Consider the following 272,538-nt stretch of genomic DNA (forward strand, 5'->3'; position numbering starts at 1 on the left):
TTCATGAAGGTGCATAACACATGCAAAGCAGAAGGTACGGGAGCTCGGAGCTCGGTGCGGACCCACGGCCCCAAGCCCTTGAGAAGGAAATACCCAAGGGCGTACACTAAGGTTGCAGCAGTCCTTCCCTGACCCAGCCTGAACTCAGTGACTGCCCAGGTTCAGAGTACCAGATCCAGTTCAATTCCCCGAATACTTATGGAGGATCTACTGTGTGTTCAGTCTTAAGCTCTCTCTTGTGGGTGACAGAAATGAGGCTGAGACGCAGCCCCCCGTGCTCAAGATGCTATGCATAAAAAAGAGATAAGTGGCAGGCAGCATATGATAAACTGGGTAGAATTCACCGGGATGCCCTGTGGTCTCAAGAGTAAGTGCGAGGGCAACCGTGGGCGGGAGTCAGCGAGAAAGACTTCATGGGGAGGAGACAAGTTCTGAAGTGCTAGAGGATTTAGATGTGAGGAGGGCAGGAGGGGAGGGCTTCAGGCACAGAACATCATGAAGAAGGGGATCCTGGCAGGAATGAGTGCATAGGCCAATGAGGAGCTCAGGATGATTGAAGAGGAGAGTTTGAGCTGGAGAAAGAAAGTGGGCTACTTCTCAGTGGGGAGAGGGGCAAGAGAGGATGGGCAGATTACAGAGAGTCTTGAAATGATTGGATGAGAAATGGAAACAGTGCAATACAGCAGAAAGCATTCTGGATTTGGAGTCAAAGGACCTGGGTTCAAATCCCGGATCTACAAAGTAATGTCTTTGTGACATTATGCTTTCTATAAAATGAGGGCTGCACCCCCCAACCAGGGTTAAAGCCCCAGGTCCCTTTTTTCACAGATACTTCCCTTCTTCCCCTGCCCCATTCCACACAAATACCACCCTCTAAACTCTCCCTACCCAGGATCAGAGTACCAGGTCCTGTACATTGCGGACGACAATGAGATTCGAAGTCTGTTCCCTGGACACCCCAACTCTGCCTATGAGCAGGCATTCCAAGGTGATGAGAGTGTCCGCATTGATGCCATGGACGTTCACGTCAAGGCCGGCCGTGTCTACTGGACCAACTGGCACACAGGCACCATATCCTTCCGCAACCTGCCACCCACAACTCCCCCCACCACATCCAACCGTCATCGGCGCCAGACAGAAGGGGGTGTCACCCACCTTAATGTGAGGGGATGGGAATGGAGGTGGGGTGGAGATTGGCTGAATAAGGATGAGGAGAGACTGAAGCATCATTCGTTTCAGTGTTAACGGATGAGAGTTTTCCTTAAAATGAGTATAGGACAGTTTGAAGAGTGGGAGAAATGGGAAGGACAACGAGGGTGGAAAGGCAGACTCCTGGGGCAATAGGGAACAGTGATCAGGATGGGAAGGGTGCATTGGAACTAAGGCCTGGGGGACACAATGACCAGGGTCTAGGTTTATGATAATAGGATACAAAACAATCTGTTACCACATTAAGCCCTGATTCTGGTCACTGCATCCCCCAGTCTCGTTAAATCATAGACAGGAATGTTGGGAGTGGAAGGGAATATCAGTGTCAAGTTAGACTTCTTGAAGGAGGTAAGCCAGGAATGGAGTTTAGGAGCTAGAGGTGGTACCATCAACAGAAATTAGCAAATTGAGAAGAAGTGCAGGTTTGAGGAAAATACTGAGTTCAGTTTTGAATGTATTGGGTTTGAGAAGTGGGAAGAAAATCCGAATGATCTTCAGTCATTTGGAAAAGAAGGATAGAAAGTCAGAAGTGAGCCCATCCAGATATATTTGGGAGGTATTCTATGGATTAGGAAGAGAGATGGGGAACAGGATATTCCCAGAAGACTGAGCTAGATGATAAATCAATCAGCAAGCGTTTACTATGTGCCAGGCAGGTTCAAAAGTGAAACAGTCCCTGCCCCCCAGGAGCTTACATTGTGTTAGTTGATGAGGGATGGATAAGGGATGAGAGATAGTGAGCATCCCATAGTCACACTTATACCCTTTACAGATTTCAGGGCTGAAGATGCCCCGGGGCATTGCCATCGACTGGGTGGCAGGAAATATCTACTGGACAGACTCAGGGCGGGATGTGATTGAAGTGGCACAGATGAAGGGCGAGAACCGCAAGACACTCATATCGGGCATGATTGATGAGCCTCATGCCATTGTGGTTGACCCACTTCGAGGGTAAGGATAATCAGAAGGAGATAGAATGTAGAATGTGGGTAAACACGATGCAATCTTGGACAGGGGAGAGGACCTCAGCAGCAATCCTAGAATCTCTTTTTCTCCCTTCCTTCTCCCAGATTTCTACTTAATTTCTCCAAACACATTTACTGGCTAATTTTGCAGTTGAAAAATTAGTGGCTACTTCCGAGTGTGGCTGTCAGGAGTCCTCAAACACCCCATCTCCCCATCTGCCTATTCAGTCTTTCCCTTGGTTTGCACATAGGGCTAGAATTTTTTTTTAATAATTTTTATTAGAGAAATTAAGGGGAAATAGAAAGACAATGAAGACACACACTCAAAAAGAGAATTCTCCAAGGTCTGAATTTGGGAGTTGGCTGGTCTGCAGTTAAGAGTAGGGATAGAAAGTCCAAGCTGATCTAAAATCTGGCCACAGGAGGCAATAGAGTATAGCACAAATAGTGCTGAATTTAGACTCCAAGGATTAGGATTCAAATCTTAGCTCTGCTGCTTAAAACCTATGACCTTGGGCAAAGCCATCAACTTCAGTAGACCTCACTTGATCTCTCTGGGCCATAGTTGCCTCATTTGTAAAACAATGGAGTCAGGGTAGATGACTGCTAAGCTCCCCTCCAGTTCTGAATCTAGGTGGTTCAGCAGGAAAGTCCCCTCCACTTCTAGCTCTGATGACACTACATGTTTTGGCCAGCCTGACTTCTTGGGTCCAGGGAATATTTTTCTGCTTATTCTGGAGCTCTGCTTCCTTTTCCTGCTGTCATGCTTTGACCCTTCTCAAATGCATATTCATTGGTCATTACTAAAGGTGGCTTTTATGAATCAGACTTTCACAAGATCCAGAAGCTGTTGAAAGGGACAGCCCAGATATGCCCAAGGACACTGATTACTGGGGAGAAAAGCTCCCTGTTCAACAAGAACATCTAAGAAAACTAGAAAAGTTTGGCAGAAATCAGATTGGGACCAGCTTCTTACACCATATACCATAATAAAGTTCAAATAGATAGACGACTTAACTGTAACAGGTTACATCACAAAATAATTAAAGAGAAACATAGTGTGATACCTTTCACTACTGTGGCTGGGAGGGGGGAAATTCTTAGCCAAACAAGAGATAGGTAAAGGTAAAATAAATAATTTCAATTATGCAGAATTAAAGTTCTCACAAACAATAGCAATGGTGTTAGAATAAGAAGAGAAACTATAGAGAGCTGAAAAAAATATCTTTGTATCAGATAGCTCTGATAAGAACCTGATATCCAAGCTGTATAGGGAATTTGCATATATAAGATGAAGAGCCATTCCTTTATAAATAAGTGGTCAAAGGTCATGGAGAAACTCTTTTTTTAAGAATTACAAGCTGTTAACAATCATAAAAATGTTCTGGTTCCGGAATATGGGTTTTGTGTAGCCCTCTCCTTGGCATTCAAGAACTCTCTTCTGCCCACTCATCAGCTTCCTCAATGGCAAAGTTGAGGACTGTGCTGATTCCAAAATCAAGGTTTCCTCCTGGTTGCCCCTGGAAGATATCCATGGCTCACATGAAGGGTTGGCTCTCTTAGCTGATTTCCATTTAGATTCATCCTCATCCTTTGAGGACACCGGCTTGACTCCCTGAGCAAAGAGCCCTCCCCACATTGGTTTAGTTTCTTTGTTCAATGCAAGGTCTTTAAATTGTCTTAGAAATGCCATTAAATTAAATTCCAAAGAGGAGGGGGCATAAATGGTCACCTTGTTTGTTTCCCTTTGACAAGCTCCTACTGCATATGAACAGGCAGTGATTATACCCCACCATACACTTGTATCCTTCTCCCCTAGCACCATGTACTGGTCAGACTGGGGCAACCACCCGAAAATTGAGACAGCTGCCATGGATGGGACCCTCCGGGAGACACTGGTACAAGACAATATTCAGTGGCCCACAGGTATGCAAAGGGGGATATTTCTGAAAGAGAGTTCTGCTTTGGGGCATTGGTGCTGGAAAAAATGGAAGCCCTCCTCTAGTTTTGAATTCAATGCTTCAAAGGCCTTGAAAGTTAAAGGGACCTCAGGTTTGTCCCATTGGTTTGGACAGTTAAGTGGGTTAATGTTGGGAAGGCCTTTTGGAGAAGACAGCCTTGAGCTGGTGTGTGAAGGGCAGCGAATATGAACTTCTGTGTATGTGTGTTTGTGTACATGAGAGAGATGGAGGGAAATCCTTTCCTGACGAACAGCACAATTTTGCTCTCTCTGCCTCCATGGGAGTAAAGAGAGACACCCCGCCCCGCCCCCCCCCCCCCCCCCGCCCGTGCCTTCATGATGTACTCCATCCTGACTCCCACAGGCTTGGCGGTGGATTACCATAATGAGCGGCTGTACTGGGCAGATGCTAAGCTCTCCATCATCGGCAGCATCCGGCTCAATGGTACTGACCCTGTGTTGGCCGCTGACGGCAAAAGAGGTGAGGACCTTTCCAGGGCACCAGGGTGGGGACACCCCCACCACAGGCCTGAACAGAGGGGATGGAAACATCCTATCCTGTAACACTCCAGTCCTTCTCAGTGGCCATCCCTCTGGTCTCTTCAGCTCCTCTGCCTTTCTTCCTGTCTGTCCTCAAGACTGAGCTCTCCTTAGAGCTGTTTATTGAGATGGTGTCCCCCACCCCCACTCCATCCCCTGGTGGCGCCTGCCCCCAGGCCTGAGTCTGGCCTTTGAAATTTTAATGCATTCCATGTCCAAGGCACTGTGTGAGATGGGAGGCTCTATGTGACAGTGCCTGACCTTCAGGAGGTTAGGGTACAGTGGGGGACATGTGTGTACACTGGTAAATAATATTCAGGGTAAGGTGAGCTAAATGCCAAGGAGTGATGCAAAGTGGTAGAAGAGGGTAGAGGGAAGTGGGGGAGGACACCAGTTCTAGCTGGGGTGATTTGAGAAAACACCATAAAGGAGACATCACTTGATGGATGGATGGGATTTCTATAGGTAGAGATGGGAGGGGTGGGAAATAGAATTTAAGACAGAGGTAGTGATGAAAGCAAAAGTATAGAGGTGGTCAAGAACATAAGTACGTGAGAGACAATGAAATTCACCTGCAGCATATGGTATGTGTAGGAGAATAATGGGAGATGAGGCTGGGGAGGTAAGTTGGGACCAGGTTGTAGAGGGCCTTGAATGCCAGACTTAGAAGTTTGAGATCTATCCCTGTCGCCAGTGTGAAGCCACAGACAGTCTTTGAGTAGGAGATTAATCTGGCATTACTGTGTAGGCTGGGTTGGAGGAGGAGGGAGACTGATTATTGCAGGGAAAAGTTAGGAAGCCTCTGCTATAAGCTAAGATATTAGGTAATGAGGGCCTGAACTAGAGTGGTGGCGGTGGGAATGGAAAGAATGAAAGGAGATGTGACTGACTGTGGGGGGAGGGGGCAAAGGAGAAAGAGAAGTGAAAGCCTGGGTGGCTAGTAGAACCAGGGCATCACAGACAGAAATAGGCAAGTCAGCAGGAGGAGGTGGTTTGGTTTATTTTGGGGGGAGCACACGGGGAGGCGATGATACAATACTTATAAACCATCGTATATATTGAGGTTAAGGTGCTAGCTGCCCATCCAAGTGGCAGTGTCCGGTAGGTAAATGTACATGCATGGCTGGGGACTGAGAGTAAGGTTAGGATTGGAGATAGGCTTGAATTATTTTCACCCTTGCCCCTTACCCTCCTTTTCCTATTCCTTCCACAGGTCTGAGTCACCCCTTCAGCATTGATGTCTTTGAAGATTACATCTATGGTGTCACCTACATCAACAACCGGGTCTTCAAGATCCATAAATTTGGACACAGTCCCTTGATCAACCTGACTGGGGGCTTGAGCCATGCTTCAGATGTGGTCCTGTATCATCAGCACAAACAACCTGAAGGTAGGGGACTTGGAAGTAGGGGAGTATAGCAAAGGAGGGTCTTAGTAAGTGGTCACAGGGTCTTGGAGATGGAGGAGAGGTGTAAGCCTCAATACTGATGGTGGTGGCCCAGAGGATGGGAGATTGAGTCCTGGGTCCTGAGGTTTTCTGGAGTGGAAAGGAAGTTTCTGGGATATGATAGGAAGAGAAAGAAATCATGATGAGATGAGGCATTGTGGGTATTGTGGGTGAAAGGGTATGGATTAAAGGAGACTGGGTGGGGGGGTGGGTGAGTATACCGGGTCCTGAGGGTCTCAGGGCTGAAAGGAAAGATCTTGGAATTAGGATCTGGTGGAAAAAAGAAGAGAGTCAGGAGGGCCTGGAGAAAGATTGGTATCCTGGTGTTTTGCTGGGCTGCTGAGGCGAAGGCTGAGCAGTATTGAGGATCTTTGCACTCCACCCCCAACCCTATCCTCTTTACAGTGACCAATCCCTGTGACCGAAAGAAATGTGAATGGCTTTGCCTTCTGAGTCCTAGCGGCCCCGTCTGCACCTGCCCTAACGGGAAACGGCTGGACAATGGCACCTGTGTTCTGCTGCCCTCACCTACCCCTCCACCAGATGGTACACGCCTGTCTTGGGATCTCTCACCTCTTACCCTGGGACCATCCTGATGCTCAGCCCCCCAAACACCCTGCCCCCAAATCCTGACCTGCACCAGGTGTTTCCTTTTCTAACCCCACACCTGGGACCCTTCTCCCTTGCCCACTAGATCTACTTTCACAACCAGTCCTCCTGACCCTCTGGGTTTCACCTGCTACTGGATCAGTCGTTCCCCCCACGAATACCCTTTGACTTGTGAACCCCAGTAAGTCTCCCCACCCCCTATCCTGTCCAAGGGCCCAGATTCCCAATCAATTCCTCCCAAGAGTAGGCAAAGGGAGAGTATGTGTATATGTGTGTGCACACACCTGTTGGGGGAAACCCTGTGTCACCTCTGACCACTACCCCCACCAGCACCCCGGCCAGGCACCTGCAGCCTCCAGTGCCTCAATGGTGGCAGCTGCTTCCTCAATGCCAGGCGCCAGCCCAAGTGCCGCTGCCAGCCTCGATACACAGGCGACAAGTGTGAACTGGACCAGTGCTGGCAGTACTGTCAGAACGGGGGGACCTGCGCTGCCTCGCCCTCTGGTATGGGCTCATTCTTGCTGCCTCATCCCCTTTCTCTGCCTCAGTTTTCCCCTCCCTCTCTTTCTCCTCCTTTGTTCAGCCTCTCTTTGTTTCTCTTTTCTTAGACTCAGTTTATCCCCTTTCTCTGCCTCAGTTTCCCCCTTCCTCTCTTTCTCCTCCTTTGTTCAGCCTCTCTTTGTTTCTCTTTTCTTAGACTCAGTTTATCCCCTTTCTCTGCCTCAGTTTCCCCCTTCCTCTCTTTCTCCTCCTTTGTTCAGTCTCCCTCTCTTTGTTTCTCTTTTCTTAGGCTCAGTTTACCCCCTTTCTCTGTCTTGGTCCCTTCACCCCTTCATTTTCTTGGTGCCCTGCCTCATCTTTTCCCTTCCTCGCCCCGCAGGCATGCCCACGTGTCGGTGCCCGACAGGCTTCACAGGCCCCACATGCAACCAGCAGGTATGTGCAGGATACTGCACCCACAATGGCACCTGCTCCGTCAACCAGGGCAACCAGCCCCAGTGCCGGTGCCAACCAGACTTTCTGGGGGACCGGTGCCAATTCAGTAAGTGCCATCCACCTCCAGGAAGGTAGAAAGTGGGGTGATGAGGGATGGGTCTTGAGGACATAGTGGGGCTGCCAGGACGAGGAGAGGATTGGAAACAAATGTTCCTGGAGGATCCGCTGAGGACGGAGGCTTCATTTCCAGTATCTGATGGTCTCCTCTATGGAGAGAGGGTGCCAGGAGGCAAGCAGAAGCTCCATATAAGAAAGAACCTTTTGTTGTTCACTCATTTCAGTTATGTCTGACTCTTTGTGACCCCATGTGGGGTTTTCTTGCAAGGATGCTGGAGTGGTTTGCCATTTCCTTCTCCAACTCATTTTGCAGATGAGGAAACCAAGGCAAAGAGGGTTAAGTGACTTGCCCAGGGTCACACAGCTACTAAGTGTCTGAGGCCAGATTTGAACTCAAGAAAATAAGCCTTCCTGACTCCAGGCCCAGCACTCTGTCCACTGTACCACCTAGCTGCTCTTTTGAATAATTAGAGCAGTCTAAAACCAGCTGTCTGTGAAAGTGAGGTCCCCTGTTATTGGAAGTTTTCGAGAAGAGGCTAGAAATATTGTATTTTGGGATTTTTTTGTTTTTGGTTTTGTTTTTTTTGCTTTTTGGTGAGACAATCAGGGTTGTGACTTGCCCAGGGTCTCAGCTAGAAATATTGTAGAAGAGATTCATGCATCAAAGTAGGAAGCTGGAGTAGGTGAACTTAAGGTCTTTCTAACTCCTAAAGTTCTGTGATTCAGTGAACTTGGGGTGATGACCTCTCAGGGCACAAGGTTGAAGCAACAGGTCATATTAAGGGCTCAGATCAACTCACGTTTATTTGGTACTTACTATGTGCCAGGTACTGTGCTAAGCACTGGGGTTACAAAGAAAGGCAAAAACAGCCCTTGACCTCAAGGAGTCTGCATTCTAATAGGGAAGACAACATGCAGATAACTATGTACGGTCAGATATAGACAGGGAAAACGAGACAATGTCAGAGAGGGATGGCACTGAGATTAAGGAGGACTGGGAAAGGCTTCCTGGAGAAAGTGAGCCTTGAAGCTGGGCCTTGAAGGAAGCCAGGAGGCTGAGCTGAGGAAGGAGCCTTATTCCAGGCATGGCAGACAGCCAGGGAGAATGGCCAGTTGGGAGACAGGAATGTCATGGGTGAGGAATGACAAGGAGGCCAGTGTCACAAGAGAGAGCAAAGAAGTAGTTTACACCAGGAGGGTCCTGGGGATGGGGAGATTTTTGGGCTACTGAGAGGAGGGAGGGCGAGGCTAGGAGAGATGGGGATGGGGAAGCGCGTGAAGAGATCATGTCTCCTTTTCTCTCCCACTCTGTCCCTTGACTCTGACCCAAACAGAGAAATGCTTTGACTACTGTGAGAACCTTGGGGTGTGCCAGATGGCCTCGGATGGCACCAAACTGTGCCGATGTACAAGCCAGTTTGAGGGAGCACAGTGCCAGGTGGACAAATGTAGCCGCTGCCTGGATGGGACCTGCACTATCACTAGGCAGAGTGGTGATGTCACCTGCAAGTGAGTAAAGGGAAGAGGTTTTGACCATTCCTTTTCCTGCAGCCCCTTCCCTCCCCCTTATCTCCCCACCCTGGCCCAACCCTTTTTGTCCCATCCTCACTATCCCCCTTCCCCAATGTAGCCCCCAGCCCCCGCTTCTCTCCCTGCAGCCCAGCCTTTCAGGACCCCCAGCTAATTTCTCCCTTTGAACAGCTGCTCCGATGGCCGGGTTGCCCCTAGCTGTCTCACCTGTGATGGTCACTGCTTCAATGGAGGCTCCTGTACAATGAACAGCAAACAGATGCCAGAATGCCAGTGAGTCCTAGGGAGCCTGATAGGGCCTTTCTCCGGGGTATCCCTCCTTGACCATACCAGTCTGCCACCAAGGGACACCCTGACCCCTCTTCCACCATCCCTGTATATGGCTTCCTCTGGGAATTCTCTGGGACCATGGAAGACTAGGCCAACCATTTCTGTCTCTACTCCCTTCCTTCCTAGGTGCCTTGCCCCAAATACAGGCCCACGGTGTGAGCAGTTAGTGAACAAGTCACAGCCTGGACGTAGGTTTCAGGGATATGGGAAAGGGGGGTGTGGTAAGGTGAGAAGGGAGGTGGCGAGGGTCCGGTTGCTGAATGGAATAGAGGTAGCTGATACCACTGAGTCCAACCTGCTCCTGAACAGAAATCTCCCCTTGAAGACTCTCAGTGATCGAGACCCCACACTCAGGACATTGGAGGGTTGTGGGACAAGTTACTGGGTGATAGAGGTAGGGCTTCTCCCAGGCCCAAGGTCTTCCTGACTCTCCCCACTCATTTCCTCCCTCCTCAAGGCATAGCCTCCATCCTTATTCCACTCTTACTGTTGCTGCTGCTGCTCCTGGTGGCTGGAACTGTCTTTTGGTACAAACATCGAATCCGTGGGTGAGTTGGAAAGGGGAGGAAGTTGGGGGATTGGGCCCTTGAAGTCTTGCAATGTCTTCCGGCCAGCATGCTTCCTATTCAGTGCCTCCGAGCCTTGCCATTGACCCCATCGCACCTGAGCCTCCTTTTTCCTGACCCTTTGCCCTTATTGCCCTTCCCCCTCCTCCCTAGGGCCAAGGGCTTCCAACACCAGCGAATGACCAACGGAGCCATGAATGTAGAGATTGGGAACCCCACTTACAAGATGTATGAGGGTGGAGAGCCAGACGATGTTGGGGGACTGCTGGATGCTGACTTTGCCCTGGATCCTGATAAGGTAGGCAGGATGGGAAGAAGGGCAGAAGTGGGGGAAGGCACAGGCGGCCTCCTGGGGTGGAAAATGTCAAGATCTGGCGATGACACAGGGGCTAGTGAACAGAAGACAGGGAGCCAGCCTGAGGAGGGCAGCAGGGGAGAGACAGAGAACAGAAGGAACTTGGATTTGGAGGGTAGGGGTGGGAGGTAGGGAGTGGCTCAGGGTAGGCAGGGCATGGTAGGAAGGGTCTCCCCCTGATTCCCTTCTGTTCTCTACAGCCTACCAACTTCACGAACCCCGTGTATGCCACCCTGTACATGGGTGGCCACGGTAGCCGACACTCACTGGCCAGCACCGATGAGAAGCGGGAACTGCTAGGCCGGGGACTTGAGGATGAGCTGGGCGACCCCCTGGCATAGGGGCCCCGCCCCACCCCAGCCTGGACTCCAGAGATACCTTTCCCCCTACCATGAGAAATCCTTTTAAACTTTCCCTTCCGCACCTGAGTACTCCCCCCCTCCCCAAATCCGGCCCCCTGGCCGATGTATAAATGTAAAAATGAAGGAATTACTTTTTATATGTGAGTGAGCGAGCGAGCGAGCAGTGTTATCTCCTTTCCGTTGTCCTCCCTCCCTTTCCTCTGCCCCCCCCAATGCTGCCTTCCGGGGTGAGGGGCAAGGAGGGCTCTGGGGGTCTGTGCAGCTCAGACATGGGGCTAAAAGGAGGGAAGGTGTCTCTCCTCCACTACCCCCCACCAGACTGTCCTAGGGTGGGGAAGAGTTAGAAGCTGCCACCCCATCCTGCCCTATACAAGACACTTTGTTAAGGAAATCCACCCTTCCCTCCTGGCCTCCAGTTCCCCAAAGGCTAATCTGAGGGAAAAGGGGGACTTCCAGCCAAAATCAAAGCTAATCTTATCTCTGGTCTTATTTGGGGATGGTCACATCCAACTCCTGGCCTATCTAAGATGGATGCTGCCCTGGCCTCCTATCCCAGACAGAATTCTCCCCCATCCTAGACACCCCCTTCCTCCCATCACTGTGGCTCCCACAGTTGGGAATGTTTTTGGGAAACAGCCCCTCCGCACTCCTCAGGGTGGCTGAGGAAATCCTGGGGCACTCCTAGGAAGGAATGGGCAGCCCCTGTTTTGGGGATATGAACGTTTTAATAATTTTTGCTGAATTCCTTTACAACTAAATAACACAGATATTGTTATAAATAAAATTGTAAAAAACTAGGAGTTGCAGCTGACCTCTCTCTTAGGGGAGGAAATAAGAGTTGGGGGGAGGGGGCAGAGAAAACTGATGGGGACTGCATTTGCTTACTCTGACCGCCAGAGGGAGCACTATCCTATACCCACAAAAGGCAAAGCTTCTCCCCCCAGCCTGTGCCTTCTCTTCTGCCTTCCTCTGTGTTTCTGTCTACAAAGCCTTCCAGCTGTTCCTTCTAATTAGATTATCACCATCCCCAAGCTCTGGACCCCCATTACCAGCTGCATTTTCACAAAGGTCTTGAGAACACCAAATCTTAGTGTGTCCAAAACCAAATTCATCACCTTCTCCCTTAAAACCACACCTTCCCCTGCCTTCCTTAGGTCTGCTAATGGTGACACCTTTCTCCTAGTCTCCAGAAACCTCTTCAGTCTTCTTTGACTCCTCCCTGTCCATTTCCCCATAGCCAATCAGTTGCCAAGTTGTGCACATTACATCTCTGCAATATCTCTCCCATCCATCCCCACTGCCACCGCTCTGGTCCAGATCCTCATTTATGTCTCACTTGTATGATTGCTATAGTGTCCTCTTCCCTGGTTCAGTTCATCCTGCACACCAATAGGAAACTAATCTTCAAAAGCATGGCACTATCTCCAGTACTCAGAAAGTTTCAGTTTCTCCCCATAGCCTACAGGATTCGAATCTAAGGTGTTCCAATCAATGGCCCAAATCTATCCTTCCAAGCCTCCTCCCCCACTTCTCCCAATGTACAATACTCTCCAGCAAAATTGGACCAATTACTGCTCCCCAGACACATTCTAGGCTCTTCTGTCTCTGTGTTTTTGTCCTTTGAGATAGAATGCCATAATAGGAAGAGTACTAAATGTACAGTCAGTCCAAAGCTTTCGGAGAATTAATCTGAAGCTAGTATATGGAAGGATCCATTTTACCCAGTCCAGCCTTGAGCCCATCTTGCCAAATGTTTCATCTAAACCTTGCTAGCACCATATCCCACTTGCTATCTGTGTGACCATGGGCAAGCACTTCCCTGGACCTCAGTTTTCCTCATCTGAAAAATGGACTTGGGACTAGATGGTCTAGGTTAGTTTTTAGAGCCAGGAAGGAACCATAGAGATCATCCAGTCCAAATCCATTTTACAGGGGGAAAAGCTTAGAAGTGAAAGGTTCTAGAGCAGGAAGGGACCTCGGTGACCACCAAGTTCAATCCCCTCAATTCTCCAGAACCAGCACACTTTCTTTGACACTATGCTTCCATGATAACAATGTACTTCTTACATTCTCCTTTGAATAATTGTTTTTTGTGGTTTTTGTATTCCCTCCTGCTGTGAGGTAAGCTCACTGAAAGCAGGTACTGTCTACTTACTTCATCTTGAATTGTACCAACCCTCTGAAGTCCATCTGACCAAGAGATTTAATCTATTTTGTTGGTGAGGTGAGCTCCCTGATCAAAACTATATTCCCCACAGAGAGAAATCCCACCTTGAGAAATTAATTCCTTTGGAATGTGAAGGGTTCCCCCCCCTTTAAAAAAAATTCACAAGGGTCTCTTGAAGTAAATACATCATACTTGTACTATATGACTCTGGGCAAGCCATTTTCCCTATGCCTTAATTTTCTTATCAGCAAAATAGGGATAAAAACTCATACTTCTCTGCCTCATAAGGTTGCTATGAAGAACCAATGCATGTAAAGGATTTCATGTTCATAAAGTACTATATAAATATAAGCCATTTTCATGCCTGGGGTGGGGGAACACCACTGTACACCTTGGAGATCATATAGTCGTTGTTCATCAGAAGCCATGAATGAGGCCCCAAGGGAATGGGACCTAAGATAGACTTCTGGGAGTTAAGGAGGGCTCCCCGAGGGTGGTGGCTGAACTGGATTAGACAGAGAAGGAAAGAAGCTGCCAGAAACAAAGGTATAATTTCAGAATTGCACTTGGAGAGCTGGAAGGAATCCCTTGGAACATTCTAATCCAGCTTCATCCTTTTGCAAATGAAGAGTATGAGAGCAAGAGAAAGGAAGTGATAGAAAATGGGACTAGAATTCAAATCTCTTGATTCCCAGACCAGTATTTGTTCACTAGGATGAACATTCAAATACTTGGAGAGGAGACTTCTGACCTCCCGGAAGCATGTCCTCAATCACTAAGGGAACTCTGGCTCCAGATTCCATCCACCCCAGAGGAGGTGGCACAGATATGACTCCTACACTTGAGACACTGCTTGTCTTTGTATCCTTGTTGTAACCCGATTTCCAGTGGAGACCCTAACTTCCTACTGAGCCCTTCATGGGGTTCCTCCCTCCCGAGAATGCCCATTCAAAGCCAGAGGGTCCTGCATTTTTCTCCTTAAGTAAAGGATATGTGGTCTACTACTCCGGCTCCCTTACACTTTCCCTCTCTTTCTCCCATCCACACCCCCCAACCTGTTTCCCGGGCCCCAAAACGGTACACAAGACTCTTGCCTAGGTGACCAGAGCAGTATTTCCAGAAACGAGAGATTTTTCTCGTTTGACCAACCCCCCCACCAACCTCCCAAAGAAAGGCTCTTGAAACGCCCCCTCGTGGTTGATACAGAACCCACAGACTGAGGCTCAGGTGGACGCAGTGTCCACTACAGCCCCGCCGCATATACTAAGTAGGGGGAAATCGCGCCTCAGGATGGCCGCCAGGTGGCGTCAGCATTTTCTCCATAAAGATCTAGCAGGATGCAAAGACCAGTGCCCCCCACCCCCGCACGCTACCCTTTCTTCTGCCCGACCCCTAGTCTCAACACACACTCACACTCCTACACAACACACACTCCGTCCGCATCTGAAGCCCATTCTGCCCCCTGGCCCAACTTCTACCCGTTTCTTCCCTACCTCCACCCCCTCAATTATCCCTCCCCCTGCTTGCCCCACTCTCTGCCAGCAATCTTCAGCCTTCCCCTGCCTCCTGCCCGAATCTGCAGCCCTGTGTCCAGCCGGTCACCCAAACTGCGCCCAAGGCTCCTCCGGGCCAGATTCCCCAACTGCAGGGGGTGGGGCTGGCTGGCTTGGCAGCCTCTTCCAGCTGCCAGAACCTTTGCCAGCCCTCATGGTGCCAGCCGCACACCTGGTACCCGGCCCCAGGGAGCCGCCTGATTCTCTGCCTGTCGCGCTACACTAAGCTACCAGGCAATTTGGAGGGAGGGGGGAGGGGAAGAGGGGGAAAGACAGGGGCTGTGCATACTACCCCTTTAGGCGCAGCCCTGACTCACCTTCAACATCCGGGGCTCCCTCCTCCCCCACCCACAAACACACACACACAGACACACACACACACACACACACATTCCGTCCGGGTCCGAGGAAGTATTTCTGAGCCGAGACAGCAAAGCCATCCCTTCTGTTCACTAACCCAGGCCAGAGAAGGCGAAGGACAAGAAAGAGGCACAGGCAGAAAGAGGAGGGAGAGAAGGTGAGAAAAGGAGTAACTACTAAGACTGGAGCCTGAGCAAGGGAGGATAACCCTGGGGTAGAGCTCTGGACTGGAGGAAAGCTTCAGGAACCCGGGTTTCCCTGGAGAAAGCAATTTCAGAGACATTGGAGCCTTTTCCGGGTGGGTGGGTGGTGTGAAGGCAGGGGAATTGATGGGATGACTTTCATCCTCTAGAGACTGCCCCTAGCGGCCACCTGGAGCCTTACTGCGTCCCTGCAAACCCTCGGGGGCAGTAGCCTGGATACCCAGGTCTGTGAACCAGACGCCTCGTGTGACCTAGGGTCTCGGGTCAGCCCGAACAACCCGACTTAAGCCGCACCCTCCAGCACAGGTGCAGACCTGTGTATTCACAGTCCCCCTTCTTGTCTCTCTCTTTCTCCCCAGTCTGTGTTTTTCTGTTTTTTTGGTTTTTGGTTTGGTTTTTTTTTTCTCTGCCTGCCTACCTATAGCAGACAGACACCATAGGTGTCTGCTTAGGCTCTGTGATTCTCTTGGTTTCTGGTGTCCGTCTCTTGTCTACGCTTCTCTCTGTTTGTCTCTGTCTGTCGCTGTCTCGGTCTCGGTCATACCTCAGCCTCAGTGCGTAGCAACAGCTGACAGCTGGCGACACCGCGGGCAGAGAAGAGAAAGACTGGGTCGGGGGAGGGGGAGACAGCCGGGGGCAGAGATACAGACAGGGACAGAGTCAGACGCTTGATAAGCAGAAGGAAGTGGAGGATAGGTTGAGACGCACTAAGGAAGGTGGGGGTTAAGCTTGAAGGAGGCTTTCCCAAACAATTAGGGTGATCGGGTATGGGGGACAGCCCTAGGGCCTGGGGGCCTCTTGCTTTGGTCAGAAGGCCGGGGTGCAGGAAGCTAACTGACTTTGAGAGAACTGGAGTGGGTCTGGGGGTCATGGATTAGGAATTTGGGGCTCTAGAGGTCTGCGTGGAGTGGAATCAGGAATCAGAGAGTCAATTGTGCAGTCGGGTCCTGCAACGCTGGGACTGGGCATCTTGGAAAGGGAAGGAATCAAGAGGCAGAGAAGGGCCTGCGTTGGGGGAAGCCATGGGACAGCTCTCGTACCAGCCCCGGGCTGGTGGGAGGGGGGCCTCAGGCGGCAGCGGCGGCTGTGGCGGCTGTGGCGCTGACGGGGATGGATGAGGGCCCGGTGGCTCATTCGGCCAGGAGATGAGAATCATTGATCACGGGAGGAAACCCCGTCTCCTTTGTCAATAGGACTGACAAACGGCTCGGGCAGGGCCAACCCCCCCCCCCAGTTCTGCCCCCGAGGGCTAGGCCTTTCCTCCTCCTCCTCCAGACCTCTCCCTTCCCCCTCCTTGTCCTCCAGTCTACACCACTCCAACCTTCCTTCTCAGTCTCAGCTCCACTACCTCCCCACACACCTTTAAAAGGCTTTGCCCATCCTCATCTCCCAGTGCCTCTTCTCAAGTCCTGACTCCTTGCGCTAGCCCCCACCCTAGCCCTCCTCTTCTACTCCTGTGGCCCCAGTTCAGCTCCAGGCTCTCTGAAGATATACTTCCAATCACTTCACGCTGCCCATCTTGTAGCTGGTCAACCTCAGTCCTGGTCCCCTCTCCCTCATAAAGCTCTCTTAATCACCCCTTGAACGACAACCACATCCCGGCTCCATGCCCCCAGCTCATCTAGGGTACCTGATCTGAGCCCTGAATGCCCGTCTTCTATGATTTCCCAAGGCCTTCTGCCTCCCCCACAATGAGACACAACTCCCCCTTCCCAAGCACGAAAATCCCCTTTCCTTCTTCAAGCCTACTGTTTCAGTGTCCTCAAAATTAGAGTCCCATAACCCCAACTCTCTAGCATCTAGGCACCCTTCAAGGAAAGGAAGTATTAAGGGGCTCGACAGCTCCTACCCTAGCAGCTAGGGCCCGAGACAGGGGGGCGTGGTCCTATTGGGAGGGGGCGTGGTCCTCACGAGTGGCCTTGGGGCGTGGCTTCCAGACAGAGGAGGGGTGAAAGTCACCTTCTCTCGTCACCCCCCCTCCCCGCAGAACGCGGGGAGGGGGAGGTGGGGTGTGGAGGGCGCGGCCCGGGATTGGTGGGACCCAGAGTCCCGCCCCCCCTCCGCCCGGGTGCCAGACTGAACTTTCTCCCCCCGCCCTCTCCACCCCCCCGTTCTCCCCCCAATCTCTTTCCTCCTCTCTCCTGCGCTCAGTTCCCCAGGTCCATCGCTCAGCTCCTCTCCTCTTTTCCTTTCCTTCCCTGTCTTCCTTCTCCCCTAGTCCCTGGCGCCCACAGCTGGGGACTATCCCCCTGTGGTGCCTGCCTACCCCTCCCCAACCCTTGCTCCCCACCCCTGAGCCCCGGGAAGATGCGGCTGTTCCCTGGATGGCTGGCCCTGCTCCTCAGTCCCTGGTTCCTGCGGAAGGTAGGGGGGGCGGGGCTCTGGGAGGAGGGGGCGGGGGAAAGGGCTGGGGACCCAGGAGTCTGGGCCTCCAGAGCCCTGGGAAATGCTAAGCGTCAGGGGGTTGTCTCGGACTCCTGGGTCCATGGGTTAGAACTGGTAGGGGCGAGGGGAGATTCCTCTGCGCCGCACCGGTCCCCTTTACCCCCATCCCCCATCCTGGCGGGATCTAACTTTGAGCGGCATCTGGAAGCCTAGGGGAGTGGGGTAATGTGGGTGGCGGGCTGACAAAAAGACCCCAGTACCCCTGGACCCGCGCTTTCTACAGAACAAGTTTGTGTAGGCGGGGGCAAGGGAAAAGGGTCAGGCCCCAAGAGCTTCTCCAGAAAAGGGCGAAGGGAGCGTGTCAGAGACACAACTCGAATGTGTGAGAGACAACGGTGAGTGAGACAGAGACAGTGTCAATCTCTCCCTGTCTCTGAGTATCCTTTCTGTCGCTCTCCCTCTCCCTTCGGTCTCTCTGTGTCTCGCCTTGTCCATTTCTCCAATCCTCTTTCCTGCATATTTATGTGTTGTATTACTGTGTATATATACCCTTATCTATATACACATACACTCTTAACACATACACAATGTCATATACACACAGTGTCATAAGCTTACAAGCTCACACACAATTTTACACTGGCACACAACCTCACAGGTTGACTGAAGAGATTCCCATTCCATTTCCCTGCCTTGGGGGGGGGGGGCGGCAACATGTACCCTGCCATTCAATTACAGAATCCTGACAGCTGTACCCTCCACCTTCCTGATGAAGCCCTTAGCCCCTGAGTGTGAGCACACGTGTGAGCATATGTCCTGGTGTGGAGCGTGTCTAAAAGTGCATTTGTGTGCTAGGGCACTTGTGTGTGTCTGTGAACAGAAATATTTCTAAGTCCCCAGGGCCTGTCAATGCAGTGTGTAAATGTATGTGTGCATTTGTGTGTGAATGTGTGTGTTTGTACATGATTCCTGGTACATAAGTGTGTACATTTGTGTATTTCTGTACAAATGTTTATGTATCTGTGTATGCCTGTGTGTAAATACATATATGTGTGTGTACAGCTGGTTATTTTAGGAAGATTCTGAATCCTCTCTGACCTGCCCGCCACAGGGTTAGGGTTGGAGTGGGAGTGGAGCTGCAGCCCCCCCCCCAACCACCTTGCCCCTGTTTGGTACTTCCCTTCTATCAGCTTCAGCCCTCCACACAGCTGTTGATGGCCTCATGTTAGGAAGAGGCAAGGAAGATAAAGGGAGGAACGTTCCTTGGGGAAGACTGGAATTTTTCTCTGGGTGTTTAACCTATTGGGAGCAGAGTATGGACAGGTCATGGGGGTGAGGGGAGCTCATCACCTCCAATTCTTGTGACCCCTCTCATCCTAGTAGCCACCCTTTCAGCCAACCCAGAGCCAGGGGCTAGGTCTGATAAGTATCCAAAACCCCAGGCATTCATATTTCTGGCTCCTCTTCAGACTCTCTGTTTGACCTTGGGGGGGAAGAGGCTGAAAGGTGACTAGGGGGTGAGTTAAATTTCTAATGCTGCCTCAGTTATCCCCTTTTTCTCTTTCCCCTACCCCAATCACAGATTCCAGGAGGAAAAGGGGCAACTAAATAGAGCACAGAGGCAGTGGGAGACTACCCCCACCACCATCCTCAGGCTTAATCTTGCCAGGTTCAACCCCCAGGTTCAGAGAAGCAGGGAATGGCTTTTGCGTTGCCTGGGCCCCCACTAAAACCACAAGGATCAACAGATTTGGGGGTTCATACCTCTGACAAATGAGCCCACCTGGCTGGAACTTAGGTTCAACAGGGAGTGATGGGGACTCCTAACTAGAGGTCTGGATTCCCTGGTCCCAGAAGCTGATCAGCCCTCCACCCCTTTTCTGCCCCCACCCCAACTCTTTTTTCCCTTAACCAAACTCCCCCAGCTGACCAAGCTGGTTTAATTTCCTTCCCCCCAAAGGGAAATGAAACATCTGGCACAGACTTGGGGAGAGTGAGAGTGAAAATGATTGTGTGTGCACTGAGCATGGTGAATCTGTGTGTACCCAACATCTGAATGTATGTACCTACATATCTGAAGATGTGTGTGTATCTGTGTCCAAGTATGTTTATCTCCATATATACCTGTGTATCTCAGTGCATCTATGTCTGTAAGTGTATCTGTATTTGTGTGGGTGTGAGGGGGTACCTATGTCTGAGTATGGGTCTGTGGTGTGAGCTAGCTTGTGTTTAGAGTATATGAGAGAGTCTGAGTAGTTGCCAGATATGTGTCAGTGTGTATCCATGCCTAAATGCCCTTGGGTTGTTTTTTTTTTTGGGGGGGGGTGCTGAAGCATAATCATATGCCAGGAAAACAGGAATGAACTGTCTGGGGAGTATTCACCCCCTCAACACCCACAAAACCACCCTATCAATCTGCCTCCCTTGGCCTATTAAACCCCAACCTTTCCCCTTATCTTTACAGTTCTTTTCTTTATTCTCCTCTCCCCCTTATCTCCTGTCTCTAACCCAGCTTTCTTTTCTTCCATCCATCTCACACCCCTCCTTTATTTCTCTCTTATCTCTCTCTTATCTCTCTATTTCTCCTTATCCATCTTTCTCTTTCTGCTATCCATTTCTCTAACCACCTATCTTTGCAGTTACTGTCTCTCATGGTTTCCTCCTCCCCCTTCTATCTCTCTCAAAATCTGTTTGTTTTCCTTACTCTCTCGCTTTCTATTTCTCTAAATATATTTGGTATCTCTGCCTAGGTTATTTTTTTCTGCCTTTTTCTATCTCTGTGTGTGTCTCTCTCTCAGTCTCTGAACATCTCTGTTTCCCTCCCTGTGCAAATGAAGCCGCCTCAGGAACAAGCCCACCCGCAAGGAAATGGGGCGGGGCAGGATCAATACTAACTAATCACTAATCACTAATTACTAATTAGCTTCTGGCGCGAAGGAGTCAGAGGCTTTCTGGGACTCCCCAGCATTGGGAGTAGAGAGTGTGATAGAAGTGGGAAGAAGGTGCATTTGGGCAGAACCCAGGAGTCCAGGCCTCAAGGAGATATGTCCCGCTACTCCCTGGGCACCGCCCCCCACTCCCACCCCAGTGGCCCGGCTTCCCGCTTTCTTCCACCCCTCCCGGTCCTCTACTAATCTCTGGCTTGGCCACTTAGACACGCGTAGCCCGGCCTCGGGAAGGGAGCAGCGCACAGGGATTTGGGGTAATCTGGGGCCGCAGCTGGGGCCAGGTCTGCGGGGAGGGAATCGAGATGGGCAGCGGCTAGGTTCAGTAGTCGTCCTGCGACCAGAGCTTCTTAGGGGAAAACATCGCGTCTTATAACCGGGAAGGGAAGGAAGAGAACTAAAATAAAGAGGTGAGGGAGTCGGGAGAGAGCTGAATAACAAATAGCAATGATGAGGGACATCGGAATAGAGGGGGCAGAGAGATAAAGCTAGATATAAAGGGGGCAGAAAGGAATAACTGGCAGAAGAGCCCGATAACGGAAGAGAAAGCGAGGGAAAAGAGCGGGATAACGGGGATCAGAGGGTGGTAGCAAGGAATGGAGCGTGTTAAGAGGGTTTGGTTGTGGGGGAGAGTGTAATCAAGGGCTGTGGAAACTGATGAGTCTTTTCTCCCCTCTCCAGTGCCCTCCCTTCTCCCTCCCCACAACACCTACCTCCCCCAACCCCCACCCCGCCTCGCCGGCCTCCGGTTCCTGCTTCGGGAAATTACATCCCTGCCCCCCGCCCCCCCCTCAGCCCCTCGCCCCGGAGCCGGCGCCTTTATAGACACATTTATTGCAATAATAAAGTGAGGCGCGGGTTGGGGGGTGGGGGCGGGGGGGCGGACCGCTCCCGGGGGGCACCCGCTCCGGGAAGCAAGGAAATAAAATATAAAATAAAATCAAAATTCAGATAGCAGTGAGCCCTGCGCTGCGGCCCGGGAGACGGGTTGGGGGGAAGGGGAAAAGGGGTAGACGCGGAGAGAGGACCTTTCAGCTCTGCAGCCCTGTGCCCTTCTTGCTCCCCCACCTCAGGCCTCTCCCAAGGTCACAAGGAGGCAAGAGTCATGACCTCTGAAATGCTTTACAACCCTACGCCTTCTACCCCGGCTTGCAGGATGGGGTAATGGATTAGCCATCAGTGACCACCTTCACCGTCCACCTCCGATCGCAGCTCGGTTCTGGAGGCTAAGGAGAGAGGTCGCCCAGTGTATGGGGATATAGGGTGGCTGGGCGCCGTAGGTGGGGAGAGCCCACCGGGAAACGAGTAAGAGAGCTTTCTCCTCTGGAGCTTCTGGCAAAAGTAGAGGCGCTGAGGTCGGACCCTATTTTCCCCTCCACCCGCACAGTAATTTGTGGCCCCCTCTTTCCTTCTGCAGCCCTGGGGACAGCCCACCTAACCCTCCTGGCCTACCCCGTGTGACTAGAATGAGACTTCCTTCAGGACACCCCCACCTCCAATAGCACGTAACACTGACACTGACACCAGTTGTCCCGATTGTCCTGTCTTAGCAGGGCCCTAGAGGATGGAGAACGGTGTGTACGTGCTCATAGCTTCAGCCTCCTTCCTCCTGGCTGAGGTGAGGCCAACCCTGGTCCCTAAACCACTGCCCTCAGATACCAGAGAGACCAACTGTGGGATGGCTACTGTCCCAGAGCCTCTCAGCTGATCTCGCCTGGGGACAAGGTGGGGGCAGAAGGGGGGGGATCCCTGCAATGCGGCTGGGGGGGCACTGAGTTCTCCAAAGGCCCTCATTCCTACTATCACTTTTTCCCAAATAAGCCTACTTCTTTTCCCATTCCAGATTTTGCCCCTTGACCAGCTGTGTACCCATTTACAAAGAACAGTAGGCAGTAGGCAGTAGCTAGAAAACGGACCCCAGAACCCACCCACCTGCCCCTTTGACTCGGATGGACAGCAAAATCAGAGTTCTTCCCCCATGCTCCCAACGTTCTCCGCATTCTCTTCACGCTCTTTTTGTAGTGGAGGGGGGTCCCCTCTCTCCAATGCCCTGGGTCCCCTCAAGCTTCTCTAATATCCCGTGCTTCCTCATCCCTCTACTTTCCTATCAATACGCCTTCCTAACGCTTCACACTCCGAGGCCGAAAGAGGTGAAATGAAGATCCCCGCTCTCTCCCTACATTCAAAATACAGCTTCAGCTCCCGTCCCCGCCCCCTCCGGCCCAAGGCTGAGAGACTCTAGTAAAGACAAGCTTCTCTTCCCTTTCCCTTTCTCCTCCCCCAACCCACCCCACCCCGCGCTGTCAACCACGCTCGCCTCTCCCCTCTGCAAATGTCACCGCGCCCAATTAGCTTAATTAAACCGAAGCCTCGGCGAATGTTCGCCCCCTCCTCCAGTCTCCCACTTACACACTTCTGAACAAACTGCCCCATCCCCATTTCGCCCTGAGAAGGGAGCCCTCATTAGAAAGCTGAGTAGGCCCAGAGGAATCACCAGAAGCGTCTGGGATCCAGGAATACCTTGTTCTGTCTCCTTGGATCAACCTGTGTCTCCCCCAACCCCTCTCTAAGAACAAGCAAAGACATCATTATAAGGCGAGACAGAGACACACTGAAAGAATCAGAGACAGAAACAACAACAAAAAAAAGAGGTGACAACAGTGTCGAGAGAGGGGTGGTGAACGGGGACAGACGAAGTCGGAGAGAAATAGAGACAGAGACTCTGACCCAGGGGTTCAGAGATAAAAGTGTGTGGGGGAGGGAGAAGTAGAGAAAGGGACTTAAAGACCAAGAAGAAAAAGATGTTATTTCATTGTTTTCTCTCTTGTTCCCATTTCTCAGTTCCCTTTCCCCATAGATATATTCCTTCCTCCGCCCAGGTCACTACCTCTCCCCTCCATCCAAGGTCGGTCAGAGCACACGCGCACACATACATACACACACACACATCAACACACATATGCACACTTTCATCTCTTCCAGACTCCTGCAGTGAATGGGGGGGGTGACCAAAGCCACGGGATTTGCAGGGATCAGAGAAGGCGAGACAGCAATTTGTCTGGGATCAGACACCCGGGGTGGGGAAGGAAGGATGGACAAGAGACTTTCAGCCACCCCCTCGCAGCTGCCTCAGGACCCCCAAGTTCCCAGTCCCTCCCCTTTTTCAGCTCAACTGGTCTCTGGGGAATTGGCAGAAACCTGCCTGGGTTCCTTCCTAGCTGGGCTTCTTCCCAGCCAGGGAAGGGAAGACTTTAGGCCAGCACCAGAAAGGAACTAAGACTCGGACTGGGGGTGGGTAGCATGGTATGCCTGGAAACTTGAAAGAGGCAAGGGTCAGGGGGGAGGGAAACTGGGAAGGGCTAGGAGTGAGTAAGGGAAAGAAATGTAGCTTGGATCATCCTATAAAAGAGAACCAGTCCGACCCGAGGCAGGAATCTTCTGTCACTGCACCTCCTGCAGCCTGGATTTTTTTTTTCATCTACTGTGTGGGCAGCAGGGGAGTGGGGGTGAAGGGACGCTTGGTTCTTCTCTGCAGGGCAAAGGCATGGGCACGGGGCTAGCGCTTTCTTGCCGCTTCTCTTTCCCAGCCCAAAGGGCTCAACAATCCCTCGTTCACTCACCCCTACTTTCTCGGTTCAAGGACCTCATCTCCCCCAACCTTATCTCGTAGACCAAAGGGCTCACAGGCTCTCCCAATCATACACCTCCAGTCCGAGAGTCTTAGTTCCCCCATCTTCCCTCTCTCCTACCCTCAGTTCAAGAGGCTGGGTTCTCTGCTCCCCACCTCAGCCCAAGGGGTTCGCCTTGACTTTCCCTCTTTTTTGTTCCCCTCTCAGAGCTCAGTCTCTGCTCTTACGCTTTCATCGTCCCTCGCCCCCCTCACCTGGGCAGGGTTGGGGGATGGGAGGGGGGGAGATAAATATGTATGATGAGCAGGCGGCGGCATTAATAACCCAGGATCGCAGCGCTGCGGGGACTGAGGCGGCGGCGGCGGCTAGACGGAGATTCCGACTCATCTGTGGCTCCCCACCCCCCACACTAAGGCTCCTGGGGCCTCCGGGCCCGCGCTGGTGTATACACAATGTATACACACACAACGTGTACAAACACACAGCAAATTCACACACGGTGTGTACACACTCCCGGAATACCTTGAGTGCACAAGGACAATGTATACACCAGGTACACATGCACGGTGTATACACACCCTTCGAGTGTGTGCACTCACGCCCCTTAGTGCCTCACACATGGAGAAGTACACACTGTTGGATTCTCACCATTACCCAGTGTAGACACGCACACTCAGACACACACACATGCACACACAGTTCCTTTCCTCCCGCTCCTCCAGCTTCCCAGCATCTCCATATTTCTTCACTCTCGCTCTCTCCTCTTCTCCTTCATTCCCTGCACCCTCTTCTCCCGCCCCCCCCCCGCCTCCGCCCCCGGATAATTGATGGCCCAGGCCTGGCCCGGCCGCTCCCGCCTCTCGATCCATCTTGTACTCGCGCCAGCGCTGTCTCACCGGATCGGCCGCCACCTGAGACACGCATAGACAGGCAGGAGGGGAGAGGGAGGCGGAGGCACCAGCTAGGTAGCGGCCGCGGAAGGGGGACAGGAGCAGGACCCTCACACCTGCCCCCACTCCTGCTTCCCTGAAAGCTCCTTGGGGCGTGAGCCTCCCCACACCTGCCCGCTCCAACAGGAGCTGGCTGTGGCGGTCTTATTTGGGGCACAACTGGAGTAGGGGTTCAGTCCTCGCAGTCTAAGACTGCTCGGCCACAACCTCCTTCCCAGGGGAACTTTCAGAGCACTACCTGCAGCCAGCTTCTATCTCCGGCTCCGCAGCGCCCTCCTCTGACGGGGAGAGAAAGTACAGCAGGCAGTTAGAGAGGGCATTGAGACAGCGAAAGTAGCTGGGGAAGAGCCGACTGCATGCCGGCCTCTTCTATACTGCTTCCACCCCCCGCCGGGGTCGGCATTGGCTCAGCCCCATCTGGCCCGGCCCTGAGTTGCTGAGTCGCAGTTTCCCGCCCCCGTCCCCAGAGACTACCTACAGATTTTGATAGATTGCTGCCCCCCCCACCCTGATTAATGAGCAGACACGGGGGCCACAGATGGAGCTGACCGTGCTAAGCGGCTGGCCTCGCTTCCCCCTACCTTCCTGTCCTTCCTGCCCTGTTTAACTTTCTCCCCACAAACCCAGAACCTGGCATCCTCTTCTCTCCTCCAGAAAGGGAAGGAGAGTGAAGAGGACAATTGGTCCAGGAATAGAGGGGGAGCCTGGGGATGGCTTAGGAGAGGCAGAAAGACTGTAGACAGAGTTCAAAGGAAAAGGAATCAGAGCCGTGAGACACATGGAAGATATGCTGTGTTTGGCTCTTTCCCCCGACGGTTCACAGAAAGAGAAGGGGCTCACCTGGGAAGAAGGGTGCATGAGCCAGGGTAAAAGGTCCTGGTTACCTTCCCAACACCTCCTCCCTTCTTTCTCTCTCTCTCTCTCTCTCCTCTCTCTGGCCCCTCCCACTCCTCAGGCGTCCAGTGCACAACTCCCGGTGTCCCGGACCCCGCGTTACCTGGAGCTGCGCCCTGCTGGGGCTGGAGCGAGCTCCCCAGGCCGCCTTTTTCCTGCCCCGCGTTCCTCTGAAGGCTATGGCGCAGCCGACACCTGGAACTGGGCCTGGCCAACTAACTACACCGAAGCTGGGGCTGGGGCTGGGGCTGGGGGACCTGGAGGGGCTGGGGCCGGCTTAGCACCCCCAGTACAACGCACTAAGAGGAAGCCTTCGGTCAAAGCAGCCAGGGCGAAGAAGATCTTCGGCTGGGGGGACTTCTATTTCCGGGTGCATACCCTTAAGTTCTCTCTGCTGGTGACTGGCAAGATCGTGGACCACGTCAACGGCACTTTCAGCGTTTACTTCCGGCACAATTCCTCCAGCCTGGGCAACCTAAGCGTCAGTATAGTGCCTCCGTCAAAGCTTGTAGAGTTTGGGGGTGTTCTGCTTACTGGGCCGTCGCCTCACCCTCTACAATCCACTCTGGCCCTGGAGGGAGCCGCCCTACCTGGGCTAGGTTCTCCCCTGGGGGTGCCTTCGGGGGGATCACTAGGGATGGCTTCGGGGGGAACTCTGGGAGGTGCCCTAGGGGGCGCGCTCGCAGGTCCCCTTGGAGGAGCACTGGGGGTCCCCGGGGCCAAAGAGTCTCGGGCCTTCAATTGCCACGTGGAGTATGAGAAGACAAATCGAGCTCGGAAGCACCGCCCTTGTCTGTACGACCCGTCGCAGGTGTGTTTCACAGAGCACACTCAGAGCCAGGCCGCGTGGCTCTGCGCCAAGCCCTTCAAAGTCATCTGCATCTTCGTCTCCTTCCTCAGCTTTGACTACAAACTGGTGCAGAAGGTGTGTCCGGACTACAACTTCCAGAGCGAGCACCCCTACTTCGGATAATGATTCCCTCTATTCCCCATCTACTGCCTTTCGCTTCCTTCAAACCTAATCCTCCCATAAATGAGGGTGTCAGCCCCTTATCCCAAATATCTCCCATAATACCACATTTCCTCTGCCCCGGGATCTCATCAGATGAGGACAACAGCAGAGCAGAGACAGGGAGGCCTGGGTGCAATCTGGGCAAGGATGAGGGAAGGGGGGTTTTCATTTTGGGAGAAGGGCAATGGGGAGTCCCATGTGAAGGACACTACTGTCCTCTCCCATCTCTCCTTCCCTATATATTACCTCTCCTTTTCTTCACCCTCTTAAAATTTTTCCCTTCCACCTTGGAAAAGTGTTGCTGCCCAGCATTCCAGGAACCCTACCTTGGCTCTGTCCTCTCCCAGTCCATCTCCCTTCCCAGAAGTCCCTGAGCCCCTCTTCCTAACTACCTTCAAATTCCCAAGGGGGAGGGGAGAAGAAAAGGGGTGGTAGTTCAATGAGGGTTTCTATTCCCTCTGCCCTAGGCTTTAAAGCCTCCAAAGCACCCACTTTGGTCAACAACCTCTCCCCCAACAACTTCTGACCTAGCTCCCTGTAATTCCAGCCCTCCACCCCAAGATGTTTATACTCCAGTTCTCTTCTAGTATTACCTGGCCACCTATAATACCTGGCCTACCCTTGTAATGTCTAGCCCCCACCTTTATTCTGCCCAATCCCTTATTATATCCATTCCCCTCTCTGTGACCACCCAAGACCCCAGCTGGGGCAGGAGAAAAATTAGAGCTGGAAGGATAGGGGAGCTGCTAGGCCCGGGGTCCTACTCTGCCCCCTGCTGACCTTCCTTAATGGGCAGGGGTGTCCAGCCCTATCTTGCCTCTCCCTCCTGCTGCTTCTTATTTTTCTATGCCCCCCCCAGTCAGATGAAAAGGGAAGAAAATAAAGTCAAATCCAATATGAATCTGTGTGAGCCCTTTACAGAGGTGGCTGGAGTTGGGGAGAAAGGTGGTACCATGAGGATCACCTTGGCTACTTCCTTCCCCACTCTGGGAATAAGTGAGGAAACTGAAGTGGGGGTGGAAGTCATAACAGAGAAGAGGAAGAGAATGAAAGCAGCTAGCTTCGAGAGGGGAGGGAAACCTAGCCCTGAAAAGAGAGAAAGCTGAAAATGCTGCCTGAAAAACACTGAAGGATGTCTCTAAGATCAGTGAAATACACAGTTCCCTAGAGGGCGCACTGCAGAAGGGACACATTGACTAAAGTAGGGAAAAGGGAGGTTAGACCTGAGAGGGGACATAGATATTAGTGAGACTAGGTGGGGGGTGGGCCAAATGGGAACAGGAGGAAAAAAGGGACTGGTGTCTAGAAGGCAGAATGAGGGTCTGGGTGACAAGCCAGTAGGCTCGGTCCCAACTAAGCTAAACATACAAGCCGGGGCAGAGTGGGAAGGGAGGGGCTAACAGTGTTTGTGGCATCTGGAACCATCGATCTTACTTTTACTTCCTTAATTTCATAGGCGCTGAGTTTGCAGACCGGCGGGGGTGGGAGAAAGGAGGGAAGAAGCCTGGGGGAAAGGGGGATATGGAGGAGATGGGGAAGAGACATAGGCCCCCCAAGCTTGGAGGTGGGAAGATGTGAGGATATGCAAATGCTGCAGGTATCTTGTATATACTGACTACACGCCCCACACTCCCACCATGAGTCTCCTGGACACTGCCCACAACTGCCAGTCCCCAACCCCAGACTTCTCCTCCTTCTGTAGCTATAGCTAATTTTATCTGCCTCTATCCCCTGCCCAGGCGTTAATTGGCAGCAGCTTCATTAATAGCTCTCCAATGCCCAAAGCCCCCTCTACCCTGGGGAACTCCTGTCAGAGGAGGCAGGCAGGCTTAGACTCAGAGTCCCCTCCTCTCCAGTCCTTCAACACCTAAGGATAGGTGGAGCTGGGGTGAGGAAGAGGAAGGGCAGTGTCCCCTAGATTAGGTTAGCTGGACTGAAGCAGTCATTAAAGTGAGATATAGGTGGGTGAGATTCAAAATAGGATTCCAGTCTTGGTGAGGAAAGGACCTATTGTAGGCACAGCCTCCAGGGAGACAATATAAAGGAGGAATGCAGACCTAGGTTCCCTAGCTGGAGGGCTTTGAAGGTCAAGCTCAGTGTATAGGGGCAGGAAAGGAAGGGGAAGAGGATAGAGAGATCTGTGTCTCTATGGCCATAGATGTGAAGGACCAGGAGATAGAGGAGAGGCTTAGATTGCATTGAGAGAGAGAGATAGGCAGAGAGAAACAGAGGGAGGAGAGAGACAGAGGACAAAGACACAGAAAGAGATTAAACCTGAAGATAATGATAGGGACTGTAACCACATCAACATCTTTTCCTGGAGATTTTAATACAGATTGTTTTGGGGAATATTGTTTATAGGTTCCCAAAAAGTAGGAACCATTTCATGTCCTCAAGGCCAGTCTGTACATTTTTACCTTCTAGGAGGCGATTTGAAGTGACTGAGGAATGTGGCGAGGGGGGGGGGGGGGAGTGGGGGGGGTGAGGGAAGTAGCTTTCCCAATTGGTCCTAAACAGGTGTCCCAAAGCTATATGAGGTGCCTGTTATGTGCTAAATGGTGGACATACAAAGCTGAAAAAATGACACAGTCCTGCCCTCAAGGAACTTACAGTCTAACAGGAGAGGATGCCATGTACATACAAATAAGTATAATACAAGTCATAAAGTGATAGGAGGAGCAAAGACAGCCAGACAGAGCTATGAGAAATTTGAGAAGGGAAGAATCACTTTCACCTGAAGGGGAAGAGGAGCAGCATCAGAAGCTCTTATTCCCAGTACCTCCTCCAAAAGAAAAATCCCCATCAAAGCGTGAGATTGCTCTATCCACTCCCTTTTTACATGCCCCATCATTTTCCTTTTATTATTTCTTTTCCATTTCCAGGCTACCTTTGATGGTTACAGGACTTTTGATGGTCATAGAACTTCAGAGCTGGAAAAATCACAGAATTCTGGAGTGAAAGGGACCTCAGGGGTCACTTAGTCTACTTGTATATCAGAAGCATCAGCACCCTTCTCCAACATCCCTGGAAAGTGGTTCAGCTTTTGCTTGAAGACCTCCAGTGATGGAGAGCTTATTACTTCATGAACAACCCATTCTTCTGTTGGGATGTTCTATAGGCTATAGGAATCCTAAGAGATCATCAGTTTTGTTTTTTTAAGGTAATTGGGGTTAAGTGACTTGCCCAGAGTCACACAGCTAATGAGTGTCAAATGTTTGGTCTGAGGTCACACTTGAATTCAGGTCCTCCTGACTTCAGTGGTGCTCTATCCACTGGCTGCCCTGAGATCATCAGTTCTGACCCCATCATTCTATGGATGAGGAAGTTAAGGTCTAGTGAGAAACTGAGACAGCATGGTGTAGTGAAAAGAGAGAAATAGCAAGCATTTATTAAGCACTTACTGTAAGCCAAGCACTGTGCTGGGCTGCAGGGGGACAAAGACAAAAGTGTGAATGGTCCCTGTTGTCTAGAAGCTTACAGTCTAGATGAAGGAGATAGCATGTACCTGGATAGATACATATAAGAGGGAAAGGCACTAGCAGCTGGGGCAAGAGGAAAAATTTCATAGAGAAGGTAGCATTTCAGTTGAAACTTGAAGAAAATTAGGGATTTTGAGGAACAGATATGAGGAGAGAGAATAACCATTGCAAAGGTACAGAGGTGATAGATGGGTCATCATGTAAGAGCTTCAGCTTGCCTGGACCATAGTGTTTATAGCAAGGAGTAACATGTGATAAAGGTTGAAAAGACAATTTGGAGCCAGATTGTGAAGGACTTTAAATGCCAATCAAACACATTTACATTTGCTCCTAGAGGTACTAGGGAGCCAATGGAGTTTGTTGAGTAAGGGGGGTGATATATTCAGGCCTGAATTTAGGAAAGTCACTTTGGTAATTCTGTAGAGAATAGATTAGATTAGGAATAGATTTGAGTCAGAGAGACCAATTCAAAAGCTATTACCTTAGTCTAGTTTTTTTGTTTTGGTTTTTTTTTTGATTAGGCAGTTGGGGTTAAGTGGCTTGCCCAGGGTCACACAGCTAGTAAGTGTCAAGTGTTTGGTTTGAGGCTGGATCTGAATTTAGGTCTCCTGACTTCAGGGCCGGTGCTCTATCCACTGCACCACCTAGCTGCCCCTATATTAGTCTAGGTAAGAAGTGATGAGAGGCTATGGGAAGGAGGCGGCTGTGTGAGCAGGGAGGAGGGGAAAGATGTCAGAAGTGTTATGGAGGTAGAAATAAGATCTGGCAACTGACTGATCACAAGGGGTGAGAGAGAGTGATAAGTTCAAGATGACACAAAGGTTGCAAACTTCAGTGACTGGAAAGATGGTGGTGCCCTAAACAGAAACGGCAAAGTTTAGAAGAGGATGGGTTTGGAGGGAAAGAGTTCAGTTTTAGAAATGTCAGGTTCAAAGGACATCCAATTTGAAATGTCCAGTAACTGGGGGCAGCTAGGTGGTGCAGTGGATGGAGGTCCAGCCTTAGAATCAGGAGGACCTGAGTTCAAATCCGGCCTCAGACAACACTCACTAGCTATGTGAGCCTGGGCAAGTCACTTAACTCCAATTGCCTCACCAAAAAACAAAAAAGAAAAGAAAAAAAGTCCAGTAACAAGCTGATGATGCAGTACTTAACTGAGGTCAGGATGGTACATTTAGAACTGGAAGCATTTTATAGATGAGGAAAAAAAGGCACAGAGAGGTTAAAGACTTGGAAAGGGTCACACAGCTAGTAAGGATCTGAGATGAGATTTGACTTCAAATCCAGTCCCTTACAGCACTATTAGGGGCTAGACCTATGATTTCATGAGTAGGAGAAGCTCCCAAACCACTACATCATACCGAAAATATAGATCTGGAAATTATTGGTATAGAAATCATAATTAAACCCACAGTGGGGGCGGGGGAGGGGGGAGGGAGACAAACAGAGACAGAGAGAGAGGAGAGACTAGGACCAGTCTGGAGATACACCCACAGTTAGGGGTCAGGATATGAATGATGATGCCGAAAAGAGACTGAAAAGGAAAAATCATACTTGGAGGAGGAGAACCAAGTAAGATGAGTGTCATAAAAACTCAGAAAGGATGGTCAGTGGTGTCAAATGTTTCAGAGAGGTCAAGAAAAATAAGAAGTGAGAAAAGACCTTCAGATCGGACAATTAAGAGCTCATTCATGATGTTGGTGAGGGCAGTTACAGTTGTGTAATGAGGCTGGAAGCCAGATTGAAAAAGGTTCAAAGTGAGTGAGAAGACAGGGGATGCAGTGAAGGGTGTAAATAGCCTTTTCTTGGAGTTTAGCGCAGAAAGGGAGGAAAGATCATAGGTCATTGCTTGTAGGAATCATAACTTATGGTAGGGTCTAGTGAAGATTTTTTTTAAGATGGGGAAGAGTTGAGCATATTTATAGGAAGCAGACTCCCACAGCAAAATTGAAGATAGGGGACAGGGGTGGGGAGGGAGAAGATGGAAGGGGTGGGGTAGAATTAAGAGTTCTGTGTAATTAGAAGACCCAAGTTTAAATCTCCTCTGCGGCCCAGGTGCGATTTAGGGTTATGAACAGGGAGCCAGCAGTCAGTCAATCAACAAGCAATTATTAAGGGCTTGCTATGTGACAGGCACTGTTAAGTTCTGGGGATACAAAGGCAAAAACAGTCCCTCCCCTCATGAAGCTTCCAGTCTAATGGGGGGGAGGGGGATACAGCATGCAAACGACTATCTCGGAAGGAGGAATTTAATACTTTAACTTCTCCCTAACGAGGAGACCCAGCCCACGTTCTTTCCCGCCACAACCCCACTCCTCCCCGCAGAGTGCGTCTAGGCTGGAAACGAGAACGGAAGCGCCTACAAAACTACAACTCCCAGAAGACCATGCCAGAGCTCTTCTGCGCATGTGCCAACACCGCCCTCGTAAAGCTGGGAGCTAGGAGCCAGTCTTTTTCTGGCGCATGCGCTCCTGCATCCTTGTCTTTTCGAGCTGCTGGGGTCTCAGGTGCTGAGCAGGACCTGCTGAGTCTCCGAATCGCGATGTTACCTTTCCCCTTGCTTCGAGCATTCCGGGTAAGGCCAGGGATGGCCGGGCCTTGGAGGCAGGTTGACGTAGCACACACCTTCCCTCCATCTAGGTGGACTTGCCCTAGGCCTAGGACTTTTGCCCAGCACTTTCTAGCACGTGGCGGTGAGGGTGGAAGGGTTGCGAGGGGGAGAGGGAGGCCCAGGACTTGGAGCACTGAGAGCTAGTGTCCCCTGTCCCCATGAACGTGCAGCTTGGGGTCCTGCTCACCCCTAGCCTTGGTCACGTGGCATGGGGGGGAGAGGACACCCTTTATGTGGACAGAACCGACCCATTGGAGTACCCCAACTTCCAGGACCCTTCACTTTCCTTAAGTAGCACTAGACTGAAAGGAGGGGCCACGGGGTTCGTCCTGCTCCTCCTCCCCCTACGCTCAAGGGGAGTAGATGGGTGGGGGCCTGCCTAGTTACAGGTGTCTTGGAGTGGATGGGATGAGGGAGAGATGGGAAAGAAGGGATCAGTAATTGTAGCATGCCCAGTTCTACTGGGCAAACTCGAGATTTCTACCCCTAGCCCTCCCCTGTTTTGTTCTGTATAGCCCAATATATAGGGGATGTCCCTTAGCCTCCAGGGACATGGGTGAGCAGTTATCCTAACCATCCCCTGCCACCAGCAGAAGTAAAAAAAAAAACACCCTTCAATCACAGATGATGCAACTGTCCCTAGCTGGTTGCATCACAGGAAAGGAAGAGTGGGTAGGATATAGTTGACAGGGGCAGTGTGTGGTCCACATTCTGGTTGCCTTGTGTAGATCTCCAGTTCTTCAGGGATTAAGTGACTGTTACAGTGGGGACAAGCAATCCAGTTTGAGGCCTCCATCGGCTCTGCCTCTGTGGCTTCAGACTTAGAACATTGCACTTCCCCTTTACTCAGCATACTTACTTTCTCCCTGGTGTTACTGTTGGGACCCAACTTACTGTGTTTATGCAGGACTTAGGGAGAGTTCTCTTGGGGTGGGGTGGGGGGAGTGAGATAGGAAGGCCCTAAAGCTGTTGGTTCACTATGGCTCTAGAAGCCCTGGCTCTAAACTTTGCCCAGTTGTGGGAAGCTCTCCTCCCCCCCATCCCTTGCTGTCTCAGTGGAGTGGATCTAATCAGAGCCACGCCCCTCAGATTTTCTTCTCAACTTTGGCCTCTCAAGCTGTTTTCAGGAATGACCAGTCTCAACTGACCTGAGCCAGTCACTGGGGAGTGGGGCAGAAGTGACTGAGTCTGGGTCAGGTGAGGGGAGCCTCAGGCCTCAAGGCCACACATGGCCCTCTGAGTCCTGAAGTTTGGCTCTTTGATTGAATCCCTGGAATAAATCCCTGGAAGTTTGGATTCAGTCAAAGGGCTGCACTAGAGGACCTAGATAGCAGGTTCCCCACCCCTGGGTTTTGGAGTCTGAGTATATGTATGTGATTTTTCTCTGCCCTGGCAGCCCCTCCAGAGATTCAGTCAGCTGTTTCAGGTGGCTTCTCGGGCCCAGCATGGAGAGGCAGCCAAAGCCCAGGCTCGACAGGCCTCCAAAGGCTGGACAGGCCAGGAAAGCCTGTCTGACAGTGACCCTGAGATGTGGGAACTCCTACAAAGAGAGAAGGATAGACAGTGTCGAGGCCTAGAGCTCATTGCCTCTGAGGTAGGAGCACCCTGGGGGTAGGGTGGATGCTGGGAGGGTCTGTTCTGATTCCAAGCCCAGTGGGGTCATACTGTGATAGAAATTGATCTTTTCATGCCTGCTGGAAGCATTTGACTTAGAAAGCCATAAATTAACATTACCTATTGTATTTTTATTTATTTTGTTAAATATTTCCGAACTATCTTTGGGAGTTTTGAAGGTTTGAGTTTGACACCTCTGCTCTAGAGGAAACAGCTCAGTTACTACAGTTATCCCATCCGCATCCAGGTTAGGGGGACAATGCTCCTTCCATCTGGAAAATCCACATAAAACTTTTTGGCCTTCCCTTTGTACCAGAGAAATATGAATTATTATAGTATTAAAAGATTAAATATGTTGATGTTATACAATAGTATACATATATTTTACACATTTCTGAGTTTCTAAACTTTTTCTGTGTCATCTGCAGCTTCTGTAAAACTCCCCCCAAATTCCCGTTTAATTTCTTATGCCAGCCTGTGATATATTGAAACCTTGATGGGTAAAGTCTTAAAGTGGAAGGGATAACTGCATTTTTCTACTTGGCATGGCACTGACTCCAGTGAAAGGAAGGATCAGGCTGGCCTGGTGCCGTAATTTTAGGGAACTGGGTTAAGGTGGGGTACCCCCTTATAACACCTTCTCCCTATATCTGTCATTTCAGAACTTCTGTAGCCGAGCAGCCCTGGAGGCTTTGGGATCCTGTCTAAACAACAAGTATTCAGAGGGCTACCCTGGCAAGAGGTGAGATGAGGGGTTCAGGGCCAATAGGAGACTGGAGCTGTGGGAGGGGGGATAGAGTAAAGCTGGCCTTTCAGAGCACCCCACTCTTATATTCTCTCTTTTCTCTCTCTCTGTCTCTGTCTCTCACATTAGGTTTTTTTCTGCTTGCTCTTTCAATTGGAATAGGGAAACTGAAAGGGGGTATAAATCCCCTTCAGCAATAGTCTAAAGCTTCCTCTTGTGTCCAGACTTAACCTTTCATTTCTTCCCCCTCCTCAATGACAGGTACTATGGTGGAACGGAGATTGTCGATGAGATTGAGCTGTTATGCCAGCGACGTGCCTTAGAGGCCTTTGACCTTGACCCTGACAAATGGGGAGTCAACGTCCAGCCATATTCAGGGTCTCCAGCCAATCTGGCTGCCTACACAGCCGTCCTGCAGCCCCATGACAGGATCATGGGACTGGATCTTCCTGATGGCGGCCAGTGAGTTTGAAGGGAACCGTGGGAAAGAGGGAGGAAGCAGCTAAGACAAGCTAGGGCAAAGGGCTCGGAAATTGTATCTAAAAAACTATAGGGGAGATTTGCTTAAGTGGAATTTCCCTGAGGTGGAGAAGGGAATTGGGGGCCTGAATTGAGGAAAAGACTTTAGGACACAAGCAGTGAAAGGAATTTGGGCATATGGGGAGCCTGGGTTTTTGGGAATTTTTTTCCCCTGCTTTGAGATCTCCTTGGCTTTTCTCTCTCTTTCTCTTCCCCAGCCTTACTCATGGTTACATGTCTAGTGTCAAGCGGATCTCAGCCACGTCCATCTTCTTTGAATCTATGCCATATAAACTGAATGTGAGTTATGGAAGATGAAGGAAGCATGAGATATTGGAGGCAGGGTGGAAGACAGGAGAGATTTCACCTCTGCAGCCCTGTGGGTTGAGAGGAGAAGAGAATTGCTCTCCTCTTCCCCACTCCCAGAGTCTCAATTATCCATTTGTCCATCTGTTCAGCCTTCAACTGGCCTCATTGACTATGAGCAGCTGGCCCTCACTGCCCGGCTGTTCCGGCCACGTCTTATCATTGCGGGCACCAGTGCCTATGCTCGTCTCATTGATTATGCCCGAATGAGGGAGGTGAGTCAAGCTGGGGGTGGGTTGGGCCCTTTGTGGAGATATCTGAGGTGGGTTAGACTTAAGTAACTCTTCCCCTATCCCACCAAGCTGAGCTCCTGTCCTTCATCTAGGTGTGTGACGAGGTCAAAGCCCATCTGATGGCTGACATGGCACACATCAGTGGCCTGGTGGCTGCCAAGGTCATTCCTTCGCCTTTCGACCACGCAGATATCGTCACGACCACCACCCACAAGACCTTGCGTGGGGCCAGGTCAGAGCTTGCCACTGGGCATTCCACTGTGCTGAAAGCTCTTCAAAGACTCTTCAGACACACACACACACACACACACACACACACACTCACCCCACCCCTCTAAAGAGTAGGGATGAGTCACTAGACTCCCTCAAAACCTTATGATGAACTGTCAAACAGGCTTTTTTAAAGCGATGGAAAACAGTTGGGGATCCACTTGGGGACTGGGAAAGGGAAAAGGTCTGCCCAGAAGATTCTTACTTCTTCTCTCCTAGTAACCTCCTCTTGAGCCCTTCTGTCCTGAGTTTAGAATCCCAGAATAATGCCCTTTTTCTGGTCCCATACTCTTTTTGTACAACCTGATCTGTCTGCCCTACTTCTAATCCTAATCCTGTTGTGAGTTTTAACCTGCAGAGAAACCCTGACTTCAGAAGACCTTAAGCATCTAAGGTTCCACAAGAGCCAGATTCTTCCCAATTTGTCTACCCCAATCAATCCTTTTACCTCTCCCACAATCCCAAATTACACACAGACCCTGACCTCATTTTCTCTCTTCTAATAGGGCGGGACTCATTTTCTATCGCAAAGGGGTACAGTCTGTGGACCCCAAAACTGGGCGAGAGATCCCCTACACATTTGAGGATCGAATCAACTTTGCTGTGTTCCCCTCCCTGCAGGGTGGGCCCCATAACCACGCCATTGCAGCTGTGGCCGTGGCCCTCAAGCAGGTAGGTGGGGTTGCCCCTGATTGGTGGGGTCCGATTGGAATGAATGAGTCATGCCCATCATACCTCTGTGGAATGGCAGCCTGGATGCTGGTAGGACTAGATTTATTGTGCAGCAGTAGGAAAAAGGGGGTGTTATGCTGGAGTCATATATTTTTCATGTCTTATTACTGTTAGAGTGGCTATGGAGGGAGAAGGGGAAAAAAAAAGAGGTGCATCTGTTGGGGGTGGAGTGGGGAGGAGCAGGATATAAATCCTTCGGGATTAGGGGAAAATAATTAACACTAATTTCTTTTCATTGAAGGAGGGGTAGGAGGAGGCTCTTCCTATGGGGGGAAGGGTAGAACAGCATCGTATAAGAGATTGTGTTGGTACCTTTGTGAACTTAAGCAATTTACTCTGAGTTTAACTTTACTCACCTATAAAATTGAGGATGTTGTTCTGGGTCAGGGATTTTTAACCTCTTTTGTGTCCTGGAACCCTTTGGCAGACTGGTGAAGTCTGTAGACCCCTTCTCAGAATCCTGTTTTTAAATGCATAGAGTAAAATACATAGGACTACAAAAGATACCAGTTATCCTGAAGTACAGTTCGGAGATATTTTTTAAAAAATTCTTAGGGGCAGCTAGGTGGTACAGTGGATAGAGCACTGGCCCTGACGTCAGGAGGACCTGAGTTCAAATCCATGCTGAGACACATAACATTTACAAGCTGTGTGACTGTGGGCAAGTCACTTAACCCTGATTGCTTCACCAAAAAGCAAAAAAGAAAAATTTCTTGGACCCCCAAATTAGGAACCGCTGGACTAGAGGTTCTCTTCTGGCTCTTGATGTGATCCTAGACCCTTCTGTTCTCAGGAGTGATGGGGTAGGTGTGGATACAGGTGTCTCCTGGGTGCTAATGCTGATCTCCTCTGTGCCCCTTCTAGGTCAATACCCCTATGTTCAGAGAGTATTCCCAGCAGGTCCTTCAGAATGCCCGGGCCATGGCTGACGAGCTTCTCCAGAGGGGATACTCCTTGGTGTCTGGTGAGGGGTCATGGGAGCCACTATTAGTGTGCATTGGAGGTTCCTGTGAGAAAGACTGTTGGGAATCCTAAGGGGATACTCACCCACCTCTATCTCTCCCATTTTCCTCTTTCAGGCGGCACTGATAATCACTTAGTTCTTGTTGACCTTCGGCCCAAAGGGCTGGATGGAGCTAGGGCTGAGCGAGTTCTGGAACTGGTGTCTATCACTGCCAACAAGAACACCTGTCCAGGGGACCGAAGCGCCATCACCCCAGGGGGACTCAGACTTGGTATGTGGGGAGAGGGGCTGACAGTGAGTGACCCTGGGAGGGCTTGTGCCTCAGTCCAGGAAGACAACCTGGAGGTGTGTCTTTTTGCATCTCTCACTTAGCAGAGTGCCTGTCATTTCATAGGTACAAGATAAATGAATGAGAAGAGGCCCTCACCCTAACGATCCCGGGGCATGAGTTTGTAATTAGGAGTATGGCCTAGCCTGTACTCTAATAATGCCTTTCCTGCTAAACAGGGGCCCCGGCCTTAACATCTCGACACTTTCGAGAAGATGACTTTCGGCAGGTGGTGAACTTTATTGATGAAGGTGTTCACATTGGGCTAGATGTGAAGAACAAGACGGGTGAGTGGTCTGGCTGAGAGCCCTGGATTGCCCACAAGCCATCCTTGAGCTGGTTTTTCTCCTTTCATCATTCCTTGAGAACTGCTCACTGGATAATCTACTGTTCTTCCAGGGTCAAGCGTGTTTGGGAGGGGGGACCGGGTAGGAACCCTTCTGCTCGTTTCTGTCACACCATCCCTTTTCTCCCCTCTACCATTTTCCTCCCAACCTCCAGCAAAGCTCCAAGATTTCAAATCCTTTCTCCTGAATGATCCTGAAACAAGACAGCGGCTGTCCAGTCTCAGGCAACGAGTAGAAGATTTTGCGAGGGCCTTTCCCATGCCTGGCTTTGAGGAGCACTAAGGGGCTGTGCTGCTTCTCTGCTTCTAAGAACTGGATGATACCTATCCCTTCCTGCTAAGCAGATTTGGGGAGAGGAGGCACCTTCTTACTCCTGTTTTTCTCTAGGGGAAGAAGAGAGCCCTTGGTCCCAAAAGGGGACTTTCTCCCCAGCCCACTAAGTTTGTAGCTGAGTTTTCTAATACTCTTTGAAGTTTGGGATAAAGTAGATGTGATGCATCTTCTGGCCTCTCTCTTTTCTCTAACACATTAATTGAAAGCACCTTACTCTGTGTTTCCCCCAGCTTTTCTGTATAGTTGGAAGGGGGCAGATGAGCTGTTTGGATAGGGGGGAAGGGGCTCAGATAGATCTGCCTCTTTTTTTTATCTAATAAAAATGCTGCAGCTGTCTCCTGTTTTTCAGTTGAGGGGGAACAGAGAAAGATGGGTAACAGGCTGCCTTGGGTTTCCCCCCTTCACATTCTGTATTCCCTCCCTGGGGGCATGGGGCCATGGGGCTTGATCTGCCTCCCTCTGACTCTGATCAGAGCGGACACCAGACGTGATTAGCAGGCGCAGCAAATTCAATTTGTTAAATGAAATTGTATTTTGCCCACGGCTGCCTCTACTTGATCCCCCGAGATTGGGGTTTGGGGGAAGGGAGGAGACTAGGAGTAGATGAGGAGAGATGTGGGAGCTATCCCTGGGTGATCCTCTTGTGAGGCATGAGGTGGAGGGCTAGGGCCAGAACACACTGATAGAAGCTGTGGGGGGTCTAGGCCTGTGGCAAGGTGTTAGGTACATGATGACTCTGGGCCTTCTTCCCTGGCCACCTCGGAGTTACAAGTGGAGAGGGCAGGGGGGATGGCACGTACTGCCTGTCCTGGTGAGGGTGGGGCTAAAGAAGCCAGCTGGACCCACCCCCTGAGCCCGTGCCCAGGGGAGAAATGGGGCCAGCTAGGGCTTCTGGTGCACGTCTGACACGCAAGCTTCTGGCCTGGTGCCTTGGAGAGAGAGCTAAGCTCTGCCCTCCGGCCTCAGGCTGTGTGCCTTCTGTGTCTCTTGATCTCTGATTCCACCCTCTTTCCCTAGCCTCGGAGGGGGTGGGGGTGGGGCTTCTGGTACTTCCCCTTCGTTTTTGACGCCTGGGATTTGGTCTGTGTCAGAGGTGCTTCCGCTGTCCGGAACATCGGGGATGGGAAGACCAGTCCCCAGAGCGTGGGAACCTAGGTCTGCAGCAGTGAGGAGCACTGACATTGAAGTGTTACCGATGGACTTGAGAAGCCAGGCCCAGGCAGGAAGAACCCCAGACGCCGAACCCGTACACCGAGTCTTAGACGTCGGACTTTGGTGATGGTGTTTATTGGCGTCCACACACCCAGTCTCCTGCCCGTCTCCCCTCGGCCCAGCTCCACCCGGTCACAGGCACTGGACCTCAGTCCCCCTACAAGAACACTTCACCTTCACACACGCATACACACACACCCCTCCTAGAGGCCTCCCACTTCAGAAGTCCGGCCGATCCTTCTTCAGTTTCTTGTAATCCATGGAGACTGCGAGGAACTGCAGGAAGCAGGAGGGGTGGAAAAGAAGGGTGTTCACCCTGGGCCACGCCAACCTGTCCCCTAGGTCTAACCCCCAACTTTATGGAAAGGGGCCCTGGGACCCCAGCTCCAAGGGTAAAAGGAGGAAGGTACCAGAGAGTATTGGGGATGCCAGTTGTGAACGCTGAAACTCCAAGTCTGGAGAGTATGAAGCGACAGGGTAGTTCCGGGAGGTTGGAAGGGAGGTTGTGGGTGAGGGGCAAGGGACTCAGGATGGGGAGAGGTGGGTGTTACCTTGTACTGGTCATTGGGGCTCAGGCGATTCCAAGGTTCTGGGTTATTTTTTCTGTCCCAGCTGAAGAAGGCGGGGCGGGGAAGAAGGGGCTGGGTAAATAAAGGGTCCCTTCTTCGGAAGCCCTGACTCCTTCTCCCTCTCTTTGCCATAGGGTCCCCCCCTCCCAGGGGCTCGAGTGAGGGAAGGGCTGTTTTCCCTGACAGAGACAGATCTACGGGGGTGGGAGGTTGGGGGAGGGGCACAACATTAGAAGAAGCTGACGGGACGGGCGACAGGCAGCCTGTCACCACTGTCAGCGTGGGGCTGGTAGCTGACAGCTCAGCCCGACGGCCTCCCCCTCCTCCTTCTAGCTCGGGGATACCTCTCCAAGCCCTTCACTTTCCGAGTTTCGCAAAACAGAGCAGGGCTGGGGCGGAGGGGCGGGGGATGGGGAAGGCGGGGAGGTAATATTGATAGAAAGAGGCGGGGGGGGGGGTAGTAGCCGTGGCCAAATTGGGGGTGGGCTGGCGCAGGAGGAGGATGTTATGGGTACTGGGGAGATATGGTTGAGAATTTAGGGGAAGCATAATGAGGATTTAAAGGGCAGCCTTGAAGGCTGTCTGGAGGGGTGTCCAGGGCCTGGGGCACAAGGGTAGGAAACCGAAGACTGCGAGTTGCGGCTGGGGCCAGGAAACTGACTGGATCTGCCCCCTTGCTTGCTTCTCGGAGTGAGGGAGGGTCCCATCCCCCGCGGCGGCAATTCAGCTGCCAGCCCTTACGCCGGGCCGCGGGCAGAGTGGCGTCGCCATGGCAACCGGGTAGGGAGCTCAGCTCGGTCACCCGGACCACCTGAGCTGGGCCCAAGGCTTGTGTCTGCTGAAGTGGGCGGGGGAAGGGCGCAGGGAGAGCCAGGTTCGAGCCCTACAGTCTGACGACAGTGGGTGGGTTGGGATATCCAAAGGCAAGTCCAGTTCAGAGAACCTCGCAGCTGGCTGCTTCCCTCAATACCTCCATCTTCCCCAGCGACTTCTTTCTCCCTCTTTCGGCCCCATTTCCCAGTCCAAACCCAAGCCTTCTGGGTGGCGTCCCTGTTAGTTCCCTTAGGCCCTTACCTGACGTCTGGGCTGCGTAAGGCGAGTCTAAGCAGGTAAAGTGCAGCGCTGCCCATCCCCAGGCCAATGAAGCTGATTAGCGGAATGAGCTGGCGTGGGGAAGTTGGAGAAGGATGAGAGCGTCAATCGGGGAGTTGTTTAGAAGTCGACTCTTTCCTCTCACCGAATCGGGCCCCTCATTCTTGTCTCCGAGGTTCCCTCAACTTCTCGCTACAACCCTCCCCCCCCCCATCTCCCAACCTCCGAAGGGCGCATTTCACAGGAAAGGGTTAGTCTGGCCTCTCCAGCCTTCTCATTCATAAGAGGACGTGAGGGACCTGGAGGGTCCATTTTCAGATTCCTTCTCTAGATCCCTTGGTTCCGAACTTGTCCTAGCCCTTCGGGATCCTCCTACCCCAACCGGATTGCTCGTTTCCCTTGTCAGCATAGGCCCATTTCCTACAAACCTAGTTAAGCTATAGCAAGGGAGAGGAGAAAGGGGTGGGGAGAGACAGAGGATAGAAGAAACTAGGAAGAGGGACAGTTACTAAAAGACAGTGAGGATAGCAGGGTAAGAACTTGGAGAATATTGAGGTAGAGGGCAGGGATGGGGAACTAGAAATACGGGGGCCCAGAGAGGGAATGGGACTCACTCCGGGGTTTCTCTTGATCTGCCGGATGAAACGGTCCCAAAATTTGGTTCCTAACATGTTGACTTTGTATTCTCCCGTCTTCTCCTCCTTCTCCTCCTCCTCCTCTTCCACTTACACTCTTTTTCTCCTCCTGGGTTACCACTCTCCCCCACCCCATTTGCCCAGGGCTCTGGGAGGGGTCAACTCAGCCCAGCCCCGAGTTTGCCTCCACCTCTTCCACTTCGCCTCCTCTCTCCTCCAGCGGCGGAACTGGGAAAAGACTTGGAAAAGGGTTTAGGGGGCTGGCGTTGGGAATGGGATGCCACCTCCCACACTTCCCAGTACAGGAATACACCCTTGCCCAATTCAGCCTGAGCCCAGGACGCTCAAATTTTGAGCAATATGGTAATAACCTTCGTGAACCCCCTCCCCCAACGTACACGCAGAGCGCCAAAGTATTTTTGAGAATTGGGGCTTGGAAGAAGTTGAGGAGGATGTGGAGCAGGAAATCCCTATTTTTGAGCCAGGAAAACCGAAAGAAGGAGGTCAAATTGGGGCAGAGTAGATGAGTTGAGGGTAGGATACAGGAATTTCTGTCTCCCAGGCAGCTCCAGCTTTGGACCCGTTCAAAGATCAGGGGTTCTTAACCTTTTTTGTATTATGTACCCCTTTGACAATCGATTGAAACCCATTCATCCCTTCTCAGAATAAGGTTGTTTTTTCAAAATCCATGACTGAAGGAAACACAAAATCAGTTAAATTTGGTGAAAATAAAGATGTAATTGTTTTCCCATCCAAGTATGTGACTCCATAAAATCTATCCAAGACTCCTTGGGGGTCCACGGACCCCAGGTTAAGAATCTTTTTGGGGGGCAGCTAGGTGGTGCAGTGGATAGAGCACCGGCCCTGGATTCAGGAGGACCTGAGTTCAAATCCGGTCTCAGACACATAACACTTATTAGCTGTGTGACCCTGGGCAAGTCACTTAACCCCATTGCCTAGCCAAAATAAAATAAAATAAAATCATCTTTTTGGGAGAGGTGGTCCTGTGGATCTGTAGGAGCCAAGAGTTGGCCCAGTATTGCTCATAATTGAAGCCTCCTCCCAAGAATAATTGGCAGGGGGTGTAGGTCCTATGACGGGGCCCAGGATATCTGCAACAGGGCCCAGAGATCTGGGAGTCTGGGGAAAGAGAGAATTAGAAGTGTCTGTGGCTTTGAAGGGCTTAGAGTTAAAGGCTGGGGCCCTGTGATGGTTTGATGAGACTCATAGATCACACCTCTCCCCACTGCCATCCCAGAACTCCCCTTCTTAGCTCCCATTGGATCAGACTTGGGATCAAAGCCAGGGGCACAGGGATGGGAACCACCCCCACACACACATTTATTAAACTAATTGCTCAGCAACATTGCCACCGGAGACATGATAGGGAGACAGAAGGGCAAAATCTCCCCCTCCCAATCCTCTCCCCTCTCCTAAAAACCTAGGCTACAGGTGGTGGGACCAGTTTGGGAGGTCTAGCAGTAGGGATGGGGAAGCTCTTGTTTTGGAATGAGACCCAGAAAGTATGGAAAACCCCCCAACACACACACACATACACACACACACACACACACGTTGGGACCAGGACCATTCCAGGTGAGAGAAGTCTGATTCAGGAGAATCACACTCAAATTCTACTTTGGGCTCATGGATCTGGATTCTCACACAGATTTGAAATCCAGCTGGATTTATAGGTTCATATTCAGTTTAGGGATCATTTCTTGGTCAGAAACAGCCCTCTCCCCAACATCAGGGGTGTTGGAATGAAGACTAGGGAACCAATGGAGCCATCAGGGGAAGTATATTATCTACTCTCTTCGATCTTGTGAAGATGAGAGGGAGAAGGGAATGGGAAAAGGGGGGGAGGAAGAAGGGGGAGGGGAGGAAGAAGGGGGAGAGAAGGAGAAGGGAGAAGGGGCAAGTCACTCTAACAGAGAAAGAGGGAAAGAGAGAGGGAAAACAAAGCAAACAGAGAAGAGAGAGAACAGGGGAAAGAGAGTAGAATGACAGAATTTACACTAGTGGTGGGGGAGTAGACACAAGCATAGAGGAAAACGGACAAGAACAGACCCAAAAAGAGTCAGAGACACCTGAAAACAAGAGCTTTGTCTGCAGGCACCTGTAGGTGAGCGTCCTGGTGGGAGAAGGTGTTTCTGAGGTGAGTGTGAGGGAGAGACTCTCTTCACTCCAGTCTCTACCGTTTGGATCGCTTTTGTTAGAAGTGGCCCTTCCCCCCACTGCCCTGAGACTTGGAAGCAGATGCTGCAAGCCGGAGTCAAGCTAGGGAAAGGTGTACATTGTACACCTCAGTCTGGGTAGGTTGATTGTTGGGGGACATTCAGAGGCACACTGCTAGGTTCCCTCACTGGAAAATGGTCCCTGTGCCTGCCCCCTAATGCTGTGAAGCCAGTGATCACACTCTCAGTGGTTGACAATGAATTCTTTAATAATCCCTTTTCCTTTGGGACTTCTACCCTCCAGACCCCCAGCAGTCCACCAGTGTCTACTTCTCCTCAGCCCATGCCACCTGCAACTCTACTGACTACTTCCTTCCTCTCGCCCCCCTCACTCCCCCCTTCTTGTCAATGACAGCAGCTAGGCTACTAGGTAATTAGGCTGAGGGGTCCGGTTCTCTCAGCCGCTCCGAGGATAATGAGATAAAATGTCAGAGACACAGAGAACAAAGAGATGAGAGAGGGGGGGGGGAGAGAGAGAGAGAAGAGAGAGAGAGAGAGAGAGAGAGAGAGAGAGAGAGAGAGAGAGAGAGAGAGAGAGGGAGAAGGAGAGAGAGAGGGAGAGAGGGAGAGAGGGAGAAGGAGAGAGAGAGGGAGAGGGAGGGAGAGGGAGAAGGAGAGAGAGAGGGAGAGGGAGGGAGAGGGAGAGGGAGAGAGACAGGGAGAGGGAGAGGGAGAGGGAGAGAGAGAGAGAGAGAGAGAGAGAGAGGGAGAGAGAGAGAATGAATATTGCTTTCTATCTTGGCGTCTGTCTTTTTTCCTCCTCTGATCCTAGTCTCCTTATGTAGTCAGGATAAGGGGTGGAGTTGAGCGTCACACTTCATCCAACGGCCTCTCAGATCAGATGCCACTGCCCAGTCCCCCTAGTCCCTGCTCTCCTTCACTCCCACGTCCTCCTTTCCCTCCCTCTCCCTACCCCCAACCCCTATGTCTGAGAAGAAAAAAAAATCAAACAGCCTATTCTTGCCTCTGCCACAGCTGGACTGCACATCTGGCTCTGGTATATCCCACAGCTGGGGAAACGGAGGGGGTGCTAAGGTGGGGGAAAGAAAGAGGGTGACCCCAGAATGTGGACCTCATCTTCTCCCTCACCCATCACAGAAAAGGGACTTAGAAAAAAGGAAGAAAAAACACTAGACAAAGGGACTGTGTTAAGCATCTGAGGGCGGAAGATCACCACTTATTCTAATTCAGGGGCAGAATATGTTGACACCAGAAGGATCCAGTCTATCCAAGTCTCTCTTCCTGCTTCCTGTTTCTCAGTTGTTGAGTTTGAGGAGCCTTTAACCACTTTTTTTCTCTCTAGCTCTGGATCTTGCTTTCCTCTACTCTTTACATCCTTCCTGGCCTTCCCTCTCTCCTGCCATGTTCCTTCCTGGTCACTCGTCGTCCCTGAACTAGAAGGTCCTTTACATCTCTGCAACCATTTTCCCTCAGGTTCTTTACCTCTTTTCTCCCCCCCCCATGCTTTCTGATTTGCTTTGCTTATCTCTCTAGCTCTACCTTCCCCCCTCCCCATATTTGTCTTTGTCTCTCCTTGCCTGGGGCCCTTTTCTCTTTCTCTTCTCTTGGTCTCTTTCTACTCCTCTCTGGGCTTCTGTCACCTCTGTCTCCAGCTATCTGCCACTTCCTTGACTTTTCTTTGTCTCTTCCTGCCCCTTTCTTCCTCTCTTCAATATTTTCTGTCTGTCTCTGTTGTGTGTTTCAATTTCTTTCCCCTTTTATTCTTGTCTCTGACCCCAGGTCTTTCTCTTTCTCTGGCCCCAGGGCTAACAGCTCCTCCTCCCCCTAGTTCCAGCATTGGGGGCGCAGGTTGCCAACTCAGAGACAGGACTCAGGTCCTAAGGAGTCATTAGTTGTGGATTAGCTGGGGAAACTTGGGTGGGGGGCTGTGCTCCCACGACTCAATCTGCCTAATTAGTGCTCATTGGGGATGCTGTAATCCAACCAGTCCTCCCTGCTGCATATTAAAATGAGTTAGGCCCAGTGGGGAAGTCCTGAGGATACTGGTCCACATGCAGTGTGGGTCCCCACGCCAGGCTTTAGGTCCCAGCCGCTCAGTATTAGGAGAGTCTGTGAAGAGCAAAGCCTCAGAGCTCCACCTGCTGGGCAAGGTGGAAGTTGCCCTCCAGGGCGTTCCCAGATACAGAAAAGGGCCTTTCCAAGAGGTTCAGGGGCTAAAAGTTCTTGTCAAGGACAAGAACAAAGCCACTTCAGCTCAGTCACCCACCCCTATTCGTTTGGTGGGGGGAGGTAAGGGAGTGTGTGTGTGTGTGTGTGTGTGTGTGTGTGTGTGTGTGTGTGTGTGCGTGCGCGCGCGCCTTGGGTCTGGAGTGGTAATAATGGGAATGCACTCAAGGGCTGCCCTGGCAGATCTCCAGAGCATTGAGGAGGTAAGGCTTAGAAGTTGGGGATCCCTGGGCAGTTGGGCCCAGTGGCTAACGCTGAATACCAGCTCTGGAGAGTTCTGCCAAACTAGTTGGTAGGGAGAAAAGGTGGCTGGGCAGGAGCATGTTGGGAGTGGATAGCAGGGTGGCATTCACCTCCCCCACTTTCATCTATGCCGCCCCCTCCTTCAACTCCTCCCTCTAGGGCGCTATCCAAGGTCCTGGCATTTTGCTCCAAAACCTTCACCTTCAAGTCCTCTAACCAACTTGATCTTACCTTTCCTGTCTCTGCCCATCTATCTCTGCCTCTCTTTCCCTCCCACCCTACCCCCCAATTCCGACATTAGGATCCCGATGTTGCAACACTCCCAAGAACATCCCTGGAGCCTTATTCCCCATTTCCCTTCCTCTTTTCAGCTCCTGTATGGTCTCAGTTTTCCCCGATGCAGCTGTAGGGAGGAGATGGTGTCCAGGAAGGAAGACAAATCAGCATCTGCTCGGGAGCTGCTCTTCCCCCCACCCCCTCCCGCCGTCCCCCTCTCCCTGACCCCCCTCTCCCGCTATTAAGGGAGCTGGGTCCCGAGGCTCCGAGATGTGCATTATTGCATCAGCCAGACAGGAGCGGAGACGGAGAGCGAGAGAGACAAAGACATCCGCACCATCTGTTTATGCAAAGCGCTCTCCCGCTGCGGGACCCAGGCATCCCGGCCCACGGTCCCAGCCCTCCTCCCCTTCGGCTCAGGGCATGAGGTCGTGAGCTCTATTCCCCCAGCCCTTGCTCCCCCTTCCCCACACAGCACGTCTTTGATCCCCCCAACTCCTTGGCTCCCCCTCCTGCGCCCCTGGTGAGGGGTGTGGGGGTGGGGGGGTGTCGGTGGTGATGGGGATTTGTTGATGTGATTGGAGCGGACGCGGCTGTTTCTTCAATAATGGATGGAGATGATGGAGGCAGCGGAGCCAGGAGCCAGGCCGGGAGAGGAGAGAGGAATAGAAATGGGGAAGAGGAGGAAATAGGAGGGGGCGAGATACACACCCGTCACTTTGTCACACGGACACATACAGCGCGTCTCACACCCAGGCACACGCCCACGCACTGTCACCAAGACACAAACACACCCCGAATCTCTCATACACACAGGCTCACACGACACATCGAGACAGATAGACAAAAGGATAAACACAAAGACACACACACACAGTCACAGCCAGACACGAAGACGCATCCTCAGGCACAGTGTCCGTCAGTCTTTCCCTCAGTTCCCCAGTCCAACCCTTCTCAGACGGACAGGCAAGCAGGCTGAGGGGGGGCAGGCTGGGGCTCTCAGGGGATCGTGGCCTCGTTAGTGGTGTAATGAGGTCGTGGTGACACAAGGTGCCTCCGGCTGTTGACTCAACAGCTTCCTGCAGCCCCAGTTTAGCTCAGAGCTCCTGGGGGTACTGGAGGGCCGAAGCCACATTATGAGCTTCCCCTTACTGGAGGGGCCCCGGGGCTTCAGCCTCTTGAGTTTCCCTCCCTCTCTTCGGGAGTCCCCCCTCTCTGGACAGTAAGTGAGGAGGGAGTAAGTTCACTGAGTGATCTCCCAGGGGTGGGAATAGGGCTTATCTTCAGAGAACACAGAGTGGTGGCTGCCATCCCTAATGCAAATTGGGGAATGTCTGCAGGAACCCCTGGGTCCCTTCTGTGCCGCATCTCCATACCACCACCCCTCCACAGCAGGACTTGTAGGGGAGCTGTATCAATATGCAAATTGGGTTTATGCAAACGAAAAGGAACCACCAGAGAGATTTAGGGAAAGGCCCAGTATCCTTGGCCCAGCGTGAAGTAGGAGGCAAGAATTGGGGAGCCAGCCCAGTAAGTGCTAATCTAAGCGAGAGACGCATAGCAATACCAAGGGAGGAAGGGCCCCAGGTCAAGCCCTAACACCTCTTCCTAGTTTCCAACACTCCTGCTCAGCTGCCTAACTTCACCAAGTCTCACTTTTCCTTTTTCTTGTGTGAGGGGTTGGGGGAATAGGGAAATTGGAGCTCAGGATTAGAATTATGGAATGTCAGAGCTGGAAGAGATTTTAGAGGTCAGCTAGTTTGACCCCTTAATTTCGAAACTAAAGAAACAGCTACAAAGTGTCATCCAAACCTGCTCAACTGAGTAGTAAGGTTGGAATTTGAATTCAGGTGTCCTGACTCCTAATTCCAGTGCCCTTTCCACCTTGGCAAGACTCATTCTTTGTTTAGCTTAGGAGAGAGGGTGGGACCCAGCTGGCTTCTAGTCCCATCAAGGGCCTAGCAGACAGTCTGCCCACCCTAACCCCAGCCTGTTTTCAATTCAGTCCACTTTCTGGGCTAGACTTCTTGACCTTTGCTGAAGGCCGAATCATTCATCATAGCTACAAAGGAGGAGGTGTTCTGGGAGGTTCTGGTTCACACTAGCTCCACCCGTCCCTTCCTCACATGCTCTTCCTGGTGGCTCCTCCGGGAGGCTGCTTTCGCATTCTGATCCTGGAGCCCCAGGGGGCTGCGACCTGGCAAGAAGAGTCTGGTTGCGATTTGGGGTCAATGTACTGTGTAACCGGGTAAGGGGGATGCGGGTACATACTACCACTTTCCTCGTTTCTGCAGCTGACCTCGATGACCTTACCCCCCCAAAAATACACAAGCACACTCCCACTCCAAGCCCCACCCCGCCTCCCAATCTGTATCCTCTGTAGCCCCTCCCCTCCGCCTCTCGGGCCCTTTGCTTAATTTCCTATTAACTGCTGATAAATCCAATTAAACCTCCGCTCTAATTAGGGACAGCTGCCGGCTCCGAGAGGGGAGCGCAATCTCCCCCCCCCACTCCCGTGTGTGTGTAAGCGGGGCAGGGGTGTGGAGTGGAGAACAGCAGCCCTCCCGGGTTTCCCGACCCCCCAGCATCGCAGCAAATGAGCCGGCAAATTGGTTTCGCTTCAGCGTTGGAAGGGGGAGACATCTCTCCCCCCACCCCATTCTCCAGGACTTCCCTCCGGTCTGCTCTGACTCCCACAATTTATTCTTCGCAGACATAGGGACAAGAGTTTGTATGGAGGAGGGGGTTGGGAGAAGCAGTGGCCGACCCGATGTCATTTCTACTTCCCACGCCTTCTCCCAGCGCAGAAGTGAATCCTGATAACGGACTCGGAGTATCCCCCTGGGTAGCGGACGCAGTGGGAAGGAAAACAGCAGAAGAGGGCTGGACTGCAGAACTTCATCTTGGGAGGCTAGACTTCTCAGAGGCCCCCTCCAGCCTCATTATCCTGACTTAAGAGATTAGGGTGGGGAGAGGCCTTTCTCAAGACGTTTGTCCTTGGGTCTTTTCCCTCAAGTGTGTGCGGATGAGTTAGGTGCAGAGGGCTGTAAGAAACTGGCGCCCAGACTCCAGTGCCTACCCTCACGGTCTTTTCCCACTTTCATTTAGAGATGGGAAGGGGTCTCCCTAAATATGTCCCAGGGTCCTCTCCTCCTCCAGCCCAGCTGAGCCTCCTCCTTCCCCGCCTTCCGTGCCATCAGCAGCAGATGGTGCCCAGGCTCTCGCTGCCAACTTTGCCAAGCGGTGCCAACCTCAGGCCTAACAGAGGCTGGGCAGAAAAAGTGTCTCAGGCAGACCCACACCTTTCTTCTTAGGACTGAGACTTCTCCCTCACCATACTCTGAAGCCTACCTCAGTATTCTCTCTCCAGCCATTCCTAGCCCCAAATTAAAATTACTGTCCCTTTATACTCTCCCTCCTCTTACCTTCTCAGTCCCTGCCACCTGCCGCTGTGACCCGGCCTGGCGTATTTGCATATTTGCATATGTAAATCACAACATTTGCATACACCACACCACAGGAGAGGGGCTCGGACTAGGAGTGCACACGCGCGCACGCACTCAGACACACACACACACACATTCTCTCACCTCTCTGTCCCTCTCCCGGAAGCTTTCGGGGTAGGGAGCAGGAGGCCCCCACTCCCAAATCCGCCCTCCATCTGCCCCCAGCCAAGCTCCGTTCTCCTCTCAGGACGCACGTTGCTGTTGCTATGGAAACAGCACCCCCCCTTACACACATACACACTCACACTCACCCGTGGTTTCTGCACAGTATGTCTCCCTCTCCACCCCCCACACGTACGTACGTACACACCCACACACACACTCACTCTCACTCTCGCCTTCTGAGATCTTCTACCTCCCCCTGGCGGCCTCTCCTGGGCCTTAGCCCCGACTGACCTAAGGAGCCGGGCGGACCCTGAACGCCACCCCGCTAGTGTGTCTCTGAAACCCCTAAATCGCACGGCCCGGGACCCTTTCCCCCTTCGCTGGTGAAACACAGCGGTCCTGCTCCCCGACCCCGTGGCCTCCTTGGTTCTAGGGGAGCGGGTTACTTAGCTACAACACCCCCAATCCCCTACACTCCTTCCCAATTAAAAAAAAAAAGCATGATGCATTCACTCATGCGGCCAACTCTGAGGCATTATTTAACTTTTTAATCTCCTGCTGGACTGGACTGCCTGGGAGGGCAGAGACCCTGCCTGATGCTTCTCTTTATTCCCTACCCAGTCACCTAGGAGAGAGCTAGGATATAGTAGCTGTCCAGCTACTATAATTCTCAAATTTATTTTTTAAGCTGCCAGTTCAAATTTTTGAAAATTGTTTTTAATTCATTGTTTTTACAACAACTTCATTTCTGAATAGATTCCTATCCCCCCTTTCAGGCAAGTCTTGCCTTGTAACAAAGATTTAAAAAAGAGAAAAAAGATCCTAAATTTAAAGAAACAAATGTTTTCCAACCCTTTTCCCACAAAACTTTAATGAGCTAAGGGCTCTGCCTACAACTTAGTCTCCTGGGCTCCCCCCTCCCCACCTATGAAGACCTAAAGGAGGCCTTTCCTACTCCTTCCCAAGATCAATGGTCAGTGTGTAAGTTCAGGGAAGAAGCAGGGAGAGTGTTCTCTTGAGGGGCAGGTGTTCCTGCATGCCCAGTACTGCAAGTCTCACACTAGGGAGGTGAGTTTAAGGGGGAACCAGCCCTCTTAGAATATAACCCCAGCTAGAACTGAGCTGCCCTAACTGCCACTCCTCCCCACAATTCAGCCCAAAGTGGAGTAAGAAAGTGTTGTCTCCTAAAGAGAATGTAAGCTCCTTGAGGGCAGGGATTGTTTTGTTTTTGTCTTTGTAAATCACACAGTGCCTGGTACATAGTAGGCACTGAATAATATGATCCTGGATTGATTGGGGCACCTGCACCCCTAAATTTCCTCTAGGAAGTCAGTGGGAAATAGCCCCACCTTTCGACCAGTGTAGACTTTGACATAGCCACCAGCTTCGTCCCCTTTCTGCACCACAATCTGGAAGAGGGACAGAGAAGGGGATTAGGATTTGGGATTAGGAACAGAACAAGATACTTCAGGAGTCAGGATTCCCAGGGATTCCCAAATTGGAAGGGTTCTGGGCTAACAGGCAACTGTCGGAGAAAGGATAGGATGGTAGTAGTTGGGTTAAGGGAGGGTCACCTGGTCCTTCTTGAGTGTTATCTGCCCAATTTCACGGTTTCCCACAAAGGATCGAGTCACCCGGTGCACACGTTCACCAGCCCTGACTCGGATGATGAAGTTTTGGGGAAAAAATCCAATCTTCTCCCCGATTTTGCCCTGAGGAGAAGGATAAGAAGCAGTGGGAAAAGGGGTAGATGGGTCAGATCCTGATCTATAACCCCTGGAAGTAGGCAAGAGACAGAAGGTAAAACAGCCCCACCCTACATAACTCTAGCCCAGTCTCTGTCCCCTCTCTCACCCGCCACCACTCCTCATTAGAATCATCGATGACTGTGATCTTCTCTCCAGGTCTAGAATAGACCAGAAAAGATTGTTAAGATAATGGACTTTTCCACTTATATACACAGCACCCAAAAAGACATTCTTTTGTCCTCCATCCCAAAAGCTACACCTTGCAGGTTTGGGATGATGACTGAATTCCACCCCTGAGCTCCCCCTCCTCCCTTGCATATAAATATCTACTGTTTCCTCTCTCCCCTCCTCTGCCCTCACGGGAAGTCCAGATCATCCTTTTCCAAAGCCTTGAACCGATAGAGGGCCACAAAGTAGTGAGACTGCTGGAATCCAGGCTGCTTGTTCTGGGGAGCACAGGACAGAAGGATGTAATGAATTTCAATCCTATTGAATCCAGGGCTATTTTAATACAAATGATAAGGACTCCAAACCAGGGATATCCCCCAACAAAGCTGTTAACATTTTAACTTATCACAAAACCTCCAGTCTTGGAGTTATGTATGTCAGAGAGTGGGGGCAGGATGTAAGTGGGGATAATTAGGGAATGTCATCATCAGAGCCAGTGGAGTATGGACTAATCATTATGGATGAGGTGGGAGGAATGAGGGGTAAGAGAGCACTTAGGAAGAGAGCAGGACTAGTTGAGAAGAGATGGAGAAAAATCCTTACTTTATCCTCAGCTGTCTTTTTGTCAGTCTTCTTGTCTCCCTCTGTATTTCCTGAAGTTGGGGACAGACATCTTGAGTCCAGGAGAGCATCATCCTTTCAACTTTATTGCTAACTTAAGTGTCTCTTCCAACTCTGCTTGGCTGCCCCTTTTCTTACCTACAGTACCAACAACCTGGTCCAAGCTATTACACCATCCCTGCTCAAACCCAACCCTATGGGAGGCAGGGTTTTACTCACCAGCCTGGGGTTTTCCTTCCTCAGTTTTAGGGGCTTCTGGCTCCTCCTCCATCATGGCTGCTAGGGGCTAAAGAAAGAAAGCCCCAGAGTTAAGGAGTGTATGAAGGGAGTCCTTAAGGAGTGTATGAAGGGAGATCTTTCCCTTCGTCCTTAACCTAAAACCCAGGTTTGGGGAGAAATTGAGAGGTCATCCAGTGCAATGTCCTATGCAATGCAGAAATCTCTACACCCTCGACAGGATATTCAATCTCTCCTTTAATATTTCCAATCACAAGGTTATTTTGTGAGGGCAGCCCATTCAAATGTGGACTGCTTCTAACTGTTGAAAAGTTTTTCCTACTAATGAGCCAAAATCTCCTTCCCTGCAACTCCCTAAGACAGAGAACATACATTCTAATTTACAGATCTAATCACATCACTCCCGTGAGCAAGTCTTTTTCTGCCTATTTGCTTGCATGTTTGTTTGCTCCCTAGTATAGAAATGTTAGCTTCTGGAGGGCAGGGACCGTGTCATCTTCCATTTTTGTATCCCCAGTAGACATTGGGCTTTTGGCACTCATTAACAAACATGAGATGAACTAAAGTTGCTATTGCTGCTCCTGTTCCACTCTCCAAAGCTGACCAAGGGCCATGCCTGGGAGGAACTAGGTCAGACGGCCGGGGTGAAGATGAAGGCTGTGCGCACAGCCTTCATCTTCACCCTGGCCATTTGTGCCCTGCCTCTGAGCAAATAACCTCCCTTTCCACCTCTTTCTCCGAGAACTGTAATCAAATCATTACCACCATAGCCTCTGGAAAGGGTGTTATCTGCCTGCCCTGTTGTTCTATTAACCATCTTTGTGACTTCCAGAACCATAACTCCCTTCCCTGACCCCTACCCCCCTAAATGTGTTGTCTCCCTAATTAGAATATAAACTACTTGAGTGCAGGGACTGTCTCAATTTTATATTGCACTTAGCACAATGCCTGACACATAGTAAATACTTAACAAATGCTTTTCATTCATTCACAATTCTAGTTCTGTCTTTTGGAACTAGGTAGAACAAGTCCATCTTCCATAGGACAGTCCCTTGAACATCTGAAGACAATGATTATACTTCAATTAATTAGGCCTTGTCCTTTCTAAACAATTGCTCCTCATATGAAATGGCTTCAAGTCCCCTTAATAATAACAGCAGCTAGCATTTATATAGTACTTTAAGGTCTGCAAAGGGCTTTACATGTTAACACATTTTATCCTCAAAACAACCCTGTGAGGTAGGTGCTATTATTAACCCCATTTTACAGAAGAGGAAACTGAGCCTGGGAGGGTAAGTAATTTCCCCAGGGTCACAGTGTCTGAGCCAGGATTTGACCTCTGGCCTACCAGGTCCAATTCACTGCACCACCTAACTTCCACTTGACAAAATGTGCACTTGGCTTATCTAGGCTCTAATAAAAAAAATCTCTTCTTTTATGGTCTCTCCTTTTCTGTGGAACCTTCGAATGAGGCAAAATAGGAAAGGAATAGGACCAAGGTAATATAAAAGAAGTAACCCAAGGTACATTTATTCCTATTTGTTTCATCTTGTTAGTTTCTGCCTATCTTTTCAGTTCTAAAAGATGTTTTTAAATCGTAATTCTGTCAGCTAGCATATTAGTTATCTGTCCCTAATTCATGTCATACACAAACTTGATAAACAAGTTATACAGGGCAAGGCCTAAGACAGAGCACCTGGGCACTTCAGAGTATGCTTTTTAGAGCATTCAGCAATGCTCTGCTGAAGTCAAGGCACAACTAACATTTTCCTGATCTATTGGTCCAGTGACTTTATCGGAAAGTGAAACAAGGTTAGTTTAGCAGCAATGAATTTCCCTTTTCTTAAAAGCATCCTACCTGATAACCTCACCATAATGCCCAACTACTGTCGTCTTTCCCCCAACTGGAGTCCCAGAGGTGGTTCTAGTCCCCTAGGGAAGTTCTAAGGGATAATCTGGAGAATCTAGAATAGCTTGCTGCACAGTCAGGAAAATCTGAGGTCAAATGTGACCTCCGGAACTTACTTAGCTATGTGACCCTGGCAAGTCTCTTAACCTTTGCCTGCCTTTGTTTCTTCATCTTTAAAACTGGGGTAGTAACACTATCATCTACCTTCCAGGGATGCTGTGGGGATAAAATGAGATTTATAAAGGGTTTTGCAAACCTTAAAGCACTATAGAAATGCTAGCTGTTATTTTTATTATTAGGTGTTCCTGGGAATGATGATATTCTGAAGGACAATCTTGGGAGGTCTCAAGGTCTCTTGGGGAGGTGGGGTTTCAATTATGAAAGGGGCATAAGGGGCTCACATTCTTCTTGTCTGCTTGTCCCTTCTTCCGCTCTTTGTTTGCCATGATCACTCCAGTTCGAAGTGTTTCAAAAACAGGGTCATTTCGGTTGGCTAGGAGTACAGGGGGCATAGGAAAGAAAAGGAAACATTACTGATGTTAAGGAAGGACTTATTGGAAAAGAGGGTCCTCTTTTGTAGAAGACAGCAGGATTGAGTGGATACAGATGGGGAAGAACAAGGTCTGAGAATCTAAGGGGGGGGTGGAGATGAGAAGCCTTACTTTCTATTTAGAACTCAGGGAGACAAACCTAGAAGAAACAGGGCTATTAGTCAAGATAAGTGTGAATTCCTTCCAGGAGCTTACAAGCTGGAGTGGCTAAAAATTTCAAGATGAGAATAAAACCAGGGTATCTAGAATTCCGGCACCAAGAGACTTCAAAGTCTTAAGTTTCAGTTTCCCAAGTCAGAAGTGGTACAGTCATGGTGACCAAGAGGCTTCCAGACTGCAGAAAACAATCAATCCCTGGCCTATTTCCCTCAATCACACTACTGCAACCCAGCTGGGGTTGGAGGAGTGAAAGGAACTTACAGAGGAGGTCCTTGACACAAGCATACTGCTGGTCACTATAAAGTGGAGAACTGTAGGCGCGTCGGAAACCAGGGGGCTGTGGGTGAGACAGGAAGGTGACTGAGACAAAGAGACTGGACCCAAGAGCCCCATTTCTCCAACTGGGAGCCTTCCTCCTTTATTGAGGGAGATCCTGTCCTGTAAGAGTAGAACTGGGGAAGCAGGTACCAAGGAACAACTGGGGATAACTCCTAAAGTATTCATCCAGGGCACAGCTATTCTCAACACCCCCCACCCCCACCCCACCCCTGTGTTCCCAGACCTAACTCACTATCTTGCCAAAGCATCTCTGCATCTCCACAAAGGACTGGCAGTGTTCATGGATACTGGTTTTGCAGTTCTTGCATCGTAGCCCAAATTTGTTGTTAACTTGGTAGAGGGAAAGAACACTTGGGTAAGATCACGAAACCTTGTTCTACTCCTCTGCGGCCAGAATCACCCCATTCCCTAGTGACTCTTCTCTCATTTTTTAGATCACCTATCCAGGCTGCTCTACTACATCCGTCGACAGTCCCCACTTCCATCTAAATTTGTGCAGTACTGATCTGTCTCTCCCAGTCCCTTCAATCCACAGTCCCATGATGCTCTACACATCCCACCTCCCTCCATTTTCCAGACTCACGAACAATCATTCTGGCACAGACATCACAGAATTTGGGCTTCTTGAAGAAATGATCTTTGAACTTGTGGGGCTTGTCATTGACAGGCTTAGGGGGTTCAGGGGGTGGCTCCTTCTCTTCCTCCTCTTCTTCCTCTTCTTCTTCCTCATAGATGTAGTAGATGGGTCCCCCTTGAGCCCCTACTGCTTCCCCATTGGCCTGGGGCTCAGGGGGGAGCTCCATCTCCTTTCTTTCTACAGTCTCCTTCCTGAATAATTGCTTCAGCCTTTGTAGCTAGAGAGGAGCAGAGGGAAGATTCAGGCAACAGCTCCACTTTGTTAGGCTAAAACCACCTGGGAAACGTTCTGGGTCAAGGGAAAGGATATTCCCTAGAGGGATGAGGGAGAGTGTGGGGAGCGGGGGGTAGGGTGGGGGGACAGGGACGACTGTACCTTAAATAAATTACATGTTAACTGAGAGGGGCCCCACAACCCCTGGCTCTGTAGCCATCAATTCAGGTACTCTTCCCAAAAGGCTGTAAAGTGCCCTGTGTCAGAGGCTTAGACTCACCCCACTCTTTGGTGTTTCTGCTGTGAAGGATTTGGGAGAATCCAGAACCTCTTTTTCTGTCATCCTGCAAGATCGGGGTTCCCACTGTAGACTCTTCATCCTTCCTTGCCTCCCCTCCCCCCTCCCTTTCTTACTTCTAGGGACTCACCTTATAGGGTAGGACAAATAGAGCTTTGGGAAGAGAACTGCAGGTCTCTTAAGCTGAGAGACACACAAAGAGGGTCTCTATCCCCCTCTTCCAGAATGAGAGACTAAACAAGGAGACTCCATAAAAGGGCCCAGCCTGGGAGATGACTAAGGTAGGCCTACAGAAGATGGCCTACACAAAGACTATCCTCATTCCCTTGCAGAAGTTCCATCAAGCCAGACCTCTCATTTTGGGGTGGGTTGGAGATTCCTAGAGGCTTTCTCTTTTCTTCAAGGTTACAGGCAGTAATATATGACCCCATGTAACCTCTCCCTCCTCCCGAAAACTCACTTTGGAGTAGAGAGGTAGAGGACTCCAGTTCCTCTCATCTCTCTAAGCCTGGGAGTGGGAGTGGGTTTTTAACACTACCTCCAGGGCAGGCCCTGTCCCAGCCTGCCTTGGGGGTTGGCTATTTTTAAGTTTTCAATGTAATATGACCTCCCTTCTCTACTACTCTATTCCCCAGACATTAACTCCCCAACCTCTTTCCTGATCCCGACCCTTTCTTCAGGGAAAGAAATGACGGGAACACCCCAAACTACTGAACAGCCAAGTGAGGCAAATGGGAGAGGTGAACTGACTGAGGGGTGTGGGAGCCCAAGCAGCCAATGTCTGATAACTAGTAGGAAAAGGCAACTTACGTTTGGGATTCCCTACGTAGGTCCACAGTGGAGGAAAGAGGATGCCAGGTTAGGAGGCTTTGTGGTGGTGTTGGATGGGAATGGAAAAAGAAGGCTCTGTCCTCTTGCCTGGGGGGCTTTATACCCCCAAAATACCCTTGTTGCTCACGTCTCCCCAGCTGGCGTGTGCAGACCTAGCCTCTCCCTGCAGCGTCACAGCTTAAGTGACAGGGCTAGAGGAGAGTGGACAGCTGAGCAACACAGCTGACACAGAGAAATTGGAAACTAAAAGGCCTGGGGCAGTGTTGGACCCTGCCCTCCCTCTCCCAAATCTCTTTAGCCACAACTGGCTGAGATAACAGCTGGCCCTATCCCCACCCCTTCACCTATGTTCAGTATAGTAGTAGCTAAACAGTTACAGGGCAATCCACTCATATTTTGTGCCCCTTTATGGGGGATTTTGGAAGGCTGACTGTAGTAAAGAAAGGCTACAATGTGCCCCTCCTCTACTTTGAAAACTAAATACTACCCTCATTACCAGTCTATTCCAGACCCACCCCAGCCATAGGCTGCTGGCTTCAACTCCACCTATTCACATTATCCTTCCCCAATATTTGTAGGACACCTACATTTTAAATATATCAAGTGTGGTTTTTTGTGTCTTTACGAACACTTCAGGCAGGTGTAATTCTAGGCTGAGAACTGGGGAGACGGATAGAGAAAGACAATTCAAGTTCTGCAGGATTACTTCTCCACCAGACATGGCTGCTTCCTCATCCCTGGTGAGGGGAAGGGGACAGCTTACCTGTCTTGCAAAGAATCGGACAATCTAATATGGTCCCTATTTCTTGAATCATCTCTGGACATTCTACTCAGCTTCCCACCCCAACTATGCTGTCAGGGAGACCGAATATGATTGGCTCACTGAAAGTGGTCTGGGATCTATATGTAGAAAAGGAACTAAGAATATCAACAACCCACTGACCAGACAAAAACAGTGGGGAATAGGGGAAAGGAGGAGATGTCTACTTATTTATAACAAATAGCAATGGAGAGATGGTTTCAGCTACTTAAGAAAATGTCATCATAACCATCATAGCCTCTGTTTCCTGCCCCTCCCACCATGTGAGTCAAGAAGACCGCCCTCCCATTCCCTCTCTCTCTGATAATTCTCAACATCCTGATTCCCCCTCCCCCACACTGGAATGCCCCAGAAGGTGGACTTAACAAATATGGCCAATTTGTACCTGAAATGAATTTCACAGGATCATAGGGTAACAGATTTCTAAAACTGGAAGAGACCTGAAAGGTCGTCTAGTTTGACCTCTTCATTTTACAGATGAGGTCATGGATACCAAGAAACCTTATGACTTGCCCAAGGTCATCCAGGCAGTAACAGAGCTAGCAGAGCTGGGACTCTAACCCAGGGCCTCTGACTTCAAGTCCAGGGCTCTTTCCACTGCACCGAGCCATCCTTCTTCTATTAGTTTGGGTACAGCTTGATGAGGAGATACTCCTACCACAGCAGAGAACGAGTTGTTAAGGACAACATATTGCCTCACCAATTCCAACATATCGAAGACCCTCTAACAGCTGGATTAGACTGGAGGAGGGGTCAGGAAAAAACCCAATTGAGAAGTTACCCAGCCCCAAGTGAAATTGCTGACTTAACATATGCTCAAGCCCATTCATTTCTACTCCCTCCTACATGGTATCCAGTCCAAGATCACCAATAAGCTTCTGAGCAGTGAGGTTTTGTATAGGATGGACTTGAAGGTGGATCTACTTCTAGGCATCTGGGTTCTTAGACATCTTAGAACCGAGGGCAACCTGAGGAGAGTGATATTTACTGAGAGGCACAAGGGCCAAAAGAGGGGTACCTGGGGATATAGCATAGGGCTAATTCATTAATTATGACTTTTCTATCTCCTGTATGTAGGAAAGGGGATGCTGAGACTATCCTGGCTGATTGAGGGAGTCAAAATACTGCAGGTTCTGCAAATGCAGCTTTTATTGCAGGGAACACGTACTCTCCTATTACCTGCCAGCACAGAATTAAAAAAGACCTCAGAGGGAAAGTGATAGATGGGGGCTGGGCCAGAAACTCAGCTTTGTTCACGTCCTCACTCCATACCTGCCCTATCGGGGCTTGAAGCCGAAGGTTCAGCCACCTACAGGAACAGGTGGAGGATTGAGGGGAGACTGAAAGAGGGTGGCAGGACTACACACATTTGGAAGGCAGCCCCACTCCACTCTATCCCAAATCCTTCCCTGCAACCCCCTCCCAAGGGCAGTAACAGAGAAACCAGGACTAATGTCCAGTGACAGATGATTTTTTTTTTATATTTAAAAACAAAACAAAAATAAAATAAAATACCCCCCAAACAACCCCCAAACAAACAAAAAACACCCAGATTAAATAACATTTACAGTGAACATACCCAGTAAACATCTGTATGTGCAATTAAATACTGTGTTACTGCCGCAGGAACCTCAAACAAACAATATACAAGTGTTGGGGGGGGGCTGGGGTGGATAGAGGAGGGGTAGGTACAGGTTTTAACTCATGGGATAGGGAAGACAAGATGCAGGAAAGTGAAAGGAGGGGAGTAATCAATTTTTTTTCTTCTTAATTCTGTCCATATAAATATATTCATAAAGACCAAAAATAGGAAGAGGAGATAGGGTGGCAGGAGAAAGGGAGGAATGGAGAAGTGTAGGACCAAAAAATGAAAGAAATGCATTGGGGACCAAGATGGGGAAAAAGAGATGTCCAAAAAAGGAGAGAGAGGATTGGAGGGAGAGGAAGGCAGAGAGGAGAGAAGCCAACCAGAGAAAGAGAGGGAAAAGGTGGCAAAGAAAACTGCAGACTGAGTCCAGTGCGTGTGTGTGTGTGTGTGTGTGTGTGTGTGTGTGTGTGTGTGTGTGTGTGTGTGTGTGTACACCCTGTCTCAATGTCTCTATGGTCTCAGTCTCCATTTCTATATCTCCTCTCCCTAGTTTCATGTATGTTTCATGTCTGGATCAGCATCTCTGTGCTTTTTCTGTTTCCCTTGCCCATGCCACCCTGCCCCCCGTGGTGCTGGCCTCTTTCTCTCCTCTGCCTATGAGGGGCTGACCCGCTCCAGGATCCTCAGGTCCTAGTTCTTTTTGGCCACTCGAAGTTTGAAGTGACTCACAGAGTTGTTGAGGCGGAGGGAGGCATTCTGGGCCACCAGGGGCTGGGGAACACAGCCACGATGGTGTATAAGGCAGCGAGGTCTGTGTGCCGGCCATTCTCAGCAGTCCCGTTGTTGTCCCCCCCCCCCCCCACTGCCCCCGCCCCCGCCGCCTGGAAGCCCCTGAGCGTCCTTGAGCCATCGGATCTTGGCGCCAGACATGGCAAACTGCGTGAAGAGTTTGTCGGCCTCTGCACGGGTGCTGCCCTTAGGGAGATCTGTCACCTTCAACACCTGCCCCAGGACTGGAAGGGGGAGAGAGGATGTGGCTGTGAGGGGTGGAAGGGGTAGGAGAAGGCGGGGACTGGACAGTGTCCTGGCAGAGAAGGATCCAACTGACCAAGTCCATACACACTGTTCCTACAAGCCCCACCTCCCCCCATCTCTATTCCCACCCAACCTCCCTATCTACCCTTCCACCCTCACTTCATCCTCTCTCCCCAGCCTCTGACTTAGGGCAGCAAAAATAAGTAAATAAATAAAAACAAATTAACCTTTTCCTCCCAGATATGTGTGAGACAAAAGGATCATCAAGATTAACTAGGTATGGACTGGCCTGGGAACCTATGCCTTTCCTTGGGTGACCCTGTCTTGAAGGAAGCTTAGGTATACTAGTGTTTCTTTTTAAACGTATTTATAACAATCTGGGCCTATTTGGGGTAGAGACAGACAGTCTATACATGTCAACATACACTAGCTGTTCTTAAAGGATGATATCAACAGACAGGTTTTCAACCTTTAATCTGCTGGACAGAATCCTCCTTGCCCTGCCCAGGGAACTGTTTTCAAAAGATTTTTCTTCCCAACACTTTGGACACTTGGTTCCCTTCATAAATCTGCTAAACTGCTCCAAGTTGGGAAACCAGGCCCTAAATCCTGCCATTCTCCAAAACTCTCCACTGATTTTTCCCCACCTCCAGCCTCCTTACTATCCAAAGGTGTGGGCAGGGTTGTACCTCAGAAGATTTTTTTTGCTAACATTAGCCTTGGCCAATACCAGCACCTTTCCTGGCAGCTGGGGCAGCTAGGTAAAGAGTGAAACCAAAACATTCCATCTCTCCTTTGTCTCCTCCTTGACCCTGGACACAGAAGGTTACCATCACTATAGATACTGCCCTCCCACCTCCCTTGCTACTGGAGTCTATTCCCCCTCACTGGGCTCACAAGGATGGTCGGGGTGGCTAGGGTGCCCTTTCCCAGCATACAGACACTCACCAACATCTGCAGTCTCCAGGTCCGTGGAGGCAGATTTGAGTGCCTGCCTCTTCCCCCGGTTTCCATGCTTCATTCCAGTCTGTCCCTTCAACATTAAAAAGCCCGCTTACATTTCAGGTAAGTAGCTGTTTCCTTACCCTCCCAGTGTCTTCTGGGCCACTGAAAGGGGTCAAAAGAATAGTAACCCAACTCTGAGGACCTTCCGTGAACCCTAGCAGTTAAGTCAGACTGGCCAAGTAGTAATTCCTGAGAAGTGGAGAGTTGAGCATCAGAGCAGGTAGCAAGGCCTTCTACTCCCCCAAATCACCCCAAATCCAAAGATCCCATCCAAACTTGTTGCCCTTAACCACAGATAAGCTGGTGGAGGCTGGTAACCAGGAGCAAAGCACCAGAATGGGAAACGTTAAGGACTATAAAAGAGAGTGGAAGGGCACAGGGGAGAGAAGCACACTTACCTGGTGTGCTGTGTAAGTCGACTGGCCATGGAGCAGAGGAGGACAGATGGACAGATTGTACTGTAATGGCTGGCCCAGGAGGGAGTAGCGCCCATCACCTAGAGGGTAGGAAAAGCAAGTTTTCTGAAGGTTTAAAGGACAAAAGATAACATTTGGTGTGGCTTCCAGGGAAATTCAAAGAATTTGGACAAAGTAGGTGCCAACAATACTGACCCCACAGTAGCCTGATTTTTAGAGCTAGCCATTCCCTCCAAATTCTCTCTGCTCTCAATGGTATTTCACTGAGAATTCATGGTAACTAACATGGAATCAGTTGGCTCTCCAACGGAAGGATTCTCTTTATTGGGAGAGGGGGAAGGTAAAAGAGCCCAGGAAAGAAACTGAGCTGTAAAGGGGACATCACCAATCCCCTTTGTATCCCTTCCCTCACATAAACTCCTTGTGGGGTACATTCTTCTAGTCCACGAAGGTCAGTGTGATAGTCTGAGAAATGAGAGGGTAACATTCCTCACATTCCCAGGTAAAAAGTACTTTTTTGTTGTTTCTAAGTCCATTAAACTTCCTTATCCCATCCTCTAGCCAATGACCCCATGGTACATGTTGATGACTAGGCACTAAATAGCTACAGGAACTCTTAGCTACAGGAAATCTAAGTAACTCTGAGGAACCCTCTGTGCCAGGGTCAAGGTGAGTTAAATGGGAGCAGAGGGGGGAAGTGAAGAGGAAAAGCAGCACTGGGCCCAGGGTAAGTTCCAGGTCTACATGGGAGATGCTATTATCCCAGGATCAGAGATTTAGAGCTGGAAGGGATCTCTAAGTTCACTGCCCTCATTTTATAAATAAGGAAACCAAGGTGCAAAAAATAAGTGACCTGCCCAAAGTCCTATCGGTGGTAAGAAACAATGCTGAGATTCAAACCCCCATCCTCTGACTCCAAACCCAATGCTCTTTTCACTATATTCTGCCTCCTACCTCATATCCTATGAGCAAGGTGAAAATGAGAACTGAATTAGGCACCCTGTTCCTGTTCTTACCCTGGGCAGGGCCAACAGGCCGGGGGAACTGTGTAAGGACAGGAAGAGGGCTAAGTCCTGTGCAGACGCTGCTGAGGCTGGTGACGGGAGATGGGGTTGGGGACTGAGTGGGTGATGTGATAGGGCTATTCATCTGTGTGTTGGCCTGTAGGGGAAAGAAAAGCATGTCACACACTGGTCAAAAATCAAACCTTGCTTCTAGGACTGGCTCAAAACTATCTCCAGATAGGAAGTCCCTGACTTCCTATCTCACCCTACCTACCCAAAAGTCTGAATATGATTCTACTCTATAGCTCCTAAGCATTCAGGCAATCAATTTAGGTTACATTGATTTCTACTGGTTGATACAAGCACATGCCGCCTAATGTTATTAACTGGTCTTATGAAAACATTTTAGTTTAAATTGTCATAGACTCACATACTTAAAAGTCATCTAGTCCAAACTTTTTATTTTGCAGATGAGGAAACTGTGACACAGAGAGGGTGATTGGTTTGAGGTTATACAGACAGCATAGAGCAGTAAAGCAGGGTTCTGAATCCAGGACCTGTGACTCCATACCCAAGCTCTTATACTGTGCTGGGCTGCTGTACTTAGTTTCACAGGAACAAAATGTTAAAATATCTGAATGGTCCAAAGGTCACACCAGGATTTTGTGCCTTTATGGTGGAGATACCCGAATATTGCTTTTAAAGTGCTTATGCCCAACCTCCCCTTCACAGCTGCCCCCACATGCTGATGGGTACTACCGCCAGCACAGGCGCCCCAGCCTCCCTCCCCCATGAGGCTGGGCTGGGAGCTCACCTGGGGGCTGTTCTCAGGGTTGTACAGGTCTCCCGGCTTCTGCCCCCGCTGGTCCATACTGTAGTACTTACAGTGACTCCACTGAACCATAGATGGGGTCTGTGGGGCCTGGGAACCATTGGGAACACTGGGGACATTCAGCTGCATGACTACCACACCTGGTCCAGATGGGGACACTCCTGAGATGAGGAAAACAATGGACCACTGAGCACAAGCTCTTGACTGGCCCTCCTAGCTGAGCACCATGTGACAAAACCAATGAAGAGAGCCATCTACCAGCCCCACGGTAACTCATCTACTGTTCTGCTGGGAGACATAAGATAAAGCTGACTGTTTCTGAAACCCTCTTTCCTTCTAGATGCTGAACCTGTGCTGATAAGGAGCACCTCAGTAGTCCAAGGAGAGAAAGGCTCCACTGAAACACAGCGGAGTGATAGGACTGTCTGAATCACAGTGCTCCAGCCTCAACAGGCAGCATGAGGCCAGGATGGTAGACACTGTCAGGGCCTTCAGGAACTCTGAAAATGTCCAAAGACATCAACTGGAAATAATTCTCCCCACTCTGAACTTTCAGCTGCTTTGACATTTTGTATTATAGTCAGCTACTGTTTCTATTTGACTTGAAACTCAATAAGAGCAACCCCCCCCCTTATATCCCACAGTGCCTAACACAACGCCTTGCCCAAAAAAGCTATCTGTTATTGGTCAGTGGTCTCTGGAAATAGCAGAGGGGTTGTATGAATATGGCTTCCCCAAGGCAGATGCATCTTATTTTGTTTTCTTTTTTTAAAAGTGGAATCTCAAGCAGCTCAGGGGCTTTATTATCTTGGGAGGGGGAAGGGAGTTGACATAATGAGAAGGAACATGAACAGTGGTTCATAATTCCTATCATGGCTGAAGCTTGAAAGAGGGGAGGGGCTGCCTGACAGACAGGCCCTGCTGGTATGGATGGCCAAGGGATCTACAGGAGCCTAGCCCCCTAGCAGGAGACTGTTCTGGGCAATGGCTTGTCCCTGACCTCTCAGGGCCAGCTCCCTCTGGCATGACGAACTGTTTTGTGTGTGTGTGTGTGTGTGTGTGTGTGTGGGGCGGGGGGCTGTTACCAGGAGAGGGAAGGATAAGAAAGGAGTAAAAAGGAGTTATAAGACTGCCATTATCATGGCTCAGTGCTCTGGGGCCTGCTGCTGCTTTTGCCATAACATCTTTCTCCATGACGGAAACTGTCGAAGCCTCTGCCCCGGGCACCAGTCATGCTGTGAAGGGAATGTGATGGTTTCTTGGGTAGTTTTAAGGAAACACAGAGGAAAAGGAATGGGGGGGGCGGCAAGCAGAAAAGCTCAGGAGATATAGCAATGAAGATCCAATATGCTCCTTACCCTCCTAGGCTCACCTAAACAAAAAGCCAAACTACTCAGTGATGGATTTGTATCTCCCCTAGATTCCTACACAGGGGAACCCATCTGTCTGATTTAGAGGGGTACAGTTTTGAGAAAAAATGGGATTGCCTGATGTGGTGCATATAATGACTGCCACCCCCCCCCACAGTAGCTTTAGGTATTTCATATCCCATTCTAAACTCTCTTTTCCCCACCCTCCACCTGCCAACAAAATTGCAATTGACCTTATTCAAACATCCCACTGCTACCTTAGGGGCCAGGGCAAAGAATCAAATCTATGGCTTTTCTGGGAGGACGGCTCATAATCTGTGCTGAAATGCCCTAGGCCAAATGAGAAAGAAAGAGAGAGAGAGAGAGAGAGAGAGAGAGAGAGAGAGAGACAGAGACAGAGACAGAGACAGAGACAGAGAGAGACAGACAGAGAGACAGAGACAGAGAGAGACAGAGACAGACAGACAGAGAGAGAGAGAGAGAGAGAGAGAGAGAGAGAGAGAGAGAGAGAGAGAGAGAGACTGTCTTTCTTAAGGTGGAAGAAATAGTACATGGAAGTGAGCTCTTCCCACAACCAACTTAAGACGAGATTGCTGTGAAGGGAGAAAACAGATGCATATCACACCCGATCTCCCAGAAAAACAAAGTCAAGCTTTTCAGTCTCTGCCTCTGTCCTGTGTTCCCCCCACCCCCACTCACAGTCCTCCCTTGCTAGCCCCAAGCATTGTTCCTTCACTCAGCCGAGGACACAGAGGCCAGCTCTGCTGATGAACTGATTTTTATGCTTCCCCTCCTCAAGCCAAAAGCAGGTGGCATCCGTTAGCAGCTGAACTGTCGCTACTTCTTAATGGACACAGCAATAAAAAAAAAAAACCCTACTGCCAAGCTACAGGATCTAATCAAGTTGGAAGAAGGGGTCTAGGGGAAGCTCTGTGTTTGTGTGTGTGTGTTGGGGGGGGGGGGTTGAGGATAAGGAAATCAATTTCAGATTGAAGGCCCTGATAGGAGAGAGGACATGTGAATGGCTTTTTAAGTGGCATCATTAAACTCGGGCAGAAAGGTCGATGGGGCAGAGCAAGCTGCATAAATACGAACAGACGACATTTATGTTTGGTGAAATTGGTTCCAAAAAGAAATCACTAAGATGGTAAAGCCCTGAGACTAAAAGGTTTCCCCAGACACTAAGTTCATAGCAGAGAACACCATGTAACCTGCTTAGACCCAGAGGCTCTCTCCAGACCAATACTGACCAGGCCTCCCCCATCTGCTTATTTTTGGTGTGCATATATTGAGGAGGACGGTAGGGATCTACCCACCCCACAGCTTTGGAAAATTCTTGGTAACAAAGTAAGAGCATGTGAGAGTGTTTTTTTTTTTGTGTTTGTGTCTTCCTCATGTTTATCTGCTGCCGCATGAACACACTGTTGTCATACTGTTTATGTATCTGTGCCTACACACCTACCTCTACAGTTACAGTGCTACAGGAGGAGAGATATCCCTGCAAAGGTATCCTTCAGGGAAGGAAAGCAGAGAAAATTTCCATAGTTATAGGTTACTTTCATATCTGACAGGGGAAGGGGTAAGAGGTGATGATTATAAGACCTAAGTCATGAAATAATGTGAGATTTCTGATGTCTCTAACAAACCAGGATAGAAGTTTCAAATACATTCAGTCCTAGTTTCTGACTTTATTTTTTGAAAAGTGACTATACTACTACACTCAGGAAACAAGGAGGCCAAGAGCAGGGAGATGACTTTGGGGCCTGCAATTCCACTTGCTCTACAAGTTCCATGCCCAGAATTCATTGTTTTAAAAATAAATGGAGATAGCTATCAGTGGTATTCTATAGCAGACCCACAATGCAGGTCTCTGGAGGTGTGGTAGGTACAGATGGACTAGCTTCTTCCATCTGGTAAGCAGCCAAAGTGAACAGGAATGTAGAATCTGGGCAACTGGGGAAAGGAAAGGACACAACTGAGGAATTCCCAAGAGAACTAATGGGGCACCCCATCAATTCCCCCAAGGGTTGACTGTTTTTGTCGAGCTGAGTTTGGAAGAACCTTAATTAAAGTCTCTTTTTTCCTGCCAACTCTTAGACTTACCCTGATGCCACTCACTAGTTCAGTTCTAGGAGTATATAATATAGCAAGCACTCAGAAATACTTGATCAATGAATGATTTTGTTTCTAACTCTAAAATACACCACACACACACACCCCTTCACACCAATAGCTAACAGATACACAAGAGGACATACATTCAGGTATGCATGAGTGTTTGAGTGTTCGTATGCATACACACAAATGTTAGCAAAGAGGAGAAGAAATGCCCCGAGGTTCCAAGAACCACCACAGGCTACAGTAGCTCCCACAGCAGGTTTTTCCAATTTCCATAACCCCACTGGGGAATTTGAGGCCAAATGCCCCTGGCTGACACTCAGGAGAAACAGCTAGTGAAGACTAGAAATAAAAAGGGGAAAATACTAGGGGATTTGAGATTTCAGACCAGGAACTAACCCTGCTCATTTGGACAAGGCACAGGTAGAGGAAGGCAATGCATTACTATAAAATAGTTCCAAGAGAGACAGGGACGACAAGACTATGAAAAATATCCCAATTCTAAATGGGGAAACTGTGAAGATGCTGCCCTACCACCAGAAGAGGGCACTCTAACATCCCTAAAATGAAATGTAATAAATAGGAAGGCAGGCATTGAGTTTCCTCTCTCCAGAAGCAGAAGACATAAGGGTAGAATGGGAACAAAACAAAGCTAAGTTATTCAGCATGAGAGGTCATCTTTGCCACAGAGTAGGCCATAGACTGCCTAATAGCTAACATTTATATAGTGCTTTACAAATATCTCATTTTACCCTCACAACCCTGGCAGGGGTTGCTATTATTACTAATCCCATTTTACAGATGAGGAAACTGAAGCAGAAAACAGTGAAGTGACTTGCCCAGGGTCACACAGATAGTAAGGTGGGATCTGAACTCAAGTCTTTCTGATTCCAGGTCCAGCATTCTATCCACAGCATCATCTTGCTGCCACTCACAATCACTTCTGTCCATCAAGGCATGAACTGAACACTGGGGATGATTCCCTGCATTCCAGCAGGAAATAGGAGGGTTCCCTTTCTCATTTTCTATAGCTCCCATACAGGTGGGGCTTGGTGTGATTGGGGGAAGGAGTCCTGAGAGGGAGGGGGGATTTGTTACTGAAGCTGACTGGAAACGGACTTCTTTGTAAGCAATTTTAAAAGTCTCTTTTTCCTTCAAGAACAGCATTTGGCAAAGACATATTAGAATAGGAGGGTAACCTGGTAAGAATAAACTAAGACTGTGTCCACTTTTCATACCAAAGCACTACCGGAGCAACAGTAATAATAATCATAATTCACATTCACATTACTCATTATAGTTTATACCTTCTTCACTGTAAGCATGGTTGTTTAAGTATTAGTCTCATATTTTAGATGAAGAAATTAAGGCTCAGAGGGGTCAAATATGGAAACTAATCAAAGACGGAGCTTTTCTGGCCTGGACACTGATCTCTACCTCACATCCCTGAATGCGATACAGGACTCCTGATACCTCCTCCTTGGGAAGCCAACCCCACTTGCCTAGGTCCTGGGCCACTGAAGCCCCAAGCAGTCTTCCTTCTCTAAAACAGGCCTTCTGTCCCTTCCAGTTGCCTAAGGCTGTGGTACGCCTCTTCTCCCTCGCCCCTCGTCCATCCTCTTACCTGACAGCCTCACCGTCTTACCTGAGTACTGTTGTGGCATCTGTGGTGGGCTGCAGGGGGAAGGAGACTGAGGCATCTGGTACTGCTCAGAGCCAGGGGGCTGCAGAAACCCTACTGAAGGACTGGAGAGACAGAAGAGAGAAAAATGATAGGGGAGGGGGAACACAGCTCCTGGCAAACAGCTGCTATTCCCTGATCCTCCCCCTATGGGATGCAGCAGCAGCTCCAAGCTATCCCCAGACCAATTTGCCATGCAATTTCTAAAATCACTCATCAGTTCAAAGTTAATTATATATATTTGTACTTGATCATCTTTCAATTAGAAGGCTGCTAATCAGTGCTACAGATGGAATGGTAGTGACACATGTTCTTCCCAGAAGCTTGGAAACACCACACTCAGAGACCCAATCATAGGGGCAAGGAGCGATAAAACCATAGTGACATCAGGATGCAGAGAGCTGCAGACATACAGATATGTCTAGTGATGTATTGTCTCACTTTGACAGTCATTTGTAGAGAAAGAAAGATGGAGATACATATACAAACATCTAGAGATAGAGAAATATATGCAGATAGATAATGAGAGAGCATAAAGCTGGAAGTTTTGGAGACTTGAGGCCTAATTCCATGATCTTTTCTGCTGGTAAGGCCTATGATACAGAGAATGGTACTCAACCATGTCTACTACTTTTGGACCCAGGTAGAGAATGTAGGACCCTACACATTTGTGATCTTTCCTTTTGATCCCAACAAATATAAAGAAATAAGAGATGACTGAGTACTTCTCAAGAATTTAGCCCCATTCCCTGACCAATTCCATGATAGCCCCCCACCCCACCCCCAACTTGTCCCATAAGGTTTCCACCTTGTGCCATTCTGCTGTGCTGGTGGGATCACACTGTAGTACACAGGCATGCTCCCTGCTGGTAAGCCCCCCTGAACTGACTGGCTAGCAGGGACCAGCACAGGTTGCTGAAAGGGCTGCTGGACCACATTTTGGGACTCATTTCCCACTGGAACCTGGAGAGAGATGAGATTAACTGTAATTCCTTTGTTCTCTTTGGACACATTCAGAGAGCAAAAGACTACAACTACATCTTCCCCTCCTTGCTCCTTAGTATCAATAAATTTAGAAATACCTACCCCTTCTTCTGTAGGCAGAAAATGCTGAAAGGTACCTTCTCCACCTCCCCTATCCCCAACCCCGCCCCGAGACAACAAGTGACATGAAAGCTTGACCCAGGAGAAGAGAGAAGAGAGAAGCAGAACTCCTTGTCTACTTTTTGGGAGCACCTAATAATTTGTAGATACCTATGCAATGAAAAGACAAAAAAGGATTTAAATCAACTCTAACAGACTATCTAGGGGAGACCAGGTCTTAGCTTGAAATAAAGATGTAAAAAGGGCTGAGGAATATTTAACATACTAATGAGGAAGTTTTAAGCAGGGATGACCTGGGAAAGACTTTTACTTCTCTCTGAGGAATGGAGATAAGGTATCTCCTCTTCCCCAGAGTAATACCCACTTGGTATGAAGGTAGCGGAGTATACTGGACCACTAGGCCTTGCATCTGGCCCCCCATGCTGCTCCTCTGGTTGCTGAGAAGGCCTTGGTTCTGTGGCTGCTGGATACCCATCAAGCCCTGGTAAGCTGCCTGCTGCTGGTTGGACATTATGGGCTGTAACCCTAGAACGAGAAGGGGTGGTTAGGGTTAGTGTGCCTGACTTTGGGCACTAACTCTTCCCCTGCACTGTATTGCTTCATCTCCTCAAAGGGCCTGATGCCTCCTTTGGACTCATCTGGCTCTGGCACATTTGGAGGGAGAAAGGGCTAAGCTTGTCCCAGCATCCATCTCGTTCTCAGCTTCCCTTTATGTACTTGGTGTTTCCTACACAGGAAGTTCCTCTTACCAGGCTGCTGAGATGGCTGAGGCAGCTGTTGACCACGTTGGGGGCTGTAGGCCACCGGGTGAGAAAGAGGTCGGTATTGCTGGTTGGAGTTGGGATACTGCCCAGAAGGGTAGTAAGAAACCTGTATCTAGAGTAAGAGAAAACAGGAGGATAAGTAGAGTTTCTCCCCAACCTTCCCCTATCAAAGCAAACAAAAACCAAATAAAACCCTGAACTTTAAACCCAAGCAATTATACACAACGTGTTAGGACTGGGAGCTAAAGATCTATAAATAGCTATGTTCTTTGTGTCTCTAATTGGTCAACCTCCTGCCTAAAGATGGATTTAAATTATGGCAGGTTTATGGGATGGCTCTCAGGGATGGAAAGGGATACTGGGAAAAATTTTGATATTAAAAGCAAAAGATGTCAATAAGGCACTTCCTGTCAGAATGCTTTCAATGTAGAAAGACTAGGATGTTGACAGCTTTTTGGCTGTTTATCTGGAATGGAGAAGAAAAGAGGTACGATGAAGGAAAGTTTTTTAATCCTGTTAACAGCCTAAGAGATCAAAACTAGGACTCAAAGTTTCCTACCTGTTGTGGGGGCTGCATGTAGCCCTGAGGCTGCAGGACTTGTTGCGCTGGGGGAGCGTGGCTGGAGGTGGAGTAGTTGGAAGTGGGGAGAGGCTGGCCTGTGGAGGCCATAATGAAGCCAGGTTGTTGAGGGTGTTGGGAGAGAAGTGGGGACTGGAACAGGGCTGAGGACGGATCAGCTGCTTCAGCGGAACCTTGTCGACTAAGGCTCATCTGCCCAAAGGGGTTGCTGAGATCATCCGTCTGTGGAGACAGGGGGTGACCCCGAGAGTGAAGCCAAGCAAAGCCTTTCTTCCTTGGCTCAGAGAAAGACAGACAGACACATACACACACAAGGCAACCTATTCTACCTACCTTCTTTTACAGACTTTGTAAAGGACCATATTTCTATGCTTCTATGGCTCCCCTCCCCAGCTCTTGGTTTCTCTCATGAGGGCTGGAAATATTTTAAACTTTTTAACTGAAAAACTGATGTTTGAGAAAAAAATATTTGCAAATAATATTAAGAACCCTCAACCCTAGAGCTCCTCTTCCCACTAAATACCCGGCAACAATAACCACAGGGTCTATAAATATGGCAGAGCAAGTAGAAACAGGGATGGGGGGAGGACTGGAGACTTTCATGTGTGGTAAAAATCAGACCAACTGACACAGTTGAGAGATTATAACCTACAAAGGTTGTAATCTTTAAAACCATCTCATCACCTCCTTCCCTTTTGATTTTAAAAGCACTTCCTTGAAGGGGAGGTGATGGAAGTTTCACATTGACCTTGGCCCAGCCAGCGTCATGAAAGGGCTGTTAGATACCTATTCCCTGCTGCCCTTCTCCAAGTGGTCATTTCCACCTCAGTTTTCTGATTTTGGCCTCCAGCTTTCTTGCCCTTCAGAAGCCACTTCCAATTCTCACCTCCATAAGGAGGCCAAGACCAAGTGGTTGAGGTGGGGGTGGGGCCAATCCATAATTACCTCATCTCAGAGACTTTTTCCCTAAGCAGCAAGAGCAATAGTATTACTGCTCTCATTATGGTGACAGGCTAGGGGCTGCTAGCTCTCTCTTCTCTTCTGTTCACTGGAGACAGACATACACAATACACACACACACGAACACACATACACACAGAGCTAGATAATGAACAAAGCAGGAGGGGTTCTTTTGCAGAAGAAATCAGTGGACACCAAACATCAATGCCCTCCCCCTCATTCCCACTTTTCAGATCCTCAGCTCAGTTGTCTCACTCTCCCTGCCACCTTCCTCTCCTTAGGCCACATTGTGAGGAAATGGGCAAGAGGATAAGATGGGACTGTGCAATATTTTGAGGTCTGCGTCCCAGGACTTTTCAGAAGGCAGGTAGAGGACAAGAGGTAGGTAGAAGAACAGAGGGGATCCTGGTGAAAAAGCAGAAATATGGGATTAAAATAAGGGTCAGTATAGCCCCATAACCAAGATGGGGAAAACTGGGTATTGTGCTCAGATGGTCCAGCTCTTCAAAGGGTTAGTGGACAACTGGTGTAAAAAACACTTTAATCAGGGATGCTGACCATGCAATGAAAGAAGGATGAGAGCTGGTCTACTGTAGGTACCCCCAGAGTCTCAGGAATAGGGACCTGGGAGTTCCGAGGAACCTAGGCAGGCCCACTAGCCATGACCTTCAGTTAAAAACTATAAACAGAGAATGAGGTAAAAGGAAAAGACAATGTGAGGCAGTGACAAGAATTATGAATTTAATTTTTAGGGTTCTAGTTCTGGCTCAGTTATTAATGAGTTTTCCATCAAGCCAGATGCTCCTTCAAATACTTCAAATTCACTATTTCAAAGAAGCTTTCCCTAATACCTTTTTCAGTAATCAAGTATTTATTTTTGTATCCCTTCCTCACTGACCCCGCCCCACCCCCCCCAGCTAACAAATTCCAATATTGGTCATGTCAAAAATGTGTTTCATTCTGCATCTCATTGACTAAGTTCCTTCTTAACATTCCTCTACTGACTCTTCTGAACTTATGGGCTCAGTTTCTACTATATTCAATGGTATTCATTAATAAGTTCTTTATTCTTTAGTAATTCTGTGTGCTTTGGAGTGGAGCTAAACTGGACTGCAAGGTCCCTGAAACAAGATCCATGTTTTCTATTTGTCTGGTATATAGCAGGGCCTTAATATTGACTAACTGACCTTGGGTAAATTTCTCTGGTACCTCACCACAAATACAGTGATAGAAGACATAAAAGCACTGTGTTCTTCAGTGGAGAGTTACCAGAGAAACGCTGTTATGTCTTCTCTCTAAAGAAAGGAAAGGGACACTATGGGCACTGGAGTTCTTGATGTGGCAAGAAGGAAGAGGAGGAGATAAGACAATGGTAGATTAAATTATAATGGCTAGAGGAGGCTGTTTCAGAGTCAGATCCCCTTTCCTTTCTTATACAGCTCAGGGGGTCCAATCCCATTTCCCACTGTCCTAGACGCAGCTGTCTCATAACAGAGGAGTCAGGCTGCAGCCACTGGCATGCAGCCTGGCCCAAATCAAATCCTCAAGAGGACACAGCTTTTAACAACCCTGATGGACAGAAAACAACCTGTGCTAATCAAGGAGATACACATACATGAATATATACATAAATACAGAATCGAATACACTAACACAGACGTGTTCACATACAGGTAGGGATGAGAAAAGGAAATGGGGTATACCATATTGTACTGCTGGGGCGGAGAGACTGGCAGAAGGACTTGGGGACAGGAGCTTGGAGAGTATTGAACAGGCTGCGGAGAGGGCTGCAGAGCTGAGACTGGCTGTGGACCAGTAGAGAGGAATGCAGAGAAGGGAAGAGAAAAGGGTACAGTTAGGGGTGGGGAGAACACAGGGACAGAAAGGAAGGAAGAAAGGGAGGGAGATGGAAAAGGAGGGAACAAGGTTAATCATTAAAGAAACTGCAAATGAATAGCAAGGCTACTGAGGAGGCAGCAAACTGGATCAGGGATGGCACCTGGGAGCAGTCTGTGTCTTTGTGACAAAAAGCTCATCTTACCTTCTCAGAGGAACCCCTCAAAGGACACCCAACACTACTGCTGGGGCATATACCTGTTCCAAACAATCTTAGACTAGGTTCCCTGGGCCAGAAGCTGATCTGCTCTTTTACTACATGCATAGCTTTCTTTTTCTTTTTTTCCATATATAGCTTTCTAAACAAATAATTTCTGGGGAGCATGCTGTGATACACCTTGCTTCTCAAGGCTCCTCTGAAGAGGAGAGATTCCTCTTTATGTTGTTTGTAATATAGCTGCAGGAAGCCTGATTTTTTTGGGGGGAGGAGGGGGGCACCGAGGCATTTGGGAGGTCTGGCTTGGCTCCCCCTGCTGCGTTCCCAATTTCACACCACAGCTCTCCCGGATGATCTGCTTATTTACAAAGATTCTCTCTCTCTTTCTCTTTCCCCCCTCCCCTGAGGACAGAGAAGAAAAAAAACCACCCATTTAATGATTGGATCGGGCTGCTTCCTTCTTCTCCACAGCTGCCCTGTGCTTTAGCCTGGGAGGTTAATATGAAAGATCCCCCAGTACACAAGCAAGGATCTAGGAATAAAATACAAAACAGCTGGGTTGAAATTAAACCGCTTTTGTTCCCACTGCACCTTCACCAGTTTCGAATCAGGGGATTTGTTTGGCAGGAACGTGCTGTGTTTCTAAACTACTTCTTTAAGGATGGGTCTTTCTTTTTTCTTTCTCTCTTTCCATCCGGTACCTCTGATCATTTCTTCAATTTCTCTACCTACAATCCCAGGCAATGGTGAGACTGAAACTGTGGGTGGAGAAAAGGGTATGTGAGTCTATGTTTGGGGGGTGAAGTGAGGGGAATCAGAGAAGGGTCTCTATATTCAGTTTTGGCTGACTATATAAAGGGCCTGAGCAGCTAGAATTCCATGCTCCACACTCTCCCTCCCCAAGACTTTCTCAGCAGAGGGTGGCATTCAGACAGTGAAAACATTTCAAGGACTGGGCCAGGACAGTGGAGTATCTCAAAAAATTAAAGAACTCTGTAGGCTCAGGTTCTAATATATGAGTTGCAAAGAAAGCAAAGCTAGGAGGAAACTATTTAATCTGCTATGTGACTCATACATGTCCTGGTCTTAAAGACAAACCCCTAAACAGCCTACCCCAATAGACATCATGAATATAAAGCACTGAGCATGGAAAGTGCTAAGGACTTTTGGTGCATAAGCCTTTAAAATTAACATTCTTCTCCAACCCTGTGCTACCCAACCCAACCCCAGTGGAAAAATTTACTTCCTTCCCCTTGTAAACTTTAAGACAGAGAGAAGCATGGGATGGGGACTGTCCTCTAATCCTATGTGTTCCTAACTAAGAGAAGTATAGGAAGAGGGTCCTCATAATATCTCAACTTCCAGACTACCCCCTCTCCTTCCCAAAAGAATGAAGTTCCCGAATGCTGGGAATCTGAAAGACATGCAGAGGACAATCCTGCCACCTACTGGGGAATTCTGGTTAATGTCACCAGGTTTCATCTGTAACTGAAGAGAATTATTGCACAAAATTTTGGAGGGCTCCTTTTCAAGAACCCAGCTCTGTTGTAAGCACACTGAGGCCAAAGTGGTTGTAGTCTCATTCTCAGCCCTGGTCAATGGGGTAGTTGCTCATGGTACCCAGACCAGGCCATCACCATCCCCTCAGTCATCCTGCATTCCTCATTCTCTCTCCCCACCATATCCATGCTTTTGCCAAGGCCTGCCAAGTTTACCTTTCTACTATCTCCTGAATATGCCCCCTTTTTGCCTCTGACACTACCACACTGTAGAGAGTTCAGGTTCTCATCCCCTCACGCTTGCTTCAAGTCTCCCTGCTTCAGTCCATCCTCCATTCAGCCAACACTTAGGAAGCAATCTTCTTAAAGTGTAGTTCTGACCAAGCCACACATTCTCACACCCCATTCCCTTCCCCTCCAATTCAATGAACTCCAGTGGCTCCCTGTTAACTCTGGATCAAATATAAAACCCTCTGGCTTATAAAGCCCTTCATACCTTTCCAGTCTCCTTACACTTTACTCTGCTCCATCTACTCTACAATTCCATGCATAAGACACTCCCTCCCCTGACCTCTGACTAGCATTTTCACTGGCTAGCCTCCATGCTTAGAAGGCTTTTCTTTCTAGTCTCTGACTCCTGACATCCTTCAAATCTTAGTTCAAATACCACCTCCTCCAAGAAGCCTTTCTTGATCCCTCTTAATACTAGTGCCTTCCCTTTGAATATATCTCCCAATTTACCTGGTCTATATTTTCTACATATAGGAGTGTTTACATGATCTATTAGCCTATGAGCTCAAGAGCAGGAACCATTTTGTCTTTCTGTATTTCTAGCATTTAATGAATACTTGTTGCCTTGACTTGACTCGTGATTGGCAGGTAGTATCCCAAAGGGGAAGAACATGAGAAGAATGTCACCTGCATTCTGACAATCGTCCCCATCTCATCTCCCACCTGCTGTCCTGGAGAAGCTATGCTACTGTCTTATCCCACCTAGACCCAGACCACTTCCTGGCTATCTCCGTACCATGATCTCCCTGGAGTTTCTCCCCATTTCTTCCAGCTTCCCTTTACGTGTTGTCTTGTTCCATTAGATATACAATCTTGGGAGGGCAGGGACAATCTTGTTTGCTTGTATTTTTAAATTTTTTATTTATTTTATTTTTAATTTATGGAATAAAACAAGCATTTCCACAACACCATATTATAAAAAAAGGATGACTGCACATGAAACTAAATTATTATGTACAACTTGCTATTCCTTTTAAATATATAATAAAGTTAGCACGTAAAATCTCCCCCCGCCCCAGAATGGCTACCATCAGACGTGTGTGTGTGTGTGTGTAAAATTATTCTATACATACTTCTATTTATCAGTTCTTTCTCTGGATGCAGATAGCATCTTCCTTCATATGTCCTTTGTAGTTAATTTGGGTATTTGTAATAGTAAAAATGACTTTTTTTGTTCAAATTTGTTCTTAAAACAATACTATTGTTACTGTATACAACGTTCTCTTGGTTCTACCCATTTTGCTCTTCAATATTTCGTGAAAGTCTATCCATGTTTTTTCTAAGATCATTGAGCTCATCATTTGTTATAGCACAGTAGTATTCCATCACAGTCATATACCACAACTTGTACTGCATATCACCAATTGTATGCCACAACTGATAAGCATTCCTGAAATTTCCAGTTCCTTTGCCATCACAAAGAGAGCTGCTATAAATATTTTAGAACACATAAGTTCTTTTCCTTTTCCCCCAAATCAACTCCTGCCCTCCTGGGCAGAATTTCAAATTATTTTCTAAAATGGTTGGATCAGTTCACAATTCCACCAACATTGAATTAGTGTCCCAATTTTTCCACATCCCCTCCAACATTTGTTGCTTTCCCCTTCAATCACTTTAGCCAATCTGGTAGGTGTAAAACAATATCTCAAGGTTGTTTTAATTTGCATTTCTCTAATCAATAATTTAGAGCATTTTTTCATATGACTATACTTATTTTGATTTCCTCATCGGAAAATTGCCTGCTCATATCCTTTGGCCATTTATCAATTGGAGAATGACTTGCATTCTTACAGATTTGACATAGTTCTTTATGTATTTGAGATATGAGACCTTTATCTGAGAAACTGTCTATAAAAATTCCCCCCCCCCAATTTTCTGCTTTCCTTCTGATCTTGGCTACATTTGTTTTATATGTACAAAAACTTGTTAATTTAATGTAACCGAAATTATCCATTTTGTACCTTACTCTGCCCTAAAACAAAAAAAGTCAAGAATATAAAAGGAACTAACCCCCAAAAAAAAAGTAAAGGAAGGAGGTTTAGCAGTATCATATCTTAAACTATATTATAAGGCAGTAATTGTCAAAACTATCTGGCATGGGAACAGAGTAGATATATAGTTTACAGCAGCAAATAAATATAGTGACCTTGTAATTGACAAGTAAAGAATATTTGGGGATAAGAATTGATTATTTGGTAAAAACCGATGGGAAAACTGGAAAGCAGTATGGCAGAAATTGGGCACAGACCAATATCTTACACCATTTACCAAGATATGGTCAAAATGGATACATGACCTAGATATAAAAAGATATTATAAGAAAATCTGAAGAATACAGAACATATTACTTATCAGACTGATAGACAGGCCTGCTTGTACTTGTATTACTAGCACTTAGCACTTTGCTGGTACTTAATAAGTGTTCTATTTATCCATTCACAAGCAAAAAATTAAGTAGAGAAAAGATACTTTTACCAAGGTATGCTATGAAGTCAGATGGAGAGCTAGTCTGTCAGTAAAGACATCTTGGACAGATGGACAAATGAATTGGGTCCAGAACTGGACAGGGGAGTGTAGGGCTGAATTTAAGAAATTGCACAGTGCTTTTAATGACCACTAAGCAACTTGAAACAAAGGTCAATCATTTTAATATCAAGATCTTCTGGTGGATGCAGTACAGGAATGAATCATGTAAAACAGCAATCTCCACAGAATAAAAGTTGAAAATCACCCAAAGAACAATGGAGAGGTGCATAAGTAGGTGTGACTAAGCTGCAGAAGAAAACCAATTATGAAACTGTCCATTTAAGAGGTGTAAAGAATATCATCAGAGAGCTATAATATGGAAAAAAGGAGATAGAGGCCAGTCATATGTTGAGAACAAGGGTAACTCTTGGAAAACCCAATTATTCCTCTTACATACTGTCAAGAGATACAGACAAAGGGCTCCTGTGGAGGACTTACAAGATACAGATAAAAAGTAGTATGAGAAGGCAGATGGAATGGGAGGAATACACATATTAATAATAAGATCACAGGTTCATTGAAGCAATAGGCTTTTCTTTATATATTTTAAAATCTAAACTTGTCAGTGTGAGTGAAAATAAAACTTAATTAATCTTAAATGAAACAGTCCTCCCACATTAAGCCCAAGGAATTATGTATTTTCCTTCAAACGTATGCAACACTGTGCATTTGGTAGACAATGAACAGTGACTTATTCCAGGGTCGGCAACCACTATAGTTCTGAGTGTTACCAGCAATGTTACATAATGACCTGTGATACTAGTCAGGAGAGAGTGGGGGGAAAGGGAGTGTGAGTCAGGGGGAAAAAAGATGGGAGAAATGAAACAGAGAGGTGAAAGAGAGAAGGACATATAAAGAAAAGTGCTAATACCACATATATCCCAGGTGCCATTCAGAGGCAAAATACCATAGGCTTCTTAAGCCTGATTTACAGAACACAGTGAAGATCTAATCTAACCCAACAAGCATTTATTAAATGCCTACCATGTGTCAGATGTAAAGGATAAAAAAACAAGATGAAAAACTGCCCCTATCTTCAAGGAATTTACTTTCTATTGAGAAGCTACATTATATAACCAGATAAATATGTACATGAAAATTTGGGAAGGGAATGAACTCTAACAACTAAGGGAAGTGTTTCTGGTATTAAATGGAACATGAGCTGAGCCTGAAAGGGGACAAGAGATTCAAAGAGAAGGCAGTGAGAAGTGCATTCCAGGCATGGAGGACAGCCACTGCAAAGGTACAAATATTGGAAATAAGCTTGGAGAGTTTTGGAGAACTCAATATGTAAATCTGAGAGTTGTTTGCATCGACATGGGAGTTCCTGAGATCACTATGAGGAAGGATCCTGAGTAGAGTACAGAATGTGGATGTCAAGTCAGCCAAGGAGACTGAGAAAGATCTTATCTGTCCAACAGGCAGGAAGAGAACCACAAAAGAAGTGTTAAAAGAAAAAACAACCCAGGGAGGGGAAAAGACTCAGGAGGATAGGGAAATAACAATATCAAAAGATGCAGGAAGAACAAGAAGATAGAGAACTGAGAATAAGATGGCCTTACTGAGTGCAGCTTCAGAAGAATGGTGGGTAACAGAAAGCCAAACTACAAGGAGTTGAGAAGTGAGTGGAAGGTGAGAAACGAGAGGCAACTGAGTGTAGAGTTTTCTTTCCTAAAAGAGTGAATGTGAAAAGGTAGAAGAAATACAGCTTGAGAGTTAAGCGAAAGTTTTTTATTTTTAAGGCTGGTGGGGAATTTTGTCTTGTTTGTAGGTAGCAGAGAAGGAGCCAGTGGATAAGGAGAGATGTAAAATCAGGGATAAAGTAGGAATAATTGAAGGGGCAAACTCCAGGATGGGATGGGATCAAGGGCATAATGGGGTTGGCACTGACAAGGAAAGGAGACCTCTTCATCACGGACTGAAGCACAAGAGGAGAGAAGAGGAAATGACGCTAATGTGATCTGAAGTGGGGAACTTGGGAGAAGAGGAAGCTTACAATGGATGGCCCACATTTTTTCAGTGAAGTATGAGGTGAGGTACTCTGCAGAGAAGAAAGACGGAGGGGGAAAGTGGAAGAGTACATGGTTTCAGGAGAGAAGAGAAAGTATGGAACATCTCCAGCAGAAAATACCATGGAGTTGAGCAAAGAAAAATCTATTTACTGAAGTGCAGAAGTGAGGAACCAGTTTGGAACAGATAACATGTTTGAAGTGGACCCAATCAACATGGCATATGCCTTCTTCTAGATGCTCATTGTGAGTGGAAAAGGTAGATGCAAGGGGAATCTAGGACTACAGCACAAAAAAGGAATGAGTGTTGAGAATAATGACAATGATAGTAATAATGATCTCACATATAGTATTTTTAAGGTCTGCAAAGTGCTTTATAAATATTTTCACAACAACCCTACTAAGTAGGTGCTGTTATTATCCTCATTTGACAGATGATAAAATAGAGGAAAAGAGTTAAATGACGTGCTCAGGGTCATACAGCAGAACAATGGGGCCAAAGGGTCAAGGACAACATAAATCTGAAGTGGATGACTAAAATGGACATTTTTGAGGCAGAAAAGAAAGGCCACAGCAGGGTAAAATACAGAAGGGTAAAGTGCGCCTGGAGACTGAAATGAGGACATACAATGATTTTAGGAGGAGTGAGGTATAAAAAGAGCTAAAAGGACAGAAGGTTATGTCTGACCAGCCACAGGAATTTCAGAATTATGGACTGTGAGGATGATTTTTAACAAGTCCCCAAGTAAAAGGACAGTGTTTAGTGTGGAGACAAAGACTGTGAGTCACATAGAGCACTCCTAGAGAACAGAACGACCTTGGGGCTGGCAGGTCACAGCCATCAGGATCTGACAGGATAAAAAACCTGAATGGAGAGAACCTTAAAGCAAGAGAGGCTGCTGAGTCAAAGTGGCAGGGGGAGGGCCTGGGTGCTAGTGAGGAGTAAGAAGTATGTCTCTTTTTCTCGTGCATCAGGGCACAAGAAAAGGTGCACCAAGTACTGCAGAGGATTGCTAGAGATAAAGTGTTATCAGGGGATAGTCAGTTTTCTGTGACTGCAAAGAGATGGAAAGCGCATGAAAGGAGGAGGTCCAACATGAAAGGGAGTTGGTTTAAAAATAGATGGAGATATCTACAGGGTACAGTGGAAGTAGAGGGTAGAGCTGGATAGAGACCTAAGAGGAACAGGGCTGACATGGATGGATATGAAGAATATCTATCCATCCCGGGCCTGGTGGCCAGGAAAGAGAGCTTTGGTCTAAGTTATCTATGACTCAGAATCACAGGAATTCTTGAGTCACAGGAGAGCCACAAAGCATTAAGATTGTTATGAGCTTTCCCAAAGGCAACAGCAATGTCAATTTGATTACTGTGTCCTGAGTAAGACAAAGTAGTGTCTTAAGCTTCCTAAGTAGGGAGCTACTGAAGTTTCTTGAGCAAAGGAGTGACACATTCTTGTGTGTTCAGAAGATTATTTTTGTTGAGGCAGTCAGGGTCACACAACTAGTAAGTACCTGATGCTGGACTTGAACTCAGGTCCTCCTGACTCCAAGGCTGGTGCTCTATCCACTGTGCCACCTAGCTGCCCCGAGATTATTTTGGCAGCTATGTGGAAAGTGTATTGATTGGAGAGGAGAGATTAGATACTAGTAATCTAATTAAGAGGCTGTTGCAATAGGTTTGATGAGACTCATTTAGGGTCACAGATGTGTAGTGGAAAAGGGACAAACATCAGAGACATGGGAGTGGAAAGAAGAATCAGAGAGGCAGCTAGGTGGCACAGTGGATAGAGCACCGGCCCTAAAGTCAGGAAGACCTGGGTTCAAATCCAGCCTCAGACCAAACACTTGACACTTACTAGCTATGTGACCCTGGGCAAGTCACTTAACCCCAACTGCCTAAAAAAATCTAACCAAAAAAAAAAGGAAAAGAAAGAAAGAAAGAAGAATCAGTAAATCAATTACAGCTCTGAGAACTCACTGGGGACAAAACTTGTACAGAGGTGTGGCGTTTAGGGTCAGTTGCATGGACATTCTAATACTTTCTCAGACCCATTACTGCTAGTCTCTCTTTTTATCTCTCCCCATCTTTTTCTATTTTGGGAGATGGGTAGAAGCAGTAGTGAGGATGAAATTTCATTAAAGCACACTTATTTCAGATGAAATTACACAAACACTTGAGGTTTGGGGGCCTAGAAATCCTGTCTAAAAATCAGCCATAACATGAAGTAATAGAAAGAGAAAAGACAAGTGACAGACACACACAGAAAGATGCCTGAACACACCTATGTAATGAAATGAAAGACACACATGAATGCGCACAGAAAAACATACATACTGAGTCTTTATGAGTGAGATGAGGCAAGCCCAAGTGAAAAAGGCAGTGACAGTGCTAGAAAGAGCCAGCAGAGAAAAACTAACAGACTGAAACCCCTGACTAACAGACATGCGCATGAAGGAGGGGAGCTCACTGACAGGAAGGAATCACAGATTCTCAGAGCTGGAAGGGCCCTCATAGGCGATCTGGTACAATACCTAACAGGGACCCTCTAACATCCCTCAATGGTCAATTAAGTCTCCACTTAAAGACCTCACCCAGGGAACTCACTACTTTCCAAGGTAGCCAAATCCACTTTTAGTTAGTTCTAATTGTTAGTTTTTCCTTACACTGAGTGCGAATTGCGCTAGAACTAAGTAAAACAAATCTAGAGGATTTTAGGCATTCCAACTCTGGGCTAACTGCTGCCTGCAAAGGGGGTAGCAATTCCTAAGAACTGATTTTAAGAACCTGGAGAAGATATACATGACAACTTCGTCCCTCTAAGACCAAGTTTCACTTTGAAGAAAATAAGTTCTTGGCATGAAGAAGATGGGAGGAGTGGAAAGCCTGGCAGATGAAAAGTAAAGTACAGTAAAGGACATGTAGGCAGCTAGGTGGCCCAGTGGCGGAGCGATGCACCTGGAGTCAGGAAAAAGATCTGAGTGTGAATCTTGCCTCAGAAACACCCTAGCTGTGTGGCCCTGGGCAAGTCATTCAACCCCTCTCAGCCTCAGTTTCTTTATCTGCAAAATGAGAGTAATTACAGCACCTCCCAGGATTTTTCTGAGGATCAAATGAGATAACACGGATAAAGCTCTGTATAAAGGCTAGCAGATATAAGGACATCCCAACCCAGAGAGAAAACTCTGGCAGAATACTGCAGGATCTTGACCTCAGATGATGATCTCAGTTGTAAGACTCAGTTCAAACATCAGACACATGGTGGGTCTGTGAGTTATTGCGAGCTGAAGAGCTCCCAGAGCCTCTGTGTTAAACAGTGAGCACAGAATCCTAATTACATCCTAATAGAATCCTAGATTATCCTGAGAGGGCACAGAGTTCAACCCCCTCATTTGACAGATGAGGAAGCTGAGGCACAGGGAGCTGAAGGGATTCCACAGGTGGTATCTGTGGTGGGATTTGAACCCGGGTCTTCCTCATCCCAAGTCCAGGACTCTATCCTTAAAACTATGCTGCTTTTCTGTCACAGTAAGATAAATACAAAACTGGCCATGCCACGAAGGACCTCCCATTCTACTGGGGATGAAGGGGACATAGGTAAGTAAATGCAGCACAAAACAAATAAATGAGAGAACAAACAAGCATAGCAATAAATAAATAGCCTGTGCAAAAGGACAGAGAGAGGAAATGGAATGCCCAATCTAGGGGACACTGGGCAGTGCAGGACCAAGCTGTCCCTTGGCTCTTTAGTTAGTGCTCTCCAGTCAGTGTCAGCCTCATTCACATGCCAGGAGCTACCAAGATCCCACAGCTCAACCAAACGAGGGAGGCCCTGAGAAAACACTGGTGCTGCAGTGTTCTCTCTCATGGCTGTTCAGAAGACCTGAGGAGCTGTCTCCTCATCTCCCCCACACAGATACAGTCTGAGGCTCAGCCAGGCCAAGGTGGGAGTACAGTGTTCCTTTCAAGCACTAAATTTGGATACAATGAGCAAACTGCCATCCTGATGTGAAAGGGGAAGGGGACGAGGGAAAAAGATGGAAGAATGGATAGAAAGGAGGAACCTCATCTTTAAGCCTAAAGGGAAAAAGAAGGCAGCAGGAAAAACCAGGCTCAGGGCTCTCTGTCCAACCCTTCCCACTCCCCCTACACAAAGAGGAAGAGGAATAGCATTTTTCCAAATAATGATCCTTCCTGCCGCCCACAGTACCCACTGTACCTTCACAGCCTGCCTCAATCAGAGCCTCTGACACTGAGCGGTGACTCACCTGTGAGATCATGTGATTACTCAAGGGTGGCTGTTGCTGGGGTGTGGGTGGGAGAGCTGGATGCTGCTGCTGCTGCTGCTGCTGGGTAGTACAAGGGAGAAGGCCCCGGACAGGCTGGGATGAGGTGACCTGGTTGCACGCTTCCGGGGCACCTAGTGCTAAACCTAAAGCACAGATGAGACACAAAGCAATGAACACAAACTAATCCTGCCATAGTTCTGTCCTCCTCATCCATCAACTCCACTGTCTCCCCATCCCTCCCTCAAATATCCCTGCAATGGCACAGATTCATTTCAGTTCACCTGCTGAAGGGAGTGATCACTCACCTCCCAGAGGAGGGGAATTGCTCTGTCATCAGTGTGCAGTTCTGAGATTGAACCAGATGTGAAGCTGGTGGGTAATGTCAGGAGCAATTAGGCAGCCTCAGAACATAAGTGCCGTTCCCTCCCATGTCCAAGGAAGGACTGCAATGATATTTACCCAGGCTTCTGGTCCCAAGAGAGCTCTGGCTTCTCTTGGGTTTCCTTTCTACCATCAAGTATGTTTAAAGAAAATGCTGAGAAGGCAAGTCTGCTTCTCTTGGTACATTTATGTGTGCAACCCCTCCCCTCCAAATTCTCCTTCCCCATTTCAGACTAGCTCACATTGGCAAGACAAGGGCCTAGACAGAAGCTCTTCCAAGACAGCAGGTTTCAACAGTAGACTTTTTAATACTGTGAATCTAAGCTAGAAACAAGACCTGGAGAACAAACCTCAGGCCACAGTCGATCAATTTTCCAGAGATGGCTAGGTATTGGGGAAACATCGGGTAGTAAAGGTTAAATCTTCTAGTCTATATGCTCAATAGACATAGGGAGGAGAGAAGGCAGGAGAATGTGTAACAATGAAGAAAAAGCCAGGGACATCTTTATGACCATGGCCTGCACAGTAGGTGTTGGGGGTATACAAGAGAAATTTCCTTCTTCCTAATGTTCAGGACTCCAAGGGAACATGAATGCTTGGGCTCCCTGAAGTCCTATAACGGCTCTATTTCTTCCAACTGGTCACAAGGTACACAGCTCAGACTGTTGCCATCCCTCTTCTATGTAGCCACTATCATCTCAGGGCTCACAAGAGACTGAGAAGACACCCAAAACCCGCTCTCCTATGCAGCTTGGTTTATAAGCTGGACTGTGGACTAGCAGAGGCGTCCTCCTCAGTCGGGACAGCAGATAAAGTGACAGGGCCTAATAAGGCAGTGGGATTCATCACATGACTAGGGTCTGAAGGAAATCAGGCAGTGGGCTTTATAAAGTAAAGGGAATGCCTCTTCTGTCCCTGCTGTTAGGTTTTCAAGACTGGAGCCACTGTTCTGTTGTACGTCGATGCTAGGGATGGTTTTCAGAAGAACTGGCTTTGATGCAGAAGTCTGGGGGGAAGGGAGGCTGTAGTACCTGGCCTGGAGATTCTTCCTGCACTCCCTCCTTTATTGCTCCCAATGCTGTCACCCCGGGTGAGAATGGAGATCCCACTGAAGCTGCTGGCTTTGGTAACAGGTGGCCGCATACTGCGGACAGAGCCATCTGAGTCTGTGCTGCTCCAGGGCCGGGGCTCCAGAGATTTGATCTCGCTGTCTGTGCTGCTCTGGCGGCTGCTCGAGGTACGGCTCAGCCCCTCACGGTTCCCCCTGCAGAGACCACAGTGGTCAGAATACCCCCCACCCCACCACCTTGGCATAAGAGCTAGAGGAAAGCTTATTTCAGTTCTTTTGAGAACAATGAAGACGGGGCACACTGATTTCTTGTTAGCTGGCCAGCTGATTGAGGCTTGATGGGAGCAGACAGAACAAGACTAAGAGTGGCAACAAAGAGCAGAAGGGCAAATCTGGGAGAGAGAGAAAGAGAGAACTGGTGACTGATCTAACAGAAATGGCTGGGACACAACACAAAACCCAGAGACTAGCTTCAGCCTCTTGTCCCCTCCTGAGAACGCACATACAGAGGAACTGACGGCCTAGCGGACCAGGGGAAGAGATCGCCTGTCTGAAAGTGGGCCAGTCACAATGATGAGAAAGAATAAAGTTCTAGCAAGCTCCCTGTGTAACTCCCAGATCCAAAACCCAGCAAAGGTCCAGATCACGGCCAATTCTGAGGGGCTGTGGAGGTGCCTATTGGTCTGGCACTGGGGCACCTGGCCCAGCCTGCTTAATGGCACCTGCTATATATGGAGATTTGGGCACAATTGGTTCCAAAGACTTCCAGCCAAGTAGAATCAAACAAACTTCTCTCTGGGACTCAGAGCAATGAGAGAGGAAACACTGTGCCTACATCCTCCATGTCCATGCACATCACTATATCCCCAGTCAAAAGAACAAGGAGAGTTATAGGGGGAAAGGTATTTTCTTTGTTGTTCTACTTTATTTTCTTGTCTTTTTGGTGTTTTTTGCTAGGCAATGGGGTTCAGTGACTTGCCCAGGGTCACACAGCTAGTGAGTGTTTTGTGTCTGAGGCCACATTTGAACTCAGGTCCTCCTGACTCCAAGGCCAGTGCTCTATCCACTGTGCTACCTAGCTGCCCTGTTGTTCTACTTTAAGTGACAGAAAGGGCAGGGCTTTCCTGCCAGTCTAAAATGTTAAGTTTAGACTGAAAAGCCTAATTCCTATTGACCTCCCAACCACTGAAGGTCCCCTATCATTAGGCTATCAAACGCCAGGGATTTTCTTCTCATCATCGATAGCATATTTGAATTGGAGATAAGAGATATTAAGAGCAAGTGGGAGGGCATTTGTCCTCAACTAAAATATATAGCCCCAGTCTGCTGGTACCCAAGAAACTGTCTCACTTTAGGAAATAACTTGAACTTCAACTATAAAGCATTACACAAATGACTCCAATTCCCCTCACCCCTGCCCAGATGTTCAGTGGGGTCAAAAGTCCTTTCCTTAGTTTGGCCATCTGTTAAAGCAGGTATGCCAGAACTGGGTCCAACCCCTTGCCAGACAACAAAGGCTCCTGATAAAACTTTCTCTCTCAGAGACTGTCATATGTTTAAAAAAAAAAAGAGCCTCATGTCTCTTGAATATTTGACCAGAGGGAGAGGCTTGTGGGCAGGGCCTTTCAAGGATTGTAAAATCACCTCTATCTTCTTAGGATTTCCACATATGTCAGGAAGAGTCAGGAAGAATGGAAATATGAGAGAAGTATAATCAGTGTGGAGTGACAAAATCAAAGACAGTGGCAAGAAAAGAGCCAACAGCAAAAGGAAGACCAAGAAGGGACCTAATAGAGGGTGAGAAAGAAGGAAGAATAGGGGGAGGAAAAGGGAAAGAAAGAAATGAAAAGAGGGAAAGGAGGAGAAAGCAGAAGGTAAATGAAGAGGCAAAGGGAAAGGAAAAAACAAAAGAGGGAGAAGAGAAAGGGAAAGGAAAGGGAGGAAGGAAAAGAGGACTAGGGAAAGGAAGAGAGACAAAGAGAAAAGAGAAGCACAGAGAAAGAGAGAAAGGAAGAGAAGAAAAGGGGAAGGAAAAAGAAAAAGGAGAGACAGAAAAAGGGAAAGACAGAGAAGGAAAAGGAAAGGGACAGAGGCCAATAGAAAGGAAGAGAGGAAGAGGGAAAAGGATAAAGGAAGAGAGGGAGAGTAGGAGAAAAGGAGAGGAAAAGGAAGAAAGAGATGGTGAGGTACAGAGAAGAGAGAGAACGTGTGTGTGTGAGAATGTCTAGTCTGAATTTTAGGGACAGAAGGCAACCAACCCTCATGACCACTTCCACCTAAACCAATCAAACACTGCCATCTCCTGTAACAATTCTGCCATCCACCTACCTGCTCTGCATGAAGCCGGAGAATTAGTGTAGCTGTTCTCAGAACATCAAACCCAGAACCAGAGGGAAATATTTGAGGGTGCTGAAATGAAGCTAGTGTTGGGGGAGCTTGGAATCAAGCTTAGCAGAATCATTATAATCTTTCAGCAGCAGCCCCAGCCCATAAGTGCCAGACAAACTGAGTTATAAACAAAACCCCAATGAAGGTCAAAGACGCTGGAATGAATTTTGGCCAGGACAAAGTCTCAATGTCCTCCCTCCACAATTACAACTTAAGTCCCACTGGGCTCAAATGCAGAACCTCGTTGCTTCAGTGCACCATCAAAAAAGTGGGCAGAGAATAAAACTGATGGCTACAATTAGGTTACAATACTATTGTCTCTGAGCATTGGCCTAGGGATCACACTTCTTTTAGACTAGATAAATCAGGTGCTGGTTTTAGTTTCTGGAAATAAGTTTAATGTTAAACTTAAACTCAATTTAAAATGGTCAGGATAGTAGGGTAGGAGGCAGGAAGTATTTGGAACAAAAAGCAAGGGACCCAGCAATTTCCCCCCTAGCGCTAATGAATGTGTTCTATCTAGACAGAGGCAGGATGAGAAGTTAGCCAGGAGTTTGGGGCGTTGTCCCACTTACTGCTAATCTAGATCCAAAACTTCTGTCTCTTTGCACTTACTTCCCAAACATTTTTTGGGAGTGTGGATAGGGGAGGTGAATGATGGAGAACAGGGAGAAGGGGGGCTAATAGATTGAAGCTTTTGAGCACTGGAGATCTGAACATCATTACTGACACTCTAGAATGGTAAGAAGTCACTTTCTCAGAACCTATCAAACTGCATGCTCAGGGATGTAAATCTTTAATCAAAATTCTTGATAAAAAGTTATAGCTAAAGAAGGTTTGGTAGGAAGTCAGGGGCTATGCCTACTCACAGGTTCTTCTAGTTATTCTCCTTAAGTGTAATGCCACAGAGTTTAGTAGAGTTTTAATCAGTCAATCTTAATTAGGTATCAGAAGAGAACACTCAAAGAGGAGACTTGAGGGCTCAGAGAGGGGCAAAATGTTGTAGTGTAAAAAGCACTCCAGCCTCATCAGAAGACTTGTGTTAGAATAACAGCTCTGCCACTTAGCAGCTCTACAAATTCAGGCAAACCTTGATGAGCCTCAGTTTCCTCACCTGTAAAATACAGATAATAATACCTGCCCTGCCAACTTACAACATTGGTACAATCAAATATTAATGTATTTTGAAAGTTATACATTGCTACACAAATATTATTAATGTTATTAAGCCATTCTTTGTGCAAAAGATTTGCAGTGTCTTCTGAGAAAAGTAGCTCTGGGCTTCCAGAATCCAGAACCATCTTAGAGGCATCTTAGTTAGAGGCTCTCACACTTATTTTCTGTGAAAAATGATCCTGAATAGGAACCTAGTTTATGCAGGATCTAATGAATCTGAGTTGAGGAATGGACCAGGAGCTAGATAAAGGAACCCCATTCCCAATCCCCAACATTATTCAAAAGCTTCCTATAAATGGAGGCTGTGGGGTACACCCTATGCACAGGAAGCTGGGATGGTCTAGAAAAGTTCCACATCTTTTCCAATTCAACTTCAATTATATGAATTCCATTTGTTTTGGTTCCATTTGGCTATGCGGCTTGGACTTAATCCGAATGCCAATCAAAGGTGGAAATCACATCCGAGGGGAATGTAATTGTAGGTACCATTTGGAAATTGTTGTTCAGTTGTTTTTTAGTCGAGTCTGACTCTTTATGACCCCATTTTGGGGTTTTCTTAGCAAAGACACTTGAAGTGGTTTGCCATTTCTTTTTTCCAGCTCATTTTACAGATGAGGAAACTGAGGCAAACAGGGTTAAGTGACTTGCCCAGGATCATACAGTTAGTAAGTGTCTGAGGCTGGATTGGAACTCAGGAAGATGAGTCTTCCTGACTCCAGACCTGGCACTCTATCCACTATACCACCTAGCTGCCCACCATTTGGAAACTATCTGGGTCCAAAGCCTAACTTGATAGTGCTTTATATGAAAAGATCTGAACTTTATGCTGAAATTTTCTCATTTATAAAATGGGGAGAGCATACCACAAAAAAAGATGAGCAAAAACAAGTGGCTGAATCCAGTAGCCAGTCTTTTATGTGAAATGAGCTGGAAACACTGACATAGAGACATGACCCTAGAGCAAAGGCTTCTCCCATAACCCCTCCCATAAATGGGCCCTGCTGGGGTGGGACTGAGATAACACAATGAAGGGGAGAAACTCATGCTGTACCTGCTCTGTGGACAAAGGGAGGGCACCAGGCTCTGGGACTGCCAATCCGGCATCATTCACCAGCACTAAATGCGATTGAAGCGTAGGAGAAAGAGAACCATATAAAGAACATGCTCTCGGCTCACCCTGGGGCAGGTAGGCCCTTCCAGAGGCTACTTTGTCTTCCCTTGCCTCTAGGTAGAACTATTCACAAATAATCCCAAACAGACTAATTAGAAGGCAGGGGTTTGGGAGTCTCTTCTTCTTAAAGACTGTACAACCTACTCTTCTACTGAACCAAGAATATACTTCCCAAATCCTTCCACAAATTCAAGATTGGTATCTGTAGAAGACATAGTTCATCCTTCCTCAAAGAAATAAATGTGTTAATTGCATCCACTTCACTCAATTCCTGTAGCTTTTCTAGGGACGGAAGAGAAGCAGGAGACTCTTCCGGTCCCTTTCACCTACCTATCCAGGGCTTAAAACTTAATCAGAAATAATATAATTTAGCAGGAATTGTGTCAGTGTGGTGTTTTTTTTTTTTTGAGAGGGGAGGGAGAAAGGAAGAGGAAGGAATCCAATACTGCAAATACCACAGGTTGAACAATTCCACAAGCAGCCATGCATGGTGCAAACTCACTCTGCTGAACAGATTATGGCCAAAAAAAAAAAGGGGGGGGAACGACACACAGAGGTACCTAAAACTCTGCCTTCTTTTGTGAGAGCTAGAAGAAAAGGCTTCTTTGGAGAGTCTGTTGGTTAACATCAAAGAAAAGCATCATTACAGGATTACTTTATCCTTGCTGACAAAGCTCAGTGTGAAGCAGGGAACATGCTAAGTGGTACTAACCTGATGTCATTTAGATATCCGTTCTGGCCAGTCTAGGTGGGGGAGGAGAAAACGGAAAATAACTTATAAGAAAACAGCATGGCACATCTGAAAAAGGGCGTCCAAGACACTTTGAATACCCAAGGTTCTCAAACCAAAGGAGCTCACCCCAACCAGTGCGATCTTAAGATAAGAAAAGGGGGCAACGAAACCCTTACCCACACACCCACTCTAACTTTGGATCTTTAATGGGAATATGTTAAGATCTGGAATGCTTCCCTAAGCATTTGTCTGATGACAGAGGTTGGTAAGGAATAGGAATGGGAAAAGGGAGAAGAGGAAGGTATATCTAACTATCTTGTTTTGTCCTTGATTCCCCAGGGGCTACACAGGGCTTACTAAACTATGGATTTGGCTTCTTATATGAGTTATGGAGGAATGGAGGAAGACCCAGGTGATTTGGAAGTACCCTCAATGGCCACTCTATCTCCATCTACTACATTGACCAAAAGGAAAGTGGCCCTGATGACACCCAGAGAGGCTTAGTGGAACAAGGGGAAGTAGGAGAAGCTACTTTCTACATCTAGAGGAAATCCTAAGTAAAATAAATAGCATCAAGGTGGACTCCTCTGGACATGTGATCAACAGTGGTACTAACAATGTCTAGCCACTGATCTGGGTAGGCACTGGAGAGAAACCCAAGCAGGATAGCATTCCCTTTCTAGAGCTTAGAAGCTCTGTTGAAGGCGGCAGCAGCAGCAGCAGCAGCAGCAGCAGCAGCGTTTCCATCCAAACAGCCTTCTTTGCCACCTTACTTTCTGATTTTTAGGCTTCCCCTTACCAGAATCCACAATGGCAACTTAATCAAATCCCCCTGGTTGATGAGGGGTCCCTTGCAATTGGGAATCAAGCAACTTCTTTCCTGGGGCTTTTGGGCTGTGTCCAGCTTTCTCAGTCTGGAGGTTCAAAGCTTCCTAACTCCTCCATCACAGCAAGAAGTAGGAGGATCCAACATGAAACTCAGAAATCCACAGAGATTTGACAAAGAATCTAGGCCTCAGTAGAGGCATGAAAAGACAAGGGATTTTGGAAAAAAGGGAAAGAAGATTTCTAAACTATTTTCCTCAGTTTCTACTGTATTGCTATTTTCTAAGTATTTCTGACAACTAGACCCACACCACTATTTAGCTAAGAAAAACTGATTATTTTTTATAAAGTTTGTTGATTTGCTAAAGGATAACACGGTGGGTGCTTATCTTATTTGTGCTAATGAGGCCATCAAGGACTGGAGGTTGGTGAGGAATAGCATCAAATCAGGCTGCCTATGTCAGTGCTTGTGCTTTTCACTGAAGGATACTATTATTACCTCGTCCATATGATGCTAAGGAACATTGCTGACCCCAGCCATGTGCAAATGGCAGCTCTTCTTAAATTTCATCCAATCATTGGTCAGGATGGCAAGCTCTAGTCAGAACGTTCACTGAATTTCTGAAGGATTATCCTAACTCAGGAGGTGAAAGCCCACACAGGCATAAGGTAAGAAGATTATTCTCTTTGGGCTTTGGGAAAGGAAACTTATTGCACAAGTGTTCCAAATTAAGTCCTGTGGAAGGACTTGGGTCTTCTGAGGCAATGGAGAAAGCTCAATTTTATTGAAATGTCTTCCCTACCCCACTTCATTCTTCTGAGCTGAGTGACAGTAAGAAGTAGCATTTTGAGGGTGGGGAGAAGGGTAATTAGGAGGAGAAGGGAAAGGAGTCAGGAAGTGAGGGTTTGAATGGATAGTGGGGTCAGAACTAAGCATATCTTAAGTGACCATTCTACTGACCAGAAAGGAATGTTGGTTCTTCATCTAAGTATGATTGGTAGCTGTTAATGCTATCCTCTCTTGACTAAAAACTCCTGTATTCCTACTGCCCCTCCTTTTCTCCTAGTATGCAGAGGCAGACCAACAGAACTTTGGGACCAAGAACATCGGACATGGCCCAACTGCCTTAGAGAAGGATGTTGCCCACGTGCCAAAGGCCATGGACCCAGCTGTGTTTCAAAAAAGTATAAAGTAAGAAACATACATAGGTAGAAAGAGGCTCCTTGTTTCAAAGGGCAGTGTAGGATATTGAGTGGGAAACAGTGGTGTTCTCTATGCTTTTGGAAATAAGGAACTCAGAGAGAATGGACACCAGTCCCGTGTTTCTGAAATCACCAACATCCTTAAAACTAGGGTGACTAAACAAGATGGATGTATTAGCCACACAGATTGTAAATCTGCCCCTTGGGGGCAATGACGCCTAAAACTGGGAAGTAGAAGTTGGAGGGGTGGTGGGAAGGGTGGGATGGGCAAAGCTTAGGGCCCTCCCAGATGCCCTGCTCAAACCAATTCTATTTTCAATCTATCAGGTCTACCAAACTCAGCCAGCTCCAAATTTCAGCTCTCCTTGCCCACTACACAACAAATACACATTGAGAATAATACAGATAAAAATCTGTAGCTCCTTCAACAGACTCTTAATTTTGGAGGTCAAATCTGGAGTTGGTCGATGTTGGGTTTTTAAACATTTATTTATGGAAGATTCATTCCATTCACAGTATCAAAGATAAAGCACTAAGAACTATGGGCTGACAACTCTCAGAAGCTACACTTACCTCTCGGGCAAATATTCTCTCTCGAACCCTTTGATATTCCTCCTCTCTCTCTTCTATTGACTTGCTCCTCCTTCCATCCTGTAATGGAACTCTGATCTAGATCGATGAGCAGAATTAAGCTAGTTAAGTTCTCCTCGTACTGCAAGCTCACTGCACACCAGCAAGGAAGAGAAACCGGGAGAGTTTATAGTTGCCATCAAAAAACTGGGGAAAAAAAACCCTAATCTTGGGCAGATTTCACTGGGTACATCTGACCATGCAGTTTGGGAGACAGAGATTTGGGTAGAGGGGAAGTGAGGGGAAAGGGATGGTAAGAGGTACTCTCTTTACCTCCCAAAGAATCAAGAAGAGCAACCATTTATATATAGATCAGGCTGCTTCTCTGCAACAATAAGGTACCTCTCCAGCCAGTGAGAGCCTACAATAACCCTGGAAAATAAAATACTGTCTTGGAAGGAGAGTGAGGAGTAGAAAGAAGTCAGATAAGGAAGAGAAACAGTTATAACCTTAGCAGAGTTTAAGGAGAAAATTTTAATAATGGGCCAGCTTAAACCTCTCCTTTTTAATTCACTATTTTCTCAACCTGAAAATGTAAACTATACATGGTTTAGGCAACAAGACATTGAAAATAAATTCTAAAGCACAACTGTCAACTAGGCTCTTTAATCTTATAGCTGGCTATGGCCATTAGAGGGAGGAAGAGGGATAGAAGACTAGTATATGTGCATATATGTGCGCGTGCGTGTGTGCGTGTGCGTGTGCGTGTGTGTGTGATTAAACAGCGAAATAAAGAGGAAAGGACAAAGGAAAACAAGAAAGAATAAAGAGAAGGTTCAACAAGAAGGCTGGATGGGCAGAAGGACAGACAGAAGTAGGGCTGGAAGAGAAGAAAGAAGGATGCACACTGTGTTGCCCAAGGGGCTAAGAACCAAGAAATGGTTAATTTTACAAATGTAGAAAGGAGTGTAATTTTATAGCAAAGGGCAGGCTTGGCAGAAACACCACCTCTCCACCTCAGGTCAGATCTCCCATTCCTTTTTTCTAGCTCCTTGGTATGTCTAGTAACGAATATGACTACTGAACATCATTCTACTCTGGAAACTATAGGTGATACATTCTTAGATTCTCTTAGAAGGTAAAGGATCTTGGGTGAGATGAGAGACCACATGAATATCTGAGGGGAACCACTAAGAGAATCTAACTTTTAATTCAGTAGCTTTGAAAGGCATAAATAAAGCACCCTGAAGAAGAGGGCTATTGCAGTGAACTATTCATTCTGACCTACCAATCCCCAGTGAGTAGTTGTAAGCATCAGGAGAGTTACATTTTGGCTAGTTGGGGGTCTCTGTAACCAGGGTTTCTCAAGAACCCGCACTCCACCAGATGTCCTTCTAAAGCCTAATTCCAAATAGACATCAGTCCTCATCTGTATAATCCCTGCTCACCAAGTGCAACAGATGAGGGAGGGCCCAGAGCCAGCTCCGTTACATATGAAGAACAAAGTTGAGTGGTATGTATAAGTTACATAACTCCTCTAACTCAATTTGCCTCTAGATCTGGAAAATTTCTAATTCATACAAAATAGACCACTGGAGATATGGAAAGAAGGGTATTGGCATGGAAAGGCTGTTGTGCTTTGTTTTTCCCAACCAGGCCCAGTTTGTCCACGACCATCATGATGCTCCAACCTAGGAATATCTCTCACATATGCCCACAGAAAATGCTCCTGTTTTCTTCACAGCACCCTACATCCCAGTTAGGAATAAAAATGGGACACTACTTATCACACAGAGACTAGATAGAATTATATCAACTGCTCTCTAGGTCCTCCAAATTCCATATAGCTTTTCTTCTTTTGCTCTCTTCCTACTACCCTTTGGAGACTACATCAGAAACTGAGTCCTCATTTAGCTAAACTGATCAACTCAGAAAGAAGAGGGAAAACTAACCCAGCAAAAGCAATTACTGCCTAAAGGAGATCACAAGGTCAAGGCAGCAGCCAGGCCAGTAAATGAAACCTGGAGCAAATTAACTGGGAGCTCAGCAGGGAGAGGACAGGCTTCCCCACAGGAGAGTACTGTAAAGGGGATATTATTTGTGGAACCCAACATCAAAAGTCAATGTAACTAACTCACCTTGAGTGGAAGGAGTTGTAGAAAATGACTAAAAGATTGGGGGAAAAGGGATCAGAATCACCTTTATCCTGGGTAAATTATACCACTACCTACCTATGTGTTTTTCTAGTGTTCAGGAACATATCTGACTGCAGACAAGTGGGAGAGGTATAGGGTTGGCTTTTGGGATGCCCTGAACAATTCCCCACTTACTACAGAAATATCTATTTATATGGAGGCTGAAGAAGCAGGAAGGGACTCTGCTCTGTCAAATAATACCACAAGGAAGGGTTAGGGATGCATTGGGATGGTATCTGAGAAGGGTATAGGAGTTCCACATAAAAAAACCGAGAAAATCCAGTAAAACTTAGTACTGTTTCTCTGGGATTCAAAGGGTAGCTTCCAGATCAACAAATGCACTCAAACAGCTGAGTAAAGGTATGCTCCATGTGGCTGGATACAAGTTCTAAACCTTTTCTCTATTTCATAAAAATTCCCCTCTCTTCCCAGTTTCTCTCTCACTGAAAACTTTCTCCGTAGAGCTGCCCCTCCCCTCTCGAGTCGTCACCTGGTTATCATCCCGGTCCATGCTGGTATCATCTCTCTTCAGGATGAACCTCTGTTGAAATTCTACATTCTTCTCATCTTTGATATGCTCTGAGAACCTCTGTTCAGGGCTGGGGTTGTGGGAGAATGTTAGGGAAAGAAAGAGACCCTTCTGTTAGAAAGTAGACTGGATTTATTCTCTCATGGTCTACAACTGTCAATTCAGTTGGTGCTTATTAGAAGTGATCCCAGGGAGGTAACACTTCACTACAAATACAGGGATCTCCTTAAAATGTTTAGATCCCATTCTTTTATCCCTACTTGACTTTTCTGTCCTAGGGTTACACCTGTAATATCTCAGGAGAATCTAAGTGGAAAAGCTTGAGTTCATCTTCTAGGGAAAGGTGATTTATGCTATTTCTTCTGCCTGTTTCTTAAAAGGGCCTGAAGTTGCTGAAAAACTTAAAAATGTAACTAATGCAGGACAGCTAGGTGGCACAGTGGACAGAGCTCCAGCCTTGGAGTCAGGAGGACCTGAGTTCAAATCTGACCTCAGACACTTGATACTTACTGGCTGTGTGACCCTGGGCAAGTCACTTAACCCCAACTGCCTCACCAAAAAAAAAAAAGTATAACTAATGCAGGACTACTGAAAACAAACAAAAACACAGGAGCATAGGAACTGATGTGACAGGTCCAAGAATGAGTTGGCAGCATACCATACCCTTCCCTTAATGCGCAAACACCTGACCCTACATTTTCCAGGTAAAGGAGAGCTTTTCTAGTTTTTGCCCTCTTGCTTACATCCTTGTGTTACTGGTTTTGTTGATGATGACAGCTTTTCCAGTTTGGTCAACATTGTGGTCCATTCCAAAATAGGCAGCAACCCGGTGTAATAGCATCCGGTGATATGAGGTCATCTGAGGAAATTTCTTGAACTGGTTACTGGGGACAGCCCCAAAGTTGGGAAGAGAATAAAAGAGCACAAAGGAAAAAAAAATCAATTTAAGAGACATGATTTTTCTTTGTTTGTTTGAAAGTATCTGAACCAGATAGTTTTCTAAGAAAAAGAGGAACATTATAAGGGAGATATGTTCAATGTGAACCAATAGGCTTTTCCTACACCTCTTGTATCCAAGGCACTTTACTTTGTGCCAATATATTCAAAATGGGGACTCAGTAGGGAAATGGTGGGAAAAGCCAAGCGATGAAGGAACAGTAGAATTTAGGACAGGGACTGTTGAAAAGAAATAACTGATTTTTGTTTCTGGCCTATGCTGGTAGCTGGAAAAAAAGACCAAAAACCTTTTTTTTTTTTTGGCTTATACACACACAATGACTCCTATTTTGGCTGCTTCTCTCTTTTTGGTGCCTAGTGAGTACTTACTTTAAAATTCAGATTTTAAGGTAAAAATATACTATCCAAAGACACGGTCTAAGATTTCTTCCTGTAAGGACCTCCTCCCCTCCAAAAATGTGTTTCATACATATGCTACTTACTTGTTGTCATTAATGAATTCCAGAATCTCTTGTTCTAACTTTAGCAGCATCATTCTGTCCCTGTTTAAAAGATATTAAAAAGTACCCCTAACTGTTTAAAAGAATGAAAACACAACCCTCCAAAAATCATAGATGAAGAATATTTTCCAACCCTCCTTAGCAGATGGTGATACAAAGGCTGTCCAGGTTTCACCAGTCTATGCTACTGTGTTGTTAAAAAACAAAAATAAAAACAAGAAAGTCAAACCACCCAATCTGTTCACTTTCCCCCCTTTTTCCTTATTTTTTCACTTTGTTTTTAATGTGTTTAATGTTCTTCTGGAAGATATTCTGCGGGTGGCCATATTAATATAAACACACATTCAATTATTTTATAATCATTGTTCTACATTGCTTTGATCGTTATCTACAGGATTTTTATGCTAAGTGTCTAGCTTGTCATATAAAATAATTTTTAAAAAAACGTCTATGTTCTTTGTAAACATCCTATGCCTTCATTTTTACGCTCCCCTGTACAGCTACAATTTCTCCATAGATTTCCCTCCCCCAACATTCCAAAATCAGAAATCTCAATTGGCAATATGAATCTTTCACAAAATTAAACTCTACTCTGAAGACTCTGGATTCTAATAATAAGAGATCAGGCGCATGATTTACCTTTCCTCTACCATGATGGTCTACCCCTTAACCTAGGTCCATCCCATTTTTAAACACTACTGTTACCTTGGGTTTTTTTTCAGTGTATTTACTAGAAATTCATGTAGGTCTATTCCAGTGGAGTCTGTATATTCTTGACTGGAGTCTGGAATCACAATAACAAAAATACACAAAATAAGTAAAACAGACTAATGACCCCATACAATAGTCTTGATTAAGTCAGGAGAGAAAGATCCACACAATAAGGAATTGAAACAGCAAAACCAAAGACCAAAACCAAAAGTTGTTATCCCAACAGGCCAACCCTGTGACACTAACAAAATTAGGAATCTACACCACAATACTGCATCAGTATCATACTGAAAAATACCTCTTGACTCTTAGGTATTTAATTGAATGTCCTGAATATGACAGAATGGGTTGTTTCCAGCTCAGGGAGAAAATGGTAGATGGAGCAGATAGTGCTTCAACATTTAGAGTCTAAGCATAAATCATTCACAAAGTGGATCCAAAGGAAATTTTTAATATGGAATGCCTTCCTCTTGTCACTCAACATGGCTTGAGAATATCTTATCATCAGTCAAGAAGTTTAAAAGAAAAAGATAATTAGGAAGGTAACTCTGCATTTAAAGTTTCATATAATTCATTCTGCATTCAAAAGTCAAATATAAGCAATTTTTGGTTTACCTGGCATTATTCTTAATACTTCCATCTCTATTAAAATATATATCATAACTGCCTGAAATGTCCGCCTCTGAGGTAGTACTAATATAGTTGGAATATCTCCTGGAACTCAAGTGTAGGACAGGGTAAGAAGGAAAAGGAAATAATCTACATATCTCCTCCCCCAAGGAACCATGCAGTTAGCAAGATACTCCAAATTGGACAGGTAAGACCAGTGGAATCAAGGACTTAGGAAGAGAAGACCCAACCTGTGAAGGGGAAGATTCTTTCAGGGAGTTTCTAGGGAAGGGGAATACCTTACCTCTAGACAGCATTTTCCTTGGGACCTTTTCTTTATTTTTGTCTTTGTCTTCTTTTTCAGATCCATCTTTCATGGACTTCTCTTCCTCTTTGTCAGAGGGGCAACTGACATGCAACTGAATTATATCCTGGGAAGAAGGATCAGAATAGTATAGTCAATAAAGGAAAGGATATGCCAGCTAATCTGAATCTCTCTTCTACAGGAGAGAGTATGTTTATCAATATTTTTTTTTTCATTCTACTAAGAAACAATCCCTCTTAGGCTTACAGTTGAGGCAAAGTTCATTCTATTGGTTATCTATGTCTGCTATGGGAAGAGCTCCGGCTACACACACTGCTCTTAGTAATTGAAATTGGGTGAAAAAGCCCCAACTGCACAGGGTAGGAGGGAAAGATTATTGGCAAGAAAACTTATTCTCAACCCTTAAATTTCCTTGACTGGAACATCCTGGGTGGTCTATCTTCTCTGCTTAGTATGGCTATTGCAGCTTCAGATCATACTCTCCTTCCTCCATTCTCCCCTCTGACTTTCAAGTTAGATGTTCATATTACTTGCCATGTCTAACCAACAAGCTACCAAATCCAGAAGCTATTCTTCTTAGAAAGAACATACCTGGGTTTCCAGTGGCCCATCAACAAAAGGGGCAGAGGACTCCTCACACACTGCCAGGCTCCGTACCAGCTTCAGTTTAGAGTTAGACTAGGAAAAAAAATAAAGACATACGTAAGCTAAGGAATTTAGAGGCATCCTCTCTGGTTTTTGCCAAACACCTATCAGACAAAACAGTTTTACAAACTCGTGCAGGTCTGTGCAGGTCTACTACTTTTAAGGACAACTTGAATACTGGTAGCAATTATTCCATTAATGGTTGGGAAATAACCTAATCTGTGCCCCAAATCCAGACCCAGAAACCTAAGTCCAAAAAGGCATACTGTCTGAGAAGTGACCACAAAACAAAGAAAGAACAGCTGAAGGAAGGTATGCAAAATGGTGAATGAATGACTTCCACTCCATTGCCATGCTACAAAAGACTAGGCTGCCTGGGGTAGTTTATAAACTGGATGATCCTCAGAATCAAGCAATTTATTCTAAAAACCATTTCTATAAATCACTGTTCCCCTTTGGATTTTCAGAAAAAAACTGGAGGATGGAACGTTTGTAGCAAGCTCTACTTAAAAAGATACTTCAGAGAGCAATATGTTCATCCTTTTTCAACCCATTTCATCCTATCATTTGTTCATTTCCTTCTGCAAATCTGAAAAAAGGGGTCCACCCAATTCAATTCAATTCCACAAGCACTATTAAGTCCCCACTCTATTTGAGAAACAGTGCTAAGTTGTAGGGATAGAAAAATAAAAACATAACAATCCCTGCCCTCAAGGAGCTTATCTTGGGGGGGAAGGGAGAAACACAACATGTACAGAGAGAAATAAATACAAGATATACATAAAATAAATACAAAATAATTTGAGAGAGAAGTAAACTACAGCCACTTATTACAGTGATTAGAATGAGGAATCCCTCATTAAAAAAATGAGGATACTTAATCAGTTTTTCCAACTCATTCCAATTCTTTCATTTGGTGGCAAATACTTTTTTTTTTCAGGGTTGAAAGTGTTATTTCATAATAATCTCTCTTAGTATCAGCAGGATGTGTATGAAATGGAAATGAGTTATTATGTGGTAATCCAAGCATACACACTAGGGACAGGAAATGGAAACCCACACATGTCCAACAGAGACTAAAAGAAGAATATTCTTTACAGCCCAATGGAGACAGGAATGGGATACTTTTGGCCTCCAAATTCAGGTTAGTACAATGCTGTGACAGTTCTGCCCAGAGGCAGCTAAATGGCACAATGGATAGAGCACGAGACCTGGAGTCAGGAGATCTGAGTTCAATTCCTACCTGAGATATTTATTAGCTATGTGACCCTAGGTAAATCACTGCACATCTGCCTCAGTTTCCTCAACTGTAAAATGAGTATTATAGCCGCACCTTGTTGTAAGGATGAAATGAAGTATTTGTAAAGCACTTAGTGCAGTTCTGGCAACTTATTTTGTTTCTTTCCTTCCTTGGGCAGCTTCAAAGATGGCTTTCCAAAGCCTTCCCTTTTTTGCATAGGAAAAGTCTCATCTTTAATATGTAATAGAAATGCCCCCTCCTTTTCAGGAGTTCCAGGATGGTCATTCATGAGAACCAAGGTGTTATCTACTCCCTTTGATTCCTGCTATGATTTGGGATCTTTGACCAAAAGTCATCGGTTGAGGGAAATGTGTATGTGGGCCTGGAATGTTCTTGGGTTTATTCAAGGTTAGCTAAAAAAGGGAGGTGAAGGTTTCCTTAAAATGTATGTCTGGGATCAGATGGTCACTTAATTGTGAAGCTATTGAGAAAAGAGGGAGAGACCTCAGCTGCTTTAAGAAGCAAAAGTAAGAAATACTAAAACCCAGATATTAGTTGATCCATACTGGCAGAATCCTTAGGGAGTTCAGAAGGAATGACAGCACAGTATCCCTGCAGCACATTCTTAAGTGAATGAATCAAGGTCTTTGCAGGGTAGCCCAAAACCTAGTATAGCTCATCCTCTGGGCATCACAGAAGCGCTATCACAGCACACAGAGTGTTCAGCCATCACCTCTTCCATCCTCATGCAGAGAATCATTGTCATCTCACCTCCTTTTTCAGTCATACAACTTTGATAACTTTTAAGCCCACTTTTGAACAATTCTTCAATGGTAAGGTTCTGCAGTCTACTCATGTTTAGCATGTGTTTCTCCATTCTCCTTTGGGTGACTTAGAATTCATTCATCATTAACTGTCACTCCATGCTTAATCATACGGCATTACTGGAAAAATACTGTTGTTAAAAAAAAAAGAGGCTCTATTTGAAGAAGAAGCTGGGAGTCCCAGCATTATCCTCTCCTATTCAATTCTAGGCCTAATTCAATGTGCATATATATGTGGTATAATCCATAATACATATTTATGGAACCCTCTCTACCCCATTCAGTACATGGCATTATAAGTCATCCATCCAATGGCATATCATCGCATATCATCATCTGAACAATGGGCATCCATTCTTTATCCACTTGGTTTTTTCTGTGTGGATAGTTATATCAAACTCGGGAGTGGTTACAAGATAGAGGCTATGATGGCCTGGGGTTTGACATCCGCCAACAAGAACATCTGGAAAGTCTTATCATTTATAGGAAATCCCGCATCTATTTGTGCTATTACATGTCCTTGTAACATGGCAAATGCCTTCGACATGTATGTCCCACCTGACACATAATCAGAGCTGCTGAACAAAGCTATTTCTGTTTTTAACATAAGAATAGGAGATATCCTGTTGGAGAAGAGACTTTATTCATTCATTCATTCATTTATTGTGAGGCAACTGAGGTTAAGTGACTCGCCCAGAGTCACACAGCTAGTGAGTGTTGTGTGTCTGAGGCCGGATTTGAAGCCAGGTCCTCCTGACTCCAGGGCCAGTACTCTATCTACTGCGCCATCTACCTGCCCTGGGGTAGAGACTTCAAAGCAACTTTTTGCTCTACTTACTCAAACGAATTTTTATAACTGACAACAAGCAAAGTGGAAATTGAACTTTCCAGTCAACTGCATGACCATAAGATGTCATGTTGCAGATGGAGGACCAGCTTTGACTGAAGTCAGGAAGAAGAAGGTTCAAATAGTGTCTTTTAACACACAGTAGCTAGAAGATAGTCACATCCAGGGGTATACTAGTAAAAGTTTCACTACTGATTCTGTCCCTTCCCCCTAAATGTATACACAATACACTCTTAAGTTTAGTTTGTATTATTAACACTTTCTTCATAAAGAAAGGTTCGACAACATCTTTTTACTTCATACCATTCAATTCCTGATCTAATTCAACCCTCAACTCCCTTATAACAGAGCCAAAAAGTTAAACAAAACCAACCAATACATCAAACTAGCTTGACATTGTATCCAATATTCAGCATTTATTAAGAGGAAGAAGATGGTATTTTGTCATCTGTGCCCCCGAAACCAATAATGGCCATTGAACTTGAATTCAACTGCCTCTTGGTATTTTTGTTTACATTACTTTGTCAACAATAGATATATTGTTCCCTTGGTTAATCTTTCTTTGATCTGAACCAGTTCATAGAAGTACTTTTGAGTTTCCTTGAACCATTTATAATTTCTTAAGAAGTAAAAATATTCCACTTACATTCATATGCTGCAGTTTGTCTAACCATTCCCCCAATCAACAGGAACCTACTGAGTCCTGTTTATCTGAGGTATTGTTTTTGTTTTATTTTGTTTTTTGCTACTACCAAAATTAGTGTGTCAATTACTTTCACAAAATTGGTAAAAAAAAGAATAAAGCAGACATATAAGCTGAGTTATATTTTCTCAAATGCCTTTTTCAGTATTAATAATGAATGTGCATGTTTGTATCCTTCCCTCTTCTAGATATCATGTAAATCAATTCCTCAACACTGTCAAAAATGTGTCATACCAAGATTTCCTTTGAGTATAATAAGCTAATTCTTCCTATATTTTTCTTAGCATCTTTCCTACTTGCGCGTGTAAAATATTAGGGACCATAATGTTGGGATTTGTTTTATTCTGCTTTGTTTTTGGCCAGGACCTGTAATTTCAATAATATGGGGAAATGTGGGTGAGGAAATTATTCTCTAAAAATGGAAATCAGCAACTATTCTGAAACTTATAGTATTAAAAGATTCAGATTAATACTTATAGCATCAAAGATTAAGTGGCTTTCCCAGGGTCTATGTGTCGGAGGTGGGACTTGAACTCCATATGGGGTTGCAACACACAGTTTAAGAAGCACTGAAGGGATTTTGAGTGGAAAAAGTTTAAGGAGCCCTGTTTACCACGTTGGTTATTATGATGTGAATTATTTAAATCAATTAAAAATAACCATTGAACACATTTTTATCTGTACAATGAGAAAGTTGGACTAGATGGTCCCTGAGGTCCCTATGATCTTCTCATCTACTGTGTGCACAAAGCCAGGTGTTGGAGTGCACAAGAAAAGAAGTACAAGATGTGGTCTTTGCTCTTTAGAAGCTTATGACTGATTATGTGGTGAGATAAGGCTATAAAAAGCTGCAAGCACATCCAGATTGTTATTACCAAGGAGCTAGTAGAAGGAAAGTCTGTGGGGACCTTTTCCATCACAGCTGAGACAGAGATGGTTTATCACACTATGGCTCATGGCATGTACACATGCATGTGTGCACACACACCACACACACCTCTCCCCACCACATCAGACCAGATACATACACCATTATAGCTTTTCTAAACCATGTATTTCTTTGGGCAAACACGAGCAACACAGAAATAACCATTTCCACTGCAGGAGATGTTTTTGTCCCTTACTGCTCCCTCCACTAATTAATAAATTGTTACTTTGCTAACACCTTATATATCCCCTTGACACCTTTGCCTAAAATTATCTTTTTAGTATTACTTTTTAAATATTAATTTAAAAAAATCCCTTAACCCAAAATGCTAATAATTCTATATAATTAAGCTATTCAAAATTGTTGTCTCTTCTCTTATAAAATGGGAACATTTATTGGGAACATGATTTATTACAAGGAAAAATGTACATGGTCAGCATGTTCCTGAAGGCCACTGGTGAGAAGGACTTCCAACAGAACTAGCACAATTCACTCTGGCTCAAAGGAGGGTGGCTGGTGATAGACTGCTCCCTCTCAGAAAAGGAACAATAGAGCCACAACATCATAACAGGAACTTGAAGAGATGGTTTGAGATAGCTGGAGAGGCTTAGAGAAAAGATCTTGAGAAAGCTTTACCCATGTCAACTGAGAAAATTAGATAGGTATGATAAGTTGATCACAGCAATAGTGATCAATGCTCCTGGACAAAAGGCAGTAATTGTGGCTCTCTCACCTTGGCTCTTTTTCTGGCATGCCCATGGTTGGAAGCCCGTCTCTGCAAAAAAGGGGAAAGAAATAATTAAAGGCAAAATCAACACGTGAGTAAGTATCTTCTGGCTCAACCGAGAAAATCTATAGCTGTGGGAAGTATTCAAGAAGCACCTAGGCCATCATGAGAGTCAAGAGATAACTGCAGTACACTCTCCAAACTTGCAATTTCATTCTTGAAACAATAAAGCATCCAGAACTAACTGGCTACCCCACACGCCAAGAATGACCAGCTATGGCCAAGTCGTTTAACCTGTCAGGACTCAAAGTTCCATCTGTATGCAAGAGGAATAATAATGATGATTACTACAGCAGTGTACAGACTACCTGGGATTAGCATGGCAGTGATGGCTAGGAATGTGTGCCTCTACTAAACTGATTCAGAACATCCAACTTTGATCCAACAAAACTAAACTGAGCTGGTTTCCCCAGCTGGCTTTCATGCCATACACATTTCATTGCTTTCTTTTGTAATATTTTTAATTCTATGGTTTTGAAGAATAAATATTAATCCAAGGAAATTTGTAAAAATTGTTCTAAAATAACAACTTTAATGATTGTTAAGAGATATTGCTGCAGCTGCTGGTGTGGAGAAAGTCAAGCTCAAGTATGCTAACAATGAGACAGAACAGCTGGACTGAATCATAGAAAAAAGTATGGTCAAAAATAAGGGTTGGGGAGATGGGGAAGGGAGTAGACACAATGCCAAGGACTGAAAAACTACTGCTGGACAACAGCTTAACTAATCCTCAGAAAACAAAAGACCTTCTGAGGGTTCTGACAGCTGAAGGGGTTGTTCCTGATTCCTCTACAGTACAATTCAGAGTTCCTGAAGATAGAACACCAAGAAGAACAGTTTAATAAAAAAAAAATGCTGTTCGACATTACTATGCAGAAAAGATGCTTGTCATAGGTGAGACAATACAAAGACTGGAGCACTGAAGATAGGAAAATGTAATTTTTACCAATATAACTTTTTTTTTATTCAGTCTTACACCAAAATTAACAAAAGTAGTCAAGGTAAACCTATAAGATCTGGGTATGATATGAGACCATAAAACACTCACAAATATCCCTAAAATGTTTTTGGGATTTTTTTTTATATCTGGTGGCCTTATAAATCTTGTCCCTATTGAGAAAATGAACTATAATAAACATACTGATATACTGAGAAGGTGGCTTGTTCCAGAACTATAGAAATTCCCAAATGTAAATGGAGTACATCATGGCAATCCACCATGCCATACAACATGAAAGATTAAAAAATTTACACAAATGATGGAGATAAATATGTTTCAAGGGCCTAGAAATAGGCCTAATTTAAACCCCATTAAATTTATGAACTATAATAATCAAGGTTAGACCTGGAAAAGTGCATTTAATGACAGATCATATAAAACATATTAAATGGATTCAGATTTGCAAGAATAAAAGCCTTTTCCCAAATGACAAGTAAAGGATATGAATAGACATTTTTCAAAGGAAGAAATCCCAGATATCAATAGCCATATTTTAAAAAATGCTCCAAGTCACTGATAATTAAAGGAATAAAAGTTAAAGCAATTCTGAGGTTCCACCTCACATCCATGAGATTGGCAAAGTTGACCAAAAAAGGGGAAAATGACAACTCTTGGAGGGGCTGTGGCAAAACAGGCATATTAATACATTCATAGTGGAACTATGAATTAGTCCTGCCATTCAACAAAACTATTTAGAACTATATCCAAAAGGTTACTATGCTTTGCCCTTGAGATACCACTACTAGGCCTATACTTTAAGGAAATCAAAAAAAGTAAGAATAGGATCCTAAGGTACATGAATTTTTTATAGCAAATCTTTTTGTGGTGGCAAAGAACTGGGTACATGTCAATTTAACAACACTATTGCATCATAAAAAATTATGAGTTTCAGAGAAACCTAGGAAGACTTATATGAACTGACACAGAGTAACACAAACAGAACCAGGAAAATTATTTGCATAATAACATTTTAAAGACAAAACAACTTTGAAAGACTTAAGAACTATTATTAACACATTAACCAACCACATTTCCAAGACTGATCATAAACCATGCCAATAAACTCTAGACAGAGACATTGGAGTCAAGATTCAATTTGAGATATATATTTTTTTACACATGGCTAATGACAGAATTTGGTTTTTTAAAAATCATATCTGTTATAAGGGCCTTGTTTTTCTTTTTTATCAACAGGCCAGGGGAAGGCAGGAAGGAGAGCAAACGAATTTTTTTAAATTTTTAATTAATTTATTTTAAATTATCAACAATCACTTTCACAAGCTTTTGAGTTTTAAATTTTTCACCCCCTCCCTCACCATCTCCCTTCCCAAGATGGTGCACAATCTGATACAGGCTATACATATATAATGAATTTTTATTTAAAAAAAATTAAATCAAAAGAATAAAAGAAGTACAGCAAAAGAAGGTCATGTCACATAATAAAAGGTTTTTTTTAGGACGTAAAATCATAAAGTTTATAAAGTAAACACTTAATTAACTTTGTTGCAGTTAATTTGCTCACCACTGCATCTTCCTCAGATGGTTACTGTGAGGTTCAAATAAGATTATATAAAGTCAAACGGCCATTCCAAGACCCCAACAATTATCATGAAAAAGTCATTTAACTTCTCTGAAATCTGAGATTCCATAACTATAAAATAGAAATAATAGCACTTATACTATCTACCTCACAGATTTATTTTGGCCAAATATTTTATAAACTTGAAAAAACTATGTAAATGAGATTTTCATGTAATCAGAATTGACCATTTTATCTTCTACATTTTGTGGGTCTTTTTTTTCTTTTGTTGTGAGGCAATCAGGGATTAAATGACTTGCCCAGGGTCACACAGCTAGTAAGTATCAAGTATCTGAGGCCAGATTTGAACTGAGGTCCTCCTGACTCAAAGGCTGGAGCTCTGTCCACTGCACCACCTAGCTGCCCCCATCTTCTACATTTTCTATTCCTAAGTATGAGACTGTATTCATTTGACTAGGTCATTTAATACAGGATTCATCAGTCAGGAGCTCATAAAAGTATTGGTTTTGTTTTGCAGATCCCAACCTATTAATGATTACAAAACATTTGTTTAAAACTTAAAATTTATTTTCCCATAGGAATAGTGGTATTATGCCAGTGTATAAAAGTCTATTTTTTTTATGAAGTATGGTACAAATATTATTTAACTGACAATTATGGCAGTGCTTTTACGGGCAAATTTTTTTGAGGTAAAAAATAAGAAGAAACAAAGTAGGTGTCCAACCATGGTGGAATGGCTAAGTAAACTGGTACACAGAATATTACTTTGCTATTAAAAAAATGACAAAGATAAAGAATTCAAAGAAACATGGGAAGACTTACATGAATTGACACAAAGTGAAGTAAGCAGAATTAGAAAAATATTATATGTAATCACTATAATACAAGTTGAAAGAACAAAAATAACCACTGAATGCTGAGCAACTGAAATGCCCAAGTTTGGCCCTGAGGAAGTTGAGAAGATGTACCTCCCTTTCCTTTAACGGAGATAATGAGGACCATGGGTTTGGAAATGTTGCATATATAGTCTGATTAAGTTTATATGCTGCCTAATTTTGCGGAATTTTTCCCTCTCTTTTTTTATTATTTATTATGAAGGATGTATTTCTGGGAAAGGGCATACCAAGAAGGGTGCGGATATAGAACTTCAATGGGTCGACAGGACAGATTTGGTGGCAGGGAAACAATTCTATGAAAGTGCATTTAGTATTCCAAATAGAGACGCCAAAAACATCTTCAACAGTCCAAGGGCTGAGAGGTGTTACCCCGTTCTTCACCCTCTGCGTCATACTGGCTGTCAAGACAGAAGAGACAGGGACTGTTTCCACAAAGGTTCCAATTTTTGTGGGAAGTCTCTATAAGCAGTGACTCCGACAAGAATGCAGGCTCCTAAAGGGTGGTGGCAAGGCCTTAAAGGGTATTGTTTCCTTCAGGAAGCAACAAAAATAGTATCGATACAAAAGCTTCTGCAGCTTCCACAACAGTATGGAGAGGTGAGGAAGGCTGCAGTATCTCCTTATATGTATATTATGCATGTGATGGATTTTTGTAAGTAAAAGACTACACAAACTCTACTTGCTTCTTAGACCACATAATAAAGAGATTAGCATTGTTTACAATGACCTCTTGAGAAAAGAATAACTTAGTCACAAGAGCTAATTTAATTATATCTTTCATCATTATATGACAGGACATAATTTAGCATTCACTACTTATCTATCTTAAGGATTCATTAATGGTATCTGGAGTCAGTGACTAGAGGAATAGGTGAATATTTGCTGACATGAAATTTGTCTTTATTACCACAGTCAGAAAGGAGAGAAGGAACAGATAACAGGGAAATGGGGGAAGAAAGACAAAGGGAGAATAGAGTGAGGAACCTGCACAGGGACCTGGTTCATACCAGGTAATTTCATAGAGGTAAATATACAATCTTCATCAACTTCATAAGATAGGAGAGGTGTAGCTAGAAAAAGATCAGGATGTCTCAATGGCCTGTAAACTCAATATCAAGCAACAGTGATAAAGCAGACCAGAAAGCTTGTGCAATTTTAGACTGCAATAAGGGTGGTACAATTTACATGAATAAAGAGGTCACATCACACTGGGAATACTCAATTCGGCTCTGGGAAAGAAGGAAACCAGTAACCTTGGAGAGTTTACAGTAGTACAAATAGGACTGTGAAGGGCTTCAAGTTCATGTCATATGAACAGTTGAAAGAATTTGGAATTTTTAGCTCAGAGATGAGAAGACAGAGGGGAAACCTAAGAGTAATTCTCTAAGTATCTGAAATACTGTTATGTGGAAAAAAGTATTTATTAGGGGCAGCTAAGTGGCGCAGTGAATAGAGCTCCAGCCTCGGAGTCAGGAGGACCTGAGTTCAAATGTGACCTCAGACACTTGACACTTACTAGCTGTGTGACCCTGGGCAAGTCACTTAACCTCACTGCCTAGCCCCCCTCAAAAAAAAAGTATTGTTCTGCTTAACTCAAATAGGCAGAAAAAAGAACAACGGGCAGGAAGCTGTAAGGAGGCAAATTTATGTTTGATGTAAAGATACATAATTAGACCTACTCAACAGTAAAATGGGGTGCCTAAGAGGGCAACAATAATAAAAGCTAGCATTGATATGGTGCTTTACAGTTTGCAAAGCACTCTACAAATATTATTGTATTGCCACAATCACCCTGGGAGGTAGATACTACTATTATTCCCATCTTACAGATGAGGAAACCGAGAGTGAGGGAAGTTAAGTCACTTGCCCAGCATCCCCCAACTAACATGTCTGAGGCTGGATCTGACCTCAGATACACTTGACTAGCGCTCGATCCACTGTGTCATCTAGTGGCTTCTAAGGCTATTGGATCCTGTCATCTGAGGTTCTCTGGAAAAAACTGGGTGAGCATTTGTGAGACAGATCTTTTTCAAGTATCAGCCGGATTAGAGGGCCACTGAGGTCCCTTACAACTCTGAAATTCTTTGATTCTGTGAAGCACAAAAGAAGGAAAACAGCTGGTAAACCGAAATGTTTCAGAGACAAACTTAGTCTTTTATAAATGCCCACAGAAATTATGTTTCTATAGACAATCTTAGTACTTCTAGAAGGCTGACTACATTCCGCCTTTTTCTTAATTTTAAACAGTATTAGCAGTTTGAGAAAATGTTGTCTCTCCTTATTAGAGATACTTTTATTTCTCCAAGGCAGTAAAGGAAATGGCTGATTTTAGTTAGGCTTGATCATCAAGAAGTATTTATCAAACACCACTTACATGCCAGGCTTGATTTAAGGCACTGACACTCCAAAGACAAAAACAAAACAGTCCCTGACCACAACAAGCTTACCTGAAATTGGGGAGAACAACACATACACACAATAAGGACATACAAAGTAAATAAAAGTAAATGGGGAAGGGGACAGCTACTTTGCAACTAAGCTTTGAAGGAAACTAGGGATTCTACAATGCAAAGGGGAGGAGGAAATACATTCTAGGCATGGAAAACAAGCATGGGCAAAGGCACTGAGATATATAATCTCACTGAGAAATAGCAAGAAGCCCAAGCAAGAAGTCTGGCTGGACCAATGAGTACATGAAAGGGAGTAATGTATAATTAGGCTGGTTGGAGGCAGGCTGTGAAAGGCTTTAAACGGCAGGGAAGTTCGTATGTGATTCTAGAGAACCGGGAACTGCTGGACTTAATTAAGCACTCTGGAATATGGACTAGAGAGGGTAAAGACTTAGGGCAGGTAGACACATTAAAAGACTATTTCAATAGTCCAGAAGAAGAGTGATAAGGATCTGAAAAAGGGCAATAGCCATGTGAGCAGACACAAGAGGACAGACATGAGAGATGTTATGGAGATAGAAACAAGATTTGACAACTAATAAGCTATATGGGATGAGGGAGAACAAAGAATCAAAGATGATTGTGGGTATTAAAGAATGATGGTATTATCTACAGTAACACAAAAACTAGAAAAAGGAGGGGGGGCGCCACCGAAGATAATAAGTTCTGTTTTGGACTTCTTGAGTTAGAGATGCCTATAGGTCATCTACTTTGAAACATCCAATAGTCTGTCAGTGATCCTATTAATGGAGTTCAAGAAAGGGACCAGGACTGGATATGGGGTCATCTGTGTAGAGATGAACCCATAGAAATTGATACAGTCGCTGAAAAAATATATAGAGAGAAAAGAAGTTCCAGGACAGAGCCTAGGAGCATACTCAAGAGCTAAAAAGAGGAATATCAACAACGATTCAGAAAGAAGTCTGAGAAAGATCAGACAGACAGGTAAGAGGATAACTGAGAAAAAGTAGTCATGAAAATCCAGAAAAGAGACTGAGAAAAAGCCGTTAAGATTTTGTAAGTGACCATTGGTAACTGTGGAGCGATTTCTGGTGAATGATGAAGCTGGAAGCCAGGAGCTGCAAGGGGTTGAGAAGTGAGTGAGAAGAGAAGATGTAGACAGGAGAATTTTTCCTCTAAGTATGGCTGTGAAAAGGAAGAAAGATATAAGACTACAGCTTAACAAGACAATGGGAAATTTTTAGGGCTAGGGAAAATCTTGGTATGTTTGGAGTTATCAGAGGAAGAGCCAAAATAAAGGGAGAGATTCAGTCTGTCAACACACATTTATTAAGCACCTACTATGTGCCAGGTATATAAAAAGAGGCAAAAGACAGCCTCTGCCCCCAAGGAGCTCACAATCTAATGGAAGAGACAATAAGCAAACAAATATGTACAAACAAGACACATGCACATAATAATGAAATGAGGGAAGGGACTAGTGTTAAGAGGTGTTGGGATAGACTTCTGGTAGAAAATGACATTTTAGCTAGGACTTAAAGGAAGCCAGGAAAGCCAGCAGGTAGAGATGAGGAGTGAGAGAATTTCAAGCATGGGTACAGACAGAAAATGTTTGGAGCTGAGAGATGGAGTGTCTTGTTTAAGGAACAACAAGGAAGCTTATCACTGTATCAAAGAGTACATTTCAGGGAATAAGAGGGGGAGGGAGGGAAGGGGGAAGGAAGAAAGAAGGGAGGGAGGGAGGGAGGAAGGTTGGTTAAAGTTATGAAGGGGCTTTGAATTCCAAACAGAGGATTTTGTATTTGATCCTGGAGGCAATATGGGAGCCACTGGAGTTGGTGGGTACAGAGGGTGGTGGTGATATAATTGTATCTGAGCTTTAGGAAAATCACTTTGGTGGTAGAATAGAGGATGGTCTGGAGTGGGCAAAGACTTGTGGTAGGCAGATCTACCTGCGGGCTATTGCAACAGTCCAAGTATAAGGACCCTGTACAAGGATGTTGGCAGATCAGAAGAGAAAAGGGGACATTCCAGAGATGCTGCAAGGTGAACAGGCCTTGGCAACAGAGTGAAGAGTGAATGATGGCATCTAAGCTATGAGCATGAGGAACTGGGTGAATCGTATTGCCCTCCATTCTAACAGCTAAGTGGTAATGGGGAAAGGTTTAAGGGGAAAGAGCTCCATGTTGAACATACTGAGTTTAAGATGTCTACTGAACATCCAGTTAGAGCTATCTGAAAAGGCAGCTGGAGATGTGAGATTGGAAATCAGCTAAGAAGTTGGAGGAAGATAGGTATATTTGAGAATTATCAGGATAGAAATGGTCATTAAATCCACAGGAACTGATGAGATCATCAAACGAAGTAGCACAGAAGGAGAAGAGAAAAGACCCAAGACAGAACTCTGTGGGACACCTACAGTTAGAGGGTAAGACCTGGATGAGGATCAGCAAAGGAGATTGAGGAGTGGTCAGATAGGCAAGAGGAAAACCAGGAGAATGTGGTGGCCTGAAAACCAAGAGAGAAGAAAGCATCAAGGAGAAGAAGGTGATCAAGAGATAAAGATCAAAGAGTGAAAGAGGAGGGGCCTGGATCAAAGGTACAAGCAGATGGATTAGGCCTAGGTAAGGAAAAGGGCCACTTCATAAATACTGGAGGAGAAAATGGGAGATGATGGCAAAAGTTGGGGAGATTTAGAGGAGAAGAGAAGGAGCTCACTGCGAATAGACTCTATTTTCTCAGTAAATTATAAAGCAAATTCCTGAGAGACTGTAGCAAGGGGTTGGTGTGGGATATCTGGGAAACAAAAGTCTGGAATAGGGCTGCTATAAGGAGTAACAGAGAACCAATTGGGGAGGAGTAACAGAGAACCAATTGGAGAGGAGCAAAAGGAATGTCTAGCTGCCGTGATGGACCAGTAGAGGTTAGATTATATAAACCTATAATAGACTCAGTCAGCACAACTGTGTAACTTTTTTCAGTGCTGTGCAACAGCAAATGATTTGGAATAGATGAGGCAGATAGTGGGAGTTAATACAGGGATGTGGTTTGACATGGCCTGAGCAATGACAGGAAAACTAGGCAAGGGACTTTAGAGCAAGAGAACAGTGTAATGGTGAACTGGTTTACTTCTCAAATGGGGAAGAAAGGAAAGGGAAACCAGAAAACACACTGAGAGGTCAAGGAAGTAGAGGTCATGTTGAGGATAAAGAATAGGATCAGGAATAATCAGGCATAGGATGATCCTGAACGATAACAGGTTATGGTCTAAGAGTACATTTTCAGAATTCTTGAACATGGAAACAGAATATTTGCAGTCAACAGTGACATCAAAGTGTGGTGGTCCCTGTGTTTGACTGAGGGGTTGTGACAATGCAGGTCATGGAACATGAGGAAACTAAAGAATTGGGAGGCCAAGTTTTGTGAAGCAATATTGTTGCTGAAATTTAGGATTACTCTTTGTAGGGGAACAGAATAGTCAGGTTAGGCTGGAATTGGTTCTGAGACTAGGTAAGTCAGCGGAAGAAAAAATAAATCTTGGAGGGAGAAGTACTATCTGGTAACAGAACTGCCCTCTTCTCTGCTCTGCTCTGCAGTCAGAATCTGGGCAGAAAACAATATGGCAGCCAAGGTGTGAAACACTGCTCAATCACCTACACCAAGTGGCAATTTCAGAACCTATTTTTGACCCAGTAAATGCTGATTGCTTTAACACAACCAGGATATGAATTTTAACACTGTGCACTAGGACAGATGCACAGTTTTGGTTGCAAGATTTTAATGACTGTAACGTTTCATGACTTGTCCTATCACATGCTTGTGATTCTATTTTTCTTTTTCTCCTCTGAAAAATCTTAAGTATATTAGACTACAGTTAGTAACATGGGCATATGATGTTAGACGAGAGTAATTAAGCCATATACATATACAGAGATTCTGAGATCAAGAATTATGTTTTGCTCTCTTTACAAATCTCTGTATGGATCTTATTATTTTAAAAGGAAGAGCCTTTGAAAGCAAGTGAAACTGAAATATAAAAAAGGGAAGCTGGAGACCTTTGACCCTACATGTGGCCAAACACCTACAGATTCCTCTGGCATCCAACAGGGACCCTTCCAAGTAAAAACCTAGGTATGCTTTCCTGGTCCCTTACCTGTGTCTCCTGCCGAACGCTAGTATCCTCACCCTCCTTCTCAATCTCTTCCTTACTTGGTGACTTGGATACAAACTTATTCTTGTTTACAGACTCTTCCACCAGCTTTTTTTCTGATTCTTTCATTATTTCCAAGGTCTCTTGAGTAGTGTTACTGTTAGACATCTTCAATAGAATATAGCAACGTCTACAGACACCTATGGGAAGAGCAAGTACAAAGAAAGCAAGGGTATGAGATAAATTCTGTATTTAAATTCCCCATGTACAGATTTGCATTTTGTATTTTGGTGTCTTCTTTGTTCTGAACACATAACGCTGGCTCTGGCAGCTTCCTGGGTTTACTCTCATGAAGGCCTCCCCAGCCCCCCAGCTCACCCCAGAAAGCTCTTGCTGCACTCAAGCAACATCTGCAGTTTCAGGACAGGGTTGCCCCACTTGCTCCACTCCCAGGAAAGAGGAGGATCTACTTTGGCACCCCTCAGTGACTCACCCTGTGAACCTCACAGGGACCAGCCACTGTCAGGGAAGCCAGCACTGTTGCCCACGCACAGGACTAGAAGCAGGTAATATCACTTCGCATAAAGACTACAGAGTTCTTCTCCTCAAAGCAACACCTGAAGTCAAACAGGCTTGGCACCAAAAGGAGACCCTTCCCCTCTCATGGATCACTAACTGTACTTCAGACCTAACTACTCTTCTGAAAAGGCAAGTCTGGAAACTCAATTCCATGTCTTGTCCCCAGTATAGTCCTGGAAACTTAACATAGTAACGGGTGACAATGTCTCCTGACAACAGTCATCAAAGACACTCCTTTTCCTTCTTAGATCCATTTGAAGATACAAGTGATCCTCAAGAAATGGGTAAGGCTCAGATCCTTATAATCTAGCCAATAGCTTACTAATGCTCAGACTCCTTAAGGGTCTGCCCAATATGACAGATGTTCTAATAAACCTTGTCTTTGGCTGAAGAAAAACGAAATGGGTGAGAATATTCAGTGCTGCATGTATTTATCTAAGAGTTTACTGCTTTTGTTCACTGTGACCTAGGATGCATTCTCAGTCTTCATGAGAGCCTAGCTTCCAAAGACTAGCTGAAGCTACCTGAGCTGGTGTTTTGTGTTCAGGATCCCAATCAAAAAATGAAAAACTTAAAAAAAAAATGAATTGAGGAGAAAAAAACGGCCAGTGTTTTCATTTGTCTTAAGTCTTCTATAAAATCTTAAACATCACTGAGACTTAGGAGCTATGCACAGGAATTGCTAATATATGATCACAAACTGGTGCTCTAAATTTGACGAACTAGTAAAACATGAAATTCATTCCATCAATGACAGTTCTTAGCTGGACTACCTTAACAGGAACAAAGACAGCGCTTTGAACACAGCACCCAGCTATGTTCACTCAAATTATTTTGTTATACTTGTTGGTATACATCTTTCCTATTAAATATTGAGCACTTTATGAGTCAGAGACCATTTTTTAACTCATCTTTGTATCCCCTTCAGTACCTAGCAAGGCGCCTTCCATACATGAGATGATCAATAAACACATCTTGAATGGATAAAACCTAAGATTTGAAAGAAACCTTAGAGGTCAACTAATTCAACTTCCTTCTCAGTGCATTAATTCCTTCTAATGGTATTTCTAAAGATGGTCAGTCTCTTCTTGAACAATTCCAACACACACAGCTCACTACTCTATGACAGCCCTCTCCATTGATGGATGGCTCAAACTGCTGGGAAATCCTTTTTTATAGAGCCAAAATACAGCTCCCTTTAACTTCTACCCATTAGCCACAGTTCTAACTTTCTAAAGCAACAATTAACAAGTCTAATGCCCTTTTCTACATAGCAGTCAGATATTTGAAAATGGAAATCGTGTTTCCTCATTCCAAAAGTCTCTTTTTCTCAAATTGCTGTTTCAAAAAATGAGGGCCATGAGAAAAAATACAAAGCAGCTATTTTTCTGCAGCTAAACTATCAAATTAAGTATGGAATCTATTTTGTAGTTCATTTTCTTCTTCCCCTATGGTCCAGAAGAGGGTCAACAATCTAGATAACTGGTACGATGTTATGGTATTTGATACTGCCAGAATTTCTAGGCCAAAGTACCATGAAAAAAATTTAAATCAAGTTGTCTGGGGGACTGATGTCTATGCACTATTCTGTCATGGAGTTTGCTTTTTGTTTAGTCTTTTCTCCTAACTTCATTCCCACCCCCCCAAAAAAAGAGACACAGCCATCTCAAGCTTCCAAGAGTTCTTATTGCCTTCCTTCTCATGGGCAACAGGAAGATTAAGTGGATCTACCTATTTCTGGGACTACAGATAGTTACTTCCAAAGAACTACTGGTTTCCCCAAAATGAGGAATAAGGAAGCAATAAAGAATAATGCAATGTTAAGAAAGTCTGTTTAGGTTAGTCAACATCCATCTATCAAAGATACCAAGAATACTGAAGACCTCAAAAACAAATTATGCTTTAAAAAACCCTACATCCAATTGTCTCCTTAATAGCTATCCTAGTCAGAAGACCCATCCTGTTAAGCATGGTTATGTTATCCTATGCTATTCAATGCACCTTAAAAATAAGACCATTTTTAGCTCAGAACTTCTTTTTCTACAGCTCCCACCTCATCCCTGATATATATAGATATATATAGATATATATAGATATATATATATATATATTACATATATATATCTTACATATATATATCTTACATATATATATCTTACATATATATATATATGTAAGAGCCCTTAAAAATACTGGTATATCTCTCAATATTAAAACAAAAATGAAAGTTACACCTTAAAATTGCATCTAGGTAATAAGATAGGTTATTATTCTAAAGATAATTCTTTAGAAAAGGAAAACTAAAAGAAGCATAAAGATACAGAGAAATTACTTCCAAGCTTTATGGCCTGTTAGGGAGGAAAAGGAGGGGAGGGGTTTGAGGTAGAGAAGAGTGGTTCTAGGAGAGGAATGAGACTAAACAAAATGCAACCACAACAGGAATAATGCACAGCTATGAAGCCCCCATGAGGGCCTATATATGTACCTCTTGCATCCTACTTCATGCACATTTAACACTTCAGCCAGGAAAGCAGTACAATTTCTAAAGCAGAATGTCTCCTGAGGACACTCAGCAGCTCAAAGCTGCTCACAAGGGACTGCCAGACTGCTGGGGCCAGAAGATGGGATGATAAGCAGGTAGGTGATCAGGAGCCAAGATATAGCAATCTTTTGTCAGAGAGACTGCTGCATATTCCCTATAAATTTCTGGTCTGCCAAGGTAAATGCATTCCATAGCAGAATGAGATTATGTATCCTTCCATCAACTTTCTAGGCACTGAGCCAAAAGGACACTGCACAGGAGACTCTCAGGGACAACAGGGATGGTCTGGAATTGTTTGCTTAAGAATATAGTATAGACCATATGAAGAGAGTCCCAAGAAGATGACAAGAATAACTGCTTAACATGAAAAAACAAAAACAAAGCAACAACAACAACAAAAATAACCTGTCCTATTCTATTAAATGAGCTATGGCAATATTAAGGCCTTACACCTCACTATAATCTTTTCAGACTAAGTAGAGTCTATTTTTCAACTAGCCATCATGTTAAAGAGGGGGAAAAAAATATAAAAAACAAAGTCATCAAAACTCATTCTCATGTAGCCCTCGATCCTACAGACAGAATACAGGAGAGGGGCAGCTAGGTGGCGCAGTGGATAGAGCACTGGCCCTGGAGTCAGGACGACCTGAGCTCAAATGCGGGCCTCAGGCACTTAACACTCACTAGCTGTGTGACACTGGGCAAGTCACTTAACCCCAATTGCCTCACCAAAAAAAAAAAAAGAATACAGGAGGACCAAGAAATATTATGAACACCTCAAACTTAGAGAGGTACTTTTTCTTTAGTCCATGGGTTATGTGACTATAGGAAATAACTGAAATAGATGAGTTCCTTTTGGGTCCTCCATTTCAAAGCTCTGAAAGGGAATAAAATATACTAGAGAGTAGGGTACTGGAATATAAAGTACTAATGGAACGTGGTCAATTGGAACATGTGCCAACCCTTTGAGGTCTATAGGAATCAACCAAAACTAGACTTCATTAGCACTCACTCAACTGATATTGATGATGGGCCCAATACCAAATCACAAAAACAAAAAATATCCTTCTCTATGGCTGCAAAGGAGTCACTAACTCATGGGGAAAAGCCCACAGGTGCTGGTTTCTATCCATAGCAATTCTTTAGGAAGGAGTGAGAGGGAGTAACTCCATTAAAATGTTCTGGAAATACACCTACTTTCTTTGCTCAATATCTGCTATGGCTGTACTTGCCCTGAAACAAGAACTGCAGATGCCTTGCTTAATAGACTGACATGTTCGTTGAGCTTTACTGCAGTTTCTGACAGGCTCTCTGCATTGCTAGCCAAAACTGCATTTTTCAACTTCCGTTAGCAAAAGGGATCAAATCTTCACCTCCCTCATAGACAGAGCACCAGAGATGGTTTTCTCCATGCTGCTCCTATTCCTATTGATTCATTCAAAGAATCCCAGAATAAAGAAAAAACACAGAATCACAGGGATGGAAAGATCTTGAAAGGCCATCTACTTCTCTCTTGTCCTTCCCAAAGATTGAACTAAAACAAACTAAATAGAGAAGAATGCATCACCACCTTATCTTTCACAGCATGGTCAGGATGCTCTTTGTAGCTAATAAAAATTTCACAGTGTATTTAAATCCAATCCCTCCTACTCTTTTCTTATTAACCAATACCATAGGTATATCATAGTTATCTAGCATTCAAGGTAATCATCTCTGAAGTAGAGACAGCCCTATCATAATAATCCAACACAATAAACCCATCAATCAAGAAGCATTTATTAAACACCACTTACATGCCAGCTCTGAAGAAATTGGGGCTTCAAAAATAAAAATAAAACAGTTCCTGCCCTCAATGAGCTTACTTTAAATTGGGGAAAACAACACATACACACATAAGGACATACGAAGTAAAAAAAAAAAGTTAATTCCAGGGGGAGACACTAGCAACCAAGGTTGGGGGCAGTTGCTGAACTAAGCTTTGAAGGAAACGAGGGATACTTCAATGCAGAGGAGGAGGGAGTGAATGCTAGGCATGGGAAACAAGCATAGGCAAAAAGGCACTGAGGTACATAATGTCATTGAGAAATAGCAAGAAACCCAGTTTGGCTGGACCAATGAGTACATGAAAGGGAATAACATATAATTAGGGTGGCTGGAGGCAAGTTGTGAAGGGCTTTAAAAGCCAAACAGAGGAGTTTGTATATGATTCTCGAGATGGTAGAAAGTCACAATGGACTTAATTGAGCAGGCAAGTGAAATGGTCACAACTGTGCTTTAGGAATATCACTATGGCAGCCCAGGGAAGTATGGATTAGAGAAGGGAAAGACCTGGGGCAGGGAGATTCATTAGATTACTGTAATATTCCAGAAGAGGGGTGATGAGAGCCATGTGATTGGAAAGAAGAGATCAAAAATTTTTTAAAGTCCTAAACCTAAGCACCAACCTCCCCCCCAAGCATTTCTACATAAACAGAACACAAAGGATTATATATGAATGAAATCATGAATCTTCACTTCATACCAGTTGTTCTTTCTTTTTGAAATATGTGACAAATTCCACACATTATTTTTAAAACTCCTCTGCTTGTCTGATTTTTGTACTGAATTTCCTTTGGGCTTCTTCTGCCCCATTTAAAAAAAGTTTCAATGGTCTTCTTTTATTGGTATCATTATTGCTAACTTTCTTCTCCCTCACACCCTAACCCCATTAAAAACTGAGACAATGGAAGAAAAAAAAACCAAAAACTCCTATCTTCCCTTGGAAACATAGTTGGTTACTGCATTACTAGGAGTTCTTCTAAGTCTTTCAAAGTTGTTTTTCTTTATCATGCTGCTTTCTGTATATAAATTGTTCTACTTCAACTTAGAATCGGCTCATATTACCCAAGATTCTCTGAAATTTGTCTCTTTTCATTTCTTATGGTGCATCAATAAAATTCCATTGAATTCACATAATACAGAGGCAACCTAAAACATCCACTTATATTCTAGTTCTATTTTTCCCCCTTTTAATTTCCCCTTCAGGAGCTGAATGCTTGTTTTGCTTGAGGCTATTTGCTCCCCAGTATTATCTTCCCTCCTGAATGCCCTCCATCCACCTATTCCCCAACCCTACTTACTCCCATGTTAAGTTTCATGTACTTCTAGACCAAATTTTGTTTGTGTGTTTCTGTGTGTGTTCAGGCCTCCTTTGTTTCAATTAAGAGACACGTTCACCTGATGCCCACTTCCCACCCACTCCTTCCTCCATGCTTAAATATTCTTCTCATGCATCTCAATTATGAAAAATAGCAAATTCCACCACCTTATTTCTCCTTTCTACATCAGCACATTTCTCCTTTTACCATTCCGTCTTTTTTTCTCTCTTCAAATCCTCAGAACAGAACCAAGTGGACAGACATGAGAGCTATTGTAGAGGGAGAATCCACAACACTTGACTAGTGAATCTTTGGTAATTTACCTTTATCTCATTTGGTTAAGAATACAATTCCTACCCATATTTATGAAAAGCTATACAGTCTACTTCTCTTCTTTAATATTAAAGTCTTAAGTCCTTGTAGAATTTATTGTGGAATATGGTGTAAGGTGTTGATCTAAGTCTAATTTCAGCCAGACTTTTTTCCAGTTTCCTAACAGTTTTTATCAAATAAAACTTTCCTAGGTAATTTATGTTTTCCAGTTTATAGAACACTAGTCTGAGTTCCATTATTTCTCATTTTCATTTGTATTATCTGTTCCACTGATTTACCTCTCTATTTTTTAACCAATGCCAAATTGTTTTAATACTACTACTTTATATGTTTTGAAGTCTGCAAGTATTAGTCTCCCTTCATTCCCACCTCTCATTCTATTCTCTCTGATGTACTAGATCTTTTATTTTTCTTGAGTTGTGTAAAATATACCTTTGATAGTTTGACTGGAATAGCATTAAAACAGTAAATTATCTTTGGCAGTATTTTTATTATATTGGCATAATCCAGTAAAGAGCCTTGAATTTTCTTCCAGCTATTTAAGTTGTTCTTTGTTTCCTTAAGGAGGACTTTATAAATATGTTTATATTAGCATTTCTTGGCTTTGGGTTTGACAAAAGACAGTAGTAGCTGGAAAGGTGATAGGAAGATAAGACACACTGCTTCATTATTGGTGGAGCTGTGACAACCATTTTAAAAAGCAATTTAGAATTATGCAAATAAAGTGGCTAAAATGTCCATATCCTTTGACCCACTACCAGGTTTATACCCTAAGGAGGTCACTGATAAGAAAGGTCCCATGTACACCAAACTATTTATAGCAGTACTTTTTGTAATAGCAAAGAATTTGAAATAAGGTAGACACCCCTGAGCTGAGAAATGGCTGAACAAACTCTGGGACATGAATGTAATTATTACTGTGCTGTAAAAATTATGAATGTTACGAATATGAAAATATGCTTAATATGAATGTATAAGTAGAGCCTATATAAGATCACATGCTGTCTTGGGGAGGGGAGAGGAGAAAGAGGAGGAGAAAATTTAAAACTTGAAATCTTATGGAAATGAATGTTGAAAACTTAAATAAATTATTAAAAAAAGAATGTGGTAGGAAAAGGGAAAAAAGAAAAAAAAATTATGAATATAATGAACATAGAAAAGCAAGAAAAGATCTATATGAACTGATAAAGTAAGCAGAGCCAAGGAAAGAGTACACAAAATGATTACAATGTAAATGGAAGAACAAGCAAAAAACAATCAAAAGTGAATACTGCAAAATTACAAAGAACAAACATGGCTCCAAAGAAGAGATATGAGAAGACATCTTCACTCCACTCCTTTGCTGAGATGGGAGGTCCACACTGCATATAGTTTCAGATCTTTTCAATGTATTAAGCAGTTCTGCTTTTCTCTTCTTTTTTGATCTTATTTTCTTTTTAAAACATTATTTGTTTTACAGAATGGTTCTCTGGGAAAGGAGAGAGGGAGGGATATGGGGGAAATGATGTTTAAAAAGGCATCAGTGAAATTTATTTTTTAAAAAAGATGGTAATTGGGGAGTGTAGTCAAGATGGCAACTCTTTTTGTGGTGGCAAAGCATGGGAAAATGAGGAGATGCTCATCAACTGGGGAATGGCTGAACAAGTTGTGGTATGTGATTGTGATGGAATACTACTGTGCTATAAGAAATGATGAGCAGGTGGATTTCAGAAAAACCCAGAAAGACTTACATGAACTGATACAAAGTGAAGTGAGCAAAACCAAGAGAACAGTGTACACAGTAACTGAAATACTGTATGAAGATCAACTGTGAATGACATGGCTATTCTCAGAAATACAATGATCCAAGACAGTTCTGAATGACTTATCATGAAAAATGCTATCCATCTACAGAGAAAGAACTGATAGACTCTGAATGCAAATTGAAACACATATTTTTTAATTTTTCTTTTTTTTTTGGGAGGGGGTTTCTGCTTTCTTTCACATGACTAATATGGAAATATGTTTTATATAACTGCACATGTATAACCTATAGCACATTACTTGCCTTTTCAATAAAGGGCAAGGGGTGAGAGAACTTAGAACTCAAAATTTCTCAAAAATGAATGTTTTTATGTGTAATTGGAAAAAATTATATATTAGAATGATAAAAAGATAGTAATTCTGAAAAAAGTAAACTTAAGTAAGTTATTAATCATTTACAAAATGCTGTCTAAGTTTTAGGCACAGCCTAAAAGAAGAATAAAGGTTAGAAATATTACCAACCGTCTCTGGTTCCTACATACTTTCAGCTCTCTAGTGTGGCTAATCAGGTACTTAATTAATACTGAATTTAACATTTATAAGATGTCTACTATGTGTAAGATTGAAGATACAAAGATAAATAGGTCACAGGCCTACTCTCAAGAACTTTGCAGTCACACAATTATAAGGTAAGTGCAAAAGAGGTCAAGGCAAAAGGACTAGGGTAATTTTTAGTAAGGAAAGAGAGAGGTTCACTTTCACCTAAGGAAGTAGGGATGAGAAAAGGCATTTTGGAGGATGTGGCATCTCAGCTGGGCCTTGAAAGAAACAACTTTAATACAGAGACTAGAGAGAGGAGAAACAAAACAGGGACAGAGGGGAGAGAAGTTCATTCCAGCAATACCATGATAAATAAAACCCTAGGGGAACAGGCAAGATTAATTATGGCCTCAGACTGCCAGTTCAATTCCCAGCTCTTCCGACAAACCTTGTTGGTACCAATGGATCAGAATTACTTTCATCTCTCTTTTGAAATCAATAATTTTCCTACCCATTCTTACACTCTACAACTACCTGATCCAAAGACAAGTGTACTGATCCAGATAGTATCACAGCTTATAACCTGGGCTAGTCAGGCTTTCTATTTTGATGTTTTTCTGCCACTAGAGTGGCACCAAACCCCCTGTTTGCCTCAATATACTCCCAATCCAGTCAGTATGGAAAGGGACAGCCAATCATACTCTAATATCTTTATTTCCTTAAGATAAGACAACTATCAGTGTTAGTATCCTTGAAAGAAAAGTCATACATATAGGCATTAAATAGATTTCATGCTTTGGGAAACAGAATATTTTTCTTTACATGTAATGGATTAACTGAGTTATAAGGTGGTGGTGGAGGGAGAAGTTTCCTCTCAAAAAGACATTTGATGTTACGTTAATGGTTCACTTCTATGGACTCAAGCATAGGTCAAATCAGAGGTTTCCAAACTTATTTGGCCTATCACTCCCTTTAAAAAAAATGTACTCAGTGCCTTCCTTGGAAATCTACTTTCTTTAACCCTTTAATAGTTTTTTTAAAATTTGCATTATTTCAAGAAAATATAAAGTATATATTTTTAAATGATGTATCTTAAATTTAATAATTTATTGTAATTTTGTAGGAGTTTTCCTGCATTGAAATTTTAATGATACAATATTGCCAACACTTGCTTGTTAAGACCTGTCAGCAGACTTGACCACTGATGGGTTACAACTTGTACTTTGTGCATTTATTTTTTAATCACTATGTTTAATTACTTTTAATCATTTTAATCACACAAAAGTATTTAATCACTATGACTTTAACTGTTACACAACAGATAAAATAAGTACAAACAGTTTTTCAAAATTTTCTTATCTTCTTTCCTTATGCTTCTACTGCCCCTTTATTTTTATTCACTGTCCCCCAACTGCACCCAAGACTACTACCACCCCTCTGGATCGTTCTAGCACCAGCTCCAGGGGCAGTATTGACCACTTTGGCAACTTATGGGTTAAATCTTGAAAAAGTATTGCCATTCAGGGAGCATATGGGCTACTCCAGCTAACCCCTAAAGACCCTTCCCATGCAGATTCTATCACTAAGCAAAGAGGATAGATGAGATGACCTCCCAAGGTCATTTTGATCCCACAGTTTGTGGAATAGATAAGAACTAAAAGACATGAGAGAACATACAGGGCCTTTTCTGTGTCTCTGACCTCTCTGGATGATATAAAGAAGTAAGTTACCCACCCTTCCTTCCTTCCAGGCTTCAGTGACACTACAACTTCTAGTTCTCTTCCAGTCTCTTACCTGCTCCTTCTCCTTCCTTTGCTGGCTCCTCCTCATTCAGTCTCCTAAATATAGGTACTCTTGATTTTTAAAAACACTTCTCAGAAGTTGTACACAGTAACCGCAACACTGTGCAATCGTCAACTATGACAGACTTAGGTCTTCTCAGCAATACAATGATCCAAGACAATTCCAAAGGACCCATGATAAGAAAAGCTATCCACGTCCAGAAAAAGAAATATGGAGTCTGAATGCAGATTAAAGTATACTATTTTCACCTCATTTTTTCTTGCTCTTGGTTTTTCCCTTTTGTTCTAATTCTTCTTTCACAACATGACTAATGTAGAAATATGTTTAACATGATTGCACATGTATAACCTATATCAACTGCTTGTTGTCTTGGGGAAGGAAGAGGGAGAAAAATTTGGAACTCAAAAATCTTATGAAAAATGAATGCTGAAAACATACAATACATACTATCTACCAAAAAAAAATTTTTAAAACACTTCTCAGAAAGCCCAAGTATAAATGGGAAGGTAACAAGAGGGGGGAAGATTTAACTCATGTGCTTTTCCTCTTCTTTGGTCTCCTGCATTCTGTTCTCAAGAATCTTTTCCCTCTACTCTCTCTTCTGGTGATTTATCTACTCCCAAGGCTTTAACTTTAAAGACTCACCAAACCTAGGGCTCCAGGACTAAAGGTCCAACTACTTGGTAGGCAATACCTGAATGTCCTATCAGCATTTAAGCTTAACATGAGCTAAATCAAAGTTATAATCTTTGTCCCAAAACCTGCCCTCCTAATATTTTTACTTCTAATGATGACACCACTGTGTTCTCCTAGTCACCAAGACTGGAAACTTCCCTTGCCTTGACTCTCTCATCTTCACATCCATTCCCTTATCATATCTCTTGATTCTACCTCCATAATATCTCTTCTATCCACCCATTCTTTCCACTTCACAGGATCATAAGAACTTTGAGTTTTAGTCCAGTTCCTCTGACTACAATTCTATTGTTCCTTTCATTAAACTCTACTGCTTTCTACTACCACCAGCCAAGTTCATGCCTTTAATTAAATTATGCTAGAATTATTAAACTAATTGCTCTAGGAACAACTCACTCTATTCTCATATCTACAATCCATCCTACAAATTACTACTAAAGTAAAGTAAATTTTAATTCATGGCTTTATACTTACCAATAGCTTGCCACGACTCTATTTTATAGGCTATATATTCAAGGCCTTCCATGCACTGGTTCTAGGCTATCTTTTCAGCCTTACTTCACATTATCCCTTTCCAATATGTTACCCCTCTAGCCAAAATGAACTTACTCACCATAATCTAGATACTCTTTCCTTTTTATGGTACCTTTATTCATAGTACCTTTGCTCTGGTCCCTTCATAGTTGAAGTGCATTTCTCTATCATTTCTACTACCTATTGAAATACTTCTCATTCCAAGGCACAGCTCAAGTATATTCTCCTGTTCCTCACCCCACCCTTGGCCCCTGGCCCTAAACCAGAAGTAATCCCTTCCTCTGAGGAAAGCACTGTTTGTAGCTCTCCTACACCTATGCATTTTAATCATATACATACACACACTATTGTTACATATATATGCTATAATTTCCCTACTCCTTGAGGAATGAGACTTATTTATCTCTGTATTCCCCACACCATCTACCACAGTATCATAAACAAAGTACTTAGAATAATCTTACAGCTATGCACAAAGGTAAAAAATATATACCATCTTTTTTTTCAATTCAAAACAACTTCTAGAAAAGTTATGAATACCTTCGATATATGAATGAATTATATTTTTGTCCCTCAGTATGGCAGTGAAGTTGGAAGAGACAGACATCAGATCTTCTGTGATAAGAAATAAACAATGAATACAGTTAAAGTTCAGCAACCTATTCAAGAAATATGGAGGAGCTAGGAAAGTAAAGAGATAAGGATATCCAAGGGGAAATGGGGAAGAAAGAACAGGAAGTTGTCCCCAATCACTCTTCTCTTGATAGACCAAATTGACATGACGAACACATGTTAGCAGGGAACCTCAAGATCCAGGCTGGAGGAGGATAAGGAGAATACAAGTGAGAAACTGTCAGTTTCTGACTCAGTTTTACAGCCACAGAGGTAAACAAGAAAGGTTTAGAAATAAAGGGAGAGCTCACACTGTCCTGCAGCTTACTACTTGATCTGGACCTGAAAGCCACTAAATTTGTTAAAGAGATAGCAGTTTAAGTCCACAAAAAGATCCAGGAGTCAGGGTTGAATTATAGGTACTTCAACCTTAGAAACAGATAGGAGGTATATACCCTACCAGCCCTTTCTCCACCTACCAAATCACATAAACTGACATCCCATTATCATGTATATGTTAAACAGTAACTCTTAAGACAGTTAAAAAGGAATCTTACACCATTTTTGAGCACTTCATTTCACAGTTCTATATAAGGCACTGGTATTAATGTCATATATCACTGAATAAGTACATTCTGCAAGGTTAAATGATGATGTGTTTATGTTCTATCTGCTCACTGGCCCCTGGGTCAGCCAATCTGAACCAGGGCTCCATGGCAACAGGCTCTATCACTAAGAGCTAAGATGAGATTTTTTTCCTCCTTTTTTTTTTAAAATATAACATTTCCACAGAAACTGCCGCAAATGTTGGTCACAGAACACTTTCCACAGATATGCAAGATACATATTACCAATTTGATATACCAGAAAATAACTGGCTCTGACAATGGGATCTATGCAAATAACCATACTCATACTGGCTATCTCAGAACAAAGGCTTGAAAAAAGCAAAACAAAAGACTTGGAAATGTTCCCATGTTTCAACTCACTGAAGACACTAATGAACCCCTGAACTACAGGAAAACCAATCCCGGGTAACCCCCCTATTGAGGGGGTGGGGTTTAGCCCTGCTGACATCATAATTTTATGCTTCTTACATGAAAACACATGGAGTTAGGTCTAAAGGCAAGATTATTAACTCCTGATGAACTTTCTTTCTCTTCTCTCTAAACATTATTATATAGCCACTATTCTTTTAAGGGTTAAAATGCTTACACCCCCCATTAGGTATATACTACAAAAACGTCAAAGACAGAAATGTCACATCTATTATCAAAATATTCATTACAGCATTTTCCTCTTTGTGGGCCCATTGATTAGGGAATGGCTAAACACCTTGTTATACATTAATGAAATGGTATATTACTTTGCTACAAGAAGGACTATGCGTAGAATCCAGAGAAAAATGGGAAGCTAACACAGAACTTGACAGAGAGTGAAGTAGGCAGGAGTAGAAAAACAATAGGCAGTATATGGTTGTGAAAATGGAAATAGAAAGAACAAAATGAAACTGATCACTATGTAGCTATGATTCTAAGCTTGGCCCTGGAGAAGACTTGAGAGAATGTACCTCTATTCCTCATTCTGTGGATTATGAGCACATAATAGAACATACACTATTGAACTTGATTGATGTGCTGATTAGTTTTGGTAAACTGGTTTTTTTTTCTTTTATTTTAAAATATTTATTAAAAGGGGAAGGCTTCCTTTTTTTCTGTTTCATTCTGTAATTTCATCTGAGCCCACTAGAACAAGGCAATCCTACCTCTCCTCCCTAATTGATTCTCTATCCCACTCACCACGGAAGCTGTTCAAAATTCTTCTCTTCAAGCTTCCCACAGCAAGAAAATAGAAGCGATTCAATGAGTCTCTCTTTTCCCCTTCTCATCTCACATTACTCCAACATGCCCTATTATCCCCTACTTCACTCTAGTCTCTGATAAAGAGGTGGCCCATCTCCCTGCTAAAATAAATACCTCTACATGCACTCTTGATCCTATCCTCTCCTCTATCTTCCAGCAGATTGCCCATCCTTATCATCACTTCTATTTTTCTAACTGTTTATCTCTATTTACTCTATTTACTTCTCTGCTGCCTTACACGAAGGACAAAGTCTTCTCCAACTTGTAAAACAAAACAACAGCAATACTTAATCCTCCCATCCCTGCTAGCTATTTTCCTCTCTTCTAGTTTCAGCTAAGGTCCTTAACAAAGTCATCTACACAACTGGCTGGGCTTAGGACTGCTGCAAGCTTTCTGGTGAGGACAGAGAACAAGAACCAGAAGCCAACTCTCTCTACCCAAACCATGAGCACATGACCCTTCTGTTGCTTCTGTCCCTGTTGTAGCTGTTCTTTCTCACCCTCCGTGAAGGAGTTGGAGGTGGAACAGACTAGACTGCAACCCTATGAGCTTCAAAAGGTCTGGAAAGCTATCAATGCTACAGGGCTAGGAGTCCATGCTAGAGCTTACTCACAGCACTAGCCTAACGATATAGCTAAGGAACTTAGCCCACAGACTGACCAACTGAGACAATGTTTTCTGGATTGACAGCCTGTCAGCTATGATGCATTTAGAAGTCAAACTGGTGGGGCAAGTGCTTTTTAGCAAACACTTTAGGTTTAAGTCTATTCTCCTCAGGGACCAAAGCCATAGAGGAAGAGTACAACCCTGGATATTTGGGGGAAATGTTCGTACTTCTGTCCTTGTTATACTGACTCAGTAAACATCCTCTACTCTCACAATTTTCAAACCCACTGCAATCTGGTTTCCATTCTCATTATTCAATTGAAACTGCTCTCTTAAGTTACTAAGATCTCTTAATCGTCAAATCTCACAGCCTTTTCTCAACCCTCATCGTTCTTGACCTCTTGGCAGAACTTGGCATTACTGATTACATTTTTTCCCTGAATTCTCTCTCTAGATTTTAATAGCACCATTCTCTCCTGATTCTCTGCCTACCTGTCTGACTGCTCGTCTCCTTTGCTATTTTTTGAAATATAAAATTATTTATTTTTAGTTTTCAACATTTACTTCCACAAGATTTTGAGTTCCAAATTTTTTCCCCATCTCATCCTTCCGCCCACCTCAAGCCGGCATGCATTCTGAATACCCCTTCCTCTAGTCTGCCCTATCTTCTATCTCTCCCCCCCTTCTCTTACCCCTTCCCCTCCTATTTTCCTGCAGTGCAGGATAGACTTCTGTACCTCATTTTCTGTATTTCTTATTTCCCAGTTGCATGCAAAAACATTTTTTTTAAACATGTGTTTTTAAAACTTTGGGTTCCAAATTTTCTCCCTTCCTCCTTCCCCAACTACCCCCATTGAAAAGGCAAGCAACTCAATATAGGTTATACATGTGCAGTTATGCAAAACACTTTCATAGTAGACATGTTGTGAAAAACTAAGTCTATTTTCATTAATCCTATCCTATCCCCCCATTTATTCCATTCTTTCTTTTGACCCTGTTCCTCCTCAGAAGTATTTGCTTCTGATTACCCCCTTTCCCAATCTGCCCTCCTCTCTATCATTCCCCTGCTCTCTTATCCCCTTCTCCCCCTATTTTCCTGTGGGGTAAGACAAATTTCCATACCCAATTGAATGTGTATGTTTTTCCCTCCTTAAGCGAAATCCTATGAGAATAAGATTCACTCATTCCTTCTCACCTTCCCCCATTTCCCCTCCACTGCAAGAGACTTTTCTTTTGTTTTTTTGTGAGATAATTTACCCCATTCTACCTTCCCTTTCTTCTTCTCCTAGTATAATCCTCTCTTATCCCTTAATTTTATTCTCCAGATATGACCCCTTAAACTTCAACTCACCTTGTGCCCTCTATCTATCTATCTATCTACTATACTATATATATATATATATGTATATATATATATATATATACATATATATATATATATATGTAATTTTTCCCTCCAACTACCCTAATACTGACAAAGGTCTCACGAGTTATAAATACCACCTTTCCATGCAGAAATGTAAACAGTTCAATCTTAGCAAGTCTCTTATGATTTCTCTTTCCTGTTTACCTCTTCATGTTCCACTTGAGTCTTGTATTTCAAAGTCAAATTTTCTATTCAGCTCTGGTCTTTTCATCAAGAATGCTTGAAAGTCCTCTATTTCACTAAATGACCATTTTTTCCCCTGAAGGATCATACTCAGTTTTGCTGGGTAGGTGATTCTTGGTTGTAATCCTATCTCCTTTGCCCTTGGGAATATTATATTCCATGCCCTGCGATCCCTTAATGTAGAAGCTGCTAAATCTTGTGTTATCCTGATTGTGTTTCCACAATACTTGAACTGTTTCTTTCTGGCAGCTTGTAATATTTTCTCCTTGACCTGAGAACTCTGGAATTTGGCTACAATATTCCTGGGAGTTTTCCTTTGGGGATCTCCTTCAGGAGGAGATCAGTGGATTCTTTCAGTTTCTATTTTGCCCTCTGGTTCTAATATATCAGGGCAGTTTTCCTTGATAATTTCTTGAAAGATGATGTCTAGGCTCTTTTTTTGATCATGGCTTTCAGACAGTCCAATAATTTTTAAATTCTCTCTCCTGGATCTATTTTCCAGGTCAGTTGTTTTTCCAATGAGATATTTCACTTTCTTCTATTTTTCATTCTTTTGGATTTGTTTTATAGTGTCTTGATTTCTCATAAATTCACTAGCTTCCAATTGCTCTACTCTAATTTTTAAGGAAGTATTTTCTTCAGTAAACTTTTGGACTTCCTTTTCCATTTGGCCAATTCTGCTTTTTAGGGCATTTTTCTCCTCACTGGCTTTTTGGACCTCTTTTGCCATTTGGGTTAGGCTATTTTTTAAGGTGTATTTTCTTCAGTATTTTTTGGGTCTCCTTTAGCAAGCTGTTGACTTGTTTTTCACGATTTTCTTGCATCACTCTCATTTCTCTTCCCAGTTTTTCCTCTACTTCTCTTACTTGCTTCTCAAAATCCCTTCTGAGCTCTTCCAAGGCCTGGGACTGATTCACATTTTTCTTGGAGGCTTTGGATGTAGGAGCTCTGACTTTGTTGTCTTCTTCTGGTTGTATATTTGATCTTCTTTGTCACCAAAGTAAGATAATGTAAATAACTCTTTTGCACTGCTTGCTCATGATCCTGGCCAATTACTTGAGTTTTAAACTCTTAGTTAAGGTAAGAGTCTGCTTCCAATGTGGATAATGTACTGTTCCAAGCTTCAGGGGTTTGTACAGCTGTTTTCAGAGATACTTGTAGGGATCTGTAAATTTTCAGTTCTTCCAAGGTGCTATGATAAGGGACAAGGTGTTTACTCCTTTCTTGGCCTGTACTCTGGTCTAATTAGTGACCACAAGCACTCCTTTCTGTCCTGGAACTGTGAGGAGGGTTTCTTGTCCACAGCCACTACAAGCTCTACCACGCCAGCACTCCTCCTCACCCCAGTACCGCGGCCCAGAAGTGCAACTCAAATCCAAGCACAGGCAAAGCAAGAGATTCCTGCCTCAGCACCAGCAAAGAGATCCCTGCAATCCCTCTCTGGTCAGCCACCGGATTTCCCCCTTAGTCTGTGGGCCAGAAGCTCAGGAGGCAGCTGCTGCCCCCGGGGCCACTCTCTCAGGGGAACTGGAGCTCAGACGCTGCACTCCTCTCTCAGCACCTCAGAAACAGACTTTTCCCACTGACCTTCTCAGTTGTCTTTAGCGTTCCTGGGTTGAGAAGTCTGGAAACCACCACAGCTGCCAGCGAATCAGTCCTCTAAGGCCTGCTCCAGGTTCACTGCAGCCTGTGTACCCACACCACACTGTGCTCCTCTATCAGTACGGCGCAATATACCTTTCTGATTAACCATCCAGGTTGTCTTGGGCTGGAAATTTGCTTCACTCTGTCTTTTTGTTTAGAATTTGTTTAGAGCCATTTTTTACAGGTATTTAGAGGGGTTTGGGGGAGAGCTCAGGCAAATCACTGCTTTCACTCCGCCATCTTGGCTCTGCCCTCCTTTGCTATTTTTAATCTGTCATGACCACTGACTGTATTAACTGAGAATCTGTCCTGGGCCCTCTTCTCTTTTCTCTATGTACTTTCTCATTAAGTCTCATTAGCTCCCATGGGCTCAAATATTATCTCAATATGGATGACTCTCAGACCTTTGTATAAAGCCCTAGTTTCCTGGGTTCTAGTCCTACATTGCCAATTGTTTACTGGACCTTTCAAACTTGATGTCCAACATGCCCCTCAAATTAACATACACAAAAGAAAGAATTCACTATCTTCCTCACCAAAATTCACTTCTCTTCCAAACTTTCCCATTATTGTCAAGGTCACTACCATTTTTCCAATCACCAAGGCTGGCAAACTTGATGGCATTTCCAATCCTTATTTTCCCCATTATGTAATCAGTTGCCAGATTCTGTCTTTTTTTTTTTTAAACCTCCACAGCATCTCATAGATACATACCCCACTCACACAACTACTATACTAGCTTCAGGCCCTCATCATCTCTCTCACCTGGGACAACTGCAATAGTATTATAATTTTTCTACCTGCCTCAAAGTGATTTTACTAAAGGCAGGTCTGATCATGTCACCTCCTTAATCAAATTCCAGGAGTTCCCTATTATCTCTAGATTCAAACATAAAGTCCTAAGATTGATATTAAAAGCTCTTCACAACCTGACCCCTCCTCATCTTTCTAGTTTTCTCCAGTCTTACAAATTGCTTCCTTCCATGAACTCTATGGTGTGGCCAAACTCACCTTCATTCTGTCCTTCACAAATGATACTCCAACTCCCATTTCTATACCTTTTTATCAGCTGTTCCCTATTCTTTTGTTTTTCCTTATCCTTACCCTCTGACTTCCCGTACCACTGATCTGAACTCTGTTTTCACTGTATGGAGTAACTTTTCATAACTTAAACAAATAGATATGATTAAGTAGGGAGATAACATGGCCAGCCTCACCCTCAACCAATCCCCATGGTCCTCTATTTCCAGTGTACCAAATAATTATACGGTGAGCTATTAGGCTCTCTGGTTTCATTCTTTATCAACACTTAAGGGGTTGGGGACTCTTCTTCACTCGGAGCCATAAGCAGACATTTTTGCACCAAGAGAAAGCAGCAAGCTATCCTACATTCTTGGAATATTTTCCCTTCTTCATCTCTGCCTTCTAAAATCCATAGTTTTTTATAATACTTAGTTCAATAAGCATTTTCTATAGCAGGCCTTCCCTGGTTCAACTGTCCATCTCCCAAACCCCATTTCCCCAAAGTGCTGGTGTCTTCCCTATTAAGTATACACTGTATCTACTATGTATGGCTCTTGTATATTCCTATTAATGTACATGTTGTTACTTCCCTTAAAATGTAAATTGAGGGTAAACACTGTTTTTATTTTTTCTTTGTAACTCTAGTATTCAGTATAGGACCTGGCAGTCAATTAGTCAGTCAACAAACATCTATTAAGCACTTACTACTCGCCAGGCACTGTAAAAAGTGTTGGGGTTACCAAAAAAGGGCAAAAAATCTCTGCCCTCAAAAAGCTCACATTCTGATGGTGGAGAAACATGTAAATAATTAGGTATATACAAGATACATGTAGTATATATAGATGGCATTAGGAAAGGCCTCCCACAGGTGAGATCTGAGCTGAGTATTGAAGAAAGCTCAGAAAAGTAATAAATAGAGATGAAAAGGCAGAGCATTCCAGGTATTGGGAGGGGAGAGAAAGAAGAGTAATCAGTGAAAATACAATTAGACAGGAGATGGAATTTTTTTTTTTGAGCAACTGCAAATAGGCCAGCACTGCTTAATTGTACAGTACACAGAGGAAAGCAAAATGTAAGAAGACTAAACAGGTAGGAAGAGGCCTGGTTATAATGAGCTTTAAGTGCCAGATGGAGGACTTTTTGATTTTATCTACTGGATAACTGAGCTATTGGAACTCAATTAGAAAGGGGTGACATGGACAAGCCTATGTGTTGGAGGAAATTATCTTAACAGTTTAGTGGGGGATGGACTGGAATAGGAAGAAATTTGAAGAAGACCAGTTAAAAGGTTACTGATCTGGTCCAGAGGAGAGGTGAAGAGGGCCTAAACAAGGATTGTGTTTGTATGAGTAGAGAGAAAGGGATTCACAAAGAGATGCTGTGTAGGTAGAAATAATGCGATTTGGCAACCGACTGAATGTGTGGGGAAAGTAAAAATGAGATGTCCAGTATGGTAGAGGTTTTTATGACTGTGTGACTAGGAGGATGGTGCTGTCCTTAACACAGCAAAGCTACAAGTAGTTCATGCTGTACTGAAAATTCCAATATGGCTTTTCTATTCTTTCCCCCAAACACAAACACATAGAAAACTAGACTAAAAGAATATCAGACCAACTCCTAAGAAAAGGATCTGGCTGTCCTCATGAGAAATGACCAACATGACTTACTTCCTGGTATCAATGAAGCAGGCATCCTACATCTCTCATTCTACCTCTTCTACCTTTGCAGACAATGTCATGCTACAGAAATGTAAGTCCTGATAATATTACATTCTCACCAATGGAGCCATCAGCAAGCTATAATCCACCTGGAAAAATGTAAAATGTCTCCTTATCCTGGCATGCATGCATTCCACTAATAATCAGTATAACAATACTGGTCATAACAAACAATTTTGGTCCTCACCATTGGCTATGCCATAGTAAATGAAAGAAGCAGGCAAAATAATTGGGGATCTAGGCTCAGAATCAGTTTAGAAAAGATGCCCATTTTCAACACTGCCATCAGCAAAATAAAATGAAACAAAGACAAAACCAAACCAAAACAAAAAACCTACTTCAAAAGAGAATCTGGTCTCAATGTTGCTGTGAATTCATTCTCTCAACAAATATTTACTGAGGACCTAAAATGTATAGGTCATTATGGTGCATTTAAAGTCAGAAAGGTCAAAAACAATCTCTGATTGCAGAAACAGCCATCAGGCTGCCAAAGGGCATCTCTCATCAGATCTCGTCAATTTGCATGAGTTCTAGGAGATCTTGAGACAACTTTAAAGTTTGGAAACCAACTTAAGGGTCCCAGAAAAGGGAATAATCCTTAATGTATCACTATGTCGGATAAATATCCCAATAGTCAACCAGCACCAATGTAAAAAGGAGTTATAAATCAAAACAAAGCTAAAAAGCAAGAGCACCACCAATAAGCTAAAGTCTGTTGGCCCAAATCAATATGAAGTTTTTCTTATACTTTCTCTAAGAAAAAACAAAAACAAAATAAAAAAGCACAGTGGAGTTATCAATCCCAGAGTCATTATAACAAAACTTTCCATGAACTGGAAATGGCCTCAGTGACACACCTCCATTTAGTGGGCTTCTTCTCCACTCAGATGTATACAACAAAATGGCAAGAGGGCTTCTTGCTTTCATCAAATCTTCACTCTTAAGAGCTCTGAAAAAATTCACATTCAAGCTTTAATAAAGCCAAGAAACTCTTTTCTCAATTCATTTCACTTCTCATTAATATTCATTAACAGAAATGCTATTAACTGCCCTTTTCTGGATTTTGCTGATGACCCTCGGTCATTTCCATTTCCTCAGGTTTTCTTGTTCTAAGAGCAGTCCAGAAGGGGAAGTTTTCAATCACAGGTAAGCACTCTATCTAGCAACAGAAGATTTATATTCTACTATAGGTTTTTAATGCAGATCAAAAAATGTAAAAGAAAATGGAAAGGCCGTGACAACATAAAATTTGACCCTGGGTAAAAGCTTTATGAAATGTATCCCTAAGCACCAGGTTTTCTGTTTCAGGTTTGGAGTTTACTGAACACAATATTCTAAATTTCCCCATTTTCACATTTAGCAATTATTGTTGCTAACATTTAACAATTATTCATATTTGATAATTATTGATGTTAACATGATGCTCCAAAGTTTGCAAAGTGCTTCATTTAGGTCTCACATTAATCTGGTGAGTCGGTAAATCCAAATATTATCATCCACATGTTACAGTTGAAAAAAATCCATACCAAATGATGTTAATCGGCTTGCCCAGGTCACAGCTGCTAACTATTAAAGGCAGGATTCACACCCTGGGTTTCATGACTCCAAGTCCAGTACTCTATCCAAATGCACTTTAGTATGTGTGGTATATCTTATATTTTCATAAATGTAACTGAGAAAAAGCAGTAGCATGTGATTGAACTGAAATATAAAACAAGAGCAGAGGAAGTGAAGTTTCTGAAACACACACAAAAATTATAATCAGTAAGGCTAACCCTGAAGCCGAGAAAATGCACCTTCCTTTCTGTGCCAGGGTATATGACTATGGGTGTGGACTATCATATAGATGGACTATCAGAGATATTGATGTGTTGATTGGTTTCGGTGAATTGCTTTTTGCCTGTTTTCTTACAAAATTTTTCTTCCAAGATATTCATTGGGAGAAGCAGAAGGAATATTTTCAGAAAAGAACAGTGTACTGTAACAACAGAAAGCATCAACAAAATTGTTTAAAAGAGAGACACAAGGTGTCTACATGGTTTAAAATAGATACAAAGGTGATAAAGAAAGTCTAACTGCTACTTTAAAAAGCTAGAAAATGAATGATGGTTATGGAGAGAGACAGAGTTTCTAATATATATCAAGAAACTCACGGCTAAATAAAGCATTTATTAAGCACTTGCTGTAATATCAAGCTGGAAGACATCCATTACATAAAGAGATACTGTGTCACTTTTAGTTTAAAATTTTGGACTATACTTGAATTCTTTTTTTTTAACTCATAACCTAACCTATATGGACTTTTTTCTGGTCCCTCAAACATAATACAAGATGAGAAATCACCAAATACACTCCTGTTTAATTCCTATAGAGAAGTTACTGGACTTAACTGCAACCCTGAAAGGAGTACCTCAAAATTAGGGAGGGAGAAATTAATTAGTACCAACTTTTAAGCACAAAAGAGGGGATGACAAGTTTTCTTCTCCAAGTCCTCCCAATACAAATGACAGTTTGGATGACAAAATATATTTCACTTAAGAATAGGGCGAAAGAGACATGTACTCTAATGATACTTGAGGTTTAAGCTCCCACTTAAAATAATTTCACTAAAGCTACAGGATAACTTGGATAATTACTGTACCTACATCCTAGGAATGTTGTGAGGGTAAGATGAAATAATATTTGTAAAGCACTTTGTAAACCTTAAAGCACTATAGAAATGCTAGCTATCATGAAGGCATAGGTGGTGTAGTGGGCAAAATGCAGGACACTGGAGTCAGCAAGACCTGAGCTCAATTCCTGCCTCAGACGCTTACTAGCTTTGCAAGACTTAGCCTCTTTCTGACTCAGTTTCTTCACCTTCAAAGTGATGAATCTGTAAAGTAGCACCAAATTCCCAAATGAAACACTATTTGTAAAGTGCTTTGCAAACCTTAAAATTCTACAGAAATACTATCATGGACAATAATGATAACAGCTAGACTTACGATCTCAGCTATATAACTAGTTGTCACAACTTAAAAGTCACTTCACCTCTGTGGCCCTCATTTTCCTTATCTGTAAAAGTAAGAGGGTATATTAGGATCTATGAGGTCCTTTCTAGCTCTAACAGACCATGATTCTATGAATTCTAGTATGCCATTAAAAATAAAATGAAATCCTCTTTCTCCAGTTATCTCACAAAAGACTTCCTTTCCTTGACCTTTTCAAAAACCTTGGTACTTTTGTTTTTTTAAAAAAAAAGGACGACAAAAAGAAAGAACTACATTTGGGTGGTAAGAAATGAAAAGAGAATGAACACAAATTAAACCCCCAAATTTTAAAGGAACTTTCTTCATAATACCCAAAACATTTCATGACAGCCCCGGATTTATCTGCCCACACCCCAACTAGAAAAAACACACCAGTCGACAAACTCTCATCTCTCAATTTCAAAGCAATTTTACTTTTCTCCCTCACAGGCTATTCCTGTCTTTGCTTGCAGACAGGGAACTGCTCCCAGTGACGTCAGACCAGTCTCCCAGCAACGATTAATGAGGATTGTCCACCACAGGGGTTTCCTGAAAAGCTAGCAAGAAATTATTCACGTATTTGCTGCAGTGTCAAGATGCAGGAATGCAGCGGAATTTCTCTTAACCCTTACAACACCACCAGAATGACAAGGCTTCTCCATTAGGATGCTTTTATTTAAGCTTAGACATCATCTTTCTTTTTCCCTTCTACTCCTCCTTCCCAAAGAAGCAAGCTTAATTACTTGTCTGAAGCAACTGACTGTGCTAAGCATTAAAGCTCTTCTTCCTAGCAAATAAAGAAAGCTAAAAAAATGTGCATGGCTCTTTACACTTTTTTCATATTAGAGAACTGCAAATTCACATGTACAGAATCTCAGGAAAAAAAGGCCAAGAATAAGGTCTTATTCTAAAAATAGTCAAATAATAGGAAGGAGAAAAAAATTGAGAATATAACAGGTCTCTGAAAACCTTTCACCAGCATTTTCTCTCTAATCTCTTCTCCCTCCCAATATCCAAGATTCCCTGAGTTTGATCAGTTTATCACAGACTTTCGCAGGCTATCCCCCCAAATATCTGTGGTGTTAAGTCAGTGCTGCACACAAAATAACTGGAGGCCCAAGCACTCCAACCAAACTCAGGTGAAGGCTTGAGTCTCCAACCAGCACAACCACTACTTAGCCTCACCACAGCCCATTCTTCCTATTATCAAATGAAATTGCAGGATATTAATGCAACCACCTACTACTGGGGCCTGAGGTTACTTCACAAAAAAAAAAAGAATTTATAATTACTAGCACCCAACAGCACAAACTAAACTCCAACATTAATGGCTGCTGGGTTTCAGACGTTATATATATAATTGCCAAGGTTTGCAGAAGAATAGGGGTGCTGGGGGAAGAGTGTTTGGAGGAGGTAAGAAAGAGTAATAAATAGACATAAAAAATTAAGGGAAAATTTCCTTCCCTTCTCCCAAATTCACCTCATCATTTTTTAAGAAATAAATTAAAATTTATTAGCAATAGTATATACAGGGTTAGCTAAGCTCTGTGCTTTTAGCAGCTCTGACTCTGCCGAGATCTTTTTCCAAAAAAGAGAAACAAACATCAAATCACATCCTTATTATTAAAACATTCTGTTTTGACTTCAATCTCACTCACTGACATCCAATTACCACCATTAAGTCACAAATGTCAAAAAGTACCACTCTGAATAGGTTTTGCCTCCTCCTTGCTTCTCTCTCCTCCCTTTCAGAAGAAGAAAAGGACTGCAAACAAAATCACTACGTCACAGGAGGTAAGGGGAATCCCATCTTTACTCTTGTGAAACCAAGACTAACAAACAAAAAGCAAGCCAATTATAACCAAAAAATATCTAAAAAGAAATATAAAGCCCAAAGGAACTCAAATGACAATCTAAATATATGTCAAAAAGAACCTAATGTAAAGTGGTTAGATAAATTCTTTCTTTATAGAATATGCGCTGAGAAACTCCAATCCAAAACATGCCCCTAAATGCAGCAAAGGGACTATCTTTCTTCTTGACTGCCCAATTAAAAGCTGGAGATTGGTTACATAAAGATATCCAGGGCACCTGCTTGGTGTAGAGAGCTCTGTAATGACATGGAGGAGGGTGTTTACAGGGGATTCCCTCCTTCTGAAAAGATGCATCAACAGGATCATCCCCCCCCCAAAAAAAGAAAAGAAAAGAAAAGAAAAACCAAAACCAGAAATCATCACTGCTTTTACAACCAAAATCTGAATGAAGTGATACTAGAAATGGTCACAAGAGAGGCAGAGGTCTGAGCAGAGCAAGAATTTCTAGCTTTTAAGTTACTACAAAAAAAAATTAACCTATTATATATGCTTACCATGATATTTAATAATTTTTAATTTTCCCAGCCTGAGATAGTTTAACCAAAATTTTTATAAAACCTCAATTTGCAAATCACTCTAGTTCCTTCCCTCTGGAAGCTATAGATCTTAATGGCTTTAAAAACAAGAAAAATTTAAATTAAAAAAAAAACTCACCTTGTAGCTTCACTTAGACCACCAGCTAGTTCATATTATTAACGGAGACCTCATTGTAAGGATCTGCTGGAATTTTGCCGGAAGAGATTCCTTCTGGGAAACCTGTCTCTCTTCTCTTCCCCCCCCTTTCCCACCCGCCCCCTTTCCCACTTCCTTCACCCTTGAATGAAATGTTAGTGATCTTCACTGCTGCCTCTCCAGCAAGCTAATTGCTTTGACAAGCAGCTCAGAAACAGACCATGGCCCAGCTGTTCGGAGAGATGTCACCCAGAGCTCTGCCAATAGTCACACACATACCACCACCACCCCCTTTCTCTCCGATCTCATTCAAATACTTCAATGGTATGGTCTGCCTCCACAGAGCTCTGAAGATGGCTTTTAAAGATACAGTAACAACCCCCCCCTTTATGCCGCAAATGCTGAACTGCCATGAAAAATTCATTTTTATAGACTATAATGGGGGGGAGGAATTACTATGAGTTAAAAGGTCACCTTTCAAACTACTGTACCTTTCCTCACCAGGAGCCAGTGGAACAGTACTCTGCTCAAAGCCTTTAGGCTAGCCTTGAGAAATATTACAATTACTAAACCCTAACAGCATGGAATTTTTTTTCAGCTATATTTAATAAAATCATCATTTTCATTTAGAAACGGGGTAACAGAAGGCAAGAAGAAGGGGAGAAGTATTGTCATCTCCTTCTCTCCTATATCTGCCCTGCAAAAATGGGCAGGCAACAGGGATGATCTGGCTGTGGCTGAGAAGCAATGGAATATGAATTCTGATGAAATATGATTTCACTGGTAGCACTGACCCTAAGAAGAGTTCATGATGAAAAGGTTCAAGGTACAAGAAGGGGTAGCAGAAAAACAAAATGGGAAATAAAACTACTAAGCATTCAGAATAGCAGTAGTCCTAGGAGCCCTAGATTGCTCTAGGAATCCAAGTCTGGAGATAAACCTTCAGGTCCTAATTAAAAAGCAGACCAGATAAAGTGAATAATTCTGGTGCTGTTGCTATTAGAGCCACTAATACTATAGGTACTGTGGACTGCAGAGACAGGATAAATACAGAGAGCATTTGGACTGGCCAGAGAGGAACCTTAAGAATGATAGTGATATCTGATATAAACACAGCTAGGACAAGAGATAAGTTCGTTACAGAAAGGGAGCAGGGATATTCAAACAAACAAAAAAATGCTTAAGGATCTAACTAGCTTCCATACCCTCAAACTTTACTTACAGGAAGTAAACTAAAATCACAATTTAATTCTACCCTTAATAATACAGTGAATATATTGACTAGACTTTAAATATAACAGCTGATTCTGATTTCTTAAACCAACACTGATTTGAAATACATTTCCTGTAGTGAAAAAGCCAATATGTTCACATCTTAAGGAATTTTAATGTCCTTTCACAACTTTCACTTTGTATGAATTTTTCAATAGCTAACAGTTTGTTTTTCTGAATCAAAGTATTTATATAATTTTTTGTTCTTCAAACTATCAAGGCCTAACCACTCCTTGCTATCCTCCAAATAACATATTATTTTTTTGTAGTACACATGGGGAACAGAAGTATGGTTCCAATGAATAGCCTCAAAAATCACAGTTAAGAGTATCTGAAATTAAACACACAAAAGATGTCCTTCCCCAAACTGGAGCGAAGTGTCTTTTGTTTGAAATGAAATTTATACATAACAAGAGAATCACCCAGCCTTCTACTTACTAACCTAAAATTTAAAAGAACACTTTTCAAATTAAGAAAAAAAAGAAAATGGGAAGAAAGACAAAATGTAAACAGAAATGTACGTACCTAAATGTAACTTCCAAGACAAACTGTTTCTAGATCAAAAAAGTGTAAAGTCAGTCCTTCAGTTTTCCTTTTAAAGACTCTTCACAAGTCACTTAACTTCTGCCTCAATTTTCTCATCTGTAAAATGGAGCTTAGTAATAGCAGCTACCTCTAAGAATTGTTATAAGGATAAAATGAGATAATATTTGTAAAGTGCTTCACAAACTTTAAAGCAATACATAAAGGTTAGTTTTTATTATAATTATATTTAACTATGGATATATATTCAAGTGGAAAACATGGAACTGAAGTTTCTTCAAACCTTATTATGCACTTAATGAAATATTTTAAAAGTATTATCCAAGAAAGGTTATTGCAAGTAATTATTATGTAATTATAAATCTGCTTATTCACAAACTTTTGGAAAAAAGGATGTGTTAAAAGTAACAGAGGAAGCCCTTGGTATCGGAGTGCATCTCAGGTTACCCAGTGCCCATATAGACAAAGCCCATATCATTAATCACAAAATCAATAGCCCTGCCAGTTTGCATTACACACAACTCTACTCCAATGGTACATCGGTTGCCCTAGGATGAATACTCTACTTATATGGAATGAGAAAAATACTTCAGGATTTTTAGATTCAATTTTTGAGAAGCTCAGGTGAAGGAGAAAAAGATTCTCTATATGAGTCAAGGGTACACAAAGAAGCCTATAATAACAACACCTACCTACTGCTCATAGTCATATAATACTATTCAGTTTTTCACAACAATCCTGTGACGTAGCAGGGCAAGCATTATTATCTCCATTTTACAGACAAGGAAATAAATCCAAAGGTTACATGTAGGTATCATTCAAAGTCTTAGAAAAGCCACATAAGAATGTTTTCTCCATACCCTACTTTGCTTTAACCCTGAAATGAGGTTCTCTATATTAAGAGAATGAGAGCTTTGCCAGGGCTTCAGAAACCAGCAAAGTCCATAAATGTTTCTTCTACACTTTGATATGTAAGAAAACTAAATCAAATGCATAAGGCATCATAAGAGATGCTAGAGTTTAGGAATACCTCATGATACAGACAGATAGAAAAACACTATGCACTGCAGAAGAAACCAAATGAATCAGGCCATTATCAAGGTAAATCCAAAAAAGCAGTAACAGTGTGTTCATTCACACCCATAAGATGCAAAAATAGGAAATGGTATGAAGTCTGTGGCTGGTAGGTGCGATGTAGGACAGTGCTGGTTTCTTCAGCACATGGCAGACTGCGAGTGCACAGATGAAAAAAGCTCCAACATTTTATTTTAGTTAAGAGTTTCAACCTCCTCCCCCACTAAGATCTTTTCCTAGAACTGCTCACAGGGAACAAAATAGCTGACAGATTTGCATTCTACCACCTTTCTTTTCCTTCTCTCAACTCTGACAGAGATAATAACAAAAAATGCCATGGCTAAAAGGAAAAGGAAGAGAAACGGATACTTGGATAACCTACAAAATAGATTAACTACAGCAAGACCAAGAATGGGATGGAAGTTAAATGAAGAGAATGCCCCACAATAGGGTCTCTGACAGTATCAGGAGCAGCTTTTCCATAAGAAGCCCCTGTCATTGCTAGGTAGAGTCTTGTACATATCAACCAAAAGTGCCCCAAAAAGGAACCTGATGTATTAAACTTCCTGAACCGGATCCTCAGCTAGAGTGTTCAAATACCCTTGCTTTATCAATTTAGTTTGTGTTATACAACCTAACAAATAACAGAATTTGAGAGTTGGAAGGGTCCTCAGTAGCCATGTAGTCCAACTTACATACGAAAGGAAATCTTCCCTTTAACACACTTGACAAAAGGTTGTCCAGCCTTGGCTTGGAAAGCTTCAAGGAAGCAGAACCCATCACCACTTCAGACCATCCTACTTTTGAACAACTCTAATTACTTAAAGACAACTACAAAGCTCTCTGCCTCCCACCGTTACCCTGCCCCAGTCTTCTCTTCTCCAGATTAAATAATACCAGTTCTTTCAACTGATCTTCATATACCATGGGCTCAAGACTGCCATTTTGTTTGTTCTTCTGGACACTCTCTAGCTTATCAAAGGCTCTCTTAAACTACAATGCCCAGACCTAAACACAATACCTCAGATGAGGTCTGATGAGGACAAAGTACAGTGGGACTATCACCTCTCTAATCCCAGAAACTAATCCTCGAAACTATCCCTGTATCAATGCAGTGCAAGATTGCATTAGCTTTTGACACTGCTACATTATACTGTTGCCTCACACTGAACTTGCAGCCCACTAAACCTCACAGATTTTTTTTTCAAAAAAGCCATCTAACCATGCCAACCCCATCTTTTCCATGCTGAAGTTAATTTTTTTAATCCAAGAGCAATATTTTAGATTTGCCCCTACTGAATTTCATCTTATTATATTCTATTTCTGAAAACTTGGTGAGCATGCCGTCTATGCCTTAATCCAAGCAAGTAACAAAAATGTTTTTTAAAAATTAAAAAACAGGGGCAGCTAGGTGGCCCAGTGGATAGAGCACTGGCCCTGGATTCAGGAGGAGCTGAGTTCAAATCCAACCTCAGACACATAACACTTACTAGCTGTGTGACCCTGGGCAAGTCACTTAACCCCACTGCCTAAACCCCCCAAAAAAAATTGGAAAAAAAAAACCAAAACCCTAGCAAAGGGCCAACCACAGATCCCTCTGGTAATTCACTAGTGACCTCCTACCATACTGACAGTGAATCAATCACAACTCCTCTTTGAGTCCAGTCACCCAATCAATTCTGAATCTACCAGATTATCTTATCATCTAATCCATATCTCTCCTATCTTCTCCACAAGATTAGTATAAGATAATTTATGAAAAGCTTCCCTAAATCCTGGTACTCTATCTCCATAGGATTCCGCTCATCTACAAGTTTAGTAATCCTGTCAAATAAGGAAATGAAGTTAACAAGCTAGGCTACATGTGGCTATCACCTATCTCATAAGGTTGTTGTAAGGATTAAATGAGAACATATATAAAGCACTTCACAAACCTTAAAGTGCTATTAATTTATTTTGATTTATCAACAATCACTTCCATATGCTTTAAATTAAAAAACAAAAGTTAAAAATTTTTCTCCCCCTTCCTCCCCACCACCCTCTTAAAGTGTTACATAAAAGCTATCATTCCTGCCTCATAAAAATTAGGCTATAAATTCCTCAAGGAAAGGGGCTGTACTTCTATTACATTATCCCCATAACATACAGCTGAGAGCACCATAAAAAACTATAGACACATAATATTCATTGGTAGCTATCAACTGAGGTCATATGATCTTTTCCCCCTCCCTTTCAAATAAAACCTTAAATAGGAGATTTAAGGATATTCCAGACTAGGAATCACCAGTCCTTCCCAGGAAGCTCTCCAAAATCAGAATCACTACAACTTTTAAGGATCCAAAATTATAGGTCACTAAAAGGGCAATGGAGAGATAGATAAAGAGTAGAAGCAAAGAGGCTGCAGCATACTAACAACAACTAACAACAATGGTGCAAGAGAAGCAACTTAAAATATATTATCAAAAAACTCCAGAAAGAGGCTGGATCAATGATGAATTGAGAGTAAGAGATAGCTAACAGATAGCCTATATATACCTTGGATACTCAAACAACATCAAGAAAATTAGAGGAAGGCCCCAACCATGTTTAGTGGACTCCCTGTATAGGATTTTTGGGAGCATCACTGCCAAGGCACTAATTGAGAGGGCATAAACATATTACAATCTCCACTGTTGGAAGGATATCACAATGATGAGATTAAAAATCCACTGAAGTACTGAAGAAGCTAAGTTCACCATAAACATGTATATATGAGGACATGCAAGTTACCTGGGTGACAGGGATATGAGAAATTTATTAGTAGTGACAACCTACAAGGCATAGGGAGGGGCAACTTCAACTGTCAATATCCTCAGTCTAAGGAAGAAAGTAGAGGTGATAGCTTCAAAGCACTGGATGGTCTTTTAGATGAAGTAGCTGGCCATGATCCTAAAATTAGGGGGCCTTATTCTGGGTTCACAGAATCATAAAATCTACTTTAAGAATCCTTCTAATTGGGGGCAGCTAGGTGGCACAGTGGATAGAGCACTTGCCCTGGAGTCAGGAGAACCTGAGCTCAAATCTGGCCTCAGACTCATAACACTCAACTAGCTGTGTGACCCAGGGCAAGTCATTTAACCCTACTGCCTAGTCAAAAAACAAAACAAACAAAAAAAAGAATCCTTCTAATTTACCTTATTGCTTCCTAGACATTCAATCATTTGACAAATATTTGACAAAAATTTGCTCACACTACTGCTTATATGCTGGAGAAGACAGAAAGATATATAAAAAGTCCCTATCTTCAAGAAGATTATAGCCTAGCAGAGATGGCTACAAATTCCTAGGAGTTTTCCTTTGGGGATCTCTTTCAGGAGGAGATCAGTGGATTCTTTCAGTTTCTATTTTGCCCTCTGGTTCTACTATTTCAAGGCAGTTTTCCTTGATAATTTCTTGAAAGATGATGTCTAGGCTCTTTTTTTTGATCATGGCTTTCAGACAGTCCAATAATTTTTAAATTCGCTCTCCTGGATCTATTTTCCAGGTCAGTTGTTTTTCCAATGAGATATTTCACATTATCTTCTATTTTTTGTTTGTATTTTATTTGTATTTGTTTTACAGTGTCTTGATTTCTGATAAAGTCACTAGCCTCCAATTGCTTTATTCTAATTTTTAAGGAAGTATTTTCTTCAATAAGCTTTTGGACTTCCTTTTCCATTTGGCCAATTCTGCTTTTTAGGGCATTTTTCTCCTCATTGGCTTTTTGGACCCCTTTTGCCATTTGGGTTAGGCTATTTTTTTAAGGTGGTATTTTCTTCAGTATTTTTTGGGGTCTCCTTTAGCAAGCTGTTGACTTGTTTTTCATGATTTTCTTGCATCACTCTCATTTCTCTTCCCAGTTTTTCCTCTACTTCTCTTACTTGCTTCTCAAAATCCCTTCTGAGCCCTTCCAAGGCCTGGGACTGATTCATATTTTTCTTGGAGGCTTTGGATGTAGGAGCTCTGACTTTGTTGTCTTCTTCTGGTTGTATATTTTGATCTTCTTTGTCACCAAAGTAAGATAATGTAAATAACTCTTTTTGCACTGCTTACTCATGATCCCAGCCAATTACTTGAGTTTTAAACTCTTTGTTAAGGTAAGAGTCTGCTTCCAATGTGGATAATGTACTGTCCCAAGCTTCAGGGGTTTATATAGCTGTTTTCAGGGATACTTGTAGGGACCTGTAAATTTTCAATTCTTGCGAGGTGAGATGATGAGGAGAGAGGTGTTTACTCCTTTCCTGGCCTGCGCTGTGGTCTATCAGTGACCACAAGCACTCCTTTCTGTCCTGGAACTGGGAGGAGGGTTTCTTGTCCACAGCCACTACAAGCTCTACCACGCCAGCACTCCTCCTCACCCCAGTACCGCGGCCCAGAAGTGCGACCCAAATCCAAGCACAGGCAAAGCAAGAGATTCCTGCCTCAGCACCAGCAAAGAGATCCCTGCAATGCCCCTCTGACCAGCCACTCGATTTCCCCTCAGTCTGTGGGTCAGAAGCTCAGGAAGCAGCTGCCCACCCCAGGGCCATGCCCTGCGCTCTCCGGGAACTAGAGCTGAGACCCCGCCTTCCTCTCTCAGCACTGCAGAAACAACTTTTCTAAGTTGTCTTTGGCATTCCTGGATTGAGGAGTCTGGAAACCGCCACAGCTGCCTGTGATTCAGTCCTCTGCTCCAGGTTCACTGCAGCCTGTGCGCCCATGCCGTGCTGCAGCCCAACGCGATATACCTTTCTGATCAATCATCCAGGTTGTCTTGGGCTGGAAATTTGTTTCACTCTGTCGTGTTGTGGGTTCTGCTACCTTAGAATTTGTTTAGAGCCATTTTTTATAGGTATTTGAAGGAGTTTGGGGGAGAGCTCAAGCAAGTTGCTGCTTTCACTCTGCCATCTTGGCTCCGCCCCCCCATAGCCTAGTGGAGATGATAGAATGTGTATTTAGATAACAAGTTCAAATATGCTAAGTGCATAAATGGATTATAAAGTAACAGGAAATCAAATGAGAGACAGAGATCAGTTTTCACTTGGAGGATCAATGAAAGCTTTACAGAAGAGGTGCCATTTAAGCTGAGAATTAAAGAATAGGTATTAACACCGATACATGTAAGTCTCTCCTGTCTTTAAAAAATCTTAGGGAAGGATCTTGTTTCAGTTTTGTCAAACTTCACTAGCTCTCTCAGTAAGGTTCCACCCTATAAGCCAAGTTATCTCCACAAATAATTCTGCACTTCCTATGTGCTCAAGTGCTGAGGAATCATGGAATTTGGAACTGAAAGTAGTCTTTAAAAACCATCTAATCTCTTCATTTATGAGGAAGCTAAAGCTAAGAAAAGTTAAGTGACAATACAGGATAGAGGATTGAAAGAGCTGGGTGCAATGAATTAAGAAAAGACTCTTAAAAGGGCATAGAAAGATAAAGATAGCTTCCCACTGATAGATACAAGAGGATACTCACAATGCACTTTGTCTTTATTCATCTCAATATTCTAGAAAAATAGTATGAGCAGTAACGAATGACCTAAAAGTAGGATCCCAATCAGAAGTCCTTACCCAATAAATTAAATCTGCTGAAAGAGCCTGAAGACTTAACCACTACACCTCTAAGAAAGACTACGCCGTCATCCCTATCATTTGCAAGCATTCTCTGTGGAGAAGTGGGGCGAAGTTGGCAGAACTGCCCTTTCCTCACCATACCCCCAAACACCATCTGAAATTTCAAAGTTTTGAGGACATAAAAAATGACTCATCTACCCTCACAAAAAGCTGATGACCCTTGTTCCAGTTTAAGACCACCAAGGCAAATGCATGCGTAACACAGGTTTAAAAGAGATGGTAAACAGTTTTAAAGATAAGATGAGCCCAGGGTTCTGAAAATCTCAACGAACACAGCATGCTCAGAATTCAGATTCATGAGTTACACAGCTATTAAGTATCTGAGTTGGCATTTGAACCCAAGTCTTCCTGATTCCAAGACCAGTGCTCTAATCACTACTTTATGCTGCCTTTACTGCAAGATCCTTTATGCTTGTTCTTTGGAGTTCTTTGTTTGATATATGCTGTAGCCTCCTTATACCTCCCAGCTCCATTGCCTTCTATGTGATACTCATTTTTAGCTCTTCAGTGGTGTTCCCTATCTCACAGCTAGAATGCAGCACTAGTGCAATATTAGTGTTGAAAAAAATGATCCTTTGCTTTCATGAGAAATCTGAAGACAGTAAAAGAGCTTTGCAATCTCCTGAAAGCGATCCAGCCCACTCTTTTTCTCCTGTTCAACTAGGGGCTCAATTTGTTGTCCTGCCTGTCCCATATTGAACAACCTCTGTACTACTAGACAAGCTCTACAGCAGTCCATCAAAGTGCATACTGAAATCTAGGCAACAGATATTCATCCATTTGGGGAAAAATTTTGAAAAAAAAAAGAAAGTTCACAGAAGAGGACAAAGATGGGAAAAGTAGACAGATTGGATCAAGTATATAGAGAGACTTTGCTGGAGATGATATAATTGTAAGGATTTTGACAGACCAATAGACGAGGTATCTGAAGGAGGGGCAGATATAAAAGGCATGGGGAAAAAACTAATACCTTATCAATACAGAAAAAGTAACCAAAAGAATATCAATAACTACTTACTTAAATGTCTACTCTCTTTTCTATACAAAACCTCTGAGAGTCACTGAACCAAGAGCATATTTGACTAAAGTATTAGACGAGAACAAGCAGACTTTCTCAAGCAATATCCAACAATGAAATACATCTTCAACATTTCACAATTAACTGGATAAAAGAGAATTATAAGATCCCACAGGGCTGTCTATTTTTAGATTACACAAAAGCACCTGATTCAGTGAAATAAAATACAACCTTATAGGCTCTTTTACAGCAAACTACCACCCATCCATACATCAAGACCTTTCAAGATTTCTTCAGAGATGAAACAATAGAAATAACACTGTTCAATGATCCTCTGATAATAAACATCAGGTGAGGCATAAAATTGGGAGATGTAATTGCTACTGTGAAGAAGGAGATATAATACGGGGTCCAGGTCAAAGAAGGGCTCCCAGTAGATAATGAGGCTCTCCAGATGTTCTTGTTTGCAGGCAACATTGGGTTGAATACATTAAATCCCTTAAGATTGCAGGATCTTTAGGAAAAGATTTGTAATCTCTCAAAGGAGTTCAGCCAATCTGCCCACAGCCATTTTGTTATGCTAATATAAAAATAAATTTATATTTTAGATATCTTTAAAGCAATAATGATCTCTACAAACTGAACCATCTTTTCTTTCTACTATGAATTTGTCCCACTTGTACTAATGATAAGTTACCTTGAACCGGCCCAACAGTAAATCAATTGACTGTTATGTGCATAACCCAGAAGGTATTACTTACAGAAATTGGGGGAGAGGGTGTCAAAAAAAGGCATACTTGATCTTCAGAATCACTGTACTTCACTTTGAGAAATAAAATGTATACATACACATGAAATTACTTAAGAAAATTTACAAAACAATAAGCAATATCAAACTAGTACCTACCTATTGTAATAATAATATTCTACTACTTCTAGGAACAAACATAACAGCTCCTGTTTGGCTTTCAAAGAACTTCATAACCTAGCCCCTTGCTACCTTTTCTTTCTGTCTTCTCACACCTTACTTTCTACACACTTTGATCCAGTGACACTGGCCTCTCTGCTTTTCCTCAAATGTGACAGACAGTTCATCTCCTGACTCTGGGTATTTTCACTAGCTGTCCCCCATACCTGGAATGCTCTCCCTCCTCATGTCTCCCAGCTTCCCTGGATTCCTTCAGTTCCCAGATAAAATGCCATCTTCTGTGAGAACCCATTCCTGATCCCCTTTAATGCTAATGTCTTTCCCCTAACATTTTTAAATGATCTTGAATATATTTTGTTTGCACACAGATGTATGTGCATGTTGTCTCCCCATTAGACTATGGGCCTTCTTGAGAGAAGGGGCTGTTTTGTTTTGAGTTTGTTTTGTTGTGATTTCAGTGGTATAGGTGACTCTCAGATGTGGAAACTCCTTTTTTTATATGCATATTTTAATATTTTATCAATTACATACAAAACAATTTTTAACATCCATTTTTTAAAAAATTTACATTTAAATTTAAAGTTTTCAAAATTTTGAGTTCCACATTTTCTCTTTTCCTCCCATCCCTCCCCCTTCCTAAGACAGTAAATTATTTGATATAAATAATTTGAAATAAACAATGGGAAATGAAAGGTTTCTCTAAAATATAGGATGTAAGCAAGAAGACAAGCAGCTACTCTGATGTGTTAACGAATGTTTGCTGACTGACTAATCTAATGGAGACTAAGAAGCTTAAAAATATAACTCAAGGTCAAAAAATAAAAACACTTTTCTGAAGAAGAAACAAACTATAAACAACTCTATAGGGGGAAAAAATCACTAATAAGAAAAATGCAAATTAAATCAGCTCTGAAGTCTCACATCACACCTTGACAAAGGTGATAACAGGTAGAAAAAGTTAAAAGATAAAGGAACTGAGAAGTCAAGCATACTAATGTACTTTGGCGGAACTGTGAATTGATCCCAATCACTATGGAAAACATGGTTACCAAACTGTGTATACCCTTTCATCCAGCAATCCCCATTACTGGGCACAATCCCAAGATGGTTAAAGGTCCCATAGAGGCCAAAATATTTAAAAGAGTATTTTTTGTAGTAATAAAACACATGGAAATAAAGTTGGTGCCATATGACTAGGGACTAAACAAATTTAGATATGTGAATATAATTAAATATTATTGAGGGGAAAGAAACAACTATGAGAAATTTAGGGAAACATGGGAAAACTAACAACTGATCAAGAATTATAGAAATAAATAAAACCATGCAAATGTAAATAACACTAAAAAAATCAGAACTCACACTAAAATGCAAAAACTAATCTTAATTACAGAGAACTAAAGAGAAAACAAATTTCCTTCCCCTCAGTAAAGAAGTGGATTTCAGGTAATGAATGTGTTGCATAAAGGAGCAAATTCAGTCCCTATGACAGTTGTTTTGCTTAACTGTTTTTTATGTTACGAAGAGGTGAGAGGAAGGGGAAAGAGTAAGAAGAAATTGTTGAGAAACAACAGTAGTACAAACTCTACATTTTATCATCTGTCGCCCACATCCACAATCCTTACTGAGGTAAGGAAAGGAAGGGCAACTCCAGAACCCAAACCCTTTATCAGGGAAGTTCAGAATATTCCAGAGTTGAGGATCTGCGTTTCTAACTAAAAATGAATACATAACTTTTTTTTTTGGCCACACTTTATCAAATGGCTATTTCCTTCTACCTTCAAAATATAACCTAAGAGACATTAACACATTAGTCATCAAAAAAGAAAATAAACTTCATTGCAAAAATCAGCATGCATCTCTAAGAAGAGTTGAAGGAAATATAGCATCCCTTTTTCTGTCCTTTCTCCCGATCAGTTTATATGACTGCTTCTTTCTTATCCTATCCCTCACTCTCACCCCAGTCACATATTGTTACTCCAAACAAAATAACAATAATCTAAGAGTCTGAAAGATCTTGCATTATTAGAGATTGTGCCCAGTTCCCACAATGCCTTGCTGCTTTCCCAAGAAGAGGCCAGTGAGATTTGACATGAACCAAATCTGTCAACAGAGTTGAAGACAGACACGTGGGTTCTAATGAGCAGTGGTGGAAAAAGCATACAGCTCCAAACAATGATAAATAATTCAAGAAAAGAACTGCCGCAATAGAGAGCACAGCAGCAGGATTCAAAAAAGATTGCAGGCTAGAGCCTGGGTGTAGAAATCAGAAGTCAAAGGAAAAATGAATTTATGTCAACAAATTCCTAAGCCCATGCAGGCAAGGTGCTATAGCAATTGCCACTTAATTGCCAGCACATAATCTACTTAGACAGAAAGAAAAATACTTCAGTCAATCAATCAGCATGGACTTAATAAAAAACACAAAAATCAAACAGTTCCTGCTCTCAAAGGGCTTACACTCAGGAACTTGCCTTACTGGATAACGAAAGAACTGATGATCAAATCCTAGTGGTTTGGTAAGAGCAAATCCCACAAAGAAAACAAGCCCAAATGACATAAAGAGATATTTTTATTTTAAGGAATTAGGAGGCTATTTTCTGCAGGACTCAATTCTGCAGGACTCAATTCTAAGTCCAGCTTCAATTCAGACCCTGATTCATGTATTGTGCCTCTAGCACTGAGGGTAAAATAAGCACTCAGAATTTTTTATGTTCATTTTCTTTGCATCTCATGAAACTACACATGTACATACATGATTTACATCCTTTAGCACAAAAGACTGGCTCTCATACAAAGCAGTAGCTGTGACTAAGGCTTTCTCAGATTTAAATTAGGCTTGTAAAGTTATTCTGACAGAGCTGCTTATAATTACATGGGTATAGCTGAGGATCTTGGGTTCACTTAGGTCTTGCTATTTTATCCCACCTTAAGAGAAATTCAGATCTAATATGAGATCTGACTACCACGAATCAAGAGGTATGACAATCCCAATTCAATAATACTTAGCTTCAGGAACCAGTATCTGAGGTAGGACCTAAACAAATGACCATCTATCAACAGAACTAAATATATCACCACAAGTAGATCCCCTTAGAACAAAACCAGCCACAGGAAGAAAAATGGACCATTCTACAAGCAATAAGTCTCTTCACATTTACCTCTCAATTTTTATCTGGTTGAGAATTTTTCTGAACATTGAAAATCTATAGCAATTTGTGAAGCAAATGGTGTCTTATTTCAAAGAAATTACAACATGGTTTTTTGTTTATTTTGCTTTGCTCTGACCAAACAAAATGAATGAAAAGAGAATTCATTCTTGCTCTATATCAATCACAAACTGATACATAAGCAATTCTAAGTAACACTGTTCCTGTCTCAGACTCAACATAAATGGTACATTTGGCTGGGTCTGCACAACGTCATTCAACATGATCTTATGCAAACTCACCAGAATGTCTATTTGTTCTAAGGGGAAACTTTGCAGACTTTTTCTGTTGTTGTCTCTCTTCACTCCTAATACGTCTAGATTCTGGAAACAGACATGAAACACGATTTTTAAAAAGTGGACCCACTCATTTAAGCACATTCTCCCATAATAGACGACACAGACTAGCCCAATATCCCATCCTTATTATGCCATTTGTGTTTAGAACTACCATTTTTACTCCCATTGTGAATGTAAACCAGACTCCTAGACAACCCACATACTTCCATCCTTCTGCCTCTTACCAAGTACAGACAACCAGGGCAAAAGGAAAAGAGACAATCATAGAATCATAGGATTTAGAGGAAGAGAATCTAGAGATGAGCTGGTTTGGTGCCAAAGAATTTGGCTTCAAATCTTGGCTCTATGTAGCACTTACTGTAGAGTGATTTACTTATCTTCTCTCTAGAATGTGTTTCCTCATCTGTAAAATAAAAATGTTAGTCTAGATGACCTCTAAAATGATATCATTATCAAAGGGCAAGAAGGTCCTAAGATGCTAAAGACTTAAGGTAACTTTAAAGAATTAGAAGAAGGAGGAGAAAAGCTACATTAATCATATACTGACTAAAAATCCCTGAAGGTGAATCAATATCTTTTCTAAGAGTGGGGAAGCTGCACCAATGGAACACACACCTTCTGCTGGTGGGTCTGCCTGCCTCAACTTTCTCCCTACTCCAATCTATCCTCCATTCAGTCAGAAAAGTGATTTTCCTAAACATAGGTCCAACCATCCCACCTCCCTACTCAACGCACTCCAGCGGTTTCCCTGTTGCCAGCACAATCAAATACAAAATCCTCTGCTTGGTGCTCAAAGTCTTTCATAACCCAGCCCCCACACACCTTTCCAATCTCAGTCCCTAACATTTTCTCTGGTTGTCCTCCAGGCCCAGCATGCTCTCCCGCCTCATCTGCCCAACTGGTTTCTTGGCTTCCTTCAAGTCCAGAAGGAAAATGGGAAGGAAAGAAGGTACCAGATCTCAAACTATACAAAGCTGTAATCATCAAAACAATTTGGGATGCATGCCTAGCAGTAGAATCAGTGGGAAAAAAGCAGTATAAACAATTTAAAGTCTTTCTGGATGTAATTCCAAATCACTTTTCAGAATGGTTGGACAATTATCCATCAAGAACAACAATATTAATGCTCTTATTCTCTCAGAGCTCCTCCAAGGATTGTCATTTTTCTTTTTAAATCATCTCATGGGTGTGAGACAGAATCTCAGGATTGTTTTAACTGAATTTCTCTTATTATTAGTGATCTGGAGACATTTTTTGCATACACCACTGATAATTTACATTTGTTCTTTTGATAACAGCTTGTTCATCTGATTTGAGCATATATCTAGTAGCAAATAGTTATTTCTTTTATATTTAAATTGGGCATATATGTGTGTGTGTATATGTATATATCTTAGATATATCTTACATATGTATATATCTTAGCTATCTGACCATTATCAGGGAAACTCACTACAAAGATTATTTTTCCCAATTAACTAGTGCACTTTGAATTTTAGCTGCACTATATTTATGTAGGAGTTTTCAATTTTACATAATTTAAAAAAAATGTCCAATTTATCTCCTATGATCTTATTTGATCAAGAACTCTTTCCCATTTACAATTGTGAAAAGTATCTCCTTCCTTTCTCCTCTAACTTGTTTATAATGTTACCTTTTAGATCTACGCCATATATTCACTTGAAGCTTATTGCCATACAATAGTAAAGCCTCATTTTTGTCAAATGGTTTTCTGGTTTCCTGAGCAGTTTTTGATGTTGAGTGAACTTCTCCAAAAGTTAAGAGTTTATCAAACTTTATCCTACCATATTCTTTTGCTTTGATGCTGTGTATCCAATCTTTTCCACTGATCAACTTATCTGTTTTATAAACAGTACCAAATAATTTTGATAATGGCTAAGTCCCCTTCTTTCTTGGTTTTTCCATTATTTTCCTTGAGATTCTTGAATTTTTGTTTGGCCAGACGAATTTTGTTAATATCTTTCTAGCTCTATAAAGTAACCCTTTGGTACTTTGATTGGAATGGCATGGAATAACTTAATTTGGACAGTGTCATCATTTTTATTATACTGGCAGAGTCCAAATGTGAGCAATTATTATGTCTCCTATTACTTGTGTCTTTATTTCGGGAGAAAAAACTGCATTTGTATTTATGTGTTCCCATGTTTCTTGGTAGGTGGTCTCTGCAATATTTTATACATTATACAGCTATTCTGGAGAGAATTTCTCTTTTTCTTACTAATATTCTGTTAATTACATAAAAGCTAATGATTTATGTGGATTTTATAAACATTTTATTTTATAAATTGCTACTTTGCTGGTTATTGTTTCAATTAATTTTTAATTAAATCTCTAGGTAGACCAGAAAATTGGATGAAGGAAAAAACAAGCATTTATTAAGAGCCTACTACATGACAGGCACTATGCTAAAGTTCTTTACAAATATTATTTCATTTGATCCTATTATCTCATTGGATCATCATATTATGTACAAAAATCAGTCATTTTATTTCTTTTACCTATGCTCTTCTTGTCTTATAGGATAACAGAATCACATATTTTAGCTAGAAGGAACCTAATATGACATCAAATCCCTCAATATCATTTTATATATGAGGAAATTGAGCTCAGAGAAGTTGTGACTTGCCTAGGTTCACATAACTATTAAGTATCTGAAGTGGGACTTAAACCCAGATCCTTCTGACTCCACATCTAGTTCTCTATCCACTATTCCACACTGCCTTAGTATTAACAACAGCAATAGTATTTATATAGCACTTACTATATGCTAGGAACAGTGGTAGGCATTTTACAATTACTGTCTTGTTTGAGCTTCACAACAAACTTGGGAGGTGGGTGCTATTATTATACCTCCTCTACAGATAGGAAAATTGAGGCAGAGTTTAACTGACTTTCCCAGTGTCACACAGGTAAGCTAGTAAATGTCTGAGACCGAATTTGAACTCAAGCCTTCCTGACTCTAGGCTCGGCCAGCATTCTCTCCACTGAGCCACCTCGCTGCCTCCTGACCTAATATTCATTAGGAAATCTTGACATGTATTTTCTTTCTCTGCTTCTCTGACTCTTCATAGTTTAGGTATCAAGACTGTACTTATATTGAATTCCTTCTTTTCCTATTTTTGCAAATAATTTGCATATTTATTAAAATTGTCCTTTGGATATTTAATAGAATTCACTTATAAACTCTGGTTCTGGGTTCTTTTCTTTTATTCACTTATGGTCTGTTCAACTTATTTTTTCAAATTTGGATTATTTAAATTCTCTTTCTTCTTCTGATAATCTGAGTATTTTATATTTTTTAAAATATCTATTTTCATATATCAGTTTTGTCAGAAAACTGCATAAAACTGTTTCTAATAATTTCTTTTATTTCTTGTTTATATTCTTGTTTATCTCTTTTTCATTTTTTTATAATGACAATTTTTCCCTCTCTTCTTAATCCGACTAGCTAATGATTTACCTATTTAAATGACTTGTTTTTTCTTTAAAGCAACTCTTAGTCTTATTTATCAATTCCATGGATGTTTTCTGCTTTCAATTTTGTTAATTTCTTTTTTAAATTTTAGAATTTCTATTTTGGAGTTTAGTTGGTTTTTTTGGATCAGTGATGCTTTTCTATTTTTTTAATTGCATGTTCAATTCAATGATCTGTTCTTTCTCTATTTTGTATGTGAAACTGCTTAGAGATATAAATTTTCCCCTAAGGCTTGCTTCCACTACATTCCAAAAGTTTTCATATATCGTTTCATTGTTATCATCTTCTTTGATCTACCAATTCTTTAGAATTAAATCACACTCCATTTAATTGGTAATCTTTTCTTCCCAGGCTTATTCATAATCACCAGAGATCTATCATAGCTATCTTTTCTAAAATCCTATTCTGATTCTTGAAGAGTGTGGGGGGGGGGGTGCACACAAATTTGTGTGTTGTGTGTGTGTGTGTGTGTATAAAAGGACATACTGAGGTCACCGAATATTATAGTTTAGCCTTTTATTTCTCCCTGAAATTGGATTTTGTTTTTTAAGTACCTAGGTGGCACGTTATTTGGTGCATATGTTAAATAGTGATATTATTTCATCATCTACAGCACCTTTAAACGTATTTTCTGTTTATCTTTTAACCATGTGTATTATGACTGTTTCCTTGTCTAAGATCATTATAACTTTCTGGCTTTTTAAAAAATTCACCTTTAGGGTTTGTTTGGTTTTTTTTTAGTTCATAGTAAATTCTGCTCTAGCCCTTCATTTTAAATCTGTATAAATCTTTGTTACAAGGCTGTCTAGCAACGAGATATTGTGGATTCTGCTTTCTAATCCATTCTGTTATCCTCTTCCATTTATGAGTGCGTTCATCCCATTCACATTCATGGTTCTGACTGTCAACTGTGTATTTCCACATATATCCTTTTATACCTGCCACCTTCTTTTCAAAGGGGGTGAAAGATGAGTATGATCAATATTAGTCATCATTGAAGCAATCTGTTTCTAGTTCACTGTACCTCCATTCTTCTCCTCACCCAAACCAGAAAAATAGTTATTATGCTTCCTTCCTTCTTTCCTTTTAATCTCTCCCTTCAGAATCCATCCTCCAAAATTTAAATTTGTTTTGGTTATAATTATTCCTTCTTATATCTACCCTCCCTCAACTCCCTCTTAAATCCCCCTTCTGCCTTCTCCCTGGTTTTTTTCCCCCCACCACAGGCACAATAGCACATATGTGTTCAACTTTCTTTTACTTGGTTCAGAGAAGAGTGACATTCGAGTGGTACCCATTCCCCTTCTTGTACATTTTATGCTCTTTTTATATTGATCCCCCATAACTTACTGATTTCTAACACAGAGCTTATCTTTAATTAATTTGTAAACTTCTAATAATAGCTGTGTTTAGAAAAGGCTAAGAAACAGAATACTGGACTTGGAAACAAGAAGAGATAGGTTCAAATCTTGCCTTAGTTTCAACATAAGTATGACTCTGGGAAATTCACTCTCCCTTTGCCTCAATTTTCTCATCTGTAAAACTAGAAAGGTAGACTTGGTGGCCTCTAACGTCCCCTTCCAGTGCTAATCTACAACTGTATGATTTTTTTTTGAATTGAGCTCCTTTTTTCTTCTCTCCCTGGATCTCCTTATTCTTTTCCCATTCACCTAAGGATAAAAAGAACTACAGAAAAATAGCAGCAACTGAGATTTCCTGCTATTTTTCAAAGAAAAATTCTAAGACAAGGGAAAGGAAAGGGCAGAGAATAAAGTACTACAAAAGCAGAACAGCAAAAATATTGTATTAGGCTTCAAGTGAGTCCACTTAACCTTAGATAAGATGGTACAAAAAGTACCTTTGCTTTTGTAGAGTTTGCAAGGAATACTAAGGCTGCTCAGGAAGTTAGACCAAAGGCCTTAACTCTATGTATAAATATATTCCTTAATGTTTATTTGAAATCTAAATTTCCATAAATCAAATACTATTTTACATTATAACAAAGATACTATATTCATTTTTCATAGATTTCACTGGACAGTGACAGGCACTCTGGAATCTCCCTACTGCCAGTAATAATTTAATGAAGTATAGTCAGTTCTGCTATAACAGCATATATGCATTCCCAAAAAGAATCACCCTATGCAAAACTGAACAATAAAAACCACAAGGCTTATGGAAAAAATGGAGTTAGGGACACAATGCTCAAAAACTTTGTCAGTGACACATAAAAAAAAAAAAGAAACCTAATCAAAATGGCAAGAGTATTATACATGTTAAATGGTTAAGAGAGAGAGAGAGAGAGAGATACACTCTCTCTCTCTCTCTCTCTCTCTCCAAAAACAGTGGTGGTGTTCACAGCCTCAGGCTGCTGCTGCTCAGCCTGAGTTGAAGGCTGACAAAATCTCTTAAGCAAGTTGAGCAAGACACAGCTCTCAGCCTGGGGCCACAGGCTATGGCAGAAGAGGGGTGGTGTAGAGCAGACCAGCCCTCCTCCACCCACAGCTCCCACCAGATCAGAAGATATAAAATAGATATGGCACCTTACCTTACTGTCATTGTCGTTACTGTTCAGTCGTATCCAACACTTTGTGACCCCATTTGGGGTTTTCTTGGCAAAGATACTGGAGTGGTTTGCCATTTCCTTTTCCAGCTCATTTTACAGATGACGAACTGAGGTAAACAGGGTTAAGTGACTTGCTCAGGGTCACACAGCTAATAAATATCTGAGGTTAAATTTAAACTTGGGAAGTTAAGTCTTCCTGACTTCAGGCCCAGCACTATCCACTGCACCACCTCGCTGCCCTTTACCTTGACAAAGACCCAAACTTTGCTTGTGGAAGCGGGTGCTGGAAAGATTATAACTTGCAAATTACTGTGAAGTTGTGGGGCAGTTTTCTGCATTCTCACTATTTCTTGTTTGTACATAAGCAAATGGAAATCGGCATTATGCTCCAATTGTTCTCTAATATATCAATCCCACTGGAATAAATTCACATTTTCAAAACAAAAGTTATAACAGTATTTGCTATACTCAAAAGGTCACATTAATACTTTTAGGCAGTTCTAATTGGTGGGAAGCTTTTTGCTTTAAACTTAAAAACAAAATCTGCCTGCCTCCATTTCTGAGCTATTGGCCTTATTTCTGCCTTCTAAGATCAAACAAAAAATTTAACCTTGTTTCCACATGACAAACCTTCAAATATCTGAATATAGACATCATGCCTCCTCTAAGGCTTATGTTTTCCAAGCTAAAAATCCCTGGTTCCTTCAACTAGTTCTTCTACGATATAACTTTAAATTCACTTTCTATCCAAGTCAATCTCCTCTGAACGTATTCCAGTTTACTGTGCTTACAAAAATGTGCTACCCAGAATTAGACAAAATACTTTAGTTGTGATCTGATTAGGGCAGAGTATGATGAAATTGTTATGTTCTTTTTTCCAGGCCCTAAATTTCTATTTGTCCATTCTAAAACTTAATCAGATTTTTTGACTGGCCCAAATTGTTGTTTAATATTGAACTTATGGTCCACTAAAATTGGCTATCTTTTTCACATGACTTGCTAACTACTCCTCCCTCATTTTTACTTATGTAGTTGATTTTTTTGGATGGAGTGAAATCTTTTACATTTATCCCTATCAAATTTAATCTATTGGATTTAACATATTCTAGAGTATGAAGATCTTTTTAGGATCTCTAGTCTGTCATGTATCAATATTTGTTGTAGTAGGCATAGTTTGCAAAGGAGAAGGAAAAGGAAGAGCAGCAGCAGTAATTAGTATAGCGTTTTATAGTTCACAAACTAGCTTCCTATACACATTCGAACAACAACCTTATCACATAAATAGTTCAAGTAGTATTCCTCATTTTACAAATGAAGAAAACTCAAGGTGATAAGTGACTTTCCCCAAGTTACACAACTTCTATATGGTTGCTAAAACTTGAATCTAGTTCTTTTAAGTCCCATGCTTTTTTCTCCACACCATGCTGCCTATATTAGAGAACTGAAAATACTTAAATACACTAAAGAAAGGCTTATATAAGAAACACTACGATGAAGTCTTTTGTAAAGCAAGAAATGTTTGAAATAATCTTTCTTTCCTTAAATCTGCAATCAACCTACGAGATAATATAACTACATTTTTAAAGCTTTTTAATGAGTATAAACAGGCACCCTCATACTCCATGCTACTAGTAATTTATAGTTTATGTTTTATAAATTCAGGGGACAGATTTTCTTAAAGCTGGAAACCCTTGTTAGGAGCTTAGCAGTGTCTTCTTTTAGAGTCGTATGTTCAGTTTGGAGCTCTGAACCTTAAGTAAGAGGTGAAAAACTAAGGAAGGATGTTAAAAAAAGATAGTATCAACAATAAAGGGGAGAATGCCAGAAGAATCAAGGAAAAGAGTATTTTTACAATAGATACTGAAGGGAAGAAATCCTTAGCAGTAAGTTTCTTCCACCTTTCACCTTCCCACCTCGTCCCACTCCCCAAAAAAATCTATATGGAAATCTTCATACTCATATTGTTAATTCATTTCTCTAGTAATTATGCTGAGGAAGTGGTGAAGAATGCTGAATGCTTTCCTCTGGGGTAACATGGGTTGTTTTAACACGGGTTGTTTTCAATAACTTACCTTTCAGCAGCTGTTGCTGGGGAGAATAATGGGTAGGAAGGCTGGACTTGGAATAGGAAGTTTTGTGTTGTTCAAATCCCACCTCAGACTAAGTTTAATAGCTGTGTGACCCTAGGCAAGTCATCTTTCCTCTCAGTCTCCATTTGCTCATCTGTAAAATGAGACTAAAAAACAGTACCTACCTCACAGTCATTGTGAGGATCAAATGAGATAACATATACAAAGAGCTCCACAAATCTTCAGGTACCATATACACATTGACTATTCTTATGTCCATCATCTATTTTTTCCCCTTTAACACCACTTCACCACGTTCTCAGATGGTTCTTTTCCTTTTCCACAGCTGAACATATACTCCAGGAAAACGGGATGATAAATATAACTGGCAACACTGTACTCAGATGGTTCTAAGGGGCCCAAATCCAATTTTCTCTCTAGAAGCTGTCTCCAAAGGTCTTACTAACCTTCACTGCAAATGGAAGACAGCCTCAGAGCTCAAGAGAACAACTTTGTTAAATTGCCTTGGTTGCCAATATGATAAAAATGACAATACAAACAAAATTAAATTACAGAATCAGTGCCATACTAATAATACAGAATGAGGAAATCATAAAAAAATTCATCTAGGGAATAAAAAGTGATGAATTTTAAGGAAAATGGTGAAAAAAGTTGGAAAGAAAGGGGCCTCGCAGTGCCAGATCTCAAGCTATACTACAAACCAGTAACTGTCAAAACTATTTGGTACTGATTGAAAAACAGAGAAGTGGTACAGAAGACCTAGAAACAAATAAACAGCAGAGTGTTTGATAAACCAAAGACTCCAACTTCTAGTATAAAAGCTCACTGATGGACAAAGACTACTCGGAAAACTGTAAAGGAGTCTGGGAGAAAATAAATTTAGACTAACAGCTCACACTGTATGCCACAATAAACTCCAAATGGATACTAGACCTAGATAACAACATAACATCATAAACAAAGGAGCAGAGGAGACCTTTTTACAACTACAAACAGGAAAGAGCTCTTCAGTAAACAAGAGATAGAGAGGATCTATCACTGGAGAAAAAACGAAAAGTTTTTGTTACATAAAACCGAGAAGTTTATTCATAAACAAAATGAATGCAGTTAGAATTAGAAGGGAAGTAGTTAACAGGGGAAAAAAAACCTTTGCAGCAATTTCCACTGAAAAATATCAGATGCTCGAGATATATAGGCAACTAGTACAAATATTATATATGAGAACAGGAGTCATTCCTCAGCAGACAAATGGTCAAAGAATATGAACAGAAATCAGAACTAGAATCTAAGAGGATGCCATCAATTAGAGAACAGCTGAAAAAAATTGTAGTATATGAATGTAATAGAATATTATTATGATGTAAAAAAATGACATACAAGATCAATCAAGAAAACCTGTTAACTATTCAGAGTTAAAAGCAAAATCAAGAGAACAATTTATATAATGATTAGAATATTGGAAAGGAAAACAACTTTGATCTCTGATTATTTCAGTGACCAACCATGACATCAGAGGACCAAGGATGAAACATACCACCCACTGCCTGAGAGAAAGGTGATGGCACTGAAGCACAAATTAGCTATATAAAAAATCTAACTCATTAATTGCTAGAGAAGTAAACAATTTGTAATTATGCCCAAAAAAGTTAATAAACTGTGCATACCCAACCAGTGATACCAACATAAGGTTTATACTCCAAAGAAAGGAAGTAGGACAAAAATGTTGTACAAAAATATTTAGAGCAGCTCTTTTTGTAATGTCCAAGAACTGTAACTGAGAGTTTTATGGATTGAAGAACAACTGAATACATTATAGGATTAGAACCTAACAGAATACTATTGTGCTGTAAGACTTAATGAAGGGGGTAATATCAGAGAAACCTGGGAAGACTTGTATGAACTGATGAAGAGTGAAGTGAGCAGAACCAAAACAATTTATATAACAACATTATTAAAGATTTTAAAAGACTTCAGAATTTTAATCAATGCAATGAATAACCATGATTGCAAAGAACTCATGATTAAACATGTTAGCTACCGCCACACAGAGAGGTAATGAACTAAGAATACACATTGAGACATTTTTTTGGACATGACCATTGGAGGAAATCGTTTTGCTTAACTACGCAGTTATAACAGGAACTTTATTTTTCTTTCTTTCTCAAAGCAAGTGGGAGGGAGACCAGTAGAGAAAAGCGTATTTTCATTGGAAAAAAATTAATTTAAAAAATAAACAAAAAGTAACTGACATTCAAAAAGAAGCATAAGTTGGATATTTTTTAAAGTAACATGTAGAAATATATATACATACTTTTTTTGGTGTTCTGCTATGTGTTTAAGTTCAGAATAAATAAAAAATAAGATGCTCTGGTCACTAAACACAAATTGAAATAACTCCAAGCTTCCACCTCACATACATGACGTTGGCAAAGATAATAAAAAAAGGAAAATGAAATTGTTGGAGTGGCTGTGGAAGGTCAAGCACAATTAATACATATTTGATGGAGATGTGAACTAGTCTAACTGTTCTGGAAAACAATTTGGAATTCTACCTCCAAAAAGGTCACCAAACTGTAATTATACATTTAATTCATTGATACCAATCCTAGATATATAGCCCTTCAGAAAACAAAGACAGAGAGAAAAGACCCATATGTACAAAATATTTATAGCAGCATTTTTTACTGGAGTAAACAAATGGAAATAAAGTAGAGGTCCATCAATTGAATAAATTATGGCATATACATATAATGGAATGTTACTGAGAGGTAAGAAATGACAAAAAGGATGGAGTCAAAGAAATCTTGAAGACTTACATGGGCTGATTTAGAGTAAAGTCAGAATAACCAGAACAATTTATACATTGACTACAACACCACAAAGGAAAACAACATGAAAGACTTAAGAACTTTAATTAATGCCATAATCAACTATGAATCCAGAAAGATGATGATGAATCATACTTCCTATCTCTTGACAGAGAAGTTATGGACTAGAAGTGGAGAATAAGATATACATATTTAGATATAATGTGTGGACTTATTTTTTTGACTATATTTGAGAGAAGGCTTTTTTTTTTTGGAGTGGGGAAGAAAGTGATGGAGGTTGACTGGTAGTAACAGTGATACCAAGAAAAGCACATCAATGAAACATTTAAAAAACACACACAGAAGAGAGCAAAAGGAATTCAGAAGGGGTCACAGACAAGTAGGGCAATGATGGAAGGACCATGTTAAATTTAATATATACCTTTAAAAATAAATTTTACGTAATATTCACAATCTTAGACAATTCTCTTTTTTTGTTCACTCTATGTGGAAATATTCATGTTTGTTTATATATTTGTTTGAGATATATATATAGTATGTCAACTTCATAATAATAAAGAATTTGTTAAATTGACCTTGGTTACAAATACTTATGACACAAAATCTGATGATAGAGTAGATAGATTTAGTTCAGCAATCTAACAAAATACCACAAGGCTTTACTAATAACCTTGCCACAGCCAGAACAGATATTTTGTCCTATCCTTACAAACTACTACTAGTGGTTTCACAAACTAATGTTTATTCTTTGTAATAGAATGACACCTCTGGGTTTTTATTCCTATAAACAGTAAACTACTTTGAGCAACAAATAAAAAAAGAAACTATGGTTTTAGCAAATTAACTTGTGAGGGGATCAAGGCAATTAAATAAACTTACTTAGAGATGCACAAGAGCCTCTAGTTGCCCAAAGAACAAACCTTAAAAATACTGACTGCAATAATCTAAAAATAGCTAAGAATTACTTTCAAATGGGTCACTTAACTGAGAAGGGAACTCCCCTTCCAAAATAAATAATTTTCAAGTTATACAGATTCTGAGCCATTAGTCTGACTTCTCTCTAAGATAACGACTATGACAGCTCCCTTAATGAGAAGCCCAATAAATCTAAGGCAAAGGAGTCTCTGTGGTGACAATGTCACGTCTACCAAGGCTTCCTGCTGATCCACCCTGATAAGCTGACAGGTAACTGACAGGTGTTCCTTGCCCCAAGGATTCTTGTTTATTTTAAAACTACTGTCCGCTCAAAACAAATGCAACCAAGATACCTTGACCTGCTGCAGCTTTCCATCCCTGGCAACTATGAACAATTCGCAAATGACTGATTATGTCAAAATAAGATTAGTAACTCTATACAAATTAAACAATTATGTGGAAGGCCTAAAGAACAGAGCTCAAAAGGCCAGTTTATCAGCCAATAGAAATCCATGACTTTAAAACCATTATATAAGTAGTCAGGGGGAAAACTATTTATGTCTTTCTATTGGAGAAGGAGGGAACGGTTGCACGGTGGTCTTATCACTTCTAAAATCACTGAGGAGGCAGGATCCTGAGAAGCAAATTCCTGATCAACATCAAGTACCTACAAGAGACCCCCCCATTCTTCAATCAAGTGACTCTAGCTAGCATAGGAAGACTATAGTAGATAGCCTGACTATAGGAAGACAATGGCATGGCTGCCAATTCAATCAAGAAAGCATTTCTGAAGCATTATGCCTATGCCCAGCACTGTGTTGGTACTGAAGATAAAAAGACAAAAATAAAACAGCTCCTGCTCTCAAGGAACTGAAATCCTACTGGGAAAAAACAATGTGTACATAGAATCTACAAATAATTTCAGAAGGGAAGACACTAGAACTGGGGGGGATTCAGATGGGTGCTGGGACTAAGATTAGTTTTGAAGGAACCCTTGGATTCTATGAGGTAGAGGTGAAAAACGCTAGTTCACTTTTGGACTGTGTTGATAGAAGCATGTATCCAAAAGGAATGAGGTTCTACTCCCACTCTACTATGTCCTGGTCAGATCTCATCTAGAGGATCGTCCTCAGTTCTGAGCAGCACATTTTAGGAAGGTTCTGACAGTGTAGAACATTCATAGGAAGGCATCAAGGATCATGAGGAATCTTACAGTCAGAGGTCAGTAAAGGAACCCAGAGTGAGAGCAAGCAAGGTAGACGACCTCACCCAAAAAGCACAGCCAGGGCTGGCATAAAACCCAATTCAAACTATTATTTAACTATTATTGTGCTATAAGAAATGATGAGTAGATGGATTTCAGAAAAGACTTACATAAACTGATGCTTAGTGAAGTGAGTATAACAAGAACATCGTACACAGTAACATCAATACTGCGCAATGATCAATTATGACTGACTTAGCTCTCCTCAGCAATACAATGATCCCAGACAATTCCAAAAGATTCATGATGGAAAATCCTACACACATCCAGAGAAAGAACTGATAGTCTGAATGCAGATGGACACACATATACTATTTTCACTTGATTTTTTTTGTAGTTTTTTCCTTTTGTTCTGTTTCTTTCTTCACCACATGACCAATGTGAAAATATGTTTCACATGATTGCTCATATATAACCTATATCAAATTGCTTATTGTCTTGGGGAAGAGGGAGGGGAGAGAGAAAATTCTGGAACTCAAAATTTTATAAAAAATGAACTTTAAAAATTATCTTTACATATAATTGGAAAAAAGAAAATACTACTAGAAAAACAATTCAAGAACTGAAGCTGGAAAGATCAATAAATCAAAGAAAACAATCAATATAAAAAATTACTGGAAATCTAGAGATCTCACAAAAAGAAAGAACAAATAATATAACAACTACAAGCAAAGACTCAAAGGAAAAAATACAAAGTAAAGGCTAATGAATATCTAGAAAAAATGAAGAGATAACAATGAAGTAAAAGCTCCAGATGAAAGAACCTCAGTACAGAAAATGCTAAACCTTACCTAAGTCAGACTCCTCCACAATTAGAACAGAACAAACAGAAATAAATGACTCCATGAAACAATATTATGAAAAAATCAAAAGATTTTTTTGAGAAACAAAACCATTATCATTTTTTTAAACTGAGCACTGTTTCAAGAAATCATAAGTGAAAACTGCAAAGTTACAATAGAATCTATTGATAACCTAAGGAAAGAAACTCCCAAAGAAAAAATCCCAGGAATGTCATAGCCAAAATCCAAAGCTTTCACATCAAAGAAAAAATGCTGCAAAAATCCAAAGAAAAGCAATCTGAGTATGAAGGGACCAGTAAGGATCACACAAGACCTGGCAGTTTCTATTATATAAGAAAATATACTGGAATGCCATACTTTAAAAGGCAAAGGATGTAGGCTTACCACAAAAAATAATCTGTCTTGCAAAGCTAAGTATAAATACAAAGGGGGGGAAAACAGGCTTTTAAAGGAATAGGGCAGAGGTGTCAAACACGTGGCCCTCAAACTCCTGATGAAGTCTGAAACAAATTAAAATGTGATTGGAAAATATTTAACAAAATAAATAAAATATAATAAAACATAGACATATAAATATGTGGTTTTCTAAGTCAATGTGTATCAACAGGAATCCTTATTTACAGTTTAGTGGCTCCCATTTCTATTTGAATTTGACACCAGAATAGAGGACTTTTAAGCATTTTCTGATGAAAAGAAAAGATTTGGGTAATTACTCTGAAATACAAATGAGTCAAAAGAAACTTAAAAAGGAAAATTTATTTGAGCAATTGGAAGGAGTTGTATGATTTTGTAACGCTAACATAATAGAGAAGAAACAAGTGTCCCTTCAGAACCTTCATGTCTTCAAAGAGTATCAAGGGAATTAAATAAGAAAAAGAAGTTCCCGTGGTGGATTAATTCTGTTCAGAGGATTTTTAAGAGGAGGAAGAAAAGGGAAGGTAAAAGGAGAAACACACTAGTATAAGCAGGAGGTGGAACTTGGTATTTGTCATAATTGGGGTGCATGAGAAGAATATACAAATGCAGGGGCAGCTAGGTGTCTCAGTGGATACAGCACCGGCCCTGAAGTCAGGAGGACCTGAGTTCAAATGCGACCTCAGACCAAACATTTGACACTTACTAGATGTGTGACCCTGGGTAAGTCACTTAACCCCAATTGCCTAAAAAAAGATAAAGAATATACAAATGTGGAAGAAGAGATAAGGGAGAGGTACCAGATGAATCTCACTCTAATCTGGGACATGAGCAGAAGAAATAGCTCCAAGCAAAATAAATGTCCAGATCTTGAAGGAAGCATTGAAAAGAACAAAACCGGGGGGGGGGGGGGGGGCGGCGACGACATGGACATGGGACTGGAGGACTTTAGATCAACTCTTAGACAAATGGAGATTAGCTAAACAAATTATGGTATGTGAATGTAATTTAATATTATTGAGCCATAAGAAATGACAAAAGGAATGATTTCAGAGAATACGGGATAGTATGAACTGATGCAGAGTGAAATGAGCAGAACAAGAATAAATTATACAGGGAAATCAACACAGTAAATAAACATAATTTTGAAATACTTAAGAATTCTGATCAATTCTGACCCATCATTTTTTCAGAGTACCTATGATGAAGCATGTTACCCACTTCCTGAAAGAAAGGGGATGGAAACGGTATTTGAAAGAGATGTGCATTTTTAATAATTATACAGATTTGCTTTGTCTGACTATGCTTATTTGCTACAAGATTTTTGTTTCTTTCTCTCGGCTATTAATGGGGGTGGGAAGGTTAGCATTAAGGATGCCAAAAAACAAAATGGGGTGACTGAAACATTTTTTTAAATGTTAAGAAGAGATCAAAAGAAAATTCAGGAAGAAGCAGACCAGAAAAGTTCTGAAAATTTACTTTATATATATTTTATATATATTTAACTTTATATCTATTTATATATATAAATGGTGATTCATGGTTTCATAGATAATACTCTTGTATTTTGCTGTGCGTGGAAATAGTATTTTTTACTGTTTAAAAGCAGCTAGGTGACATAGTGGATAAAGCTGGATAGACCTGGAGTCAGAAAGACCTGAGTTCAAATCTAATCTCGGACACTTACTAGCTCTGCTACCCTGGGAAATCATTTGACTTGTCTGCCTCAGTTTCCTCACCTGTTAAATGGAGATAATAATAGCACCTGCCTCCTGGAGTTGTTGTGAAGACAAAATGAGATAATATTTGTAAAAAGCTTCACAGGCCTTAAAGCACTATAGAAATGCTGGCAATTATTATTCATGTTCAGAATAAAAAAAAATTTAAACAGAGGCAATAAAAAAGGGAAGGTGAGAAAGGAGAATTAAGGAACAGAAAAAAAATCCTTCACTAGATCTTCAGCCTATGCCCACATTCAGTAATCACATGAAAGTAATTTAATAGATACAATGACTCATCAGCACAAACATGGCATATATATTTCCAATGCATAATGAAACTGGGCTCCATACAGAATATTAAATCAGCTTGCACCCTATAAGACAAAGGGAATTCCAGCACTTTGACAAAGTAAGTCTCAGAAATAACAATCTACCCATTCTTCAATTCAGCCTACACAAACCCAGAAAGCAAGCATAGCAAGAGAACACCTCACTTATGCCTACAATCTTAGGCTTTGTAAGTAGGTCAAGTTTTCTTCCAATGATGTTTAGTAGGAATTAAAAGCAAATCCCAAAGAAATGAATTAGGTAGAGCTAAGACAAAGCAACATTCTCCCTCTTTTCATTCATTCACTACTCCCAAGAGAATTTTTTAAATTACCTCCCTCAGTGTTCTTTCACAGGAAGAGTTCTGAAGGGGTTTGTTTTTTTACTTTTTAAAATAAATAAGGCCTTCAGACATATATGCAAAAGAATTTCTTGAACACTGCTTTGAAAAATCCATGAAAAAGGTACATAAGAGGATTGTTTTCTGGCACTATGATATAAATGGTTGATCTGATCCACGGATAGACTTTTCCTCCATCAATCTATTATACATTTACTTTGGAGCTAAGCACAATGCAAAGCCCGTGGGGGGGGGGCACGGCGCAGGGGGGAAGCAAAACAAACCCTAAGGTCAAGGAGTTTACATTCCACTGGGGGAGATGTTCACAAAAATAGGTATACTCAAGAAACCTATAGGAAAAGCCTCCAGCCAGAAGGCTGCCTTTGAGCTAAGTGTTTAGAGAAGCCAGGGATTCGAAGAGGAAGGGCATTCTAGGCATGGGGAGGGACACTGTTGTGGTCACAGAGACAGGAGATGGAGGAACATCAAATAAGACACTGTGACCGGACCAAACAGTACAATAGGGAGAGTAAATGCAAGAAAACCAGAAAAATAGGGGCAAGGCTGCGAAGAGCTTTAAATGTCAATATTCAAACTTGACCCTAAATGTACTAGGGAGCGGCATAGTCAGACCAGCACTTCAGGAAGATCATTTTGGCATCTATGTGGAAGACAGATTAGAGTGAGAAAAGATTTAAGGTAGGAAGATCAATTAGGCTGTTACTGAAGTAGTCCGAGAGAGAGACGATTAAGGTCTGAACAAGGGGCAGTGACTGTTAAGTGAAAAGAAAGGGACTTAATATGTGAAGTAAAACCCAAGGATGATAACCAGAATTGTGAACCTAGGTGACTAGAGGATGGCGGTACCCCCTTGAAGTTAAGAGGAAAGTTCAGAAGAGGTCTGAGGAAAAGCAGAATGAGTTTTGTTTTAGACATGTTAAGTTTGATATGACTATCTGAAATGTCCCCCAGACAGCTGGTGACGGGGAATTAGAGTTCAGAAAAGAGCTTAGAGCTAGATGTTTAGAACTAAAAAATATCAGCATAGAGATAAAAATTGAATTTGTGGAAGCTAATGCAATTACCAAGTAAAAAAGTATAGAAAGAAAGGAGAAGAGGAGCCAGGTCAGAACCTTGAAGGATATCCCACTGTTAGTAGACAGGACATGACGATCCAGAAAAACAAAAAAAAGGACTGAGAAGGAAAAGCAGGAAGATAACAGTCATTAAAAACTAGAGTAAGGGGGAAAAATTTAGAACTCAGAATCTCATAAAAGTGAATGCTGAAAACTAAAAAATTAATAAATAGGAAAACTAGAGGAAAGATAATTCAAGAGATCTGGTCAATAGTGTCAAATGTTTATAGTTCCAGAATAATGAAGATTGAGAAAATTAGATTTGGCAATTAAATGATCCCTAGTAACCTAGTAAGACAGTGATTTTAGTTGAACAATGAGATCTGAAGCCACAATGCAGAGGGTCTTAAAAGAGGAGATGAAAAGAAAAGGAAGGAGTGGAGCCAACATGGTCAGAATAGCAGGAAATACAGCGAGCTCTCCCTGTCTCCCAAAAATCTCCTTCACAAAGATCTTAGAAAGCACACCAAACCAAATCCTGATGGAGAAATACAAGAAAAAGCCACAAGTCATTTTCCAGCCCAAAACAGCATAGGCACACAGGGAGTTCTCTGGACAGCAGGGACAGGATCTGGCCAAGAGTACTAAGCAAAAGCACTCCAGTGCACTGGGAAAGGCTGTACATTATGGCAAGACTAGGTGCCAGACCCACAGGGGGCATCTCCAGACACAAACTGGGGAACCACAACAAAAAATGGTGCTATCTGGCAGCTCTGTTGCCATTACCCAGATCCAAGTCACAGATCTGGGATGAACCTTTAACAAGCAGAGAGTGAGGAGCTGGGCACAGACTACTGAGAAGAAGCAAGTTCAGAAGCAAGCAACAATGGTGTAGCCCAGACACCAAGAGCAGAGCAGGGTCCCATTTGTACCTCCCAGCCCAGACTGAAGCCTGCAGAGGAATAATCAGTACGGAAATCACAGGCCTAAGGGAAACATGTGGTTTTGTCACTTTGAACCAGCACAACTTCCCACCTGGCTAATAAGGGTGGACAGTTCAGCCCACTCTACTATTGCTCAGACCTAAACCCAGGTCAGGAACTTGAAGAGTTGGGGGTGTAGGAGGTAGAGAGAGAGAGAGATCATTCAGACTCTGTCCAGGATCAGATTACTTTAGGAACACCAAAAGCTTACACAGATCTGCAGACTAATCTGTCCCTAAGATTCTGGAATAATACAACACTCCACACCCCAAGGAAACAGCAAAAGGACTAGTCCAGACCTTTCTACCAGAAAGGTAGCTCTAGCATCAAGTCCAAAGTCAATAAGTAGGATGGAAAGATGAGAAAACCAAAAAAGGAATCCCACCATAAAAAACAATTATGATGACAGAAATGCTTATAACACAAATTCAGGGGAAGAGAATAACTTCAAAACATCTACATATAAAGCCTCAAAAAAAAATCTTGGGCACAAATACAACTAAAAGTCCTAGAAGCGATGAAGCAAGAATTTAAAAATTGTTTTTATTTTTTTAAATAAATGGGAGTGCTTGAAGAAAATCATAGAAAAGAAATGACAGCTATGGAAGAAAGAACTGAAAAAGGAATTAACAGCTTGGCATTAATAGGTACAAAATCTTGCCCGAACAACAAACTCTCTGAAAATGCAAATAGACCAAATAACAGCCAATGACTCAAGGAGAAAAAAATTAACAATCACTGGACCACCTGAAGGCCAGGACCAAAAAAAAAAAAAAGAGCCTAGATAGTCTATTTCAAGAAAATCTCAAAAGAAAACTACCTATATCTCTTAGAATCAGAGGGCAAAATGGAAATAGAAAGAATCTACTAGTACTCTCCTAAACAAAGCCCTCAAATGAAAACTCCAACAAACATTACAGCCTAAATCCAGAGCTTCCAGGTCAAAGAAAAAAGACTGCAAGCAGCCAGAAAGAATTCAAATACTGAGGAGCCACAACACATAATTTAGCAGTCACCACTATAAAAGAGCAGAGAGAGCTTGGAATTGGGTATGACAGAAAACATAGTTTATAGGCTTACAGCCAAGAATGATTTACTCAGCAAAATTGATTATAATACTAACAGGAGAAAGTGGACCTTCCAAGAAGACCAGAGATGTGTAGAAACATTGAAGTTTAAACACATAAGGAGAAATATACGCAGATAAATACAAATGAACAACCATAAGGAACTAAACAAGAATAAACAGATTACATTCAAATATGGAGAGATGATACATGTGTCCTCTCTGAAAACTATCAACATCAAAGGTTAGAGATAGAGTCAAATTACACAAGGCCTGGAAGAGTTTTGCGGGCAGCTAGGTGGCACAGTGGATAAAGTTCCAGTCCTATAGTCAGGGAGATCTGAGTTCAAATAATCTGGAATCAGACACTCAGTAGCTGTGTGACCCTGGGCAAGTCATTTAATCCTGTTTGCTTCAGTTTCCTCAACTGTAAAATGGGCTGGAGAAGGAAATGGCAAACCACTCCAGTAGTATCTTTGCTAAGAACTCCAAAAGGGGTCACAAACCATTGGACGCGACTGAAAAACAACTGAACAATAAAGCAAAGGGAGAGGTTCTGTTATGTCTTTGTGCTCTTAAGGGAAGAATGGAAAGAAAGGAAAAACAATATACTGGGGATAGGAGGAAGGGCAAGGAAATGTTAGGGGAAATTATTCCACATGATCAGGGACGCTCAATTATACATCTACACAAACAAGCAAGAGGGAGCGAGGGCAGCACTATTTGACACTTGAACCTTCTTTTCATATGAACTGGTCAAAAGAGGGAAGAAATACACATACATACCACAAAGTTGGGTACAGAAATACACTTCACTCAATGAGGAAATAGGAAGAAAAAGGGAGAAAGAAAGGGGGAATTCAAGGGAGGGTAGATTAATGGAAGGCTTACCAATCAATAAATATTTATTAAGTACTTACTATATGCAAGATACTTTACTAAGTTCTGGATATATAAAAAGAGGCAAAAAACAGTCCCCCAGACCTCAAACTATATTACAAAGTAGGAGTCATCAAAACTATCCGGTATTGATTAAAAAACTGAGAGATAGGTCAATGGGAACAGACTAGACATGGGAGATTCTGAAACAAAAGAACTCAATAACTCAGTGTTTGATAAAGTAGAAAACATAAGTTACCTGGAGAAAAACTCCGTATTTGATAAAAACTGCTGGGAAAACTGAAAGCAGTCTGGCAGAAATTAGGCTTAGACCAACATCTTATACCACAATCCATAATACATTCTAAATGGATATGTTACCTAAATATTAACAACTATAGTATAAAAAAAAAGAAGACAAATAGATTATACATCTTTCACAACTAGAGGTAAGAGATGTAATCTTAACCAAACAACAGACAGAGGCAATTACAAAAGATAAAATCAATAACTTTGATAATCTGAAACTGAACAGATTCTGCACAATCAACATCAATGTACAGATTAAGAAGCGAAGTGGTTGAATGAGAAAAAAATTCTTTCTATCAAATTTTCTTGGATAAGGGTTAAGTATCCAAAATATATAAGACTAATAGCCATTCACCAACAAATAGTCAAAGTACACAGTTGTCGAAAGAACTGCAATATATTCACAACCAAATGAAAAAATGCTCCAAATCACTAATCAAGAGAGAAATACAAATCAAAATAAAACTTCACACCCCCCAAATTGGCAAAAATGACAAAAAATGGCAACAGTCAATGTTGCTGGGGTTGTAGAAAGATAGGCACACATTATTAGTGGAGCTGTGAAATGGTCCAAACATTTTGGAAATCAATTTGGAATTATACAAATAAAGTGACTAAAATGTTCATACACTCTAAACCAGAGACCCTATTACTGGGCTTATATTCCAAAGAAGCCATCAATAAGAAAACATCCTCCTATACTTCAAAATACTTATAACAGCTTTTTGTTATAAGTAAGAATTGAAAACAAAGCCCATCAACTGGTGAAATGGCTAAATTGTGGTACACATGTAATGGAATACTACTGCAATGTTAAGAAATAATGTACATGATGATTACAGAGAAGCATGAAAAGATCTATATGAACCGATGCAGAACGAAATAAGCAGAGCCAAGAAAACAACATACACATTAACTACAATGACAAACCAAAAAATCAAAAGTAAATGTAACAAAATCACAAAGATCAAGCATGATTCAAATGAAGAGATATGAGAAAACACGCCCAACCTACCCCTTAGTGCAGATGGGAGGTCCACAGGTGTTATACACTGCATATATTTTCAGACTTTAAGTATCAGTCAGTATGCTGAATTATTTCCTCTCTAAAACAAAACAGAACAAAACAAACCACCATTCGTCATACGGGATGGCACAAGTGGGATGGGAGAAAGTAGGGGGCAGGATGGGATAAATGCGATACTGCGGTGTTACAAGAAACAGAAATCAATTAAATTTTTTTTAACAAAATACTCAAAATACTAAAAAAAGATAGTCTCTACTCTCAAGGAGTTTACAATGCAACAGGAGAGACAACATGCAAACAAATATAGACAAAGCAAGCTGTATACAGGATAAATAGGAAATCATTAAAAGAGGGAAGGCAATAGAATTAAGAGCAGTTGGGGAAGAATTCTAGTAAAAAATAGGATTGTAGTTAGGACTTGAAGAAAGCAAGGGAAAACAGTAAACGGAGATGAGGAGGAAGATATTCCATGCAAGGGGCACAGCCAGACAAAATGCAAAGAAATGGAATGTCTTGTTTGTGGAACAGCCAGGTTAGTGTCCTAAATTGAAGACTAGGTGTCAGAGAACAAGGTAAAAGAAAACTAGAAAGATGGGATGGGGGCTAGAGCATTTTGTATTTGATTCTAAAGGCAACAGAGAGCCACTGGAGTTTACTGAGTGGAGGTGGGATGAGGGAGTGACAAGATCAGACCTGCACTTTAGGAAAATCCCTTCAGCAGCTGAATGGAAGATAGATCTGAGTGGGGAGACTTGAGGCAGGCAGACCCACCAGCAGGTTACTGCATAATCCAGGTGTGAGGTATAAGGGTCTGCACTATAGTGGTGGCAGAGTCAGAAGAGAGAAGAGCTCGTATTCAAAAGATTTTGCAAAGGTGAAATCGATAGGCCTTGGCAACAGATTGTATGGGAAGGGGCAGGGGACAGGTGAGAGATAGTGAGGAGTCCAGGATGACTCTTAGGTTCCAAGTCTGAGGGACTAAGAGGATGGTGAATCGGGAAGGTAGGAGGAGAGGAAAATTTAAGGAAAAAGATAATAAGTCATAAGCAAAATAAACTCTAAGGATGTATTTTAAAATTTTATAGCTCTTTTTGAGGTGTCAAAGAATGGGAATCTGAAGCAGTGCCCATCAACTGGGGAATGTATATAAATGTAATGTAATATTATTGTTCAATAAGAAATGATAAATAACATGTTTCAAAGAATCTGGGAAAACTCATGAATTGATGCAGAATAAAGTGAACAGAAACAGGACAACAAATTTATAGAACGACAACAATATGGTAAAGACAAGTAACTTTAAAATAATTAGGGACTCTGATCAGTGTAATGTCCAACTACTCTTAGAGAAAGCTAATGGTGAAACACTCTACCTAACTCTTGATAAAGAGCTGAAGGACTTGGAGTGTAGAATTAGACATGTTTTTGGACATGATCCACGCTGAAATTTGTTTTATTTGACCATGTTCTAAAGCAAGTTTTCTTTTCTTTTCTTTTCATGGGGGACAAGAAGCAGAAAAGAGAGAAGGCAGATTCTTACTAATTGAAAAAATAAAATATAATTTAAAGAAGACATCTAGCACAGCTTTTTCCAAGAACTTTAACCATGAAGGAAAAGAGAAAAATAGAAAGTTATTACTGCTGGTAAGAACTAGTGAAGGCTTTTTAAGTTAAGTGAAGGAGACCTGGTCATGCTTGTAGACAGAAGGAAAGGAACCAATAAATACAGAGAGATTGAAGATTAAGGAGATGATGGAGGATATGCTAGTCAGGGAAACCTGCTGGAGAATAAAGCAGGTAATGGGATGAAGGATGTGCTGTAAAGAGGCTGGCCTTGGCAAGGAGAAGAGCCAACTTTTCATCAGAAAATGAAATGAAGGTGATAGTGGAAGTTGATGTCAGAGTGATATGAGATGAGAAGAGGAAAAGAGGGGGCTCCCATCACATGGTCTATAAGTAAGGTCCTCATCTTAGACGGTAGGGGAAGGAGGTGCTACAGTAGGCTTAAAGAAGTAAGTGAAGATTTTGCAACAGCCACGATGGTGAGATAGACTAGAGAACTGATTAAGGAGAATGACTGACTTGCTGTGGTAAGGATCCTACTGAGATCAGCTAACAAATCTGAAGTAAATCCAGTCAGCAGTTTCATTTCTCAACGGTTCCAATGAACAGCATGTGAATAGGAGCCAAGGATGTAAATGGTGCAAAAAATAAAGGTTGGGATTTGGCAATGTGTGATCTTCAACAGGAAAAGAGAACAAAGGAGCTGAAAGTGGAGGACAGTATACAGGTCAAATGGTTTGCTCATGGGTAGAGACTTCAAGGAAAAGAGTAACCAGAGCAGGGGTGACAGCCGGAGAAAATATTAAGAGATGGAGGGTTTGAGGTCTCAACGAGGACTAAGAGCCAATCAATCAATCAAGAAGTATCAAGCATCAACTCCGCGCTAGCACTGTGATTGTGATAAGCACTGGGGATACAAAGTATAGTGGAATAAAAGAAAGGCAGCTAGAGGGGCAGCTAGGCAGTACAGTGGACAGAGCACTGGCCCTGGTGTTCAGAAGACCTGAGTTGAAATCCATCCTCAGATGCGTAACACTCACTAGCTGTGTGACCCTAGGCAAGTCACTTACCCCCAAATGCCTCACCAAAAAAAAAAGAAAGGCAGCTAGATAGTAAAGTATGTTGGACTTGGAGTCAGGAAGACCTGAGTTCAAACACTGCCACACACAATGTATGTCAAAGACATACACTATAATGCCCACATAAAGAAATCTGTTTTAGAACCACTGTCATCAAATTGTCCACTGACATCCTAAACAATATTCTTCAAGATTAAGCTCAAGTCCCAGCTCAATAAAGCCTTTCCACATTACCCGCTCCTTTTTTTCTGCCTCCTTTTGCAAGTATTCTCTATAAAACACAATTAGTATCTATTCTCCAAATACCAACTCAGCATCTTATTATATCAGCCCTACTTGTGCTTTATTGTTTATAGAATCAAATAAAACTCTTCTATTTGGCATTTAAAGGCCTTTACGATCTGGATCTAGTCCACCTTCCTTTGTCCCTCCCCATCACATGCAATGTTCCGGTGAAATGGACAATTAGCTGTTCCTGTATATGACCTTTATTTTGTTATGTATCTGTGTACATATTTCATCCCAATGTAACTTCCCTCAAAGCATGGACTTTCATTTTCAGTTTTACATCCCCAATTCCTAACACAGAACCTGGCACTAGCACACAGTTGATACATGAAAAATGCTTGCTTGATGAAGCACATACTATATTCTTCTCTAATTATTTATTTAAATAACTGCATCCTTAACTAGATTAAAAGACTCTTATGATCTGGGGCTATTAGATCTCTTTGTACTCACAAATTTAATATAATATTCTAAGAGTTCAATATTTGTTGACTGAAACATGGAGCTCAAGCTTCATATAGTACCAATCACCTTATATAACTCCAAGTTTAGTTCTAAAGAAACCCAGAACTTAAAAAACCAAGGGATATTCTCCCTTGTTGCCCCAAGGGGCTATTTTATGCAAAAGTATCTCTTAGGGGGCAGCTAGGTGGCCCTGTGGATAGAGCACTGGCCCTACAGTCAGGAGAACCTTGAGTTCAAATCCAGTCTTAGAAAAGACATTTGACACTTACTAGCTGTGTGACCCTGGGCAAGTCACTTAACCCCAACTGCCTTACCAAAAGAAAAGAAAAAAAAAAGTACCTCTTGATGAAATGTCTTGCCTTAGTAAATTAATTTAATGTCAAGTACCTATTTTTCAATAAGAATCCAACTTGAATTATCAAAATAAGACCATGGCAAATTTTTAAATCGCAATAAACTGGAAGTACTTATTAAGCAGTGATCATGTACCAAACAACATATTAAACTAGAGATACCAAAAAAAAAAAAGATTTCTGCCCTCAAAGAATTTACCTTCTGTAGGGGGAGATAATATGTATACATTTAAGTATATACAAAATAATTACATACAAAAAAAACCACAAGGCAATTTTGAAGGGAAGACACTAGCAGCTAGAGAATCAAGAAAATGTATGAGGCAGCATTTGAGTTGCCCTTTGAAAAACACGAGGGATTCTAAAAAAAAAAAAAACAACTAGTAATTCTAAGAGATGGAAGTGAAAAGGGGGTACATTTCAGGTATGAGGGAAAGACAGCCCATGCAAAGGAATGGAGATAAGAGATGGAACAGTCTGCATATAAGAGCAAGATAGTCAATTTGGCTGAAACAGAGAATATGAAGAGAAGCAATATACAGTAAAGCCAAAGCTAGATTGTAAAGGGCTTTAAATGTCAAACATCCCAATTCAATCACAAGCTCTTATTTCTTCCAGTTTCTAAACAGATAATATATTTTAATTATTTTACTGAAATTTACTGACAGATTTTTATAACACCTTCATCTCAAAATATATCCTTTGTCCCTTTCCTTTGTTAACAAAGATTAAAAATGAAAAAATAAAGCAGTTCAGCAAAACCAACTAATCATTAATCATTCCTGACAGTGTAAGTTATCCAAAAACACCAAATTCAGAGACAGAATTAGCTAAATTTTATGAATCTATATATTCAAAGTATATTATTAATCGAATAATCACCAAAAGTATAATATAAAAGCACCAATTTGCTTTATAAAAGCCTCAAAGCAGGGCAGCTAGGTGGCTGAGCGGATAGAGCTCTGGCCTTGGAGTCAGGAGGACCTGAGTTCAAATTCGACTTCAGACACTTGACACCTACCAGCTGAGTGACCCTGGGCAAGTCACTTAACCCCAACTGCCTCACCAAAAGGAAAAAAAAAAAGACTCAAAGGTCAAGAAACAAATACCTAATAGTCAATCTCCACAGGGAAGAGGAGGAAGGAGACTAGCAAGAATAGTAGAGAGCTCATACTCAATTTATATCCTATTCAATCTTAAACTTTTTATCTTGTGACTCTGGGCAAATCACTTAATTTCTTAATGCCCCACACAGGTAAAATTATAAAATGTATTAGTAGAAGGTGTCACCACAGGTATCTAGGAGTTCCTCATCACCACAGATCCAGTCCCTATCTCTATAAAGAGAGGCAACATGATGATTACAATTAGAGGACACTTCTTTTCAGGCGGCACACAGTACTTTCTTTGCCAAGCCCCAGAAGCCTCTTCATCCAGGAAGTTACTCCAGTCCTAGAATTCAAGCAACAGAATTCAAATACTCCACCCATCACATCTTTCCCTCTGACTGGGTGGCTCCTCCCCAAACTTCCATTTGAGGAGGGATCCCAGACTACACTTTGGACTTTCTCTGCCACATCAGGTGTGTCCTTTCCCCCACTATCACCGCCCACACCTACACCCCTGATTTTCAGTTTCCATAGAATGTAAGCTCCAACGGGGCAGGGGCTATCTTTCTTTCTGCTTCTACTGGTGTTCCGTGGGCGGGGGGGGGGGTGCTTTAATTAAAAGCTTGTTGGTTGAATGAGTGGGCACCAACCAAGGGAATATGGGGAATATTTGGTAAATAACTGCATTATCACATTAAAATATTCCCAAACTAGTAGTCAATAAAAAAAGGCTAATACATACAAAATAAAGTTTGAAAAATCAATGTACTTATTTCTTACGTGCATATGCACAATAAACTCTAGAATTCATTTTCTTTCATACTGAAACTTTACCTGAAGCCACAAAAGAGGTGACAGACTCAAGAAGGCTAAGCGTACAGTTGGCCTTGGAATCAGGGAGGCCCAAGACAAACCCTAGCTTTAGCCCATTCAGCTACTGTCAGCCCTGGGAGAGCTATTTAAAAAATTCAGCACTCTGAGCAAAGGTTGCAGGTCCATAGAATGCAAAGCAGCCCCAAAAATTGTCCAGGGAAGTCACTGTCTCCTCCGCCCCGCCCTCCCTCTCACCCCTATTGGAGGATATCACAGGTCTGGTCCAAAAATCTTAGCTCATGAGTGAAATGAGCAGAACCAGGAGAATGTTGTACACAGTAACAGCCACGTTGTGTGACGGCTTAGACTTAACCCTTCCCAGCAATACAAGGATCTAAGACATCTCCAAATGCCTCATGATGGAAAATGCTATCCATACCCAAAGAAAGAACCATGCAGTTTGAATGCAGATCGAAGAACACTATTTGCTGTTTTTTTTATTCTATTGTCTTTTGTTTCCTCTTTCTGGTTATTCCTCCTATTGGTTCTAATTCTACCTTACAACATCACTAATGTGAAAATATGTTTAATAGGAATGTATATGTATAGCCTATACCAGATTGTGCGCCTTCTTGGGGGGGGAGGTAAGGAGGAAGGGGGAGAAAAATTTAAAACTCAAAAGCTTACAGAAGTGATTGTTGATAATTCAAAATAAATTAACTTTAAAAAAATCTTAGCTCAGGATCTACTGATTTCCAGCAAACACCTGTCCCTCTTCTCCTAGAATTTATTTATCAGAAACTCGATCTCAGAAAGTTATTCACAGCTTAGTCCACAATGGGTATTTGATTAATTTGGTTTTTTTTTCTTAGTGCCCCAAATTTCTTACCAGAGCAGCATCAAGTCTCTTTCCAATTTACAAATCAAGTTACAAATTCATAATTACATTAAAATTGTAATTTTACTCACTTTCAGTTTATGTTCAACTAAAACGAACTCTTCCCAGGTAGTTAATTTGCCAACCAAATTTGCCCTTTACTTAACAATTCAATTATTTTTTATATTAAGTTTCAACAATGAATAATGCTCTGGTCTTGTCAAGCACTACTCAACTGAACCTCAGAGTAATTTAACTAAACTATGTTCAGGACCTGATGTAACTAAATTTGACCCTCAAAAGAATTCTGCCTAAAACTGCATACAACTTCATGAACATGCCAAACAATTACACAGGAATGAAAATCACCCACAAACCAGCCAGGTGTAATACTCACACAATTTCTTTGCCACCTTTCCAAGCTAAAGCACAAGAACTCCACTCAACAAGTAAGGTTTCAGGAGAAGGTATTACAAAAAGGCTAGCTGGCATCCTCTAGCAATTCAACAGAGAAAGGTCATCTTTTCATTATCATAATCCTAACCTGGTCCCTGACAGTTTGCAGGGACAGATTTATGAAACAGTATAGTCCTGACTTTTCTCTGGACCCTGCACCTCAATAAAGTAATTTAGGTGACATGCAAACACTAATTTAAGGCTACCACCTTTCTTTTCCACTGCTCTGGAGTAATGGGTATTATCAGACTTGCCTATTAAAAAGTCTCTAGAGATCTCAATTCTGCTGGAGCTTTACTTGGGTCTAAATTTAGCCAAATAATGGAAATAGTTGGAAAGCATTCCATTCATTTTAATAGCTGTACTTTATGTTGCTAGGCAGTTAATTTTTTAAGTGATTATAGAACTGCCATAGACAAAAAAAAATTATATAATCAATTGATAGGTTGATAACATCCATGACTCCTGGACATGACCAGTTTTCATTCACAAAAAAACAGTATTTAACATTTTTTTCACAGGAAAAAACAGGCAATCTTTTAAACATGTAGGCACTTCTAGCTTAATAAGCATAGCATCGCCTTCCTTATCAGATTATTTACATGTTCACATTTAAAGAATACACAGAGAGGTTTACCAGATTTCTCCTTAAATGCTAAGTATTACTGTAGGAGAGGACAGCACATTCTACCTCATATGGAACACATTGTCCACCTATTAAGTTATGTCTAACTTTGATGTCCCAGAACACAATCTGAGTATTTAAAACATCAGATCTTATGAGTCCAGAGAGGATGGAGCTGCAAAGTGTTTGTAATATTAACCCACAGTTTGGTATTATACAGGAGGAAGCAATAAAAAACATCTCAAAGAAAAAGAACAAGAAAGCAAAATGGCTGCCTGATGAGGCTTTATAAATAGCCAGCAAAAGATAAAGGAGAAAGGGAAAGACATACCCAACTGAATGTGGTATTCCAGAATAGCAGGGAGAGATAAGGTTTTCTTAAACAAGCAATGCAAAGAAATATAAGAAAACAACAGAAAAGGAAAGACAAGAGATTTCTTCAAGAAGATTAGAGATATCAAGGGAAGTTTCATGAAAAAAAGGGCATGACAAAAGGCAAAAATGGTAAGAACTTAATAGAAATAGAAGAGATTAAGAAGAGGTGGCAAGAATATAAAGAAGTATACAAGAAATATCTTAAACATCACCGAGATAACCGATAATCACAGCAGTTTGGTTACTGATCTAGATCCAGGGTCTGACATCCTTGAGAATAAAGTAGGCATTAGGAAATATTGCAAACGATAAGGCTAGTGGAGGTGATGGAATCCCAGAAAAGCTATTTAAAATCCTAAAAGATGATGCTGTTAAAGTGCCAGCAAATTTGGAAAATTCAACAGTGGCCACTAGATTGGAAAAGATCATTTTACATACCAGTCCTAAAGGAGGACAATGTCAAAGAATGTTCAAATTACTGAACAAATGAACTCATTTCACATGCCAGCAAGACTATGCCTAAGATTCTGCAAGTTAGGCTTCAGCAATATGTTAACCAAGAACAACCAGAAGTGCAGGCTGGTTTTCAAAGAGGCAGAAAAAAGAGACCAAATTGCCAGCATTTGCTGGATTATGGAAAAAGCAAGGGAGTTCCAGAAATAAAATCTACTTTTGTGTCACTGACTACACTAAAGCCTTTGTGTGGATCACAACAAAATGTGGCAAGTCCTCAAAGAGATGGGAGTACCAGATTATTTTACTTGTCTCCTTAAGAACTTGTATGCAGGTCAAGAAGCAACAGTTAGAACCAAATGTGGAAACAACTGACTGGTGTAAGATTGGGAAAGGAGTACAACAAGGCTGTGTATTGTTACCTTTTTTATTTAACTTATATGCAGAGTAAATGATGTGAAATGCCAGGCTGGACAAATCAAAAGCCCAAATTAAGATTGCCAGGAGAAACATCAACAATCTCAGATATGCAGACCATACACCAATGATGGCTAAAAGTGAAGAAGAATTAAGAAGCCTCTTGATGAGGGTGAAAAAGGAGTGCAAAAGCTGGCTTGAAGCTTAACATTGAAAAAATCTAAGATCATACTAACTAATCCCATCACTTCCTGGCAAATAGATAGAGGAGAAATGGGAACGGTGTCAGATTTGGGGGCTCAAAGATCACTGCATATGATGACTACAGCCATGAAATTAAAAATCACTTGTTCCTTGGAAGCAAAGTTATCGTAAATCTGGACAACATACTAAAAAGCAGAGACATCACCTTGCCAACAAAGGTCCATGTAGTCGAAGCTATGGGTTTCTAGTAGTATGAACAGCTGTGAGAGTTGGACTATAAGGAAAGCTGAGTACTACAAAATCGAAACTTTCAAACTGTGGTGCTGGAGAAAACTTTTGAGAGTCCCTTACACAGCAAGGAGATCAAAACAGGCAATACTTTAAAGAAATTAATTCACACTACTCATTGGAAAGACAAATACTGAAGCTGAAGCTTAAATATTTTGGCCACATAATGAGAAGACAGGACTCACTGGAAAAGATCCTGCTGCTGGAAAAGACAAAAGGCAAAAAGGTGAAAGGGACAAAAGAGGATGAGATGAATAGACAGTATCATGGAAGCAACAAATAACGCACTTGGACAGAATTTAGGAGATAGTGAACAACAGAAAGGACTGGTGTCCATTGGGTCATGAAGAGTCAAACATGACTGATGAATGAACAACACTCTAGATAACACAATATACTAATATTTATCAGTCTCCTATAGACTAGTGTTATGTAGTTACTGACAAACACGAGTGAATACATGTTATTGCAGACTGAAGGGACATTTTTGCGAACATTGGTTCTTGTTAGATATATTTAAGGGAGATTTCAATTTCAGATAGCATGAAGCTACAAAGGTGATGTGATAAAAGAGGGTACATGCTACAATAACAAAAGAGTCCTGAGTCACCAAGGGGTGAATTAGGGAGGTCAGTGGAGCACCTCCAAACAGGATATTCAAACCTCTTTACTCACCCAAACTGTCTCCAAGCTATTTTGAAGATGTGCTACTTTCAGATCCTAGCAAGTTTATAGGTCGTTAATGGCAAGGATAACAAATACAATGACTTCCTCCCCCAGGAGACAGGCTACCTAAATATCTTGTTTTCTATCCACAATTTGCATAAAACTGAGAGTTTTTTAAAAAAATGGAGCAGGGGGAAGGACACCCTGAACCCCAGAGCAATTTGGTGATTATTCAGCAAATGGCCATTACCTGTAAAAATGAAATTCGGAAAATGTACTAATTACCATAAATAAGAGTGAGGTCTCTCACAGATGACACCAGCCCTGAACCAGGAAGGGATAACTCTGCTCTCCTCCCCCAATAAAAAAGAAAAAACTATACACAGTTGGTTATATCAACAACTCCCTGGGAATTGGGGGATTAAAAAAACTAAAAACACTTCAGAGTCCATCTGGGGGAGTAGAACTAGAGAAGTTTCTGTTCATCTTAAATTAAGGATTTCTGGACTCTCTGGAAAAATATAATTCCAGTTGTGGGATTCCCAGTTGAGAGTTTCAGTTGAGCCTTAAATGAGAAGTGGTAGAGAGTTACAGCTGCCTCCAGGAACAATCCTATCTGAGAGAAGCAGCAGCCTAGGAAAGAAGTCCTGCCGACCAATCTACCCAACTGGGATTCTAGGCTCAGTGAAGAGCTAATCCAGCTCAGTAGAAGAGTGACCCAGCCTAGAAAGTCATCTGTCTAGCTGAGATGTCATTCCCAGGGGTGAATTTTGTGAGATCAGCTTGAGAGAGAGAAAAGACATGGAAGCATTACCACTAAGTTCAGAAATAGTTCCAAAGGTATGAGTTACCTAGGTCATGCATTCCTAATCATCGTTATACTTTGTGCTTACTTTCCCCATGGTATGCATAGATGGGAGACTGTGACTCTGATTTATGGGAGAAATATTTTGTAATTATTGTTCTTGTGTTAGAGTTTGCGTAAATGCCTTTAAGACAATTCTTACCCTGGAGTCTATAAATGTGTTTTTCAAAATATTTTGATAACTGTATTTCAATTATCCTGAGAAGGGATCCACAGGTTCACCAGACTGACAAAGGAGTCCAAGACACAAAAAAGGTTAAGAACTCCTACTTTAAGAATTAACTGAGGCTGGAACAAAATAGATACCCATCAACTGGAGAACGGTTAAACAAACAGAGGTATACAAATGTAATGAAATACCACTAAGCTGAAGGAAATCATAATGTGATGAATGAATACAGAGAAACACAAAAACACTTGCATGAACTAATAGAGTGAAGTAAGCAAAGGCAATAAACAACACACACTATGAAGGCAACAATGTAAATGGAAAGAACCACTATCATAAAACAATGGAAATTGAAAGATTGAAAAATTACTAAGAATAAGCCTGGCCCCTAAGAAAAACATAAGAAGATACCTCCCTCTCCTCCTTAGCAGAGATATAAGGTCTATATGGGTGCAACACTGAATATATTTTCAGGTTTTGGTTTTTTTTTTTCCCCAATCTATTGGTTGGTTTTGCTGATTGGTTTTTTTTTCTTCTTCCTCTCTTTCTTTTAAAAAATAATTTCTTTTGTTATCTGGGATGGCTCTGTAGGATGGGACTGAGAAGAGATCCAAGTGAGAAATTTTTGTGATGTAAAAACAAAGACTATCAATAAAAATTTTTTCATTTAAAAAAATAAGAATTGTCTACCAGCTGAATGTTAATGGGAAGCACACTGCACACTGGCAGGGGCCCAGGAGCTATACTGTTGGGAAAATAGCCACCCACGAGAGTTATTCTTACAATCTGAGTTAGCAGGCACCCCTAGAATCTCTAAAACCACCCCAACCTGCTAGTGTAAGTGGGGGGAAGGATAGGGAAAATCAGCACAAAGTCCCTCCCTGCTTAACACAGGACCTACCATGGCAAGCCACCATAGCTTATAACACAGTAAAGAAGTTGTTCCTTCTTTCTCTTTTCCCAGTTATTCTACTGCACAAATAATATAGCAGTCAAACTAAACAGGGTAAAATAGGATGATGACTCAAATGAAGGAAGAAACCAAATGGGTATTTACCACATGTTTTAATCTGGAATGGCAGCCACCAAGACAACACAAGAAAGGCAACATGAACCCACATAGAGCCAACTCTTGCCCATAGACTGTAAATCATGCTTTCAGCTTTTTTGTGACATCACTTCCTTCTGCTGAAAGGTTAGAAAAACTGAATTTTTTTTAGACTAGATCTATGATTTCAATGGTATATCAGTGGTCTCAAACTCAAATACAAATGAATTCTTGCAGACTGCATACTGACTTAGAAAACAATTAACATTATCTATACTGTACTACATTTTATTTATTTTCTTCAACATTTCCCAATTACATTTTAAGCTGGTTGGGGTGGCACTTGAGTTTGACACATCTGGTATAGTTAATCCCCAGTAAATTAATTATCTCTACCAACAGAGACCTTGCAGCAAACACTATGTAATATATAGTTTTAGAGAGTGCCCAGGGGCACTGAGAGGTCAAGTGGATTACACTGGATCAAATCTGGGACTTAAAACCAGATCTTTCAGAATCCCAGGCCAGTTCTTTGTTCTCTACTCCACACTGCTCTAACCACATTCCTCAACACAGACATGTTAAACAAAAATATGTTCCAAAGCCAAATAAAAATTATTTTTGGATTATTTTCCCTACTCCTCCATCAGCATATTTAACTAATAAATCGACTATATTCTCTAACAGTGGTCTACCAAGTAGGGGCCATGGCACCCTGGGGAGATGTGCCTTTACTCCAAAAGACTAGTGAGTGATCAATCAACTGAAGAGTGGTAAGATACAATTAGGGGCTTGTCTACAACTCAATTACTCTTCTCTTATTCTCACAACACTCTCCTACTCTCCATTTCCCCTCTGTTGTCCAACTTCTCAACCTCCCCCTTCTGGACCTGGTACTGGCCTCTCAGGGTAGTTATAACCTAACTGCAACTCTGTACTCACATCAGCAACTGGGCAGGTACAAATGGGAAAATTCTTTCCCCCTCCAACCCTGAAGATCAACTCACACAACAAGTATCCCTCAGAAAATGGGCTCTTTGCTGGGGGACAAGGAACAATGAATAAGATCACCTCATGGTTATCCCTCAAGCCCAGAATGCTTTCCCTCCTTGTCTCCACCTCCTGGCTTCTGTGTTTCCTTCAAGACTCAGCTAAAATCCAACCTTCTGCAAGAAGTCTGTTGATTATTGCCAATTTATCCTGTATGTAGCTTCCTTGTAAAAGTTGTTTGCATGCTGTCTCATTTATCAGATTTAAGCTTCTTGAGGGCAGAGAGCATTTTAGCCTTTCTTTGTATTCCCAAGTACACTAGCACATAGTAGGTGCTTAATAAATGCTTGCCTACTTAAGAGCTCTCTTCCCTTCTTTTTTGTTTTGGGTTGTGTTGCACAGAAGGAAAAGGCATGGATGAGTCATGATATTCACTACACATCTCATTGCTATCATCTTTCCTTTCAAATCCAACACTCTTTAAAACTTCCCTGTTACTGTCCAGGGCAACATCATCCTTGTAGTCATCCAGGCGAGTGACTTCAGTGTCATCTTCAATTCCTCACTCCCCCTCACCTCACTATATATATGATCAGCTGCCAAATCTTGCTTCTATCTCCACAACATCTCTCTAGATCCTTTCCTCTACAATCACAGTCACCACCCTAGTTCACATCCTTATTACCTTTCACCTGAACTATTTCAATAGTTCTCTAATTGATCTACCTGCCTCAAGCCTCTCCCCACACGAATGCATCCTTCACTCAGCTGCCACGGTAATCTTTCTAAAATTAGCAAGTCTAATTACATCACTTCCCTAGTTAAAATCTTATGGCTTTCCATTGATTATAGTATCAAATATTATTTCGCCTTTATCAGAAGGCAGTGAAATGCAGAGTAAAAAGCACTTACTTGAGTCAGAAGAATGAGATTCAAATCCCACTTCTGACTTTAAATATATAACCTTGAATAAGTCAATTCCATTCCCTGGGTCTCAGTTTCCACATCTGTAGGGCTGAACTAGATGGCCTGAGGTTCTTTCTAGCTATCCATCGCTACCACAGCTCAGAGAGTAGAAGCAACAAATTATTACTATGATGAAAACATAATTCTCTGAAAGCAGAGAATATGGCCCCAACGCCTCCGGTGAGCACTGCAGACTCTCTCAATGGAGATGTTCTGACATTCACAATGTTTACTCTGTAAGTAAAATGGTTTGATTTTCTGGAGTTACACCTCCTCCTGCCTCCCTCTGCCTCCCTGGAGGAGATGAGGATTTCAATAACAAAAGATTTTAGAGTCAGGTGGCACCTAGAATCCTAGGAGTGTCCTTTTTATATAGCTATGAAACATATTTACACAACATTTCGTAATTAATTTATTCAGCCTAGATGTAAAAGGGAAAGGGGCAAGTATGGCCAAGCTGCTGACCAACTTTGGTGGATGTATCTTCTAGGCCCTAAAGCATAGAATCCATTGATGAAATGACTGCTCTACCAAATCAACCATAGGCATAAGTTCTGATTTTTCCATCTTCCTAAAGCCAAAGCACTTTTCTGAAAGTTCAGGTCTGACCATGTCACTTCTCCTATTCAGCAAACTCCAGTGGTAACTGATGAGCCTCAAATCTGTCTGTGAATTAAGGGAATGTCTACAGACAAGCATGTGAAGATTTCCCCTAATGGAATAGGTGGATGAGAACAATTTGTTCCAACAGCCATGAAAGAGGCTGAAGCAGGTGCTGTAGAATGCTTAGAGCTTGGTCCGATATCTAAAATGCCAAAGTCCTCCACTGCATCCTGGGCTGTAGACAAATGTCCTGCCTTCTGTCTTGCCACTGGACTTCTATGACTCAGGAAAAGATAGTGAGGCTGCATTAAGAAAGGTCCCATATATATATCAAAATATCTATAACATCAGTTTTTGTTGTAGCAAACAACCTTTAGCCATCAACTGCATAATGGCTAAACAAATTATGAGATGCAAACATTACTACTATGTTATAAGATACAGCAAATATGAGAAATTCAGAGAAAAATGACAAGCAGTGAGTCCTACCTCTGACTCATACTAGCTGTGTGATCCAAGGATCTCAGTGCCCCCAGATTACAGTGTAAGACTATATATTGCAAAGAAGGGGCTTATCTGTATTGGTAGAGGAAGCTGCTCACCTGGGGGTCCCTACATCAAAGAAAGTATAAAAAGAAAAAAAAGGGAAGGCTTTTCTGAACTGATACAAAGGGAAGTAAAAAGAATAATATATAATATAAAACTAAATATTATGTAATTAAAATGACCAAGCCCAACCACAGAAAAGAGACATATGGCCACAAAGGTACTTCCTTTCACTAAAGGGGGGGGGAACTGTAGGTATAGAATCCTGTATATGTTATTATACATGGTAGATACATTGATTGGTTTTACTGAACTGGTTCTGTTTGTTTGTTTTGAGAGGGAGCTGTTTCATTTTGTTTTTAATCTCTGTCATGAAGAAAGGCTCTCAGGCCAGGGGAAGAAGAACATATATTCAGAAATGAATGTAATGTGAAAAGCAGAAGGCATCGATAATACCTTTTTTTTTAAAAAAATCATATACATTATAATGGAATACTATTGTGCTATAAGAAATGACAAGCAGGTGGATTTCAGAAAAAACTGGAATGACTTATATGAACTGATACAAAGTGAAGAGAACAGAACCAGGAAAACACTGTACAGAGTAACAGCGACATCGTGCAATGATCAACTGTGATTGACTTAGCTCTTCTTAGCAATACACTGATCCAAGGCAATTCCAAAAGAATGAAGATGGAAAATGCTATCCACATCCTGAGAAAGAACTGATGGAGTCTGAATGTAGATTGAAGCATACTATTTTCACTTTATTTTTTTCATAGTTTTTTCCTTTTGTTCTGTTTCTTCTTTCACAACATGACTAATACAGAAATGTTTTACATGACTGCACATATATAACCTATATCAAATTGCCCACTGTCTTATGAAGGAGGGAGGGAAAAAATTTGGAACTCAAAATTTTATTTTAAAAAATGAATGTTAAAAATTGTCTTTACATGCAATTGGAAAGAATAAAATACTATTTAAAAGCAAAAAAATCACATACATTAAATCCAAGGCCACTTCTCAGGTTACTATGCTGGGTGTTATCAATTTTTTTCATAAACTGACTTTCCTAGTGCTAGGAAAAGCTGATATTTTTACAGTGGTAAAGTTTTCAAAGTGCTTTATATATATTAGGATCACAGATTTAGAGCCTGAAAGTACCTCAGAGGCTATTCAACCTCATTATTTTACCGATGAGGTAAAGTAGCTTGCCTATGGTTAAACAGATTGTATATGTCAGGGCTAGGATCTGAACAACAGGCCCTCTGACTCTAAATCCAGTGTTCTTTCTATCATACCACATATAACATATCTGATATTCACAATTAACTTCCTTATGATACAGGTACAATTATTATTATATCCATTTTATAGGAGAGGAAAAAGAGGCTCAGAGGTTAAATCACACAGCCAATAGTATTGACCTGATACCATGTCAAAGATGGAGTTCCAATTTAAATCTCTCCTGACTCCAAGCCCAGCACCCTTCCCACTCTATCAGTCAGTGTCTACTACTAAATAGTTCAGTATCTCTATAGACTGCTCTGCTCCCCTATCCTCACTTGCCCTCCCACACATCCCTCTGGAAGTAATTTTATTAAAATGTGACTTGAGAGATCTTGCTTTTTCTATCGAGCCAAGAAAAATACATGACAAAACTAATAAGATCTTCTAATAGAGACATGTCAATGGGAAAACAATTGGTGACATTTTCTACTGTAATACTGGACCTTAAAATAGCTGAAAGATTAAGAATAAGAGGACAATACCTTGGAAACTAGTAGGAAGATCTACCACAGAGATCAATCCCAGTTGCTGACAGCCTCAACAGTATTATATGAACACAGCTGAGTAGGTAAAAAACTACAGGAGTAAGTACGTAGATTCAATGCCTAACCCCCCAAAAACCAAGAATTTTAATGTGGGCCTCATCTGGCAGACTTATGGCACAAGGGACCAGTAAAATTGTACAGCTGTGGGGCAGCTAGGTGGCACAGTGGATAAAGCACCGGCCCTGGATTCAGGAGGACCTGAGTTCAAATCCGGATTCAGACACGTAATACTTACTAGCTGTGTGACCCTGGGCAAGTCACTTAACCCCACTGCCTAAAAAAAAACAACTGTACAGCTGAACTTTTCTGCCTTCTCTCAAGTAGAAGACTTTGGCTGTAGAATATTGCATATACTGGCAGGCATGGCTTATGTGATTGGTTGGTTTTCACTGAACTGCTTTTTTTAATCTTTCTTTTTTTATCTTTGTTACAAGGCATGTCTTGCCAGATAAGGGAGGGGGGAGATATATTACAAATGAATGTGATATCAATAAAAATAGGAAATTACTTTTAAACCATAGGTATGTCTGTGTGTCCCTCACTATGGAAAGGAAAATATAAAAAAACTGGATGCAAAAAAAAAAGCAATAAAAACATTCATATTCTGGAACATTTTAAGGGTCTATTCTATAACCAATAAAATACAAACTAACCAAATCACTCCAATAGCTAAATCTCCCCAGCCCACCAAAGAAAGAGAGGAAAAAGAAAAAAAGAAAAAGATCTCCATTTTCCAACCTATGGGAACTAAGAGATAGAAAATTGTTACCAAGAGCAACATTCATTCAAAAGGGAGAAAAGAATAGAGGATTGGGATAAAAGCAGAACAGAGAGAAAAAAAGCACTTCCTTCTTTCCATATCTAACATCAATTATGAAGCCGCATTCAGTTATTTAGTAGCACCAAAGAACTTTATTCAAGGAGACTAGTAATCTGAGAATGTGCAATATAGGATGTTCTTCCTGAAGTAGCATCCATAAAACAGATGTAAATACAGTCCAGTGACATGAAAACTGTACTCAACATCTGCAAATATCTGGGGGGGAGAGACAAGGGATTGTACTTTTCTGAATTACTTCTGCTAAAAAATAGTCACAACAAAATATTAAATCCAATCTAAGAATCCATTAGGTGCAACTTCAAATATAATGTGTTCACATTTTAAATCAATAGATGTTTTAAGAAATACTCCTGTATTTAAACCTGCTGCCATACTGTATCTCTCTGACAAGTTCTGCTGAACACTAACCAGGTCCTCACAACACAGATGGGAACAAAAAAGATGGGAGAAATGGTATGACCTCCATCTTACAGATGGAAAAATTCATCTAGAGGAGTTAGATTATCCTATGAACTCAGGCCATAATGAATTCAGCATCAGAAACAAGATTAGTACACTGAGATTTCCCAGTTCTAAGCTTTGAATTTACTCCCTCAACAAGCCTACCTGAAAAGCACAAGGGTTAGTGCACCTAGAAGCAAAGTCTGGCCTCAATTGTCAGATGAGGAGGGAAAGAAAAGAAAGGTAACCATGCACTTACCCAACATCACTATGACTTGAGGCAATTAAACAATTAGCAAAGCCTCTCAGCCTGTTCCCTAAGGAATACTGTCACCATTTCTTCACAGCCAGAAATCTTGACAAGAGCCTGGGGCAAGAGAATCAGGCATCAGGACTAGAACACTCTCAAGGGAAATCAAAGGAATGAAGAGAAAAGAATAAAGCATTTGCGCCATCCTGACTATATCCTGTCTTTTAGTGTTAACTGGATTGTCCATAGAAGGGGAAACACAATCTTAGCTGTATAGCTTTTAAAGGTACAAAATAACATGATATAGGGAAATATGTCTATTATATATTACATATTTCATATTAAAATATGTAAGAGATAGAAGAGATAGGCCCAAAAGTGACTTTTTGTAGTCCAGAAATTAACTGTTACTGGCCTACTGAAAATTATGCCCAAATAAGGAATAACAATGGCTAACATTTATATAACACTTTACAATTTGCAAAGCACTTATAAATATCTCATTTGATCTTCACAATAACCTTGGAAAGTAAGTGATATTATCTCCATTTTACAGATAAGGAAACTAAGGCAGAAAGAGGTTAAGTAATCTGCCCAGGGTCACATAGCCAGTAAGTGTAAAGGGCCATATTTGAACTCCTGACTACAGGCCTGGTGCTACATCCACTGTACCACCTCACTGCCTCTAATCCAAAGTAGCGATTCATGTTGGGTATAACACCAGTACAAGTGCAAAACACAACCAGCAGAACCATTATGTGGAGCAATGTCTTCAAGAAAGTCTTTACTTCTCTTTCCTTCATTCTTTTCTCCTTACAACTAATAGAGGAATTTAACAAGAATGACAGACTCAGAGCACTGTCATCTGGCACTGAAGGAGACCATAATCCTAGCAAATTTTATTTCAGAATGAAATTTTAACTCAGAATGAAGTAAACAGAAGAAAATACGAAAGGAATGGGGATACAAAGGAAGAACCCAAAATAAATGAACTCTGAAAACAAGAGAGATGTCCAAGAGACAAAAATAAAGGTAGATCCTACAGAAAGAACAGCAAACTATGGCATAGTAATCAAAAATTAAAGGAGAGCTGATTTTCCTTTATATGTGGATTAAATGTTGCCACCATGTTGCTCAACTCTAACATGCCTACACCAGATAATACTCACCCATAACTAAACTGTTATCTATGGGTCAAAAAGACAAATACATCTAAGTTACATCTCCTTCCACAGCTTATCTTCATTTGTCAGAAAAGTAGAAAAAACTAACTTTTGGACCAAGAAAAGCTAATCATCTAATGAAATCAATCATACCACCTTAAGAAAGAAAGCAAAAGTAGTCTGCAAATAAAAAGTATGATTGAGACTTATTATTTTTAAATATTTACAATGAAATTATGATGATGGCTATATGTGGGTGAGGAGCTCAGTTAATTTTCTTTCTTTTCAAACAACCTCTCTCCATTCTGTACATTAGAAGAAAACTTTATGGTAAGAGCCCACTTCCAAGCATTCAAACCAGTAGCATTTGAGTGGTGTCTTGACCAAGTAGAATCTTTATAAGATTCTTCTTTTCCTCACCACCACAAACTCATTCATCAGCATGTAATAGGCAGCACCAAATAAGAAAGTTTTTTTTTTTTGCGAGGCAATCAGGATTAAGTGACTTACCCAGGGTCACACAGCTAGTGTCAAGTGTCTGAGGCCACATTTGAACTCAGGTCCTCCTGAGTCCAGGGCCAATGCTGTATCCACTGCACCACCTAGCTGCCCCAACAAAGTTCTTTTAAGTCTTTAATCTTTTCTACTTAAAAGCTGTGAGATCTTGAGCTGAGGTATTTCTAGACCCCACCTAGCTATAAAATAGAGCCAGAAATCATGAAAGAAACTGTAAATTCTTAATATTAAAATCTGCAGAGGGACAATGGAGAAGTATTGCCTATTAACAGCAAAAAAATTTATGTTTGTTAGTTTTGCTGAATTTTTTCTGCTCCTTTATTCACTGTTATAAAGGGATAGTTCTTTGGGAGGGGCTGGAAGAGAGACACAGCAGAAAATGCAGGTGATATAGGTGAATCTAAATGAAAAGATATCAATACAATTTTATTTTTTAAAAACCTGTACGGATTCTGGATTCAAACATTCCTGAAGCATTAAATAGCTAGTTTCATTTTGCATTTTCAGTAACATTTTGCTACTGAAAATTGCTTCAAGAAAATGTAAGAATTCTACAATTCAGAAGGGTCACATCATGACAGGTAAGCAAAGATTTCTGAAATCTAAAAGTCAAGAAAATCAAATACCATAAACTGAAAAAGATCATAAAAAAGGACAAAATGAAGTTTGGTATAGTAAAAAGATCCCTAGATTAGGAGTCAAAAAAGATTTGGCTCCTTCACTAACAGATTGTAACCTCAGGAAAGTCACAGTCTCTCTGTATTTCCTCATCTGTAAAATTTTGGAGGCTGGTACAAATGGTATCTAAAATTTCACAATCTAGGATTTTAAGCTAGAAATGGATCTTAGAAACAACCTACCTAATACTTTCACAACAGTAAATGGTTACAGGACATTTTCAAAGGAAGAAATCCAAGCTATCAATCATGGCAATATGAAAAAATGCTTCAAATCACTGATAATTAAGGAAATGCAAATGAAATAACTCTAAGATTCTACTTTACATCATCAGATTGGCAAAGATGACAACAAAGGAAAATGACAGATGTTGGAGGGGTTATGGGAAAACAGGAATATTAATCCACTGTTGAATGAAGCCATGAATCAATCTAGATATTCTGAAAAGCAGTCTAGAACAATGTCCCCAAAATCACTGAAGTTCCCAAAAGTGACTCCTCTGCCCCAACTCAGCCATACACAAAGATGGTCATACCCTTGATCTTGACATCACTCACAAATGCACTACTTCCAAATTCAAGAATTCCAAAAATCTCCATATTTGACATAATCCGTTGGCTTTCCGCCTCTCTCTCTACTTTCCTTTACCCTCCAATCAATTCTCTAAGGCCTTCTGGCCTGTTACTAGCCACACTCTCCTCTTTTCCCCATACTGACCCCTTAGTGAATCAGTTCAATTCTACACTGTTTTCTTCTCTGGCCCCTTTATTATATTCCTGATTGTGCCAGGCCAAGTGTCAGCCCTGGATGACTTCCACCATTTGTCACCTTCACTTCTACACACATGCTGCTAAACATAGGTGGATCACATAACCATTCTGATGGTTCACCCTTGCCTCATATAAAGAAGCAACCTTACTCTTATTTATTATTTTAATTTTCAAATTATCTCCACCCTTCCATCCCCCCCCATTGAGGAAAGACATATAATCATATAATACCTATTACACATATAAACTCATGAAAAAATTTTTCCACATTAGCCATGCTGAGGGGAAAAAAAAGGCAAGAAAAAATAAAAGAGAAAAAAATATGCTTCAATCTGCACTCAGAACTGCACAATCTGCACCAGTTCTGTGTCTCTAGGTGGGTAGAATTTTTCATCATCAGTCCTTTGGAATTGTCACGGATCACTGTACTGGTCAAAATTACTAAGTTTTCACAGTTGATTATCATTACAACATTGTTATTACTGTGTCTGTTGTTGTCCCCATTCTACTCACATCAGCTCATAAGAATCCCCAAGTTTTTCTGAAACCATTACCACCATCCTTTCTTACAGCATAATTCCATCCAGTATTCCATCACAATTATGTATCATAACTTGTTCAGCCATTTCCCAATTGATGGGCATCCCCTCAGTTTCCAATTCTTTGGGCAGCCTTACTCCTTACCAGGTCCTCAGGATCACACCCAAAAACCTGTTTGGCGCTGAAAGCCCATCATAACCTAGGTTCCCCTTGACCCCCACACCTTTCCAGTTTTCTTACTCCCCACCATGTACTCTTTGATCCAGTGCTCCTTGCTGGTCTATGAACAAAACACTCCATCTCTCAATTCCCAGCATTTTTTTTGACTGTCCCCTATTACTGGAAAGGGGCAGCTAGGTAGTGCAGTGGATAGAGTACCAGCTCTAGAAATCAGGAAAATTCATCTTTCTGAGTTCAAATGCAGCCTCACACATTCACTAGCTGTGTAACCCTGGCTAAGTCGCTTAACATTGTTTGCCTCAGTTTCCTCATCTGTAAAATAAGCTGAAAAAGGAAATGGCAAACCACTCCTGTATCTTTACCAAAGAAACCCCAAATGGGGTCATGAAGAGTTGGACACAACTGAAGAACACAAAAACAATAACATGCCTGGAATATTCTCCCTCCTTATCTCTGCCTCCTGGTTTCCCTGGCTTCAAGTCTCAACTAAAAATCTCTTCTTCAACAAGTCTTTCCCAACCCCTCTTAATTTCAGTGCCTTCCCTCCCAATTATTTCTATTTATCCTGTGTATAGCTTATTTGTACATAGTTGTTTGCTTGTTGTCTCTTCCATTAGAATCAGAGCTCCTTAAGGGCAGAAACTGTCTTTTACCTGTATTCCCACTGCTTAGCACAGTGACCAGCACATAACAGGCACTTAATACATGTCTACTGACTGACTAAATGTGTATATTCTTTGACCTAGCAATACCTTTACTATGCATATGCCCTAAGGAGATCAAAGAGGAAAAGAATCCATACATAAAAAATATTAATGATCTTTTTGTAGTGGCAAAGAAGTTGAAACTAAGGAGATGTCTATAAACTAGGGAACAGCTAAACAAAATGTAATGGAGTATTACTGAGCCATTATTGTGCCAAATGATGGAAAGGATGGTTTCAGAAAAACTTGTAAAGACTTATCTAGGAGCAGCTAGGTGGCGCAGTGGACAGAGCTCCAGCCTTGGAGTCAGGAGGACCTGAGCTGAAATCTGGTCTCAGACACATGACACTCACTAGCTGCATGATCCTGGGCAAGTCACTTAACCCCGACTGCCTAAAAAATAAAAAAAAGACTCATCTGAACTGATAGAGAGTGAAGTGAACAGAACCATGTGTACAGTAACAACAATGTAAAGAAAAAACAATTTTTAAAGACTTAAAAACTCTGGGTCAATGTAATGACCATCTATGATTCTAAGCTACTGATGATGAAACATGCTACCCACCTGAGAGGGAAGTGATGGACTTAAGGATAAAACATACATTTTTGCGTATGACCAGTACTTTTCAACCTAATAACACTGACCTCCTTTCTGTTTCTTGAACGTAACGCTCTATCTCAAAAGTTTCCAAATTTATTTGGCCTACCACCCCCCTTTCCAAAAAAAAATTACTCAGCGCCCCCCTAGAAATCTAATTTCTTTAACCCTTTAATGTTTTTTAATTTTCAATGTTTCAAAAAAATGTGAAATTGTTTTAAATGATGCATCTTACATTTAATAATTTATTATAAATTTGTGGGGGTTTTCCTGCATTGAAATTTTGATGATGCAACACTGTGTCATGTAACCATATAGTATCATATTATAACCAAGTCATTAAAGAAGTACCCATCAAATGGGGAATTGCTGAACAAGTTATGGTACAGAAATGTGAGAGAATACTACTGTGAATGTAAGAAATAATGAAGGGAATGGTTTCAAAGAAACTTGGGAAGACTTATATGAACTGACACAGAGTCAAGGGAACAGAAAGAAAACAAATTATACAATGACAACATCATGGTAAAGACAAACTACTTTGAAATAATTAAGAACTCTATTTAGTGTGATGACCATCCATGATTTCAGAAGACTAATAATGAAACATGCTGCCCACCTCCTAATAGGAAGGTGAAGGATTCAGAATGAAGAATGAGAATGCTCTCAATTTGGGTGGGGAGTTGAGGTAGCAGGTAGAAAATGCAAATTTTTTTTCTTGATTAAAAAAAAATATGTCTGTGTGTATAATTTTAAACAGAAATAAATAATTAACAAAGGAACTCTGATGAAGACAAGAATAAAAACCTAGAACAGGTGCCATAAGACTGAGTTGGCAACAACTGCAAGAATTAAGGCTAACCACTAAAGGAATTTAGGTGGAATTTTTTAAATGGGGGTGCTGAAGAGGTAGTTGAAGGAACACACCAAAACCAGTGGCTATGAGGAGAGTTTCTAAAATTAGACTCACCAACTGTTTTTGCACATAGACACACGACAATTCTGACTCCACTACTCTTCCATTTCCTAACAATCAGTATGCCACACATTGAAGAAGTATTTCTCCCTAGATTACTGATACCATCAGTCATAAATGCTTCCAACCTACTCTATAAATGAGAAAATGAAGGCCCACAGGGAGCCTAAAGTCATACAACTACTAATAAATGGGAAAGCCAAGACTCAAACTGCCTCTAAGTACACAGCTCTTGCCATACTTACTCTTTTTAGCTATGGATACCTTTTCCATAACATCTCCAGCCCTCACCTTGAACACTTAAACAACCTTTCACTTCTGGTTTGGATAGGCAAGGGCTATATGAAACACATCAGTAAGTACTATCTGTACTAAAGAGAACAGAAATATCCTTTTAAATAAATTTGATTATGGAGTAAAGAAATTAACCTTCTGCATATAATGTGCTATTTTAAGACATCTAACCCCTAAAGCTTAGTTCCTATAGAAAGCAAGCTAGAGAGAAGTTCCAATTCATTTTCATGGATTAAGAAGACATTCTTAGGAATTGTAACAATGTGCTGAATGTCCTTTTCACACCACTTTAATACTTAAATGGATTTACTATTTCACCAATGAGGATGTTTTCTCCAAAGATGTAGATCACAATCTATGTTTTCTAACCCTCTTTGACTCTTATACATATCCTCCTATATTTCCTCTATAGGGGAGGTCCACCCAACATGCTAGGGGCCATCTTTTAGTTCACCTGACATTCACTTGACAGATAACAATGACCCATGGAGGTTATCTATTGGTTGTCACTCTGAATTAAAAGAAAACCTGCACATGGTAATAATGCTTATAAACAAAACCACTTTAAAGCCTGCAAGGCACTTTATATATATTAGCTCATTTGAGCCTCAAAACAACTACACAAGGTAGCTGCTGGAATCATGATTATACCTATTTTACAGAAAAGAGGCTCACAGAATGGTTAAGTGAATCACCCACATTTCCATAATTGGAATGAAATCTTAAAATGAGTTCTCTTGATCCCAAGCCCAGTACTCTAACCACTGGACAATATGTGCCTCCTCTTTACAACAAAGACAGGACCTGCACGAGTCATTTCACTGATAGAGGGAATTCCATGAAAAATGCTGGAAGCAAACTTGTCTTCAACTTAAAGCCTTAGAGACCTGCCTCTAGCACTATAGAGGTTTAGTGACTTGCCCAGGATCTCAGAGTCAAGAAAATAATAAAATTATTCATCAAAAATAAAGCTGTACTCATTGCTCATCCTTCTTCCACATATGCCACACAAACGGATCAATGTTGCCTTATGTTCTATTTCATATCACAATGATACGTATTTGTATATATACACACATATATATATACACATGTATATATACATATATAGACACATATGTACATACACATATGTATATATACATATATAGACACATATGCATATACATATATACTTTTGCACACACACACAGATATGTATCCATACTAAACTGTTAGCTCTGAAGAGACAAGAGCCACATTAATAACTTTAGCATCTGTGTACACATTACAAGTGCTTAATAAAATGATGGTTGAATTGAATTGACAAAAATAGGAGGATTAAAGCTTATAGTCTTACTTCAACTGCCATGGAAATATCATATCTTATCAGTATCCTAGAATAGACTTAAGACAATCCAAAAATCTGTGGTCGCCAAATTTTTTGGACTACATGGGTCCTAATATACAACTTTCCTTTCTCTTCCTTAAAACATACTTTTTCCTAAAAACTGTTCAGATCATCAATTATCACTGCATCCCACAAATTCTACTCTCTTGTCCCCAGCAAGTCTTCCATGTCCAAGAAGAAGTTACTGCAACAGCCTCAGCCATGCTCCTAGCATCTCTACAAGGTGCTGAAAGCTGCATCCTTCAGATTCAAGAGGAATGATTAAAGTAATGACAGTCCCCAAGAACTATCCCCATTCGATCTACTCTGGCCAGGTCAAAAAAAGGTAACAGAGGTCCTAAATAAGAACCAAGAAATCAAAAAATAAATCCAGGGATAACCCACAGTACTCAGGAAGACTTCTCTTCTTTCCACTTTTAAATATAAATTAAATGGAGGTTGTTTATAAAACATTAAAATGGGGAAAGAGATTGGGAAAATGAGAGAGAAGCCAAAATTGCTCGAAATCCATTCATCCTGGTATCTTTAGGAAAAGCTGTCCTCAATAGATAAAGGGCTTGGGGGAAACAACGGAGGAAGCTTAAGAGCTTCTAAGCAATTGTTACCAAATGAGCCTAAAAAGGACTAGCATACACATAGTGTGTATGCTTACATTTACACACCTTCCTTCTACTGGAAAACTCAAGTTCGAGAAACTGAAGAAAGTCAGCCTTATTCAACAATATTCACCCCACCACACCACCATCACTACTACCACCACCACCATCACTCCATACCCTTTCCCCACCAGGAAGTAAAAGATAATTCATTATTTTTCTTATTAGATAATCCAGCAAGGTTCAAGGGAAGACCCTGAGACTAGGAGTAAAATTCTAAACCTTGAGTGATGGAAGGTCTTCTGCCCCTAAGAACATTACCACTTTCACACACTTCTTTGACCCACTCCTTTAGACTTCATCGAAGGACCTGAAAGCACTAATAAACAACACTAATACTGGCCATTATTTACAAAAGTAGCCCAAGATTTCAATCTCATGACTAGAATTGAAGAAAGAACTCATTTTTATACATTTGGATCAATTTGTTCTTTGTTGTTATATTCCCACATAACAGCATCAAACCTACATGTGGACTTGGATAAAATTTTCCAAACTCTTTACTCCTAGGGAAAAAAGTTTGAGGCCTCATCTCTACTACACATAGTAAGCATTTAATAAATGTTTGCTGAACAAAGAATGGTTCTTACTGTCAAACACAAACAGTTGGGACATCAGTCTTGTAATTAAAGACTCCCTGTCCTCCCTATCCCCTAGGACAGCAAAAGGGGAAGAATGCAACTGAAACATGGATTGATACAACCAATTTCCACTACAACCTTTTTTCTCCCTTGCACACCACTAGTAAGTGTCATTAACAGGAGTTAAGACATAGGGAGGGAAGAAGGCAAACAGGAAGAGGACATGTTAAGAAGTAAAAAGTCACCAACCATTATATCTAGTGACACCGGTGCCACGAGTCGCCTATCCCACACATACCCTATCAGAATACTCAGATCATGCACGTTTTTTACTGCGACTTCACAAGTCTCAATAAAAGGGATATAGACTCTGAGGTTCCCTATATATTTTAAAAGTTCAATGTGTCATCTCTCTCCTCCACAGTTTTCTTGTTTTGTACTATCATCAGACAAGAATCATCGAGATTTCCCCAATCTTTAATCAGATCTACATGAAGAAAACACTAACTATAATCCAACTCGGATAAGAATTTTAAAATGTCTTTTCAATGTTTCAATGTCTTTATCATACCACAGAAGTTAGCTATTTCTTACAATAATTATTACTATATTACCACTACACTGACTTCAGCTGTAGAAATAACCTGTGGTGAACATTTAAATAACTCACTTTTGACCCTGAAGGATACAGAAATGTTTTCAGGAGCCCAAAAGTGAATTCACCAAACTGAAAGGGACCTTTTGGATTATCTAATCCAAGCCCTAATTGCTAGGCAAGTGTAGATGCAGTTTTTTCTGCCCTGGAAATGCCACACCACCCATCTGCAAACACCAGTTTAGAAACTCACTGACACTGGTGGAGTTTAAAGCACTTCAACCCCTCTCCCTCCCAATTTCTCTTGGGCTCTTCCCAGGTGGGAAGAACCCCAGCCCGACAGCACCTCCACGACCCCCTCCCCCCACTCCTATCGCGGCCATTCACAAGGGAACGACACTTTTCCAGACCCGCCTGTCCAGCCACAGGTGCCCCCCCCCGGTCCCCGAGGCCTCCCTCCAACCCGAAGGGGGCCCCACTCGCCGTTCACCTCTTGCGCCCCTCCCAGGAGCCGGGGTCTGTCCCCTTCAGGTATCCCCGTCCTCATCTGCCTCTCTCGGGGGTCCAGCCTCCCCACAGCCCCGGCTGCGCCAGTGCCCTGCCCTCCCCTGGGGGCCCCCCCTCACTGTTGTGGCCCCAGGGGCCGCGCGCGCTACCCCTCACTCACGCTTACTCACCCTCCCCTGTGGGGGGGGGAGTGCGCTGCGCCGCCCCCCTCCTCACTCCTCCCATCCCCTCCCTCCCCTCCGCTCCGCTCAGCTCCCCTACCCGACCCTCACACGGGCCCCGGCCCTGCCTGCCTCCTCACCGGGCTCCGGCTCCGGCCCGTCTTCTTAGCGGGGTTTCCCCCGGGGCCCGGGGCGGGGGGAGGGGGCCGGGCCAGGCCGGGCCGGGGAGGGGGGGAGGGGGAAGGGGCTGGGGAAAAAGGGGGGAGGGGAAGAAGGGGGAGAAAAGGGGAGAAACCAAACCCGGAAAGGGGAGAAAAGGGGGGGGAAAAACCAGAAGGGGAAGAAAGGCCCAGAGTCCGCCCCCTCCCCCCGCTGCGGCCTGCGCGCTACGTCACCGCGCTCTGCGTCCTCGTCACCGCGGCCTGCGTATCCCTCCCTTCGCACCCCCCCCTCCGGCCACCATGCTTTTACTTGCACACCTGCTCCAGCCTCCGCAACACCGACCCCGCGCCCCACCCAGGCGTTGCCTTGGGAACGGTGAGAGGCTGAATTCTCCAGCTCCACTTTAATAAGAGCACTAGGGTCCTGGGGACCTCCCAAGCACCCAAACTCACAAGGATGCCTGGGTCGCCCCGCTCTTTGGCTACACATTTATTCCCTTCTCTCCCAAAGCCATGGTCCTTTTCCCACCAAGATCCGCCCGTTCGGGTACTGTCCCTTCCAGACTGATGCTCCTTTGGCGCTGGTGCACTTGGTTTTCTCTCCCTCCTCCCCTGACTTCCTTCAAGTCTCCACCTCCTGGCTTCCCAGGCTCCCTTCAAGTCCCAACTAAAATCCGACCTCCTACTGAAAGCTTTTCCCAATCTCTTTTGAGTCTAGTGCTTTCTTCCCTCTTTTGATTATCTCCTATTTATCCTGTATATAACTCGTTTGTACGTTAGTTGTTTATGTGTTGTCTCTCCCACTAGACTGCCAGTTCCTTGAGAAACTGGGACTTTTTTCTTTGTATACTCAGTACCTGGCACATAGGAGGCGCTCGATAAAAGTTTATTGGCTAACTCACGTCGACTCAGCTAAAATCCCAACTTCGGTTAAAAACCTTTCCTAATCCTCCTTAATCTTAGTGCCTCCCCTCTGAGATTCTATTTATCCTATGTTTATCATATTCGCACATACTTGTTTCTCCCATTAGAATGTGAGCTCCTTGAGGGCAGGGATTGGTTTTTTCCTTTATATGTATCCCCCGCTCTCAGTACTATGGTTGGCGCATTGCAGGTGCTAAATGCTCGTTGACTTGACGGGTTGACTCGTGTCTTACTTGTTGCCTGAGTTCCTCCAAATCCAATGCCGCCATCTAGCCAAATGAAGGGACGAATGAATAGGAGAAATACTGCAATTAATTGCAGAATAGTAGAAATAATAGTACCGGACATTTATGTAACATTCTAAATCAACAAGCATTTATAAAGCGTGTACTATGTATTGGGCACTTGCTGAGGGCCAGAGGGACCAAGATAGGCAAAAAGAATTCCTGCCTTCAAGGAGCTCACAGATTAATGGGGGGAAGCATTTTAGAAACAACTGTGTACAAAGTTACACACGAGATAAATTGGAGATAAGCTCAGAGGGAAGGTATTAACTTTAATTCACCAGGACCAGGATAGGTTTTTTGGTTTACAAAATGCTTTCTATGTGGGCTCTTACTCATCCTGTGAGGTAGGGGCAGGTCCCATCTGTCTCTACCTCAACTATTTTCATTCTGCTTGAAAGACAGTAGGATGAAATAGTACAAAATTGTACCAGAGGAAGAAGACCCACCCATGCCTCTATTCTGCCCATTATGCTACTCACTATGTGACTTTAGGAAAATCATCACTTCTCAGCTGTAGCTTTCTCATCTGTAAGATGGGGATAATAGGGATACCTTTGCCTATGTTAGTGGGTTGTTCAACTGAAATTAAAAGTGGAAAGGCTTCTCTAAACTGTATTGTTATCATTTCCATCTCCATCAGGGAGCCCCTGATGGAGAAGATGCTATCTAGGGGCAGCATTCTCCCCAGTGGGTAGAGACTTATTAAGTAGTTAGGAATGCTGAGTCCAGGGGGGGGAAAACTCAATTGAGTGAGAGGGAGGGTCTGCTCTCTTTGCCAGGCAACCCTGCCAGGGAAGAGGCTTGAAAGGTGTAGGAAGTGCATATTCCTTATGGTAAAGGAACAGTGAGTCCAAGGAATCTTCACCCCATTTTGGTTCCCTGAAGCAAAACTTCAGTCACACCATCCTAGTTACAGTTTTGGGTGTGAGAGAAGCAAGGAGTTATCTTACACCTAGGGGACTTCCTAAAAGACTGTGTGTGTGTGTGTGTGTGTGTGTGTGTGTGTGTGTGTGTGTGTGTTGGGAGGTAAGAGAGAAGAATAAATCTCATTACTGGGAATCCTGCAACCCAAGCAAGACAGTCTCTAAGTATGAGCCATGTCCAGTGTAAAAGCCTCTTTCCTAGCACACAGATGCCCTACCTGAGACATTTTCTGCTTAGCCTTATCTCTCTTTCTAATCTTCCCCAAACTAACCCACTGTGGAAACGCCTGGCCAGTGCCTAAGTGTTCTTTCCAGAAAAACTCAAGCTACAACAGAGATTAGGAATACTTGGAGAATGAGTCAAAAGAGTGAGAGGATAGGGTTAAAGGATGAGGGATGGAGAGGTCAATGTGGGGAGAGAAACAAAGATGAGAAGTGATAAGGAGACATTTTAACAGTAAATTAATAGTATGAAAATGCTTCTTTTATGGCATATTACAATTGTTTCCCAATTAATTTCTCTATTTTAGGCTCTCACGTCTCTAACCCATCTTCCACTCAAATATTCAAAATACCCAAATAGATGAGTGATTCCAGTGATGTGGATGTTTCCTCCGGTGATGCAATATTGTAGACCATCCTGGGTGACTTTTGTACAAGACTTCTCACAAATAGCCACAGAGGGTACATCCAACATTCTGGAAGCTTTATTCAGCTTCTCCTAACACTGAGAGGATATCAAACTCAGGTTCTTCCCCCTGGCCCTTAACAGGGGACTAACCCAACTTCTTTTATTTCCCTAATAACATCTTGTATATCTTTTACTTTTTTGCTGTCTTTTACTTATATCTCCAAATTTTCTTATTTATTATATATTGAAGACAATTCATACCCATTCTTCTGTGTGACATTAATTTTTATGCTTGAGAGACTGTTGTTCTATATCTTACAGCCATACAACAGCAGGTAGAATATTGGCATTTAAAAGGTCATCCTTTGCTTCTAAGAAAAGTTTGGGGTCATTAAAAAAGCTTTATATTCTCCTAAAGGCAATCCAGCCTACTCTTTTATTCCTGTTTAGTTCTGGGCCCAACTATCTTTCCTAGATATAAATACTGATAGACAAGCTCTAAAGATTGTCTATCCAACTTTTTGCCATAATCTTAGCAATAGACATTTTTCATCCACTTGGTCTTTCCTATATGGATTATCAGGCCGAAGTCTTTTGCATGAGTACAGAACTCTTACAGAAGTCTCTTCAGTGATCTGGATCTTAATGCAAATGGCATAATGTCACCTACAAATAACAGTAATGATTATTATAATTATGATAGCTAACATTTATGTAGCACTTATTATGTGCCAAGCACTTCACCATTATCTCATTTGGTATTCACAGCAACTCTGGGAAGCAGATGCTATTATTATCCTCATTTTATAGATAAGGAAACTGAGACAAATAGGAGAATAGAGAGGACTTCACCATCTGCCTCTTCAACTTAGACACTGCACTAAATCTCCTCCTTCACAGTGCCAAATACTGTGCCCTGCCTCATGTTTACCACCAATGTGTCACGGAACAAGGTTATATCTGCTGTTATAAACCTTTCAAGAAATATTGAATTATATTGGTATATGGATAGAAGCCATCTTGTTGAAAGAGAGCCTTTAGGGCAGTGTTTTACTCTATTGGATTCCAGATCGAATGGATATTTTCATAATTAACAAACAATAAGCACAGTGGGATCTTGTATTCTCTACATCTTTTGGTCAATTGTTCGGTGGTAAAGATGGAATACCCTCATTGAGGACATCATTAATACCTGTGAATGATTCTTATAAACTGACAAAATAATCTTCCTAAATCAGGTCTGACCAAGTTATTCCTCTGCTTAAGAAATTTTGTTGCTGGTGGTGTTCAGTTGTGTCCAACTGTTTGTGACCCCGTTTGTGATAGTTTACCATTTTCTTCTCCACTCCATTTTACAGATGAGAAAACTGAGGCAAATAGGGTTAAGTAATTTGCCCACTGTCACACAGCTAGTAAAAGTTTCTGAGGCCAGATACGAACTCAGGTCTTCCTGAGTCCAAGCCTGGCACTCTATCTACTACACCACACCTTATATTAAATAACAAGTCAAGTCAACTAGCATTTATGAATTGACTACTACGTGCTATTGTTCAGTTATTTCAATTGTGTCTCTTTGTGACCCCATTTGGGATTTTCTTGGCAAAGATACTTAAGTGTTTTGCCATTTCCTTCTCCAGCTCATTTTACAAATGGGAGGAAACTGAGGCAAATAGGGTCAAATAAGTTGACCAGGGTCACATAGCTGTCTGAGGCTGAATTTGAACTCACAAAGATGAGTTTTCCTGCCTAGCTGCTTGGTAGCTCCCTAATACTTCTAGGGTGAAGTAGAAATTCCTCAGCTTGGCATGTAAAGCCTTTACATAATCTGGCTCTATCTTTCCATATTTATTCCACTCCCTTTCAAAATAAATCCATTAATCATTCAAAAAGCATTTATGAAATGCCTACTACGTGCCAGGTACTAGGGATAGAAAAACAAAGATTAGGAGTAGCTAGGTGGCGCAGTAGATAGAGCACCGGCCCTGGATTCAGGAGGACCTGAGTTCAAATCTGGCCTCAGACACCTAAAAACACTTACTAACACTAACAAAAACAAACAAAAAAAACCCACAAAGATTAAATACTTCCCAACATCATTCTATCAGTGGAAACAACATGTACACACTGAAGTGTGTAGCAGAGGTTGGTTTAGATGTCTGGCTTCCTCCTGAAGAAGCATGCATGAGAATGGGCAGGAACCATCCCTTGGACATCTGAGTAGCACAGTGGATGGAGGACTGGGCCTGGAGTCAGGCAGACCTGATTTCACATCCAACCTCAGATACTTACCAGCTATATGACCCTGGGCGAGTCACTTAAGCTCTGTTTGCCCAGTTTCCTCCTCTGTAAAATGGGAATAATACAGTGCCTACCTTCCAGGGTTGTTCTAAGGATCAAAAGAGATAATAAAGCATTTAGCATAGTTTTTGGAACATACTTAAGTACTATATGAATGCTAGCTATTATCATTATTATTCAATGATGCCCCCTGGCAACTTCCAGAGATATATGTGGCTTGTTGCTAAAGGGCTTGGAACATTGGAATGACGTAGCAAACCCTGGTTGGTTCCCCCTCCACCCCATCTTCCCCCCCCCATCCCCTCTGCCCACATTCTCACTTGATAGCTGAAAAGAGAGAGCTCAGGAAGGACTGGCTGCTGAACCAGTAAGAGCCACCAACTTAAGAAGGGACTTTGCCCTCTGGTACTCTGGTGCCTCTCTGTCTCACACTCTCTCCCTACCCCACTCTTCACATGAGGAATCTCGAAATGCTTTCACATGGCAATGAGTACACAGTGTGGCACAGATGAGCTTGAGACTGGATCTCAAAGTCCTAACTTCCTCCCTTGTTTTGTGTTTCTTTCCTGAGAATAATCGACAGAACATCCATCTTGAGGTGGACATTTCCAGCATTGGAGGCAGTCTTCTGAGTCGGAGAAATGAGTCACTGTGGATTCCTCATTCACTGCTGGCTGCGCAGTGGGAGGTACTCCTGCAATAAGAAATGATGAACAGGATGCTTTCAGAAAAACCTGGGAAGACTTACATGAACTGATACAAAGTGAAGTGAGCAGAACCAGGAAAACAGTGCACACAGTAACAGCAATATTAAACAATGATCAACGGTGAATAACTTGGGTATTTTCAGCAATACAATGATCCAAGACAATTCTGAAGGACTCATGATGAAAAATGTTATCCACCTCCAGAAAAGGAACTGATAGAGTCTGAATGCAGATTGCAACATATTTTTTTACCTTTTTTATTTTTCTTGTTTGTTTGATTAGTTTTGGTCTGCATTTTCTTTTGTAACATTGCTAATATGGAAATGTTTTACATAATTGCACATAATAATCTATATAAAATTGCTTGCCTTCTTAAGGGGAAGGAGACAATGTGGACCTCAAAATTTAAAAAAAAAGCAAATGTTAAAAATTTTCATATGTAATTGAGAAAAAAATTTTAATGCTTGTTAAGTTGAATTAAATTGTACAAATTAGGGGGCAGCCAGGTGGTGCAGTGGATAGAGCACCGGCCCTGGATTCAGGAGGACCTGAGTTCAAATCCGGCCTCAGACACATAACACTTATTAGCTGTGTAACCATGGACAAGTCACTTTACCCCATTGCCTAGCCAAAAACAAAAACAAATAAATTGTACAAATTAGAATTTCTTATTTGAGGGTCAATCCTTAAAGTAGTCTGTCACTGGAGGGCTTGGATCCATCCTCCCTTTCTCAATTCTCTGAGTACTTTGTGATAGAGGAGAATTTCACCTCTAACCTTTGCTCCTAGAGCTGGCAGCTAACATAAATGGAAATTGTCTGCCTTCCAAAACTGGATGATGGAAATTTCATTCTTCCCAAACAAACCAACCCCCCACCCCCAGTACTTTAGTTACTTATCAGTTGACAATGTCTGACAGGTCCTAGTGTTGGTCTTCTCTTTCTCAAGCCAGATGTGTAGTCACCATCTCCCCTGCCGCAAAGAATTATGCCAGCTGGACACACACCCTTTGGTGTGGACTCCAGCATTTAAAACTCAAGTCTCATAGTGGCTGCAGCCCTGAGTTCCAGATTTAAGGTGTTTCTTCTGGAAGACCCCAGCAGACAATGGCCTCCACTCTGTTCCTGGGTCTCCTGCTCCTGATTCCAACTACAGCAGGCACAAAATGGGGTGGTAGTCAATGTCCAGCATGTGGAGTTCCCGGTTCAGATCCTGAGAGGCAACGGGAGCTGCTGCTCAATCTGGCAAAGCAAAATATCCTGGATAAACTGCACTTAACCCAGCGCCCGACATTGATCCAGCCTGTGTCCAGAGCCACCCTGAGGACTGCACTGCGGCGTCTCCACGGTCCCCGAGGAAGAATTCTGTCTGATAGCATTTTAGGGGTTTCTGGGATTGGAGCTGAGGAACAAGAGTATGAGATCATCAGTTTTGCTGAGACAGGTAGGTGTGGGAACTGAGGTATACAACCTCTTTTAAAAAACAGAACAACCCAACAATTCAGTAGAACTACTTCTAAAACTAGTAACAATTCAGCCCTCTCACTTCCTTCCCCAACCTTTTCCCTTTTCCTGTTGGGAACTTCATATAATACAACCTACCTGCCACTCCCAGATTTGGCACCTAATTATAATAATAATAATAATAACAACAACAACATAGAGGTCAATATCCAGAAATCTTTCTATTTCATCTGCTCCCTCCTTATTCTACCCACCCTATGCCCTAATCCCCTGGGGCCCTAGACAGCCCTTAACCTAGTTCTTAGGATGACTTGAGCAAGCTGAGAGCTAGAGGTATTAAGTTAATTTGGGTGGTATGATTGGATCCCCTGAAGAAACACAAAGAAACCAGAAGGGGAGAGGGTAAATAGAGGCATGCCCATACCTGAGTGATTTTAGGAGTCCATTTAGGAACCAGAAGACAGAGACCCCAATGATGCCCTCTCTAGCTGCCTGCTGTTGAAGGAGGGTATTGTGATCCCAGGCTGATCCTTAGGCTTGAAAATTGGGATCACAATGAAGTAAAAATAACTAGATTTGGAGTTTGAAAATTCAGGTAGAAATCCCAGCTCTGATACTTAGTATCTATCTAACCTTGGGAAAAGTCACTTCACTTTTCTGGATCTCAGATTCTAAATCTTTAAAATTAAGGAGTTTGACTTCATGCTTATAGTTTTAAATTCTATGAATTCCTATGAACTAGCTCTGGTAACTCATGGATGGGTTAGCCTACTCTGAAGCCTAATGAGCCTCAGTAACCTATTATTGGCTAAATGGGTAGGTTTTGTGCAACTTTGGAATATAAGAATTGGGAAATCTACTAGATTAAAAAGGAAACATCCTTCTTCCTTTTTCAGAATCATGGTGTGGAGTGTGGAGACAGAGGAAAAAGAATCCTAAGACAGAAAAAAGGGAGTAGGAGCCAGGGAAAAGAGTTTTGCTTTGGGAAAACACAAGGATTATTAGTCGAGCCAAAGGGCAGTCAATTGTCACATCCTTTCTAGTAGCATTGCTGGCAGTGATGTGGCACTGAATGAATTATCATTCCTAGAACATCAGTATAACCATCACCAGGTGGCAAGGCAGGTTGAGCTGTCAATCACTACTGAGCCAAGGAGAATTGTCAGGCCTGTCAGGGAAACTCCTCCTCCATCCCTCTGTATGGACAGAGCTTACTGGAAAACTCACCCCCCTTCTGGGGCATGGCTTTCCTTTCAAACCCACTGTATCTTCCAGGGGAAGAAAAGTTGCTGCCCATCTATCTATTTCTCCCCAACCCTACCTCTTGTACCAGTGGTATCCTCCTCATGATAGCCTTCTTTCTTTTACTCCCGGTATACATTAAAACAGCCTAAGAAACCAAATAAATAAATCTCTATTAAATGTGTAGCTAGCAAATTCCAAATTGAGTTTACAAAAATCTCGATAATTTAGACCACTGTTTAGTGTATTTTATGAGAAGCACATTAAAAAAAAATCTAGATTGAAAGATAAGGAACAAATTAGTTTGCATGTGCTCAGATAACTTAGATGGTAACTAGAAAGGGGATAAGCGGTTTTCTCCAGTAGTAGAAGGGATTACCCACTCCTAGGACAAGATCAATCCTGTCCCCACTATCTGTGAGTTGGATAACTTTTCCTTGAAGCCATCTTCATGCTGGCCCAATTCTCCAGCAGGTCCTCATGACTTATCTTTTAGCAACTGCTCCCTATGGCTATTTGCTGGCATCTATCAGGTTAAGATGGCATCCTGCTTCTTATTCCTTCCAGCCCCTTTCCAAAGTCAGGATCAAGGGTAAAATGTGAGAGTCTTGATCCATGAGGTCAGTTCCATTCTTGGTGGCTAAGGTTTTGGCCACAAGAGCAAGAGTTAGGGGCAGCTAGGTGGCGAAGTAGATAGAGCATTGGCCCTAGATTCAGGAGGACCTGAGTTCAAATCCTGCCTCAGACACATAACACTCACTAGCTGTGTGACTCTGGGCAAACCTCTTAACCTCAATTGCCTCATCAAAAAAAAAAAAAAAGAGCAAGAGTTGGAGGTGGGTGGGGGAGATGGCAAGATACTTGCACTTAGTAGGCCTAGATTTCCTAGCAGATAATTGGATAAGATGTGAACAGTTTGGGACCAGATAGATATAGTAAGTTAAATAAGTTTTCACTCGCCCACCATTCAGAATAGCTTAGATCAAAACCGAATGACATTCCCCCAGGGTGGGAGCAGCATTACGAGGGGATTTTGGTGATGAAATTTGTCATAGGAATGATATCTGCCCAACAAGGTATTGGAAAAAAGGTCAGGACTTTACAAGGTGATTTGTGTTAAATAATTGGTAGGACTAAATAAACTCGAAGATTTTTTTTTCAGAAAAGAATTGGGCACTAAACAAGTTCCCACAGGGAAGAAAATAAAAGGGCTGAACCTGTAGCAGAAAGACTTGGGTTAGACCTCAGAAGGAAATATCTTATGATTAGAGAGACCTGAGAATAAAAAGCATCCATAGCATAGATGGAAGGGGAGATAGATCAAGACTACTGAAGAAAAGGCTGGGAAGAATTGGCCTATTCTGAAATAGCTGACACTTATATAAAACTTCAGTGTTGATAAAGCTCTCTCATTTGGTCCTCACCTGGAATAAGTGGAGGGAAACACACAAAAAGCATGGTCAGACAGAAAGGGGCTGATTCTTTAATGAGTCGGTAGGACAACCAGGACGACTGTTGCTCCTTATGTCTACAGGCCACTCTACTGCCAACAGGACGGTGCTGGATTTCAGACTCTCCCCAGATCAAACCAGTGCTGGCTTGGAGGTCCTCCAAGCCAGGCTGGGTTTCTTCTTGCAGATGCCTCCCAACGGCACATGGAGTATGTACGTGAAGGTCCTGCTACCTAGGCCACAGGACACCAACCTCGATTTGACCACCCAGCATCAGCTAGAGGTGGATTCCAGTGGCTGGTACCAGTTCCTCCTGGGGCCTGAGGCCCAGGCTGCTTATAGTCAGGGGCACCTAACCCTAGAATTAGAGCCCAAAGGCTGGGGAGCCCAGAGCCCAGTTGTCTTGGACAAGGATGCCCAACAGCCCTTTATAATAGCTCGGGTGAGAATAGGAAAAAAGCACCGAATTCATCGTCGGGGCATCGAGTGCCAAGGTGGGTCTCAGATGTGTTGTCGACAAGAGTTCTTTGTAGATTTCCGGGAGATTGGCTGGCATGACTGGATCATTCAGCCTGAAGGTTATGCTATGAACTTCTGTACAGGGCAGTGCCCACTACATGTGGCAGGTATGCCAGGAATTGCAGCCTCTTTCCACACTGCTGTGCTCAACTTGCTCAAGGCTAATGGGGCCCCAGGAACAGCTGGAGGAGGCTCCTGCTGTGTGCCTACTGCCCGCCGCCCTTTGTCCCTTCTCTACTATGACCGTGACAGCAACATTGTCAAGACTGACATCCCAGACATGGTGGTGGAGGCCTGTGGCTGCAGTTAATGTGTATAAAGGGGAAGGAGGTCATGGAGAAGGAGATACTCATACACAAATTCCCTTCTCATCTCAGGCAGGCTGTTCACAAATTTCTGCCCCAACCCAAGATGGGGATTCATCTTTCCCAACATAACTCCGGAAGTCCTTCCACTCTCACATTGGTTATTCTATTGAGGCAGTTGGTAGCACAGTGCATAGAGCACTGGGCCTGGAATTAGGAAGACTGAGTTCAAATCTGGCCTCAGACACTTACCATCCGTATGACTGAGCAAATTGCTTCATCTCTGTGCGTTTCCTCAACTACAAAATGGGATAATAATAGCACCCACCTCACAGGGTTGTTGTGAGGATACAATGAGATAATATTTGTAAAAAGTGTTTAGCATAGCACCTGGCACATAGTAGGTGCTATAAAAATGCTTGTTCTCTTCTTTTCCCTTCCTTATTCTCCCACATTCTCACCCCTTAGGAGTCAACCCATTACATTCTTCAGAAGACAGCTCAGGGTATAGACTGAAAATTTACTACAAACTTCTATTCTCCTTAACCCTCATGCTAACTCACTTCAACTCACAAACACCATCCCTGCCCAGAATTCTCATTTAAGGGACTCTTCCCTCATGTTTTCAGCCAAAGAGACCCCTCACCTCCATCCAGTGGTAGGGATATGCATTTGTCGCCCTTCCTAAAGAGCTAGTCTACTCTTCAACCTATCTGAAAGCAGGAGACTCCTTGCATCCCCATTTCAGGGACTCCCCTCTATCCTTCATAACTCACTGGTTGCCTAAGAATCTCAGTAGAGGACCCCTGCCCCGAAATGAGCTGACCCAGCCCCTTTCCTCCTTTCTGAGGGCAGAAAGATAGGTACAGATGGGTCTGGAGTCTTGAAAAGTATACCTCCTTGGAAACACACACAAACATCTATATTTATCTATCTATTAGAAATATCTATCTATCTCTATATCTCCTTTTGATATCTAGATATCTCCTGTCTCCTAAAAATTCCTCCCAGCTGAAGCTCATCTCTTTTTCCTTGCCCATCACATCCCTAGCTTCCTTCCTTTCCCTTTCCCTCCTCTCTACTTCCCTACCAAGTCCTTGACAAGCCTGCTTTCCAACCTATCTGTGCCTCTCCTGTCCCATATAAATCCTCTCTCCAGGGCAAAGCTACTTGTATTTTCTACCATACACTGTACTTCCTCTCTTTACTTTCTACCTACTCCTCAATAATCTTGGGTTCTTCTCCCTACTCCATTCAAACATCACTGATCTTGTTCTAGATACCAGTAAAAACAGAAACAATTAAAGTTTTGAGGCCTCCTACTTGATGCTTTACTCTTCCTTCTGAATTCACATCCCCACAATGAACTGTCTTCTCATTATCTGGAACACCATTGAGCTGTGAGGAGTAAAGGCAAGAGGGAGGTGAGACCTCCTAACAGGAAGGCCTTAAAATAGAAATACCTAATGGACAAGTACCTGCCACCTCCTCTGCCCTTTGTGATTTGCCCTAACATATGGATGCTTGCAGGCTAATCAATTGCTTGATCAATGGATGGATGATGACCTATTGTGCATTCACATTCTGCTGGACATGGCTCACATTGGTGGTTGCCAAGATGTGGGCTTCTGACCTCTGGGGGAATCACCCAGCTATTGCAAGAGGACCATCTTATTAAATGACTCAGTACAATAGATAAGAAAACATACCTTGTGAAGACAGAATAATTTGTCTCTACACATATGTATTACTACTTTTCAAATATATGTAGCTGCTATTGTGATTAACAAAAAAAAATTCATGTAAACATGTTACTAAATCATGGTAGCTCTTTGTCACGTGTTTTTTAAATTAGCAGGTATTAATAGCAACACAATTATTATCAGGTTGGAATGGAGGATCTGATAAATGTTTTGCCATTAAAAATGGGCAGAGAGGTTGGGAATCACTTGGCCTGTTACAGCACAAGCCTGGGAAGAAGCAAAGGGTTTCAGTCTTATGTTCTCCTCCCTTGTCCACAATCTTGGAGACCTGATAGCAGGCAGGGGCCAGGTGAATGGACTTGAGTGGGAAGAGGGAAAGGAAAAAGAGGCCTGAAATGAAACACAAGTCAAGACATTACCCTGTGATGTCATTGGTCCTGTTGGAAACGAAGGACGAACAACAAGGTGGATCCTTTTATCTGGTGACAATCCTCTCTGGACCCTTGCCCTCCTTTCCCCACTGGCTCCTCCCCCTGGCTGTAGAGCTCTGTACTAAGAGGTCGATACAGTCTGGTGCCCAAGGTCGAGTTTGCGCAAAGCTAGAGATTTCCATTTGGGGAATGAATTGTCTGTATTTGCTTAGCCAACAATCACTTCCTGGGCAAGTGGGGGTGGAGAGGGGGAATTGGAGGGAATCTCAGAAGAAATAGAAAGGGGCCCTCTAGGGTGTGGGATGTTTGGGGAAATGAGAACTCATGCTGGAACATCCAGATAGTCTAGTGTCTTTTCCTCTCTGAAAATCTCCCTTGAGTTTTAATTTTTTTCCTTCCTGCTATAGAGCCTGTCCCTTCCCTTTTTGGCTAGGTTCTTCACTAGGAAGTGAACCATGGGTTTTCTTTTTCTGTAGTTCTTCTAACCCCAGGCTCCATGCTTGCCCCTCCACTACCCAACAACCTTCTTTTCTAGTGGCTAGATTATAGCTTCCCCGGTTCCTTCTTCCCTTCTCCCCAGCCTAACCCAACTCTCAGTTGGTGAAGGGGCAGGCAGCAAGGCAGATGGTTGGGTATTTATAAACCGGGAGCACTTCTTGGGAAAAGTGACTAAGATGCTGGGAAAGTATTTTTAACTGAGCTCTGACGTAAGTGTCAATGGGGAGGTAGGACCAGACCAGGCACAGGAGAGATGGGGCGGGCAAGAGCTGGCAACTGGGGGCACTTGCTGGGGGTGGGGAGGGGATATGGGTCAGAGGCTACCCCCAGCTGCTTCTCCTTACTTTCTCTGGCCCCTCTCCCAGCTTTGGGAACCAATATGTGCCCCTGGGCACCAAGAAAGACAGATGTCACAGCCTTGTAGCAATACTGTGGCAAAGATAGGTCCCTGATTCTTTTATCACTATAAGAGAGTGATAAGGGGGAGGGGTTAGGGATGAAGAGATTAGTCTTACCTTCTTTCTGAATTCAGAAGGCTGAGCATTCGAGTGAAGGAGCCCAATCCTGGGTGACTAAGGAGGACCAAAAAAGTCTTCCACAGAACACTTCCTATTCTGTCTCCCTAGAGAACCCACTTCCTTGGGGGAAACCGGTCATCTCTGGACCAGCTGTTGTCCAGTGGCCTTGTACTGCCACATGGTGGTGGCCAGGGGTATTGTGGCTTAACCAGTGTGCATGAGGAGGGTGGAGCAGGATTACATATCTCTTGGTTGGTGACGGTAGTACCCATATGGTTATCCCACTGCAGAGCCTAGTAAGGAGAGAATTAAGGTGGGTTATGGGGCTTCAGAGTTAAAAAGTCCTTTATGCATGGCCAAAAAGTCACAGCTAACCTCAGTAATGGCTCTTTCTATTCTCCTCACCACCACACCATCATTTTGCTGGAAACCGAATGTGTAGAGAGCTGAACTCATCAGGACAATATTCAAATCCTGCTTCTAGATTAATTAGCTTTTACTGTAACTCTGGACAAACCTTTTAACCTTCCTTACCTTCGGCTTAATTTGTAGAATGGGGTAAAAATAGCACCTATTTTTACAAGGGCTGTTATGAGGTTCGAATCAGATAATATACACTGCATTTTGTAAAACTTAAAGCACTAAATAAACAATAGCAAGTATTATTAAGCTGCAAAGTTGGGGTGTCCCGCTTCGTTAGAAGCCTCTATTCTGGAGGCCCAAGTTGTTGGGGGATTATAGTAGAGTGAGGGGAGACTGGGGCCAAATGCTTACTTACTCCTCTCCTGGCTAAGCCCATGCTGTCTAAAGCTAGGAGGAAAGTGATTGGAGAAGTTGGGCTTGGACCCCAAGTTATTGTACTCCAAAGTCCCAGCCTCCCTTCCTCAACCTAAAAACAGAGAGGTGTTAGCAAAGAGGAGCTGCTTTTAGTACACTAACAAATCTAGGCTCTTCTCATCACCTTAAAAGAGATTAGATCAAGTTGCAGTGCCCACTTCAAGGCTGGGCACCAGGCCCTCCTAAGTGCCATGCCCTTCTGCCAATTGGGATGGACTCTGCCCGAGCTCCACAATTGCATCACCCTTCCCCGCCCCTACCTCTGGGTTTCCCCATTCATCCCAGTAACACACCTCACCACTAGTTCTCTCCCTCCCCCACAATGTATTCATGTCCAATTGGACTCTGGGCAGCCAGCACACGTAGGGGACAAGGGGTGACTTGTAGGTACCCCGTGGCACCTGCCACCTAGGCTTGGCCTTGGGAACTCTGTTGCTGCTGCACTTCCAGCCTCCCTGTTCACTGTTTGGGGGTAGAGTCCTGGATTCTTTCTGGCCTGGCCCCTCAGAGTAGTAGGCACTAAAGTCCCAATAGTCTACTCTGTTAAGTCAAACTGCTGTGGAGGAAACTAGAAAACCGGAAGGTGGAAGGTATTGGGGACAGCTGTATGTAGGGGGCCTTAACTCCTCCACCTGGCTCACATGGCTCACGTCCTCCTCCCCCTCCCCTGGACCCTGGGATCGGAGTCTGCGAAATCATCCTCTTTCTTGCATCATTCCTGTCCACGTCTCCCCCCACCCCACCCCCACATACCCCTTCCCCAAGCCTGTCACCACAGCCAGACTGGTGAAACATGAGCTCTGGAAGGGGTGGGGGATCCTCTACTCCCCCCCCACCAGGGGCCTGATTGACAGAAGAACTGGCCAATCCTGGTTCTCAGGAGGTGGGTCTGCCTACTGACCACTAGGTGGGGGAGCCCCAGGCTGCCAGCTCAAAAGAGGCCCTGGGTCAGTAAGCTGAGTGGATCAACCAGGCAGACAACTCTGAATACCCCACTTTTCATCAGTCAGATTTTTGTTTTGGGGTTTTTTTTGTTTCTAGGGTACAAGAATAGGAGGACACCTGACTCTCCCTTCTGCAGGGGGGTAGGTGTATCACTTGTGCCTAGTAGACTCTGTTTTCCTTAGGATGGCCACAGGGAGAATGGGGTACCCGGATGCCTGGCTCCTACTGGTACTGCTATGGGCACTAGCAGGGGCTCAGAGATCAGGACCTCGGTGCCCATCATGTGGGTTACTCACACTAGGACCCCAGGAAGAGAGGGCCCTGGTACTGGAGCTGGCCAAGCAACAGATCTTGGAGGGGCTACAACTGACCAGCCGTCCAAGTGTATCCCATGCTCCCCACCCTGCGGTCCTGGCCAGAGCCTTAAGAAGACTTCAGTCTAAGAAGGTGGCCCAGATGAACCAGGTGGAGACAATCAGCTTTGCAGCAGAAACAGGTGGGTGAAAGAGAGGAAAAGACAGACAGAGAGAGGAAGAATACAGCAGAAAGAGGGATGTGGTTGCAGAGGGAGAAGGTGGGAGAGATGGAGTTGGGAGCTGATGTTCTGAAGCCTTTATCTCTTAAGTTAGGATAGGAAAAAATAAAGACTGTCAGATTCTGAAAAGGTGATGGGAAAAGAGTGTAACTCTTCCACCAAAAGACCCAGGCCTCTCACATTATTCATGAACCACCACTATTTTTCCACAGGCTCTTCCTCCACTCCAGCCTGTGGATCTATTCTCAACTTCCATCTCTCCACTCCCTTACACCTACCTGCATACCACATCCGTCTTTGGTTGCACCTGCATCCCGCCCTAGCTGGTACTCCTTCCATTCAAATCTTCCAGTGGGGTTTGGAGAGAGGGGTCCAGGGAAGTCAAACCCTGCTGGCAGAGCATCGAATGACTACTCCAGGATGGAATGCTCTTACCTTGCCTGCTCATACACTAGAAGGCACTGGCTCTGGTGTTCTGAAATTCAAGCTGGTCTGCAGGCCTCATGTAGGCAACACCACAGCTGCCAGACACTTACTTCTGGATACAGCTGGACACCATCAACCCTTCCTGGTGATTAGGACTCAAGCCAGAACACCTGGGGGGGATCGGGCCAAAAGGAGGACTCCTACATGTGAGCCTGGGAGTCTTCTGTGCTGCAAGCGGAACCACTATGTAGACTTCCAGGAATTGGGCTGGCAAGATTGGATCTTGCAGCCTGAGGGGTACCAGCTAAATTATTGTAGTGGACAGTGCCCGCCCCACCTGGCTGGCAGCCCAGGCATTACTGCCTCTTTCCATTCTGCTGTCTTCAACCTTCTCAAAGCCAATAGTCCTTGGCCATCTGGTCCCTCTTGCTGTGTTCCCACAGCCCGTCGGCCACTCTCCATCCTCTATCTTGACCAAAGTGGCAATGTAGTCAAGACTGATGTACCTGATATGGTAGTGGAAGCCTGTGGTTGCAGCTAGCAAGGGGGTTCAAGGGATTCAGAGCTAGACAGAGTGTGAATAGTGTTGGTCCACTGAAGAAAGGGGTCAGCAGGTCAACGGCTGAGGCTAATTCCTGACATCCCTTCCCGGGTGACCTGGTAGTCTGGCCCCACGGGCTAACCCTGATGAGTCCAACCTGGGACTTTCAGTGTCCAGTTTCAGGCTGGCTGGAGAATGGGGAGATGGGTAGGGCATTCCTCTAAATGGTTCTTACCAGAAAAGGATTCCTATCCTGAACACTCCATAAAAGAGATGGCTAAGGGGTGGGGAGGGAGGGGTCAGAAAAACTGCTTAGTGGCTTCTAAGAGAGTTGGAATTTTCTGACAAATAGAGGAGAGGGTGGGCAATTAGGGCACGGGAGAGTGTGGTATGGGGAGATATATGCTAGGAAAAGGGGTTGGTGAGGTGCTTTTTGGGAACTGCTAAGAGGGAGATGGACCCAGGGAAAGAGCCTGGGATGGACTTAGAGATAGGAGCTTGGAGAAGCTGATGAGCCCCATAAAGGATCACCCTCTAGTTTTGCCAGAGGTGACGCCCTGCTGGGGAGAGAGAGAGACTTATTTATATTTTCCTAATAAAAATGAAAAGAAAAAGTCCCAGGTGTGTGTCTTGATACAAGGTTTGGGGGAAGACTCAAGGACTGGGATGGGGAGGTGGAGTATGTCCTAAAGGTAAATTGTTCTTCAGGGCAAGGACATGTGGATGTGTCTGGAAAAGAACCACGTGCGAATTCCTTTGTACCAGGTGACTATCACAGTCTGACCAGGCTGATCTATGTCCTTGACCCTTTGGAAATGGCTGGACATTTGGTTGATGCCAAATGGGGGAGGGAGGTAGAGAATCTTACCCCTGGCTCCTTATCTCCTCTTGTCCTCTAACACTTTAACATCTTGTGTTAACATAACTCATGTTAGCAACTCAATGTTAACATAACATGTCCCCAACTTTTCACTAGCTTTACCTTTGTCCTTAGGTTTTTCCCCCAAATAAGCAATTTGACCCTTCTTCCCTACTCCTCAAGAAATACTTTGGAGGATGTTCCAAGATACAAGGGAGGGAGGGAAATTGAAGGCTTGAGGAAGAGGTGAAAGAGAAGTAAAGAAGGTAATTAAAAAGGGGCATTCTCCAGGTTCCTGGTCATGACCTTGTCCCCCACACCCACACACCCATACACCATTCTTCTCCCCTCCCCCATTACATCAAAGACCGAAATAGCTGACCCTTCCCCTGCATCCTGTCGCCATGGTAACAGGAGAGCCAACAGGATATTGAGGGACAGGGTACAAGAGCAGTCTTCCTTCCAATACACAGAACACTTTACCTGTTTCTGACTGCTTTTCCCGGATTCCGTGTATCCGTTTATGTCTCCGCCTCTCACTTTCTTTTGGTATACTTATACTCTCTTAGCTCTCACAATACTGGCGTTTGGGAGTACAGAGATTTTCTTTCATTGTCCCTCCCTCCCAAGGTCCCCACTACCACCATAGTCGTACCGTCTCTGTCTTTAGACAGGTTGTCTAAGAGAAGATGATGTTCATCAGGGGGGCCAGCAGAGGGAGCAAGGAAGCAGCGAAGAAGGGAGAAGGGAAAGGTACAATCGCCGGATGGCCGACATCTCCAAAACCGATGGGCATAGAAGGGTTTAAGAGGATCAGTGTTACCGTCCTAGGGTTAAATATACCCAAACTGGGCCTTCCAAACTCAGACAACCTACCCCCAAAGCTTCCAGCTTTTGTCTCTCTCTCTCTCTCTCTCTCTCTCTCTCTCTCTCTCTCTCTCTCTCTCTCTCTCTCTCTCTCTCTCTCTCTTTCTCTCTCTTTTAATGTTGCCTTTCAATCACCCATCCCCACGGTCCCACAACCTGTGTCTGCTTTTTTTCTTTCATAGTTTTTAACACACCCAAGTACTTGCCTTGCTTTTTTGCTACCCCAGTTCCTGGGGTCCTTTACCCCAACCTAACTACTGCATGGCCAAGCGAGGGCTGTAGCCACACCAAAGGGCAGAGAGCTGAGTTCTAGTTTTGCTTAAGAGACCCTCCTCCCCACACCCCCCAAAATTTTCTCCCCTTCGGACTTTAGTCTTTCTTCGTCTAACTCCCAACTTCTCGGTTTTTTTGTTTTTTGTTTTTGTCTCTGGCTCCTTCTCTGTCGCTGACAGACGATCCCGGATATCCAGGCCAGGATTTTCCGCTAGCCGAGGGCAGCGTGCTCAGTCCTGAGAGCTGTAGTTGAGGGTTAGGAGATAGGGTACCTTCTAAAGGGGGGAGGATTCCAGGAGTCCAGGGGTACAACAAGTTTGCCATCCCCCTCTTTCCTTCATGTAGTCCCCAAGCCTAGTTCACCAGAACTGCCCGAGGGAGGGTAATGGGAGGGAAGGGGAGGCGTGAGGGGGACAGCGCGCCAACAGCGCTAGAAGGAAAAAAAGTTTTTGCAAAAGGGAAAAAAAAAAGTTTGCGCGTCTTGCGGGTGGTCCAGGCTCCCGGCCCGGCAGGCGGGGAGGGGGGGCCGGGTTGGGGGGGCGGGGGCGGCACTGAGGCTGCGCCGCTGTGGCCCTGCCCGTCCCCCCTCCTACCCCCCCCAGCTCCCCACTGCACACCCCCAGCCCCGATTCCAGCCCTGGACTGCGCATCCCGCGTCCCGAGCCCCGATGGAGGTGAGAAGGGGGCCAGGTCAGGGACCACCTGGGAGCCACGGGGGGGGGTTGAGGAGGGGGGCTCTGGTTTAAGAGGGATTCCCCGACACTCTCACCTCAAACCACCCACGCCGTAATAGAAATCTCGGGAACAGGGCAAAGTGTGGGGGGAGCTGTCTGTGTGGAGAGATGAGAAAGTTTGTAGCTCTTCTGTCTTCGTCGGCTTCTGTCCCTTTCTGTTTCAGTCATCATTCTATCTCTTTGTCTCTGTTGTCCGCATATACTAGAAATATTTCATACCATTCATTTGATAGCGATGGAGGGATCTTAGGTGAAAGGTCTAGAGGTGTAAAGGAGTCTCAGGTGTTTTGGTAGCTTGAATCCGAGGGCAATGTCTTGGTGCCTCATAACCCCAGAACTGCAGGAGTTGGGGATATGTGAAAAGAGGAGGAGTGTTGTCAAAGTTTGTACCCCAGTCTGTGTATGAGACATGAATTTCTCTGGTTTATGGTGGAGGTAATGTCTCCTGAATTGGGCAGGTAGGGCAGTGGAGTTGTCCCTTTAGCTCCTAATATCTGGTTTAGGCCCCAGACCTCTGGTGACCTTGTCCCCTTTTTATTCCCAAAAGTACTCCTGGGTTCCAAAGTGTGTGGAGATGGGGAGGGGTCGGGGGAGGGGAGATAGGATCTCCGGGGAGACTTTCCCTCTACACTCTGACCTCAGGACCACCAGGGCGCTGAAGATAAACCGGGGAGACCCCTGTGGGGCTGGGTTTGGACCTATTCCTCATCCCTTCCGTCCAGTTCCCCGCCCAAAGAGGGCTTGGGGACTATAAAGCCCCCTCCTTCTGCCCAGACCACCCTGCCTGCCCTGCAGCCTCTTTCAGGTCCCATGACCCCGAAACAATCTTTCAGCACGCAGCTGGCTCCTTGGTCCGGATTAGGGAAGGGGGGACAGAGGGCCCCACAGGGGGCTGGAAGGAAGAGCTAGGGTTTTGGGGGGCGAGAGGACTGGGATCTCTACAATGGAATGTGGAGCATAGGTCCCAGGGTCAGTACTTCTAGCTGAAGGATGGGGCCTGGGGCAATTTTCGCGTGTGGGTGGGGAGAGGCGGCGGGTGGTTTTCTCTAAGAGGTGGGACTCAGCGCCCCCCACCAACGTTACCTTACGGTCCGGCATCCCCGCCAGGATGCCAAGCCCCGCCTCTTACGTCACTTGGGGGTTCCCGGGGGGGAGGGCTTAACCCTTAGGACACCAAACGGGGATACCGGGGAGCTTGGAATTCCCTGCTCCCCCACATTTGATCCCACTCCTCCAGTTATTCCTCCCAACTTCCTTTTCCTAGAACTCTAGGAGTTCCCTGTTCCCTCTTCTTTCTGAGTGAGCTCCCCATATTACCCCCTCCAGCTGACGAGATTTCTCACTTGCCACAGGACCCCCGGCTTCTATATTTAGACACCCCCACTGCAACCAGGGGCTCGCCGCCTGGTTTCTGGCGGAGGAGCAGTGAGGAGGGTGGAATGCGCCCCGCCCCTCAACGCCCTCCCTTTCCTCCTCCCCAACCCCCTCCCAGCCTGCTTGGCTGGGATCTCTGGGAGGGAGGGGGGCAGGAGAGAGCTGAGTCGTCTGCAGCCAGAGTCGGGCGGCCTCAACTTGGGTGGGCCGAGGAGGGACTGAAGCCCTAGGAAGGCGGGTCCGGGGGAGGGGGCGGTGCTTACTCCCAGGGGTTGAGGGAAGGGGGTGGGAAATTAGGGACATCAAGGGAGTGGGAATCCGAAGTTAGAAACCAATAAGTGCCTGGACCTTCTTCGTCCAGGCAAACTTTGCTGAAGTTAAAAAAGTTGGGGAACTCTTCCCTACACCCATGTGAAGAGGGATACCCCAAAGGTGAAAGGAGAGGTACCCTCCATCCCCACATGGCTTCCAGGTCCCAGGCAGAGTGCACCGAAAGAGGAATGACAACAGAATGGATGGGATGCAGTTTTGGCAGGGAGGGCTGCGGTCTACAGTCTGGAGGGATGGGGTGCCGGGGGAGGGAGGAGCTGTGAAACTGCTTCCTTCAACCGGGTGAGTCACAGGGGGAGGAGTCAGGAAAAGAGCCCCCCTACCCCACCCCATCCAGCTGCCAGCCAGCTGTGCCCACCACCCACCTCGACTGAATGCCAGGGTCAAGTGGGGGGTCTTGTAAGCAGAATTGGGACTGGTAAGGGAGGGATCATGGTCCGTAATGGATGGGGGTGGCTAGAGTTGAGTTGTGGGGCTCGTGATCCCCGCCTCATCTTCCCCCTCCCTCAGCCTAAATCCCAACATGCCGGGATCACCCACCGCGACGCCTCTAGCTCCCCTTCCCACCCTACCACACCCCACCCTCATTCCCCGGGAGTCTGAGAAACGTGGAGTGGATTTCAAACTGAACCGAATCTGTGAGTGCAGTAGGCGAGGGAAATTGGTTCTCAATATTTCTCTCTGTCTCCCTTTCTCTCTCCCCCCATTCCTCTCTCTCCCTGTCTCTGTCTCTCTCTTTTCCCCGTCTCTGCCACTGTCTCTTCGCCTGTCTCTCTCTCTCTCTCTCTCTCTCTCTCTCTCTCTCTCTCTCTCTCTCTCTCTCTCTCTCTCTCTCTGTCTGTCTCTCTCCCCCTCCTCCCTTTCTTCCTCTCGTTCTCTCCCCCGTCTCTGTCTCTCTTGTCTCTACCTCCCCTCCCCCTTCTCTTGTATCTCTATATCTCTCTTATTCCTTCTTCTTCTCTCCTCTCTCTACCCCAAAACGAGGGGTTGGGAGGGTTGGGGGCTAAAAGGGATCTCCATTTCTCCCAGGCAGACAGCACGCTACCTAAGCAAAAACTCCTGTGGCTCCGCCCCTTCTTCCTTCAACGCTGCCTCCCGGCTGTGTCTGACTCCCCTGAGATTGTTTTTTCTGTCCCCCTCCCTCCCGCCGCCCCAGAGCCAGGAGGTAGGGAAGGAAAGAAGGGAAGCAGCTTCGCCTCCCACTGTGGACGAACAGACAGCCTGCTTTCCCGGACTGTTGCGAAAGCTCCCTCTGCTGAACATTAGCGCTATTGCAATCTGCTCAGCAGGAGACCAAGTTGGGGAGAAGAATTTGGGAGAGATGGAGGCAGAGAACTCTCTAGGGTCCATTAAATCAGAAGAATCATCCAGTTTCATACCCTCCTATTTACTCTATCGCTGCTAGTGTCTGAGAAAGCAGGCAGCGCGTGAGGAAGGAGTTAAGTGACTTCTTCATGTGGTGCTAAAAACAATTATATATGTGTATATACATATATAATGAATAATCTCATTTATATAGCACTGTAAGTTTTGCTTCATCTCATTTGAGCCTCACAAGAGTCCTGTGAGGTAAGTGCTACTATTTTCACGTTTTCGAATGAGGAAAGTGAGGCTAAGAGGTTTAGCATATGAGACAGGATTTGAATTCAAGTCTTCCTGACTGAGAATCAGTCCTCTGTCCAATCCACCACCCAGATAGCCCTCACCTAATCAGCTTGGGAAAGTGAATGGGAATATGGTAACTGGCTTCTACACATGCATATGCATGGGTTCTCTTCATTCCTGTGTTCTGCCTTTCCTAGTTAGAGACAATATGGGACAGTGGAAAGTGCAGTGAAGAAAATGTGAGGGGACCTAGATTTTAATCCTGTCTCTGACACTTCCTGTGTGACCCAGGGCAAGTCTCCTAATTGCATCTGTTTTCTTAACAGTAAAATAGGTCTAAAAATACCTACCACATAGAGTCTTTAGTGTCGAATGAAATAATTTAGCAAAGTGCTATGTAACTATCAGTTATATCTTTCACATACATTCCTGGTTTTTATTTTATCCTCATTTTTAAGGCAAAGATTCTCTTTTGTTGTTGTTGTGGTGGGTTTTTTGGGTGATTTTTATTTTGTTTTGTTTTTTTCTTTTTGGTGGGGCAATTGGGGTTAAGTGACTTGCCCAGGGTCACACAGCTAATAAGTGTCAAGTGTCTGAGGTCACATTTGAACTCAGACTCCAAGGCCAGAGCTCTGTCCACTGCGCCACCTAACTGCCTCCCAAAGATTCTCTTTTGCAAAGTGCTCACACTGTGTAGTTTGCCCAGAGCCTTGTACTTACAAGGGATATCTGGTTACCCTTTCTTCTTTCTGTCTTGCAGGTTTCCCTCCCCTCAGCTTTCCTTCACCTGCTCTTCACCTGAGGCACCATGTTCAACTCTATTATCCCTTCTGCCATCAGTAGCTATGGAGAGTCTTGCTGTCTACCATCCCTCCCTAGTCAGGGTGCTCAGGTCATGGGCACAGAAGGTCAGTGCAAACCACTTTAGGTCTACAGAAAGTTGGAAAACACACCCAATCCAGACCCAGAGATGTGGGTTGAAGCCACTGCCATCCCAGGCCTCTATTTTCCTATCTGTAAGGGTACTCAGTAGGTTGGCCTTGGCCTTGAGCTTAAATTTTGGTTGTAGGGATCCTAACTCTGTACCCTGGGCTACCCTCTTTGCTTCTCTCAACTTCATCTCTTCATCTATCAAATAGGAATGATATTTACCCTAACTGCCTCACAAGGATGTTGCAGTGATGAAATAAGACATTGTGAAAGCTTGTTAAAAACTGCTACATATGTTCAAATACATCGATGAATGAAGCATTTATTAAGCCCTTAATACTTATTAGGTGTTATATGTTATTAAGGGAGATTTTTACCCTGGAGGGATGAAGATTTTTGGGTGGGGAAAAGTATGGGCTGCTCCATCCTCTCACCTGGTACTCTTCTCCAGGATTGACTGGCCTCCCCTTCTGCCATCAGACCAACTTCATGTCCAGTCCCCACAGCTATGGGCCAACTCGAGAGATCACCAGCAGTACTGAGGGTGAGGCCCTAGGCATGTTCTTCCCTCAAGGACAAACTCACCTACCCCAGTGCCAGGAGAGAACAAGAGGGCTACAGTCATGATCTGATGAGGGTGGGTCAGCAGGGTGGGTTCAGGAAATCACAAATGGGATGTATGGGTTAAAGATGGAATCAGTGGGAGGCTGAAGGGTCAGAGTAGGGTCAGTGGGTGATTTTTCTAGATAGATGATACCCCTGGGTTGGGGACAGGGGAAGATACCCCAAACCCCACCTCACCCCACTCTGCTATACCCATCCCCCCTCAATGTCCCCTGCCCCAGCCCCGATCTTTCCCCCAACCCGGAATGCAGTCAAGCTGACCAAGAAGAGGGCACTATCCATCTCACCACTGTCAGACGCCAGCCTGGACCTGCAGACCGTCATTCGAACTTCACCCAGCTCCCTTGTTGCTTTCATCAACTCAAGCTGTGCCCCCCCAGGGGGGTCCTATGGGCACCTCTCCATCGGCACCATCAGGTGCAGGCAGCTCTGGGGCAAGGGGCCCCTCAAAATATTCACTAAGATTCCCACCAAAAATTGCCAACCCCACCCAAGATCCTGATTCTAACCATTCCAAAGACATTCTACAACTCCCTCAACACTTTCATAATACCCTTCCAACTTTCCTATCCTTCCCTAAGACTCCCAGAAACCCCTCCAAACAGCCCCTCAGCTCCCTAGAGATATCCTGAGATCTTAACCCTAACCCCCTCCCCCTTCCACAGCCCATCTCTGGGATTCCCACCCCCGATGAATCACCAAAAAAGGGCTACTCCATCCTTCATGGCCCCACCCTGTGGCCCTCATGACCCCACCCAGGGCAGGCTGAGGCCACCTCTCCAATCCCGGGGGCCCCTCCAGAACTACCAGGTAAGAGCCCTCATGGTATTCTCTCTCTGCTCCAACTCACCCTCCCTCACTCTACACCCCTCCTTCAGAAGAGCAGAATGAGAAGGTGAAAAGAAAGATTGCAAAATGGTTTTAGTCCAGAATAGGAGAAGAGACGTGTGGAGTGTTGAAGTCACTGTTCTTTGGGAAGTGAATGAGGCACCCCTATTTGTGTCTGTAAACCCTTCCTCTACCTCAGCCTCTGCTCCCACCACCACCAGTCCCAGTGATACTGGACACGAGAGAAGGAGGATGACCTCCACATGGATAACCTCAAGTTGGTTATTGAGTATTTGGGGGGAAGGATCAACAGGCTATGGGAAACCAAGACGAGGCTCTCCCCACAGACTGGTCTCATTCTTGTTATTTTTTCCTCAACTGGGAAGCTGAAATCTGAACTGAACATGCTGGTCAGCAAACGTACTGAGGAGCCATCTGAAGGCAATGTGTCCAGTCCTAACTCTACTGGCGCACAGGTAAAGGGGGAGGAGAAATGATAGTGTCATTGCAATGAATGTATATCTCCTCCACTCCCATAACCTTTGCCCTGCATCTGGGGCAGTGAGGATGATGATATAGTAGAAAAAAATCCTGGACTTGGAGTCAGAAAACCTGGGTCCTAGTTCCCAGCTCTGTCCCTGGCTGTGTGACCTTGGACAAATTGAATCTCTCTGGGCCTCCATTTCTTCATTTGTCAAATGAAGTTTTTGGACCAGATAATTATGAAGGTGCCTTCCATGTCAAAGTTATGTGGTTCTATGATTCTTCTGCATCTACCTTACTGTTCCTCAGTTTAAGGGGGAAAGAGTAGAAGGAAGGGCCAGGGAATCAAGCAAGAGGGCGTAGGAGTGGTGCAAGCTTTCCCTCCCTTGCTCTAGGATGCTCTCTTGGGATTGTTGGATGGGAGGGAAGAACTGGAGAAAGAGGAAAAGCCAGAGCCCGAATGTGTATATGAGACTGATTGTCGCTGGAATGGCTGCAACCTTGAATTTGAATCACAGGAGCAGCTGGTGCATGTGAGTAGTGCTTTGGGGAGACAGGAGTGTTCAGGTGGTTTGGGGAAAGCTCGTGGAGGCTCGTGGGAGATAGAGTTGGACAAATGGTAGAAGGTGTCAGGGACTAGTTATTTTTGTTCCAGGACAAGGGTTAAGGGTAGAGTAAGGGATAAGGAGGGCAGATGAGAGAAGCAAAACCTAAATAATGATGAGAATGTTAAGGGAGTGGAAATGTGAGAATGAGCGTGATTTTCCTCTAGCTCCACTTCTCACACCCCGCCCTCCACCATGAGAAGTGGGAGCGGTGCCTCTGAGGATAGGCGAGGTTCTGGGAGAGGGAGTTTTAGAGAAGTAAGATGTGAGCTTGGTTCTCAGGGAGGAAACTCATCCTGCCTCCATCCACAGCATATCAATAGTGAGCACATCCATGGGGAGAGAAAGGAATTTGTCTGTCACTGGGGAGGATGCTCTCGAGAGCAGAGGCCATTTAAGGCGCAGTATATGCTGGTGGTTCACATGCGAAGACATACAGGGGAAAAACCCCATAAATGCACGGTGAGATGCCACTACTGCCCATGCCCATGGAATATACCACAGCTCAGGTTTATAGCCTTTATCCAAGGCTCTCCAGCCCCCCCCCTCAACAATCCCACCCACTAAGACCACCTTCAAAACCAGATATCCCCCAAATCTCTCACTCTGAAAGATTTGAGTGAAAGGCACTTCTTCTTGATAGCCATGTCTATTCAAATTGAGAGACCATCCCCTGAGCCCCATATTTCCTTCCTAACTCTTACCATCACACATTCCCAATTTTGGGGACTCCCTCAATTTCCCCATCATCTTCTCTCATTTTAAGAAATGCTTCCTGATCCATGTTCCCTTGGAGGGCTTCCTTATGCATTTCTAGTTGAAGAGCCCCTCTGTCCCCCCCAGTCTGAGAGTTCCCTCTCACCCGTTATGTCCCCTCAGTTTGAGGGGTGCCGGAAGTCCTATTCAAGGCTGGAGAACTTGAAGACCCACCTTCGTTCACACACGGGTGAGAAGCCATACATGTGCGAGCATGAAGGCTGCAGCAAGGCCTTCAGCAATGCCAGTGACCGGGCCAAACACCAGAACCGGACCCATTCCAGTGAGGTGAGACCCTGCTAACTCCCAACCCAGGAAAAACTCTTCCAACACAAACATGCTTAATTTAGAGAATTTTCTTATTGAGGTCACTCACTGGGGCAGTGATACCCCTCATCCCAATCCCAGGGCATCTCCTCACCCCCAATTCAGAGAACCCCTTCCCCATGACACACACAGTCACACCCAAACCAGAGAGACCTCTCTCCCAAGCAAACATATTTGGCAAAAGCACTGTACACATCAGCTATTCTCCCCATGCAGGAACATGGCCCACAATAACGGTTGCTACTACCACCTCCTTGCAGTCCACAAAGTCAGATAGCTAAGCAACATAAACAAAACTCTCCCCAGAGGCCCTCCGACCCTAGCAAGACTTTTATGCTCCTCCTTAGTTTCCTCAACTCCTCCAGATATTGTACCTTCATGTTGGTTAGAGATGTCCACCCCCCATCTTGGCAACAAAAGTTATTGTGCCATCCCAACCACCGTCTCCTGTGACAGAGGGGGTGGGTAACTTGGAACAGTAGTCAAAATGGGGCAGGCCCAGAAATCAAACTCTGTACTTCTTTTTCTGTAACCCTCCACCTCCCACCTGCTTCTTCTGTGTTTTGTGTCAACAGCCATATTTCCTTATGTCCCTTCTTTGCTCTGACCAAACTATGCCACCCTATGATTTTTTCTGGGTAGCTAAGTGGTTCAGTGGGTAGAGTGCCAGACCTGGAGTCAGAAAGATTCATCTTCCAGGGTTCAAATGTGGCCTCAGGCACTTACTAGCTGTGTGACCCTGGGCAAGTTGCTTAACCTTGTTTGCCTCAGTTTCATCTGTAAAATGAGCTGGAAAAGGAAATGGCAAACCACTCCTGTATCTTTGCCAAGAAAACCCCGAAGGGGGTCATGAAGAGTAGGACACTACTGAGCTGGCTGAACAACAAATGATTTTTCTGCCCTCCCAATTCCTCTCTTCCCCTTGTCTCTCCTAAAATTCATATAACTCCTGTTAGCTTCTCATCTCCCTTTTTACTCCTATGAACTCATTATGTCCTCTCCATGACCATCCATTCCTCCGTGTCTCCTATGACCTCTCTGTTGACTATTTCTCCTGTATTTTCCCATGCCTGTGTGTTCCCCAACTTGATTCCTGACATGAACCGAATTCCTCCAGGTTTTCTTCATCCTCCTATGTATTTTCCACTTCTCCCTCCACCAATGTTCCTCTTATACTACCCCATATTTTCACTCCACTCTTATCATGACTCTTGTTCTTTATTCTTCAACCCACCAGAAGCCATATGTTTGTAAGCTACCTGGCTGTACCAAACGTTACACAGATCCCAGCTCCCTCCGAAAACACGTCAAGACAGTGCATGGCCCAGACGCGCATGTGACAAAAGGCACCGAGGAGATGGTCCCCCACCCCGGGTGCTGGCCCTTCCAAGCTTAGATCTCAAAAGGGAGAGAGAAGGGGGTCCCAGCCGGGATGAGGGCAAATTGACAGTGCCTGATGCTGCCCTGGTGAGCCACCTTAGTTCTTCCTCTGCTTCTGTAGCCAGGATCTGCTGGGATAGGAATCATTACTGGCATCCCTTTCTTTCCGTACTCTCCCACCCAACTACATGCATAAATGAGTATTATCCAATTCCTACTCTCCTCATCCTTGCTATATATAGTCCCTATTCCATCCATACACAACCTCCAGTATTAAGAAATGGAGAGGTGAGATTGACATTACTTCTCCAAATCCAGAGATCCACCATTTTTTGTTTATTACCTAGTCATTTGAAGCAGCAAGGTGATGCACCAAGGCTGGAGTCAGGAAGACCTGAGTTCAAATGTGGCCCTAGACATTAGTGGTGTGACCCTGGGTCTCAGTTTCCTCATCTGCAAAATGAGCTGGAGAAGAAAATGGCAAAGCATTCCAGTATCTTTGCCAGGAATAACCCAAACAGGGTCACAAAGAGTCAGACAGGACTAGTAACAACAGCAGTCACTAGGAGGTTTTCTAGATGTTTTTCTTCCTCCCATCCTGATGGAATTTCAGCCCTTTGTCTTCTCCCTAGTTCCACCCTCCCCAGAGATAGGAATGGATTTTAGAGTTTAGAGATTTTTTTCCTTCAGATCCTCCCTTTCAGACTCAGCTCCACCTCCCACCCCAGCAACTAGGAGCTCGGATTAGATGAGCTTCTTCTTCTCCAGCACTTTCCCCGGTTCTCCCAGCTATCCCAATATCCTTTGCATCCCTAGGTCTTCCTCCCTCCCCCACCCCATCCTCAAGATTCCTAGATGCTGAAGTGGACTCAGGGCTTCCTATGTCTCTCTTAGGTGAGAGGACCAGTTTGTATAGATAAAGGGAAAGAGAGGGAATAAACAGTGACCCCTCTACCTCTTATGTTCCCTTCAGAAGCCGCAGCCAAGTCCAGGAGCACAGTCATCTTGTAGCAGTGATCATTCCCCACTAGGCAGTGTGACCAACACAGATAGTGGAGTGGATATGGCTGGCACTCTGGGGGGCAGCACTGAAGACCTATATAGCCTGGATGAAGGCCCAGGAGCCAGTGGGGCGGGAGGAGCTGGGGGTTCAGAACCCGGACCTCCCAGTCTATCAGCCCTGCGACGGCTAGAGAATCTGAGGTTGGATCAACTCCGGTCAGCATCTCGTGGCCTTAAACTGCCCAGCCTGACAGGCACTGGTGAGACCCTTGGTGTGAGGGAGGAAATTTGGATGGGGAGAGAGGTCCTTCTGATTCTTGGGGAGGACATTGTTTGGGGGGGGGGTTTCCAGAATTCAGAACAAGGTTTCTAGTTAGGATTAGCAAAGGCAGTCTTTGGGGCTGATGGGCAAAGGGAGGTGTAGCAGACCCTTTTATTATCCCCATCTTTTTTTCTCCTCTACCCTAGGCCCTGCCATGGCTGGTCACTTGGGGCCCCCATGCTCTACTGACTACAGAGGCAGTAACTCCAGCAGCATCAGCACTGCCTACACTGTCAGCCGCCGCTCCTCCCCTTTTCCTCCTGCATCACCCACAGAGCATCCTGTGCCCCGCCAAGGCCTTCCTCCTGCCCAGCACTACTTTCCATGCTCCATGCTCCATGCTCGATATGGCACATCCAGAGGGGGCAGTGCATCGCTCTCCTCAACGCCCACTCTGGAGAGGGTAGGGGGCCCCCCAGGTTCCTCATGGAGGATTGGTGCTGAATATCCTGGTTATGGCCCTGGTGCAGGGATTACTCGGAGAGCCAGTGACCCTGCTAGATCTGCTGGCCCACCCCCTCCAGCCAGAGTACAGCGGTTCAAGAGCTTGGGCTGTGTTCACACACTGGCCTCTGGGGCTGGAGTGGGAGGTAACTTTGAACCCCACCAATCCTCCTCAGTCTACTCCCCTAGACCTCCTAGCATCGCTGAGAATGTTGTCATGGAAACTCTAGGGATGAGTGAGGAACCAGAGAATGGACATCCTTTGCTGAACAGTAGCTTAGACCACTATGTGGACTTCTCCCCCACTGAGCCCTTAGGTTATGGGGCACTTGAGGGGATGACATCTGAGTCTTATGGACCCAGGGGTCTGGGGCCCCCTGATGATTATGGTTCTAGCTCTTGCCCTCAATCCGTTCCCTACTCCAACCCTCCCCCAGGAACATGGGGTGAGTTCACCTCCCCAGCAAGGCTCTACCCAGCCCCCAAGGCCACAGTAGGTAGTGGAGGGGAGTACAATCAGTGCCCTCAGCTTGGACCTTTTGGACAAGTTCATATCAAGCCAGAACAGGAGTGCCTGATGGACACTGTCCCCCCAGGGTTGGCACCTTGTCTCAGTGTTCACCCTGCTCGAAGTCCCTCACTCCCACATTCCTCATTCCCCCAGTTTCCACTCTTGAACTACACCCAATCATCCTCCTATGCCCAAGCACCCCCTAATAATTCTTTGGAGTCCCAGGCTGGCCCTGATTTGGTGACCTCCCCCAGCTCCACAGGGCAACTCAAGACTCAGCTTGTCTGTAGCTATGTGCAATCTCAACAGGCACTTCTGTGGGAGGGTGGGAGGAGAGAAGATGCCTCAGACCAGGACCTTCCTTATTGGAACCCCAAATTCCTTGGGAGGCCCCAAGTTAGTTCAGATCATGCCAAGAACTCAGTGACCATGTATACTTCTGCTTTGACTCCCAGCTTGCTCCCTCACAAATCAGGAGTATATCCTACCCTCCCACCATGCCAAGGGAATTTTGGGGTGGCAGGGGAGAGAAGTCCCCAGAAGGCAGTACCACCTCGATTTCTGCCTCCTCTGCCCACTTGCTATGGGTCTTTGAAGGCAGGGAGCAGCAACCCCAGCTGTGTTCACCCAGAGGTAGGGGGATTAGATGGGGGTCCCACTTTATGCCCTCCCCCAGAAGGACAGCTGTGCAACCCTCTGGACTCCCTTGACCTGGAGAACACACAACTGGACTTTGTGGCCATTCTGGATGAGACTGAGGGTCTAAACCATTTATCTCCCCATTTTGAGGATAGTACCCCCCACCCTCCACCTTCCTCTGTGCTCCCCAACATGACTGTGGGTAACATGAGTGTCTTATTGGGGTCTTTGCCTGGAGAGACCCAGTTCCTTAACTCTACTGCCTAAGAGGCCTCAATTTATAAAAGGGTATTATAGTAAACCTAGAGGCTACATTCTTTTTCTATTAGAAGATCTCAGCACAGGAGACTGGGCTGGAAGACTGTACAAAGTTTGTATATATTTTAGGGAGGACTCTCCTTGAATTTAATAATGATACAATTTCCTCATAATAAAGAGACTGCTTAAGAAGGATCCTTGTCCTCCAATGTGTTGTAGGGGAGAGGAGGAGCAGGGTGAGATGGAGAATTCAATTTAACAAGCATTTAATATGCACTTGTTAGGTACCAGGCAACATGCTAGGTGCTGGGGGTTACAAAGAAAAAGAGGAAGAATCCTTCCTCTGAAGGAGCTTCCATTCTATAGGGGAAAACAAAATGTACACAGAAAAAGCACTAAATTTATGCAAGTTAAACACGAAATAACATGGGCTCCAGGAAAGTAAAGCATGATGGTAATAGGTTGGGGGAGAGGGATATGGAAAGGCTCCCTGCAAGAGGCATTTGAGCTGGGCTTGAATGGAAATCAGGGATTCTATGAGGCAGTTAGAAAGAAGTTATGGGGGACAGCCTGTGCAAAGATGCAGACATAGAAGATGGAATGTTGAGTACGGAGAATAGTTTTGTTTTGTTTTGTTTTTTAAAAAGTCTAGTTGGGCTGGAATGTGTAAGAAATTAGGGGAAGTAGCATGAATCAGTCTAGAAAGATAGGTTGGAACAAGATTGCAAAGGACATTAAATGTCAAATGGAGTTTTATCTTAGAAGCAGTAGGAACCATTGAGTAGGGGAGTGACAGAGTGATACCTATGAGAGACAAGAGATGGGGGGAGGAGTGGCATCTCCTTTGTACTAACCTTTTTCTTTTCCTTTAAAAAAATGGATTATTTATTTTTAACATTTCTTTTAAATTTTGAGCTCCAAATTCTCTCCCTCTCTCCTGTCTCTCCCCTCATTCACTGAGAAGGCAAACAATACAATATCAATTATATGTGTGAAATCATGCAAAACATTCATAATAGGCATATCCCAAAGAAGCAAAAAAAAAAGTGAGAAAATTACAGTTCAATTTGCACTCAGAGTTTGTCAGTTTTGTTTTTTGTTTTTTGTTTTTTGTTTTCTGGAAGTGGATAGCATTTTTCATTTCGAGTTCTTTGGAATTGTCTTGTATCATTGTATTGACCAGAGTATCTGAGTCTTTCACAGTTAACCATCATTACAATATTGTTGTTACTGTGTGCAATGATCTCCTGGTTCTGTTCATTTCACTTTGCATAAGTTCATAAAAGTCTTGCTATGTTTTCCTGAGACCATCCCCCTTGTCATTTCTTATAGCGCAATAGTACTCCATCACAATCATATATCACAATTTGCTCAGCCATTCCCCAATTGATGGATACCCCCTCAGTTTCCAATTCTTTGCCACCACAAAGGAGCTGGTATAACATTGTACACATTGGTCCTTTTCCTTTTTCTTTGATCTCTGTGGGGTACAGACCTAGTAGTGGTATTGCTGGGTTAAAGGGTATGCACAATTTCGTAACCCTTTGGCCACAATTCCAAATTGTTCTCCATAATGGTTGGACCAGTTCTCAGTTCTACCAATAGTTCATTAGTGCACCTAATTTGCTGTTTCTGGTAGGTGTGAGGTTGTACCTCGGAGTTGTTTTAGTGTGCCTTTCTCTAATCAGAGTGATTTAGAACATTTTTTATATGACCATAGATAGCTTTGATTTCTTCTTCTGGAAAATAGATGTTCATATCCTTTGACCATTTGTCAATTGGGGAATGGCTCTTATTTTTATAAATTTGACCAAGTTCTCTATATATTTGAGAAATGAGGTCTTTATCAGAGAAACTAGCTATAAAAATTTTTGATATTATTCATTGTCTATAGTACCTTTTAGTAAAATGTAGTTTTCCTGATTATCTCTTATAATTAGTTCTATTTTTGTTTTTGCTTTGTCTTAGATCATAATTGTTACTCTTGCCTTTTTCACTTCAGCTGAAGTATGAAAGATTCTGCTCCATCCCCTTATTTTAACTCTTTGTGTTTTTCTGTTTTAAATGTGTCTTTTGTAAACAATATATTGATGAATTCTAACCCATTCTGCTATCTGCTATGTGAGCTCATTGCATTCACATTCACAGTTGCAATTACTGTACATTTCCCTCTACCCTTTTTTCTTCTGTTTATCCTTTTCTTTCTCTCTTTTTAACCTCTCTTCAAAAGTCTGTTTTGCTTCTGATCACTGCCTCCCTTAATCCATCTTTCCTTTATCATTCCCCCCCTTTTATCCCCTTCCTTTCCTATTTCTCTGTTGGGTAGGATAGATTTCTATACCTAACCATGCGCATATATATATATATATTTTCTTCCCTCTTTGAACCCATCCCAATGAAAGCAAGGTAGCATTGCCTGCCACCTCCATTTTCCCCTTCACTATAAAAGCTCTCCCTTGTGTACCTCTTTTTTGTGAGATAATTTTCCCATTTACCTCTCCCTTCCCCCTTCTCCCAGTGCATCACTTTTTCTTTTTCTCACCCCTTCATTTTTTTTTGGTCATCCCAACACAATTGACTCACACCTGTGCCCTCTGTCTATCTAGAACCCTTCTAACTACCCTAACTACCCTAGGAGTTACAGGCATCATTTTCCCATATAAGAATAAAATAATTTAACTTTATTGAGTCTCTTATAATTACTCTTTCATGTTTACCTTTTAATGATTCTCTTAAGCATGTTTGAATGTCGTTTTCTATTTAGTTCTGTTTCTTTTGTGAGGAATTCTTGGAAGTTTTCTATTTCTTCAAATACCCATTTTCCCCCTGAAGGATTATATTCAGTTTTGCTGGGTATGTTAGTTTTCGTTGTAACCCTAGATCTTTTGCCTTCCAGAGTATCATATTCCAAGTCTTCTGCTCCTTTAACATGGAAGATGCTAAATCTTTGTGATCCTGACTGTGTCTCCACATATTTAAATGGTTTCTTTCTGATTGCTTGCAATATTTTCCCCTTGACCTAGGAGCCCTGGAATTTGGCTGTCATATTGCTGGGAGTTTTCATTTGGGGATCTCTTTCAGGAGGTGATGGGTGGATTCTTTCAATTTCTATTTTACTTTCTGGTTCTAGAATATCAGGGCAGTTTTCCTTGATAATTTATTGAAATATCATGTCTAGGATCCTTTTTTTCTTAATCATGGCTTTCGGGCAGTCCAATAATTCTTAAATTATCCCTCATTGATCTATTTTCCAGGCCAGTTGTTTTTCCATTGGATTATTCCCACATTTTCTTCTATTTTTTTCATTTTTTTTTTTTGGTGTCTCATGGAGTCAGTAGCTTCCACTTGCCCAATTATAATTGTTAAGGAATTATTTTCTTCATTGAGCTTTTGTACTTCTTTTCTAATTTGGCCAATTCTCCTTCTTTAAGGAGTTCTTTTTTTTCCAGTGAATTTTTGTACCTATTTTCCCATTTCTGCTATTTTGCTTTTTAAGGAATTCGTCTCTTCTGTGAATTTTTATGCCTCCTTTACCATTAGGCAAATTCTGTTCTTTAAGGTGTTATTCTCTTTTACCAAGCTGTTAATTCTCTTTTCATAATTTTCTTGCATCACTCTAATTTCCCTCCCCCCAATTTTTTCTTCTACCACTCATCCCTTTAACTCTTCTAGAAATTCTTGTTGGCTTTGGTCTAATTAGCATTTTTCTCTGAGGCTTTGGTTGTAGCTATTTTCTTATTGTTGTCTTCTGAGTTTGTGTTTTGGTCTTCTCTATCACCATAATAGCTTTTTATGGTCAATTTATTTTTTCATTGTTTCTCATTTTCCCAGCCTATTTCTTGACTTTGAACTTTATGTTAAAGTTGGGCTCTGTTCACTTTGGGGTGGGAAAGCACTGTCTCAAGCTTCAGGCCTTTTTGTGCTGCTCTTTTCAGACTAGTTTTGAGGGGGGCACTTTACAAATTTTTGTTGGTTCCAAAAGTGGTATGATCTGGGGAGAGATGTGGTCACTGCTTTCCTAGTCTGAGCTCTGGTCTTTCCCCAGGAATAGCCCCTGCTTATCTGCAGCCACAATGGTTAGCACTCCTCTTGGTCCTGAAACTGAGTAGGTCCTCTGCTCTCCTGTGGCCATAAGCACTAATGCTCCTCTCTGCCTTGGAATGGTAACCAGGGCCCCTTCTCCCTTGTGACCATCACAAGTGCCCTTCTCCACTCTGAAACTGTGACCCAGCACTGCAGATGGGCAACAGAGGTGCCAGTCAGTGCCAGTTGCACCCAGTGTCAGTAAAAGGGTCCTCTCTAATCTCTTTCTGACCAGTGTTTTGGCCCTCTTACCATCTCTGGGCTGAGAGCCCCCAAAGCTGCTACTGTTACTGCTGTACCAGGCTCCAAGGTCCACTGCTGTTGCTGGTGCTGCTGCTGAGTGTGCTCTAGGTTGGTCCCCACTCCAGTGTAATAGACCTTTCCTGCTGAACTCCTAAATTGTCTTAGGCTAGAAAAAAATGCCTCTCCCTGACCTTTTGTTGGATCTGCTGCTCCAGAATTTAATTTGAGGTATTATTTTGAAGTTGTTTGGAGAGGAATGTTGAAAAAGTTTGGCTGGGTTGTTGCTTCTACTCCACCATCTAGGGCCCTGCTCTAGCCTTTCAATCCAGAATTATGGAAATGAATATAAGGGGGATAAACAGGGAAGCCCACAAATCTTCTGGACTAGGTGAATTCTCTAACCCTTTTTTGTGGAGCATATTCTCCAGCCTCTCTCCCTTACTAAAGGGCATGGCCAACCCAGCAACTCCTAATTGGTCCCTTACTTTCTCTGACTAGAGTGCTGTTGAAGATGATTGGCAGCAGAGTCAGGAGGAACCTTCCCCTCAGCAGGTGGCAGAAGGGCTACACCCTCTCTTTTGAGAATATTGCTTTGGGACTTTGCCAGCTCTACTTTGGACCTTCGGTGAGGAAGGAAAGAGATTTCTCTCTCATCTTCACCCTACAGTGGCAATGGTGGCTACAAGTACGTGGCAGCAAGAACATGTGCTTTCTGTGTAAACCTGAGACTAAACTTTAAATCCCTGGTTGTCTCTACTGTTTTGTCTTCCCTGAGCACAGGTCTGCTACCCACAACCATACATCCTGAGGTGGATCCTTTCCAACATTGGTGGCTACTCACAAGTTTGGAAGCTCCTGAGCTTTTGAGTTGGTGATGGCTGCCCAACACAAGGTATCTCAATTAACTACACTGCTTCTCCAGGAAAAACAGATGATCACAGGATTCATTCTGAAACTAGGAATAACGGACCAGAAGATCTGAACCTTTTCAGTTGCTTGGATACTACAGATCCAAGTTGAATGTGAAATTTTTGTTCAGCGGCAACAGTCCCATAAAATGCCTTTACTTCTTGGGGATTCTGTAACAGCTGTGATATATTATTGTTTTATTTTTTAAGTATTTGTTAATACATGGATTAGTCTTTTGTATTTTAAACGTAACAGCAGCTTCAATAGCTACACGAGTGAAAGCAAATAGCTGTCTTATACCTGATTTTGTAAATTAAGTACCTTTTCTTGAAGGGACTCCCTTACCTATGGGGGAGACTGTAAATAGGTTTTGTTTAATAGATTTCCCCAGAGTTCTAGTTCTTAATGGGGGCCAGAGTGATGAGGGAAATATGATACCCTTTCTGCAGGGTCAGGTCACCCCCAGGATGGATCTGGGGTCTATGTGAGTCCTTCCTTATTGAAAGTGACCCTGATAACCCCTTCCCAATACATGAAGATAAAATTAGGTGGTACAGAATTTAAAGGGTATAATGTCCCAAACAGACTCCCCCAACAAAGAACCTCCTTCCCCACTTAAAAAAAAAAATCACAGGTTCCCCTAATAGGGAAATCCTTAAGATGGAACTCACCCATTGAAACAGATATTCTCCCTAAAATGTGTCTGACAAATGGGGGTTTTACCCAAATGTTAGGGCTAATAGATGGAAGTCCTACTCAAATGTATATGCCTAACAAATAGAGGGCCTATCCCTCCTGCCCTCCATTTTCAGAGTTGAGATCATCTCAATAACCTTGTGTAGGGCAGAGCCCAGGATTCACGGATTAGGAAAGAGACTGGTGAAGTCATTCAGTAGCAGCTGAACCAGCTGACCAGGGTAGACAACGTGGGCAGCTGGGTCAGAGGTCTCTTGCTCTGGTCGTAGCAATGTAGGTCCAAACACAATACCCAAGTTGTGTGGGGTCATTCGGTTCTTGTCTGCATGTGCTATCACCCTGAGGATCAAAGTCAGAGGGATAATGTGTATCATTCTTCATATTACATGAGCACAAGACACATTGCGGTGGGAGAGATAAAGGAAGAAAGGAAGAAAGGAGGGAGGAGGAGGGAAGACAAAGCAAAGTTGTGACTTTTCCTTATGTCTCTAGTCCTGCCTCTCCTGTCTTGCCCCATTTCCCTCTTGTCCTTTACCTCTAATGACCTTTGCTAATGAAATAAATGAGATAAATTATAAAGCACTTAGTACGTAGTAGGTGCTTAATAAATACTTATCCTATTCCCTTCTCTGCTGATCAGACCCTAAGTATAGCTCTATTTGCCATTTTTCCCTTTTCCACAAACACAGATGTGCCCTTGGCTCCACCTGTACAGATGTCCTCACCCTAGGTCAGCTTCTACCTGGACCTCTCCATTTGCAAGGAATTTTTCCCCTATCCCCTTCTCTCCCACACAGGTGCTCCTCCATTAGTACCTGCATAGATGTTCCAGGAGGCACCGAAGAGTGTCTTGATTGGGCTTTGGCATTGAGCCTATGAGCTCCTGTACCCGAGATAAGCGCTGATCTGATTCAGGAAGTGCTAGAGAGAGAAGGTAATAGAAGTAGGGATAGGGAAGGTACCAGAGCCTATGTTTAGAGTGGGGCAGACTTAGGAAACTACTCTACTGAGCCTTCTGCCATTGGCCTTTCTTCCCCACTCTAACAGTATATCTCCTTCTCCTACCCAGGAGCTGAGGTCCCCTGTTTCTTACCTCCCGTTCACCCTCATATCAAAAGTCCTTCTAAATTCCCACCCCCTACCAAGGGCTTCTCGAAGGGGCGCCAGCAGTGATGGAGGGACCAGGGGCTGGGGAAGCTCCCGAAGAAAAAGCTTCAAGGCTCCAGTCACGACATGGATGTCATCCCATTCTGCACTGTCCAGATCCAGGCGGCCCTCTGTGGGGGAAAGGATGGGAGTGCAGAGAAGGGCACAGGATGGGTTGGAGGACACAGAGGGAATGAGGAGCTTAGAAATTAGGAGGAAGACACAAGCACAGGCTATCCTGGGGCTTAACACAGAGTTGAGAGGTTGGGGACAACCCATCTGGGTTTAAATTGCTTTCTGGGGTAGGGTTGAAGCTGGGAGAACATGTAACACTCTAAAGATGTGGAAAAATTGGATGGGGGTGGAAGCTCCATGTAGGTACCTTGTCCTGGCTGCTCTGGGAACAGGTATCTTCCATCAGAGGTGACTGCTCGTTCTGCCAGATACAGTGGAGGAGAGAAAGGTTAGTGCCAATATCCAGATCCCCAACAGTCATTCCCCCTAGTCAGTGTTGAGATATTTCTCCATCTCTCAAACTTTACAACTGAATCCTCAATCCCTCTCCAATCCCCCACATACCACCCCCAACACTTAACTTCCATTCCTCCTACCTCTGTCGACCAGGAACCGAAGTTTCTGGATTATAGCCAAATTCCCACTGACTCTGTAAATACCATCCACATCCAGACCTAAAGATGGGATAAGACAAGGCAAAGGAATGAACCTGGGAACAAGGCTACCCTCTCTCCAATCCAGTCTTCACACAACTGCCTGCATCTTCTGTTTCAATCATAGGATTCCAGTGTTCAAAAATCTTCAGAGACTTCCAATTTCTCCTCCCTAAAGTACCAATTTCTGATCCTGGCATCTAAATTCTTCTGAAGTCTGTCTCCTGCCTCCTTTTCCAACTTTACAATACTTCCCTTCACATAGCCAAGTTCCAGTCAAATTAAAACACTCTATTTTGTTCGGCCTTCTGTCTTGGGTCTTGGCTAATAATTAGAATAGATGACTCCATTCCATCACCCCTCTGTTGAACTTCCTTTCTTCCCTTAAGGCCCAACTCAAGCAACACCTTCCTCAGTCAGGAAGTGTCATTTGCCTTTCCCCACTTCTCCACTTAAGTGAAAGTTATCTCTCCCTCTTCAAAATCCTCTTACCTGTACCTAACAATAGCACTCATCTCATACGTATTTATGATCCTTTCCCCCTTCAATAAGATTGTATGAATCTTGTGAGCAGGGTGTATGAGTTCAGCACTAACCCAATCTCTTTAGCTTAGCAGAAATTTAATACTCACCTGCTCAATGAACGGAAGATCTGAGAGAATCAGGAAAGTGTAAAAAGTAGTCTAGGAAATGTGTGGAGTAGTTGTACAGAGGGCCTGGGGCATGTGGGGCAGAAGGGCCTGGGGCATGTGGGGCAGAAGGCTGGAAAGTTAGGTTGTGCAGAACAGAGGCTACAAAAAGGATTTGGGAAAGAGTTAGGAGTTAAAGGAAGTTTGTGTGTGTCAGGGGTGTGGAGGACAGAGTGGGATGCTTGGACTCTATCGAAAGTCACCTCTCTTGTCCACGGTATCTATGCAGAGCCTGAAAAAATTTGGCACAGTACTCCCTTCTCTCTTGCACAGAGACTCCAAGTGGCAGCCAAACACCTGATCTGGGAGGGGCAGGAGAAAAGAAGAGATTCCTATTAGCCTGGGAAGTTTATCTTAAACATAAATCTCCTCTCCTCCTTACCTCACCTCCCCCAACTTGAAGTGAGCAGCCCCCTCCAAACCACCTTGATCTTGGAGAAGCCTTTACCCACTGAAACTCAGATCCATTATCCCTTTTCTCCCACTCATACCTCGGAGTAGTCCCCGCTCCTGTAGACTCTGCAAGGGAGGTCGCTTTGCTATAAGTCTTTTCAGCTTGTTCCTCACTCGATTCTGATCTTCAGGGCCTCGATCTGAGGAAGTAAGTTTAGGGTTGGGGTAGAAAGCTGGAAGGGGGAACTGAGAAAGGCCCCAGACCTCCTTGAGCATCCTGGGACACATCCCCTAACTGAGGATTAGTCACAGTGGTTCTGGCCCAACTCATTCCCTGACATCTGGCCTTGCTCTGCCTCCTGGCTCAGGCTGTCCCAATAAATCCAATTTCTTACGAGAGATCCTGTAGCTTCTTCCTCGACGTCCTAGCAGGGACTTTGGCTCTGGCTCTTCATCTTCTTCACCCTGGCTCAGTTCCTCAAGCTCCCCTGGCCCAGACCCAGATAGTCGCAGTTCCAGAGGATTCTCACGCTCCTGGAATCAGAATGAAGAGGGGGTCCAGGCACTACTGCTTGGAGAGAAGGAGTGATGAGCTAGGGAGAGACTGTTGTCCCCAACCCTGGTGCAGAGATTCATGGATTCTGGAATCTTTGCATATTCAAATTTAACCCTTAGCTCCAACATTAGTCTCATACTTTCCCCCAGACCCCACTCTTCAAATCCTGTTCGTTGGACCAAATCCCTCTGCCCAACCTTATCCCTGGATTTCCCTCCCAGACCCTACACCCTGGGCTCTTGGCCCCCTGACCAGGCGGTCGATGACCTCCCGCAGTGCTCGGTGCCAGGCTCGGAACTCTGTCTCATCATCAGACTGCAACAAAAACTCATGTCCAGGAACAGTACGCACCTGAAAGTCAGGCCCAGAGGAAAGGTTTAGTGGTGGAAGGATAGATTTGGGGGAAGGCAGATATTTGGGAAATATGTGGGGTCTGGCTTCTGGAAGTGGAGAGATTCTGGGTGGAGAGACATCAGGCAGAAGACCAGGACAGTAATGTATGTTGCCTGGGAAGGGAGTAGGATGGACAGTCACTCACATGCAAGACATTCTGGCGGCTGGACAGATGTCTACCATGAGCCAGAGCTGCCCCTCTTAAGTCCACACTGCTCTCTGGCCGACTGCCAGCTGGACCCTGCATGAGGGTAGGGTCAGGAGAGAGAATTGAGGCCATTACTACCTCCCTTTCATGGCCCCTAACTCTTGGGTGTCAACCCCCCACCCAAGAGAGTAGGAAAGGTGAAATGGTGGTAAGCTCCTCCCAACTCACTTTAATACTTGTTCCCTGACCTCCTCACTATCTTTACCATCACCACCACCACCACCACCACCTCTGAGTTCTCCAATCCAGTAGGCAAATGGGGGAGAAAATGTGTTTCCCACTTGTCATCCCTCTCCTCCCTTCCTCATCGTGCAGACCCTCTACTCCAACACACCTTTGCCCAGCACAGAACTCTTACCCATACAGCAGGAACTGAAGTTGGAGGAACTTTGTAGAACACCAAGCTATTTCCTGCCAACACCACCCAGGATGAACCCCAGTTCTTCCTACAGGGAGCATTGGGAAAATCATCACACCCCAGGAAGATATCTCTCCCTATCAACACCCTACCTCCTAGATCAGGGTATTCTTATGGATAGATTTTGGGACTCCATGGACTTGAATGTGAAAAACATTCTATCTATATTTTCACTAGCTTTTGGGTCCTTTTGTGATCCTATATATTTTATTTTAGGTATTTAAAAATATGATTGTGAGAAGGGGTCCATAGGCTTCACTAGACTGCCATGGCAGTCCGGGACTCAAAAGAGGGTCTCAGATCTGCCCTCATTTTTCAGTTCCCATCCCCCATGACCAGCTCCCCAATCCCCACCTGAGCTTCCGGCCTCCCTCAGCAATCTTTGTCTTGTTGAGCATGCCAGACTTCTCCACCTCCTGTGTGAGGAAAGATAGAAAAGTTATCATTAGACCCCACCAAGGTGTGTTCCAGGGGCTCAGGAGTTGCCCCAGAGGAGGTTCAGTTTATTTGCTTAGACATTCCTGAAGCTCAGGAACCATCTCCAGAAGTCTGGGTGGATATTTTGGAAGAAAGGGAGGGTTGGTCTGAATTCAAGCAAGCAAACATTTATTATGCTTGGAAGGGGTGTGTGTGTGTGTGCGTGTGTGTGTGTGTGTGTGTGTGTGTGTGTGTGTGTGTATGTGTGAGAGAGAGAGAGAGAGAGAGAGAGAGAGAGAGAGAGAGAGAGAGAGAGAGAGAGAGAGAGAGAAAGAGAGAAATGTGGGGACCAGCAGATAGCACAAAATCCCTGCTTATTTTCAACTGAGAGGGAGGGGGTGTAGCTGAAGATGAAAAGTAGGTAGACTGATAAGTATCACTTGAAGTTGTGAAGGAGGTCAAACAAAGTGCTCTATGAATATTCAAGGAGGGAGAAACCACGTTCTGCCGTGGAAGTGGAGGTAGAGATGAGATTTTAGAAAAGCATTTGGACAGGACCCTAGAGACCCAGAGAACTCAGGACAGTTAAGGTGGAAAGAGAGACTCACGTGAGGGTCATCCAGGAGCTGAGGTTGGGATCTAAGGGCCAGGGAGCCTCGGGAGTTGTCTGCAATGGAGGTCTGAGAGGAGGAGCCCGTGAGGCAGAGTGAGGACCGGGAGAAGAGATGGGAACCGTGGGCGTTGGAGAAGTCAAGCCTTCCCATCTCAACTCCGAAGTCCGGCGGAAGGCAGGAAGGAAAGGGTACCTCTGAGAAGCAGGGGGAGGGCGGGGAACAAAGGCAACCTCGAAGTGGAGAGGAAAGATCAACCCAGGGGCAACCGAGGTGGGGTGTTTGTTTTGAGGGGGATCAGGGAGTTTGAGGGGTGGGGCAGGCTCCCAGAGTAAAGGGACGACTAAACATCTTCCCTGGTGTGCAGGTGAGGGAGTCAAAGATATCTCACTTGAGTGGTGAGCATCTCCTTGGTTTCTGACACTTGATTGTAGGGTCCCGCACCCTTCTCCTCAGCCTGCTGGGCTTGGGCATCTCTCCCCAGGTGCGGGGTCCCTTCCATGGAGTCAGGAGTCTGGTAGTGTGGGGGGAAGGGGAACAACCGAAACTAAATGACTTTGCAAAACAGCCTCCCCAATCTCTTCACTTCAAAAAAGGGGTCCTTAACCCGTACCCCAGGAACTTGCTTTTAAAAAATATTTTGATAACTTTTTTGCTATATTTATAATATAATTTGTTTCCCTTGTAATTTTATGTATTTTATTTTGTGCATTCGAAAACATGATTCTGAGAAGAGGTCCATAGGTTTCTCCAGAGTGCTGAAGGGGACAATGACACAATAAATTATAAGAACCCATCTGCTTTAAAAGGCCTTCCACAGACCCTCAGATTCTCCATCTCACAATTGGGAGGGATGAGGAAATCCCTCCGAGAGAAGTTTCACCTCTAGAAGGGGGAGGGGCAAAGATGAGTGAGGTGCCGGGAGCGACAGAAAGGGTAGCAGCAGTACGTTCCAAAGAGGAAGGCCTTTCTTTTTCACAGATGAAAGGTCTCACCTTTTCACGAGCTCTTCGGGGAGGCTTCCAGGACGCCTGTCCAGTCAGGGAGTGGATGTAGAAACAGCGACCGGAGTCGAGGTCCAGATGCTGTTCCCAGCAGTCCAGCCGCTGTAGTGGGGGCCGGGTAGGGCCTGGGGGTGGTGTCTGGGAGCAGCGGCGCAGGTCCACCAGGTTACAGTACAGAGGGGGTTCGGACATGGGGGACCAGGGTCCCGACTGCTGGGAGGGGGGCAGGAAAGTGACGGTTAATAAGATACTAATTCAAACTCCTCCTTAATTTTGTTTCCTCTTCTCCACAATCAGAGTGGCCCTTGCCCCGGGCCACTCAGATTGTTTTCCAACTCCAATCCCCTACTCCCTATATTCTTACCACCAGCTCCAGATTGGGGTGTCCCAGGTGCTGGTAGACTTGTCCTCAGCCGTTTCTAATCTTCTTGCTCCCCTCCCCTTAACTTTACTCCTACTCGCTTCCTGTTGCCAACTTCCCCCCAACACACAACCCTAACCCCAAGGCTGAAGGAAAGGGGAACATGCTGCCTGCTTGGGGGTGGGGTGGGGCAGGGAGGAGCTTGGGGCTCCACCCACCCACACAGCCTGCTCTCATAGAAGAGAAGACTTAAACTGAGCCCCCTAACTCCGGGATCTAAAGAGCGGACATTCTCCGTTCCCAAGGAGGACAGAGTGAGTTCGGAGTGACTGGGACTGTAATGGGAGGTGAGAGGTTTAGACCTCAGAGAAGAGGGGGTATTCCAATGACCTGAGGCTTTGGGATGGGTGGACACTGCAAGGAAATCAGGCTATTTGTTCTTTTCAGAAATGTACAGAAAAGTCAAGGTGCCGTCGGGGCCGAGGACTTGAAGTTAACTGGAATGATTTTGGGGTAGAAGGGGACTTTCTTACTGTGTTGGTATTGGTCGTAGTTCTCAGGTCTTCCTGAGAGTGCAAATGTCCAGTCAGTCCGTCTGAGAGGGATTGCAGTGGGCTGGGACTCAGTCCAGTTGCACTAAGACTCCTTTGTATTTTTGGCGGAAGAGGAGGCTGCCAGGACAGGCTGGGGGATTTACCCTGGGATGACTGAGGCACGGACAATTCTCCCAGGGAAGAATGAAATCGATTTGGTTCTGTTGACAGAGAATGGGGGAGGGAAAATAGATAGATGTGTAACCTCCCAAATTTCAGGTGGTCTCATTTTTCTGGGGGTCCAATTAATTTGGGATGGGCAATAGAAAGACAGAAGACAGAGAGGGAAAGTGGTGGGGAAGTGAAATATGAATAGAAGGGACTTGAAATGCTAGAGGCCTGGGGACAGAGAGATTGATGGGAAAAGTTGGAGCTGCTTATTAGAGTTATGGAGATCGTTTGGAGAAAGGCATTATTAAAAACCCATGAAAAGCCAATTGAAGTAAGAATCACTCACTAATAATTAGGGGCATAATAAGAAACAAAGATGTTGGGCGATGTGGGTCACAGATCGGGACTTATTGAGGGGTGGTAGGGCTGGGTGAAAAGAGGAGGGTTTCACTTACTAGGGGCACAGAGGAATTGGCTAGTAGTAGTGGCAGAGGCCCTCCGAGTGGGTGTAGACTCTTCAGCCACATATGCAGCAGGGACAAAAAGGGGTCGGGTGTTCCTAGGTGCTCCCAGAGGCCTCACCAACCACCAGTCTGGGTTGGTCTTTCGAAGTAGGAGGAATCGGTCACCTTCAGCCAGAGACACCTGCTGGCCATCTGCTCCCATGTAGGTGAAGCCATATAAGATGTAGAGGCGAGCTCCCCGGGATGGGCCTTGGGTCCCCATCCTAAGGGTGTCTCTGGTCCTTGGCCACCATTTGCCAGAGAACATGGCAGTTAGAAGCCTTTGGTCACCTGTGGAGGGGAAGTGGCATCAGATACCTCGAATGAGGTAGAGATCAAGAGCAGTAAGACAGAAGGTCAGGGAATCAGAGTGAAGACATGTGATATTCTCAATACTGGAGTCAAAGTACAGTACATTAGTTCTTAGCATACAAAAAGATGATGGGATTTAGTGAGAGGTTCTTGGAAGGGAACACCTAAACTCAAGACCAGGTGGGTGGTGTATATGTCAGAGAAGCCTTTGCCTGAGGTGAGAGAGGATGTGGTCAGAGGGCTGGGTCAGGGACTGACTGACAGGGACAGGAAATCATAGAGCAACCTTAGCTGTTATTTCTTCCCTTATATATCTTTCAGGGCCCATTGTATCCAGTACTGAAGAGTCACTTATCCTGGTTCCCACAGCCTGGGCTGGGGAGAATGGGAGAAAAGGTCTGGATAAGGCTAGAGGTCAAACACAGGGAGAGATAAAAGCAGATACTCGGAAAAACCTCGGAAAGAGAAAATGACTGAGCTAAAGACACACAACGCTGGAGTTTTTTTCATTATCACTTCAGACTTAAGACTGCCTGTTTCCTGTGCTGCCTTTGACTTTTAGAGACAAAGAAGTAGACAAAAAAAAAAGAAAAAAGCTAGAGAGACTGAGCTAGAACTACGGAAACATATGGAAACAGGGATGCCAGATTCTCTCAGAATATGATTTCTTATACTGAGGAGTCGTTCTACAACTCTAAGTCCCCAGCAGATTATGAGGGAGCCAGTATCTGATTTATGGAAAGTAAAAGAGGGTATTCCTCAAAATCCTGCAAAGGAAAAGGGTAGCTTTCCCTCTGGCATGACCAACACTTTTGATATGCTTTAACCCAAATCTAGAGTCTACTTTTTCTTCCCCCTCCTTACCTGGCCTACTCCTTTTCCCCCCTTTTTTGTCTCAGCTTCCTCTACACCGTCTTAGATTCACAGCCTGGATGTGTGAGGAGGTGACCACGGTCCCCACCCCGGCTGTGACATCAGATAATCCACTCCCTTCCCCCAACATGTGACAAGAGGGCTGGGCTAGGTCTCCAGGGTTCAACCTCAGCTGGCTGAATCATGATTGACCCTTACTTATTTCCACTTATAAAATGGGGGCAACCTTTCTCCCCAACCCTCTCTGTCTCCTTGGGGAATCTGCTTGGGATCCAAAGGAGAAGAGGTTATTTGCATAATATATTTGTATGATGCTCATTTAATTTCTAGTTCCTTCCCTTCTCAATGCCCCTCATCTCTGTGCCTCATTTTTCTCCACCTCCCCTCCCTACCTTGTGTTTGGTTAAGTGGTTCCAGCCTGGAGAAATAGCTTCTTACTAAATGCAATTAAGATCTTTTCCTCCCCACCCCCCCATCTAGTATGAGATTAATGTTCTATTAACTAATTAAATTATTTTAATTAATCAAATTAAACTAATTGCTTTAGTTATTTTCTATCTGGTACTACTTCTGACTATACCTAATTTATTTTTTTTATTTTTAGGCAATTGGGGTTAAGTGACTTACTTACCCAGGGTCACACAGCTAGTAAATGTCAAGTGCTTGGTCTGAGGTCACATTTGAACTCAGGTCCTCCTGACTTCAGGGCCTGTGCTCTATCCACTGGGCCACCTAGCTGCCCCTTATACCTAATTTCTAACTGCATTTTTTGCAGTGACAGAAAGCACATTAGATTTGGACTTTGGTTGGAATCCTGGCCATGCTTCTAACAAACTGTGACTGGGGGGCTTCTTTTATAGGACTATAGGACATAGGGCTGCAAGGGACTTTAGAGATCACTCTTTTCAAATGAGATGAAGAAGGTGAAGCATATTTGTGTTCTGCTGCAATAACATGACAGCCCATCATTCCCCATCACCATCTCTAGACAAACTGGCCTACTAATTGTTCAAATATTCCTTGTCCATTATACCTTTGTACAAACTGTCCCCTATACCAGGAATGCTTTCCCTTCTTGGTTCTGCCTCTTAGAATCAATCTCTAGCTTTCTTCAAGGCTTATCTCAGGGGCCAACAAATTACAGGAAGCTTTTCTTTATCCTTTCTCAAATTTATCTATATACCTACTACTTGATTTATTTTCTTTTTTCATCCTTATCCAGAATTATAGGACAATCCAGCAGTATGTTTGAATATTTCCTTATTAATGACTAAAAGAGTAACATTTCATTAACTAATTAACATCATAACATTAATCAACTAGCTCCAAGTCATTACTTCCATTTTATTAAACATAATTTATGTAATTATAATTAGTAAACATAAACAAGAGAAACATTTTCCCATATACTCATATTTCTCTGTATATCAAAACCCCTATTCTCCTAGACTTAAATATTTGTTACTAGCTATACAATTCATTAACCATGCAAACAATACTCCAAAGACAAATATATATTTAGCTGTGATTTCTCACACAGACAAAATGTTATAAGTTATTATTTATGCAAGAAGTTTTTCAACTTTTTAAATAACATGGAGTGGGGGCTTCAAGTTGGCTAATTAACGATTGAGAAGTTTAAATTTTACTAATTTATTAGAAAATGTCACACTTAAAGAAATTAATTCAGGTTATTCATTGGAAGGTCAAGTACTGAAGCTGAACCTTAAATATTTTGGCCACTTAATGAGAAGACGGGGCTCATTGGCAAAGACTCTGATGTTGAGAAAGATTGAAGGCAAAAGGAAAAGGGGACTTCAGAAAGTGAGAGGAATAGATAGTGTCATGGAAACAATGACCATGAACTTGCATAGACAGTGAGAGACAGTGGAGGATAGAAGGGCCTGGTATGTGATGGTCCATGGGATCATAAAGAGTCAGACACAACTGAACAACCAACAACAAACCATATATACTCCTGGATTATACTAGACATAGGGTTTATGAGAATATGATAAATTAAATGGCAGGCTGAGGGGTGATTTACAAAGGAGATGAGCATACACAAAAACCCTGTTACATTTTTGTGGTGGCAAAGAACTGGGAACTAAAAGGGCATCCAACAATTGGGGAATGGTTGAACAAATTCATGGGATAGGAATATAATGGAATACTATTGTGCTGTAAGAAATGATGAAGGGAACAGTTTCAGAGAAACCTGGGAAGACTTCAATAAATTGATGCAGAGTGAACCAGGAGAACAATTTATACAATATTGTTTGTCCTTCATGCTTGAAGAGGACCAAAATGACATCACAATGTCAGGGTCGATGTCCAACTGTGGCTGATCAGACTAACATGAACTCATCAGGCACAGATAGTTCATATGACCATTTGGAATGGAGATGTCTCTGAATTTATGCATCTCAGATTTCTTTTGAATTAGTGAAATTCTACTTTGCTCATACAGTACATACATTGCTTTCTTTGATGTGGGCATGCCACGCTGGACAGTCCTGTGCTAATGTCTCCCGCATCTCACAATTGATTCCAAAGTTCTTCGTGACCTTGAGAGTGTCCTTGTATCAATTTTTCTGACCACCATGTAAGCCCCTGCCTTATGTGAGTTCTCCATAAAACAGTCTTCTAGGCAAACATAGGTTTAACATTTGAACAACTAGGCCAGCCCATCAGAACTGAGCTCTTTGCAGCAGAGTTTGAATGCTTGGCAATTCAACTTGAGAAAGGACAAGTGTCTGATAGCTTATCTTGCCTGGTGATCTTCAGAATCTTCCTAAGACAATTCAAGTAGAAGTGATTCAGTTTTCTGACATGGCACTGGTAGACTGTTCAGGTTTCACAGGCATACAGCAATGAGGTCAGCACAAAGCACTGTAGACCTTCGATTTGGTAGGCAGTCTAATACCTCTTCTCTCTCACACTCTCCTTTGGAGCCTCCCAAACATTGACCTAGCTCTGGCATTGCCTGTGTCAACCTCTTCATTTATGGAAAGTATACTGCCAAGGTAGGTGAACTTATCCACAGCATTCAATATTTCTCTATTTGCTGTAGTTGATTGGTTACATGTGTGGATGGTATGGTGCTGGCCAGTAGAGAAGCTCTGTTTTCTTGATGTTAACTGTTAGGCCAAAATTAATGCAAGCAGCAGAGAATCAATCCATATTTTGTTGCATCTCAGCCTCAGAGGCTGCAATGAGTACACATACATCTGTGAACAAAAAGTCAGTTTACCCAATGACAATAGTAAACAACGTTTAAATGCCTTAAGAACTCTGATCCATGAAATGACCAACCATGATTCAGAGGACCCATGAAGAAACATACGATGCACCTCCTGCCAGAGAAGTAATACACTCAGGGTGCAGTTTGAAACACATTTTTTTTTGAAATCGTCACTGCAGGGAATTTTCTTTTCTTTGACTGTGCATATTTGTTACAAGGGTTTTGCTTTTCTTTCAGGGTGTATGGAAAAGTGGTGGATAGAGATGGTGGATTTTTGATAATTGGAAACATTAAATAAAAAACCTGAAAAAATAAACGTGGCATCCTGTATCTGAAGACTTTTGGATTTTTCCCTTCCTTTCTACAGGTATTTTATCATAGAATCATAAATATGAAGTGTTGAACAGTATTCCTGATGTTAGTAACATTAGTCTGCATATGTTGCTATTTCATTTGATACATATTAATTTTGTATAATAGTTTCATTGTTTATTACTACATAGACTACATGTCTCAAGATTAGTATTCTAACATTGATTTTCTAAATAAAATTTCATATTTAAAACTGGAAATGTTATGTTTTGTATAAATGGTGAAATTTTTGGACTAGAAATTCATCTGTGGTTGTTTCAGTCGTGTTTGACTCTTTTTGTGACCCCATTTGGGATTTTCTTGGCAAAGATACTGGAATGGTTTGCCATTTCCTTCTCCAGCTAATTTTACAGATGAGGAAACTGAGGCAAACAAGGTTAAGTGACTTGCCCAGGGTCACATAGCTAGTAAGTATCTGAGACTGGATTTGAACTCAGGTCTTCCTGACTCCAGGCCTGGTGCTCTATCCACCGTGCTACCTTGCTGCCATGGAAATTAATAGGAGTCCCTTAATTTCTAGAGTGCATCCACACAACAAAAAGAAAGACATTATAAGACTATTTGGGGGGTGGGGTGGGACAAGGTCAAAGGATTGGAAGATAGCAAGGCAATTTTTAGTAAGGTTGGTCTACTTCTTTAGCACTCTGGGCCTTTCCCAATCTGTTGGCTCATTCAGTGATACCAGATACACTGACAGTAGAGTGTAATACCTGGAGCTGATTTACATACTTACTTTTGAGGAAGAGGAGGTTTGTCAAGGAAATAGAGGCCTTACTGAGAAAAGAAGGCCCAATAGCAAAGGAGACTGAAAAAAAGCTGAGTCAGAAATGGACAGCTCACTTGAGAGACAACAGCAAGAAGCAAAAAGAGATCATTTACCTGGGGGTGAGGCAAGGGCTAGATCATTAGAGTAGGACAGAAAAGTACTAGTTGTGGAAAACAAAGTATAGGTTTATCCCTGAAAAGAAAGATTACTAATAGGGAGACCCTTCTAGAGCTGGGGTTAAGTTTGTGTCTTAGATGCCTTTGTTAGCCTGGTAAAGCCTATAGACTTCTTCTCAGACTAATGTTTTAAATGCATAAAATAAAATATGTAGGATTGCAGGAGAAACCAATCATATTGAAATAAGGATGTAATTTTTTTTCTGATCCAAATTCATTGACTGATATTTCAGCATGTCCATGGTTAAGAACCCCTACTCTACAGCATTATCTACTATATATGACAATCAGTCAAAAAAGCATTTATTAAGTGCCTATCATCTGCCAGGCACTGTGCTAAGTGCCAGGGATACAAAGAAAGCGAAAACAACTCTACCACATTCCCTTTCCTCAAAGCACTCATTTTCTAATGGGGGAGACAACATCAAAATAGCTATGTACCTAGGAGACAGCTACAATGTAAATAGGAGGTAATCTCAGAGGAAAGGCACCAGGTGGGAAGGGAAGATGGAGGATGAGAGGGAGAAAGCAAAGAAAGAACTGCTATTGAAGGTGGTATTTAAGCTAGGTCTAGAGGAAAGCCAGGGAAGCTGGGAGGTAAGCAAGAAGAGCATTCTAGCCAGTACAAAGAAACACACAGAGGTGGGAGATGTCAACAGCAAATAGGTCTGGGATGGCTAGATTGTAGAGTGTCTGGATGGTCGAACCACAAGAGTCACACTGGTAATACAGATTGCAAGATAAAAATTTGCAAAGAACCTATGGAAAGATGGAAGGATAAACAAAATTTTTCTATTTGTGAAAATGAAAAAACTAAAAGAACAAAGGTCATAATGGTTTGGGACAAGTCTCGGTATGGCATAAGTGAAGAAGAATTATTTCCTTTTTTTTTAAAAAAATAAGTTTTATTGTTATTTTCTGTTTCTTACAATCACCATAGTGCCCTATGTATCCCTACCCTTTTCACTTCCAGAATGCCAGCCCATATAATAAATAGTATTTTTTTTTTGGGGGGGGGGAGTCAGCACAACTGATGGCTGCATTGAAAAAGTCTGAAAACATGTAATTCCCATTTCCACAAAGGGGTGGGTTGGAGATATCTTCTCATTTCTCTACATTTAAGTCCTGTTTGAGCTTTATCATTTTGTTACATTTCCTTTTTAATTTTTTGTGGTGTTTTGTTGCTCTTTCCATTTATGTTGTAGTTACTGTGTATATTGCTCTGCTTACTTCATTCTACACCAGTTCACATATACATTTTCATGCTTCTCTGTATTCATCACATATATAATTTTTTTTTTTTTGCTTTTTGATGAGGCAATTGGGGTTAAGTGACTTGCCCAGGGTCACACAGCTAATAAGTGTTAAGCATCTGAGGCCGGATTTGAATTCAGGCTGACTCCAAGGCCAGTGCTCTATTCACTGAGCCACCTAGCTGCCCCTATGTACATCATTTCTTACAGCACATAATTTGTTTAGCCATTCCCCAATTGATGGTTATGTACTTTGTGGTTGTTGTGTCTAACTTTTCATGACCCCGTTTGGGGTTTTCTTGGCAAAGATGCTAGAGTGGTTTGCCATTTTCTTCGCCTGCTTATTTTACAAATGAAGAAACTGAGGCAGACAAAGTTAAATGACTTGCCCAGGGTCACACAACTAGTAAATATCTGAGGCCAGATTTGAACTCAGGCAGACGAATCATCCTGATTCCAGGCTTGATACTCTATCCACTGGCCATCTAGCTGCCCTTACAATTCTTAGTTATCACAAAGTACATCATAGCAACACTTTTTGTGATAGCTCCAATTCTTGGCTATCACAAAAAAATGTGTTATAAATATTTTGGAGTATATGGGGATCTTTTCTTGTCAATATCTTCCTTGAAGTATAAGCCTAACAAAAGAATCTCTGGTTCAAAGAGTATAGACATTTTAGTCACTTTATTTACATAATTCCTAATTACTTCCAAAACATAACATTTCACAACACCACCTACAATGTATTAGTGTGCCTACCTTTCCACAGCCCTTCCAACATTGACTATTGCTATTTTTTGTCATTTTTTTGTCAGTTTGCAGTATGTGAGGTAAAACCGCACGGTTGTTTTGCTTTACATTTCTCTTATTATTTGGAGCATTTTTTTACGTGGTTGTCAGAATTGTTTCCTATTCCAGCTGTGACCTGGATGAATATGTACAAGATATATGCATTCAAAAGAGAATTGCCAAGTTGGTGAGTGAGAAACAAATTCCAAATAATCATCTTCAGAAAACAATGATGCAGCTAGACATGGAAGTAGACTTGCATTCCCAAAACACTAAGAATGATCTCATTATCAGTGAGTCCCACCAATTTGATTTAAGAATACCACCAGTAGGATACAACCAGAGAAGTGGAACTCTTTTCCATTATAGTTAACTGTATGCCCACAAATATGTCAACTATACTTGAGAACAGAATTTTTGTTTTTTTCAGAGAAAACTGATGTCCAAAGAACCAGTATTAAGAAAAAAATTATGGGTTAAAATGGCACATGATTTAGACATAAAGGGTGATAACCATAAGCAAATTAGGAGAGCAAGAAATAGTTTCCTGTCAGATCTAGGGAGAAGGGAAGAATTTATGGCCAAAAAAAGATAGAGATAATTTTGATTACATTAAATTAAAAAGGTTTTGCACAAACAAAACCAATGAAACCAAGATTAGAAGGAAAGCAGAAAGGTGGGAAACAATTTTTACAGCCAGTGTTTCTAGTAAAGGCCTCATTTCTCAAATATATATAGAAAACTGAGCCAAATCTATTACAATACAAGTCATTCCCCGATTGATAAATGGTCAAATGATATGAACAGGCAGTTTTCGGATGAAGAAATTGAAGCTACCTATAGTGGTATGAAAAAATGCTCTAAGTTATTATTCAGTAGAGAGATACAAATTAAAACAACTCTGAAGTACCGCTTCACACTATCAGATTGGCTAATATGACAGAAAAGGAAAATGACAAATGTTGGAAGTGATGTGGGAAAATTGGGACATTAATGTATCACTGGTGGAGTTGTGAACTGATGCAACCATTCTGGAGAACAATTTGGAACTATGCCCAAAGGGCTATAAACTGTGCATACCCTTTGATCCAGCAATATCACTACTAGGTCTATACCCCAAAGAGATCATAAAAAAGGGAAGAGGACCTACATGCAGCTCTTTTTGTAGTGGCAAAGAATTGGAAATTGAGGGGATGTCCATCATTTGGGGAATGACTGAACAAGTTGTGCTATATGAAAGTAATGAAATGCTTGTGCTATAAGAAATGATGAGGGGCAGCTAGGTGGCGCAGTGGATAGAACACCGGCCCTGAAGTCAGGAGTACCTGAGTTCAAATCCGGCCTCAGACCAAACACTTGACACTAGCTGTGTGACCCTGGGCAAGTCACTTAACCCCAATTGCCTAAAAAAAAAAATGATGAGCAGGTGGATTTCAGAAAAACCTGAAAAGACTTACATGAACTGATGCTGAGTGAAGTGAGCAGAAGAGAACACTTTACACAGTAACAGCAACGTTGCGCAATGATCAACTACGAAAGACTTAACTCTTCTAAACAATACAATGATCCAAGACAATTTCAAAAGACTCATGATGGAAAACGCTAACCACATCCAGAGAAAGAACTATGGAGTCTGAATGCAGATCGAAATGTACTATTTTCACCTTTTTTGTTTTTCTTTCTTGTGGTTTTCTCTTTTTGTTCTGATTCACAACATGACTAATGTGGAAAATTGTCTAACATGATTATGTGTGTATAACCCATATCAGATTGCTTGTTGCTTTGGGAAGAGAGAGAGAAAAATTTGTAACTCAAAATCTTATAAAAAATGAATGGTGAAAACTATCTTTACATATTATTAAATGATTAGTAAATATTATTAAATATTATGTATTTATTATTGTTAATTATATTATTTAAAACAGTATTTAAAATTTATTATTAATATTACTATTAAATTATTATTAAATATTATTTAAAAAAGAAACAAATAATGGTATATGAGGCTGGAGGCCTGAGTTTGTGATCAAGAATTGAAGCAAGATGATAAAATTTTGCTTAAAGACTTTGGTGTACAAAGAATATTGAAGAGATTTGAAATAGACATTCAACAAATTTGATAACCAGATAGATAAGCTTGAATGTGAGATAGCTTAGCTGGAGGAGTTGGGAAAATGAAGTAGATCAAGGGCCTACAATTTATAAGAAAAGAAACAATGTATCAGTTTGTTACAAAATTACTACTCAAAGATGTTCAAAAGGAAACTGCTACATTGAAACTAATTCAAGCTCTCCTTGCTTTCCAGTCCCCTCTGGGACAAAGACAAGCCATAAAGTTTAGAATACTGATAGTGAGACTATACCATCAACCAATTTAGGTACATAGGTAGAAGGATACACAGCCACTGTGCTAGGTGTTAGGGATACAAAGACAAAAGCGAACCAGTCCTTTAGCTCAGTTTACAATCTAGTGAAGACATATATGTATGTGATAGGAGTGTGCTGGAATGAGATTAAACTGGTTCAAGAGCTGTTAGATTTTTAATGTGATCAGTTACACTTTGGAAATCAGCAAACCTACAAATCAGGGCTTGATTTTTTTTTTTGATGATTGTTCTAGACTCCAAAAAGTGATTGAGAAAATGTCATTTATGGGGATTAAACTTGAAAGTGTGTCTAGTATCCCCCCCTCATCCTATTCTTCAACTTTTACCAACACATGGTAGTATTTAAGGGTAAGGAGACACTGAGTCTGTCTCTCAATTACCCTACCCTTTTGTAGAGCTAGGTGGTACAGTGGATAGAGCACCAGCCCTAGAGTCAGGAGAACCTGAATTGAAATCTTACCCCAGACACTTGACACTTACTAGTTGTGTGACCCTGAGTAAATCATAACCTTAATTTCCTCCAAAATTATAATTCGATCACTCTACCCCATTTTAAGTAAATGGTAAGATGCTATGCCCTGATACTTTAAGTAATACCTCACTTTAAGTGACAAGATACCTTCACCAGGTGGGAACACATCTCAAAGACTACACTAAGTACAGAAGGTTTCTAAAAGCCACAAGAGGAACTAGAGTGGTGTTGCCTAAGGAAGTGTGTTCCAGTTGGTTGAAGAAACTCGGTCACACTTACCTGGACTGTCTGAAAATTAGTATGACTTTCTGGGCTGGAGATTCAAACTTACAGAAGGCAGCAAGGCCCAGAGGAGGAATGTATGGGAGGAGGGGAGAGGAAACTACTCAGTTTTGGCCTCAGCTTCTGCGTGCCCCTATCTCCACCTTTGCCAGAGGAGGACCCTGTGAACTTCAAATGTGGACTTCCCATCTTCCCATCAGAGACTTAGTATTGTCCCCAGAACAGTGGGGGAGGTTGCAAGTGTCCGTGTTGGGAGCTGAGAACTGCAAAGACATGATGCGGAAAGGCCAGTTCAAGGTTCAGCAAGCAGCCCAGTAGAAAACACACTTCTAACAAGTTAAGGACTCCAGTGAAGTAACTTCCAGTAAAGGAGCTTAGCCACATCCTCTAAGCTTGAGCCTACTTTCTTCTGGTCTATGTCTTGGTGGGAGAGCATGTCACAGACTTTTGAGGGATGTTGGTACTAAGTGTTTTTACTATATGACCTTAGTAAAGAATCTTTCCTAAAAACTAATTAAGTCTGGATGAGTAATTGTTATCAACTAGTAATCAATGGGGAAGTAAATCAGAGGGCTCTTGTGAATTATAGCATTAGAAATACACTCCCTCCCCAGTCCCTCAGAGTTAACTCCTAGACTCCAAGGCGACAAGCTCTAACTAAACCCTAGTTCACCTGTTCTGCCAGTGAAAATGTAAGTGTGAGAGGGGAGTTCCTGAGGCTACAGGTGCAACAACACATACAAGATGATTTTGGGGGAAAGGCAGTATCAATTACAGTGAATCAGGAAAGGTTTCTTCTAGGAGGCAGAATTAGAGATGAGCCTTGAAGGAAATTAGGGATTGTGGGAGGGAATGGTGAGGAGCTAGTGAATTCCAGCCATGGAAGACAGCAAATTCAAAGGCATGGAGATGAAAGATGGAGTGTCATGTATGAGTTTGGCTGGACCATAGTGTACATGAGAGAGAATTATGTGTAAAAGGTCTGGAAAGCTAGACTGGGGCCAAATTGTGAAGGACTTTACATGACAGAGGAATTTTATATTTGACCTTTGAAGTAACGGGGAGCCACCAGAGTTTATTGTTCAGAGGAGTGACACAGTTACACCTGCACTTTAGGAAAATCACTTTCAAAGCTGGGAGAAGTATGAATTGGAATAAGGAGAAACTTGGAGCAGGGAACCTGATTGTAATAATGAGGACCTGCATTGGAGTGTCTTCGTGCATGGAGAGAAGGGGGTAGATGAGAGAGGTCAGCACTACTAAGAAGGCAGAAATGACAAGATTTGTAATTAATTAATGTATGGAGGTTGAGTAAGGAGTTGAGGATGACAATGAGGTTTTGTTTGAGCCTGGATAATGAGAAGGATGGTGGTTATCTCCACACACACACACACAAAAAGGTAAGCTCAGAAAAGGAGTTGGTCTTAGGGGAAAGATAAGTTTTGTTTTGGATGTAATGAGTTGGAGATGCCAAAGAGACATCTTTGTGGGAAATGTATGATAGGCAGTTGATGATTTGAGAATGGAGGTTAGGAGACAGACTAGGGCTGGACAATTAGATCTGGGAGTCATCAGCATAGAGTTGATAATTGAACCCATGGGACCTGATGAAGAGAGAGAGAGAGAGAAACAGAGAGACAGAGACAGAGACAGACAGGGAGAGAGGACAAAACTGCCCACGACAGTGCTTTAGGTCTTTGTAATGTAATATAATACTAATTTTAAAACATCTCAACAATTAGAATTATCTAAAAGTGGAATGGGTGTCTAGGGAGGTAGTGGATTTCCCTTCACTGAGGTCATATTTTTATTGATATTTTTGTTTTAACACATCATACAAGCCCCTGTTATACTTGTAAATGAATTAATCAAAATGCAAATTTCCTGAAAATAAGTTATGTATATTATATATGACATTATATATATCATATACACACATATATAGGTGATTATGATTGACAAGGTTGTCATGAAACCTTACACTTAAGTAATTTTCTGTTTGTTAAAAGAAAGGGTGGCTTGTCTGCTTTGTATGTTAGTACAAACACTCTCATTTAAACATTTTTTCCTTCAGTTTTTAAATTGCTTTCCTTTTGGTAGTTGGAACAGTTGTACATATTATGTTACATGTGCTTCACTGACTGCATTGCTTCATATACATCTCCCCATAATTTTTTTAATTCTTCATATTCCTTGTTCTTTATTCTGTAATATTATTCTATCATATTCATATAAGCATGGTTTGTTCAGTCATTATGCAATTGTTGAATACATCATTTGTTTCCTGTTTTTTTTTGGGGGGGGTTGTGAATATTTGTATTTTTCTCACTGTCAATAACCTCCCTCGGGCTTAAACCCTATAGCACTCCCTTTGGGGAGACTCTATCAGTCTCCACTCAACACTGGCAGATCAAATCTCCGGATGACAGCTGACTACTCTTTCCTTCAGAATTCTATGGATTTTGCTGAGAGGTCAGAGCTGCTAATGCTATCCCTCACAAGCCCCTATCCAGGGTGTTCCCCAATATCAATTAGTCAGAAGACATCAATTTGTTTTTACAAAGGGATATCTACTGAAAAAGTATAGCAATAGCTATAATAGCAGCAAAATAATAGCTGCAAAAATTTCCCCCCACATCAAGAAGCCCACTATCTTCTGACACAGGTAAAGAGGCCTCATGTAAGCTGAGGACTGTTCTCCAATCTCTTTCCATCCCCTTTGTCCCAACCTGTACTGTGGGAGTATCATTGTGTGGTTTAGAATGGAGGTAGAATAGAAGTGTCTAGACTTTTCTCTATTCACCCTTCTCCAAAGGGAGATTTTAACCAATTAATTAATTAATTAGATTAACTCTCAGAATGAGGGGCAGCAAGTTGGGGCTGGAGGCCACTCTGCTGTCTTCAGAAAGAGAGAGTATCAAGCTAGAATTATATTGATCTGCTCCCTTAAATTTTTTTTTCAGCCAAAGACAAGGCTTGTTAAAGATCCCTCATCTTGTCCAGACTTGTAAGGAACCTAAGCATTTGTATTGCTAATGCAAGTGGGCCAGATCTTAAGAATCTGAGCCTGCTCTCTCAAATATTATAGTCTGGTGATGTGACCAGGTTCAGTTTACTTTTTTTTTTAAAGGCAATTGGGGTTAAGTGACTTGCCCAGGGTCACACAGCTAGTAAGTATCAAGTGTTTGGTCTAGGGCTGGATTTGAACTCAGGTCCTCCTGACTTCAGGGCCAGTGCTCTATCCACTGCACCACCTAGCTGCCCTCAATTTAACTTCCGAATGCTGTTTTTCATTATTGGGGGAGCTTACCTCTTTCCCCCTTAATACCAGTTCCACAGTGAACATACATAGAAAATAGCAAAGAAGCCCATTTATCCAAACCGTAGCAAAACAGAAATTATAGCAAGTATACATAGGAGAATATATACCAGACAGTACAAAGTGAAGGAACTCTCCTATTGGGATCGACCAAGATAACTCAGTTCAGTCAACAGAAAGTCCTACATCTCACCCAAGGGAAATCCCTTGAAGTTTTTGGTGTAGCAAGCTAGGGATAGGGATATGATAGAAATAGCCAGCTCCTCTCAGATCTTCCCAGAATCTTTTCCTTCAGCAACCTGAGAGGGGTTGACTTCTTTCATCTTCCCTCTCTAAGCTGGAAGTCAGAAGCCACTCAAAGTTTGAAGAATCCCAAAGAAACCTGAAAAGGGCTAGAGCTCTCCTGCTCTCTGCAACTCTACCCCACCTCTCAGGAAGGGTAGGAAACAAATTTATTTCCACCAATGAAGAGTTAGGATTTTGGGATTGGGGTTACACACACACACACACACACACACACACACACACACACACACTTTCACACCTCCTGGCCCTGAGGGTTCTCTTTTCCCTTCTTATAGCCCCTACCAAGTTCGCTTCAGGGTGATATTAGCTATGAAAAAGGTGCTCCTTTGCTCAGATGTGCTGGCTTCTTTTGGGCTAGGTGTTACTGCTCCACTGCTGGGCTGGGTCAAGAAGTGTCATTGACTTGTGACACTGGCTTCTGGCCCATTACTGCTAGATGTAATGGTGTCTGCCAATGACTCTGGTTGCTGAGGGAACCCGTAATGATTCCTCTGACCTTTTGAAGCCCCGGAAAGGAAAAAGCACAAAAAGTGAAGAAGTTGGGCCATATAGATCCTATTGTAATCAAATTCTTAACAGCCAAACTTTTGGCTATGCTGACTGAGTCCTTCTGGCTCTAAAACCAATCAGAAGCATTTTTTTTTAAATCACCACACAGTACAGACTCCTAAGTTATTCAGAATGGGCTTCCAGAATTCCAGTATTTATTGGAATGGGCATAGGTAGTTGATATCTGAGCAGGCTTCGAGGACTAGACCCTCACTGGTCAGTCCCTCACTAGCCAGTCTCCTTCCCAACCCATCTCACAACAGAGGATACCTGTGTCAAAAGCAATGAACTGTTTTGTCACATTTCATGAGCAATTCTAATCATTTTGTAAAATAGATGGACCAATTCATAGCTCCACTGAGTGAATTAGTAAACCTCTTTTTCCATGTCCCTTTTAATATTGAATTCCCCTTTACTTTATTGTCTTTGCCACTTTGATAGGAATAAATTAATAACTGTTACTTTAATTTGCCTTTTTTCTAATTAGTGATTTTCAGTACTTTTTTGCATAGTTCTTGATAGTTTGTCTCTCTTTTTGCAAAAGATTTTATCTAGTAGGTTTTAATTTTACAGATTTTTGTCAATTTCCTGTAGATTTCGCATGATTTTTTAGCTATGTTTTGTACAAAAATGTTCCCAATCTATCTTTTCTTCTTTTTATATTTGCATCTGGCGTGTTTGTGCAAAAGTTCTTATGTTTGTATAACCAGTGTAGACTATTTTGACTTTTATGATACCCTTCATGTAACAGCTAATTACAAATTCATGTTATCTCCACTCTTGTGAGAGATGTAACCCATTATTCCCTTTTATCTTTTTAATAGTGAAATGT

General features: G+C 43.2%; 10 protein-coding genes and 1 long non-coding RNA gene across 15 annotated transcripts in view; 7 read left to right on the plus strand and 4 right to left on the minus strand.

Annotated features, from left to right (window-relative positions):
* The window catches only part of LRP1 (LDL receptor related protein 1), a 111,967-nt gene extending 100,244 nt beyond the window's left edge, over window positions 1-11,723 (plus strand). Inside the window, exons 75-89 of the mRNA XM_020990096.2 lie at window positions 1-34; window positions 893-1,161; window positions 1,982-2,160; window positions 3,994-4,100; window positions 4,499-4,615; window positions 5,888-6,064; window positions 6,527-6,667; window positions 7,061-7,234; window positions 7,611-7,772; window positions 9,118-9,292; window positions 9,485-9,586; window positions 9,770-9,831; window positions 10,101-10,191; window positions 10,363-10,507; window positions 10,765-11,723. The exon at window positions 1-34 is cut by the window's left edge and continues 86 nt beyond it. Coding sequence (XP_020845755.1) covers window positions 1-34; window positions 893-1,161; window positions 1,982-2,160; window positions 3,994-4,100; window positions 4,499-4,615; window positions 5,888-6,064; window positions 6,527-6,667; window positions 7,061-7,234; window positions 7,611-7,772; window positions 9,118-9,292; window positions 9,485-9,586; window positions 9,770-9,831; window positions 10,101-10,191; window positions 10,363-10,507; window positions 10,765-10,905 — 2,076 coding nt within the window. The 3' untranslated portion in view covers window positions 10,906-11,723. The remainder of the gene's footprint in view (window positions 35-892; window positions 1,162-1,981; window positions 2,161-3,993; window positions 4,101-4,498; window positions 4,616-5,887; window positions 6,065-6,526; window positions 6,668-7,060; window positions 7,235-7,610; window positions 7,773-9,117; window positions 9,293-9,484; window positions 9,587-9,769; window positions 9,832-10,100; window positions 10,192-10,362; window positions 10,508-10,764) is intronic.
* Window positions 11,724-17,324: 5,601 nt separating this feature from the next.
* Window positions 17,325-27,925, plus strand: NXPH4 (neurexophilin 4). The gene is made up of 2 exons (XM_020990097.2): window positions 17,325-17,573; window positions 26,074-27,925. Exons 1-2 carry the CDS (start codon window positions 17,517-17,519, stop codon window positions 26,983-26,985), a joined length of 969 nt encoding a protein of 322 aa, XP_020845756.1. The 5' UTR covers window positions 17,325-17,516; the 3' UTR covers window positions 26,986-27,925.
* Window positions 27,926-32,874: 4,949 nt separating this feature from the next.
* Window positions 32,875-39,730, plus strand: SHMT2 (serine hydroxymethyltransferase 2). The gene is made up of 12 exons (XM_020990099.2): window positions 32,875-33,078; window positions 34,511-34,708; window positions 35,391-35,470; window positions 35,735-35,935; window positions 36,211-36,292; window positions 36,451-36,573; window positions 36,684-36,823; window positions 37,368-37,533; window positions 38,458-38,557; window positions 38,673-38,828; window positions 39,065-39,172; window positions 39,387-39,730. Exons 1-12 carry the CDS (start codon window positions 32,890-32,892, stop codon window positions 39,512-39,514), a joined length of 1,671 nt encoding a protein of 556 aa, XP_020845758.2. The 5' UTR covers window positions 32,875-32,889; the 3' UTR covers window positions 39,515-39,730.
* A 1,103-nt stretch (window positions 39,731-40,833) lies between these two features.
* COXFA4L2 (cytochrome c oxidase hypoxia associated subunit FA4L2) lies at window positions 40,834-43,322 on the minus strand. Its single transcript, XM_020990100.2, has 4 exons — window positions 43,053-43,322; window positions 42,421-42,509; window positions 41,329-41,389; window positions 40,834-41,053 (listed from the first exon to the last, which is right to left on the minus strand). The coding sequence occupies exons 1-4, from the start codon at window positions 43,107-43,109 to the stop codon at window positions 40,997-40,999; spliced, it is 264 nt and encodes an 87-aa protein (XP_020845759.1). The 5' UTR covers window positions 43,110-43,322; the 3' UTR covers window positions 40,834-40,996.
* A 9,000-nt stretch (window positions 43,323-52,322) lies between these two features.
* Window positions 52,323-61,683, minus strand: STAC3 (SH3 and cysteine rich domain 3). Its single transcript, XM_020990101.2, has 11 exons — window positions 58,490-61,683; window positions 57,943-58,213; window positions 57,592-57,689; window positions 57,282-57,357; window positions 56,712-56,803; window positions 54,384-54,450; window positions 54,147-54,196; window positions 53,736-53,821; window positions 53,482-53,533; window positions 53,202-53,339; window positions 52,323-53,036 (listed from the first exon to the last, which is right to left on the minus strand). Exons 1-11 carry the CDS (start codon window positions 58,586-58,588, stop codon window positions 52,938-52,940), a joined length of 1,128 nt encoding a protein of 375 aa, XP_020845760.1. The 5' UTR covers window positions 58,589-61,683; the 3' UTR covers window positions 52,323-52,937.
* A 1,278-nt stretch (window positions 61,684-62,961) lies between these two features.
* R3HDM2 (R3H domain containing 2) lies at window positions 62,962-210,488 on the minus strand. Of its 2 annotated transcripts, XM_078146006.1 has the most exons (26): window positions 210,246-210,487; window positions 181,197-181,287; window positions 118,599-118,795; window positions 108,545-108,586; window positions 103,216-103,302; window positions 102,604-102,730; window positions 101,685-101,763; window positions 100,962-101,021; window positions 100,266-100,406; window positions 99,484-99,592; window positions 96,802-96,897; window positions 94,180-94,211; window positions 94,028-94,081; window positions 88,695-88,927; window positions 87,262-87,425; window positions 76,319-76,420; window positions 73,635-73,877; window positions 73,061-73,187; window positions 72,676-72,836; window positions 72,016-72,170; window positions 71,172-71,272; window positions 66,021-66,199; window positions 65,219-65,363; window positions 64,185-64,282; window positions 63,730-63,814; window positions 62,962-63,593 (listed from the first exon to the last, which is right to left on the minus strand). In XM_078146006.1, the coding sequence occupies exons 2-26, from the start codon at window positions 181,237-181,239 to the stop codon at window positions 63,472-63,474; spliced, it is 2,982 nt and encodes a 993-aa protein (XP_078002132.1). In that variant the 5' UTR covers window positions 181,240-181,287; window positions 210,246-210,487; the 3' UTR covers window positions 62,962-63,471. The 2 variants fall into 2 exon arrangements, with proteins under 2 accessions (XP_078002132.1, XP_078002133.1); XM_078146007.1 differs by lacking the exons at window positions 62,962-63,593; window positions 63,730-63,814; window positions 64,185-64,282; window positions 66,021-66,199 and having other exon boundaries at window positions 65,247-65,363; window positions 210,246-210,488.
* A 6,654-nt stretch (window positions 210,489-217,142) lies between these two features.
* On the plus strand, window positions 217,143-222,843 carry INHBC (inhibin subunit beta C). Its single transcript, XM_020990105.2, has 2 exons — window positions 217,143-217,479; window positions 220,276-222,843. The coding sequence occupies exons 1-2, from the start codon at window positions 217,143-217,145 to the stop codon at window positions 221,019-221,021; spliced, it is 1,083 nt and encodes a 360-aa protein (XP_020845764.1). The 3' UTR covers window positions 221,022-222,843.
* A 2,951-nt stretch (window positions 222,844-225,794) lies between these two features.
* Window positions 225,795-228,052, plus strand: INHBE (inhibin subunit beta E). The gene is made up of 2 exons (XM_020990286.1): window positions 225,795-226,444; window positions 226,696-228,052. The coding sequence occupies exons 1-2, from the start codon at window positions 226,132-226,134 to the stop codon at window positions 227,448-227,450; spliced, it is 1,068 nt and encodes a 355-aa protein (XP_020845945.1). The 5' UTR covers window positions 225,795-226,131; the 3' UTR covers window positions 227,451-228,052.
* Window positions 228,053-234,256: 6,204 nt separating this feature from the next.
* GLI1 (GLI family zinc finger 1) lies at window positions 234,257-242,796 on the plus strand. The gene is given in 12 exon segments (XM_020990270.2): window positions 234,257-234,400; window positions 234,874-234,966; window positions 235,268-235,463; window positions 235,712-235,856; window positions 236,261-236,350; window positions 236,753-236,890; window positions 237,275-237,424; window positions 237,842-238,006; window positions 239,283-239,382; window positions 239,385-239,512; window positions 240,399-240,687; window positions 240,896-242,796. Coding segments are annotated over 12 exon segments (3,309 nt in total). The 5' UTR covers window positions 234,257-234,300; the 3' UTR covers window positions 242,611-242,796.
* Window positions 242,797-248,004: 5,208 nt separating this feature from the next.
* Window positions 248,005-257,867, minus strand: ARHGAP9 (Rho GTPase activating protein 9). Of its 4 annotated transcripts, none has more exons than XM_020990108.2 (18): window positions 257,780-257,867; window positions 256,556-256,894; window positions 255,930-256,150; window positions 255,027-255,245; window positions 254,423-254,545; window positions 254,029-254,100; window positions 253,358-253,419; window positions 252,944-253,031; window positions 252,523-252,618; window positions 252,237-252,335; window positions 251,824-251,962; window positions 251,527-251,628; window positions 251,239-251,337; window positions 250,290-250,367; window positions 250,061-250,114; window positions 249,675-249,809; window positions 249,348-249,453; window positions 248,005-248,871 (listed from the first exon to the last, which is right to left on the minus strand). In XM_020990108.2, the coding sequence occupies exons 2-18, from the start codon at window positions 256,869-256,871 to the stop codon at window positions 248,694-248,696; spliced, it is 2,187 nt and encodes a 728-aa protein (XP_020845767.1). In that variant the 5' UTR covers window positions 256,872-256,894; window positions 257,780-257,867; the 3' UTR covers window positions 248,005-248,693. The 4 variants fall into 4 exon arrangements, with proteins under 4 accessions (XP_020845767.1, XP_020845765.1, XP_020845768.1 ...); XM_020990106.2 differs by having other exon boundaries at window positions 255,027-255,248; XM_020990109.2 differs by lacking the exons at window positions 255,930-256,150; window positions 256,556-256,894; window positions 257,780-257,867 and adding an exon at window positions 255,400-255,506 and having other exon boundaries at window positions 255,027-255,248.
* Window positions 255,607-258,322, plus strand: LOC110210972 (uncharacterized). Its single transcript, XR_002325232.2, has 2 exons — window positions 255,607-255,710; window positions 257,237-258,322. It is a non-coding gene; the product is annotated as an uncharacterized LOC110210972 (long non-coding RNA).
* Window positions 258,323-272,538: the final 14,216 nt, after the last annotated feature.

The sequence above is a fragment of the Phascolarctos cinereus genome, unplaced genomic scaffold (genome assembly GCF_003287225.1).
Source record: "Phascolarctos cinereus isolate Bilbo 61053 unplaced genomic scaffold, phaCin_HiC Scaffold_1;HRSCAF=81, whole genome shotgun sequence".
In the NCBI taxonomy this organism is placed as follows: Eukaryota; Metazoa; Chordata; class Mammalia; order Diprotodontia; family Phascolarctidae; genus Phascolarctos; species Phascolarctos cinereus.

Excerpts from the sequence above, each read along its gene's own strand:
- NXPH4 (XM_020990097.2), top strand. The coding sequence starts at position 17,517 with ATGCGGCTGTTCCCTGGATGGCTGGCCCTGCTCCTCAGTCCCTGGTTC. Across the intron at positions 17,574-26,073 it reads GTCCCTGGTTCCTGCGGAAG|GCGTCCAGTGCACAACTCCC; the intron begins GTAGGGGGGGCG and ends CCCACTCCTCAG.
- SHMT2 (XM_020990099.2), top strand. The coding sequence starts at position 32,890 with ATGCCAGAGCTCTTCTGCGCATGTGCCAACACCGCCCTCGTAAAGCTG. Across the intron at positions 35,936-36,210 it reads GATCTTCCTGATGGCGGCCA|CCTTACTCATGGTTACATGT; the intron begins GTGAGTTTGAAG and ends TCTCTTCCCCAG. Across the intron at positions 36,293-36,450 it reads CTATGCCATATAAACTGAAT|CCTTCAACTGGCCTCATTGA; the intron begins GTGAGTTATGGA and ends CCATCTGTTCAG.
- COXFA4L2 (XM_020990100.2), bottom strand. The coding sequence starts at position 43,109 with ATGTTAGGAACCAAATTTTGGGACCGTTTCATCCGGCAGATCAAGAGA. Across the intron at positions 42,510-43,052 it reads AGATCAAGAGAAACCCCGGA|CTCATTCCGCTAATCAGCTT; the intron begins GTGAGTCCCATT and ends TCCCCACGCCAG. Across the intron at positions 41,390-42,420 it reads TTACGCAGCCCAGACGTCAG|CTGGGACAGAAAAAATAACC; the intron begins GTAAGGGCCTAA and ends CGCCTTCTTCAG.
- STAC3 (XM_020990101.2), bottom strand. The coding sequence starts at position 58,588 with ATGAAGAGTCTACAGTGGGAACCCCGATCTTGCAGGATGACAGAAAAA. Across the intron at positions 57,690-57,942 it reads CTGTGCCAGAATGATTGTTC|TTAACAACAAATTTGGGCTA; the intron begins GTGAGTCTGGAA and ends CCCTCTACCAAG. Across the intron at positions 54,451-56,711 it reads GACAAGCAGACAAGAAGAAT|CCCCTAGCAGCCATGATGGA; the intron begins GTGAGCCCCTTA and ends TTCTTTCTTTAG.
- R3HDM2 (XM_078146006.1), bottom strand. The coding sequence starts at position 181,239 with ATGCAGTGTATAACACCTGTGGACCTCCCATCTGCACTAAGGG. Across the intron at positions 76,421-87,261 it reads GTAATCACATGATCTCACAG|CCAGTCTCAGCTCTGCAGCC; the intron begins GTGAGTCACCGC and ends ACTGGTCCACAG. Across the intron at positions 63,815-64,184 it reads CGACTTACACAGCACACCAG|GGACAGACTGGAATGAAGCA; the intron begins GTAAGTGTGCTT and ends TTAATGTTGAAG.
- INHBC (XM_020990105.2), top strand. The coding sequence starts at position 217,143 with ATGGCCTCCACTCTGTTCCTGGGTCTCCTGCTCCTGATTCCAACTACA. Across the intron at positions 217,480-220,275 it reads CATCAGTTTTGCTGAGACAG|GCCACTCTACTGCCAACAGG; the intron begins GTAGGTGTGGGA and ends TTATGTCTACAG.
- INHBE (XM_020990286.1), top strand. The coding sequence starts at position 226,132 with ATGGCCACAGGGAGAATGGGGTACCCGGATGCCTGGCTCCTACTGGTA. Across the intron at positions 226,445-226,695 it reads CAGCTTTGCAGCAGAAACAG|GCTCTTCCTCCACTCCAGCC; the intron begins GTGGGTGAAAGA and ends ATTTTTCCACAG.
- ARHGAP9 (XM_020990106.2), bottom strand. The coding sequence starts at position 256,871 with ATGTTCTCTGGCAAATGGTGGCCAAGGACCAGAGACACCCTTAGGATG. Across the intron at positions 256,151-256,555 it reads CCAATTCCTCTGTGCCCCTA|AACCAAATCGATTTCATTCT; the intron begins GTAAGTGAAACC and ends CTCTGTCAACAG. Across the intron at positions 252,619-252,943 it reads CTTCAGTTCCTGCTGTATGG|GGTCCAGCTGGCAGTCGGCC; the intron begins GTAAGAGTTCTG and ends ACCCTCATGCAG.